General features: G+C 40.2%; 1 protein-coding gene and 1 long non-coding RNA gene across 4 annotated transcripts; one reads left to right on the top strand and one right to left on the bottom strand.

The window, feature by feature from the left end:
- Positions 1–107,412: 107,412 nt before the first annotated feature.
- Positions 107,413–168,198, bottom strand: LOC108408041 (semaphorin-5A-like). The gene is made up of 4 exons (XM_073237960.1): positions 168,092–168,198; positions 162,259–162,425; positions 144,686–144,887; positions 107,413–108,262 (listed from the first exon to the last, which is right to left on the bottom strand). Exons 3-4 carry the CDS (start codon positions 144,879–144,881, stop codon positions 108,198–108,200), a joined length of 261 nt encoding a protein of 86 aa, XP_073094061.1. The 5' UTR covers positions 144,882–144,887; positions 162,259–162,425; positions 168,092–168,198; the 3' UTR covers positions 107,413–108,197.
- A 23-nt stretch (positions 168,199–168,221) lies between these two features.
- LOC118973638 (uncharacterized) lies at positions 168,222–231,155 on the top strand. Of its 3 annotated transcripts, none has more exons than XR_012131888.1 (4): positions 168,222–168,338; positions 172,240–172,716; positions 225,838–225,955; positions 229,009–231,155. It is a non-coding gene; the product is annotated as an uncharacterized lncRNA (long non-coding RNA). The 3 variants fall into 3 exon arrangements; XR_012131885.1 differs by having other exon boundaries at positions 229,226–231,153; XR_012131889.1 differs by lacking the exon at positions 229,009–231,155 and adding an exon at positions 226,266–226,882.
- The last annotated feature ends 57,203 nt before the right edge of the window (positions 231,156–288,358 follow it).

The raw sequence follows: 288,358 nt of genomic DNA, 5'->3' as shown, positions 1-288,358 counted from the left end.
GACACTCCAGGACTTCTATATGGGAAGAGCTTAGAGGCAGCAGTCTGGACAGAAGGAGGAGGGTTATGGTTCTTATCTTGGAGTGTTTTTGGTGACCCTTGTATTGTAGGTTTCTTTGGCTTGGCATGACTGGATTGGGAGGAGGTTTCTGGATTGCCTCCATCTGAATGCCTGAAGGATATGCTTCTGATCAAAGTGAAATTGCTTTGTTGCAACGAGGAAGACTACCCACCATGGGGACTCTTGGAGCTTCTCAGTAAGAGGCTCCTCTGGAAGGTTTTGGGTTTGCATATGTGACTTGGGAGATGCAATTAAGAAACTGTAATTGCACTCTGGATGAGTGAAGGCAGAGCGCAGGCATAATTCTGTGGTCGGGTTTTGCAATGAGTCTTCCTAGGAAGTGGGAAGAAGCAGGAGTCACTCCTATCAGCTGGGAGCAGCTGATGTTTGGGCATATTTTGTGGTCTGAGCAGTGTTCTTGACTCCGGGTGTTCAGACATGACTATGGAGGAGACTTGTTTTCTTATGGCTCCATCACGGTCACGCACTGGCCTTGGCTGGTGCCAGGGTTTTGTGAAGTTGCTTATGTTCAACAGGAGAGCCTCCTGGCTTAGCTGATAAAGGCACACCAGTGTCAAGATGATTTTTAGTCCCTCAGGTTAAAGTCTCTCCTCCTCAGCCCCAGACACAGTCTGTCTTCCAACCAATTTGTATACTGTATGACACAGTATTCCTCTCCAACTACTAAGATAATTATGATGATAATAATATAGGAGGAGGAGTGGGAAGACTAGAATTGGCATTAGTTCACACACTGGGGATTTCTTGGAGAGCCTGGTCCATATGTCCTGGGCTCTCGCAGAGATAATTTTTGCTTTTGGTACCAAGCAATCAGCGAAGTCACTTACAGGCCAAAAACCAGTGGTATTGGGTTCTAAGCATCACAGACACTTAAAGTCATGTTAGTAGGAGGTAGGAGGGAATTAGTGGTGTTTAAGAAAGTTTTCCTCAGTATCTTTTCTCAGAGACAGAAGAGGGAATCCTTATCAATGTCAGGTCCTGAACCAGCTCCAGAGATGGCACTTGGAGAACCAGGGCCACCTTTCTGCAAAATCCATATTTACATTAGGAATTAGGAATTAGGCCCCACTCAGCCCAGACTCATGGACCTAGAGCTTCATTCTTCAGGAGGGAAAATATTTTCCAGCACAAGTAAATAAAATGGTGACAGTTTCAAGGAGAAACAGTACAGGCTGCAGCAGCAAGAAGTTTACAAATCATTAGGTATGTTTACCCTATAAAAAAATGTGCAGTTCATTCAGAGTAAGTAATATGAAAAGGAACATCACTTAGGATTTATTTATGATGTTCAGGTGCCTGAGCAGCTTTAAATCATCACCCAAAAGATAAAACTTATATTTGGGATGATCAGGACCATGGGTTACATATACCCATAACTGTGTGCCTTGAAAGGCCAAGCCAAGGCTTCCTTTGCCCCTTACTCTGGTTGTTTCTCTCTCTGTCTCCCCAGCCCCATCCTCTCCAGGCATTATGGATTCAGGGGAATTGTCTCTACAGGCCTTTTGTGCCAAAGGTCCGGTTATCCTGAGTGAACTGACTGAGGAATCTGACCCCAGTGTCTCTCAGCATTGCATTGCCACTGCACCCATTGGGACCAGAGAACATGTCATGTCAACTCAGCCTCTTAGCCCCCTTCCCTCCAGTCTCGGTCCAAGCTTGACTGTTGGTGACTGATCCTGACTTCAATTTTGCTGTTCTTACATTTCTCCTCACCAGGGCGACCATTTAAGATTGTCAGGGGTGTGGGCCCCATCCTTTTCCACCTCTCCAGACCCCAATAGTCCCAGCGTGCACAGTTTCCACCACTCCTCAGCAAAGCAGTGCTCTTGGTACCTCTGTACTTTGCACAGGCTGTTTCACCTGCCCAGAGGACCCTCATCAGTTTTCCTTATGATATCCTAATATCTCCAAAGGACCCAGATTGAATTCCACCTCCTCTGTGAAATCTTTCCTAAGGTGCCTGGTTTCTTCACCTTTGGTTTCTCATAGACAGCATCTGGAAAGGTCTCTATGAGACACTGAACCACACTTATTGTGATCATTTATTCACACATCTGTCTTCGCCAGATTACCTACAAACTCTACATGGCCTATGGGAAGAGACATGTGTTTGAGATTTTGCCTGAACTATGTTCTCCCCATAACCATCTATAGCATATTCATTTTTTGGATATTTTTCTTCTACCTCTTCTTGCTATAATTTATTAAGCATTTCCCTATCTGACAGTCCAAAATGTTAACAGTTCTAGCCTATTCTGTTTGCTTTCATGATAATTCATCATTCCTTCTCAGATTTCAAAGAAGCCTTCATATTTTTTTCTCTGCACAAAGTACTGTATTTTAGCAGAGAATCAGAGAACAAGAGACCTACAAATCCAAAGTTGAGTCCCAAAGGCAGCTGTGAAAAGATATTAAAGTTTGAAAAGTGAAAGGAGGGCTATATATTCTTGCATGTTAGCTCACAAAATTGATTTCTCACCAACACTAATTTTGGATGAGGCAGAAGCCCCATGAGAGCTGACCAGGCAACCCCAAGGTCCCCTGAACTTTACAGTGTCTTCAATATTCTCATTCTTTCTTTCTTTAATCTTCACTTTTATAAAAGAGGGGGAATATGCCAGATCCCCAGTTTTTGTGAAAGATCAGAGATAGGTTACAAAGAAGCAAAGCTTAGAAACAAATATCTCCTTTCTTTCACTTACATTTTCAACATTTCCAAACCTCTACAAAAAGGTTTCTTGACTAAGGCTAAATTTTATATGGTGTTGCCCATCAGTAAGGAAACTGAGGTGAAATGACACAAATAAATGCATAAAATTCAACTAATCAGCGGTGGTGGATCATGGTCCCAAAGACGGCAGAAAAATATCTCCATCTCATTGATCTTCTGTAATGTTATCTGGCCACTCCTCATGTGGAGGTGAAGCTGAGTTCACCTCTCCTCAAATCTGGTTACTCTGTGGTTATGACAGAAGGGGAAGAAAGTCATATTCTTACTTCTGAGCTCAGGCATTAAACAGATCTGGAAGCTTCTGCTTTGTACTATGGGGAAGGTGACATTATGTAAGAATTTGATCACCCTGTGAAGGCCACCACAGTCATGGGAAGACTGAGGTGAAATGACACAAATAAATGCATAAAATTCAACTAACCAGCGGTGGTGGATCATGGTCCCAAAGACGGCAGAAAAATATCTCCATCTCATTGATCTTCTGTAATGTTATCTGGCCACTCCTCATGTGGAGGTGAAGCTGAGTTCACCTCTCCTCAAATCTGGTTACTCTGTGGTTATGACAGAAGGGGAAGAAAGTCATATTCTTACTTCTGAGCTCAGGCATTAAACAGATCTGGAAGCTTCTGCTTTGTACTATGGGGAAGGTGACATTATGTAAGAATTTGATCACCCTGTGAAGGCCACCACAGTCATGGGAAGACATAATGTGGGTCCAAATTGAGTGCCTGACCCACATCTGCTGCTGGCACGTAGCCAACAGCCCACAGTGAGGCGTAGGAGTGGGGCCACTTTGGAAATGGACCTTTGAACCCTAGTTAGGCTACCCAGCTAATGCCACATAGAACAGAGTTGAGTTGTCCCTACTGAGCCCTGGCCAGATTGCAGAATTTCAAGTACACCAGGTTTTGCAATGTGTGTTATCTGAGGTTTTCTTGCCTCAACAGATTCTGTATATAGAGATATCTATTCAGAGCTCTGGGCCTGAGCCATTGGCCCAAGTCACTAGCCTCTTTCTTCCTCTATCTAATTTACTTAAGTGAGTCCCAATAGACTTTCTTTATATCTGCCAGGGTCCAGACAAGAACACGGAAACCACTCCAGGAAATTCAAGCACGGGAAATTCAATACGGGAATTTATTATACATGACATGGGAGAGTGTGAAGCCAAATGAAAGTCATGTCTGCATGTTGATAAACACTTGAGAGCTGCTACCACTCCTGGGCTGATAGAGTGCTGAGGAATTTCCAGAACCCAGGAGCTGGAGCCACTTTATGGAGACAACCTCGTGGAAGTGGGGGCCCTAGTGGTAAGGCTGACTGCAGGCAGTAGGGCCACAGGGAATAAGCTTCCTTATCTCCCTCCCCTCCTTCCATTAGTTCCCCTCATTCTCACTGCATTGATGTATGACTGCAGTGATTGCTGAGCTGAAAACAGATCTGAGCAACACATGTCACGTGATATGCAGAGCTACCCACTCTGGCATGTGAACAGTTCTGATATAGATTCAAATCATATGTTAGACTTCTCTTCCCCTGAAACTTCAGTCCACATGCAGATTCACTGCTGGTGGATTTAACTCTGGCCACACTGCCCACATGCATCCCAGTGCCTTTTACGTGTGCCGACCTCAGCAGGCTAAGATGACTGCTGCTGGGTTTGAGCACTGGACAGGTGTTCTGACCCAGGGGAGCCCACGCCAGAGGATCACAGTTGGGAAAATGTGAAGGACAGGGACTCCTAAAGCCAGCCAGGCACTTTGTTCTTTATTTTCCCAACTTTTCCTCAAGAACTCTTTCCTCTGATATCTCCCCCAGACTGCATATGTCTCTCAGACTTCTCTCTTTAAAATGCTATTCCTCACTCAACTAATGCCCCAGGGGTACTGGTTTTGTTGACTCTTTATTCCTAGACTGTGCACCCAAAGTGTTTGCCAGGGGAAGAGATGGTGTAGAACCCTGCATGGGAAACATCCCAAAGCCTTGTGAGGAATTAGCCCCTTTATTTTTCAAAACTGGGTGAGTGGCAGCAGGTAGAAAACCAGAAACAAGAGATTTAAAATCTTGGCCAAGAACTCAGAGTGAATCAGGAGTATGCTGGGAGCAAACTTGTAAACCCCTTATTCCCTAATTACAGTCATTAACATGTGCCTCGTGGTTGGGTTATTGACATTTTTATGTGCCATCCTTCATATGCAGTAATCACTTTACACAAAAATATAGGTCAGTCAATAAGAAAAGCCCTTTCAAACAATTAAATGTGCTAGTCTGATGTCTATAGGGATATCAAAATCTTTAAGAAGAGGAGAGATTTCATTATTGAATCACAGTGGTAAAAGGAAATAGAAAAGTTATGAGTCAAGAAAGTGGAAATACAAATGTCAAACAATGGAAATTGTTTCCTTATTAAGACATATTTCATTGATTTAAAGCAACTTCTATGTTATCCTAGTTTTATATTTTGGTGAGAAACTGATTTTAAGCGCAAAACTTCTTTGGATCAAGAAATATTGTGAAATTTTGGTGGAAAAATTATTCTCTCACCTTTTTTTTAAAATGAAGCCACAGCTAACACACTTATTTCTAAGTAAAATTGCCTTGGTCTGGGGAAGCACCTATCGCTGACCGTTCTACAGAGAGCAGAGCAGTCAAGATGAGGAAAGGGGGTGGGGAACCCAGTAAGGTATTTTACAGAGTGAGAAGGGGAAGAGATGCATTAGCCCAAGGACGCTGGGCCACGGCCTCGAAGAACCCTCTGATGACCTAGGTCCCATTTTTTATCAAAGCAAAGGTGTCTACCCTTTCCTCACTCCTGTTCTGCTCCTTCCCTTCCTACTTCAGAAGCCCTTAATTCTGAACCCATAGGGACTGTCAACCTTGAGATGGGTCAATCTTCATTACTAGCCATGGCAGGTAAAGTGCTGTATGGGAAGCACAGTAAATCAGGGTTCTTCGGTCTCTGCAGTTGGTTCCCCTGCTTCCTTAGGGCGTGTCACACAGCAGTGACTAAGGAAGGGATGGCGGAGGGAAGTCTGAGACACTCAACCTCTGCTGGCCTTGTGAAAAAATAGGGACTTGCTCACTGAAGAAACCCTGGGAAACACTAAAAGTATCCTCCTACCATCTCCGTTCTTCCCATCAGGACCCACTGTGGTGTTTTTCCCTGGATCAGCCACCAAGGCCACTTTCCTCCACAACCCAGTAGCTTTGTGCTCTCAAGTACAAAGGACATGGGAAGAGTCTGGTAGAAGGAAGCTTGGCAGTGGTGTCCCCAGTGAGTCTGGGCATGGGTAGGTTTTCTTTGACTAAGTCAAGTATTTCATTCCACATGACTAATAGTAATCATGATAATAATTCCAGTTCCAAAGGTGCATCAGGTGATTAGCCCTGGTCATCTTCTTGGTTCTTATACCAGAAGACTTATCTCCATTCTCAAGGCAAACATTTTTTGTTTTTGTTTTTCCTTTAAAAGTTGAAATCATGTAAACTTCAAAACAGCAAGTTAAAATATGCAAGAAAGAGAGGGAAAAAATGGTGGCATGAGAAGTGTGGTGGAAATTTCCTCCCCAAACCACATATATTTTGAAAATACAGAAAATACAAATATTCCTAAAAGACTTACCAGAAGTAAGAGTGCACCAGCTAGTCTACATCTGGGAGAAGTTAACATCTCACAGAAAAGGGTAGAGTAAAAAAACTGCGATCCAGTGGGACCCGAGCACTCACCCCACCCCAGCTCACCAGAGGAAGTAAGAGAATCAGAGCAGGGAGGGAGTGGAAGCACAGGACTGCTAAATACCCAGCCCTAGAAATCTACCCTAGGAGCACAGACCCACATTGCATGGTGCTCTGGAGATTAGAGGGACTGAAAACAAAGTCAGAGACTAAAGACTGCGAACAATTCCCACAACCAGCTGCCCTGGGACAAAAGAAAAGCAGGCACTTTGAAACACTTCTCAACAGTCAGAAGGCTGCTGAAGGAGCAAGGGTTTGGAGGGAGGAACAGGTGGACAAAATCGTCCCGGCCCACTCAGCCCAGCAGGTTGGGAACTTTCAGGAGCTTCAGGTGCTCCATTTCCCTGGTTGGCAATGCAGCCGTGCGGTCTCTCACTGTGATAAAGAGCCTGCTGTTCCTTTCTTCCCTGCTGGCATCTGTGTGCAAACCCACTATCTGCACCATTGCTTCAGACTAGCTGGAAGGAAGCTTTACCTACAGCAACTACACAGCTTTATGCACAGGCTTCTTCCTGCACGCGGCTAACCAGTCCAAACAGTGGAGACAGGCACAGTGACCAGGAAGCATAAAAGGACTTTGCTCTCCCTGCAAACAGTTGCACCATTTGCCTGTGACCCCTGCCATATCTCTAGGCCATCCCAAGGGGATCCCCACCCATGGCAGCTTATGGGATTAATCCAGTGGCCACTTCCTGTGCACAGTTAACTGATACAGACAGTTGAGACAGGCACTGCAATGAGAAAAGAGGAAGGGATTTTGTCCTCCAAGCTGACACACATGCCGCTCACTTGTGACTACTCCCTTAGATCCAGGACTATGAAATGGCAGAATAAGCTTAGTCAATCCAAAATCTCTCAAATACCAGAAAGAGGGGTTGGTGAGACTAAAATAACCAATCTTTCAGAAAAATAATTCAAAATAAAAGTCATAAACATGCTAATGGAACTACAGAAAAGTATTCAAGAGCTAAGGGAGAGAGACACCTTATAAAATACAGTAACTGAAATAAAACATACAAAGGAGGGATTTAAAAGCAGATTAGATGAGGTAGAGGAGACAGTAAATGCAATAGAAATTAGAGGAAAGGAATACAAAGAAGTTGAGGAAGAGAGAGAACAAAGGATCTCTAGGAATGAAATAATATTAAGAGAACTGTGTGACCAATCCAAATGGAACAATATTCATATTATAGGGGTACCAGAAGAAGAAGAGAGAGAAAAAGGGATTGAAAGTATCTTTGAAGAAATAATTGTTGAAAACTTCCCTAATCTGGGGAAGGAAGGAAATAGTCTCTCAGGCCATGAAGGTGCACAGATCTCCAAACACAAGGGACCCAAGGAACACAACACCAAGACATAATATAATAATTAAAATGACAAAGATCAAGGACAAGGACAAGAATTAAAAGCATCCAGACAGAGAAAAAAGATCACCTACAAAGGAAAACCCATCATGCTATCATCAGACTTCTCAGAAGAAACCTTATGGGCCAGAAGCAAGTGGCATAATATATTTAATGCAATGAAGCAGAAGGGCCTTGAATGAAGAATACTCTACTCAGCAAGGTTCTCATTTAAATTTGAAGGAGGGATTAAACAATTCCCAGATGAACAAAAGTTGAGGGAATTTACTTCCCAAAGACCATCTCTAAAGTGTATTTTAAAGGGACTGCTCTAGATGGAAGTGTGCCTAAGGCTAAATAGCCATCACCAGAGAAAATAAAACCACAGTAAAGGAAGTAAAACAATTAAATACTAACCAAATGCAAAATTAAATCAGCTACCCACAAAGTCAGTCAAGGGATACACAAAGAGTAGAGAATATGACAAATAACATAAAGAGTGGAAGAGGAAGAAAAAGAAGGGAGAAAAAAAAGAATCTTCAGAGTGTGTTTATAATAGCATAATAAGCGAGTTAAATTAGAATGTTAGATAGTAAAGAAGCACCCTTGAACCTTTGGTAGCCATGAATTCAAAGCCTGCAATGGCAGTAAGTACATATCTATAGATAATCACCCTAAATGTAAATCAACTGAATGCACCAATCAAAAGATATAGAGTTACAGAATGGATAAAAAGCAAGACCCATCTATATGCTGCCTAGAAGAGACTCACTTCAAACCCAAAGACATCCACAGACTAAAAGTGAAGGGATGGAAAAAGATATTTCATGCAAATAATAAGGAGAAAAAAGCAGGAGCTGCAATACTTGTATCAGATAAAATAGACTTCAAAAGAAAGAAAGTAACAAGAGACAAAGAAGGACATTAAATAATGATAAAGGGGTCAGTTCAATGAGAATATATAATCATTATAAATATCTATGCACCCAACATAGGAGCACCGAAATATGTACAACAAATGTTAACAGAATAAAAGGGGGAAATAGAATGCAATGGATTCAACACACCACTCATTCCAAAGGACAGATCAACCAGACAGAAAATAACTAAGGAGACAGAGGCACTGAACAACATATTAGAACAGATGGACCTAACAGACATCTATAGAACACTCCACCCAAAGCAACAGGATACACATTATTCTCAAGTGCACATGGAACATTTTCTAGAATATATCACATACTAGACCACAAAAAGAGCCTCAGCAAATTCAAAAAGATTGACATTGTACCAAACAACTTCTCAGAAGACAAAGGTATGAAACTAGAAATAAATTGTACAATGAAAACAAAAAGTCTCACAAACACATGGAGGCTTAACAATATTCTCCTAAATAATCAATGGATCAATGACCAAATAAAAACACAGATTAAGCAATATATGGAGACAAATTAAAACTACAGCTCAATGCCCAAACTTCTGTGGGACACAGCGAAGGCAGTTCTAAGGGGAAAGTATATAGCAATCTAGGCCTGTTTAAAGAAGGAAGAACAATCCCAAATGAATAGTCTAAATTCACAATTACTGAAAATGGAAAAAGAACAACAAATGAGGCCCAAAGTGAGTAGAAGGAGGGACATAATAAAGATCAGAGGATAAATAAATAAAATTGAGAAGAATAAAACAATAAAAAGAATTTATGAAACCAAGAGCTGGTTCTTTGAGAAAATAAACAGAATAGATAAACCCCTAGCCAGATTTATCAATAAAAAAGAGAATCTACACATACACAGAATCAAAAATGAGAAAGGAAAAATCACTACAGACACCACAGAAATACAAAGAAGTATTAGATAACACTATGAAAAATTATATGCTAACAAACTGGATAACCTAGAAGAAATGTACAACTTTCTAGAAAAATATAACCTTCTGAGATTGACCCAGGAAGGAACAGAAAATATGAATAGGCCAATTACCAGCAATGAAATTGAATCAGTAATAAAAAACTACACAAGTACAAAACTCCTGGACCAGATGGCTTCACTGCTGAATTTTATCAGACATTTAGAGAAGATATAATACCCATTGTCCTTAAATTTTTCCAAAAAATAGAAGAGGAGGGAATACTTCCCAACTCATTCTATGAGGCCAGCATCACTCTAATACTAAAACCAGGCAAAGACACCATTAAAAAAAAAACTACAGACCAATATCCCTAATGAACACAGATGCAAAAATACTCAACAGAATATTAGCAAACTGAATTCAAAAACACATCAAGAGGATTATACATCATGATCAAGTGGGATTCATCCCAGGGATGCAAAGATGGTACAACATTTGAAAACCCATCAACATCATCCACCACATTAATAAAAAGAAGGAAAAAAAATCACATGATTATCTCCATAGATGCTGAAAAAGCATTTGACAAAATTTAACACCCATTCATGATAAAGACTCTCAACAAAATTGGTATAGAGGGCAAATATCTTAACATAATAAAGGCCATATATGACAAACCCACAGCCAACATCATATTCAACAGTGAAAAAGGTGAAAGCTTTTCCTCTAAGATTTCCAACAAGACAAGGATGCCCACTCTACCCACTTTTATTCAACATAGGACTGGAGGTTCTAGCCATGGCACTCAGACAATATGAAGAAATAAAAGGTATCCAGATTGGTAAGGAAGAAGTTAAACTGTCACTGTTTGCAGATGACATGATATTGTACATAATAAACCCTAATGAATCCACTTCAAAATTACTAGAACTAATATCTGAATTCAGAAAAGTTGCAGGATACAAAATTAATACACAGTAATCTGTTGCACTCCTATACACTAATGATGAATGACCAGAAAGAAATCATGAAAACAATTCTATTCACAATTTCATCTAAAAAAAGTCAACACCTAGGAATAAACCTAATCAAGGAGGTGAAAGACCTATACCCTGAAAACTATAAGACACTCTTGAGAGAAATTAAAAAGAGGACACTAATAAATGGAAATTCATTCCATGCTTTTGGCAAGGAAGAATTAATATTGTCAAAATGGCCATCCTGCCTGAAGCAAACTACAGATTCAACGCAATCACTATCAAAATTCCAATTGGATTCTTTAATGAGCTGTAACAAATAGTTCTAAAATTCATATGAAACCATAAAAGACCCCAAATAGCTAAAGCAATCTTGAGAAGGAAGAATAAAACAGGGGGGATTACTTTCCCCAACTTCAAGCTCTATTACAAAGCCACAGTAATCAAGACAATTTGGTATTGGTACAAGACTAGACCCATAGATCAATGGAACAGAATAGAGCCCAGATATAAATCCACACACATATGGCCAATTAATAGATGATAAAGGAGCCATGGACATACAATAGGGAAATGACAGCATCTTCAACAGCTTGTGTTGGCAAAACTGGACAGCTACATGTAAGAGAATGAAACTGGATTACTGTCTAACTCCATACACAAAAGTAAACTTTAAATGGATCAAAGACCTGAATGAAAGTCATGAAACCATAAAACTCTTAGAAGAAATCATAGGCAAAACTCTTGAATATAAACAAGACCAACTTTTCATGAACATATATCCTCGTGCAAGGGAAATAAAAGCAAAAATGAACAAGTGGGACTACATCAAACTAAAAAGCTTCAGCACAGCAAAGAACACCATCAGTAGAACAAAAAGGCATCCTACAGTATGGGAGAATATGTAAATAAAGGACATATCTAATAATGGGTTGACATCCAAAATGTATAGAGAGCTCACGTGCCTCACCAACCAAAAAGCAAATAACCCAATTAAAAAGTGGGCAGAGCATCTGACAGGACATTCTCCAAAGAAGAAATTCAGATGGCCAACAGGTACATGAAAACATGCTCCACATCACTAATCATCAGAGAAATGCAAAGTAAAACCACAATGAAATGTCACCTCACACCAGTTAGGATGGCCAACATCCAAAAGACAAACAACCACCAATGATGGTGAGAATGTGGAGAAAGAGGAATCCTCCTACACTGCTTGTAGGAATGTAAATTAGTTCAACCATTGTGGAAAGCAGTATGGAATTTCCTCAAAAAAGTAAAAATAGAAATACCATTTGACCCAGGAATTCCAGTCCAGGAATTTACCCTGAGAAAACAGGATCACAGATTCAAAAAGACATATCTACCCCTATGTTTATTGCAGCACTATTTACAATAGCCAAGATATGGAAGCAACCTAAGTGTCCATCAGTAGATGAATGGATAAAGAAGATGTGGTACATATACACAATGGAATATTTTTTAGCCATAAGAAGAAAACAAATCCTACCATTTGCAACAACATGGATGGAGCTAGAGCGTATTATGCTCAGTGAAATAAGCCAGGTGGAAAAGACAAATGCCAAATTATTTCACTCATTTGTGGAATATAATAATGAAGCAAAAACTGACAGAACAAAACAGTAGCAAACTCACAGAACCCAAGAATGTACTAACAGTTACTAAAGGGAATGGGTTGGGGAGGGTGGGTATGAAGGGAGGGATAAGGGGATTATGGGACATTATGATTAGCACACATAATATAGGGGGGGGCCATGGGGGAAGAGGTATAGCACAAAGAGAAGTAGTGACTGTATAGCATCTCACTATGCTGATGGACAGTGACCATAATGGAGTATGTGGTGGGGACTTGATAACAGGGTGAATGTAGTAACCACAATGTTGCTCATATGAAACCTGAGCTTATGATTGTATATCTATGATACCTTAATTTTAAAAAAAAAGGCAAGAGAGAAAAATCAAACCTTTCCATTCTGAATGGGAATTTTTCAGAAACAATATGTTGACAAAGTCTTTTAAGCCAATCATGGAAATAATGTTCCAACCTCTTGCTCCATAGATTATTGAAGGCTTTGTCTCCATTTGTCTAGCTGGCGAGTCTCAATGGGATCAGATCTGAGTCAGTTGGTACCAGTGGTAGAAGTAAGAGCCAGCATTTATTAGGAATTAGTCTGCACCAGACACTGGGGTAAGGTCTTTGCACAGAGTTTCAACTTGCTACTTAAAACAACTTGCTGGGGAGTCATCATCAGACCCATTTCACAAGTGAAAATCTTAGCTCTCAACAATAAGTGCCTCAAATAAGAGCCCTATAGTGGTGGAGCTTAGATTTGCTTTCCCTACGAACACAACTCCAGGGGAAAGTATGGAAGATCAGTCGGAATGGTCCAGGAAGCCTGACTTCCTCAACACTCTCACTGCCCACAGAAAAAATGAAATAAACAAACATGGAAAATAAAAGCCAAAACAGAAGAAAGAAAAGAGAAAAGCCTGAAGAGCCACTGCTTTATCTCCCAAAGGGTCTATTGGAAACTTTTAATTTTAAAAACTTCAAAAAGTCTAATGAATACAGCTCGAAGTGGATAGTTGATTTCACTTTTCTTAGCATCAGGAAACGAATAGTGCTTTATTTTATAAGACAAATGAGCCTTTGTGCTAGTATTATTGTTATACTGTTCTATACCAAAGTGAAACAGTTTGATTGGATCTTAATTTATTTTAAATCTTTCAATAATAAACATCCTTGGGTTTAAAGGATATGTTTTCTTTTCTGTTAGTGATCCACTAATTGCCAGAATTGACAACAGTATAAATGGCGATGTTATTAATCAATGCATAGTACTTTTGCTTTAAAATCGGGAACTGAGATGCTTTTCAGGAGTGGGTCCAAAAACAGCTGTGGCAATTCCATTTTCAAATCCATTAAAAATATCCCAAAATAACACATTTATCAAATATAAAAGAAGTGCTAAAAGCGTTAATTTCACATTTGGCCAAAAAAGCCAAGAAAGCAGGTAATTCTCCCTAAAAATGACTGGGCATTTGTCTTTCAAGTATTTATAAGTATTCTAAAGTAACACCACTGAAAATATAATTCAGAGTGCTTAAGAGCAATGGCTTGACTCTTAAAGAAGTATTTCTGAGCTACTCTGCTCTCCATTTAAGCTTTAGCTTAAACAGGATTAATAGGATCACTGGAAAACGAATTGCAAGACCTGGACTGTTTTTCCAGCTATGATGATCTAATTTTAATAGGCTATTTCTCTGAAAAGAAGAAATATCTGTATTTTACTAAAATATGATAGGTTTCATTAAAAAGACATATATATGTGTGTATATATATATACATATATATATATACACATATATACATACAGGTGTGAAAATAAATTTAGGGGCTTCTTTTTCAAACAGAAAGGGTAAAGTTCTTGAAAATATCTTAGAATATACCTTTCTTTGCATGTATATGTTCACTGCCATGCGTGCAGCTCTTTGTATCTGTGGGAGCTGTTTGTGGGCACTGGGACTCAGATGGTCACCTTCGGACTGTAATGATGCCTGAGTGTCACTACCCTGGAATTTGCATTAGGATCCAGATATACCCGCATATATATGCGCTGATTTGGCACACAATTGTGTTACAAGTGAAAAGTCAGAATTTAATAGCTCTGTAAGTTTCGTGTTAAACTTAGCTAGACTATTTATGGCTGACTTTTATTTGTGATGATTTAAGAGCATTGCTTTGTTTTGCCCTGGAAGTAAATAAATATATAAAAGAAAGACAACTTCTATGTCTGCTGTGCCAAATTTTAAAGAGTAAAGGAGTAAGAATTCAGGAACAAAAGTGCTACTGAAAGATTCATGCCCTCAACATCCCAGTGATCCAGGCAACGGAGTCTAATCATATCCCTGAAAGAGTTATATAGTTCATGCATGGAACATATGTGTCATAATTTTTGATAGGCTCACCCACATATTACTGCAAGAGGCTTGAAAAAAATTTCTTCACCAACTCACAATACAGGATACAATATTGTGTCCATTTACAAAGTTTTGGTTTACTATTCACCTTGTTTTCCATGAAAATAATATATTTAAATAGACTATGATTGGGCCAGTTTTCGGAACATAGTATGCTTGAAACTTTTCAAGCTTTTTAGAAAAGTGTACTAATTATATATTTCCTTACCTTCAAATAGGTTTGTACTTTTACTTACCTTATTTAATAAAAAATGCTTAAAATAATATACTCCAACCACTAAAGTATACATGCATAATTGTTAAAGCAGTGGATGTCTGTAGCATTTTTTTCTAAGAATCTCCAATCTGTCACACACCTTTATATAATTTTCAGGTCTTCATTTTCCCTTAGTATTTACCACAAGATTTTTGAGAGCTTACATAATGCATAGATTGTAAAATTTGTAAAGTATGGAAGTCCAGACATTCAGGAAACTTGTGGTATGTCAAATATGGGAAAATTTCCTGTAGTAATTTCATTAAGTGAAAAGTACCATATATAAAAGTACAATAAAATTGACTCACACAAGTACTATGGTTATAAATAGATCACATGGTTTCCTAAGTTCTCTCCAAATAGCGAAAATCTTGTTTATACTTTGTTCTGCAGACAACCCCTTTAATCCTTTCTTTGGTTTGATATTCTATTAAAATATATAGACAATAACAAAAACAAATGTTAGTTGAGGGATAATAGGGCATTTCCTAGTATTGATTTGAGAGACATATATATGCCTACACATAAAAAAGTTGCCTAGGGCACAGTCCTGTTTAGACTACTCAACAGAAAGTGAGTATTTCTGGGCTATGATAATCTTGATTGATGCATTATTAAACACATGTCAAAAACCTGGCTAATTTAACTTATTTTTTATGAAAATAGGATAAGCAGTCTAATTGCTTCAAATGTTGGCTCTATGCCATTCAATTAGATGAGCACCAAAATCCTATGTACTTGAATTAAATTATCTCATCTTCTTAAAAATCCCTTCCCCTAAGTAACATAGCAAAGTTATGCTCTCAGTTGTTATCAAATGTTGCTATTAAGAAACAGCCTATACAATTTATCAGGGTATTGGCAGTAACATCTTACTACAGAAAGAGTCATTTTCACCAATGTCAGTGCAGACAAATTTGTCTCAGACCAATAGTGAGGGAAGGATTGCTTTGGAGCTTATCTGGAACCCCTGTGCTATCCAGGAAAGATCTGGTTAGGTTGAAGTAGCTGAAATGTCCAGATTTCAGTGCCTTCAAACAACAGTGGTTTGTACCTTTTGTTTATGTGAGTCAGATGGGGGTCAGGCGAAGTGCTCTGCTGTCCTCACTCGCTGTGGCTGATGAGGCTCCACCATCTGGAAGGAGCCCTGGTAATGAACCCTCACACGTAGGTGGTGCATGCCACCTCTGCTCACATTTCATTGACCAAAACAAGTTGCATGCAACCCGAAACCTCAAAACACAACGGAACGATTTCTGGAAGGAGGAGAACTTGGAAGAGTGGGGAACAGGGCTGATGACTCCCACCCAGCAGGGTAAAGTGTCATGGGGGAAAGGTATTAATAATTCATGTCTAGGAAGAGCTTTGATTCCCACTCCCCAACCCACCCCCAATGGAACTAATGAGGCAGAGTAGGGACGTGGGGCAGGCATCATGCCTCTATAAAATCTACTTGGCTTATGACCAAAGACCTAGTTTATTTTTAACTTAACCTTTAACATGCTGTTCTCCCTCCTTACAGTCACCTTAATCAAGTAAGTGACATGGTAACCAGGACAGAAACAGACCTCCAGAGTGGAAATGAATCTATGTGATAAAGAATGTTGAGACACGAATCAACGTCGTCCCCTAGATAACCTTATTCTTAAGACAAAACCTCCAAGGGAAGATGGATCACTTGTACACATTATGCCTTATACTGACCCCTACCCAAAATACTCCATAAAACCCCAAACTCTAAATCCTTTAAATGCATCTCTTCTTTGAAGTTGCCTGCACTTCCCCCTTTGAGTGTGTGCTTTGCTTTAAATAAAACTTTCTTTCTGATTTTGCACTTCGTCTCTGAATGTGTCTGAATTCTTTCTTACCACAAGACAAGAACCCAGTCCTTAACTGGGCTCAAGAGAGCCCTCTGACATCCATCACTGGTGGTAACTGTCTTTGTCATTTTGCTATTTCATGCAACCTTCTAGTCTTAAGCACAAGCCTTTTCTCTCTCCAGTTTATTTCAGACGAGTAGGGAAGTGGCTGCAGGGATCTCTGGTGATGGGCGCCTGCACATTCCCATCACCTGGGTGACCCAGATGGGACTGTGGTATGATCATGCTCTTCAGTGGCCTGCCTGAATGGATCCTTTCCTTTATTTTGGAATGTTTCCAGAATATAAACGCACTCCATTGGGTCCCCCAGTTCTGGGGTGGTAGGGATATAATGAAGATCCAGGTGGACACTGGACACCAGGTGACCCTGACTTCAGGAGAGATTTTCTCTATGCTCAGCAGGAGTCCAGTGAACTTTTCTTTTCTCCCTCTGTTCTTTCTTGCTTTCCACTGCCTGCATGGCTGCATAAATAAAAGGGCCCCTCTTCCTGACACTACACGACTGACGCTTGCTATTACTTTCGCTTTAGTGAATTCCCTTCTTGCTTGCACTCCTTTGAGCTGTTCATGAATTCTTTCCCACCAGAGTCAAGAGCCCTCTTCTGGGGTGAGGTCGCACCTAGCCAGAAGGGAGACTGCTCCAGAGGGCACTGACTGACAATACTAAGATAATCATTTTTCTTTTTCAGTAATGAGAATAATGTAACTCATCCCTCTTTCTTTTTTGACTTCTCTTCCAAAACCTCAAAGCCAATCTTGAAGCTCCACTATAACTTTGATTAGGGGATCCTGCAATTTGAGATTCTATTTCCATTTGTATTTATACAAATTTACATAGGAGCTTTATGTTATGTGTATTTTACCATAATAAAAAAAAACTGGAAAAAGCACTACCCCTGAGAAGAGCCCCGGTCAGGCAGCACCGGCCTGCTCTAATAACTCCACGGGATTGCTAGCGGGGGACAGCCTGGGTGAGGGGCCCTCGGGGGGAACTCAGGGGAGAACCTCAAAGTTAGCAGCTGGAGGCTGTCCGCCAGCTCCAGCTGAGCCTATTGGAGCCTGCATTCTGGATGTAAACGGTGAGCAGGGCATCCCCATGGCCACCACAGAGAGTGAATGTGGGATTTTAATAATCTATAGCGGCAGTGTAAATTATAAACAGAGGTATACGTGTCACATTTTAAGTGATATAAATTTCAAGTAAATAGTAAACTCCAAGTTAACTCAACGACTAATAACAAAGTGACAGAAATTAACTACTAAGTGCTGATCACCCCAGGTAAAATGAAGGAGCTACTAAACAAATTCACAAAAATTCTTACTTTTTTTTTTTTTTACAATTGAAAACACTGATCTTACTGCAGAATTTCATTTTTTCCTCAGGATCTTTTTCAAGCATAAAGTGGTCTGATTTTCGAATGGGCACCTTTATTTTTTTCTCAAAAATTACATTTGAACACCTTTGGGAATCATCTGTTCATTAAAGTTATTGGCCTCTCACTAAACAGTTTGAAATTTCATACAAAATCTATACATTTTTGCCTTAAGGATTTTCAATTCACATGCTCACCCTTTGATGGTGCCATATTCTCTTAGCAAATGGAATGGCTGGATGTGGCTGGGAAGGAAGTGGTTTTTAATAGAAAGGCTGACCCTTCCTCTCTGGGTGATATCTTCAAGCTGTACGACTGAATGACAGCAAGGGACAGTGAGGGATCTTTACAGATGGTTCCTCAAAGCCTAATAAGCCTGAAATGTTATGGATGTAGCTTTGTGTCTGATGCTTTAATGTCATTAAATATTTTGTTTTCCAAACCATGTTATTTCTAGTAAAGTAGTCATTTCCAGCTTCACCTTGAATTATACCATAAAGCAAAAAGAGTAGTAGTTTAAATAAAACTAGGGAGTTCTTTTATTTGAAAGTTTTGTTTAATTACAAAAAGGGTCAGAAATGCTTACCCAGAAGAGACAAAAAGCTCCAACATCTAGGAACCCCAGCACTGGCCGCCTGCAGTGCTGAACTTCCAGCAGCTTCCACGCCTCTCAGTTGAAGCCAGAAGACCCCAAAAGGGAGTGAGTTAGTTGCTTTAAAACAATGTTTTAATAATTTTAATATATTTCAACAACTAACTTTAAAGTATAGGTACTGATGTATAAAGTAATGAACTACTTGTGACAGAATCCCTTTGGATAATAAGCGTGTGTCCAAAGTCTTAAAGGAATTTAATTTTATATTCTCATCCCAAAACAAACATATATTGGGACTGTACCACTTCACTTCAAGTTACTAATATCTTAGCTAACTGATTCCAGGAAAATGGTGGTCATTTGAGACAGTTAAAATTTCTTGAGGTTCATAGGATTGGTACCCTATACCTAATTATATAATTTTGAATTTTAATGTTTTATTCATTTTTTAAGAGGTACTCTAAAATTGAAAGTGCTCCAGTCCTCAGAACTTTGGTCAGTCTGGTGAATCACCATTTCACCCCCGATGTGCTCTGGAAAGAAGCTTGTTGAACGAACAGGCTCTGAAGCTTCCTCCTGCTCTGTGGAGGAAGGTCAGGTACCCCTCGGTGTTCATTCACCAGTGCAGCAGGCCCAGGGTAACCAAATCTTAAGCCAACAGTGGGACCAACCAAAAGGTAACCTAATTTACATCATGAAACTATCAAAATCTACAGGGATTTGTGGTACCATTATTTCTATAGGTAGGAGTAAAAAATAGGGCAGAGATCAGAAAGAGGGTTGAATCTTTTCCTTTATAAGACTCTGTACCTCCTTGATAACTCCACACCTGAACAGGGGCTATCCCTTTCCTACGCATTCTGGAAATTCTATTACAAGAGTGACTTTCCATAGAAGCCGTATCATTGCAGTATGCTTGGGTTCTTTCTGTGAGAAACTGAGGGTCCTTGGGAAAATTTAGAATTCAGCCATAATGTTGTGATCTGGACTTATAGCCTACATCTTTCCAGGGTTGGCTGAGCACAGTCGTGACCTACATAGAGGTTTGTTTTCCATAGGCAGCTGCCATGCTGATGTATGAAAAAAACTTCTGAAGGATCATGCCTTTACCAAAGGATTGCTCTCAAATGGCTGACTATGGGAAAATAGCCACATGGTGCTACAAATGCCTGTGAACCATCCCCTGAATACTCCTATCACAAGCAAAATAATATATGTAGCCAAGAAGAGTCAAAAGGGTATTCATATTAAGTATATTTGTTTACATGTCATATGCATCCTGTAAAGTGTAATCGGTTCTCACTGAAGTTTTACAGAACATCACTAAGTTACCTGCTCCTGAATTCCAGGGATAAGAATAGAGTTTTCACAGATTGACACTTCTAGAATGTATTCCTGCAGGACACATTAGTATTCCTGCAAGAACTGGTATTTCTAAAAGCTAACCCCCCAGGCTGGTATCATTCTTTTGTATTTAAATCTCCTAGACTACTTCTTAGAAGATGTGTATGAGTGACTGTTGGGAGCCACACAAAGACAACAAGATGGCCACAGTTCATGAGGTTCCTGCTTCACTTCTTGGAGATTAGCTACGAGCCCGCGCGCGCCAACAAGGAAGCCCGCGCGCGCCAAGAGATACTCTTCTCCCCCTCCTTCCCCATTATCATATACCAATCAGAATGTAACTCGCTGCGCCACCCCTGCTATGCAGCCAATCCCCTGCCTACAAGTATCCTATGGCCCACTCTGCCCCTGAACACTGGTGTATATCTACCCCCGTCTTACAATAAAATTTGAAGGCTTGATCAGAATACTGTCTTGCCTTCGCTCTTCTCTCGCCCCCATTTTCTTTCAGGTCGGATCCCCCTCGTCCCCACAAATAACTAAGTCCCGCTGGACGGGACAAGTGGCGCCCAACGTGGGGCCAGAGGCGCGGATCCTTCGCAGGCGGACCCCCGAGTAAGACATCGTCTGGCCAGACCCCTTCTTGATGAAACAATAGGAGACGCCTTTCGCCGCTCACGGAGGTCGTCGTCCCTGGTGAGTACCGGCCGCCTTATAAGAAAATGGGAACTAGATTAAGTAAAGAAGCGGTCTTCATAAGAGACCTAAAAAGTTCGCTTAGGGAGAGAGGAGTTCGAGTTAAAAAGAAAGACTTGGTAAAGTTTTTTATTTTTGTTGATGAAGTCTGTCCGTGGTTTATTGTTAATGGCCCCGAAATTCATCCTAAAAAATGGCAGAAAGTAGGTAGAGATTTAAATGATTATCTTATCAAAAACGGCCCTGACTCTGTTCCTGTTTCAGTATTTTCCTATTGGAGTCTTATCAGAGATATTGTTGAAAATACTGACCCTGATAAACGTCAACTCTTGTCAGTGGCAGAATATTGCCTCCGCCCCCTATCTCGGGCGGCCTCAAAATCGTCTCTTTCGAGTGATCCCCCTGCTCCAAAATCAGCTAAATCCCCCTCCCCTAGCCTGACACCATCTTTGCTCGGTGCCCTCCATGATACCCCTCCCAAATGTTGCATTTATCCGCCTCTCCCTCGAGATTCGGACTTTGTCGATACACAAAAGGTTTTTCCGGTCGTGACTAAGAGCCAAAATAGCGAACCTTTAGATCCGGGAGACGCGGCCGAACTAGAAGACGAGGCGGCCAGGTATCACAACCCAGATTGGCCCCTTGCCGCCCCGTCGCTTAACCCCCCTTCTTACACTCCCCCTATTCGGCCTCCCAATGTTTGCGCCTCGGCCTTTTTGCCCCCGTCGGCCCCTCCGCTACCCCCTCCGGCTCCCGGTCCTGTTAGCCCCCCTACCAGCACTGAAGACCTAATAGCACAGATAGTAGAACAAAGAATAACTTGCCATCTCCAAAAATTGGTTGTCTCCCAACCAGTTCGTCCCTCATTATCTTCGCAAAGGAGCCTCTCTAAGAAACCGCTTACAGCCACAAAACCTAAAAAACTGCTCTTTCCTGTTCTTACCCGGGCCTCCGCCCGCTCTGGCCCCACCTCCACAACACGTAGCCCAGAAGAGGGCGATCTTGAAAGCGATGGTGAAGACGCCCCTGCTGCTCAGGAATTAGAAAGTGAGGGGGAAGAGCAGGCTGAGCCAGAGCCGGCCGAGCCTGCCGATGGCCCTAGAGAATTTCACAAAATTCATTTCAAAAGCTTAAAAGAGCTGAACGCGGCCGTTAAAGCTTATGGCCCCAATGCCCCTTTTACCCTTTCTGTTCTTGATTCGCTGTCTCGAGGAGGACATTTACTCCCAGGTGAATGGCTGCGTATAGTCCAGGCTGTGCTTACCCGTGGTCAGTTTCTAACTTGGAAGGCAGATTTTGCTGACCGCTGTCAGACCATCGCTGCTGCCAATGTAAAAGACCCTCATTCCCCAACAGCGTCCTGGACGTTTGATAAGCTTACGGGACAGGGCAGATATATCTCTGAAACCAGGCAGCAGCGCCTTCCCCTTGGTCTTTTATCTCAAGTGAAAGATGCCGCTTTGGGCGCTTGGATATCACTCCCTGCTTCCGGGACTGCTAACACTCCTCTAACTAAGATCACTCAAAGCTCGCAAGAAGACTATAGCGAATTTGTTAGCAGACTGTTAGAGGCCGCCGAAAGGACCCTTGGTTCCGCGGCTGCCAATGATAAGATTGTAAAACAGCTAGCCTATGAAAACGCCAATTCGGCATGTCGAGCCGTCCTCCGCGGTAAGACTCGAGACAAAACTCTTGATGAAATGCTGAGAATGTGTAGAGATGTCGATCCTTTTACATCCAAAGTCCAAGCCCTTTTAGCTGTAGGTGCCGCTGTTCAGACTCCCCCGGCTTCTTATCCTCCTTCCTTCCCCAGGGGCGCACCGCCTATGCGTAACTGCTTTAAATGTGGACAGCCAGGCCATTTCGCTCGCCAATGCCCTACCTCAGCTCCTCCTCCTAGAGTTGGGTCAGTCCCCGGTATTTGCCCTCGCTGCCATAAGGGGCGGCACTGGGCCAAAGAGTGCCGTAACAATCCAACAAATCCTTTTTATAGTACCACAAATCCTTTCACCCCCCCTTTTCAGGGAAACGGGCTGAGGGGGCAGCCCCGGGCCCCCCAGCCAATTCCATTTCAGCCGGCCTCGGGGAACAGCCTAGCTGTAGCACTCCCGCCCTCTATCGGGCCACACCCGGGAGTGCAGGACTTGACCTCTGTGCCTCCTCCTCAACAATATTAACGCCTGAAGAGGGAGTTACAATTATTTCCACAGGAATTTATGGCCCACCTCCCAAAGATACTTATTTTCTAATTTTAGGGCGAGCTTCCACCACAATAAACGGCCTTATTGTCCACCCTTCCTTAGTTGACAATGACTATGCTGGAGAAATAAAAATTCTTGCTAGTGCTCCCCAGTGCCCTGTCAGCATTATGAAAGGTCAGCGCCTTGCGCAGGCACTCCCCCTCCCTTTAAGTACATCTCACCCTGCTATTCATAAGAAGCGAGGCTCCTCTACCCCAGGTTCTTCAGACTTATATTGGATCCAAGCTATTACTAAAGAACGCCCCACTCTTAAGCTTAAGATCCAAGGAAAAGTATTTGAAGGAATTTTAGATTCGGGGGCCGACTCTACGGTCATATCTCAGGCTTCATGGCCCTCCAGCTGGCCCTTACACGCTTCCTTGACCCATCTACAAGGAATTGGGCAGTCAAGAAACACCTTACAGAGCTCACAGTTACTAAACTGGGAAGATGAAGAAGGAAATACCGGATTCATTCAACCCTTCGTAGTTCCTGGGTTGCCAGTAAATCTTTGGGGAAGAGATATCCTTTCTCAAATGAAAGTCATCATGTGTAGCCCTAATGAAGTTGTAACACAGCAGATGCTTTCACAGGGTTACCTCCCTGGTCAGGGGTTGGGCAAACTAAAACAGGGAGATCCCAACCCGATACTGGCCACGCCTAAGATAGACCGCTCAGGTTTAGGGTTTGAAAAACATTTTTCGTAAGGGCCGTTGCTCCTCCTGCACTCCAGGCAGACAAGATTACTTGGAAAAGTGATGTTCCTGTCTGGATCGATCAATGGCCCCTTACCACTACAAAATTAAATGCAGCCATAGAGTTAGTGCAGGAACAGCTGGCTGCTGGACATATTGAACCTTCTACATCCCCTTGGAACACCCCAATCTTTGTAATTCAAAAGAAATCAGGCAAGTGGAGGCTCCTACAAGACCTCAGGGCGGTTAATAAGACCATGGTCCCTATGGGCGCATTACAACCGGGAATTCCCTCTCCAATAGCTATTCCTAAAGGGTATGTCAAATTAGTAATTGATCTAAAAGATTGCTTTTTCTCCATACCTTTGCATCCTGATGATTGTAAACGTTTTGCCTTTAGTATACCCATTACCAATTGTGTAGGGCCTTCTCCCCGGTTTCAGTGGAGAGTTCTCCCACAAGGAATGGCCAACAGCCCTACTCTTTGCCAAAAGTTTGTAGCCCAGACTATAGACCCCTTTAGGTTGCTCTTCCCCACTTTGTATATTATCCATTATATGGACGATATTCTTCTTGCCGGTCCTGACCAGCAACAGCTCTATGCGGCCAGTCAACAGCTAGTCACTGCCCTCCGAGATCGAGGACTACAAATTTCCCCAGAAAAGGTCCAGGTCCACCCCCCCCAACTATTTTTAGGCTTTGAATTATTTTCTAATAAAATCCTCACTCAAAAAATTCAGTTAAAGAGAAGCTCCTTAAACACTCTTAATGATTTTCAGCGTCTGCTAGGAGACATCAACTGGCTCAGGCCTTATTTAAAGCTGACCACCGGAGAGTTAAAGCCTTTGTTTGATGTCCTACGTGGAGACCCTGATCCTTCCTCCCCCCGCTCGCTCTCATCAGAAGCACAAAGGGCATTAACCATTGTAGAGCGGGCTATTTCTGAACAGACCATTAGCTACTTCTCTCCACATCTAAGTTTGTGGCTGCTCATTTTCCCTACCCCCTTCTCCCCTACAGGAGTCCTTTGGCAAAACCATCCACTATTTTGGGTTCATTTGCCAGCCTCCCCCCCTAGAGTCTTAGCTACCTATCCTCAATTAGTTGCTGCCCTCTTACGTTTAGGCCGAGAGGCAGCTCTCAAGTTGTTTGGGAGAGACCCTGAAGTTATAACCCTCCCATACAATACATCTCAATTACAATGGCTTATTCAACATGATGATGATTGGGCAATTAGCTGCACCTCCTTCCAGGGGACAATAGACAATCATTACCCTGCAGACAGATTAGTCCAGTTCCTTCAAAAGACCCCGGTTGTCTTTCCCAAAAGGACTAAAACCACGCCAATTGCTGGGGCCGTAATGGTGTTCTCTGATGGGTCCTCCTCCGGTATAGCCGCTTTCAGTATTAATGGGCAAGTTACTCGAATACAGACAGACCTCTCTTCTGCACAGCTTGTTGAACTAACTGCAATAATCAAGGTTTTTGAGCTTTTAATAGATGCCCCCTTTAACCTTTACACTGATAGTGCCTATGTAGCAACCTCTGTTCCCCTATTAGAGACAGTGCCTTACATACGTCCCTCTACAAATGCTTCCCCCCTATTCGCAAAATTGCAAAAATTAATTTTAAGCCGCGATGCCCCTTTTTTCATCGGGCACATACGCGCTCACACTGGCCTTCCAGGGCCGCTTGCCAAAGGCAATGACAGGGTTGATCTGGCGACTCAATTAGTAGCCTCTGTCACGCCAGACTCACCCTTAGCTGCAGCCCAACGGGCTCATGAACTACATCATCTCAATGCTCACACTCTTAGACTCAAATTTTCAATCACCCGAGAACAAGCCCGCCAAATAGTTCGACAATGTCAAGGATGTCTAACTCTCCTCCCAGAGCCTCATAACGGAATCAACCCCCGGGGGTTAGTCCCAGGAGAGATATGGCAAATGGATGTCACTCATTACCCTCCCTTTGGTAAATTAAAATATATCCATGTGTCTATTGACACATGTAGTGGTTTCCTATGTGCATCCTTGCAAACGGGAGAGGCAACTAAAAATGTTATTACCCATGTTCTCTCATGCCTAGCATATCTACCACAACCTAAAATCTTAAAAACTGACAATGGGCCTGGATACGCCAGCTCTAGCTTTAAACAGTTCTGTGCGCAGTTAGATATTAAGCACGTAACAGGAATTCCCTATAATCCCCAAGGCCAAGGCATTGTTGAAAGAGCCCACTTAACCCTTAAAAACATGTTATTCAAACTTCAGTCGGGGGGAGAAGTACTCTATCCGAGAACAGGTAATGCAAAGACACTCCTAAATCATGCACTGTTTGTTCTCAATTTCCTTACTTATGACTCCGCGGGTAAAACCGCTGCTGATCGCCTTTGGCATCCCTCCACGGCAGATAATTATGCACAGGCTATGTGGAGAGATCCGATGACCAACACATGGCACGGGCCTGACCCTGTGCTCATATGGGGGAAAGGACATGCTTGTATATATGATGCTAAGGCACAAAATGCCCGATGGCTCCCAGATAGGCTCATTAAACTCCTAGACACAAATAGAGGCAAAAACAATAATAATTCCAGTCCAGGGCATATTAACCCCTGAGAAGCCTTCCCTTTCTGTTTATTTTCAGGAGGCAAAAATGAAGATATGTACACTATTGACCCTCGTCATGACCTTTCGCCCCGTTTGGACCCATCAGATTTCCAACTTCACCTGGACAGTCACCAATGAAGCAGGAGACGTCGTTTTCAGTTCTTCCACCTTAGCAAGTACCCCCCCATGGCCTGTTCTTGCCCCTGATCTCTGTGACTTGGCCGCTGGAGCTTCTGCAGCCTGGGGGACCCCAGACATTTACTTTCCTTTTTCCACCTCCCCTGAGACCTACCCTGAGGGACAATCTACCACTTCTCCTGGGTGTAACAACACCCCTAGGAGAACCTACCTCAGAGAAACAGAATTTTATGTCTGCCCGGGAGCTCATAGAGATCGAGCCCTTAACTATAAATGTGGATATAGAGACTCCTATTTCTGTGACTCCTGGGGGTGTGAGACTACGGGAGATGCTAGTTGGAAGCCTAGCTCCACCTGGGATTATATAACTGTAAGTAGGGCTTGGAATCCCAAGCCTAACTCAACTGTTACCCCAGAATGTCAAAGCACCCAATCCACAAGGGGGCGATGTACACCGCTCTCCATTACCTTTACTGACAAGGGAAAAAGGGCCCCTATTGATGGATGGCTCAGGGGACATGAATGGGGGCTAAGGCTTTATGTTTCAGGAAAGGACCCTGGGCTCACTTTTAAAATCAAATTAATTCGATCCATTCCAAACGCCAACAAGCACGTTGTCCTTGGCCCTATTGCCCCTAAGGCAAGAGACCCAAGACCTTCTAACCCTTCTCCCCTGTCTACTAGTACTGTTTTCCAGGCCTTGCTCCCCCCGGTTTTACCCTCCACAGGCGAAATCCTTAAAGGCCTGGCTAATGTGACTGCAAAATCCCTTAACTCCACTGGATATAGCGAGTGCTGGTTATGTTTCTCCCCCGTTCCCCCGTTTTACGAAGGGATAGCAGTTTTAGTAAACACCTCAGCAGACCTCATACTTACCAATGACTCCAGCAAGACTCGCTGGTCAGACCCCTCCCGTTTTTCAGAGACCTCTCCGGGTCTCACATTGACGCAGCTTTCGGGAATAGGCCTCTGTATACATAGCCCCCTCTTGCGTCTACCCCCTCAGCTAGTACCCATTTGTAACAGCTCCTTCTCACCCCCGCTGTCCTATGAATTCCTTGTCGCGCCCAACGGTACTTATTTTGCTTGCTCCTTTGGCATAACGCCCTCCGTTAACCCGCGCTTATTAATATCTAACAATGAATATTGTGTTTTAGTCATGCTCATGCCCAAGATTTCCATACATCCCACCGAAGACCTCCTTCCATATTACTCGGGCTCTACTCGCACTAAGCGTGAGCCAGTAACCGCCATTACCTTATCTGTATTATTAGGACTAGGAGCAGCTGGGGCTGGAACAGGCATTGCCTCCATAATTACTTCTAAACAACAATATTATGCTCTTAGTCAAGCTATTGATAAAGACATACAAAATCTGCAAGAGGGTTTAGACAGCCTGAAAGAATCTGTTGTCTCTCTCTCTGAGGTAGTGCTCCAAAATCGCCGAGGGTTAGACCTCCTTTTCCTGAAAGAAGGAGGCCTCTGCGCTGCTCTTAAAGAAGAATGTTGCTTCTATAAAGACAAAACAGGGTTAGTGCAAGATAGCATTGATAAAGTTAAGAAAAACCTAGAAGCCAGGCAAAAACAAAGAGAAAAGGATGAGGCCTGGTATAAAAACTGGACCTCTGTCACCCCTTGGTTAACTACTCTGATCCCCACCATCCTTGGACCCTTGGCAGGATTCTTCCTTTTAGTGTCTCTTGGCCCTTGGGCCTTAAGAAAACTGACAGTTTTTATTCGAGAGCAAGTTGACCAGCTCGTCAAGCCAGCGGTTGCTGTTCATTATCACAGACTTACAGCCTGTGATGAAGAGTCTTACACCGAGCCAACCAATGCTCCCGGTCTCCGGTTTTCAACTTTACAGGCGCCTCAACCATGGTACCATCGATTCTGGCACCGTACTTAATGTGGCCCATATGCTGGTCAGCCAGAGCCAGACATACCCCTAACTATGAGGGTATGGGCATCGAGATGAGTGCGAGACAAAGTACCGCAAGGGAGGGTTCTTCCTAGAACCTCTCTGGTCCTCCCTGAGAATACGCCTGGCTTGCATAGAGGTTGGTATCCATATGTACATAAAGCCTTGATATATTAAGGTCAATTTGGCTTTCAGCTCTGCCTCTCCTCCCTAAAAGATACCGAGAGCATTTGCAGGATGTTACCCTGCTGGAGGAGCCAGGCCTCTATTCCCTCACTCGATTAAGGCCCACCTTTCTAAAATAAATAGAAAGAGAGGAGATGTTGGGAGCCACACAAAGACAACAAGATGGCCACAGTTCATGAGGTTCCTGCTTCACTTCTTGGAGATTAGCTACGAGCCCGCGCGCGCCAACAAGGAAGCCCGCGCGCGCCAAGAGATACTCTTCTCCCCCTCCTTCCCCATTATCATATACCAATCAGAATGTAACTCGCTGCGCCACCCCTGCTATGCAGCCAATCCCCTGCCTACAAGTATCCTATGGCCCACTCTGCCCCTGAACACTGGTGTATATCTACCCCCGTCTTACAATAAAATTTGAAGGCTTGATCAGAATACTGTCTTGCCTTCGCTCTTCTCTCGCCCCCATTTTCTTTCAGGTCGGATCCCCCTCGTCCCCACAAATAACTAAGTCCCGCTGGACGGGACAAGTGACTCTGGCTAATTTGTCTTTTCTGTATTTTAGTCACATAGGTGAGGTGAGAAAATCTGCCTTTCATTTATAAAAATGACAGTTTTAGACTAGCCTATTTTAACATCTGTCTGCAACTGAGCTTCTGTGGGAAAAATCCCCCTTAAACCTTGTTCACTGAATGAGATTGGCATTAAGGAGAAAATACTTTCAGGAGAAAGAATTTCCTTGGAGGAAGAGAACACAGGAAAATACTCGTGTGCACTTGATTGACAGAGCTGTATGAATAAAAACATAGAATTCTTTCCCAGCCCCCTACTCACCTGCCCTTCCAGCAGGGTGGGTGGCTGTACAGGTGAATGTGTTCTCTGCCTCTCAGAGCCTGAGCACAGGGCCGTGCAAGGGTGAGGCACGTCTCCACCGGGTCAGGTGAGGCAGCACTAGGACAGCCAGTCACAAATGGACACGCCGACTGGGGAGAAAAGGTTCTCAGGGATCTGTAATCCATTTGAACCTGACCTTTGGGAATGAAGGGACAGACAAGCACAAGTTTCAGTTAGAGGGGGCATACTGCTGTTTTATGGAAATCTAAGCAAGGGAAATACACTTTGGGGACACTAGTTGTTTTGGTATTTTTATAAGCTTTTTGAATTTCCAGTTTAGGTTAAAAAAAATTAGAGGAGTATGTACAATAAGCAATTTACTTCAAACTTAATGTGCTTAAAGTATTAAAAATAGCAAATCTATCTATCTATCTATATATATATATATATACCTATATAAGAAAATTCATACCCTAAACCCAAAGATTTTCATCTTTACACACACATACAAAGAAACAGAACATTCTTAAAAGTACTCCTATTTAGGGGAGCCGCAAAGTTGTTTCAGGGAATATGTTAATAAATTAAAGTTTAAGAATAAATTTGGAGGTGTGTTGCTTCTTAGGTGGGTGCCTTTTCTTTAGAATTTTTCCTTCCCTTCTTTCACTTTTGACATTCTGTTACCTAGAAGCAAATCTCAGGTCCCACCCACACTCAAGGGAAGGGGTTACAGTGTCTGAACACCGGGGAGCAGGGATCATTAGGACCACTTCACCCTCTGTTTTGTCAGTCTCCCCTCTGGCCACTAAGATTCCTGTTTCTCCCACAGGTGAAATACAAGCATCAACTAAAGTCCAAAATCTCAACATCTAAATCAAGTCAAGGTGTGGAATAAGCTCCCCGGGCCTCAGCAGATTAGCATACATTAGATATATAACCTGTGAAATACAGCCCCTGGTGGGCTTCGAACCTGTGAAACCCAGGAGACAGGGGAGGGAGGGTAGAGATGAGAAAGCTGCACTGTCATAGTCAGGCCCATCCCCAGAGGGGAAATGGAAGGATAAGGAAGCACCAGCCGATCCAAACTCCAGCCAGGCAAATGTTAGGAGTTTCTTGATTAGGTTTCAAGGTCCGGGAATAATTCTCTGATGCTCAACTCCACCTTTGTGTCTTGTTTCTGTTTGCTCAATAATCCTTTGTTTTTCATAAAAGGTAACATGTAATTGCGTCTGAGCAGCTTGGCCAGCCTGTTCATGGTGTTGCCTACAGGACTGAAATTCATAGACTTGTAAGTGGATTTTCCATGTACCCCCCAGCTTTCATCTATAAGGAGGTATTTGGCATTGTAATACAAATGGTAACATTAGTTAACTCTTTTAACTACAATAAACACAATAAAAATTTGAAAAGATAGCACAAGAATAAGAAAACACTAACAATCTTATTTATCAATAAAAATACAAGAATGTTAAATATTAACAAATGAATTAATAAATACAGTAAACAATAATACACATCTAGTGTTTATTCAAGGAAGACATCATATTATTAGGTAAAGGAGCATATCTAAGAGATCATCTGTAAAGTACATTTGAATATAGTTGACACTCATTTTTGCTCTTTGTTTTTAAGTGAAATGGGAGTAAAATGAGATCTTGCTATGATTTTAAATTTATCTCTCAAACCAACAGTACCAATATGCTATTCTGGAAATGCTAGTTAATATGATTAGCTATAAAATGAATTATGAAGTATTATTTTGCAGAGAATGTACTGAAATTACCAGTATGTTTAGATTATATGTTGATAATCTAGAATAAGCAAAAGACTTTAATGTAAAACTACTGCAGATAAGGATTAAATTGAGTAAGAAGAATGGCTTCAAAACACACATGGAGAAATCAATAGGTTTCTTCAAGTTCAAACTGGTAGATGGATCTTCTATCCCCTACACAAAATCCTATTGAAATGACAAGGTGTGTGTGCGTACATGCGCATGCATGTCTGTTTATGCATAAAATTCAAAACTGTACTGGAGAAAAGAAGAAATGAGGCTGTGAGGTGTGGAGAATTTTAGGGCAATTTGTTTTTGGTAATGTTTGAAAGCAAATTGGACCAGCCTGGGGAGCCAGGGCCAAGAACATAGGCCAAGCCACTCCTTGCCTCCTGCTGCTTCAACTGGTTCCTTTTTCCCTCCAAGCTCTGGGGCAGTGCCCAGCTGGCCATCATTCAGACCACAGCATGCTGTGGGCCAGGTGCCACCTGGGTAAGTGGAATGACTGTGGAGCAGCTGAGCCAGGGAACTTGCAACTGGAGGGCTGGGATCATTTCACGTTGACTCTGTTTCCCCAACTCAAGCACCTTATCTAGGACATAGAGGCCAAGGGAGTAATGTGCTTGATTGAGTGGATCCAGGGGTTTCTAAGGAAAGAATGACTGATTGATGAATGCTATCCCTTCCTTCTGAAATATTCTCCATGCCCAAATCTGCATAGGAAAACACTAATTCTGGTTTCCCAAAAGGGCCTGGCTCTGATGCTGTCTGCGCCATGAAACGGCCTCTACTCACTCCCCCTTTCTGTGAGCATCTACCTCTGCCATTCTCATGTTTATTAAATGTTCAGTCATCAAATGGTTAATGAGATTCTGCCATGTACATAACACTATGCAGTAGAGCTATGTATTTGTGGATAAAGTAAAGGTTCCTGTGGCCAGGATTCTCACCTGGCCCTAGTTAGCTAGATCACTACACACATATGGACAATATGTCATTATTGACTCTATATAAAGAGCTCTGCCCAGTGCTCTGGGCAACACGGTGGCATGACTGCAAGGCTGAAGAAGAGCAGAGACAAGGCTGGAGTGGTGGCAGCACTGAGGGCAGAGACTGAGACAGCTGCAGGGCAGAGAGGCCCAGAGGCAGAGTGGATGGAATTCTAGTGATTGACATGCCTTTGTGGATAAAATGAGAGTTCCTGTGGCCAGGATTCTCACCTGGCTGTGATTGACTAGCTCACTGCACACCTGGGGGCAATACATGGCTGTTGACTCTACAAAAAGAGCTCTGCCCAGTGCTGTGGGTAAGGCAAGGTGGCAGGGCTGCAAGGCTGCAGGAGAACAGAGCAGAGCAGAGGCTGGAGTGGTAGCCGCGCCAAGGACAGAAGCCCTGAGGACGGCTGTGTGAGACAACTGTGCAGAGAGGGCTGGAGGATGGCTGTGCGGACAGAGGAGCCCAGAGGCAGAGACCGGCTTGCTGCATGCAGACTCCCTCTGAGTGAACAAGATTTTAGTGACTGAACTGCTACCTGGAAATAAAGTTGGGTATAACCCTTTCACCCCAAGAACGTTTTGCTGTCGATTTCTTTGGTCGCACTGAATCCATAGCGAACTTGCCTGGGGCTGAAACCCATTGGCAAGACACTCTTTCACCCCAAGAATGTTCTACTCTCATTCTTTTTGGTCACGTTGAATCCATGGTGAACTTGCCTGGCACTGAAAACCATTGGCAAGACAGTATTTTAGGTACTTGTCATAGAGATTTGCTTAAAAATTAGACTAAATAAATAAAAGCAGATTTTACTGCACTTATAGTTCTTATTGATGAAATTTAAATGATCAACTTGCCAGACATATTTTTGTCTTTTTCTCAGGTTAAACTGATTGCCTTTGACTGTAGCAGTTTGTGACTTTGTAAGGATTATAGAATGTGGCATTGTGTAAAAAGAACAACTAGAAAGCGAAAGACAGATGCCACTAGAATAAAATATATATATTTTGAGAGGGCATCTCTCATATTTATTGATCAAATGGTTGTTAACAACAATAAAATTCTGTATAGGGGAGTCAATACTCAATGCACAATCATTAATCCATCTCAAGCCTAATCTCATTAGTCTCCAATCCTCTGAAGCATAACGAACAAGTTCTTACATGGTGAACAAATTCTCACATAGTGAATAAGTTCTTACATGGTGAACAGTACAATGGCAGTCATCACAGAAACTTTCGGTTTTGATCACGCATTATGAACTATAAACAATCAGGTCAAATATGAATATTCGTTTGATTTTTATACTTGATTTATATGAGGATCCCACATTTCTCCCTTTATTATTATTATTTTTATTTTTAATAAAATGCTGAAGTGGTAGGTAGATTCAAGATAAAGGTAGAAAACATAGTTTAGTGTTGTAAGAGAGCAAATGTAGATGATCAGGTGTGTGCATGTAGACTACGTGTTAATCCAAGCTAGACAAGGGCATTAAAACATCCACAGATGCAGAAGATTTCTCTCAAAGCAGGGGGGATGAGGCTCTGAGCCTCACCTTGTTGATCCCCAATTTCTCACCTGATGGCCCCCCTGCGACTGTGCCTGTCTTAGGTTGTTCCTCCCTTGAGGAATCTTACCCGCCTCTGGCTAACCAGTCATCTTCCGGGGCCATACAGGGAAATGTAAAGTTGGTAAATGAGAGAGAAGCCATATTGTTTGAAAAGGTTAGCTTTTTACTTCTTTGCAGATTTATGCCCTGTGGCTTCTATGCCCAGCATTTGTCTTGAGGTATCTTTACCACTTGGAAGAATTATGATACTCGGTAAATTCGATATGAGGCACGAATTCTATTTAAGGGTTGTAATTAGAAAGGAAGAAGAAAAGCTATAGAGGTAACAGACAGAAGAAAACATGGAAGGACTGATTATTTCTTTGACATATCTTCTTGTAGAGTAACTTAAGCATGTATATGTCTTAAACTACTAATTAAATTGCGCACACACATTAACATAATAGGAATACAGTTACATAACCAAAGCAGATCTATAATTACCAGCCATCTCCAGTGAAGCCAAGAAAACCAGTTAGGCACCCTAAGCATTTGTGAAAATTTGTCTATGATATGATGGATATTGTCCAACTGTAATTGAACAGTCTGAGAGAAATCAGACAAATTAAAACAACCCATTCCTGGGAACTGTTCACATCCCATATGTTCTTTTAACAGTAGATAGTCTGTAGTTGTAAGATTTTGGAGCACTACATCTTGCACTTCTCCTAATTCTTGGTTGAGTTCCAACAGTATAGATCCAGTCAAATTTGTTGCTTTAATGAAAGCACAGGCCAGCTTAGATATCTCCTTCTTCATTCCAATGGCAAGTCCAGGAACCGGTGGGATGGATGCAGCTACAACTGCAGCATCGCCTGGATCTTTGTTGAGGTTTTTTGATGATCATCTTCTGGTATGACTCTTCCAGAAAGTGCTGATGTTGGAAGTTCTTCTTCATATCGTATCTTAGTTCATTTTCTGGGTAGCGAAATTAGGCTTTGATCCTCTGTATAAATACAAACAGACCCTTTGCCCACACTTTGATATGCCCTTTATACCATTGTGTAGAACTCATTGGAGGTCACCACACAGGAACTGCTTTTTTTTTTTAAGAGAAAGGAATATTATCAGAAAAGTGTACCTCCATAGCTGATCATCTGACACCCTTTAAGTGATCAAAATTAAGGATATTTAAAGCATGCATTAATCATTGATTTACAGTTAGTTTTATCCTATCAGGGGGTAGTCCCCCTTCTCTTTCTTTCTTTTCTTTTCTTTTTTTTTGTTATCCTTAATCTACACTTACATGAAGAATTTTATGTTTACTAGGCTCTCCCCTATACCAGGTCCCCCCTATAAACCACTTTACAGTCACTGTTTATCAGCCTAGCAAAATGTTGTAAAATCACTACTTGTCTTCTCTGTGTTGTACAGACCTCCCCTTCCTCCCTGCCCCCCATGCATGCTAATCTTAATACCCCCTTTCTTCTTCCCCACCTTATATCTCCCTACCCACCCATCCTCCCCAATTCCTTTCCCTTTGGTACCTGTTAGTCCATTTTTGGGTTCTGTAATTCCGCTGCTGTTTTGTTCCTTCAGTTTTTCCTTTGTTCTTATACTCCACAGATGAATGAAATCATTTGGTATATCTCTTTCTCTGCTTGGCTTATTTCACTGAGCATAATACCCTCCAGCTCCATCCATGTTGCTGCAAATGGTAGGATTTGCCCTCTTCTTATGGCTGAGTAGTATTCCATTGTGTATATGTACCACCTCTTCTTTATCCATTCATCTATCGATGGACATTTAGGTTGCTTCCAATTCTTGGCTATTGTAAATAGTGCTGTGATAAACATGGGGGTGCATCTGTCTTTCTCAAACTTGATTGCTGCGTTCTTAGGGTAAATTCCTAGGAGTGGAATTCCTGGGTCAAATGGTAGGTCTGTTTTGAGCATTTTGATGAACCTCCATACTGCTTTCCACAATGGTTGAACTAATTTACATTCCCACCAGCAGTGTAGGAGGGTTCCCCTTTCACCACAGCCTCGCCAACATTTGTTGTTGTTTGTCTTTTGGATGGCAGCCATCCTAACTGGTGTGAGGTGATATCTCATTGTAGTTTTAATTTGCATTTCTCTGATAATTAGCGATGTGGAGCATCTTTTCATGTGTCTGTTGGCCATCTGTATTTCTTTTTTGGAGAACTGTCTGTTTAGTTCCTCTGCCCATTTTTTAATTGGATTATTTTTTTTTTGTTTGTTGAGGCATGTGAGCTCTTTATATATTTTGGACGTCAAGCCTTTATCGGATCTGTCATTTACAAATATATTCTCCCATACTGTATGGTTCCTTTTTGTTCTATTGATGGTGTCTTTTGCTGTACAGAAGATTTTCAGCTTAATACAGTCCCACTTGTTCATTTTTGCTGTTGTTTTCCTTGCCCGGGGAGATATGTTCAAGAAGAGGTTACTCATGTTTATGTCTAAAAGGTTTTTGCCTATGTTTTTTTCTAAGAGTTTTGTGGTTTCATGACCTACATTCAGTTCATTGATCCATTTTGAATTTACTTTTGTGTATGGGGTTAGACAATGGTCCAGTTTCATTCTCCTACATGTAGCTGTCCAGTTTTGCCAACACAATCTGTTGAAGAGACTGTCATTTTGCCATTGTATGTCCATGGCTCCTTTATCAAATATTAATTGACCATATATGTTTGGGTTCATGTCTGGAGTCTCTAATCTGTTCCACTGGTCTGTGGCTCTGTTCTTGTGCCAGTACCAAATTGTCTTGATTACTATGGCTTTATAGCGGAGCTTGAAGTTGCGGAGTGAGATCCCTCATACTTTATTTTTCTTTCTCAGGATTGCTTTGGCTATTCAGGATCTTTGGTGTTTACGTATGAATTTTTGAATTATTTGTTCCAGTTCATTGAAGAATGTTGCTGGTAATTTCATAGGGATTGCAGCAAATCTGTATATTGCTTTGGGCAGGATGGCCATTCTGGTGATATTAATTCTTCCTAGCCATGAGCATGGGATGAGTTTCCATTTGTTAGTGTCCCCTTTAATTTCTCTTAAGAGCTTGTAGTTTTCAGGGTGTAGGTCTTTCACTTCCTTGGTTAGGTTTATTCCTAGGTATTTTATTCTTTTTGATGCAATTGTGAATGGAATTGTTTTCCTGATTTCTCTTTCTGTTAGTTTATTGTTAGTGTATAGGAAAGCTACAGATTTCTGTGTATTAATTTTGTATCCTGCAACTTTGCTGAATTCAGATATCAGTTCTAGTAGTTTTGGAGTAGAGTCTTTAGGGTTTTTTATGTACAATATCATATAATTTGCAAATAGTGACAGTTTAACTTCTTCTTTACCAATCTGGATTTCTAGTATTTCTTTGTTTTGTCTGATTGCCGTGGCTAGGACCTCCAGTACTATGTTGCATAACAGTGGGGATAGTGGGCATCCCTGTCTAGTTCCAGATCTCAGAGGAAAAGCTTTCAGCTTCTCACTGTTCAAAATAATGTTTGTTGTGGGTTTATCATATATGGCCTTTATTATGTTGAGGTACTTGCCCTCTATTCTCATTTTGCTGAGAGTTTTTATCATGAATGGATGTTGAATTTTGTCAAATGCTTTTTCAGCATCTATGGAGATGATCATGTGGTTTTTGTCTTTCTTTTTGTTGATGTGGTGGATGATGTTGATGGATTTTCGAATGTTGTACCATCCTTGCATCCCTGGGATGAATCCCACTTGGTCCTGGTGTATGATCCTTTTGATATACTGTTGAATTCTGTTTGCTAATATTTTATTGAGTATTTTTGCATCTACATTCATCAGGGATCTTGGTCTGTAATTTTCTTTTTTGGAGGGGTCTTTGCCTGGTTTTGGTATTAGGGTGATGTTGGCTTCATAGAATGAGTTTGGGAGTATTCCCTCCTCTTCTATTTTTTGGAATACTTTAAGGAGAATGAGTATTATGTCTTCTCTGTGTGTCTGATAAAATTCTGAGGTAAATCCGTCCGGCCCCGGGGTTTTGTTCTTGGGTAGTTTTTTGATTACCGTTTCAATTTCTTTGCTTGTAATTGGTTTATCTTTTGTGTTTCTTCCTTGGTCAGTCTTGGAAGGTTGTATTTTTCTAGGAAGTTGTCCATTTCTTCTAGGTTTTCCAGCTTCTTGGCATATAGGTTTTCATAGTAGTCCTTAATAATTCTTTGTATTTCTGTGGAGTCTGTCGTAATTTTTCTGTTCTCATTTTTGATTCTGTTGATTTGTGTTGATTTTCTTTTTCTCTTAATAAGTTTGGCTAGAGGCTTATCTATTTTGTTTATTTTCTCAAAGAACCAGCTCTTGGCTTCGTTGATTTTTGCTATTGTTTTATTCTTCTCAATTTTGTTTATTTCTTCTCTCATCTTTATTATGTCCATCCTTCTGATGACTTTAGGCCTCATTTGTTCTTCTTTTTCCAGTTTCGATCATTGTGATGTTAGACTATTCATTTGGGATTGTTCTTCCTTCTTCAAGTGGATCACTATGTACTTTCCTCTTAAGACTGCTTTCCCTGCATCCCACAGAAGTTGGGGCTTTGTGTTGTTGTTGTCATTTGTTTCTATATATTCCTTGATCTCTATTTTCATTTGTTCGTTGATCCATTGATTATTTAGAAGCATGTTGTTAAGCCTCAATGTGTTTGTGAGCCTTTTTATTTTCTTTGTAGAATTTATTTCTAGTTTTATACCTTTGTGGTCTGAAAAATTGGTTGGTAGATTTTCAATATTTTGAAATTTACTGAGGCTCTTTCTGTGGGCTAGTATGTGGTCTATTCTGGAGAATGTTCCATGTGCACTTGAGAAGAATGCATATCCTGTTGCTTTTGTATGTAGAGTTCTATAGATGTCTATTAGGTCCATCTGTTCTAGTGTGTTGTTTAGTGCCTCTGTGTCCTTACGTATTTTCTGCACAGTGGATCTATCCTTTGGGGTGAGTGGTGTGTTGAAGTCTCCTAAAATGAATGCATTGCAGTCTATTTCCCTCTTTAGTTCTGTTAGTATTTGTTTCACATATGCTGGTACTCCTGTGTTGGGTGCATATATATTTAGAATGGTTATATCCTCTTGCGGGACTGAGTCCTTTATCATTATATAATGTCCTTCTTTATCTCTTTTTACTTTCTTTGTTTTGAAGTCTATTTTGTCTGATATTAGTACTGCAACTCCTTTTTTCTCTCTGTTGTTTGCCTGAAATACGTTTTTCCATCCCTTGACTTTTAGTCTGTGCATGTCTTTGGGTTTGAGGTGAGTTTCTTGTAAGCAGCATATAGATGGGTGTTGCTTTTTTATCCATTCTATTACTCTGTGTCTTTTGATTGGTGCATTAAGTCCATTTACATTTAGGGTGACTATTGAGAGATATGTACTTATTGCCATTGCAGGCTTTAAATTCATGGTTACCAAAAGTTCAAGGTTAGCTTCTTTAGTATCTTACTGCCTAACTTAGCTCGCTTATTGGGCTGTTATATACACTGTCTGGAGATTCTTTTCTTCTCTCCTTTCTTATTCCTCCTCCTCCGTTCTTCATATGTTGTGTGTTTTGTTCTGCACTCTTTCTAGGAGTGCTCCCATCTAGAGCAGTCCCTGTAGGATGCCTTGTAGAGGTGGTTTGTGGGAAGTAAATTCCCTCAGCTTTTGCTTGTCTGGGAATTGTTTAATCCCGTCATCATATTTAAATGATAGTTGTGCTGGATACAGTATCCTTGGTTCAAGGCCCTTCTGTTTCATTGCATTAAATATATCATGCCATTCTCTTCTGGTCTGTAGGATTTCTGTTGAGAAGTCTGATGATAGCCTGATGGGTTTTCCTTTATAGGTGACCTTTTTCTCTCTAGCTGCCTTTAAAACTCTTTCCTTGTCCTTGATCCTTGCCATTTTAATTAGTATGTGTCTTGGTGTTGTCTTCCTTGGATCCTTTGTGTTGGGGGTTCTGTGTATTTCCGTGGTCTGTTCGATTATTTCCTCCCCCAGTTTTTGGAAGTTTTCAGCAATTATTTCTTCAAAGACACTTTCTATCCCTTTTCCTCTCTCTTCTTCTTCTGGTACCCCTATAATATGGATATTGTTCCTTTTGGATTGGTCACATAGTTCTCTTAGTATTGTTTCATTCCTGGAGATCCTTTTATCTCTCTCTATGTCAGCTTCTATACGTTCCTGTTCTCTGGTTTCTATTCCTTCAATGGCCTCTTGCATCTTATCCATTCTGCTTACAAATCCTTCCAGGGTTTGTTTTACTTCTGTGATGTTCTTCCTGACATCTGTGATCTCCCTCCAGACTTCATCCCTTTGCTCTTGCATTTTTCTCTGAATCTCCGTCAGCATCTTCATGATTTTTATTTTGAATTCTTTTTCAGGAAGACTGGTTTGGTCTGTCTCCTTCTCAGGTGTTGACTCTGTGATCTTTGTCTGCCTGTAGTTTTGCCTTTTCATGGTGATAGAGATAGTTTGCAGAGCTGGCACGAGTGATGGCTGCAAAAGCTTTCCTTCTTGTTGGTTTGTGGCCTTCCTCTCCTGGGAGAATAGCTACCTCTAGTGGCTTGTGCTGGGCAGCTGTGTGCAGACAGGGTTTCTGCTTCCTGCCTGGCTGCTATGGAGTTTATCTGCACTGTTGCTGTGGGCATGGCCTGGCTCCGGCTGCTACTCCAAAATGGTGGAGCCCCATTGGAAGGGGAGCGGCCGGGACGCTATTTATCTCTGTAAGGGACCTCCGTGTTCCCTGCTGCCCATGGGGTTAGAGTGCCCAGAGATCCCCAGATTCCCTTCCTCTGGACTAAGTGTCCTGTTCTGCCCCTTTATGACTCCCAAAAAGCAGTCTCTAAACGAAAACAACAGCAGCAACAACAAAAAATTAAATAAATAATTAAAAAAAAAGAAATATGCATGATTTTCTTTGTCCTCAGGCGCTGGTCTCAGGCACTTGCTCACCAGTCTTGCTGCCCTGTTTCCCTAGTATTGGGGTCCCTGTCCCTTTAAGACTTCCAAAAAGCACTCGCCAAAAAAAAAACCAAAAAGAGGAAATAAAAAGTTGCCCGCTCCCGTTTCTTTGTTTTCCGGCGTTGGCCTCAGGCACCTGCTCACTGGTCCTGCCGCCCTGTTTCCCTAGTATACAGGGCCCCGCGCATGCACTGTGTCTGCGCTCTGGTCCGGATGGCTGGGGCTGGGTGTTCAGCAGTCCTGGGCTCCCTCTCCCTCCCTGCTGACTCCTCTCCTCCCGCTGGGAGCTGGGGGGAGGGGCGCTCGGGACCCGCTGGGCCCGGGCTTGTATCTTACCCCCTTCACAAGGCGCTGGGTTCTCGCAGGTGTGGATGTGGTCTGGATGTTGTCCTGTGTCCTCTGGTCTCTATTTTAGGAAGAGTTGTCTTTGTTATATTTTCATAGATATATGTGTTTTTGGGAGATTTCTGCTGCTCTACTCACGCCGCCATCTTGGCCTGCATCCTAAAATCTATATTTAATAAAATAAAGTATAAAATCTATAAGCTAGAGTCAAAACAACAAACAAAAACCCTTGTCCTGGGTGAGCTTCACTAAACTGAAGGAGGCACGTCAAGACTGGGCTTGTAAAGTCACCAGTACGTGAGAAAAGCCCCATCACAGCCCCTGAAACTAGAATAAAATCTTCGAGTACCTCCCCTTACTTTCTAATAAAAAGTTTTATCTCTTAATATTTGCCATTAAAAAAAAGAAAATATGATAGATGAGAATAGTCAAGGAGACTATGATGCATTCCTTAAAATTCAGTCCAAGGGAGAGAGGCAAAAAAAGGATTAAAACACAAGTTGGGATTCAGATGAAAAGTGTGGAGCAGGGGTACAACAGACCCCTTCAGAGCTAGATTAGTATTTTTAAAAGCTAAAACTTCTCCTCCAACATGCATGTGATTGATCATAAGTTAAGTTATCCTTCATTCATTACTCAAGAATATGATTAGTTGGAATTGGAGCAACTCATTTGTTATTAGGTTTAAAAATACTTTCAGCAATTTTACTCCAATTAGAATTCCCCTGAGTCACCAAGATTACACTAATAAAAATGTACATAGAAAACAAATATAGAGTGTATAAACATAAATACACATAATATATGATACATAAAATATATAAATACATGATTTATGTATTGATACATAAATATGTACCCCTGATACATAAAATAACTATGTGCCCAATATATTATATTGTTTTTTCAAGTGATGAAACTGAAAAAAAGAAAAAGAAGAAAGCTTCCTATTATTAAGCTCATGGTTCAGGGCTTTTCTCAGGTACCAGTGACTTTGTAAGCCTGACCTTGACATGCCTCCTTCATGTTACTGAAGCTCACCTAGAACAAGGGTTTTTGTTGTTTTGATTCTAGCTTACAGAGTTGAAATCAGCAAGTTACAGTGAATTAATGGATAAGTTTTACTTACCGTAATATGACAAAGCTATTTTAATTCTGATTTAAAAGAAATAATAAGTTTAGCATATTTAATTTGCCATCAATTATTTCTGTACTAGCTACTAATGGGAGATTTTAAGATGATTCTTAACTAGTTTAGGGTCTACACAGAAGGAAAGCAGCCTTCCACCCCATGACATACAAGAAGCACTGTATTTAGTGATGCTCCATTTTTGGAAATAATAATTTGGTTAATTTTCATCAAGTGTTTATTACGTGAAAGAAAGTGTTTTTGAACTATGCACAAATTGTTTCAACTCATCAACAATCCATCGTTATGAAGTAGGTACTACTGGCATCACTGTACAAATGGGGAAACTAAGTTACAGATGATCAGACATACATCCAGGTGTGTGTGACCACAAGGTGCTTGCCCTTAATCTCTCTGTTGTATTCTCTAAACACCTGTGGCATAACCTTTTCTGAAATACTGCCACTGTCTCCCATTGTTCTTGGAATAAAGACAAAAACTTCTAAAGATGCCACAGAGCCTGGCCCTGATGTCCTTCTCCAGCTCTGCCTGTCCTGGACTCTCTGGCTCTCAGTGTTCCAGTTGTAGGGCCTTTGCACTTGTTGTTTCTTCTAACTGAAAATGCTTTCCTTTTCCACTGTGTCTTTCTCACATCCTATTATTTTATTTAAGCTCAAGTGAGGCTTCCTCAGGAATACTTCCCAGACATCTGACCAAGTCAACCTTCTTACTGTAATTTCTGGGATCACTGTATCAAGTTCTTTATCTCACTGTTCACATGTAACTCCCATGTATCTGTGTGACAGCCATGCTGATGTCTCCCTGCCTGGTGCCAGAGCCTGCACCATGAGGGTTGTGGTGGTGCTCACCCATGATAATCTTTTCTCTCAGCACAAGTCTCAAAAATAGCACATGGTAGGTCTTGCACACATATTTGTTGAATGAATGAATAAATGAGAAAATTTTGCAGGAAACAATTATTTTCTCTTCTTTTCTCACCTATACAAGGCAGTGGTTCTACCAACAAGAAAATACTAGAAATAAAAGGACAATGAAGGAAAGAAGAGGGAGAATAGAAAATTTTATGATGATTATATGTGGGAATATATCAGAAGTGCTGTATCCCCTAGATGCCAGAGGGAGAAAGCATCAACCCACACTCATGAGTAATCACAGTGACATTCATGGGAACTACTCAGAGAAAGAACCAGGCTCTCTATACCAGAGACTTACGGTTACCATGTCTGACATTGTAACAAATAAAACAAATGGACAAGAACCTGCCATTATATCCTAAAATTTCATTCACTTCACCTTTCAACCAAATCAGACAACTAGTCCATGGCACTCAAAAAGTATTTTGGGGGTATTGATATTGAAAAGAAATGTGACATAGGGAGGTATTCACATTTGTTGATGTGGCCTTAGATGGAGGACACGGTAGTGGCAGGGGATAAGAACAGGTTTTGAATCCAAATATGGGCTTCCAAAGCCCTCAAGAGCATTTACATTTGTAATATGAGTGAAGTGCAAAAAGTGCAGAGAGAAGAGCGAGCGATCTGCTGGACAAGAGGAGGGATATTCGAGGAAGGCCAGAAAGGGATGAATCTGCTAGGCAGAGAGGTTGGGAACTGATTCTAGGGGAGAGAGAGAAGCATTATCAAAAACAGAGAAGGATGAAACTACAAAGAACATTCTGAATTTATGGCATAATCTATAGTCAAAGCATACAGTTCAGGGCAGAGGATCAGGAAGGAGGTGAAGCTAAGGGAGTGTGGGCGGTAAGAGGTAAAGGGGAAGAGAGTAGCAGATGAGGTGTGACATGTAACGTGGGTGGGGGGACCAGATACTGAAGACCTGTGTTAGAGTGCGGCTGCCTCCACGAGGCCCGGGAAGAGTAGCAAATGGGCATCAGCAGGTCTGCACTTTAAGCAAACCCTTGGGCAAGAGAGGAGGCAGCTCAAGACTGGATAAAGAGCAGATGAGGAGGAGAAAGAGGAGGGAAAGATGGAGTGAAAAGAGGGGAAGGAGGGACTATCACTGAAATGAAAAATGGAATTGACTCAGGGGGTGGGGGCAGAGGGCCCTGAAAGTTCCAGCCTGGCCATGTCCAGGAAACTTCCAGCCAAGACTGGGAGCCCAGGAAGTCTGGCCAGGAAGCCACCTTGGGCATGTGGGAGCTGATATCAGACAAATCGGGAAAGGGAGTTCTCTAGCAGTTGGCTCTGAACACCAGTCTAGATAGAGGCAGAACATTGAAGAACAAGGATAAGGATTTGGGAATTCTCAATATGTTAGTTGTCCATAAGATGACTCAAGAAGTGTTCAAAGAATGAATGAAGCCTAAATTAATGGATGAGGAGATTTATGAAGCTGTAAAAGTTGATGAGACTGTCCTGGCTGCAGACAATAGCGAAAGAAAGCAAACATGATTCCTTGGTTGGGTTGAAATGCCTGAACACACTAAAGCCAGCTTTCTGGTTTGGGTTAACCTTTCTCATTGGGCAAGCACTGGACAGGCCTCACCAGAATGTGTAGGACTCTGGGTGAATCTCTGGCTCCTGAGCAAGGGGTGTCTTATAGCAGTAAATTATGTAAATTTCTTTCAATATTCAAGAAAGCTAGACTCTCAAATGCATTTTAAGGTCATTGTTTGATATGCAGAATGTCTTTCTCAGAAAGAGAAAAATTGTAAATGAAGGTTTGTTCCAAGGTCAATCTTCAAAAGCCAATTTAACCCATGTCATGGCTGAAATACACTCCAGGTTTACAGGAAAGTGCTAGAACCCAAATGGACTGGAGATAACAGGGCAGGATTTCCAGTGCAAGGCCTATTGTGCACCAGGGAGTTCCTAGGAAAAGCGTTTTATAGCTGTGGCCTTGCCATGCTAGCCTGAAAGCTCCTCCCATCAAACATAAAAGGACTGTCATCAGATATGGGTAGCAATGGAGAAAAATACAATAGTAGAGAGGATATAAGTTGGGTATGAAGAAGAGGTCAATGACGAAAATGAATTTATTTCTTCTGTATCTTGAAATACTTTTAACAAACACAATTTTGTCTACATTTCGCAGGTGAGAGCTTATAATCACTTTAGGCTTGAGGTCTAGTCCCAGGTATCAGGTAAGTAAAAAGAGAAAGTAAAGAGGAATTTCTATGGAGGCAGCAGCAGTTTAAACGCATCAGTTTGGTGCAGGTGCATATGTGTGCATGTCATTGTTTTTGATGTAACCCTTTGGTTGCTAATGTAAAAAGGAAAGATCTGAGAGTGTTTTTCACATTGCATATTTGACTTTGAATTCAAGGGAACACAAAGGAATTCATACAACCCCAAAGGGAACCAGTAAATCTCTGTAAATAAATTATGTAAAGCTAAATTAAAAACCCCTCACAATTTGATGGGATGCTATATTACTCTCTCTTGCAAATTCCCCCCTAAAACCATCCATTATGTTTTATGATGGTGGCAGTACAATTTCTACTTTTTATACCATGAAAAACAAAGGTTTGTGAAATGCTGATACAATCCTTGTAGTAAGATCCAAGCTATCCTTGTTTTCTAAAAGTTATGTAATCCTTCCTTAAAGTCACCTGTGGGATCCTATTGGATTAGCTCTATTTCTGATCTTCTTTGGTAGTGGTGGCACTATGGAGTTTTATAACTACTCCTATGCTGAAGAGGAAGTAAGGCTCAAAACTAAATAATCCAGCTGCAAGGGATTCTTTGAAAGAAAGCACATGAACATTTGCTTGTGGAAAATGTGTGTATTTTTTATTTCCCTGCATCTGCTTGAACTGGCAAGTGCAGAAAATCGGCTTCATGAACTGTGACCTTCCCTGAAGCAACCAAGTATCCTGGGATTGTGTAAATGATGATAGGACAGGGATTTATAAAAGGCACAAAGTCAAAATAATGAAGAAGTCTGGAAGGGAGATTGCAGCAGACAAAAGAACTGGACAAATGCCAAGAAGATGGAAAGATGCAGAAAGGCAGAGAGGGAGGGGTATATTGTACGTCCATGTCAAACAACTGACTCACAATCCTATCAGACCCAAGAATTTCTGATCAGAACAAATATTTTGTAATTTTCCTTTAATTATACTAAAAATAAATGTATCAAAAGGAAAATTATCTTTGGACAATTTAAAAAATCAATATAATGTCTTAATTGCTGTGAAAGGAGTAATACAAAATAATTTATAATCATGTTGTGGGAAAAATTGCATTATTTCCAGAATGTCTCACCTGGCTTTAGTGCATCTCCATATAAATAGGTGTTTCCAAGGGGTGGAGAGAAGTAGTCCATCTCCATATCAATAGGAAATTACAAGGGCCAGAAAGGGGCTGGAGAGGTGGGTGAATTTTTGGCTCTGTTGTGGCAGCCCAGTTGAGAGAGATGTGGGACGACTGCTTGTAAACAATAAACAGGTTTCTTAAACTTTACTTTTACCTTTGACTGATTTCAGTTTCAAAGAGGTATTTTGCCCTGGAATTTCCCCACCCTGCAATTACATCTGGCAGAAGTCGGCAGGACCTCTGAACCCAAAATCTGTCTACATGGGTGTGCTTGGGCAGGCTGCCCCTAGTGATGGTGGAGAGATGCCCTGAAATCCCCTGTGGATAGTGGGGAAACCCCAGTGGCTGCAGCAGTAGAGGGTGCAGTTTCACCCAGGAGCCTCCTACTGTGGGGCTTAAGGTAAAGCATCTCAAAGAGGGGTGGGGCCTTCCCCAGAATTGATGAAGGGTGCAAACACCAGAAGCTGCAGAATTAGCCCTCCGTGAGATAGAAGACGGCTTAGAGGCCCTGAGTGATCATGAAGCAGCTGGCACTGCAGGATGTTTTTTCATCAAAACAGACTTCAGCATCGCTTGGAGGAGCTGGGTGATGACCTATGGGATGCCCTTAAGGAGAGAGAGAGAGTTATTTGGAAGATGGGTCACACACCTGGAAGATTCCTTAACAGAGGCAAGGGGGGAGGCAGCAGGAGAAACCTTAGAAGGTTATAGGGGAGGGGGAGGAAATAGAGGTGCCTTCAGCCCCAGAGATAGTGGAGGAGTGTTGGGAGAGGACGAGGAGGTGGGACCAAGGGCCGATCTGTTGCCAAGGCCACAGCCTGAGACACCAGCCTCTCCTGTATTAAAGGCCTACCCAGCTGCAATTAAAAAAATAAAAACAAAACAACCACATGATCCCCAGAGGGAGGAGCCAACCCTTCCCCAGGTAGTAGAGCACTCCATGCTCCATCCCTATACGCAGGAAGAGCTGGTGGACATGAGCATCTGGTATAGGCAGAAGCCATTGGAACCTCTGCCTACATGGCATTTATGTTTTTAAGAAATGGGGGTGGAAAACGTTGTTATGTCGGGTTCTGAAATGAGTAGACTGGCTTCCTGAATGACTCACCTTTCCCTCCGGCAATGGCTGTAAAGTGCCTGTTGCACCTCAGGGAATCTTGAGGATTGGCACTTCTGGATTGCCTGACAGCCTCCATCAGGGCAGTTTTGCCTAATCAGGGTGATTTACTATACTTACCCACTAGCTGGAAAACGTATGCAGAACTGCAACAGGTGTTATGGAAGTTGGACATGAAAAATATCATCTATAATATGGACCCTCAGGGCCCTGATGAGGAGTTGTTCACTGTAGGAATGAGAAATCTGGTGCTAAAGATAGCTCCTACACTTTTCTTTGGGTCCCTAGTGACTACTCTTGCCCCCCACATAAGGCAACCCATATATGAGGCTACTTGTACTTTGGCAGATCTGGGGGAGGTTGAAACAATAAGGGCACAGAAGAAAGAACGGGCTATGACTGAAAGGAGAGGTGCAAAGGCCTCAGGAAAGTCTTGAGGACCCAGATGTGGGTTGATTTGATAAAGGCTGTGGTAGTGGAAGAAAACTTGATGGGCAGCCCAATAGGATCTTGTTAGAACTGTGGCACCAATTAAAGCCAGAGCAGCAGTTGTAGCTGCTGAGGTCCAGGACATGGAAACCAGAGGCAAAGACCCACGTTCAGCCTGTATCCCTGCAAAACTTCCTGGGGGACAGTACTCAGGATTCACTGGGCCCTCACCCCCACAGAAGAACAATTGGGCATCGTGGTTCAACTGAGGGTTGGTCAAAGTTCCCACACTGGGATTCATGGTGGGGACCAGAGGCCACATATAGAATTAGCAATTCATTGGTCCCCTGTGAATGTACAGTGTGTCCTGGCACTGGTGGTCTCAGGAGATGAATGTTCTCTTATTTATGGCAACCCTAAGCATTTTCCTGGGACTCTTGCTGTGACAGATGGCTATGGGGGTAAGGCAATTAGAGAGAAGAAAGCCCAAATCCCACTGGGAGTAGGGCATTTACCCCCAAAGGAGTAAGCTGTGTACATTTCTCCCATCCCTGAATATATTTTGGGGGTAGATATCCTGCAGGGCCTGTGGTTACAGACCGCTGCAGATGAGTTCAGACTGAGGGTACTTGTGGTAAAGGTAGTATTGAGGGGACGTGCTAGGCACCCACCTGTAGCTCTGCCTGTACCTAGGCGAGTTACAAACACTAAGCAGTATGAATTTCCTGAGGGCACAAAGAAACTGGAGAAACTCTATAGGAGTTGGAGAAGGTGGGCATCATAAAGCCCACTCATAGTCCTTTTAATTCCCTAGTGTGGCCAGTGAAAAAGTCAGACAGCTCCTGGTATATGACCATGGACAATAGGGAATTGAATAAAGTCACACGTCTTTGCATGCTGCTGTCCCCTCAATAGCAGCCCTTATGGACACACTAAGCCATGAATTGGGGACATATCATTATATTGTGTACCTTGCTAATGCCTTTTTCTCTATTGACATAGCACAGGAAAGTCAGGAACAGTTTGCCTTCACATGGGAAGGCCATCAGTGGACATTCATTGTCCTTCCACAGGGATACCTCTACAGTCCCACCATCTTTCATGGACTTGTAGCCCATAACTTGGCCACATGGACGAAACCACAAATGGCACGGCTGTATCACTATGTTGATGATATTATGCTCACATCTGATTCTCTTGTAGATTTAGAAGGGGCAGTTCCTAGATGGCTGTAACATCTACAGGAGAAAGGATAGGCTGTGAACAGCACCAAGGTTCAGGGACCTGGTTTGTCTGTAAAATTCTTGGGGGTTGTCTGGTTGAGTAAAATTAAGTTATTTCTGAAACAGTCATAGACAGGGTCCAGGCTTTCCCTACCCCTACCACTATGGCAGTAGTATTACAAGAGTTTTGGGGCCTTTTGAGGTACTGAAGAGTGTCTATCCCACAAGTGGCACAAATTCTGAAGCCCAGTTGGTATGAAAGGGCATCAGGTGGGACTGGAATGAGACATTTGCTTTTACTACTGCTAAGTGAGCATTCATACAGGCCTTGAGTATAATGGACTCATCAATGCCCTGTGAGCTGCTGTTCGTATAACCAAAGATGGTTATGGATGGGGTCTTTGGCAGTGGCTTGAACAGACATGCCACACTATTGTTTTCTGGTCACAACTATGGAAAGGAGCAGAGATCTGGTACATCCTGATAGAGAAGCAACCAGCTACTGTGTACCACACTTTGCTGGCTAGGGAGCACATCACTGGAACAGCTCTGACCAAGGTAATAACCACCATTGTGGAGTGGGTGTAAGACTGGACCAAAAGGCCATGGAATGGCATGGCACAGATGCCTACAGTGGTCAAATGGGGAGCATATTTACAGCAGCATAGTGCCCTTTAAGTGGAGAACTCCAATGCTTATTGGGGCCAGTGACCTATACTGGTGGAAATCAGGAAGAACTTGCTTTTGAGCCATTGGTAGCTGAGAGTCCTTATCAGGAGGGAAAAGCCCTTATACCTGAAGAGGCTTGGTATAAAGACAGCTCCAGTCATGGGCAGCCCCTGAAGTGGAGGGCTGTGGCTTTCCACCCTAAGACTGAGACAATATGGATGGATGATGGAGAGGAGAGGAGCAGCCAATGAGCTGAGTTGCAGACAGTACGGTTTGTGATCAGCCAGGAGCCTTCCCCTATAGTTGTGTGCACTGACAGCTGGGCTGTCCATCAGGGCCTGACCCTGTGGCTATTGACATGGTACCATGCCAACTGGATGGTTGATCACCAGCCCCTTTGGTGGCAAGAGTTGTAGCAAGACCTGTGGGCCTCTGGTCAGACTGACTGTTACTATATATCATGTGACTGGCCATTTGCCTTTGGTATCCCCAGGGAATGATGATGCAGACACATTGGCCCAGGTGCGTTGGCAGAAGGAAAGCCTGACTCTGATGTAGCCTAGTGGTTATATCAGCATTTGTTGCACACAGGGCAAAAGACCATGTGGCTGTAGCCCGTCAGTGGGGCTTGCTGTTGACCTTTGAAGAAGTCAGCAGAGCCCGGAAGGAATGCCTGTGTGCTCTAAGAGGGACTTACAACGAGTCCCACAGCAACATAGGACAAAAGTAAAGGGGCCAGTACCCCTTGTCAGGTGTCAGATAGACTATATTGACCCTCTGCCCATATCAGAAGGATATCGGTATGTCATGACTTGTGTGGACACAGCTACTGGCCTGTTGGTTGCAGAGGGGCCTAGAGCATCTCTTTTGCAGGCTGGCTGCAGGTGATTGAGAGCAATCAAGGCACTCACTTTATTGGACATGCATTACAAGAATGGGTGCAGCAAGGAATAAAGTGGAAGTTTCATGTACCCTATAACTCTACCAGAACAGGCATGATAGAGAGGCACAATGGTTTGTTGATATCTGGCCTGAAGTCAGACACCAATGGGATACCATGTGGCTGGTCAATTTGCTTATGGACAGTGCTACGCCATTTGAATGAGAAGCCCTTTAAAGGAGCCTTGAGCCCTGTGGATATGCTAACACACATTGCTGCCTCTCCTATACAACTGTTTGTGCAAACCAAAGAGGAGTTATTGAAGTCAGGATATGGTCAATAGAGCAACATCTTGTTGCCAGCCCCTATACCATTAAGCCCTGCAGACACTGTTGAGTGGACATGTCCCTGGACATTTTGACCCATGGGCTAGTGATGGCTGGCCCTTCTGGTACCTTGGGGAAAAGGCCTGGAAGCTGGCTTCATGTGTATTCTTGGAGTAACAGCAGAGTGACCCGCAAAGATCATGGTAGTGTACCCAAAATGTCTGGGAGGTAAGAGTATCTTACGGGGAAGTTTTGTTTTACTTTTATATGTACCTCCCATAGCCCTATATATTTACCATCTGTATCTCCCACAGGGAGGAGGGTGAAAGTCTGATATACTAGACCAGGATGAGATCCCATTCCTGCCACTGTCCTATCACAGGAGCACTGTCTTACATGCATTCTACCTGATAGACAAGATTATGCTGGTGTCATTAAAACATGTACCTTATCACCCTTAAGGTTATTTTCTTCTGCAGTCCCTGTGTCCTGGATGCACCCCTGGCTGCAGCTGCTGCATGATGATTGCTCTGAACTCCCTAGCTGTTCAGCTACTGCCTGCCTGTGGAATGGGTGAGCTATGGACTTAATGTACATAGATCTTTGAACCTAGCTGAATACTCCAGCTTGAGAATTATCATGATTTTATGTTATCAGTCTGCTTACAATGCTCCAGTTTTCTCACACAGGGGCCATTGTGGAAGATGGGGAATGATTAGATTGTGAGGCAAGATTTCTGGAGGAGTGGTCTGTGGGTAAAATTGCAGAATTTTCAGAATGTCTTGCCTGGCTTTAGTGTATCTCCATATCTACAGGTGTTCCCAAGGGGTGGAAAGGGGTAGTCATTTCCCTATCAATAGGTAATTACAAGGGTCAGCAAAGGACAGGAGAGGTGGGGTGGAGTTTTTGGCTCTGATGTGGCAGCCAGTTCGAGAGAGATACCCGATGACTGCTTGTAAGCAATGAATGGATTTCTTAAACTTTATTTCTCCCTTTGATTGACTCGGTTTCAAAGATATTTTGCCCTGGGATTTCCCCTTCCTGGAGTTACACATTTATAGCTCAGTTTGCAAACTGTGAGGTACAGCTAAATGGGAAGACTGTGAAACTGTCAGAGGCTTGTATCTATATATAATCGTGTGAATCCATCAGCTGGAAATGCATCATTCTGAAAGGTGGTATATTGTCTTTGTTACTTACAGACTGTAACAATTTTGCCTTTGATTTGGGCATTTTATAAAATGGTAAAATTCCAAATGGGACAAATCCATCTTCCCTGGATTCCAAAATAGATACATTCCTTAAAATTTCACATATAGTAAAATTATTTTTAAGATGTTTACTGTACTTCCTTGTAGAAACACTGACTGTCAACTGACGACAAGAGATCTGAGAGGCCAGGTTTTCCATCTGAGAACCAGGTAGGCAAACTGTGGCACAAGGGAGGAGCAGAAACATTTTCAAATAGATAGTAACTGAGTGTTTCCTTTCTTACAAAGTCACTTAAGGATGTACTCCAAGTAAATAAGGAAGTGCTCACTGAAAGAAAATGAAAAAGAAAGGAAAATCAGGAAATCACTACTGTGGTATATAAGAAAAGTACAGGAAATCTGTAATATTAAAGGAAAAAAAAGTTGGCCTAAAAAGCAGCCAACCTGATTAGGGTGTACAGTTTACTGCTCAGGACACTGTAGGGAGAAGGTGGGGGAGGGAACACTCCATAGAGACAACAGCACCACTGAAATGTTAAAGTACCATGAGTTTATGGTAAAGGTAAATACCACAGAGAAAACAGGTAATTACAGTGAAAAAATCATAAATGAAGAAACTGTGTTTCAAACATGAATAAACTAGTTCCATTAACAATACAAATTCTAAAAAGAAAATTAAAATGCTTTGAAAGAAAGGATTGAAATATAAGAATGAAAAGATATAAAGAATTTCCTGAAAATGATTTTTTTCTGCCAAAAGAAAAAAATTGATAGTAACCAGACACTTCAGTAAAAACAGAAATGTGTCAAACTCAAGGCACACAACTGTATGAAATACAGCATAATTTTTAAGCAATTGCTGAAGCATAAGAAAATCTTGAAGTAATTAATTGCAGACTGCTGTCAGATGGAGGATAGCAAGGACGGCCTCTCTGCATGCATAATATTGATGCAAACCCTACTTACCCTGTGTTTATCACAGTGGGACCCCTTTCTACTGAAGGAACACCAGGGGATGTATTCAACACTATCTTGCAGTGTGGCTTCCAAGGAAGAGGAAAGTGCCAGAAGATCTGACTGTGTGTGATGGTTCATTTTATGCATAAACACTGCTAGGCTGTGGTGCTCAGCTGTTTGGCCACACGCTAGTCTAGACATTGCTGTGAAGGTATTTTGTAGATACGATTAGCATTTCAAGTCAGTTGATTTAAATAAAGGAAATTACCCTTGATAATGTGGTGGATGTCATCTAATTAGTTGAAGGTCTTCAGAGCAAAACCTGAGGTTTCCTCTTGAAGGATTTGAACTCAAGGATGTAACGGAAATCCTGCCTGTGTTTCCCATCTGATGGCCTGTCCTGTGGATTTCAGACACAAGACTGCAAGATCAACTCTTGCCTGAGTATGCAGTTTGCCAGCCTGCCCCCAGATTATGGACTAGCCAGCCCCCAATACTATATAATCCAATTCCTTAAAATTAATCTCTCTCTCTATCAATCTATCATCACTATCAATCTACCATCTATCTATCATTTATCTATCTTGTCTCAGTTCTGTTTCTCTGGAGAACTTAGACTGATACACTGTGTTTCTAGAATTCTGCCCAGGGATTTATTTGCCTTATCTGAATTCAGAGTGGTGGCTTTTCCTGAGGTCCCAAGTTACCTGTGCAGAGTCAAAGCTGCCAGTGATTTGGTCACATGAACCTTGCAGGAAGATTACAGATCTGAATAGAAAGAAATGGAATCCTGTATTCAAAGAACTGCTTTGCAAAAGCATTTGGATGTGTGGGAGGCAGGAGGAGAAAGACAACTTGTCTCCCTTCCTCATCCTGCAGATCTGGCTCTTGCACCTCTGTGCAGCCCCCTTCCCAGGGTACCCTTGCTTCTTGGTGGCCTTCCTCCCTGGTAGCTAGTGGCTCTTACGGTAACATTTGCTCTGGTGGCTCCAGTAGCCCAGCTGCCACTTACCCTTCTTACTGCTGGTAATGATGAGTGCTGACATATACTTGGGGTTTTGTTGTTTTTTCTTTTAAATTTATTGTATAAACAGGTAAACCTGGCTCATAATACATTAATTATCCCTGGGGAATTTGGATAACTAATATCTGGAGGAAGAAGGAAAGTGTAGGTGTCTTTTTACTCCCTCTCTGTCTTAGTTTGGTCAAGTATCTGACATCTGCCTCCTTCACAGGGACACTAAAGAAGGCATGCTTCCCAGGAAAGAAGTGAGGGAAACTAGCAGGACCTCAGACTCCTAACAGACAGGAGACTAAGGGGAAAATCATTACAAATCCTAAGTAAGAAAGAGACTGAAACTGTATGTCAGTAAGGCAAACATTGCAAGAGCTATTCCTCTGTTCACATAAACCCTGGGCCTGTTACCTACAAACACCTTTGGATTCAAGTCACTGTGGTCTGTACTGGATTGAAATTATCTCCCTCCTGCACCACTTCTTAGTGGGGAGATTGACACTCACAGAAAAGCCACGGAGCCTCTTCATTCTGGACAATGGGATGATTTCGTGGTTTACCCCTTGTAGTGTCCTGCACCCATTTTCTTTATGGCCTTAGAATTTTCTTAGGGCATCACTACAGAAATGCCAGTGCTCCCATGGTGAGGAAGGTGTTAGCTGTCCATGTGCTTCATAGCTCCCTGTAATTAGGAAAGCAGAAAACCACTGGCATTGTGGATTCTAAATGCATGAAATCCAGCTGCACGATATTATTTTCATTTTACAAAATAAGCCTTCAGAAAGCTTAAATAGACATATGGGCATGATTTAAGGCAGTAGTTCTCAAATGTTAGAGGGCACTAGGCTCCTGGAGGGCTTGTTAAAACTTGGATTGCTGGCACTGTGCCCTGAATTTCAGATTCAGTAGGCCTGGGCTGGGGTCCACAAATTCCAGCAAGCCCCCAAGCGATGTTAATGCTGCCAGTCTGGGGATTGCACACCAGAAACCTGATCTGTGGAGTAACAGGCTATTATATGCTATTTCTTTGACGAAACAAAAGAATGCAATATTCTGTTCATTATATAAGGAAGTGTATTATGCTTCTCTCTTCAGAACTTTCTTCATTAGTTTCAGATTACTTAAGATTTTACAGAAGTTATGAAACTAAGTCAATGAAAGGCTGTCACTCTCTTGTTGACCATTTTTTTCCTTCTTCGGGATCACAGCTGGGAAGGTAAGAGTGCTTAGGGATCTCCTGCTCATTTCCCTTCAAGACTTGCTGGATTTTAGCCAAACCACCACTTGCAGGTTGCATTATTCTTATTGGATATATTCCCAGAAAGAGGAAAAAAAATCAGTGACTTATTTCTACTTCTATCATTCATTTTTTTCTGCAATCAACTTATATCTTGTTTTATTTTCTTCAGAGAAGAGTTTGGCTCACATGAAATATTTTCCATCATTTCCATTAAGGCAACATGCAGTTTTCCCCATAGCTGATCGATTTATTAATACATTCTGTCTGTTGTGCTCGAGGTTAATAAGAAAATATCCACCAATTCCTTCCCATGAATGCTGACTGGGACATCAAAGTAACTGAGGTGTGGGGCCAAGTTTGCCACAGTGAAGAGAAGCCCTGTGGTGTTTAGCACATCACTGCATCTCCTGGACCTTAGATTACCCCACTGAAAAATATGAGTGATAGTGGGGTGATTATATAGAACTCAAAATTTCTTTATAAGTCTAACTTTATGTAAGATTTAAAGTAGTTACTAAAAATATAATGAATTATGTAAATAAATATATTATGATTTATAATACTTCTAGGTTACATATGATTTATTGTACCCTTAAGAGCCATATAACATAAAATATGTTATATTGAAGTTATCCTTATTTCCAGAAGTTGCATGCTAAAATTATCATTTTAAGTTTTAATACATTTCCTCCTAAGACCCTGAAAATCTACCTAAGGAAAAAAAGTTCAGCCTGAATTTTAAATGAATTTGCAGGCATTTTAAGTGTTTCAAGGTCATATTATTCATGGAAGCTACTAAGAAGCTTCCTAGACTCTAACAAAGATGACAGTTTAGTAGATATTTTGGATTTGACTAGATGCATTTAAGGCTGACTGTACCAGTAATAGTCATCATGATCTCTCTGTTATGTAATTTATTAAAAGTGAAATTTTATGTTATCAAAAAGTATATCTTACGCAGTAAAAATGTAAATTTAAAGATAAAATGTAAAGTGACTTATGCATCTTATATCTTTAAAAGGAGAATTCTGTTACTAACTTTCAAAACCATGTTCTTAAAGGCATGTTAAACACAGAAATCTACTCAAGGCAGAAGAAAGCTGTGATACTTTCAAAGCCTGTAATTTTCATGCATTTTTAATTCCATGTAGGTAGTTGCATGAGCACATAAACAACATTCAGAAGAAGACATAATTCACTTTTTTTCCCCCTAAACTCTCCATCAATAGATAATCAAACTGAATTGCTTACTAAGCTTTGAGTTCATATTTCAGGAAGTTCTGAAATGACTACATTTCCTATGTGGTCATTAATTTCTCTTTCTCCGAACATATATGGTCACTCTATCCAATATGCATTATTCTTTGCATGTCTGATAAGGGACATACCACTACTTAGAGGTATTATTACATTTTGATTACAGAAGTACCTCAGTTTGGATAATAGAACAAATCTTTTCAGGGTAGAAAATACAAATAATAAAAAATTTTTCTTGGTGGTAAAAAGTTAGAAAACCTTTACAATTGTCTAACTCCATCATTTGAAGAAATGATATAAACTTGGGTTCATAGAGATGAAATGGATTATAGAATACCTCACCTTAGAGGGCTGAGACCAGAGCCCCAGATTTCCTGATGTGACAGACCTGAGTACTTAACCTGCATCTCCCACAAGAAATAAAACAAAATTACCCCTTAAATGTGTCCAGGGTCTGAAGGTCTCTCTCAAATGTCAGGAGGAGACCAAGAAGACATGAAACAAAATGCTGGGTGGCTCCTAGACAGGATTCCAACCAGGAATTGGGCATTCGTGGGACAATTGTCATAATTTGACTAAGGTCTGGAGGTGAATTCACAGCAGTGTAATGGTTGTCCTTATTTTTTTTTAAATGAAGCAACTCACTGAAGAGTTAGATTAAAATATTTAATTCTTCCATAGCTTACATTTCATATAGCTTCAGCCAGTAGCTCCAACTATTGCCAAGGTATTGCCTTGAATCTTTATAATATAAAATTGACCCAAATTTATTATAAAGGTAAAGTGGCTTCTTGGGTAGTTACTTCCTTCACAGGAGAAATGCCATCCCCCTCCCAATAAACTTTTTCTGTGATTCCACTAACCTAAAACCATGGTAGAATTCTCTGAGGAAGGTCAGTGTGCTGAGAGAAAGCACAAGCATGCCCCATCGGCTGGCCTGGCTGGTGGTCAAAATGTCTGACTTGGCTGGAGAATAGTTTAATCTACCCCGATTCTCTGCTCACTTTTTTATAGGGCTCATTCTCCATCAATTATTAATTTGGCATTACCTTAGAGATATCTTAGTAATTCTTTAGTTTTTTATGTGCTTTAACAACAGGAATCAACATTTCCCTTTTAAATATTTAAGTAACTTCTTTAGCCAGGTCCCTAACATAACCAAATTAGTTGTGCCATTGATGAAAGCAGAGATATTGTACCAAAGGAAATACTGTAGAGGTAATCAATCCTGCAAGAGCCGTATTCCTGTTGACTTCATGTGTCAACAAAGCAGTGGACCAAAGGCACAAAGGTCATGATGGATGCACAGCAAGTGGGATGTAGAAATCACTCCAGTCTACCCTCTGGTAGTAGTCGGCTAGGGACACATGCTTAAAGGGAGCTTTTACATGATTGTGTTCCTACAAGAGAGATAGTTTTAGGTCTTGATTTGTGTCAGAGTTCAAGAAATTTACACTATCTCATGCATTCCTAGGTCCATCTGAGGATTTCTACCTTGATTCAGCAGGTGGTTTAGATCCTCTGCCCAGAGGAAATGTGTGCTTCCATATCATGAACTACTGGAGACCTTTCCTCCATATTCTAATTTGTATTGATACTTATTTTTTCTCCTTGAAACTAGTTTCATAAGAATTTTGTTTTCTAACATCAGTGCTGTTATCCTAATGTAGAGTTACCCTACAGCACCTATGGATCTGTTACATATGTATCTGTTACATATATGATGTAAAAACTCTTGTAAAGCCCAAGAATTCAAGAGTTCTAAAATTCAGGGCAACCTAAAATCAGCCTGAAATTCCTCCTGACTCTGTTGTACAATTGCTCAAACGCCTGGTGCTTCATAAATGCCATGCTGCTGGGAGGCCGCATGACAGCGTGCACTCTGCAGCCAGACCCACCTCCTTTTAATTGCGTATTTGCTGCATATTCCTTGGCAAGCCACCTCCATCTCCAGCTCTCAAGCTTCTCACCTGTAAAGTGGTCACTCTGACCTCACAGACTGTTGCGAGGAATGTGTGAAGTAAAAAGGATTTGATATTTGGGTATGTGCTCAAGGCATACAAGTTTCCATGCCCAACTAGGCCATGTGGCAGAATTCAGTGTGGAGATTCCTCCATCTTTCATTCCCTCCCTAGGCAGTCCCTCAGCTTCAGTGCTGTGAAACCCCGACAGTGGCGTGATTCCTCTGGTCATTCTCAAGTTCTCAAGTCTTATGACCTTTACATCATTCCCATTTCTAAAAAAATCAGGTGTTCTTGGCAGGCCACATGGTTGCCTGCCCAACAGCCATCCCCAGAGAGCCCCCAGATTATGGGGTATGAGGAGGGGCAGGAGGCAGGCCACTAAGGTCGTGCTGCCGAGGCAGTGAGGCCCCTGTGGGCGGGGCTCCAGGGTGGCCTGGGAGTGGTGTGAAGAGCAGAGGACCCCGACGCAGGAGAGGTCAGAGGACGGAAACGGCCCCTAAGAGGCAACGGTCAACATCTATTACCTTATTCAACCCTTGGGAAACCTTCAAAGTGAGGCATTACTTTGCTGCTGATTATTAATTCCTTTAAATTGAAACATGGAAACAAAGGCCTAGCCCATCTTGTCAAATGTCTTCTTCCCCTCAACAAATGATAACTGTCTGGCCAGCTGTTTCCTTTCCTTGCCATCTAAGAGAATAATACATTTGCTTTACACAGTATAACTTGGTGGTTGGGTTTATTATTTAATCCAGATAAATAATAAACCTTCCTCAAAGAATTTAGACTCTGTAAACAGTTTTAGTTACTGAACTTAAAGAATTGAACCATTAAATAAACTAGTCATTTATATAATGTTAGACCTTATGGGTACAACAGTATATATCTGGAAGTAAAAAAAGAGAAAAAGGCAAAAAAGGCCTCTAAACTGCCCATCAGAAGTCATTAAAAATCTGCAAGAAAGCTCAAGAGTGTCGCTTACTAACTGTGGGCTTTAACTCCACACTGACCCTGATACCCCAGGCTTTGCAGGGTGGCAGACCAAGTGGCTGGCAGACGGAAGACGAGGAAGCCCACTGCTGCTCAGAGCTCAAGGGCAACAGCAGACCTGGAGACCTGGACGAGCAAAACCAAGACCTCAGAAAGTGTGGCATTTTGGACCAGCTGAGGAGGAACCAAGGGACCCATGTATGAAAATGACTTGACAGTTTTATGCATGACAATCCCAGGACTAACCTGGAAACATTTCTATAGACTGCTTTTGAAAGCCACGTTTAAATTACAAATTTGAAATTTGTAATATATTTCTTATTATTTTCATATAAAGGACTTCTGTTTAAAAATGGTGATGTGGGATTAAAAATGAGCTTCCAAAGTTAACCTGTTATTTGGACTACAAAAATAACCTACCCTCCACAGATAAAACCAAAGTTTTATTCTGCCTCCACTTAGACTTTCTAGATATCCAAGAAGGAATTTCTATACCTCATTCAAATGCCTACATTTTATTTGTCTTTCTCTGCCCCAGACTCTTGACACACCTGGAGAGAGGTGAGAAGTAAAGGTGCTGTTGTGAGTGGCCCAGCAGATTTGATGTCTGGTGCTCAGTGTGTGTGCTGTGTCTAGAACATAAACAAGTGATGCCTAAGACCTGTGACCACAGGACATCACACGGCCTGCAGCCCCAGCAATGAGGCCAGGCTGCCTTGTTCTCTCCGGCACCTCACAAAGAGAACTCCAGCCCCTACACATATCTTGCTGAACTAGGGAACAGAGGATACATTCTGATCATGATTATCAGTCTGTGGCTGTAATAGAAGGGTTATAAAGCCAGAAGAGAGAAAAACTATGAAGAATGCACAGAGTAAATGCTGTCTACCCTTGAACTGGGTCACCTTAGCTGTGGGCCCACAGGGCTGTCACCTGTGCAGGTACTTGAGGAGAGAGGCAGTGAAGAAGGCAGAAAAGTTCCACCAGCTGGGGAAGAATTTAGAAAGCCCTGAGGTGGCTTTACAAACCAGCTCTTTAATTCACCTTCTCATTGCTCTTACACAAATTCTTTCCAGGTTCAAAGTCATTCTTAATGAATGTCAGCTGTTTTTTTTCTTTTTCTTAACCTGCACTTAGTTGATTGAGGAATGGTGATGTTAAGTCTGATAAAGGATATATTTTGTAGTTACCCAAACTCTAAAACACAGGTAACACAGTTTTCTCATCTGGGAATAGCTCCAGAATGAAAGATTTATGAGAATTCACTAAGAGTATAGTAAATGGGAGTAAATGAGTTATCAGGCAAAATTGTAACTGCCCGGCCCCCTCCCACCCACCTGCCCCACTGCCCTGACACAGACAGTGCCCTTTCACTTCTCCTCCATGACCCCCAATACCTCCCCCTCCAGCCATATCTGGACACTCCCTTTACTTAAGGAAGAATGATGTAGAGGTTTTCACCAAGAAAACATGTCCCTTACAGCTGAAATGGTTAAAAACAGGCCTGTTTTTTTCCGAACATTCCCGCCCATAGATGTCAGTGCCCAGTGGGTCTCAGGAAAACAGGCTGGTGACAGGAGAGCCTCCATCAGCCCGGGTCCTGCCACGCTCTTGTCCCACCAATGATCAGTAACTATCGGTGGGACTATCACAGAGCTAAAATATATTTCCGCTGCGTTTGACTTTCTGATATTTGAGGGCCATCTGCTGCAATGCTAACATAACCTTATCTGCTGGGGACGTGCATTCTAACCTAACCATGTGCCTGGATGTCCCACGCTCTGGTGACGTAAGCAGATGGGAGAAGACTCACAGGCGAGAGGATGGGCACCCAGGCGGGAGATCACCCCAGTCCCTCGGAATTACAGCAAGTCCTGCAGGAAACCGAAGCACCATGCATGGGTTTTCAATCTCATTTTGGTCATTATCAAGAAGCAGTGGAATTTATGTAATCAAAACTTAATTTTCTTCTATCCTGTACATTCTGAAGAATAAAAGGAGATCTAAGGTGAGATTTGAAAGTAAAAAGCTAGGACTCATAAATTATCTACTAACAGGAATGTATTGTGGCCAAAATGATAAATAGGGCATTATGCTAGGCGAAATAAGCCAGGCAGAGAAAGACAAACACCATACGACTTCATATATATGTGGAATCTAAAAAATAAAACAAACAAACAGAAATAGACTCATAAATACAGAGAACAAACTGAGGGCTGTGCTTGGGGAGAAGGAGGGGGATGGGTGAAATGGGTGAAGAGGATAAAAAGGAACAAAATTCCAGTTGTAAAATAAATCAGTCATGGAGGTATACACGACAGCATAGGGAATATGGTCTGTAATATTGTAACATCTTTGCATGGTGACAGAAGGCACCTACCTACCTTTACCATGGTGAGCATTTAGTTATGTATATAATTGTCGTATCATTGTGTTGTACACCTGAAAGTAATGTTGTATATCAACTATACTTCAATGAAAAGAAATGATACAGAGGCAAAGAGTTTCCATTTCACAAGAGTACATCTAGGCCAAAGAAATGTGTTTCTGGATGCACACAAAGTAGATTGTGTGAAAGTAATGTGGCACAGTTTCCGAAGATACAGTCCTTTTTAGTATTTCCAAAACATGCCTGTTTTTCTGAAGTTCTCCCAGGAATAAAGTATCAAGCTTTTGTGATTTCAAACTGTTAATATGATTCATTTATGCAGGTAATTCTCCTTAATGAAATGACACCCGCAGGCCAGGCCACAGTCTTTAGAGAGGCATCAGTGCTTGACATCCCTGCTACCACCGTCCTCGTGGGGGCGACTCAAGGACTTGATGGACAGCTGGGGGATGTTCCCCCACTATGGACTCATACCTGCCTCATGGCCGGCCAGGGACTAAAAGCCAGTCACAGAAACCCAGCAGCTATGCTGGTAGAAATAAACAAACAACAATCAGCTCATTTAGACAGAATGCAAAGTCATTATTAAATGGTGAGCTCTCATGCCCATCATGCCAAGTTCACTTCTGCACTGATTTCATTTCAGCTTCCAGATTAGGGGCTTCAGGACCCGCCCATAAATGGGATGCCCACCATCAGCCTAAATCTCAGAAGAGATTAAAAAAGCAGTATTTTGCAAGTCTTCAGCTTTCCTGGAGACTGAGACGCCTGTATGCCTCCCCACCTAAAAATGAGAGCTGCATCTTCCAGTTGCTCAAGCCAAAAACCTTGGAGTCATCCTTTACATCATTATTTTCTCAGACTCTATACCAGTCTGCTTTCCATTCCTGTCTGTACTACCTTTCAGGTGCATTCAGAACTGACCCCATCTCATCATCTCCATGGAAACCACTCTGGTCCGAGGCACCGGCACAACTTGGTGAAGTTATTGCTGTAGGAGTCTTTTAGGGATTGCTGGTGTCTCTGCTCTAGATCTGCCATCCTACTGTCTGTTCTCAACACAACCAAAACCTATTAGATTTAAGAAAATGTTTCTCCCCCTTCAATGTTTTCTATCTAATTTAGGATAAAAACAAAGTCCTTAAAATGTCCTCTAAAGGCCTGACTGTACCCCTTGTGACCATCCCACTGGCCTCCTCTGCTTTTCTGTACCCTCTCCACTCACTCCCCACTTGGGGGCCTGCCTGGGTGCTCTCTGTGCCCATCAGCCACACACCCTCTCCCAACAACAGAAAGACGCTCTCTAGCCACTCTCTGCTTTATTTTTCCCTGAGGTCTTGCCATTATTTTACACATTACATACTGAAGTTTCTTATATTCTCCTCTTTGTGGGTGTGTAAGGATGGGGGATGTTTTCTGGCTCACTGTACTACTCCAGTGCCCAGAACAGAGCCTGGCACACAGTAGGTGCTGAGGAAGCATATGTTCAACAGACACATGTTTTAACCACAAAAGGATTGTACTGCTGCTATATATTGTCAAATTAGGAGTAGTACGTTCTGAGTAGACGTTTACATTTTGTGCAAAAAAATGTTCGCATATGTCTGTTAGGTTCAGTTCTGTGCTGGTTTCGTTTTATAGTGAAGTGAGGAGAGGAAGTGGGATGGTGGGGATTATTATCAGTTTCCTATGACAAATGACATTTTTTTGTACAGTCTTCTGGAAGCTTATGAAGTTTAAAATATTAGGTGTGATATATTTGGGCTTTTATGTTACTGCATGTCTGGGTGTTTTTATTGTTGCTATTTCTTTCTGTTTAATTAGTCACTGGAGGATAGTCATCAGCCACCCACTATGTGTCAGGCACTTTGTAAGACCCAGACAGAAATAAGACAGTTCGGGAGGCCAGGGCCACTGGGATTCTAGAAGGGTAAACTGTTGCCATGCTTCACACACAAAGGCTATGTTGTCTCTGACCAATACACACACCTAATTAGAGAAGTATGGGCAGCAAGACTCCCAGGGAAGGAGGAGGTAGACATGGAGCAAATGACTGTTTTTCCTGATAGAATTGTCTATAAGTAAACCTTCCTTCCTGTTTATTAGTAAACTGTCTATGACAAGTGGCTCATGAGGTAGAGGGTAGATATATGATTAAAATCTGTTGTTCCTAGCAACATCAAATCATTAAATTATTAGTTTATTAAAGCAGAACCTATTCCAGGAGGCTCCTTTAAAATGTATATACTCTTAGTACATTAGCATGAATTATTTATCAGGATCTTTATGAAGTACTTTGGGCCCAATGGAGTTGAAAGAGAAGATAAGTGGTAAGAGAGAGAGAGAAAAGGAGAGAGAGACAGAGGCAGAGAACCAAGGCCAGGAGCCAATGGATAAAGCCTTCCTACTTACTGCCCACCCTGAAACTATAGCGGGAAGAGCTGAGACCAAAGAAAAGGTTGCTTATCCAAGGGCAGAAGCCTAGACATTTTCAGAATGTAACTTCTAGAAAGTGCAAAGCCTCACTCCTTGATTGCTGCCAGCACTGACGTATGAGTCCTCACCATCCACTCCTACTGGCCCAAGATGGGGAATGTTGATGGTGGGACAGGAATGAGAATCAAACCAACCCTACCAACTGGCCCTGTGTTGAAACCCAAGTCAGCAAGTGTCTCCACATTGATTCCTGCTCAGCAGGAACTACACACCAGGCTCCTGCCCATGGTGGCAGCTGCGGTCACTGCCAGCTTAGTGTGTGTCTGACACAGGGATACTGAACAAGATGTAGGTGACATCCCCTAAGTACCCCAGCACATACTTGGTGGTCTGCTCAGTCATGGAGAGAAGTAAGCAGAAAATGAAATGGAGTTGGTGCTCTATGAATACAAAAAGCGAAAGTCTTCATCTCATGTTCACCATTTCTAAATATCCTGAAAGGAGAATCATTGAAAAGCAGTTTTAGTTATGTTCAAGCTCTGTGAATATTCATCTTGAAATATAAAGAAGAGTTCCTGTTCCTATTGCTCTCCAAAAATATATGAACGACTTCTGACTTTTGCAAGTAAAAGTGAAACAAGATTAAAGAAAGCAGGGTAAACCAAAGAGTCACTTCCTGATAGCAAGAATGTTTTCTTGCTGATATATTTGAAGTCAATTTTTATCTACTTCCTTGGATCCTAACATACCTTAGGCAATTGGAATTACACTCATTTTCCTGATAAGTACATGATTCAGAGTCCCAAGGTGTGAAGCCAGTTTGGTGCTGAAAAATAATAACACTAAAGCAATCTACAGATTCAATGCAGTCCCTATCAAAATATCAATGGCATTCTTCAACGAACTAGAACATAGTTCTAAAATTTATATGGAACCACAAAAGACCCTGAATAGCCAAAGCAATCCTGAGAAGGTAGAATAAAGCTGGGGGGATTATGCTCCCCAACTTCAAGCCCTACTACAAAGCCACAGTAATCAAGACAATTTGGTACTGGCACAAGAACAGACCCATAGATCAATGGAACAGAATAAAGAGGCCAGATATAACCCCAAGCATATATGGCCAATTAATATATGATAAAGGGGCCATGGATATACAAGGGGGAAGTGACATTGTTTTCAATAACTGTTGAAAAAACTGGACAGCTACATGTAAGAGAATGAAACTGGATCACTGTCTAACTCCATACACAAAAGTACACTTAAATGGATCAAAGACCTGAATGTGAGTCATGAAACCATAGAACTCTTACAAGAAAACATAGGCAAAAATCTCTTGAATATAAACATGAGCAAATTTTCCCAGAGCACATCTCCTTGAGCAAGGGAAACAAAAGCAAAATTGAACAAATGGGACTACATCAAGCTAAAAAGCTTCTGTACAGCAAAGGACACCATCAGCAGAACAAAAAGGCATCCTACAGTATGGGAGAATATATTCATAAATGACATATTCAACAGGTGGTTAACATCCAAAATCTATAAAGAACTCACATGCCTCAACAACTAAAAAACAAATAACTCTATTAAAAAATGGGTAGAGGATATGACAGACAATTCTCCAAAGAAGAAATTCAAATGGCCAACAGGCACATGAAAAGATGGTCCACATCACTAATCATCAGAGAAATGCAAATTAAAACCACAATGAGATATCATCACACACCAGTTAGGATGGCCAACATTGAAAAGACTAGAAACAACAAATGCTGGTGAGGATACAGAGAAAGGGGAGCCCTCCTACACTGCTGATTGGAATGTAAATTAGTTCAACCATTATGGAAAGCAATATGGAGGTTCTTCAAAAAACTGGAAACAGAAATACCATTTCGCTCCTAGGAATTTACCCAAAGAAAACAAATTCCCCAATTCAAAAAGACATATGCACCCCTATGTTTATTGCAGCACTATTTACAATAGCCAAGATATGGAAGCAACCTAAGTGTCCATCAGTAGATGAAAGGATAAAAAGATGTGGTACATATACACAGTAAAATACTATTCAGCCATAAGAAAGAAACAAATCCTACCATTTGCAACAACATGGATGGAGCTAGAGGGTATTATGCTCAGTGAAATAATTCAGGCAGAGAAAGACAAGTACCAAATGACTTCCCTCATTTGTGGAGTATAATGCTGAAGCAAAACTGAAGGAACAAAACAGCAACAGATAACCAGACTCCAAGAAGTACTAGCGGTTACCAAAGGGGAGGGGTAAGGGAGGGTGGGTGGGGAGGGAGGGACAAGAGGACTGAGAGGTAATATGATTAGTACACATGGTGTGTGGGGGGTCACAAGGAAGACAGTGTAGCACAAAGAAGACAAGTAGTGACTCTGTGGCATCTTACTACACTGATGAACAGTTACTTCAATGGGATATGTGGGGGGACTTGTTAATATGGGTGAGTGCAGTAACCACATTGTTTTTCATGTGAAACCCTCATAAGAGTGTATATCAATGATAACTTAATAAAAATAAAAAAAATAAAATAACAGAAACAACAATGGGGATATCTGATCATAAGCCATTCCTATGTTACCTAAAATGTCTGAAGTTTAGGATCAGTTTTCAATGGGAGATTACAATTCCTCAATCAAATTATGATTTCCATAATTTATTTCATTATCCTTCCTGCTAGACTTCTAATCTATAGAACTGTAAGCTAGTAAATGGGTGTTATTTTGAGCCACCAAGTTTATATTAACTTATTACACAACAGAAAAGTAAGACAGAACAACTAAAAGACTCTTCCCTGCAGCTGAGGTTCACTTTCTTTTATCAGAAAGAGAACATATTCAGATGACTTTTTAAAATTTGCGAACTCCAAGAAATGAACATGTAGTTTGTTTTGGAGATACAATTTTTAAACTTTATTTTAAATTGTGAGAACATAGGGGAATTACATTTAAACTGTAAGTATTTTAATATGAAACTGTGAAAACATAGATTATTTAATTCAAAAATCTCTTAAGAAGCCACCAGCTTAATGTGATTTAGAGGGTATAAAATATTTCAAGGCTTGTGCTAAATGGAGTCATTTCTTGGCCAAGATGCCAGAGCCACATGCGTATTTTATGAGGCATTTTAAAACCATGTCCCAAAGGCAGGAGATGGATGCTCCGAGGCAAGAGGGTTCTGAGATTTTGCTAATAGATGAAGATAGAGATGAGGTTTTTATCCCTTTCCCACTTAAGATGAAAAAGAGGACTTCTTGCCCAAGTGGCTCCACAGAGGGAAAACCTGGAGAAAGAAGCTCAGAGAAGCAGGGAAGGAAAGAAGGAGGCCTGGGAGAGGCCGGGGACCAGGTAGGATGCTCCTGAGTGGGAAGAAACTTGGTGTAACACATTTTCAAGTCAGAGCTGCTTCGTGCTCATTGTCCCCACTGCTGGATGAGCTGAACCCTGGGCTGGGTTATTTTATTTTTCTTCCGATGACCCAGTGGCTCATTAAATATGTATCAGGTTGGGAGTGCAGATGGGAGTGAGGGGGATGGGAAAGAGATCTCAGCATGAACGCGAGGGAGGTGGGAGAGCCTTACTGGAGTTTGAGTGGCCTTTCTTTACATGCAGTGTTGGCAGCCACATGTATAGTTGCTCACTTTTCTCTGTGGAAAAAGACTCTCCCAAATGAGCTGATCCCTGAAATCTCAGAATTTATCACTACTTACAGTCTAGGAGTTGTGCAGTCAGAAGGGCCAGCGCATTAGCCAGTGAGCCTGTTCCTAGAGATGATTTTGTCAGTTTTAAGCCTGCTTGGCTCAGTGCTGCCAAAGGAAGAAGGCGCCACTTCTCATGAGGGAGTCCTCGGGGCTTCAGGGACAACTCCAGAAACCAGAGGCCGAGGACCAGCTGGAAACACCTCTCAGCCCAAATCACAGCATTTCCTCAGCCCCTCCTGTAAGGAGAACGGGGACGCCTGATCAGAGCACAAGACAACACACCTTCCCTCTGAGGGAAGACACTGCACTACCTTCCCACTGGCAGTTGCTCTAAAGTCCTGCCAAGACCCAGCAGAGAACTTTCCAGAGCCTCCTGTCAGGAGGGCTCCATGTCCTACCATAAAGGGAAAGCTGAGGAGAAAAACCCTACCACGGTGCAGCACGGCTCCTTACAGAAGCCATCTCCAAGGCCAAAGCACCCCACTAGTCTAACTGCTCAAGGAGGGAAAGCCACAGAGGCTCAGCAAAAGGGGTGCAGAATTAGAAAATCACAATAATCATTAGTACCTGCAACCCTAAAGAAGCTGCAGGGGTACATAATCTCCTTTATACGACACATTTTATGGATGGTGAAGAATTCTAACGAAGCCCAACTTTCAAAGATGAAACTTAATTGCCTAATAAACACATTGAATGAACACAAAAAAATTAAAGAAAATAAATTATTTTCCTGTGAAAACAGAGTCAGATGACTACTAAATGTTATAATTATGTAATGTAACCATTTAGGACTCCTTTCCATGTAACTACATAACCATTCTCCAAAAAACCCTGTTTGAAAGGTCAAGTGTTCTGCAGACAGATCATTTGAAAAGGGATAGAAGTCATTTACTTCTAAATGACAATAACCCTTAGGCAAAGGAACTCACAATTAGTAATGGAGTCATTGTAACAGGTTGCCTTGGGGAATAAAATAAAACATTTGTATGATTTAATGTCCCTATTTTTAGAGAATAGTTCCCTATTTTCTACCAAGATATATTATTAGATTATTACACATTCTGTATTATATTAATAGATTATTGATAGAGACATGATCTTTAAAAATTAATAAAATTGCAGTAAGTGAGCTTCAATCTGAAGCCTGCATTAACATCTCCTCAATTTTCACTCTAAGGTTGGCACTGTCTGTTGTCAAAGACAGATGAAGGGCCTGATTTTCAGAGGATGGCAGTGGTATTTTCCAGGTAGGCCCACAGGCTAGGATCTGAAAGTGGGGAGGAAGAAGAATAGACCCTCTGCTCTTCTGATGAGCCCCCAGCCCTGCCAGCCAGGGCCCCCAGCCCACCTGGACCTGTGTCTGCCCATAGGTAAGGTACAAGTCTGACCCAATAATTAACCACAGGGCATGAAGCAGAACAGAGAGGCCTGGACAGCTCAGTGGGACCTAGGGTGTGCTCCCTGGGCTTGTCAGGATGGCCTGGATAATCCCACAGCCTGAAGCTGCTATTCCAGACAAGGCCTTGCCCTCTGATGAGGGGCTGGCAGTGGTAGCCAGGTGGGTGACAGGGAACAGGACCATGTGGTGGGTGTGGTTTCCTGGAAGTTGTAGAAGCTTCCTCCCAGAAGTTTTGAGAAATACCACTCAGGGAGGTCCATCCTGAACCCTGGAACAGAGAGGAGTCAGCTGACAGAAGCCACACAGCAGAAAGGAGGCCCCTGGGAAAAGTTGCCTCTAGCAAACAGAGGCTAATTCTTTCCTCCATCTGTGGCTCTAACTCTCCCTTCTCAGAAGAAGATGCTGGCACACTCTGTGAGGTGGGGCTGCGTCCCTGGAGGCCTCCAAGGAAGCTACTTGGGGAATTTCAGCATCATAATGAGGGAGACTGTGGTCTGGGGGCTGCATGCAGTGGTGTCATGGAAATCTCCTCTGTGGGTGCCCAGAGATGAGAGGGGGAATCTCTGGGTGTGACACTGGTATCAATGGCAGCCCGTTGGCAATTTGAGATTGAGAGTGAGGTTCTGAGAGTCTTTACATAACAGAAGTAGGTGAACCCTGAAAGTCACCTGTGTCTGCCTGCGTCTCTCTTCCTATTCCCATTTTTCTCTGGAGAGCAGGTCACAAGCACCCCAGTGGGGTGCATGTCCTCGCCAACTCGCCCATGGTGGAGAAGCCAGGGGCTCTCAGGAAAGGGGATACAAGAAACAGAACAGACACCAAAGCCCGGTGGCAGAGAGAACAGTCTGAGAGCAGCCAGAGACAGAGGCACAACGGAGGAAGGCCTTCAGGAAGAGGAGAACGCCTCACAAGGCGATGGCCTGGATTTAAACAGAGATGGGAGGGAAAGGTTTCGGGTAAAGACCACAGCAGGACCATCCGTGAGTGGTGGGCTGTGCAATGGAAGGACAAGACAGAAGGACAGAAAAGGCAGCCAACTCAGTGGTGTCTTCTATGGTAGAAGTTCCACTCAGAAGCACTCTTACTGAAAGAGGTGTCAACACATATGGAGCACCTACTATATACCAGGTAGTCTGCATGTGTTGGAGATACAATGGCAGAAAGGCACACACAATCCCTACCTTCATGGAACCAACCACTTAGGGGGATGGGCAGGCAATGAAATATTTAATTACAGATGATCCAGAACCTACAAGGACATGGTATGTCCTCATGAAACATGCACCCACTTCCTGTCCCTACCACCTCGGTACTTTGCTTCAGAGCACACAGAGTTTATAGATGATGGGCTCATACAGCAGGGACCTGAGAGGAGCAGAGAGAACCTGCTTTAAGCTTGGCTCAGTCGACAATGGCTACATCTTTTCGGCATGTTAACATTTTTAACATCCAGTTCTTATTCTTAAAAATGGGTCTAACAGTATCTACTCTGCAGAATTATTGTGAAAATAAAGGAAAATCAATGGGAATTGCCCTGCATGGTTCCTGAAGTATGCTACTCAATAAATTATAGCTGGACTCAATATGGACTCAATAAATTATAGCTACTGTTGCTCTCTTAGAACAATTTCCCTGTTGCCTTAGTGTCAGAGAGCTGTTGCCTTTACTGACTAAGAGAGAGCAGAGAGACAATGAAAATTAGATGATATCTAGGACTATCTGTTTACATGAGTTAAGGCAACGCTGAGGTCTGGTTCAGGTAAGAGAACCTGATCTTTAATCAGAGTGTTACTTTGGAAAGAACTTCTTGAGTATTGGGACAGATTGCTAATTATCTGTTGGTTAATAATGGCAAGAAGAAAATGGGTTTTTATTTTCCTGCCTGATTTCAGAACTGAGCCTAGTAAGTCTGCTTCAGAGGCTTTCCCAGGATCACAACACAAAGTGAAGACCTCAGGGCCCTTAGCTTCGGTGCCTGGATGTGCTAACTGCACCAGGAGCAGCTCACTGACCTGTTGTATTAAAAGTATCCCTGGCCTCCTTGTGGGAGGAAAGTGTGCCTAAGGAAGCATGGTTTTAGATGCTTCCTTATGAACTCATGAAGTGAACAAAGCACGATAGATGCACAAATCAGAAAATTGATGAGAAAAAGGCCAGTAGACAAGTCTTACATTAAGGAACTTGTGAAAAGGTGAGTTAGAACACAGAGATTTTATTTTTCCCTACTGATGTGGCTATTCTGCTGCTATGCAATGCTTCCTTCTTAACACTCTCATAGTTTTCTATGCTAATTTTTAAAAAACATGATCTATACTAATTTTTTCAAAACATGATCTATTAAAATCCCTTTGCAAACCTCAGACTACAATGGTCAGTGCGGAGGACTTGTCTGAAAACTCAGGTGAGGCCTCCCTGATGACCCCCTGGAGGGCACTCTGTGAAGTCCTTAAAAAAGAGCTTCGTACATCTACATGCATGTACCTTTTTTCAAAATTCATAACATATGGAACACATTGTGCTTTATTTTTGCTAAACATTGTACTTGAATATTGGCACGTGTATTAAGTCTCCTTGGAGTATCTCAAAAATGAAGCAAATTGAGTTTTCCTATGATGCATAGTCACCAGGCCCTGCCTCTTTGAAGACCCAGAAAACTGAAAGACTGACTCAGTGGGTGAGGTCTGACCAGCCCCTGGTTCAGCCTGAGCAGGGCTGGCAGGGAGCTAGAGGCCCCTGCCCATGTCAGGTGGGTTCTGAGAACCGCCCTGGTTCTCTGAGCGTGGGACCCAGCATGACCCTGGAGGGCACACTGTGTGTCCCCAGGGCAACTGAGTGGCTCCTCCCTCTTCTCCTGGAGACATTTTCCAGTTCACCCACCCAACCAGTTGAGTTTATGCTGAGATTCCTGCTGAGCACATCACCCATGCTGCAGGAGAAGCAGCCTGAATGGACAGCCCACTTGTTGCCCTGCTCAGCTCCTGGTGCGTCCTGCCCCCAGGCTCCAGATCCGGATTCCTGGTTCTCCCTCTGCCTGGCCTTCCCAGGAGCAGTCTACTGCTGCACCCCTGGGGGACATCTCCCTGTGGATCCTGAGAAGCCGGTCACTTTGATGGCCACCTTGTCTTACCCAGGCGCCTGTTGGCCCAGCACCACCCTCCTCCAGCACCTCCTGGCCAACCAGCTCACACTGCTGGGGTCCAGCTTCTTCAGAGGCAGCCCATGCCAGTCCAGGATTGGGACTCAGTCCTTGAAAGCAGAGTCCAGGCACCTCCAGTGGGGAGGATGGGAAGCCATCAGGCTTTCAGTGGGCTGGGCCTTTGCCCAGGCTGGCAGGGCTCGAGAGAGAAACACCACAGAGGCCCCCTTCGCCCTCACGCCACCCTCCATGGCCTTCTGCCTGCAGTCTCACAGCCGTAATGGCCTCACCAAAGGCCTCAACAGGGAGGTGGCCTTTGCATTTTATCCCTTTTCTCCTCAGTTCTAGCAAATTCTGTGAGGCCACCTCAGGGCTGGCTCCTGATAATGGCCTGTGCAGCGTGGCCAGGCTTCAGGGCCCCCCACTCACCTCTGCTTCCCCTTAGTCTGTGGCCACCAGTGCCTCCCCTCTAGGCCCCTGCCCTCTACGTGGCAAAGCTGCCTTCCTTCAAAATCGAACCTCTCCTCCCCTGCTGGGAAATTTCAGTTGCTGATACCCTGAGATCTCCACCTCTCTGTTGGCCCCCAAACACTTTCCTCCTCAGCTTGCTGCCAGCCTGCATCACGGCCTGGCACCCTGCTCCATCACCTCCTCAGGCAGACCCTCTGCAAGAACAAAGAGCCACCAGAACCCTGGCTCACAGGAGAAGCTGGTTTCTGTTGTGTAGGAAGATCCCCAGGCCCGCAGTCTAGGGCTGGACGTGCGACTCTGCTCTACCAAGTGCCTGGAGACCCAGCCTCCTTCTGGCTTGCTGCTCTGCCAGAACTCACGGCCCAAGATGATGGCCACAGCTCCAACCCTCACATCTGCATTCCAGGTGGAAGGATGAGGGAAGGGCCAAAGAAGAGATAAAGGCCCCAGGCCAGCTGTCTTTTAAGGAAGTTTTCAGAAACAGGCCCACATTTGCACTTATCCCCCAGGCTCAGAGCCAGTAGGGGCCACAGCAGTAAGGGGAGCTGAGAGTCCTAGACTTTATTTTGGGGCTTCTGTTACTGTGGAATAAGTGGGACAGTGAGCCACTGCAGATGTACCCACAAACTTTAACTATGGAACCACAGGGAGTTGGTCACCATCCTCCCAAACCCCCACCTTTGTGTGATCCATCTTCATCAGTACCATTTTGTTTTTCTAGAATTTTCTTTCCCTCTTAGAAGAAAAGCCAATTCATTCTTTGAGATGACTCTGTTCATATTTCCTTTCTCTAGTTAGCATTTACTACCTGCCAGACACTGTTCTAAGGATGGTGCACACAACTCACTTTTCACAGCTTCCTCAAGAGACAGGTTCCATCACCAGCTCCACTGACAGACAATGCCCTGGAGCCCCCCGAGCAGTGACAAGCACCGATGTCACTCAGCCAGGCCCACCACTCCTCACTGCGTCCCTTAATCACAGCCTCTCGTGGTCCTGCAGCACGGGGCTCATGCTTCTGGAGCTGTAATAGATGTTCACCTGCGTGCCAGCCACTGCAAGCCTGCGGACAGCAGGGCCCAGCACAGGGCTCAAACACTCGTATTTCCTGAGGGGATTCTAAACAACCTGTCCCACACGGAGACTCAGTGTAGGACAAGCAAACGCCCACAGTGTAGAGGCAGGACCAGCTCGGCACAGGAGTGTGTGTGTGTGTGTGTGTGTGTGTGTGTGTGTGTGTGTGTGGAGGGGTGATGGAACAGCCCAGGGAGACAGAGAAATCCCCACACAGCATGGGGACCTGCATCAGAGCCACAAAGCACACAGACGGAGAAACGGAGACTTGTAAAGGCAGCGGGAGGTGAGGGGCATGGCAGCCCTGTTACTGCATGGGGGCCCAGGGTGCCAGGCTGGAACCTAGAAACCACTAGGGTCCCAGCCAAGCCAGGAAGGCAAGCGAACACGATGTAGACCACCAGGCCATGCAGAGCAGTCCACGCTGTGGGGAAGCCAGACAGGGGCGAGCCTCTGTTAGGAGATGATGCCCAGTGCGGGTCTGCAGATGATTATTGGTGAGAGCTTCTGACTTCAGTCCACAAAATGCCACCCTGGCCCATAAAAAAAGTAAAATACAAAGGAATGTCCAGCAAGGATCTGAACAATAGAGAAGGTGGGAGCGGAGCGGTCATGTCCCTGAAAGGCAGGGGCACCGGGCGGCTGGGTGCTCAGCTGTGTTTCCTGCAATCCCCGGGCAGATTAGCTCCACAAGGCTGCTGGAGTCGCTGCCCAATGTCTCTGCATGAGGACACGGAGTGGCCAGCCCGGCTTGGATCCCACGTTGGCAGTGAAGGCTGTCCCACCTTGAGTGATCATCACCCAGACTGCACCCAACTGTATCTGTGTGGTTTCCCAAAGCAAAATCGGGGTACCACTTCACAAAGAACAAAGGGAGCATGCTAGCTGGGGGCACGTCACTAGAGATGGCAAGGATGCTGCCGACACGTGGGCTGTTCCTCCAGCAGCAGGAGTGGGGAGAGGGAAGTAAGGCATGGGAGATCACGGGTGACAGGCAGGGGGCTGTGAGCACACCAGCTGGGCCATGGGGCCTAAGTAACCGAGTGTCACACAAATATGTTTGGATGTTATTTTGTCTGCCTGGGAAGTCACTAAAGGTATGTATGATGAGCAGTGGCCTGAGGGAGGAAATATTGGTGCATGGAGCTCAGCCAGGAGGCCATGGCCCCCTGTCCAAAGGGGGTGAAGTAGAGACTTAGGATAGTGGCAGGGGGATGATACTGAAAGTAAATTTCCTTTCAAAATGGAATTTAAAACTGCATCTTCTCAATGACACCACTCCTCTCCAGCCTAACTTCAGGACTGCCTCCGCCAGCCACACGGACTGCGCACAGCACATGGAAATGAATGGCTCTCCTGAAGTCGTGTCACACGCCAGCCCTGCCCGGAGCTTGTGAAATATGCAGGGGAATAAATCCACTGCTTTCTCATGGAGGCCTCCAGAGGCAGGGTAAATAAGAAGGTCCCAGCAAAGCAAGGAATGGAAACAAAAAATATTAGAGACTGGAAAGGAGGGGACAGCAAACAAGGGACAAATAAAGTAATCAGAAGGATTTTACCCTGTGAGGATGAGGGATGTGCAGCTATAGGCAGGAGGAGAGGGCGGCTGTCAGAGGCCGAGCAGCCGCAGAAAGAGGAAATTGGTTAAGCATGTTTAATTTAACAGTTCAGGAAATCCTGTCACACTGCCTTCAGCCATAGTGGGGTGCCTTGCGAGTCCCAATAAATGATTTCCTTTTAAAAGCCTCCATGGCATAGCTGTGTCGCTGTGGGAGAAGCTCTGCACTGGTCAGTCCCAGTCCTTGTCCTGCACCCGCTCCCACCCACTGCAGCCTCGGAGCCTGCCACTCTCCCCCAGGTCTGCTGTGGGGAGTGGCCTGTGCCCTCTACTGCAGCGGGAGGGCAGGGCCAGGCTGCTGCGGGCTGGTGGGAGAGCAGCTCCCTCTCTGTAACATACAGGCGCTCTCTCAGGGCCCCCGTGCCCCTGCTTTCTGCCCTGGGGTGTCCTTATGTGAGGATCACACTTGGAACTGTGGGAGCCACTTGGCAGCCATAGGAGAAGCACAGAGACTGTGACTCAGGTCCTGCCATCTGGGGCTGCTGGGCCAATGCAGAGCCACTTGCCTTTCTTGTTAAACAATGTTCTGATGGTTTCATCCACTGGTGGTTGGGCTTCCTGTTACCTGCAGATAAATGTCTCCTGACTTGATATGGTTCCCAGTGACGGGTGTAAAACATGATGTGTCACAAGTCCTTGAATCTGAGCTGGTCCCATCCGCCATCTGATAGGTAGTTGTATCCAGGCAATAAAGGGATGGTGTTGACTTGATCCTTCTGCACCATTACCTCTGGGAAACAAAGAGGTACATTTGTTAGAACTGATGAATAATTATAATAAGTAGTTATTCAATATCTCAATCAAAATTATTCACTCCCTAATTTCCAAATAGTGCATTTTATCTCTATTTTAATAAAACAAACACAAAGTTTTTGATGATATATATAAGTTTCAAAGGTGGGTTACATATCAGTTGATATATTTTCTATTTCTTAATGCATGACAGACTATGTGTTTAGGAATTGAAATGTCCGTCCCATCTTTTTTTGTCTTTATTCCTGAAGTCACTTGTAGCTAGCATGACAAAGATGTTCTCATGTTAAATAATTAGACATACTAATTACAGTTAAGTTTTGAAAAGAGCAGGTTTTTAATTTCCACCATCCTCTATGTTGCTATACTCCCATGGGTTGTTTCAGACCAAATCATTAGCAGGCTGTCTAAGAGATTAAATTACTAAAAAATATAAAGCAAGATATTTGCTCAGTAAGATGTGGGTGTGCTAAAGGTGTGAACTAACTTAGAGTTCCATTGATCCCTGATCTCATAGGTCAATGCTTTAAGATTTTAGTTGCTGGGGTTTTAAAAGTTTCTTTTAGGGCTTGACATAAACAGATCATAAATCAAAATACTCCATCTGTCAGTTTTTGGGAAATGGAGCTAATTCTATCAGCCAGAAGTAATAAATTGAAGAGCTTTAAGTTACAATTGCTAAATGGTCTCTTGAATTTGCTATTACATGTCTGCTCTCAGAAAGCTGTTCTTTAAAAAACAAGCAAAAACACTTTAAAGCATGATTTTACTTCAGCTCTCTCTTTATATGTCAGATTTTAAACTCCAACATCTTGCATCTTTATCTCCAGTAGGAGGTCAGCAGAAGAATGCTGATGCTAGTAACTGAAATAAAGTTCCTTCTCTGGTTCAAATTAATTTGCATGTGAAATGACATCCATGCCGATACAATAAAAATTGATTTAAAATATTGAACACTGGGGCATTTTAGAAAAAAAGAAGGCATAGCTATTTGTAAATGATCAACTACCATAGTACACTCAGAATTCTATAAACTGCAGGTCTGTTATTTAAGATTAGTATGTTACCAAAGCTAGATATTTACTCATAAATTACAGTAAAAATTGCCTGAGTTTTGATGCTGCTTAAATTTGATAATGGCCAACCTGGACTACAAGTTAGAATCAGAGGGGATGTGTGAAAAGCATTCCCTGGTGAGTGAAAAGTCCCTCTGATGGTTCCCAAGCATCCTTGCTGGTCTAGCATTCCCATTTCAGTGTGGTGCCTGTCACCAATTAGTAAGAGAATATGCCCAGTTGTTGCCAGAAAACATGAGTCAGGCTTGTGAGAACTACTCTAATTTCACGTAAGCCTCATTTGTTTGATGCATTATTAAACCAGGAGTCATTGTGATAAACTGCTCTTTGGTGCCTGTGAGAAGACAGAAACTCTCAGAGAAATGAAAGCCCATGTAGGACTCAGATTTGAATGCTGCTTTAAAAAAGGGGGAAAGTCTTTTTTGGAGTCTCAAGCACTAATTTATCACCTCTGGCTTACCTCAGCCAACCAACTAATCCTTTTGTCTCTTTGGCACCATGATATTCCTCTCTACATCCAATATCTTCTGGGTGTTGATTTTGCACTAAATCCCTGCGTTTCCATGCCACCCTCCAGGAAAAAAGAGAGGGAGTCGTGTTCAACTGTCAAGCTTGCTAAGCATCCACAGAGAAGGAATTTCACAGACCTTCTGTGCACTTCCTGCTTTTGAAAGCATGAAATGTACATAGATTCCTGAGTTGGGAAGGTATGAGACTGGGAGGGTTATGGAGAATAACACCCCCACTTCTTTCACCAACTAAGTGCTATGGACTGAATGTTTTTGTCTCTCACATCCCAAATTCGTATGTTGAAACCCTATCCCCCAATCTGATGGTATTAGGAGGTGGGACCTTTGGAAGGTAATTCTGATTAGATGAGGTCATTAAGGTGAAACCCGATGGCATGATCAGTGCCTTCTACGAGTCACAAGGGGACTTGCTTCCTCTCTTTACTCTACACCATGTGAGCATATAGTAAGAATTTAGAAGTTTGTAACTTAGACGAGGGCTCTCACCAGAACCCAATGAGGCTGAAATCTTGATTTCCAGAACCTTCAGCTTCAAGAACTGTGAGAAATATCTGTTGTTTATAAGCCATCCAGTCTGTGGTATTGTATAGCAGCTGGGACAGAGTAAGACACTCTGTGCTGGTGGGAAGTTCCCCATTCACTAATGCTGTTTCCTTTGGGGCGAAAATGGACCTACTTGTGTCTGTGAGGTCTATTTTAGTCTGCTTGGGCTGCTGTAACAAAAATACCAAAGAATGGATATGGCTTAAACAAAAAATACTTATTCTCACAGTTCTGAAGGCTGGGATGGCCAATATGAAGGCACTAGCAGATTCCATGTCAGGTGAGAGCTCAATTTCTGGCTTGTTAAGTGGCTGTCTTCTCACTGTGTCCTCACATGGAAGAGCACAGAAAGCTCTCTGGGCTCTCTTTTATAAGGCCATTAATCCCATTCATGAGGGCTCCACCCTCATGACCTAACTACCTCCCAAAGGCCCTATCTCCTAATAGCATCACCTTGGGGTTAGGTTTCAAAATATGAATTTTGGGGAGTACATAAACGTTTAGTCATAGCATAACAAGGATTAACTACCAAAAACAGCAAACTATCCAAATATAGTACCTGGCACACAGTGAAAATAAAAATTATTATTACTATTTACTGGTACTTCATTGTCATCTGTACTTCATTGTCAATTGTAAAGGTCATCTTACCTAAGCTAATAAACCACTTACTTAAGCTAACAAACCTAGGAAGTTGTAACCTAGCAATCCATTATTTTCAGAATAAAACTCAGTAATATTCAATAGAACACAAAACATTTGGCACCAAAGGTACAATTCACAATGACAGGCATCCAAGAAAACTGTCCTTGTATGAAAAGAAGGAGGAAATATGATCAATAAATCAACCAGTAGGGGGAAAAACACAAAAGGGATGGAGAAGATGGATACTATTAAAAGAGACATTATTGATGCACTCCATGTATTTAAGACAATAGAGGAAGAAATGAGGACAAAGAGGATAGAAATGGAAAACATACAAAAGATTCAAAAGGATCTTTTAGAGTTGAAAAATACAAATCTAGAATTATCTACCAAAAAAAATTTTTCAAAATTGAAACACACACAGAAAAAAGCTTTTTAGACAAATAAAAAGTTAAGATAATTTATCACCAGAAGAATTTCACTGCAAGAAATGTTAAAGGAAGTTTTTCAGGAAGAAAGAAAACAGTACAAGATAGAAATCTGGATCAACATAGAGGAATAAAGAACATTGAAAATAGTAAATAGAGGAATAACAGTGAATAACCTTTTTTATTTCAAAATATCTTTAAAGAAAAATTGTTCAAAACAAAAATAGTAACATTTTTCAGTGGGATTCATAGCATATGCACAAATAAAATATATGGCCTCAAAAACACAAAGGAGAATTGGAAATATTCTGCTCTGAGGCTTTTAAACTATAGGTGAAATGACATAGTATTATTTGAAGGTAGATTGTAATAAAAGTACATATTGTAAAACCTTAAGAAATCATTAAAAAGTGAAACAGTGATAAGATTACCAATAATGGTTATAAAATTGAATTACAAGTAATAATGCAAGCATAACAAAAGAATCCAGAGTCAAGAAAAAGGGTAATTGGGAAAAAAAGAGCACATGAACAAAATAGTAAACAATACCCAATTATATCAAAATTAAATGTTAGTGGTCTAATACTTTAATTAAAAGACAGAGATTTTCATTTTAAATGAAAATCAAGACACAATTATATACCTTTTGTTTTGTTTTTAGTTGAGATAAAATTGACATAATATATTAATTTCAAGTACATAACAGTGATTTGACATTTATATACATTATAAAATGCTCACCATGGTAAGTGTGGTCACCATCTGTCATCACATAAAGGTAATACAATGTTATTGACTATATTCCCCATGCTGTACCTGTCATGCCTGTGACTTATCCATTTTACACCTGGAAGTCGGTACCTCCTCACCCTTTTCACCCAATTTGCCCATCCCACCATGCCCTCCCTTCTGGTAACCACCAGTTTGTTCTCTGTATTTATGAGTCTGTTTCTAGTTTTCTTGCTTGTTTGTTTGTATTATATGCTTTATATAACAGACTTATTGTAAATGTAAGGACAAAAATAGGCTATAAGTAAATGAATGAGAAATAGATAGCATGCAAACACTAATCAAAAGATAAAATGGTTATGTTAACATCAGTGGGGCTATATTAATATCAATGTACCTTTTAGAACAAGAATTCCGTTAATAAGGATGAAAACAGATTATAACCCAGGTTGGAATGGTCAGTTCATTAAGATGATATAACAATGATAAATGTGTATGCATCTTATAAGAGAGCTTTGAAATACAAGAAGCAAACAGATTGAAGTGAAAAGAGAAATAGACAAATCCACAATTACAGTTGAAGGGTTTGATGCTCCTTTCTCAGTAATTGATGGAATGAGTAGAAAATCAGTGATGATACAAAGGACATGAACAATGTGATCAACCAACTTGATCTCAATGACATTTATAGAAAATGCCAACCAACAATATTGGAATGCATACATTTTTTTCAAACACCCTGGCCATATTCTGGGCTACAAAGCAGTGCTAAAAAATTTTAAAAGAGTAAAAATAAAAAAATTGTATATTGGATCTAATTAATTAAAGTAATTAATTAAAACCTTTGATTCTTTTTCATTGTAATTAAGAAAGTAGTAACGGAAAGACATCTGGAAAAATCTCCAAATACCTGGACATTAAACAGAATGTTTATCAATAATCCATGGGACAAAAAAGAAATAAAAACATCTGAAAATTTGTGTAATGCAAATAAAACAGTGTTTAAATTGAAATTTATTGCATAAAAGAAAAGAAGAAAGGTCTCAAGTGGGTAATTTAAGGCTTCCTCCTTTAAATGTTGAAGGAGATTACATTAAAACCAAAGTAAACAGAGAAACGCAATAATAAAAACAATAATAAAAATAATAAAAACAATAATAAAATCAATTAATGCTTTTTAAAAAATATATAACCTAACAACACAGCTTCAGAAAAACTTGCCCTTCTAATTGTTGTAGCAAGTACCTGGTTCATTCACAAGTGAACAAGGTGAGCTTCAGAAACTGTCCAAAAAGAAATGCCCCATTTGGAGGAGATAGGAAAAAACAAAAAGCACATGGCATGTTCACTGGGTAATTTATAATTAGCTCAGAACTCTCAGAAGGGTCACAATAGTGTACTGAAGTTGATGGGCAGGTGTGCTAGGGAAGGAACAATCTCTGATCTGTTTAATTTCAATCAAGGCTTTAATTTTAGAAGAGTGAACTTCATTACTCATGTTATAATGGTTAAAAATATGGCATCTTCAAAGACAGTGACTGTTTGCTATGCATGTTGCTTTATCTCACATCAGCCTGTAAAACAAAATTTCAAATTCACTGTCATTTAGCTGAAACTCATGAACGCTGCTTGTGTTGTTTCTTTCCATGAATTTGGGGGATTTGGGTTATCACCAGGGAATATTTTATGATGGAATTTATTAGACATGCAAACACATACACTTGACTTTTACAACAGTAAACCTCTGTTATATTTGAAAGTCTTCACAATTTATTTTGCAATTGCTGTATTTGAATTATTCTAGGCAGATAGGAAAAATAGAATAGATACTCCCTTTTTAAAGCCAAAGAGACTTATAACACAGTCTCTCAACTCTATAAATAAACATTTAAAACAATTCTCCAGCACTCAGTCTCCAATTGCAATTTCTAGGGATTGGAGATGATAATTTATATATCCTAAAGACAGACTTTCGATGGATTAATTCCTATAATCCATCATTTTTCTTTTCTCCCCATCTGTGTCGTGCATCATTTTTACACTTGACTGACTGCAGAACTTCTGATGCAAAATTTTATAAAATGCATAGTTTTGTGGCCATCTGCTCTACCACATGATCATGAATACTGCTATTAGCTTTTTCTCCAGACACACAAACTTCTTTTAACAAAATTTGACATTTCAGTGTGACAACTTTTCATATTTACAAGTTCTTTCTGAGATGTTACAAAAAAATTGAAAGCAAATTTTGCGTTTCCATTCTTATCAAGATGGATTATCATGCTTCATCTAGGATAGTCATGGATCATTTCCCTTGCAGAGGGAATTCAGAAATATAAGAGAATGCATTTAAAAACAACTGTGCAATTAAGGAGTTTGTTTTGTGACCTTTTTGATGAAGGCCAATATCATTTGTTGCTTTAGTGATAACCTACCTCATAAAAATCCATAGATTATCTCTAGCAGATAGCATGTCAGAACATATAGCAATGGCTCTGGAAGGACATTTCTGATCGGCATGTCAGTGAGTGTCCACAAACTATAAACCTCAAACAGACAGGAAGGCAAGGAGAAAGCTGGGCAGGGTCTCCCACTCACCTCCCTCAGCCTTGAGGATTTGGTAATTGAAGGACTATTTTGAGGAGGAAGGTGGGCAGGGGAGAGAGTGGGCACAGCAGTTGGATGATTTTGGCTAAAACTGGCTTACTGCTTAGTGAGCTTTTGTTCTCACCCATGGCCCAGTTCTGAGCGAGGGTGGCACCTGACCAGAGGAGCTCAGCTCTGCCTTTCCACTTTGCTCCTGTTCTCCATCCTCCTGGAGTCAGCATTCTTGCTCTGGCAGCACAGGTGGGGAGCAGTGGCCCCCACATCACATCCTAACACAACAGCATGCAGAGGAAGAAAGCAGTCCTCCCTTCCTGCATCTCCCAGGAGCAAGGGTGCATTTCCAGGAGCACCTCATGTCTCACTGGCCAGGGTTGACTTGGTTGGATAACAGCTGCACAAATAAAAATGCCTAACACTAGACAGTACATTCCCTGGCTCACCTGCGATTTCAGCTGCAGCCTAGGACCAGCCCTGTAGGTTCACAGTCAGGCTGCAGCACAACTCCATCTCAAGTGCATGCCTCATTTCCTGCTGCCCCCCTCCTCAGGACTTCTCTGCATCTTCAGTTCACCCTCAGAACAAAGCTCAGCCAGTGGGGATCCCAAGGAAGGAGGACACTTCTAGGAAGCATCTTTGTCCCCCAGCAGTCCTGGGGGGATGGAATTTCACATCCACAGCCACTATCTTGTAGGGAACCCTGAGAGGGCTTCTCCTTCCCTTTCTCATTCGTGCACCCCTCCCCTTTGATGTTGCACAATCATCTCCCAGATAAACCATGTGATCACGATTGAAGCCCTTGCCTCAGCTTCTCTTTAAGAGCAGTGCAAGCTAAAATGCCAGGCTTGTCTTCTCAGCAAGGACAGAATGCTCAAAATGCAGAATGCAGTTCCAAATGAAGGCTGGCACCCAGTATACTTCTGAGGTTTTGAAGAACTCACTGGGTTTTCTTGCACTAAGGTAAGGGCTAGGGTGGCCTTGGGCAGCCACCCAGGGTGACCTGACCATCTACAGCAGTCTTACTCAGACCTACATGATATTTAACAACCCCTCAGTATTATTCAGTGCACAGCTGGTACACTGTATGCTATGCCTTTGGGAGGAAAGGAAATGGAGTAGGCATCCCCTCTCAGGCTCACCTGGACACCTGAGGCTTTTCCGAGAATCCTACATCCTGGACCCTAAGTTACTTGCACAGAGGAAGCCAACAGCCATCTGTCATTATCAATAAGGCTCAAAAATGTTTTCTACAGCTTTTGGTTTGGATAATTCACATTGTCAAATTTGCTATGGATCATACTCAACTGGATAAAACCAATTTCTGCAAGGAAGTTGCTGTTGATGTTAACATTCAGAAAATTGCTCTCAATTATTTTTCAAATATTAGATGTGGTCAGAGTATTATAGTAGGAACATCTGTGGGCTACTGAATCCATGAGTGAATAATTGAGTAAAATTAATTAAATCAATTATAGCATTTAGTGAGCTTCTGCTCAATATGAGACACAAAAGCAGATATGTGTGCTGTGGTGGGGGGGTAATGTGGAAACTTCTGGATCAACATCAGTTACTACCTCAGATGTGAGCTATTTGCATGACACAGAGAATAAGATAAGTCACCCAGCAATCTAGTTTCTGGTTACTTCAGAGTATTTAAAATAACTATTCCCATGCACAAATAAATAAGGAGCACATAAAATGATATGTGGCTTAATGAATAGCAATAATGAAATAGCTAATACTAAGTATTTATTGTGCTTTGTAAACCCTGGTGCAAAGTTGTTTATATGGATAAATTTAACCAATGCTAAAAATTAAGATAAGAGTGGTTTCCAGATGAGAAATTAAAATCACAAACAAGTCATGCAACATGTCTAAGATCACACAGCTGGATAGCTCTCTGAGCCTAAGTTTCATCAATACCTTCAGAGAAGAAACATTAAAATCATAGGGATTTTGAGTTAATAAGCATATACTGATAAAAGGGCATAAAATGTGTGATTCAAACAAAAGATTGATAAATTTAAAAACTGGAAGTGATAAATGATGAGATATATAGACATTAGCAAGGAATATGGTGTTTCAATACATTACATTACTTGAAATATATTCCTCAAAGTATATTCAATATAGTATTTTGTTGATTATTGCTTATATAATACTGAAATATATTAGAGATCTACCAACATATAATGTCAAGTTGCTATCTTGTACATTTCAAACAGCAATTAAAATTGATGGTAAAGCAACTTGCAAAAAGTCCATAAATTCTTTGAAGGCATTTTAATATGAGTTTGAAAGCTGCCAGTTCCTACCCACTCTCCTTTCCATGGCTTCCTCCTTTTTCCTTGGTATGTGTAGGCCATGATGAATGATCACTTCCAGGTGCCATGTGACAGCTCTGGAGAGATCCACTGCAACTCAGCCAATATTCAATACACTTTCAATTAAATACTATACATGCAAGAATGTTTTGGGAGAGAGGGGTAAAAGATGGCAGTGTGAGAGGTGAGGCAGAAACCTCCTCCCAAAACCACATATAATATGAAAATACAGCAAATACAACTAAGCCTGAAAGAGAGACTGGAAAGAAGACTGAGACAGACTGCCTACATCTGGGGAAAAGAGAAGACCTCACGGAGAAGAGTAAAGCAACAAAGCCTTGATCTGGCAGGATGCAAGCCCTCCCCCAACCCAGCTCACAGGTGGGAGAAAGAAAAATGGAGCAGGGAGGGAGTAGGACCTCAGGACTGCTGAGTGTCCAGTCCTGGAGATCGTCTCCAGGAACACAAACCCATGTTACATAGTGCTCTGGAGATTAGTGGAGTTGGAAAGCAAAGACAGGCAGAATACCTGGAGAGACAGAAATTACAGTTGATTGTGGAGAACAGGTTCCCACAACAAGTCACTCTGGGTCAAAAGAAAGGCAGGCACTTTAAAAGACTTCCCAACAGTGAGAGGGGTGCTAAAGGGGCAAAGATTACACAGAGCTTGCTGTTCCAGAGAAAGGACAGGTGGAAAAAATCATCCCATCATACCTGGCCTAGAAGGTTGGGAACTTCCAGGAGCTTCAGACCTCCATACTCATGGCCGGCAATGCAGTACTGAGGCCCCCGACTGTGACAGCAGCCCACCACTCCTTCCTTCTGGCAGGCACCAGTATACATACCTGCTGTTCCCACCATTGTACCAGGCCAGCTGGAGGGTGGGCCCACCAATGGCAGCTACAAGGGCATAATGCAGAGGCTCTCCCTGGGTGTTTGGCCTACTAGACTTGGCAGTGGAGACAGGCACTACAGCCAAGAAGCAGAAAAGAGCTATTTCCTCCCAGCAGGCACCAGTACAGCATGCCAGCCACACCACCATTACTCCAGGTACTAGGCAGCTTCAGACAGTAGAACTACTGGACACTAGAGGGCAACACCTACACAAAGTTATTATTCCATAGGAATAATCAGAAATATGAAATGACAAAAGAATCTTGTACAAACCAAACTCCTTCAAACACCAGAAAGAGGGCTAAGTGAAACTGAAATCACCAATCTTCTTGAAAAAGATTTCAAAATAAAAATGATAAACATTCTCACAGAGCTATAGAAAAATATTCAAGACTCAAGTAGGACTTCAAAAAGGAGATAGAAACTTTGACAAACACAGTATCTGAAATAAAACATACATTGGAGGTATTTAAAAGTAAATTCAATGAGGTAAAAGAGACAGTAAGTGAAATAGAAATTAGAGAACAGGGAAAACAAAGAAGTTGAGGCACAGAGAGAAAAATGAATCTTTAGGAATGAAAGAATAATAAGAGAAATCTGCAACCAATCCAAATAGGACAATATTTGCATTATAAGCATATCAGAAGAAGAAGAGAGAGAAAAAGGGATAGACAGTCTCCTTGAAATAATTGCTAAAAACATCTCCAATCTGGGGAAGGAAACAGTCTTTCAGGTCAGGGAAGTTCAGAGATCTCCTAACACATGGGACCCTAGGAAGACGAGACCAAGATATATACTAATTAAAACGGCAAAGTTCAAGGATGAGGAGAGAGTATTGAAAGCAGTCAGAGAAAGAAAAAAGATCACTTATAAAGGAAAGCCCATCAGGCTATCAGCAGACTTCTAACCAGAAACCTTACAAGCCAGAAGGGAGTGGCATGAGATATTTAATGCAATGAAACAGAAGGGCCTCCAACCAAGAATACTCTACTCAGCAGGATTATCATGTAAATTTGAAACAGGGATTAAACAATTTCCAGATATGCAAAAGTTGGGGGTATTTGCCTCCACAAACCATCTCTACAATGCATTTTAAAGGGACTACTATAGGTGAAAGTGCTCCTAAGGCTAAAAAGCTGTCACCAGAGAAAATAAAACCACAGTAATGGAAATAAATGAATGAATTAATAAGCAACTGCATAATTAAATCAACTACCCATAAAGTCATTCAAGGTATACACAAAGAGTACACAATACGACAATTAGTATAGAAAGAGCAGAGGAAAAAGAAAAACAAGGGAGAATAAAAAAGAACCTTTAGACTGTGTTTGAAGTAGCATAATAAGTGAGTTAAGCTAGACTGTTCGATAGTAAAGAAGCTGCCCTTGAACCTTTGGTAACCACAAATCAAAAGCCTGCAATGGCAATAAGTACATATCTATCGATAATCACCCTAAATGTGAATAGACTAAATGCACCAATCAATTGACATAGAGTTATGGAATAGATAAAAAACAAGACACATCTATATGGTGCCTACAAGAGACTCAATTCAAACCTAAAGGCATCCATAGACTAAAAGTGAAGGGATGGAAAAAGATATTTCACGTAAATAATAGGGAGAAAAAAGCAGGAGTTGCAGTACTTGTATCAGACAAAATAGACATTGAAACAAAGAAAGTAACAAAAGACAAAGAAGGACATTACATAATGATAAAGGGATCAGTCCAACGAGAATATAACCATTATTAATATCTATGCACCCAATATAGGAGCACATACATATGTGAAACAAACATTAACAGAATTAAAGGGGGTATTAGAATGAAATGCATTCACTTTTGGAGACTTCAACATACCACTTACTCCAAAACACAGACCAACCAGACAGAAATAAGTAAGGAGACAGAGGCACTGAACAATACATTAGAACAGATGGAGCTAACAGACATCTACAGAATACTCCACCGAAAAGCAGCAGGATACATGTTCTTCTTAAGTGCACATGGAATATTCTCAAGAATAGATCACATACTAGGCCACAAAAAGAGCCTTAGTATATTCAGAAAGAAAGAATGAAATTGTGCCAACCAGCTTCTCAGACCACAAAGGTATGAAACTAGAAATAAATTATATAAAGAAAACAAAAATGCCCATGAACACATGGAAGCTTAACAACATGCTCCTAAATAATTAATGGATCAATGACCAAATAAAAATAAAGAACAAGCAATATATGGATACAAATGAAAATAACAACTCAACACCCCAAAACTTGTGGGATACTGTGAGGGCAGTTCTAAGAGGAAAGTATATAGCAATACAGGCCTGTCTCAAGAAAGATGAACAATCCCAAATGATCAGTCTAAACTCACAATTAGTGAAACCAGAAAAAGAAGAATAAATGAGTGCCAAAAGACAGTAGAAGGAGGGACATAATAAAGATCAGAACAGAAATAAATAAAATTTAGAAGAATAAAAAGAATAGAAAGAATCAACGAAAACAGGATCTGTTTCTTTGAGAAAATAAACAAAATAAACAAACCCATAACCAGATTTATCAAGAAAAAAAGAGAATGTACACACAAACAGAATCAGAAATGAAGAAGGAAAAATCACAAGGGATATTGTAGAAATGCAAAGAATTATTAGAGAATACTCTGACAAATTACATGCTAACATATAGGATAACCTAGAAGAAATGGACAACTTTCTAGAAAAATACAGCTTTCCAAGACTGACCCAGAAAGAAACAAAAAATCTGAACAGACCAATTACTAGTAATGAAACTGAACTGTTAATCAAAAAATGACCTAAGAACAAAAGTCCTGCACCAGATGGCTTTACCTCTGAATTTTATCAGACATTTAGAGAAGAACTGATACCTATCCTCCTTAAAGTTTTCCAAAAATTAAAGAGGAGGGAATACTTTCAAACTCATTGTATGAGGCCAGCATCACCCTACTACCTAACGAGACAAAGACACCACAAAAAAATAAAATTACAGACCAATATCCCTGATGAACACAGATGCAAAAATACTCAACAAAATATAAGCAAATTGAATTCAAAACAAATAAAAAAGATCATCCATCATGATTGAGTAGGATTTATTCCAGGGATGCAAGGATGGTACAACACTCGAAAATCCATCAACATCATCCACCACATCAACAAAAAGAAGGACAAAAACCACATGATCATCTCCATGGATGCTAAAAAAGCATTGGACAAAACTCAAAATCACTCATGGTAAAAACTCTCAACAAAATGCATATAGAGCGCAAGTATCTCAACATAATAAAGGCCATATATCACAAACCCACAGCCAACATTATACTTGACAGCAAAAAGCTAAAAGCTTTTTCTCTAAGACCGGGAACAAGAAAAGGATGCCCACTCTCATGACTTTTATTCAACATGGTACTGGAGGTCCAAGCCATGGCAATCAGACAACACAAAGAGATAAAAGGTATCCAGATTGATAAGGAAGAAGTTAAACTGTCACTGTTTGCAGATGACATGATATTGTACATAAAAAACCCTAAATAATCTACCCTAACACTGTTAGAACTAATAACTGAATTTTGAAAAATTGCAGAATAAGAATTAATACACAGAAATCTGTTGCATTCCTATATACTAACAATGAGCTGGCAGAAAGAGAAATCAGGAAAACAACTCTAATTACCATTGAACCAAAAAGAGTAAAATACCTAGGAATAAACATTAACAAGGAGATAAAAGACCTATACACTGAAAACTCCAAGACACTCATGAAAGAAACTAAAGAAGACACCAATAAATGTAAAATACATCCTGAGCTTACTATAGGAGGAATTAATATTGTCAAAATGGCCATCCTACCAAAAGCAATCTATAGATTCAATGCAATCCCTTTGAAAATATCAACAGGATTCTTCCACAAACTAGAAAAAATAGTTCTAAAATTCATATGGAACCACAAAAGACCCTTAATAGCCAATGCAATCCTGAGAAGGAAGAACAAAGCTGGGGGTATTATGCTCCCTGACTTGAAGCTCTACTAAAAAGCCACAGCAATAAAAAAATCTGGTACTGGCAAAAAAAACTGACCCACAGATAAATGGAACAGAATGGAGAGCCCAGATATAAACCCACACATATATGGTCAATTAATATATGATAAAGAAGCCATGGATTTACAATGGGGAAAAGAAAGCCTCTTCAACATCGGTGTTGGCAAAACTGGACAGCTACATGTAAGGGAAGGAAACTGGATTATTGTCAAACTCCATACACAAATGTAAACTCAAAATGGATCAAAGACCTGAATGTTAAGTCATGAAACCATAAAACTCTTAGAAGAAAACACAGGCAAAACTCTCTTGAATATAAACTAATGAACTTTTTCCTGAACACATCTCCTCAGGCAAGGGAAACAAAAGCAAAAATGAACAAGTGGGACTACATCAAACTAAAAAACTTCTGTACAGCAAAGGATACCATCAGCAGAACAAAAGGCATCCTACAACATGGGAGAATATATTCCTAAATGACATATCTGATAAGAGGTTAACATCCAAAATATATAAAGAGCTCATACCCATCAACACACAAAAAACAAATAACCTGATTAAAAATGAGCGAAGGATCTGAACAGACACTTGTCCACAGAAGAAATTCAAATGGCCAACAGGCACAAGAAAAGATGCTCCACATTGCTAACCATCAGGGAAATGCAAATTACAACCACAATGAGATATCACCTCACACCAGTTAGGCTGGCGAACATTCAAAGGACAAGAAACAACAAATGCTGGAGAGGATGCAGAGAAAGGGGAACCCTCCTACACTGCTGGTGGTAATGTAAACTAGTTGAACCATTGTGGGAAGCAATATGGAGCTTCCTCAAAAAATGAAAAATAGAAATACCATTTGACCCAGGAATTCCACTCCTAGGAATTTACTCAATGATCCCTTATTCAAAAAGATAAATGCATACCTATGTTTATTGCAGCACTGTTTACAATAGTGAAGAGAGGAAAGCAACCTAACTGTTCATCAGCAGATGAATGGATAAAGAGGAGGTGGAAATATATACAATGAAATAATATTCAGCCATAACAAGAAAACAAATCCTACCATTTGCATCAACATTGATGGAGCCAGAAGGTATTATGCTCAGTGAAATAAACCAGGTGAAGAAAGATAAGTACCAAATTATTTCACTCATTTGTGGACTCTAACAACAAAACAAAACTGAAGGAACAAAATAGCAGTAGATTCGCAGACTCCAAGAAGGGACTAGTGGTTAACAAAAGGAAGGGCTTGGGAAGGGTGGGTGGGAAGGGAAGGAGAAGAAAATTAAGAGGCATTATAGTTAGCACTCACAATATAGGTAAGTCATGGGGAATGCAGTATAGCACAGAGAAGACAAGTAATTTCTCTATAGCATCTTACTATACTGATGGGCAGTGACTGCATTGGAGGTGGGGGACTTGATAATATGGGTGAATCTTGAATCCACAACGTTGCTCATGTCAAACCTTCATAAGATTGTATATCAATAATACCTTAATAAAAATAAAAGTTTTTTTAGGGCTTAAAACATTTTTCTAATACAATGAAACCTTTTTTCTATGACATTAATTAGTCCTATTAAAATACTCTCAGTGTCAGAAATTGATGTCCAATTCTTAAAATAAAAGTTCCCCATAATATTTAAAATATCTTCAATTGAAGAAAATGGCTTTGCTTTATTTTCATTTTATTTTTCCAGGTGGATAAGGTATATGAAGAAAAATAAATGGTTGCTAGAAAGGCCTGAGGTTAATTTAAAAATCCAAATTTCCAGAAATAGGAAGGTGAGGATGTTTACAGGCTATAATTAAAAAAAAAAAAGACTCATGAACTCAAACAAGTTTTTATTCTACTAGGTATGCTTTTTTTATAATTTAGCCACTTCACCTATTGCTGGCCTGAGGCAAATTCATCTGGCACTTCTCAGAAATGAAAAATTGAGGCTAAAACAAATTAAAACTTACCTCTTTGGGTTTCTGAACTGATCTATTTTGGTGTGATATTTGTTCTGACCCACTAATTTCTCTGTGTGTTCCTGTATTTTCTGAAATCGGCTATAGCATCTTAGGGAGAAGAGTCCTTGACAGGAGGCCTGGAACACAGGCCTTGCTTGTGGGGTGTCAGATAAGGGACTAAGTTTCCCTGGGCCTCAACTTTCTCATCTGGAAAACCAGGACCATATGGAGCATTTTCACAAGCATTTGGTAAACCCTACTGTGCTGAACAAGGAGTCACTTGGTAATAGTATCGTTATTATTCACATCACAAATCTGTTTAAACTTCCAACTGCCAGTCACCTTTAGGTGGAAGTTTATCCTCAGTGGCATTATTTGACATAAACAATTTATAGTGCATTGTATCAGCTTTCATTAACCTTCAAAGAATCCTTCGCCAGCATGTGTTGGTTTTAAGGTCTTTCTTTTTGATATTTAAGGGTCTCCTGTGATCCTTTCTCCCGGATCAGGAAGATTCATATTTATTCTATGTTCCATGTTGATATTTTTGATCATGGCCTTTGGCCAACCATTTTGCCTTTTGTTTGAAAGTTCAATAATGGATGTTTTTTGAAATACCAACACTGCTGCTGTGTTTGGAATACCCTTGATGCCCAGCATTAACTTTTATTCTTGAATATCTTTGGCTGTTATTCTTTGGAGGGAGACTTTGACTTACACTATGTTGAGTTGCAATTGCAGTAATTATTAATTATTAGATTATTATATAATTCCAATATTTATTATGTTCTTATGGTGATTCATTTAAAAGTACATGTTCTTTATGAGTTTAGTTTATTTCCATGTTATTGATAATTCTTTAATGTTCCTATCATTGTTAGTTTAATTGACCTGATTGTAATATTATGAAAACTTGAGGATTTAAGTGCATGAGTTTTTTTAATGACAACTGAAGTAATGAGGGTAGGAAGGGAAGGTCACACCAAAATGCTGTGAATGTGAGACATTCTGCCAGAACATCACAGATGTCACTGTGTTTGATAAAGAAGCCCTTAAAGGAGGGGCTCGCACGTCCATGTCAGAGAAAGAAAATGAAACTCAGAAATATTACCTGATTTATTCAGCTAAATAATGACAAAAAGAGGGTCAAATTCATGACTTCAAATTAATAACCTCTACTTACAATCAGTTTCTATAAAAGGCCCTTCATACCACTTTGGGGCTCAACACTTGGAAACTGCAGCTAGAATGTACAGATCAATTTTGTTACAAAATCCATTTGACTTTTATTTTTAAATAACATTCTTGGTCATTTAATTGAGATGATATATTTTCTAAGCAATTCAAAGAAACTTAGCTCATGCTTCAACCTGTCTACAATTTTCAATTTACCTGAGCCAGCACTCCTGCTACAGGCAAAACAGAAACCACAATAAATAGAAAATCTATGTAAGACAGAAAACATTTTTGGTATTTCTATCACAAGGAAATAGATTGACTAATTATGCAGTTACATCTGCTAGAGAGCAAACTGCAGCAGAAAGCAGTTAAGAGTAAGAGAAAACAAACAAAAAACTCCAACTGACGTTATTGCTGACTTAGGTAATGTTCCCTGAATTTTTGAAACTGGCGCTGCATTTATTTTGTAAACTGAGTCAATAAATAGAAACACAAATTAAACAAATTTATAACCATTTTGAAGACAAACTTAACATAAGCATTTATGTTTATAATCAAAATAAAACATGTATATATATATGTGACTCTTAATATAATTTTTTGCCATAATAAAACAGTACATAGATGTAACTATGAAGACAATAAGTAATTATAAATAAATGATGCAATGTGTGTTCAGATTTCTCAGTCCTGCAAAGCTCTTAGAAACTAAAGGGCAAGAAGATCAAGATCAACACAGTGGATACATTTCCTTTGGTTTCCCAGCAATGAAACAAAAGTCCATGTGGGACTGTAGATTTCAGTCCTCACCACTCAACCACCAGCAGAGGACATGCTGCAGCAAAAGCAGAGTCATCACTTCTGATTTACTTTTCTAGAACTTGTGTATATTCATGGTAATTACCTTGAATTACCTTTTAATTTTAATTTGTTTATTTTGGTATCATTAATCTACAATTACATGAGCAATATTATGGTTACTAGACTCCCCCCATCACCAAGTCCCCCCTACCATACCCCATTACAGTCACTGTCCATTAGCATAGTAAGATGCTATAGAATCACTACTTGTCTGCTCTGTGTTGCACAGCCTTCCCTGTGCCTCCCCCATCATTACACATGCTAATTGTAATGCCCCCTTTCTTCCCCCCCACCCTTATAGCTCCCTTCCCATCCATCCTCCCCAGTCCCTTTCCCTTTGGTAACTATTAGTCCTTTCTTGGGTTCTGTGCTTCTGCTGCTGTTTTTTGTTCCTTTAGGTTTTTTTTGTTCTTATACTCCACATATAAGTGAAATCATTTGATACTTGTCTTTCTCCACCTGGCTTATTTCACTGAGCATAATACCCTCTAGCTCCATCCATGTTGTTGCAAATGGTAGGATTTGTTTTCTTCTTATGGCTGAATAATATTTCATTGTGCATATGTACCACATCTTCTTTATCCATTCATCTACTGATGGGCACTTAGGTTGCTTCCATTTCTAGGCTATTGCAAATAGTGCTGAGATAAACATAGGGGTGCATATGTCTTTTTCAAACTGGGCTCCTGCATTCTTAGGGTAAATCCTAGGAGTGAAATTCCTAGGTCAAATGGTATTTCTATTTTGAGTTTTTTGAGGAACCTCCATACTGCTTTCCACAATGGTTGAACTAATTTACATTCCCACCAATAGTGTAAGTTGGGAATGTAACCACATCCTCGCCAACATTTGTTGTTGTTTGTCTTTTGGATGGTGGCCATCCTTACTGGTGTGAGGTTATATTTCATTGTGATTTTAATTTGCAGTTCTCTGATGATTAGCGATGTGGAGCATCTTTTCATGTGCCTGTTGGCCATCTGAATTTCTTCTTTGGAGAACTATCTGTTTATATGCTCTGCCATTTTTTAATTGAAGTTATTTGCTTTTTGTTTGTTGAGGTGCATGAGCTCTTTATATATTTTGGATGTCAACCCTTTGTTGGATCTGTCATTTATGAATATATTCTCCCATACTGTAGGATGTCTTTTTGTTCTATTGATGGTGTCCTTTGCTGTACAGAAGCTTTTCAGCTTGATATAGTCTCACTTGTTCATTTTTGCTTTTGTTTCCCTTGCCTGGGGAGATACGTTCATGAAGAAGTTGCTCATGTTTATGTCCAAGAGATTCTTGCCTATGTTTTTTTCTAAGAGTTTTATGGTTTCATGACTTACATTCAGCTCTTGGATCCATTTTGACTCTACTTTTGTGTATGGGGTTAGACAGTGATCCAGTTCCATTCTCTTACATGTAGCTGTCCAGTTTTGCCAACACCAGCTGTTGAAGAGGCCATCATTTCCCCACTGTATGTCCATGGCTCCTTTATCTTATATTAGTTGGCCATATATGTGTGGGTTTATATCTGGACTCTCTATTCCATTCTATTGATCTATGTCTCAGTTACGGTGCCAGTACAAAATTATCTTTATTATTGTGGCTTTGTAGTAGAGCTTGAAGTTGGGAAGTGAGATCCTCCGTGCTTTATTCTTCCTTCTCATGATTGCTTTGGCTATTCAGGGTCTTTTGTGGTTCCATATGAATTCTAGAACTATTTGTTCCAGTTCATTGAAGAATGCTGTTGGTACTTGGATAGGGATTGCATTGAATCCATAGATTGCTTTAAGAAGGATGGCCATTTTGACAATATTAATTCTTCCTAGCCAAGGGTATGGGATGAGTTGTCATTTGTAGGTGTCCTCCTTAATTTCTCTTAGGAGTGTCTTGTAGTTTTCAGGGTGTAGGTCTTTCACTTCCTTGGTTAGGTTTATTCCTAGGCATTTTATTCTTTTTGATGCAATTGTGAATGGAATTATTTTCCTGATTTCTCTTTCTGTTAGTTCATCGTTAGTGTATAGGAAAGCTACAGATTTCTGTGTAATAATTTTGTATCCTGCAACTTTGCTGAATTCAGATATCAGTTCTAGTAGTTTTGGAGTAGAGTCTTTAGGGTTTTTTATGTACAATATCATGTCATCCACAAATAGTGACAGTTTGACTTTTTCTTTACCAATATGGATGCCTTGTATTTCTTTACTTTGTCTGATTGCCATTGCTAGGGCCTCTAGTTCTATGTTGAATAACAGTGGGGAGTGTGGGCATCCTTGTCTTGTTCCTGAACTTAGGTGAAAAGCTTTCAGCTTCTCACTGTTAAATATGAGGTGGGCTGTGGGTTTGTCATATATAGTCTTTATTATGTTGAAGTATTTGCCCTCTATACCCATTCTGTTAAGAGTTTTTATCATGAATGGCTATTGAATTTTGTTGAATGCTTTTTCCACATCTATGAAGATGATCATGTGGTTTTTGTCCTTCTTTCTGTTGATGTGGTGGATGATGTTGATGGATTTTCAAATGTTGTACCATCCTTGCATCCCTGGGATGAATCCCACTTGGTCATGGTGTATGATTCTCTTAATGTATTTTTGAATTCGGTTTGCTAATATTTTGTTGAGCATTTTTGCATCTATGTGCATCAGAGATACTGGTCTGTTATTTTCTTTTTTGTGTGGGGTCTTTGCCTGGTTTTGGTATTAGAGTGGTGCTGGCTTCATAGAATGAGTTTGGAAGTATTCCCTCCTCTTCTATTTTTTGGAAAACTAAGGAGAATGGGTATTATGTTTTCTCTAAATGTCTGATAAAATTCAGCAGTGATTTCATATGGTCCAGGGGTTTTGTTCTTCAGTAGTTTTTTGATTACTGATTCAATTTTGTTGCTGGTAATTGGTCTGTTTAGATTTTCTGTTTCTTCCTGGGTCTGTGTTGGAAGGTTGTATTTTTCTAGGAAGTTGTCCATTTCTTCTAGGCTATCCAGCTTGTTAGCATATAGATTTTCATAGTATTCTCTAATAATTCTTTGTATTTCTGTGGGGTCCATCGTGATTTTTCCTTTCTCATTTCTGATTCTGTTTATATGTGTAGATTCTCTTTTTCTCTTAATATGTGTCGCTAGGGGTTTATCTATTTTGTTTATTTTCTCAAAGAGCAAGCTCTTGGTTTCATTTATTTGTTCTATTGTTTTATTCTTCTCAATTTTATTTATTTCTTCTCTCATCTTTATTATGTTCTTCCTTCTGCTGACTTTGGGCCTGATTTATTCTTCTTTTTCCAGTTTCAAAAATTGTGACTTTAGACTATTCAATTGGGATTGTTCTTCCTTCTTTAAATATGCCTGGATTGCTATATACTTTCCTCTTAGAATTGCCTTTGCTCTGTCCCACAGAAGTTGGGGCTTAGTGCTGTTAGTGTCATTTGTCTCCATATATTGCTTGATCTCTATTTTAATTTGGTCATTGACCCATTGATTATTTAAGAGCATGTTGTTAAGCCTCCATGTGTTTGTGATCCTTTTCGTTTTCTTTGTACAATTTATTTCTAGTTTTATACCTCTGTGATCTGAGTAGTTCGTTAGTAGGATTTGAATCTTTTTTAATATACTGAGGCTCTATTTGTGGCTAGTATGTGGTCTATTCTGGAAAATGTTCCATGTGCACTTGAGAAGAATGTGTATCCTTCTGCTTTTGGGTGTAGAGTTCTGTAAATGTCTGTTAGGTTCATCTGTTCTAGTGTGTTGTTCAGTGTCTCTTTGTCCTTACTTATTTTCTGTTCTGGTTGATGTGACCTTTGGAATGAGTGGTGTGTTGAAGTCTCCCAAAATGAATGCATTGCATTCTATTTCCTCCTTTAATTCTGTTAGTATTTCTTTCACATATGTTGGTGCTCCTGTGTTGGGTACACATATATTTATAATGGTTATATCCTCTTGTTGGACTGAGCCCTTTATTATTATGTAATATCTTTCTTTATCTCTTGTTACTTTCTTTGTTTTGAAGTCAATTTTGTTGGATACAAGTATTGCAATACCTGCTTTTTCTCGCTATTGTTTGCATGAAATATCTTTTTTCATCCCTTCACTTTTAGTCTGTGTATATCTTTGTGTTTGTGGTGAGTCTCCTGTAAGCAGCACATAGATGGGTCTTGCCTTTTTATCCATTCTATTACTCTGTGTCTTTTGATTGGTGCATTGAGTCCATTTACATTTAGGCTAATTATTTACAGATATGTACTTATTGCCACTATAGGCTTTTTATTCATGGTTACCAAAGGTTCAAGGGTAACTTCTTTACTATCAAACTTAATTCTCTTATTAAGCTATTGTAAACAGTCTGATGATTCTTTATGTCTCTCCCTTCTTATTCTTCCTCCTCCATTCTTTATATGTTAGGAGTTTTATTGCATACTCTTTTGTTTCCTTTGACTGCTTTTGTGGATAGTCAATTTTATTTTTTGACTTTAGTTAGTACTTTTTTGGTCCGCTTTCTTTGCTGTGATTTTATTTTCTCTGTTGTTATCTATTTAGCCTTAGGATTGCTTCCATCTAGAGCAGTCCCTTTAAAATACCCTGTAGAAGTAGTTTGTGGGAGGCAAATTCCCTCAACTTTTGCTTATCTGGAAATTGTTTAATTGCTCCTTCATATTTAAATGATAATCCTGCTGGATACAGTATACTATGCTCAAGGCCCTTCTGTTTCATTGCATTAAATATATCATGCCATTCTCTTCTGGCCTGCAAGGTTTCTGTTGAGAAGTCTGATGGTAGTCTGATGGGTTTTCCTTTGTAGATGATCTTTTTTCTCTGTCTGCCTTTAGTACTCTGTACTTGTATTTTATCTTTGCCATTTTAATTACTGTATGTCTTGGTGTTGTCCTCCTTGGGTCCCTTGTGTTGGGAGATCTGTAGACTTCCATGGTTTGAAAGACTATTTCCTTCCCCAGTTTGGGGAAGTTTTTAGCAATTATTTCTTAAAAGACACTTTCTATCCCTTTTTCTCTCTCTTCTTCTGAACCCCTATTATGTGAATATTGTTCTGTTTGGATTGGTCACGCAATTCTCTTAATATTCTTTCATTCCTAGGGATCCTTTTATCTCTCTCTGCCTCAGCTTCTCTGTGTTCCTGTTCTCTGATTTCTATTCCATTAACAGTCTCTTGCACCTCATCCAGTCTGCTCTTAAGACCTTCTATTGATTGCTTCATTTCTGTTATCTCCCTCCAGACTTCATCCCTTAGCTCTTGTATATTTCTCTGCAGGTCCATCAGCATGGTTATGACTTTTATTTTGAATTATTTTTAAGGAAGATTGGTTACATCTATCTCATGATGCCCTCTCTCTGGGGTTGTCTGAGTGATTTTTCACTGGACTAGATTCTTCTGCCTTTTCCTGGTGATAGAAGTGGTCACAGGCAGGTGGCATGTGTGTCAGCTGGGAGAACAAAGTCCCTTTCTGCTTCTTGATTGCCTTGCCCTTCTCAGCTGCCTGTGCCATCTACCGGCACACAGGGGAGTAGTCTCTGGGATAATCTCGTGAGCTGCCATGGGTGGGGTGGCCCTCAGGATAACTGAGTGCACTGCATGGAGTTGTAGCCGCTCTGGGTGTGTTCTTCTGCAAGAACAGTGCCCCTTCGTGCCTTCTGGACCTTGCTCCAACTTCAGCTGCCTGTGCCGTTACCTGCCCACCGGGAGCAGTTGCTGGGATAATCTCTGCAGGTGGTGGCAGATGTGCTAGGTGTGTTCTCCTGTGAGAACGGCACCCCTTTGTGCCTTCTGAATCTTGCTGTGGTTTCCTGTTTGCCCTGGTTAGCTGTGTGCTTGGAGACTCTGTGTGATTGTTGTGGGCAGGGCTGTTCTCTGGCTGCTCCACAGCTGTGGTGGGTCAGCCAGTTTGCTTGCCATGCTGGCTGGGGGGAATGAATGGCAGGCTTCTTATCACCATGAGGGCCTTTGGGGCTGTTACTCCCTAGGGGGTTAGGGAGCCTGAAGTTCCTCAATATTCCCAGCCTGCTGGGCTGAGTGTGCTGGGACAATTTTGTCCAGCTGTTGAGCCCTTGTCCCTTTAAGACTTTTGAAAAGCACCTGCTTTTCTTTTGTCCCAGGGGACCTGGCTGTGGGGACCCGCTCACAGTCTCCATCTCGGATTTTACTTTTCCATTTCTCTAATAACCAGTACACCATGCTGTGTGTGTCTGTGCTCTCAGTGCAGATTACTAGGGCTGGTTATTCAGCAGTCCTGTGCTTCCACTCCCTCCCCACTCTGATTCTTTTCCTCCCGCCAGTGAGCTTGGGTGGGGGGAGTGCTTGGGTCCTGCCGGGTCACAGTTTTGTATCTTACCCTTTTTGTGAGGTGCTGAGTTCTCGCAGATGTAGATGTAGCCTGACTGTTGTACTGTATCTTCTGGTCTCTCTTTTTTGTATTTGTTGTATTTTCCAAAATATATATGGTTTTGGGAGGAGATTGCCGCTGCCCTACTCATGCCACCATCTTGATCCCCTTCCTGAATTACCTTTTATATTTATAAAAATAATCTTAGATTTGAGCATATGAAAAGTTAGTAAATTCATCAGTATATATATATGTAAATCCCAATAACATAACTCTCCTTGGGTCTGGTAGAGTCTGAGAAAACACCTTCCTCTCTCCAAATTTCTGAAGGCTATCTGGAGTATTCCAGTTTTTGCATTTTGCAAAAACAAGCTTTACAGAAGCACAAAAAACATCTCTCAGCCTCAGGAACCGAGGGACCAAAGTGCTGCAAAGACCAACTGGAAAGACCAGGAAAAAGGAGGCCAAGCGAGACCTTCTCGAGCTGAACTTCTCCCCAGACGTCCCCACTGGCTGCATCCACTGAGGGGAAGGTGAATGAGAGGAAAATCTGGCAGCCATCTGTGCTCAGTCATCCTGAGAGATGGCACAGAATGGGCAACAGTGGGCCTTGGGAAAGGTGCTTGCACAAATAAAATTCAAAAGTTTAAAGTGTTAAAAGAAATATGACCTGCTAAGGCAGAGGAAAACAAAGCCATAAATTGTGACTTATTCCCTCTAAATTGACGCCAACTCTCTGACTTCAGAGTTTTCTTATTCTCATAATGTGTCACATTCATCCTGTGTTCTGTACCTTAGTGGGGGCTCTGTATGGACAGCTCCCTCCATTTGACCAAACCAAATACAGTGACCAGAATTAAGCAGCCTAAATTCTTTGCCATAGCACATAAATCAGAACTGAGGAAATTCTGGGATAGGTCATCCACATGCTAATACTTAGCTCAGAAAGCCTATAGGCTGCTCTTCCCTCCCAGTATTTTCTCTGGACATTCTCATTTACCGAGGAAACTTGGGTGATGCACAGTGTCTAGTGTTTCAGAGCATCTAGGGTGGCAGAGTACTCCAGGATGCAGAACTCTTAGTGTTTGAAATGTACCTTATTTGGCATTTGGGCATGAAAGCACCTGGAGTGTGCTGACTTGACTACCAGCTCTAGATCGTGGCCTGGGGATGAGGAGGCCTACACTTACCACATCACAGCTGGGGCGGTTAGGCCCATTCTCACAGGTCCAGCAGCAAGCTTGAATGCTGCCACTGCACTGGGCTATGCACTGTTCCCAAGGACCCCAGCCTGTCCAGAACACATGTGGGGAGCACAGCAAATGCGCATTGCAGTATCTGTAATGAGGACCAAGAGGAAAAGGAAGCCATTCAGTGCAATGTGAGGCCACCCACCTTTCCAGTCTTGGTCTGTGTACCAGGTGTTGCACACGCGGGCATGCTCCACATGGAGGGGCTTTTGTATTCCGGGTGGTTGCACAGTCAAGGAGGCAGATGTGGCGTTGGCCATGCCATGTGCACACAGACAATGGGATGCATAGGAGACAATGAAGAAAATGCTAAACTCACAATGGAGGATGACTTTTCCTGTGCAGCCAATTAAAGGACAAACAAAACAAAACCCTTCAAATAGACACCCAAAATGAGGAAACATAGAAAATATCTAGGTAGGGCATTTATCTTCTAAACATAAAAGCTAAAAGATAAAGTACACTTAAAATACTAAGCCAGCAAAGGAAGCACTCTCTCTTTGTATGGGTACTCATATATTTTTTGCAATATATATTCTATATTCTCCAATTGAACAAAAAACTAAACCATGATTTTTAAAAGTAAGTTCCATCCTATGTATTACTTAGGTTCTTATATTTTTAAATTTATTTATAAACATTCACTTAAATATGGATGCTTTTCAATAAATATAAGTATTTTTTGGAGATTTATAATAATTTGAAAAAAATTTCCTTTCCTCTAGCTTACTTTATCAAAAGAAGACATACATATAACATACAAAATATGTGTTAATTGACTATTATGTTCTTGATAAGGCAAGGTAAGTTCAATAGTAGGGTGTTAGTAATCATGCTTTGGGGAGTCAGAAGCTATATTCAGATTTTTGCTGTGATATTCAGTCATGGCCCCTTATGGCTATGTTATTCGAGGGGCAACTGCAGTCTTATTTTCTACATTCTTTTGTACTTTAAATGTAAAATACATTTCAAAATAGAAATTCCATGTGGAAGGATGTGAAATGCAAGGAGAAAAAAAAGGAATTGTCCAATTTACTGCCTCTACATTGGAATAGGATTGTCTGCATATAGCAAAATTCAGGGACTTACTTAGTGATCTAAAGGGTTATTTAATGTTAATAGTTTGTGTACTAAGTCTACTAAGAGTAGGTTTCTAGGGAAGAGTAGAATACACTCTTCTCTTTTCTCTCCCAGATCATCCTCCTTCAGAAATAAAAAGCAAAGGTTCCTGTCTTCCGGCTAAGTTAGTCACCTTTAATGTCATCAATGCCAATAATAGCTTAATACTGCAAGGCAGTATGCAAAGAGCATTGCAAAGGTCTCTTCCTGACCATCAATGTTCACAAGCCAGGACGACCCCAAGGAAATGGACATGGGCCCAGGATGCGTAGCACGGAAAACTCTACATTAACACAGTGGCACCACTGCACCTTATTCATAGCAAAAGAAATGCATCTCTGGAGTAGAATAAGGGGAAATGGTAGCTAGTGACTATGAAAAGTGATTTGGGGAGTGTAGTTTTCCAACAGCCAATTCACGGAAGGGACAAGTCCTTTTCTCTCAAATCAGGAAACAACCTAGTAAAAGGCAGAAGGTAATGTCAGGCTGAAGGTTATCAACAAGTTGAGGCCTCTTGAGAATCCCATGATTCTCATGATTTGGAGAAGAACAGAGGGTAGAAATAGTAAGAGTGAAGTAAAAAAAAAATGATATTTTGAGGGACAGAGAAAAAAATGATAAAGGAACTAGAATAAGCTGTTTTTATTATATAGTAAGGATGACATTAACCTTTATTTTTCAGGAATCAAGATTGTTCCACGAAGCTCCAGGGACAAAATAGCACTGTCAGAGTTAAATAGTGAAGGCTTGTCTCCAGGGATTGATATAACATCTGCTGGCCAGGACCCCTGAGATGGCAGGAGCTGGCTGTGTTTCACTATGGGGTGTGAGCCCTCAGGCAGGTGAGACCACCAGCTGGAAGAGCTCATGGAGTGAAACATAAACCAGTTTTTGATGTGGAACCTTCAGACTGAATCAAGAGAAGAGGTGCAAATGCAAAATTCCAAAAAGTAATACTGGATTTGACTGTGTGTCGACAAAAGCAAAATCTGGAATGTGTTGAAGCTGGAAGCGGGACATACCCATGAATGGAGACCAAAGAAACAATGTTCAAGAAAGTAGGTATTGCTGCTCAACATTAAGTATGAGGGGATTAGGCAATGGAGTATGTCTGCTGAGACTCACACGTACAAGTTGAGAAGACATTATCACAATCAAAGTGAGAGATGGCAGATAACTAGATAAATGTGATGGTGGGCATATGAGAGAGAATTAGGGTAGAGAGTGAATTTGATAAAAACAGAAATAATATGGTCACCTGTGTGAATATAGTAAGTAAAACCCACAAATCAACAAAAAGCCATTATGTCTAAGTCAAAGCCAAGGTCTTGTATTGAAGGAGTGAGGCATTCCAGTTTCAGAGAAGGACTATTTGAGAAGCCATCCATGGGTTGAGGATCTAGACAATCAGGCAAACAGTCATCACATATCAGAGTACAATTCTCTGAACACTTAAATACAGGAGTGACCTATGTGTACTGCCCAGCCATCCTTTCTCTTCTCTTCATCTTATATTTTTAAGATAAAAGAGAAATGTTAATCTTCCCTCTTAACACAATATAATCTCTCATGTCTCAACTCTTCAAACTTAAGACTGTTGGACATTCTTATTTTCTTGTACATCCCAGAGAAAGGGAAGTTGTCTTTTAATTAAGACAGAGTATCTTCTGAATAGAAGTTCAAAAGTCAGATTACAAAAGAGGCAAAATAAAATTGAAGGTACAAGTGACTGAAAGAATTTGAAGTATATGCAAATGTGCCTGCAGAGTTAAGTAAGTGCAACTTATCAACTACCCAGTAAATGCTAACATGTTGGTGCATGGAGGATTCCAGGAGGAAATGGGGATCTATTTTGAGAATATTTTGGAAAAGAGTCAGAAAAACTGTTTAACATCAGAACTCTCAGGTTTTCATTCCAAATATTGCTGTGTAATTTTTCTCACTCTAAGTAGAGCAGGAAGCAGATAACAGCAGACTTACCACCATTCAGAAAGTATAGGATGCCTGAACTCTGTGACACTAATTTCAGCTTCCATAAAAGAAGGGGTAAGAGGGCAAAGAAGAATCTTTCTTTAAAATGCTCATAAAAATCTTGACTTTTAATAAAAATAGGGCAACTGAGTTATCATTTTCCCCATAGAAAAATGAATCACAGGGTGGAAGTACCTTCTTGCTCCAATCTCTGAAAACACTAGACATATTTTTATAGTTAAAAAAAAGGCAAAATGAAACAAAACAAAGCTGCAGAAAAACTCTGACAGGTGCATGTAGTGTGGAGTTTCCAAGTAGTTTTATTAAGCATTTATGGGGCTGCATTTCAAAGTTACCCAGAACTTGCTTTCGTATTTTTTTCCCTTCTTTTTCCTTTAAGTTCCTTTTCCCCTCAAGCCATCATCCTACAGTTGTTCTCAGAAACAAGCCACAGAAGGATCAGTTAAAATGCCACCCTCTGAAATGGCAAGATCTCTAACAAGGAGCAGAAGGGAAATAGAAATTGCTAGATGAGCTCTGTCCCTGTGTGTGGGGGTTTACACTCAGGAATCTAATTTAGAGGAGACTGATCAGAGACAGAGCCCTCTGAGCCCCTAACTCTGGATTCCCTATGATAGTGGAAAAGCTGTTGCTCTCACACCTCCTGTCTCCCAGCCCCAAATGGCTTGTGCTCCTGAGCGTGTGACCACATGTTATTCCTGACCACAAACAACGGTGGAGATGGGAAGTTAGTTACTATGTTTTAAGTTACTTAACTATGTAACTCTACTTGTTTTAAGTTTTTTTGTTGTTTGTTTTAATGGACAAACATCTACACATTGGATAAGTTCTTGAGATTTCAGTTCTGCAGCCTTCTGCCTACTGTGGACTTTTCCCAAATAACTAGCAAAACATTTTTGAATTTTACTGGATCTATTGGGCATCTCGTGTCTTAAAGCACTGAAAGTCACAGATGCATTTCAGGATGCATTAAAATTTAAAATCTTAATTTTTCTACACAATGGCTTGTTCTCATTTTACATTTAAAAACAATTTTTCTCCACAAATTAGCCACTTTTTATAATCTTAGTCTCCGGTAAAGAAATTCCTTTTATAATCCCCCAGGAACTAGATCATGAACACCACACCACATTGGATTATATATTTCTTTATGCCATAAACTGTGTTTAGTTCTTACCATCTGTCTCATTTATGAATAAGATTTTTTTTTCTTCCATTAATGACATGAATTTTAAGTGTTACCTCTGTAAATAAGTAACATTTTAAATATATTACCTCCCCAAATTAGCTGCCCATCCCCATTTTCCCTAAAGGCTTAGCCTTACACAGGATTGCACACAGACCCTCAGCACCCACATGTAACTGGAGCAAAGGGCTTGGTTCCCACGTCATGTCCCGACACTCAGCCTGAGAGAGAGCATGGCAGGCATAAGCTGATAGCAGGGATACTGCAGGGATTCCAGCAAAGTGGAGGAGCACTGGCCTGATCATGTGACGTTTTAAAAGGTTTCAAAACTTTCAACCGGTCTTAAAATGTTCAAGGTACCGGGAGATAACTCAATCTATGAACAGCTTGCCACTTATCAACCTGGGTTTCACAGTGACAGGTCCGTCACAGGGCTGTCTCCTGGGATTGCTTCCCTAATGACAAACCCAGCTTTGTTGACATCATCCTACAGTTTCACTTTTACTAAAAAGGAAATGACATCTTCATCGGTAACTAAGGAACGAGGTGAAGAAAGAAGGGCAGATTGTCTTTGGCTTATCTACTGGGTATGAGATATGCTTAATAAAGGTATTAGCAAATTGGTTGTTCTTGTACTTTGGTTTGTTAATCAAACATCTGCTTGCACATTTTTGTAAGAGGCTTCCTCAATACAGTACCCACTGAAATGATGTTCCCTGATACAGCATTAATGTAACTTAATTAAAAGATTATTGTAACCATTTATTTGTTCATTAATGCAAACACAAAGAAGTATATGCCAGGATAGCAAAATAAGAATCTTAAAAGTGATATGAAACCTCCTCACATTGATTCTTAACAACAACCATAAATGAGAATACATTTTAAATGTGCAGGAAGAATTCAGATGAAACCACAGTTTTGTGAGGTTGAAGCCAAATGTTCTAATGCTGTACAAAGAAACCAGCAGTCAAATCCAAGACTGAGATGAAATGCTATCATGGTGAACTGACACATGGAAAACAATCTCCCCATTTTGTTTATACTGCAGCTTTACTGAGGTATTCTTAGCAAGAATGGCATATAGTTACATAATATCATCAAAACCCTGAAAATGCTCTACGATGTTGGGTAGCTGCTTATTTCTGGTTAGGCAGAAACTCTTCCTTCATCTGGAAATTCATAAACCTAGGACTTCAGTAGCGTTTACTCACAAGTATAGGTTCTGAGACCTGTCTAGATGAATTCTAACATAAGCCGCTCTTCAGCAGCCCCAGATTTGAATGTCTGGGAGCCCAGAGAGAAAGGCCTTGGAACAGAGGTGACTGATGATGAAGAGCTCGGTCCAGCCAGTGCAGCAGGTGCCCCTGAGGCTGGCAGCCTGTCTGCTGAAGATCAGAATGAAGAGGTGGCAGGCGAAGGAGAGGATGAGTCAGCCCAGCAGAAAGGGATGCTGCTGATGAGCTAAGCTAGACCAAGTTACTGCAGGTAAGCAGCCCTCGCTAGGATATGAGGAGGGCCATGCTGGGGGCAGAGCGACGATGTACCTGTCCTTGTTCTGGCCGTCATACATCTCCACGGCTGGGGCTGATCCCGCAGGTGCTGTGCAGGAAGACCACAAGCGCAGGGCTGCAGCCTCCATGCCCGGAGCAGGGGGAAGCGATAGGATCTCGCCGTCAAAACTGACTCAGAGTCCGTCCCGTTCCTGCCCTGGCCTCAAATTCAAGTGTTCCTGCATGTCTGATGGTGGGGCTGCATGAAAAACAAGGGAGAAAAGACCCCAGGACTGAATAGGCTGTGACATTTCAGTTGCTGAATGTTTATTTGGAGTAGTTGGTTTTAGAATCAAGATGGAAAATTGAGAATGGTGTTTTAAAATGCATTATAAGTAATTCAAAAGAGTTATACTAAAACCATTCAGAAAGTTTAATTATGAAAAAATGTTAAAAAATGCAAACCACATTGCTTTAATTGAATTGACTATTTAGAGATAGTCCCCCAAACACCAGAAACTGCATTACAGTATACTTCTTACATAATGGAGACAAAATCATGTTTGAACAAAAATATTATACAGTCGTTGTCTTGAAATCTTTCAGTGTCAGTTCAGTGCAAATCAGCAATTCTACTGAGAGCATTCATATATATGAACAATATTGTAATACTCAATACTAGGCAAAACTTTATTTAAAATGAAGGGACTATTTGAATTCAAATTCCTAATCATTTTCTTTCAAACTAACAATGAACAATGACAATTCAAACAACCTAATTAAAGATTCAAATTGCATATATATGTATATTGATATCATACTATAAATGATCTTATCAGATACATGTTAATACAAAATAATCCATCAGCGACAAATTAGAAATTTTGTTAATGCATTTCTTTCTTTGATATTAGATTTAGAATATTTACCTAAAAATTTCCTCTCATTTGAAAGGCTTCTTAAAATCTGTTTTATCCTTATTTTAAAAAATACATGGGTGATTTTAAGAATTTTAAATATTAAGATGTCTGTCAGATGGAGTCTAAAGCTTCATGCAGTCCATTTAATGTGCACAGAAATGATTTTTCTATCTATGAATAGGATATGCTCTTCTATTATTACCTGTCACCTTCCTTTATAGGATTTAGATCTTCACTGATATAATAAACCAACTGACATCAATTTCCATTTTTACTTTCATATGTTCCTTTAAAAATATTCAAGTCTTATCTGTAGAACTAAAATTCCCAGTATTTGAAAAAACTTAAATATACAGTTACTAAAAGAATTTCAAATGAAATATTCTTCTGAAATATTTCTAAGGATATATGTCAAATATGTCATATTTATTTTCCTTTCTGAAAGTTAGCAATGACAAAATATTGTTATTACTTTGCATATGATAACATGACAAATGCAGCTCTTTTATAATTTAGACTAAATTACCACCAAATACATCTGGATAATTCCAAATTTCCCCAAAAGTTAATTTATTAGCTTTTTCCATTCTGCTAGCTGTTATTATTTTGAAGTTATCTGAGTCCCTCATTAAAGCACTTGAAAAAAAATAAGAACCATTTCCAAAATAAATAAAACAGCACTTTCATTTTTTAAAATCTTTAAATATGATCAAAATCCTACTGTGAGAGGATCTTGAACTCCTTCCAATTAATTCCAAATGAGTCTGGAGTACTTAATCTGCCCAACATTTTAACATGTCATTTCACAAAATACTTTTTTGATTGTATATGGGACATGTATATAGAGAGGTAGGTTTATAAAATATTTGTGTACATGTGATATACATTGTGTACATACAATATACATATACATTGTATATGTCCTGTATATACAGTATGTAAAACAAGTAGGACTACAATATGCAAGGAAATGTATATGTGCAGTTTCAAATGGAAGCGTTTATTATACATCCTTAGGTTTCCACATTTTAAATGCTGCTTAGAGGCAGACATAGTTGAAGGCAACCAGTGAAGTAAACATCAGCGGATGGATAATTTCTGTAATAAATCCAGTCCAGAACACTTCACTGATATATCTTACGCATAATTACAAATTAATTTTCAACTTGACTTTTTGTTTTATAATACTAACACATAGCAAACTCCTTTTAGAAAAATGAATTTCAACTAAAACAAGAGAAAAACATTAATAAGTAAGTGCCAGTACTGTTCTCAATGGTCCTTTCTTGCATTGATGACGTATAAGGACATACTATTTACTTGTGATCTGCAAATAATTATACTTGGAAGCATATATAGCAGGTATCAGTGGAAAGCCTCTAATTTATAGAAATATAACAAGAGCTTAGATAGTGGGTATGTACCTTTTTCAGCTGTGCATTAGATGATAACACCAAATAACCTCAACTTGGTGGCCCTTATTTGCTCTGTGAAAATGCTTTCAACTCTGTGGTGTGATCCAGTCTAGCCTACAGAAAATATGCAGAGAGGGCAAAGTTCACCTTTTTTCCCTTTGATAACCTTTGATAATTGAAGACAGGAGTTAAAGCAAGGTGCATGCCTCACTCTACCCTATGACGCCTGCTGCACCCAACCTTCTCTGCCTAAGGTTCCTGCCCTGAACTATTTATTACATTTGAAAAGATTCATCATGCACGTGAGTGATAACTCCATCACTGAGACAAGTTTATTCTTTCTGGACAACCAATTGTACCTGTACCCCACCATTTGAAAATAATGCTGACACCGTATTGTGTTTAGGAAAATAAAGGCAAACTTGGCTTTTGCTTCATTTCTCCAAAAACAACAGATGATCAATTTAAACGTATACAATTTTATGACATGGCTAGTTAGTCATATATCCCTGGATCAGCTGGCCTATTTATGATTCTCTCTTTCCTCCTTTCTTACCAATAGTCAAGTACTTTATATCCACAATGACTGATGAAATTGTCAGTTCCCTAGCATGCCTGGATCTGTCTATAAGAAGCTGCGGCAAAATAGGGAATGGAACTGCATTATCTGCTGGAGCAATTCACAGGGATGTGGGGGAGTTGGGATGAATTTACAAAAGCAAATTTTTCCCTGGAAAAATCCATTTCCATAGCCTCTGAACCTTCCTGTCTGGTGGGACGAAAGTACAGCTTTCACTGTCTCCATAAAGTTCCCTGGAGACCTTAGTGTTTTCTTAAAGAACCAAGTTCAGAATGACAGAATGACGCAAACCACTCATTGCTTACCCAAACCTGTAAAAGCATTAATGGCCCTGCTATTTAGGCTTTGTATTTACCACCAGCTTCACGATGACTTGACATGGGACACTTGTAATAAATCTTCATGTTTTCCTCCCCCATTTATCATCTATTATAACAATGCTCTCCCATGTTAATAATTAATTATACAGTAGAACCTTACTGGTAGATTGTAAATATACTACAGTAAGTATATCTGATTTGTCATTCTGAAATAATTTTGGATTTACAGAAGAGTTGCAAAGAGAATATGAGAGTCCTATGTATGTTCCCTCCAGTTTTCTCTAATGTTGGCACCCAGCGTAACCACAGTATATTCATTAAAACTAAAAAGGTAACACTGGTACCATACATGGCATTCTACACACTGCTTCACTTAGCTTCTGCCTTTTTTATTCAGTATTACATCATGACAAGTTTTCACTTCAGTAAGTATAGAATCTATGTCACTCCTTTCAAAAGCTGCAGAGTGTGCTATTACAAGAATGAGCCTGTTTAATTAGACAATCTCCTATTGAAGGAACCTATTTTCAAATTTTCATTATTCAAAATAAGGTTGCAGTGACTATCTTGTTAAAAGTTAAAGTCACATACTTACGTGGTGGTTAATTTTATGCGTCAACCTGATGGGATCATGGGGTGCCCAGATACTTGGCTAAACTTCATTTTTTGGTGTGTCTCTGGGGGGATTTCCCAGATGAAAGTAGCATCTGGATCAGTAGACTCAGTTAATCAGTTTACCACTGTGCCCCTCAATGTGGGTGAGCATCATTCAATCTACTGAGACCTAAATAAGAATAGCAAGATGAAGGAAGGAAGACTCTCACCCTGCCTGCCTTTCCGCTTGAGCTGAGATGCTCATCATCTTCTGTCCTTGGTACTCCTGATCCTCAGGCCTTCAGACCCGGAATGGAACCTACATCACCACTGCCCAGGGTTCCCAGGCCCTTGGACTAATCAACTTCCCTGAGTCTCCAACTTGCACATGCAGGTCGTGGGACTTGTTGGCCTCCATAATTGCATAAGCCAATTCTTTACAATAAACCCCTTAAAATATACCTTTCTATACATCTTCAGAATCTCTTATTAGTTCTGTTTCTTTAAAAATCCCTGACTAATACAGGCTTTACTACTGATCGAGCATCAATCAGCAGCATGGCAGTGCCGACTGACACCCTCTCTAATGCTGAATGTTGGCATATATTTTAACTTGCCTCTCTCTGATACATAAAACAATTCCATGCACTTTTTGTCAGGCTTCCTCCTACAAAGCTGTTTGCAGACCTGAAAAAACAGCACAATGTTCAGTGGCAACAGTTTAAGCTGTTTCAAATGAAAAGCTGCCTGGAAAAATCTTTCTTCTGATAATGTCAGTGATTGTTCATGTTTTAAAATTCCACTCCAAGCTTAAAATCAGTGTATTTTTTCTTATCAAATACAAAAATCTATTCTAAAAGGAATACAATATATATCTTCTCTTGCGCAAAATTTGATACTGTGGGCAAAACTTTGATCACTTTGACTTTTTTTCTCAATTATACATTAAGAAAAAGTGGTTAATTACTTCCATGCTCCTGCAAAACTTACTATTTTTGGAAGATGGATTTCTTAAAGAAAACATACAAAAATTCACAGGTTTCCTGTTTTAATAGGTCTAATGAAATGAACGGCCATAGCTTTTCTTTATTCCACTTTGTTTTTCCATCTGTGATGAAAACAGTTAACGAAGTTCTTACCTTCTTATTTTAAGTTGGAGAACTCATAGAGTATTCTTATTTTATGTATTGTTCCGGTTTTGGAAAATATCAGAATTCAGAGAATGTTGTTGGTTGAAATCCAAAGAGTTAAAAGTTAGAACAATTACTGAGGTTGACCTTAGTTCTGGAAGAAAGATGTATTTCTACTTTCATGCACATTTGCTAACCTAAAAATGATACTCATTTATATCTTGGCTTTACCTTCACATTTAAAAATATCTAGTTATGCTTTATCAGCTTGAGTGCACCTTGAAGATGGTGATGTCAGTTTTTTAAAAAGCAGCAACTTTTCACTGTATCCTTAGGAATTTTATGAACCTCTTAAATACTACATTACCTAAGTATCAATTGACTTTATTTGGCTTGTTTTCCATTGCTGGTAGTTGGTGGGGAGAGCCCAGACCTGCCGTGAAACATCTTACAGTGCACAGGATATCCTCCAGATCAAAGAATCATCTGACCCAGATGTCAGCAGTGTCCTGGTTGAGAAAACACAGTCTTCATAAAATAATGCTGAAGATGCTGACTGTACTATTCATTTATAAACCCCCAGACTTTCTTGGAAATATGGCTTTTTGGCTGTGTGACAAAACTAACATGTATCAAATCCCCATTTGGGCATTCTAAGAAGAACTGTGGTGCAGAAAAGGCACATTAGCTAAGCCTGTGCAAGAAAAATACCATAAGAAAGTTTAAGAAAGGCATGATTCAACATAGATATGAATATTGCACCCATAGAAAACACCTCAGGTGACATCACAAATACAGAGAGGTCAAAACTTAATAGAACACAGCTCTCTTATAAATAGATGTGGTCAATACAGGAATTAATGTAGTAATGGTGGTCAAATATAACCCCACTTTCCAGTCAAATTGTCTGTTCTCTTCCTGTTGAGTTGCAAGAGTTCTTTTTGTATCTGGGCAACAGCTCTTGATCAGGTATGTCCTTTGCAAACATTTCTCTCAGTCTGTGCTGTCCTTTTATTCTTTTGACAGTGTCTCACACAGAGCAGAAATATTTAATTTTAATGAAGTCTAGCTTATTGATTCTTTCTTTCTTGGATCATGCCTTTCATGCTGTAGCCAAAAAATCCATCATAAAACCCAAGTTCACCTAGATTCTCGCCTTCCCCAGAGTAGCTGCCTCCCACCTGGCATGATTTCAGATCACAGTGGCTTGTTCTTCCCTCAGTGTGCACCTTATTGGCACAGTGTTTAGAGGCTAAATCAAAACCAGTGCAACCCAGAACACAACACACGGAGGCTGGGAAAACATTAAATTCATTTTAAAGGGAAAATGAGTATTGTCAAATGGATGCAGGTCAGCATACCCGTGTGAATGTTTATGTGGTTGATATTGAGTGACTAATGGCACGGTGCTGGGGCAGTGAAAGACCTTGTGGGGACACTGTGATGCTTCTCTGTACATTGTGTGTTTCTGCCTTTAAGTAGGTTCTGTCTTTAGAGAATATTTAATCAATAGATGTGCCAACCTCTTAACTCCACCTTTTAAAAGTTTGCCCTTTCAGGCAATAATTATTCTGCAGCTACCTAATTTCCATACAAATTTTTTAACAAGGTGTTAAGGTCAAAATGACACTATTAAAGGCTAACTGGATTGATGGTGTCCAGATACATGCTCACATAAATGCAAGAAAAGACATTTTTTAACAGCACCATTTTCCCTATGGTATTTACAAAGGCAGATTTTAGTTTCATAACTCCTCCGCTTTGTACCGGTTCATTTTCTTCCCATTCCCTGCCCTTCTTTTCTCCCCAGGCAGTGAACAGAACAAGAACAAAAGAAGCACAAAAGGCCCAGGGTCTTAATTCCTTTGCTGCTTTCTTAGATCAGCACACTTCTCACTTCTCGGCAGGGGAGAGCTTCCCCATCTCAGAGGATTTAAATATTCTTTCCAGGTTCTGAAGTGAAGCCGCAGTCAAGGGAAAGGGCTCATGTGTTTATTTACCCCACGAGGACTCACTGAGCCTGTCTGGGCAGGCGGCCACACCAGGGGCACCAGGAGCCTGGGAACAGACACCTCGCCCTGGGAGCTCGTGCCCGGAGAGGAACGAAGCCTAAACTCGGAGGACCTCAGAATTCAAGGCGGTGTTTTACAGCTGACTGAGAAGGCCTTAAAGTTGTCCTCAGCCTCACTAAACGTTATCCTAGCTTCTGCCTGACTCTAGGCCCCTGAGTTCCCTTTCTTAGAAAACTTTCAATTTTTGAAAACTTGAAATTCTATCTCTGCCCTTTGAGATAAAAATCTTCTCGCAAACTCTTGGCACTTTTGAAACATAGGAATGTTTTCTTGCCAATGGGTTTCAGCCCCAGGCAAGTTCACTATGGATTCAGTGAGACCAAAGGATGACAATGGAACATTCTTGGGGTGAAAGGGTTTATTCCCTTTCCAACTTTATTTCCACGGTGGCAGGTCAGTCACTAGAATCCTGTTCACTCAGAGCGAGTATGCATGCAGCAGGCTGGTCTCTGCCTCTGGGCCCCTCTGCCCCCACAGCTGTCCTCTGGGCCTCTCTGCCCAGTCTCTGTCCTCGGCGCTGCCACCACTCCAGCCTCTGCTCTGCTCTCCTGCAGCCTTGCAGCTCTGCCACCATGTCACCCAGAGCAGTGGGCGGAGCTCTTACAGAGTCAATAATGACACATTGCCTACACGTGTGCAGTGAGCCAGCCAACCAGGGCCAGGTGAGAATCCTGGCCACAGGAACCTTCACTTTACCCACACTCCCGAGTGCAGTTCCCTTTTTCTGCAACTATCCCCAGCCCAGACTAGCCTACCTCTTCCTCAGCAAACTCCTTGTCTCAGTTACTGGGGTCTCCTCTCTGATAATTCCCACCACCATAAAACTGGTTATTTCCCCCAAATATTTCTTCTGAAACACTTACAGGTCCGATTTTACATTTATTTGTGTGATTATTTGACTAACTTCTGAACTAGACCATATAGTTTCCCAAACCAGAGCTTAAATTCCCTAGGGGTAAAAGTCATTTACATTTTTACCGTTTGTTGTCTCCAGGAGCCCAGCAGAGGGCCAGGTTCTACCCAGAGCAGTGGGCGGAGCTCTTACAGAGTCAATAATGACACATTGCCTACACGTGTGCACTCTCTCCACAGGTGCTGTGCAGAACAAATGCAATTGAGGTGCCCTAAAACAATCTGTAGAGATTGAATAGGTGGTGTGCACATCACAGTAATTGCAGTTGTCATTCCTGTGTGTGTGGCAGAGAACTAAGGCAGATGTTCATTTTCTTAGCAAAGACAGACCTAGCATTTATTTAATGATAGCTGAGTCATGGACAAAGTCCAGTGATCCAGGTGATGATTTAAGAGTTATGCTTACATAAATTATTTAATCTTTACATAGCTGTGTGAGTGAAGTATTTGTCTAATCTTATAAATGACAAAATTGAGGCATCGAGAAGTTGTCAATGGCTACAGAGCTTATACAGTTCCATAACACCATTTTTCAATACTCAGAGTGTGAGGTAGGAAATAAGATAAAACAGAGGCTGGGGGAATGTGGTAGCTTAACCAAACTCATACTGCTAGCAAAGAGTAAAGTCAGAAATTGTACAGGCTCCTCTGACCACACAGTCCAGACCTATGAAAATCATAAAAAAATACTGAATCCAAAACAAGGTAGATAATGTGAAAACAGGGAGCAAAGATCAGATGTAACAAATTGAAAACAAAATGTAATATGGTAGATTAAACACAAGTGGGTTAATAATCACATTAAAATGAGTGGTTTAAACACACAATTAAAGAGGCATCAATTGTGAGACTGGATTAAAAAAGCAAGACACAAATATAAACCACTTAAAAAATCCCCTAATCCCCTCACTTTAGATATAAAGCACAAATAAGTTAAAATCATAGAAAAAGATATACCAAGCTAATACCAATTAAAAGATTGCTTGAGTGGCTTAATTAATTCCAAAGCGCTTTTTAAGGGAAAGAACATAAGCAGGGATTGAGAGGGTCATTTTATTAATAGGACATAACAATCCTAAACATGTGTGCAACAAATAAAACTTCAAAATTCATAAGCAGAAACGTATGGAACTACAAAGAGACAGACAAATTCACAACTGTAATTGGGTATTTTAACACTGCTCTCTCAATTAACAGAGCAATGTTATAGAAATATGTTACAAAATATCGACAAGGATGCTGATAGTAATATTGAAAAGTAATATTAACCACACTGGGTTTTATAATTGGGATTTATAAAATCTTTAGTCCTACAACTACAGAATATACATTATTTTCAAGTAATCTGAAATCTTTACCAGGATAATCCATATTCTGGGCCAAAAAGTATCAATAAACCTAAAAAAATTAAAAACACACAAAGCATGTTCTTTGTGTACAAGGGAATTAAGTAAGAAATCAATAATAGGAATGTGGAAAATCCCCAAATATATGGAAACTAACACACTTCTCAATACATTACTTATCAAACCAAGTGTTGGCAAGGATGAGGAGCCATCATAACTCTCATACATGGGAATAAAAAAAATATGGTACAGCCTCTGTGCAAAGCAGTCTGGTAGTTTCTGAACACTTACCAACATTTGTACTGTATGATACAGATGCTACACATCTAGGAACTTACCCAGGATAAATGAAAACATACACCCATAGAAAAGCTTCTAGATCAATGTTCACTGCAAACTTATTTGTTATAGGGCAAGAAATAGGGAAACCCAAATATCTGTCAGCAGGTGAATGAATAAATAAATTGTAGTGTATCTATACAATCAAATATTCAGCAATAAAAAGAATAAACTATTAATAATACAAAAATATAGATGGATGTTAAGGTAATTTTTGAGTGAAAAAGGCCAGAAAATGAGAGTACATACTGTGTGATTCCATTTTATAAAGTGAAAACTAATCTAAAGTGTCAGAAAGCTGACCAGTGGCTGCCCGGGCACACAGGTTTAGGGCTGAGGAATGGGGTAGAAGGGAAGTGGGGAGGAATCACAGCTGAGCATTTCAAGCAACAGAACTTATAGGACAATACATATGTTCATTGACATGACTGTATTGACGGTTTCATTCTATACATCTATGTCAAAACTTATCAAATTTGTCCACAGCAAATACATGCAGTTTATCATATGGTTGTTATACACCAATAAAACTATTTTTAAATGTAAATATAAAAAACAACCTATAGTAGTTAGGGATAACATAATGAAACTGTGACGAAAAATAAAGAAGTTAGGATATTTGATTCATACTGATTAAGTTCCATGTCTGTTTAAGGTGGGTTTCTGTGTCTCTACTATATTTTACAATAGAAAGTCTAAAATTATAAAAAAAGAAAAGGAAGACCATGTTACACCCAATCTTGCAATTCACTGTTTCCACACAAGAATATATGGTAAGAGGCAAAAACTTGATTTAAAAAATATTTACAATTTCTATGATTATGAAGCATAAAATGTAATACATCATTGAAATATGTCTCTTAATAAAATGGGTAGGGCTCCCCCATTTACATATTTAGGAGTACTATCCTCCTTTTTTTGTTTCAAATATTCTTTTTTATTCTAAGGATTTTTTTTAGGGCACTTTTAGTTTTACAGCAAAATAGAGAGGAAGGTACAGAGTCCCCATGCATACCTGGACAGCGCCCCCCAGGCATACCTCAACATCCCCCACCAGGTAGTACATTGGTTGTAATTCATGCACCTACATTAACTCATCAGAATCCCCTAAAGTCCACAGTGTACCTTAAGATTTACTCCTGGTGAATCTTGTACATAGCATGGGTTTGGACACATGTGTAATGACATGTGCCCACCATTATAGGATCATACAGAGTATTTTCACTCCCTAAAAATGTTCAGTGCTCCACCTAGTCATCTCGACTCCCCAAGCCCCTGGTCACCACTGATCTTTTCACGGTCTTCATAGTTTGGCCTTTCCAGAATGTCATTTAGTTGGAATTACACAGTATGAAGACTTTTCAGATTGGCTTCCTTCACTGAGTAAAATGCATTTAAGTTTCCTCCATGTGTTTTCATGGCTTGATAGCTCATTTCTTTTTAGTGTTGAATAATATTCCATTATCTGGATGCACCACAGTTCATTTATCCGGTCACCTACAGAAGGACATCTGGCTTGCTTTCAACTTTTGGCAACTATGAATAAAACTACTATAAACATTTGTGTGCAGGTTTTTGTGTGGACATAGATTTTCAACTTTTTTAGGGGATACCAAGGACCTCAATTGGTTGGACATATGGTGAGAGTATAGAAACCAATCCTCAAAACTTGGTTTTTGAAAAATGCCATATCCAGCACAATGATCTGTACTTTTATGTTTATTATTCAGTAAATAAACAAATCTATAATTTTTTTTATTAAGCAACTCTCATAAAATTTCATAGCCCTCACTTATTTTTTAAATCAAGCAATACTGAAAAGTATACAGAAGTAAACATCACAAGTAATATTTCTAGAAATAAGAGAAAGGTACAACTGCCCAAGAAACAAGATTCCTGTTACCAGGCTTACCCAGGTACCACAGAACAGTCCCCTGGGCACAAATCATTATCAGATTGTGGGTCTAAACAACTCATAATATTGATTTTTGCTAGTGACAAATGAAGTCATGGAAGATCAGGAGCAAATCCAATGGTGTGTGGAAAATGCAGAGGTAGAACTAGATTATTACAGTAACAAAGACAGTCATTTCAACCTCAATAATCTGAGCCATTAGGAAAATGATCAAGAGAAAAGGCAAAGGTCATAATAAAAATGGCTCGCAGAGGTTGCAGTTTGCACATCATCACACAAGTAGGAGTAAATGCAATTTTAAAAGTGACTACTCAGGAAGAAATATTTGTATAAGACTTAACAAAAACTGCAGTGTATCTTGAAAGGGACATGAAGAGATTCCATCAAAGAATTCCAGCCACAGCAGCGATACATGAAACCCTGAAGCTGGCTCCACCAATTCTCACCCCACAGGAAAATACGTGTACGTCCTACAGTGGAGGAGTTAGTAAATATACTAGGGGAAGAATAATTAGAAATAAAATGTCTTCTCAGAAGGAAATAAAAAAAGTATTTGGGTTTAAATGAAATGATACTCTTAGAGCAGAGTGTGGTAGTAAATAAAACTGCCCTGGCAAATTCCTAACATTTCATGGGCACAAGGTGCCTTGCACAGGGGACCTGGGGAAGTAGCAACAGTGATTAAAATGCCCACAAAATCCTTGAGCACTGATGTGTGCAGGTGGGAGCTGACAGTTTCTCTAGACCAGCACTGTCCTGTGGAAATTCATTACAATCTGCATGAGTAGTTTTCAATTTCCCAGTAGCCATATTTAGAAAAGTAAAAAGGAAACAGGTGAACTTAATGTCAATTATAAATTGTATTTAGTTCAACAAATACAAAACATTAGCATTTAAATATATAACAATTAGAATGATTAATGAGATTGTCTACAGTCTTACATTTCTTTTATACTGTCTTTGACATCTGATGCACTTTATACCTACAGAGCATCTCAGTTCAAACCAGCCACATTTGCAGTGCCCAACAGCCTGGTGGCCAGTGGCTATGGTTTTGGCCAACAGAGACCTAAACATTGAGAATGCACAGAGGTGTCCCAATTCTTCACTGGACAACCAGGTACTCACCTCCCAACCAAACCACTGAGGGATTCACATCTTCAAGACAAGCTTCATTTGACTGCATTTCATGTATCAAACCGTGTCAGAGGATTTTCTTAGAACAAAGGGTTCCATTTCCACAAATGTTAAAAATGCCTGGACTAGACTTTTCATGGCAGGTAATTTAGCCCAGGTCCTCAAAATTTAACTAACAGCTTGTAGTTATCCAGCCAGCGAGTGCGGTCCTGAAACAGAAACCTGCCCTTAACCCTCACCAGGCCACCTGGCGTCTGTCCATCTGCCTGCAGGCAAGTGACCGATGTCCTGTGAGACGGAATGCAGTTATGGATCATTTCAGTACTTCACGGATGGCCACAAAACAATCACAATCACTAGAGAGTGTTCTTCCTACGTTTGTTTGCTTTGTAGAGTTTTGTTTTTAACCAGACATCAAGCTAGTCCCTACTTTTCTTTTGAAGTGTAGCATCTGTCTCTTTTTCTGAAATACAAAAACTAACAAACAAAAAGATGAGTCTCACCAACCTTCCAAAAAGAAGAGTAAGACCTGCTTGCTTTTGTTTATGTTGGGAACTTTCAAAATTTTTAAATAATTACAGAGCTACAGGAAGTTGCAAAGAGAGTACAGAGAGGTCATGAGTAGAGTTCACCTGTCTCTCTCCAGTGGTTCCTGTACACGATGAGGTACACTACAAAAACCAGGATGCTGACAACGGTACAGTGCGTGTACAATTCTATATAAGTATTATTTGTGTGGTACTGTGTAACCAGGACCACAGTCAAGGTACAGAATCACTTTGATACCACAGAGATCTTTGTGTTGCCTTCCTCTCTCCTCCTTTCTCTTACTGATGGTAGGCACTAATTGACTTCACATCTTCCTAATTTTGGAACTTGGAGAATGTTCTATAAATGGTATCACACAGCATGGAACCGTTTGAGGTTGGCGTTTTCTCTCAGCATAATGCCCTGGACATCTATCCACCCTGCTGCCTGTATCAGAAGCTCATTCCTTTACATTGCTGAGTAGTGCTCCTCAGTATGGAGGTACCATGGTTTGCTTATGGAGGGACATTTATTTTTGACAAATGAAACTGTTATGAACAGTCATGTGAGTGTCTTATGTGGACATAATCTCTATTTCTTTGGGATACATGTCCAAGTGTGAAATAGCTGGGTTATATGGTAAATATATGTTTAGTTTAGTTAGAAACTGTCAAATCATTATCCATAGTGACTGTACCATTATTCCCACTACCTATACATGAGAGATAAAATTTTTACTTTTTTGTTTTTTACTTATTTTCTCACTTTCTTGTAGTTTAAGAAACATTTATGCTTTGCATGCATTGAATACTGTGCAGAAATTATACCTGCATATGAAATAAACAGCCCCACTAACAATGGTTATCTTTGGCAGGGCATAGAGATTCATTGTGCACATTAAACTGCTAACCCAGAAAGCTAAATTACCTTATTTCAAATTGTGTAGGTCTGGATGGATATTATGTGTCTCCATTTGATTCCCAGCTCCGGTATTTTAGAGGAATTTTTAGTGTTTATCTCATTGACCCAGAGTTACTGCAGACCAAGGACACCTTTTGTATTTGCTTCTGTTACTTTTCCAAGCATTATCAGTGAGATAATGATGAAATATCCTCTTCCACTCACTGGGCAGCATGTTGCCATAGCAATAGATCATTCTAAACTTCATCAGAGCTACAGGAAGTTTACCAATTCAGCCAGTAGTTACTCAAAAGTAGCAGACAGCTAATACGTTATGAAAGTTCTTTCACTTAAGTTGTAATTGAACAAAGGAATTAAATGGTTCTTGGCATTGGGAGCTCAGCATTACATTTACATAGCAAAAGGGAATTAAAAGAAGAAAACAGGTCTTCTTAGAGAGTATATGCCTGGAAAGGAGATTTTAATTAACTCAGTTTATCAGATTCAACCAAGGGTTTCTTTTTCCCTAAAAAGGATATGTTACCCAGTTTAAACATCCTAGTCATAAATTATATGTAACACTCTTCTATCCCAAAGTAATAATTTAAGCCATAGTCTCACATCCTCATGCTCAGCATATAAATTCTAGGGAGCCAGGTGCCAGAGGACATAGCGTGTCTTGTTCGCTGTGATCTCACTGGCATCTGGAACAACGCCTGGCACACAGGGCATTTTATGTAAGAATTAGCTATTATTATTCTCTTGCTACATTATGAGCTCTACTCAGCATTTGTCTAAAACAGGCAAGCTCCTGCCTCTGTCAGTCCTCTCACATAAAGGCAGGAAAAGAAGTAATAGCTCTATTACAGCCAGCTCTACTGCCTCCCTGAAAAATGAAGCAAAACAAAACAGTCCTTAAAGTACTCTAAATTATAAGCTGATAGCTTAAAGGAAATTTGCCACCACACTTCCTGTGGATGGAAACCAAATTGTAGTTAAAACAAGGGTATAATCAATCGGGTCCTGTGGGTATCCTTTCTAAGCTCTCATCTTCTGTAGCTTAAAGCCAACATCAGCCAGGCTGAAAAACCTGCTAAGGAGGCAACTGAAGGTTCTGAAGGGAAATGACATGCCTTAGATTTATTGCATCTAAATGATGAAACAGCCACCCAGTCGGCAAAGTTGGCAGCCCTTCTGTGATAGTCAGCAGGCAAGAATACAGTCAGAATCAGCCTCTCACCCTGTGGGGACATTTATCCTGTGTCTGGTCCCATTAGTGTGAGCTGCAAAAAAAATCTATGCAAAGTACTTTAACACTACATTAATTTAAAGGAAAAAACAGGAGCTGTCTATTAGATGGAATAAGAAAATTATTTTGTCATTTTTCTGAATTGCTATGTTATACTAATTAGAAACTAATGGCTGATGTTCCAAGCTATTTGGTAGCGAGAGTTCTCATGTATCTTCTTCAGGCGCGATCTTACCCATTCCTATGGCTTCAAAGCTGACCTGAGGTCTTTATTACTGATTCAAACCTTTCCCTTTAACTTCAGAGAAGAATTTCCAACTGACTATAAGACCTACCACATGAAACTAGAACTCACCATATCCAAAACTGAGCTCAATGTCTCTCCTTCGGCCCAAATCTGTCCATGAATCTGAAATCCTGAATTCATTTGTTAAGCTAAAATTTACATTGTGGCTCATCCCACCATTCAGCTTTGTCTTTTGTCTCTGTACTGACAACTCCAGCTAATTCAACCTGGTTTCTTTCAGATCACCAATGCTTTTTGTAGCTCCATGTTTTGCATAATCTGTGTCTTCTAGGAAGATCCATTCATATCTTTTCTACCACATAACCATCTCCCTGTCCTCCAAGAGCCAATTTCCAAGCCTCTCTCTGGGGGGGTCAGTGTTCCCAAATCTTTGTGCTCATTGAAGGTTATTCTTACTCAGTTAACATAGTGCATTGGGCAAACAGTAGGAAGAGGGACTGTCTTTTCTAGTATGACGTGCCCTTTTCTTGAGGTCAAGCACTGAATCTTATTCTCATTCACAATAGCTTTATTTTCTCAGCACATGGTAGGCTGTCAATGAAGGCTTCCTGAATGAATATATGAAGATTTGAAGATTTCAAAATTCTAAAAGAATGCCTCCAAAGTCAATAATTAAGATCAGGTTAAACTTTTATCTTTCATTCTTTCCAGTCATTGCTAAGGAATAGCAGAATGATCATATCAAGCATTTTATCATTTATTTTGACAACACGAGGTACCCAGAGTACACAGGTTGCCCCTAAATTTCTTTCTGCCTCTCTTGCTGCTCATTTAGTGAAAGCTACCTGAGAGGTGAAAAGGTAAAGGACAGACTTCGAAAATGTAGACATGACAGAGGAGATCTACACGTACAGCAAGCAGGCTCTCAAACTTTAATGCCCACAAAGGTAACTCAGCAAGATTGTTGAAATGGAAATTCCAGGCCCAACCCCTGGGACTGGAATTCAGGAGATTTGCCATAGGACTTGGGGACCAACATCATTAACAAGAATTCTACGTGAATCTAACACAAGTGGTCTAGGATGACTCTTTACCAACAGTGAGGGACTGTTGATTTTAGCCCACATTATCAAAGACGCTAACAGTAAGGTCAGTGATGGACAAGCATTGAGACATGGTAAGCACCTGTCAATTTCGTGAAGCCCCATGAGCTACTATGTGGAAAAGGCTTAGTGCAGTGTCCAGACCGTGGGAGGCACCTATTGTGCTGGGGCCCCTGTCATGGCATTGGTGAGCAGTAGGAAGCGTGTGCTTGGTCAGAAGCCCTCCTCCTACTCCAGAAGTTCTTCTGTCCATACCTAAAAAAAAGTAGCCCCTGATAGGTCATAACCTTAAGTAGAAATTGTGGATCTGCTACCAGGCTGCACAGCAGACTCATTAGGGGTTGTGAGACACTATAAATGCTTGGGTCCTGAATTCCTCTGCAGAGGCCTGATTTTATTAGTCAGGGTAGAGCACACATGTTGGTATTTTATAAAAGCTGCCAAGTTGATTGTAATGTGGAGCCACAGTTGGGAACTACTGATGTCTAGAATATGAGAGAAGATAAAGAGAATTCTGGGTGATGTACAATTAATGATTACATAATTAATCCACTTTTCTTCCTTATCTAATTTGGTCCCAGGTGGTAAGCTAGATACTTTAGAATATTAAAAGCACTATACAGTATGTTTGGGGGTTTTACAAGTTTTACAGTTCCAGGGCAGACATGGAGCTGTGTCAGGCAGAACCCCAAGTACCCATCCAGCTGCAAGAACTGTGGTTACCTGACAGTCTCCAGCTATTTCCTCCTTCAGGGTCTGCTTCAGCTTTCCAAGCAAGGTCAAAATATTCTCACCTGAAGCAGGTGGCAGTAGCCAAGCACATATTCTTCTTAGGGATGCCCACATCCAGTGGCCGGACAAAGTACAGGGTCAAGGTTCTAGCCATTTCTGCTCAATTCCTCCAACAGAAATACTAACTTGAAGATCCACTTTGTGCTGCTAGAGCCTTTTGTGAGGCCTGTGCCATGGTCTGATGGCTCCCTTTGCCCACGCCCACTTCCTTCCCCTTTCCTTCCACAGGTATTAACCCCCCTAAAGATCTCTTGTGCTCCTAGCTGCATCTCACTGTCTACGTCCTGAAGAACACAACCTGCAGTAGCTTACCTGGATGAGCAGAGCCAGTGCCACAGAAGAAAAGTAACACCCTTACAAATCCAGAAAAAGCCAAGGGTAAGAGACAGAAGGTGTTTGAAGTTAAACTGTGGGTGACTACAAGGACTAAAAAACTTACTACTACTGTCACAGAGCTTATAACAGGAGGAGGAAGGATATGACCTCAGCTTCATATGAAACTAAAGCTTACATTTTTCACAGCACACCACAGTGTTTCCAGTTCCTCCATGTCATAACAGCTTCATCCTTTCTGAACTCCTAGTGTATTAACCATCATCTAAAGAGTCATATTTCACACAGATTTGCACATATTCCCTAATGACTTCCTATGGCCAGATAAAATGACCCCCAAACCATAACTGCAAATGCCTTAAAGTTAGGAACTACCTTTTATGTTTCTCATATATCCTCAACCTACCCTGGTAAACAATGTGCCCTGTCTCCAGGCTTGCTTATTAGGCATGTGAGTAACACATATGTAATGAGGTTGGCCATGTTCAAGAAACTGGAGGATATCCAAGGCATGTACATATGCTGAACTTGTGGGGTGTTCTCCAAGGTCCAGTATGTGGTCACGAGATTTTCCCTGCAGAAGCAAAGCTTTGTAATGGGCTCCTGATGGGAACTTCACACTGGCCAGGTGTGCTGGTTTGTCTCATTTCCCTTCTGTCCCTGCACAAATGCAGCCCTGGAATGTCAGACGCTCTTTCAGCCTGCCCTCTGCTAGGCAACAGGACCCTGTCAACACAGCAGAGCAGCTTTGGCGTGGCCTCTGATCAGGACCGAAGTCCTTCTTGTGGTTTGCTCAGGTGCCAAGGACACAGCTGCTCTGTAACCAGGGGCCCAGGCTGCCCAGGTCTGTAGGTAGACTGCCCAGGGGATACTGCCCTTCCAGCACCTCCAGACTCAAAACATCAGCCATTTGCCCTAGGACACAAACACTAATTAGTTCATTTATTTATTTAGTGATGATTTGTTGAGTGCTTACTTTGGGTTATGGTCTAATTTAGCTACTCTTGCTACTAAAGTCAAAGTTGGAAGCTTTTCCGGTATTTGGAACTGGGCTCAGTGTCCACAATGTCCTCTGGTTGGAAGGAATGAGTTACCTGGAAGAATTTCTCTTTCACATGGATGTGTGAGCTACAGAGAATGATGTGTATTCACGTACAAGTCTGGAATTACAGTGGCCATGCTCTTCTAGCCTTAGAATGAACAGGATCTGCCCTTCTGGGGGGTCCTCACTGCTTCAGTGTCCTGCCCTCCTCAGCCCCTAGCCTGGCAGCAAGGAGGGGAGGATCACAAAAGACACTGCGCACCATTAGGAAAGTGGAGCAGCCATTGTTTCAGGATATGGAAAAGTATAACCAATCTTTGTGGGGAGGATGGAGAAGGGAAAGCCTGCATTCTTAAACTAGACCTTGAAGGATGAGGAGGCATTTGATAGGCAGGGACAGGAAATGAGGGAACTGGAGGGAAGGAAGCCTGACGAAAGAATGGCAGGTTAGGGCCTTGTTTTGTGGACATGCAGGGTTCACTGTTACTTAGAAGGACAGTGCATTGGGCTGGAGGCAGGGAATCATCATACCTGTCCCCTCCTGCCTCTTCAAAGCTCATTTATGGTTTGAATCTTCAGCATTTGATTGAAACCATATAATGCTGTGCTGGGCAACTGCAAAAATCGGTATTTTTAATAAACTGAAACATCCCACTTTACATGTGTTTTCATGATATAATCAATTGGGTCAAGTGTAATGAAAGTACTGATATTTGCAGAAAGACACTGGACTATAACTTAGAACACACAGCAGGGCTGAAGTTTCACACACCCAGTGACCAGCAGCTCCCACCTCACAGTACAACTTCTCAACTTGGTGTGAATAATAGGCTTCAAGTGCACAGGATGCTGATCTTTTCCACCATGGGAGAAGTTTTCTATTCCTGAAACCATCACAAGTGGATTGCTCATTTCCCAACAGGACATGCAAACAGTGCCATTTTCTCCAGCTGCCATGACAGGGAAGTCCTGACCTAAAGAAAGCTCCTTCCAAGGAGATGTGGGCAGAGATGGTCATAACAGCACTATTTTTAATAGCAAAGAAATGGGGTCAACTCAAATGCCAGCCGATGAGATAATGTGAAATTCAGGAACACAAAAGCATATTGTACAGTGGTGAAGATGAATAAAGCCTAGTTATGTGCATGAACATAAAAAAATCTCAGAAATAATAAGAATGAACAACAGCAAGTCACAGAATAGTTATCTTTCCATTTACTTCTAAGTCTAACCACATAGATCTGAGAGATGCTGTAGCCATAGATTTATCTGGTCAAATGATAAAAGAAAGTGAGAGAATAATAAATATTACAGAAGAATGCTTACTTGAGGCATAGAACAGTGTGTTGGAAGAGAGTTCAAAACAGACCTCAGAGGCCAAGTGGCATCCTAGTGTTTAAGGTGGCTGATGGTCCTAGTGTTTCAATTTGACTGTTATTAATTTCAGCCAGCACATATGTGTATTATAGCTTTCTTATGTATCCAATATTTAATAAAAATAACTTTATTAAAAATGGAAAGATACAAAACAGATGAAAGTCTTGACCTTCACCAAATTACATTTTAATACAGCTGGGACCTACACCATCTGGACCATGCTCTGCACACACACATACACTTACATACACACATGCATAGGTGTGAGATAGGAAGCTACTCTCAGAAGTAAATATATTAAAATAGGAGTGTGTGTTGATAACAAAAGGAAATGCTGAGGTTTATGAGGGGTGGACAAGCCGTGATCCCCAGCAGAGCTCTCTGGGAGTGTGCTGGCTCTCCTGTGGGACCCCTTAAATTACATTTGACATGGGACCCCCCCAACCAGGGTTTGAACGTCAGTTGGCACAAGGGGTCAGATGACAGAAGAGGTTCTGCATGAAACAGAGGAGGAGTTTTTGTGCCTTCCCAGTAAAAAGAACAGGAAGGATGAAGAGGCAGGAGAGAGGAAGCCAGGGAGATGGCAGAAGGCCACTTACTTCCCAGGGAACTCCTCCCCTGTGACCACTGAACTTCCAACAAACAACAGCATCCAAACTTGTGTGATACTTGCTATAATTTATTTTTTAAATATAGAAAGTGTGTAAAAGGACTGAGTTTGTGTTTGATATAAACACATCCCATATGATTTATGAGCATAAGCTGAGGAATTGATGAACAGAAATTATGGGGAAGGCTGTGCACTTCCAAAGACATGAAATTGGGAGTCTGAAATAAGGAACCATAGGCCCAAGGGGCCGGAAAGCCCCAGCTGCCATCCAGTGGGCAGGCATGACATGTATCCTTAAGTGTTCACGTGCAGGGAAATAGGCTTATACTGCGACCCGTCACTGAGATGGAAAGGTAACATATTCAGCCCTAAATATGGCTGCACTAAAATGGTGTAGATCCCAGAGACCTTCAGCTTACTGGCTTCAGTTCTGACTTCCCAGTGTGGCTTCCCACATCTTTCCTGGGTATTGCTTGTGATCCACATGCCATCCCAGCCCAGTTCTTACCCAGGCAGAAGGCAAATTATGAGTCTTAACAAAATTCACTATTTTTCCCTAACTGGGATTTGAGCTGGTCTCAAAACCAGTCATGAATCCTCCAGCCATGAAGGCTATGGTGAGGGTCCTGATCACATAGCAGGAAACAGAGGGCAGGTTGAGGGGGGAACAGGTTGGTGCCTGGAGATGGGCAGGACCAACTGCAGGGCCCATGAACAATCATCCGATCCCTGCAATGTGAACGTGTCAGAGAATGCAGGACAGAACTCAGACACTGGAGGAAAGACTGGGTCACGGGTCATGAGGGATGTGAAAGGTCTGGCCACCAAAAGTGGCTGAGGGGGTCAGAGCCCAGCCAGGGCAAAGACAAGCTGGCACTGAGCCTGGGTCCTCTTGCTCCCAGCTCTCTGCTCAGGGCCGGGAAGGCCCCAGAATCTGAGAAACCCAGAGGTGCAGGTTATGGGGTCCCAGCTTTGGAAGTCAGAGGTCCCTGAAGACAAGCTTCCAGGTGAATCACAGGTTAGCGGTTCAGTAAAGACCAAGACAACTGGCTCTATCCAATCCACATGGAGAGAAATTAATGCTGCCCACAAATACATATTTTATAAAAAACCAACACTGTATAATCAATGCAATTTTTAATTGAAAGAAAAAAATTATAGCTTAACTCAAAGAGCAGCAGCTTATTGTGAAGATTGCCTTTAAAGAGCTCATTCACCAAGGACAAGTCACGATTTTTCACTGTAAGCCAGTGTTCTTTTGCTATGGTCAAGGTCAGATTTTTAAAAATTAATTAGATGTTCATATCAGTGAGTCTCAACATTAAACTCTTAATCAAGGTTAGAGTCTTTCCCCAAAATTTCAGAAAGGTATTTAGGAATTCAAATAATTAACTAGTGGAATTTTTAACACTGGCAAAATTACATGAAAAATACTGCCCATAAAAGCCTTTAAACTAATTTGTGGCAGTTTGAATGACTTCTGCTCTGTTCAAGCCAGTACCACTTTAAGTGGTTCTCACTAATTATAAGCAATGCTCAATATTTTATCCTCACAATGTAGAAATGTTTACACATATTTTCTAGTTTAAGGAAAAAACCTTTTTTCTTATTCAAATTTTCCTTTCCTCTCTCTCAACTCAATTTGAATTCTGAAAGGATTTCATATTTAATTGATTTTATTATATTCTTCTGTTGCTCAGGATTTGAACTGAAAGCAGATAATTAGGACTATAATCTAAATATTGTTTTAATCTCAAAATTGTCCCTAATTGTTCAACATATTTAGGTTTTGCAGGCTTCAGAAATCAAGTGTGAACTGAATGCACTTAAATATTGTGTTTTTTTAATGTATATATTTTAGGTTAGCTAAAATAATGTCAGCAAGGCTATAAATGATGGATGGTAGATGAATGAACAGAAGCTGCTTTCTATCCACCCCAACTATCCAATAATTTTTAGCATTTATGAGGGTCAGCCACTATAGAAATATGGAAAATACTTTTTTCTTCATATAGACTTTTATTTGGTCTCCAAGGATCAGTTCCTTCAAAACCGTAATTTCAGGTATTCTTGTCTTCAGGAAGTTGGTTAAGTAAAGGCTGTATTGATCCCTCATAAATGTCTCATTAGCAAAGTTCATGCTCTCAGCTTCTCTGAGGAGGTATTACTTAACCTTAAGGGTAAATCTGAGAGAATCATATAAAAACATTGCTTCTCATTGAACAGCTGGTCTCAGGGACATTACAGTAATCTGTTCTTAATGTTTACGACAACCGTGGAGTTATTTAATAAAAGCCTCAGCAATGTCCTTTAGTGAGGAAAACTCTGTTTAAAAATGACAAAATAAAAACTGTGCAAAACATATTTTGGCTAATAATTGCATGTTTCAAAAAAAGAGGGATAAATACATTATAAACCAACATAAAAATGGTAAATTTATTTCCTCTGGGATTATTTTGCTGTTATTTTTGAACCAATCAAGAAGGAAGGAAGGAAGAAAGAAAGAAAGGAAGGGAGAAAGAAAGAGAGAGAGAAGGAAAAAGCAAGGAGAGAGGAAAGGAGGAAAGAATGGGGAAGAAAAAGAAAGAGAAAACAGAAAGAAAGGAAAAAGACATGAATTGTTATCATGATATATATATTCAAGTGCAACACATGGTTTTCCACATTGCAGGGAGTTTGCTTTCCGACTTGGCCACTGTTAATCACTGAACCACTGTAAAGCTGTTTTCCTAAATCATAGCCGACTGCAGGCATCTTGGTAGAAAGGAGACTGGAAATGTACTAAGTTAATCCAAGACTATTTGGAAAAAAAGCCCATTTACTCTACTGGATTCCAAATGAGAACAACAATATTAAGAACTGCATATCACTCTTTATTCCTAGGTCTGTCAAATCTCTTTCTTTTGTTATTTAAGGGAATCCTTGACTCCCATCTCCTTGGTGAAGGTTAATTTTAAAAGAAGAGAGAGCTAATACCAAACTCAGAAAGACATCCTAAGAAAAGAAAACTACAGACAAATACTTCACGAACAGAGAAACAAAGATCCTCAACAAAATGCTAGTCAACCCAGTACAGTAACATATGAAAAGGATTATACACCATGACCAATTACAGTATAACATCTAAAATTTAATTAATGTAATACTTTATATCAACAGAAATAGACAAAAGAAATAAGATCATATTAACTGATAGAGAAAAATTATTTGACATAAACCCAACAGGCTTTCATGATAAAAACACTCAACAAGAGAACGTCCTCAATATTATAGAGTATTTATGAAATAAATTAATAACAGTCTTAAAGGTGAAAGACCTATGCTTCCCCCTAAGATTGGAAACAAGATAAGGATGCCCACATTCATTACTTCTCTTCAACATTGTATAACAAAGTAATTACACAAGAAAATTAAGTTATCTAAATTTGAAACGAAGAAGAAAAACTATCTCTATTTGCAGATGATAGGATCTTGTTTATGGAAAATCCTAAAGAATTCACTGAAAAACTATTAGACCTAATAAACGAGTTCAGCATTTGCAGGATACAAGCTCAGAATTATATTTCTATACACTTGGAATTTACAATCTGAAGATGAAATTGAGAAAAACTTCCATTTACAATAGCATCAGACCGAATAAAATTCTTTGAAACAAATTCATCAAAAGAAGTATAAAACTTATACTCTGGAAACTAGAGAATATTGTTGAAAGAAAACAAAGACCTAAGTAATTGGAAAGATATCCCATTTATGGATCAAAAGACTCAATAATGTCAAGACAACAATGTTATCCAAATTGATCTACAGATTCAATGCAATTCTTACCAAAGATCCTACTGGCATATTTTGAAGAAAATGACAAGCTGATTCTAAAATTCATATGGAAATGCAAAGGACCCTGACTAGCCAAACAATCTTGATAAAAAAGAACAAAATTGGAGGACTCACACTTTACAATAGAAAATTTACTATAAAGCTAAAGTTACAAAGAAAATGTGGTGTTGGTATAAGAATAGACATATAAATCAATGGATAGAATTGAGAATCTAGAAATAAAACTTCACATTTATGGCCAATTGATTTTCAATAAAGGTGCCAAGACAATTTAAGAGGGAAAGAATAATCTCTTCAGCAAATGGTACTGGACCTACTGGATCTCCATATGCAAGAGAACAAAATTGGATCACTTAATGTCATATTAAAAAATTAACTCAAAATGGATCATCCACCTAAATACAGGAGCTAAAACAGTAAAACTCTAAGAAGAAAACAGGTATCAATTTTCACGACTTTGAATTAAGTAGTGATTCTTAGATATCACACCTAAGTACAAGCAACCAAATCAAAAAAAGGCATATTAGATGTCATCAACATTAAAACATTTGACCTTCAAAGAAAGTGAAAAGACAACCCACAAATGGGAGAAAACCTTTGCAAAGCATATGTCTGATAAGGGACTTGTTTGACTTCATTTGTGAGAAATGTCCAGGATAGGCAAATCTATAGAGACAGAGAGTAGATTATTACTTATCACGCCAAAGTCTATTTACTCTGCTCATATTGGCTTGTTCACAGAGTTCCATTCTAAATATTGCTTTTCTACTGTTATTGACTTATTTTAAAAAGTAATCCTTAAACTATAGTTAATAATATTATTGCATATTTGAAAGTTGCTCAGAGAGTAAATCTTTAAAAAAAAAGCCAGATTTTCTAGATTCCAAGTGATATTTTTAAAAAGTATTCAATGTAAGTTAATATTAGGGTAATAAGTAATATTAGGTAATAATAGGGTAAAAATGCCCTATGGCATTAAAGCTTTTATCACTTAAGGTCCCATGTCTTAATTTAAGGAAATAAAGCTTCATTTTATTCATGTATTTATTCTTTGTTATTTTAATTTGCATTTAGGTTGGTTTTAATATTCATTGTGATAACAGAGGTATGAGAAGAAAGGAGCCTAATAAGAGAGTAAGAAACCTTATGGAGTTGATATGTTAGCCCACCAGGGCTCAGTATTGCTCAGTCTGAATTCATCAGGAATGAGGGTTAGCAGGCCTGAATTCTGCTCTTGGCTCCACTGCATGTGTACCGGGTTTATATGCTACATGTATCTTAATGTCTGTGCTGGTAGAATTCAGCTCTGTGGAACTGAAAGGATATTGCTAAAATCAGATGAATTCACATTTTGAAAACTATGAAGGCCAGTGTGAGTATACTATCCTTTCATTATCTCAGCTCTCAAAAATTATTATGTTTGTATTCAATATGATACAATTCCTGTTAATCTTTCTATATATATAGCTTTTAATTTATAAGGTATATAACTTGCAAGTTATTTTCTATTCCAAGTTGGGTCAACTATTTGCATGCATTTAGAAAACAGAGGTGGTTGTCTTTAGTTGTAAATCTGTAAAAACACTTATAAATGTGGATGCATTTTTATCAACATAACCAATTTTGTTGAACATTTTCAACTTGCCAAATTTAGTAATAAACCAGCCAAAATCATGGGGGAAGTTTGGTAAATAAAGCAAATTGTGGAACTGTGGGATAAATTGCAGAATCCTCAGAATCTCCCATCTAGCCAATCTCTCTTACCACCGCAGCCTCCTGTAGCGTCCCAGACAAGGGGTGGAAAGATAACAGAGTCTCTCCTCCCCTTCATTCCTGGTAAGTAATTAGTCTGGCATCTGATGGTCATCAAGGACCTACCAATGGAGCTTCTCCTGGAAGGAGTGTGTGGGAAGTAGAGAACGTGCTGAGGTGGCAGAGTAAGGGCGGCTGGAGGAGACGGACAGGGCCGGGCCTAGCTAGCAAATTCAAGCAAGCTGTGAGCAATAAAAAGCCCTTCGCCCAATCTACTCTTCCCCTTGGCTTATTTCACTTCCACTAGTTTATTCACCCTGGGCTAGGAATATCCTTTCCCCTGCAGCTACAGAAACACACCACAATAAAAAAGAACTAAATTGGCTTTCATTTAACAGTCAGTATCTACATTTTCCCAAGTTCTTTCCCCAGTTCTACAACATCTGAGAGGTCTTAAAGCCTATTTAACCTTAGTATCAAAAAGTTCTAAATAGAAAAGAGAGCGAAGAAATGACAAGGAAAGCCTCTTCTTATTTCCAAGACACTGTGAGGGTCAAGGCTTTTGCTGCTGTGCATCAACATGTAACCCCACCAAGGCATTTTACCTAAGCCATGAATGGGTGCCACTCCTACCCTCCAGTTAATGGCCTTATTAGTTTTGTAATGAGTCCTCTTCATCATATTATTTTAAATTAACAGAACAAAGTCCATCTCCTCAGAGTCAACAAAAGATCTTAAGCTTAAAGGATAGCCAGAGCTTCCAAATGCAATGCAATTTTACTTTAAATATGTATTGACAGTATATAAGCTATGCTGCAACAACACAGTCAGGGCCACTGCACCACTGTGACCTTCTTTACTTCATTAATTCAACTCCTTGCCAAGGCAACAGCATCTTAGGCTAAACCCTACTGCAAAGTAAATACTATCACAGCCACCTGTCCTCAGCTGCTAAAGTATGAGAAGGTGGAATTCAGGAGCTATATTCTGTTATATTTTAAGATGCAGAATTCAATGTGTCAAAGTAAAATAACACTGATTATTACTTATTACACCTTTTTTTTAACGTATCATTGATATACAATCTTCTGCTGAGGCTTCACATGAGCAACACTGTGGTTACTAGATTCCCCCATTATCAGGTCCCCACCACATATCCAATTACAGTCACTGTCTGTCAGCATAGTAAGATGCTAATACAGTCACTACTTGTCTTCTCTGTGCTATACTTCCTTCTCTGGGCCCCCCCCTATATTATGTGCACTAGTCATAAAACCCCTTAATCCCCTTATCCCTCCCTTCTCACCCATCCTCCCCAGTCCCTTTCCCTTTGGTAACTGTTAGGCCTTTCGTGGGTTCTGTGAGTCAGCTGCTGTTTTGCTCCTTCAGTTTTCTCTTTGTTGTTATACCCCACAGTTGAGTGAAATCATTTGGTACTTGTCTTTCTCTGCTGGTTTATTTCACTGAGCATAATACCCTCTAGCTCCATCCATGATGTTGGAAATGGTAGGATTTGTTTTCTTCTTATGGCTGAATAATATTCCATTGTGTATATGTACCACTTCTTCTTTATCCATTCATTTACTGATGGACACTTAGGTTGCTTCCATGTCTTGGCTATTGTAAATAGTGCTGCAATAAACATAGAAGTGCATTGTCTTTTTGAATCAGGGGTCTTGCTTGCTTTGGGTAGATTCCTAGGAGTGGAATTTCAGGGTCAAATGGTATTTCTATTTTTAGGTTTTTGAGGAACCTCCATACTGCTTTCCACAATGGTTGACCTAATTTACATTCCCACCAGCAGTGTAGGAGGGTTCCCCTTTCTCCACATCTGTGCCAGCATTTGTTTTTGCTTGTCTTTTGGATGTTGGCCATCCTAACTGGTATGAGGTGATATCTCATTGTGGTTTTAATTTATATTTCTCTGAAGATTAGCAACGTGCAGCATTTTTTTCATGTGCCTGTTTGCCATCTGAATTGCTTCTTTGGAGAAGTGTCTGTTCAGATACTCTGCCCATTTTTTAATCAGGTTATTTGCTTTTTGGATGCTGAGGCATGTGAGCCCTTAATATATTTTGGATGTCAACCCCTGATCAGATGTCATTTATGAATATATTCTCTCATACTGTAAGATGCCTTTTTGTTCTGCTAATGTTGTCCTTTGCTGTACAGAAGCTTTTTAATTTGATGTAGTCCTACCTGTTCATTTTTGTTTTTGTTTCCCTTGCCCAAGGAGATATGTTCATGAAAAAGTTGGTCATGTTTATACTCAAGAGAGTTTTGCCTATGTTTTCTTTTAAGCGTTTTATGGTTTCATGACTTACATTCAGGTCTTTGATCCATTTTATGTTTACTTTCGTGTATGGGGTTAGACAATAATCCAGTTTCATTCTCTTACATGTAGCTGTCCAGTTTTGCCAACACCAGCTGTTGAAGAGGCCGTCATTTCCCCACTGTATGTCCATGGCTCTTTTATCTTATATTAATTGGCCATATATGTGTGAGTTTATATCTGGACTCTCTATTCCATTCTATTGATCTATGGCTCAGTTATGGTGCTGGTATGAAACTGTCTTAATTACTGTGGCTTTGTAGTAGACCTTGAAGTTGGAGAGTATTACCCCACCCCCACCTGCTTTATTCTTTCTTCTCAGGATTACTTTGGCTATTTGGGGTCTTTTGTGTTTCCATATGAATTTTAGAACTATTTGTTTTAGTTTGTTGAAAATGCTGATGGTATGTTGATAGGGATTGCACTGAATCTGTAGATTGCCTTTAGGCAGGATGGCCATTTTGACAATATTAATTCTATGCAAGAGCATGGACTGTATTTCTGTTTATTATTCTCATCTCTCAAGAGCTTCTTGTAGTTTTCAGGATACAGATCTTTCACTTCCTTGGTTAGGTTTATTCCTAGGTACTTTATTCTTTTTGATGCAATAGTGAATGGAATTGTTTTCCTTATTTCTCTTTCTGCTAGTTCATCATTGGTGTATAGGGATGCAACAGATTTCTGTGTACTAATTTTTTATCCTGCAACTTTGATGAACTCAGATACTAGATCTAGTAGTTTTTGAGTGGAGTCTTTAGGCCTTTTTATGTACAATATCATGTCATCTGTAAAACAGTGACAGTTTGATTTCTTCCTTACCAATCTGGATGCCTTTAATTTCTTTGTGTTATCTGATTGCCATAGCTAGGACTTCCAGGACTATGTTGAATAAAAGTGGGGAGAGTGGGCATCTTTGTCTTGTTTCTGATCTTAGAGGAAAAGCTTTCAGCTTTTCACTGTTATCTATGATGTTGGCTGTGGGTTTGTCATATATGACCATTATTATGTTGAGGTACTTGCCCTCTATACCCATTTTGTTGAGTTTTTATCATGAATGGGTATTGAATTTTGTCAAATGATTTTTCAGCATCTATGGAGATGATCATGTGAATTTTGTCCTTTTTATTGATGTAGTAGATGATGTTGATGGATTTTTTAATGTTGTACCATCCTTGCATCCCTGGGATGAATCCCACTTGGTCATGATGTATAATCCTCTTGATGTATTTCTGAGTTCAGCTTGCTAATATTTTGTTGAGTATTTTTGCATCTATGTTCATCAGGGATATTGGTCTGTAGTTTGTTTGTTTTTTGTGGTGTCTTTGCCTCATTTTGGTATTAGAGTGATGTTGGCTTCATAAAATGAGTTTGGAAGTATTCCCTCCTTTTCTATTTTTTGGAAAACTTTAAGGAGAATGGGTATTAGGTCTTCTCTAAATATCTGATAAAATTCAGCAGTGAAGCCATTGCATCCAGGTGTTTTGTTCTTGGGTACTTTTTAAATTACAGATTCAATTTTATTGCTGACAATTGATTTGTTCAGATTTTATGCTTCTTCCTGGGTCAGTCTGGAAAGGTTGCATTTTTCTAGGAAGTTGTCCATTTCTTTTAGGTTATCCAAATTGTTAGCATATAATTTTTCATAGTATTTTCTAATAATTCCTTGTATTTTGGTGTGTCCATAGTGATTTCTCGTTTCTCATTTCTGATTCACTTTATGTGTAGATTTTCTTTTTTCTTGATAAGTCTGGCTAGGGGGTTATCTATTTGTTTATTTTCTCAATGAACCAGCTCTGGTTCATTTGGTTCCATTAATTTTTTCTATTTTTTTATTCTTCTCAATTTTATTTATTTCTTCTCTGATCTTTGTTATGTCCCTCCTTCTACTGACTTTTGACCTCATTTGTTCTTCTTTTTTCAGTTTCAATAATTGTGAATTTAGACTGTTCATTTGGGATTGCTTTTCCTTTTTTAACTAGACCTGAATTCTTATATACTTTCCTCTTAGAACTGCCTTCACTGCATCCCACAGAAATTGAGGCACTGAGTTGTTTTCATTTGTCTTCATATAATGCTTAATCTCTGTTTTAATTTGGCTACTGATCCATTGATTATTTGGGAGCATGTTGTTAAGCTTCCATGTGTTTGTAAGTCTTTTTGTTTCCTTTGTGTAATTTATTTCTAGTTCAATACCTTTGTGGTCTGAGAAGTTGGTTTGGACAATTTCAATCTTTTTCAATTTTCTGAGGGTCTTTTTGTGGCCTAGTATGTGATCTATTCTTGAAAATGTTCCATATGCAGTTGAGAAGAATGTGTATCCTGTTGTTTTTGGGTAGAGTGTTCCATAGATGTCTTTTAGGTCTATCTCTTCTAATGTGTTGGTCAGTGCCTCTGTCTCCTTACTGACTTTCTTTCTGGTTGATCTGTCCTTTGGAGTGAGTGGTGTGCTGAAGTCTCCTAAAATGAATGCACTGATTTCTATTTCCCCCTTTAATTGTTAGTATTTGTTGTACATATTTGGATGCTCCTATGTTGGGTGCATAGGTATTTATAATGGTTATATCCTCTTGTTGGATTGACCTCTTTATTATTATGTAATGTCCTTCTTTGTCTCTTGTTACTTTCTTTGCTTTGAAGTCTATTTTATCTGATTCAAGAATTGCAACTCCTGCTTTTTTCTCCCTATTAGTTGCATGAAATATCTTTTTCCATCCCTTCACTTTTAGTCTGTGGATGTCTCGGTGTTTGAAGTGAGTCTCTTGTAGGCAGCATAAGATGGGTCTTGCTTTTTTATCCATTCTGTAACTCTATGCCTTTTTATTGGTGCATTCATTCCATTTACATTTAGGGTGATTAGTGATAGATATGTACTTACTGACTTTGCAGGCTTTGGATTCGTGGTTACCAAAGGTTCAAGGGAAGCTTCTTTACTATCTAACAGTCTAATTTAACTTGCTTATTGTGCTATTATGAACACAATCTGAAGATTCCTTTTTTCACCCTTATTTTTCTTCCTCCTTGTGTCATATTCTCTACTGTTTGTGTCCCTTGACTGAGTTTATCAGTAGCTTATTTAATTTTGCATTTGGTTAGTATTTAATTGGTCTACTTCATTTACTGTGGCTTTATTTTCCTTGGTGATGGCTATTTAGCCTAAGGAGCACTTCCATCTAGAGGAGTTCCTTTAAAATACAGTAGAGATGATTTGTGGGAGGTAAATTCCCTTGACTTTTGCTTACCTGGGAATTGTTTAATCCCTCCTTCAAATTTAAATGATAATCTTCCCAGGTAGAGTATTCTTGGCTCTAGGCCCTTCTGTTTCATTGCATTAAATATATCATGCCTTTGCCTTCTGGCCTGTAAGGTTTCTTCTGAGAAGTCTGATGATAGCCTGATGGGTTTTCCTTTGCAGGTGATCTTTTTTCTATCTCTGGCTGATTTTAATACTCTGTCCTTATCCTTGATCTTTGCCATTTTAATTATTATATGTCTTGGTGTTGTCTTCCTTTGATCCCTTGTGTTAGGAGAAATGTGCACTTCCATGGTCTGAGAGACTATTTCCTTCCTTCCCCAGATTGGGGACATTTTCAACAATTATTTCTTCTAAGACACTTTCTATCCCTTTTTCTCTCTTCTTCTTCTTCTTCTAGTACCCCTATAATGTGAATATTGTTATGTTTGGATTGATCACACAGTTCTCTTAATATTTTTTCATCTCTAGAGTTCCTTTCTTCTCTCTTTGCCTCACCTTCTTTGTATTCCTGTTCTCTAATTTCTATTCTGTTAACATCCCCTGTACCTCATCTAATCTGCTTTTTAATCCTTCCATTGTTTGCTTCATTTCAGCTACTGTAGTTTTTAAGGTGTCTATCTCCATCCTGAATCTGTCCCTTAGCTCTTGAATATTTTTCTCTATCACAATCAGCATGCTTATTACCTTTATTTTGAATTATTTTTCAGGAAGATTGGTGATTTCAGTCTCACTGAACCCTCTTTCTGGTGTTTGAGGGATTTTGGAATGAACAAGTTTGTTCTGCTTTTCCATAATCGTATTGGATAATGAGAAATATTAGGTTTGTGTAGGCAGCGCCCTCTGTGCCCAGAAGCACTGCTCTTTGGAGCTGACCAATACCTGTAGCAATGGCAGTGGTCGCAGATGAGCAGCGTGGGTACCTGCCAGGAGGACAAAACCCTTTCCTGCTTCCTGGCTGCAGTGCCTGCCTCTGCTGTCAGGGAAACTTAGCTGCACAAAGGGAGAAGCCTCTGTGTTAAGCCATGTAGTTTCTGTAGGTGGGATTGCCCTCCATCTGGTCTGGAGCAATGGCGGGGACAGTGGGTTTGCGTGCAGGTGTTGGTAGGGAAGAAGTAGTGGCAGACTGCTTATAGCAGTGAGGTGCCTCAGGGCTGCACTGCCAGCCAGGTGAATGGGGCACCTGAAGCTCCTGAAAATTCTCAACCTGCTGGGCTGAGTGTGCCAAGATAATTTTGTCCACCTGTTCCTTCTCCTAAACCCTTGTCCCTTTAGCAGCCCTCTTACTGGTGGGAAGTCTTTCAAAGTGCCCACCTTTCTTTTGTCCCAGGGAAGCTAGTTATGGAACCTGTTCACAGTCTTAGCTTTGACTTTTGTTTTCAGCCCCTCTAATCTCCAGAGCACCATACAATGTGGATCTGTGCTCCCAGAGTAGATTTCTAGGGCTGGGTATTTACCAGTCTTGTGCTTCTACTCCCTCCCTGCTCTGATTCTCTTCCTCCCACTGGTGAGCTGGGGTCAGGGTGGTGCTCAGATTCTGCTGGGTCTTGGCTTTTTTACTTTACCTTCTTCTGTGAGATGTTCTCTTTTAGCAGATGTAGACTTGGCTGGTGTAGTCTTATTTCTGGTCACTGTTTTAAGAATAGTTGTATTTGTTGTATTTTCATAAAATATGTGGTTTTGGGAGGAGATTTCTGCCTCAGTTCTCATGCCACCATCTTGTTTCCTCTCCTCTTCCTTATTACAACTCTTTACATGAGGCAGTCTACTATAATTCTCATTCTTTTGATAGGGTGTAATGGGGTTAAAAAAAGACTGTCCTTGCTTTTGAACCACCTCTCACAGTAGAATTACTTCATTATATATATGCCCTAATAGATGTTCATATGGACAAGATGGCAACAAATGGTGAGTGGGGACAAAAGGCAACTTGGAATCTCTATCACTCCCTGATACCTGATTGATGAAGAACTCTGAGGTGATGCTCCTGGATTCCAGACTTCATCCTCCTTCACTGACCCAACCTGCTCCCCCTTACTCATGAAAACATAGCTAACCCTAGCCATGAGGGGAGCCCAGAGAAAAAGCCACATGTGAAGACAGGCAGAAAGATGAAACAGAAAGAAAAACAGCAAAAGGAGAAACCAGAGCAGGAGAGGAGGCAGAAGAAACTGTGCTCTGCAAGTCAAGTGAGAAAGTGATTCCCAGAAGACACAAGGAGTTGAACAAGTCAATTTCATGTCTGTCGAGAGGAACTGAGCAGCTCTGTGGCTAGAAGATGCAGTCATTTGTAGAACTACAGCCATCGACATTCAAAAGGATTTGCCACTCACTATTTCACCTCCGGCTCTTAGGAGACTTTTAAAGAAGTTGCAAAAATATCTACACAGACAGGGCCTGGATAAATTGCCTAACTACAGATGGATTTCCAACAGCAGAGGGGTATGACTACAGCAAGATAAAAGGCTCAGACGTGTCTCTGAAAGGCTGGCTCAGCTTGATGGTAGGCGGCAGGACAATGCCACATGAGCCACAGGACACACCCTGAACTACACCCCTTCTGGGGTCTATTTACCTGACCCTTAGGTCATACTGCCAAATAAAATAAACCAACTTTCTAAATGGCCATTGGCAAGTTCTCTCAAATTTTTACTTATTCAAGCATATCAAATTGTGAGAAAATAAACTTACCTCCAAACCAGGATTTCTTTTCTAAAGTACAGACACAAGATTTCAAATGGATTCTTACAAAAGATGGCATCTCCTTCAAACTACATTAGAGGTGCTATAACAGCTCAAATGAAAGGTCCACAAGTTAGTTAAGTCATTGATAGAGATGATGGACTTTTAATTGTCAAGTTCATCAAAACCTACTGAAATGCTGTCCGGGAAGCCAGCTTCCAGGAGAACTTCTGATGTGCCTGCCCAGAGTCACTGCATGTGGTTTGGTGCAGGGCCCTCACTTTAGGACCCTGGGTGTCCACAGTTTTGTATTGCTGGATGGTACCTTCATTTACTATACATGCTCTTCTCTTGAGTCTAGCAAACCACCTTACTAGTGGGAAATGCAGAAGAGTTCCATGTATGGGTACCTTCACTGAAAGTCCTAACCTCCAACTTGAATTAGCATTTTATTTATGTATGCCACACAATTTGAGTTTGTAAATAGCTGTGAATTGAAGGCAAACAAACAAACAGGAAACAAGCCTGTGGCAGAGCCCATGGCTGACGCAGACATGATCACACAGCTTGTGAAGCCTGGGCTAGTCCCCTCACTACAGCGTCCAGTGGAGAGAATGGTTTAGTCATGAGATGGTTCAAAGCAGACTCAGCACTCACGTTCCTGGATGGTTGTACTGTTTGAAGAGTGACTGATGTTGATGATCATTTCATTTAAGAGTCAGAGTGGAGGTAAGTTTTTCTGTTTGACCACATTTATATTCTGTTCAAACATACTCTGGGGAATGAAAATCTTCATATATGTATTACCCTCCTTATAGGCATGATTTGAAGAGCAATTGAATAGTTGACCCTTCCAAAATCAAACTACAAACTCAGTTTCGTTAGAAGTCATGAGAAGCTTCCATGTCATTACAAAGTCAGTGGAAGCAAACACCAGCTTCAAGCGGCCACTGCAATGGAAAGCGGTGTTGGCTGATGATCTGCTGTATCCATTATGATATAGGCTCCAAGAGAGCAGGACACACAGTTAGCTCACCATCTAACTCATTAGTGCCCACATGAGCCACAAAATAGTAAAAACTTAATAAAATTTAGTGACTCAATGAATAAAAACAACAAAATGATAATATAAATTACAAAATGAGAAGTTTATGAAGGAATATAAATTATTAGTAGGCTAAAATAATGGATATTTTGTTTCCCAAGAGTGCCAATTATACTGAACCTGAAAAGCGAATAGGTCATTCTGCAGGACAAAGAATTTGTGGGGATGGGGATCAAGTGTGTATGATTCCAGGCCAAGGGAGCCCAGCAGGGGAGGACCCAAGGCAGGGAAGAGCTGAATGAGCAGACAGAACTGAAGGGAGGCCCTGGCGCTGGCCTGCAGCACCCTGAGCGGAGGGGTAATTCATGGACATGGAACATCCCTGCACTGCTGCTCGCCTACTGCATAAGCCACACCACTGCATTAAATTTCTTTGGAAACTGAACAGATATAATTGTCATACTTAATTTTTCCCTGGGTTTTTCATACAATGCTGTTATTTGTTCCTAAGGGAATAATTACAAGAATGTTTCCATGTACCAAAAAATATTTTTCTGTATTACCTTTGAACCAACCAAAAGTTACCATGCCAAAGATAGGATTATGTTTCACTTAAAAATGTCATCTAACAAAATGTTTTATTGTCTTAAATAACCCAAATTAAAATGATCTTGTCAAGAAATTGTATATTATGACAAGTTAAGAAATAATAGCAGAGGTACTAAGTATTTTTCCAATTACAGTGAACAAAGCATGAAGAAAAGAGAGAAAAATTAATGTTTCCCAGATGAGGTAGAGGAAGGAGCTCTGTGGCTTGGCTGCCTGTCAGGAAAAAATACCCAAAGCTTGACAGTGAAAGCACATATTTAGCATTAAAACATAAAACCAGAGGGTAGGAAACTCCTTAGAGAGAGCAGAGCGCCTACCTGTGGCCAAGTAGATGATGTGGATGAGCATGTCCCGGCCCTGCACCACGTCCATGGCCACATGGGAAAAGCAGCTGTTGTCCTCCATGAAGTGGGGCACTGGGGTCACTGGCTGTACCTCGTGCATCAGAATGAACTTCTGAGCATCCTGCAGGTTCCTTTCCATCAGGTTTGCGTACAGACCCTGGCCCACCATGCCGCACTGCAAGGGAACACAGTCTGTCACTGGAACCGGCCACCTTGACCCCATAGGTGACCCTGGCCTCCCCAGCCAGAGGCTGACTTGGAAAACGAACAGCTGAAGCATGAAAACATGCTTACTTCTCCAGTTGCTCCCAAGTCCCCATCCTTGTTATGCCTCCTATTTTAGATAAGGACTCAATCTTGTATGGGGTGTCTCTCAGTTCCATCATAAAAAGAAATGATCAGAAGTGAAAAATATAGATAAGTTATTGCTGACTTTAATTTGAATAGCATATGCATAAAAACTCCTCAGCATATTTTAAGTCTCTTGGGAGCTGTCTGTCTAAATGCATATTATTATATCTGTCTGATAAATCAAGTACCCAAACTGAAAATGCAGCAATCAAGAACTCATATAGATTTATTACTTTCCCTATTGGAGCAATGGGCCTATAAGGCCATGAAGAAAGACTTATGCTAGATTCATCTGGGAGCATAGAATATCGTTGTAACATCATTCACGTGGGTTATAAAAATCTATATTGCCTTATATTGTTATTTCAAGTTATAAAAAATAGTAAACTTACTAGAAATCTGGGAAATATCACACCAAACTTTGAATAGTGAGAAGGAGAAGGGAAGAAGAGAGATAAAAGAGAGAAAAGGAGAAAAGGGAGCAAAAAGAGGAAAAAGGAGAGAGATTTCCAAGCAGAAGAAAAACCTGAGTGGGGAAGGGTATCTGCACAGGAAAGAAAGGCTGGAAATTGCTGAGAACTTAATTCAGAGCCGTGCTGTAGAGAGCTGTGAGGGTACCGGCTGTGATGGATTCTGGCAGGACGGATCCAAAAAGGCAGAGGGAAGGAGGTTAAGCTTTGCTGGAGCAGAGAGAGGACTGCATCAGGAAACCACAAACCTTTCACAATTAATTTCATAAACTCTAAGTCCTGGTACGAATAGTGACTGATACCTATCAGGATTTCATGCAAGTTGGTTTGATAGAAATGAATCTCTTTGTCCATAACATGAAACTACCATTATAATACGCCATTCTAACACTTGCTTTTAGTAAGAGATTAGAGGTATGAAAGTATGATTTTTACAAGTAGAAATGTATGTGTACCATTTAATATGATGTCCTACATTTTACAAAATGAGAGAGAAAACTGAAGAATTTAGAGTGTTGCAGCTAAATGGATTTTATGTGCCAGGTACAATACCTAACTCAATATTAAAACCTTCCTATGGCAGTTCACTGCTGAGATGAAGGGCACTGCCCTGACCTAGTTCTGGGTGATCCTCAAGCTGCTGGTCATAGAGTAGGGCACAGGGATTATGTCCTAAGCAAGAGAATGAGAAATCGTACAGAAACTGTTTCCGTGTTGCTTAAATTCATAATGCTTGTGATAAACCCCTTAAAGCAATAAAGTTGTTGATATCTAGATTTTAATGAATGACTAAGATAAGGTTTCTACTTAGTTTACTTAATTAACTTATGTGCATAAAATGCATCCTGGTTCTAGCATTGCTAGATTTGGTAAAGTCACCTTCCATCGCACAGGCCCACACTCACCAGCCACATCCTTCAGGATTCACAGATGCAAATTGCACCCTTGATTCACTGGCTTCCTTACTTCCTCTTGTGTCTCCTCAAACACATACTGTGCACTTATGAAAATGGTCAGATCCCTCTGTCCACTTGTTTGGCCATTTCAGTTGTCTTATTGCACCATTTTAACTCCATCTGTTAGGTTTTGCAATAACCTGAGTTGCACACAATGTCCCACTTGGAAATGTACTAAGAAAAAAAGAAAAATTTGTTTCTGGTATTTTTTATAATTAAGCTCAGAGTTTGTATTATCGAAGCCTCATATTGGGCAAAACTTTAAGGTATTATCTACTATGATTATTCCTAACTTATAACTGATACATAGGGGGAATAGTTTATGTTGTTTGAGATGGCTGTACTTATATACTGAAAACTGGTAAAGTATCTCTCCTACATACTCATTTTTTGAGTTTGGAAATTCTAGTATATAAATGCTGCATACATTTACAGATACTGATAAATAGATGTTATCTGAAAGAAGCAAGAATAAAGAAAAGAAAGTTCTAATCACTTTATACATTTCTGATAGAGGCATCCTTAGAGTAAAACTTACCACCATTATAAACCAGTCAAGACGGTATCATGAATATAAGGGAACATGCATATGCTAGCTTAACTAGCTTACAGTGGTAAACCAAGAGAAGACTAGACACACATTTTACATGTGTTTCCCAGTAACAGGTGATATAAAATCCATCATAACCAGTCTGTCTCTTATCAGTGATTAAGGTGATAATGTGGCTTTGATGTCTTCATCAACATTTTATTTTGAGACCTTTCTAGAATATGTAGTTCTAAGAAATAATAGAGATTCCATGTGCCCTTCTCTAAGTGGTAACATGACGCAAAATTATAGTACAAAAATCACAACCAGAATATTGACACTGACACAGTCCAGACATAGAACAGTTCCATATGGATCCCACCTGCTGACCTCTTTTCCTCACACACACCTATCTCCCTTCCTCTCCCCACCCCAATCCCTGGCAACACTCATCTACTCTCCATTTCTATACTTTTATCATTTCAAAAGTGATTATATAAAAGGAATCACACAGTATTTGGGAGTGGCTTTTTTTACTCAGGATAATTCTCTGCAGATCTAAGTTGAATTTATCAGCAGTCTGTGCCTTTTAATTGCATGGCATGCAGTTGCCAAGTTGTATGACAGCATACGTTTAGTTTTATATGAGTCTGCAAAATTGCTTTCCAGAGTGGCTGTACCATTTTAGACGCCCACCAGCAATGCATGTATGATTTAGTTTCTCTGCATCCTCATAAATATTTGGTGTTGTCACTATTTTTCATCTTAACCATCTAATAAGTATGTAGTAATATCTCATTGTGGGTTTAATTTATATTTCCCTAATGGATACAGATGTTGGTCATCTTTTCATGTGCTTATTTGCCATTGGTATTATCCTCTTTGGTGAAATATCTCTTCATGTCTTTTGCTTATTTGCAAATTGAATTGTTTTTTGCTTTTGTGTGTGCTTTTTTTCTTTAACTGTTGCATACTGAAATTTCCTTATATATTCTAGACATATAAGGAAAGTCTCCTCATATATTTGGAACAGTTTCTTTGGCAGCCATAGATAACTGATACATGAAAGTATGAACATCTTAAAGGGGATGTCTAGGGATGACATGCCTTAACCCAAAGTGTTGATGGGCAAATTTCAGTCAATAGAAGGCAACTGAAGCTCAAATTGGGGCAGCAATAGAATCCTTCTTCCTATTTATCAGATCTCTTTAGGTGAGTGGCCACAGTATGATCCACACTTGAGGCTGGGTGCAATGTGCAAACAGAACAGCTATTATCCTGCCCTATTGGTCACAGGTCAGGGCGGGGAGCAGCCAGATAATGGAGACCAGACTGATGGAGACTAGAGCTTTATGGGGTGCATGGTTTATAAATATTTGCCCCCAGTATGCAGCTTGGTTTTTTTCCACTCACTTAACAGGGTCTTTGGGAGACAATGTTTTTAATTTTGATGATGTACCGCTTAATGATTTTCTCTTTTATGGATTATGTTTTTACCATCAAGCCTAAGAACTTTTTGCCTAGCCCTAGATCATAACACTCTTCTCTTATGTTCTTTTTTTGTTAAAGTTTTGTAGTTTTACATCTAAGAACATGACCTGTGCAGAGCTAATTTTTGTGTAAGGCTTGACATTTAGGTCAAGGGTGGTTGTTGTTTTTTGTGTTTGTGTTTTGTGCCCTTGTATGCTTAATTGCTCTAGCATCACTTATTGAAAAAGTTATGCTTCATCTATTGCATCACTTTTTCACCTTTGTCAAAATTCAATTGAGCAAATCAGAACTCTTCACCTAGACGAGATGGTAGAGACCCATTTCTCCCTGTTTCTCCTCATCTAACACAACTATAAATCCTGGGAATAATGCAAGAGGCATCCAAAGGAGAACTCTAAATAGCGGCATGAGAATTTAGGACACCAGGACTGGAGAAAAGCACCATGGCAGGATTTTCTACAACCCTGTATCCAACAGAAGGAAACTCAGGCCTGACATTTTCTGACCTCTGACCTAGCAGTAGAAGTCCATTTCTCCCCCAGATGGGTTAGGAGTCAGACTGACAACATCAGGTGAGCTGAACATCACTGTCAATGGAGGGATAATGACTCTTGTTGGCAGTAAGCAGCCAAAACCAGAGAGAGTAGCCTGGCCACAATCAGTAGCTTGACGCAGGAGGACTGACTCACTGAACTGAGACTCTACTCCCCCAACTGGAGAGTGGAGTTAGGGCAGCCAAAGGCTGCCAGTGATGAGAGTCCTGCCACAAGAACTACCAACCTTGGGAAACCCCTCCATCCTTCAGAGGTGGGGGAAATCTTTCCAGAGCAAGTGCCCACCCAGGGAACTTGCAGGTCCTGGCAGGCCTGAGACTACTCCTCCCCATAGAATGACACCCAATATCTCATCTAAGGAAACCCATTTTACTCCATAAGGCAGCACCAGTAGGGATTAGGGGGGCTTAAATGGTATCACATAAACCAAATCAAAGAAATGCCATGAATGCAATAAAAGGAAAACTATCATTGGAACCTCAAAACAGTCCAGGACCTGTATGCTAAATAGAAACAGAGCAACTGCCTAATAAATAGAAAGCCTAAATAACATCAGAGTCTCCTAAGATAATGGGCAAATGTCTAGAATACAATCAAAATTCACCTGTCATACCTGAACCGAGAAAATCATAACGTGAAGAGAAAAAATCAATCCATCATCTGATACCATCACCAACCTACTTGTTGGATTTATCTGACAAGGATTTCACAGAAGCCATCATTAGTAATACTTCCACAATCTATTACACATTCTTTGGAAAAAAATGGAACTATAGAAATCTCATCGGTAAAATAGAAGTCACAATAAAGAACCAAATGTAAATTATAGAGCAGAAAAACGCAGTAATGGAATTTTTTTTTAAAAGCTCACCGAATAGGGTCAATAGTAGAATAGGGATGACAGAGGATGAAGTGGAGTCCATATCAATAGAATTCATCCAATCTGAACAACATAGAGAAAGCAACCTAAAAGGAAAGGAACAGAACCACAGGAACCTGTGGGATAAGAACAAAAGACCCAACAGATTTGTTTTCAGAACTCCAGAAGGAGAGGGAGGATAAAAGAGCATTTGAAGAAATAGTGGCTGAAAACTCCCACAATATGGCAAAACATATACAGTCACAGATTCAAGAAGCTGAAAAATCTAACAAGAAAAACCCAAAGAAATCTACACCAAGACACATCACAATTAAACTTCTGAAGACTAAAAACAAAGAAAAAATCTTACAAGCAGCCAGAGGTTTCTCCCTAAAAGTGGGAAGAGAAAGCTGACAAAATCATTCAGTTTTCACATTGAGAAAACTCAAGGGAAATTTAGTAATTGAATAGGCCCCCAATTAAGGTTTATTTTTAACATTAATAAAGTCAAAGATCACCAGCAACAAACCTGTAGTTGACTAAATTGGGTTTATCACTTGTTACAGGAAGGCCGAGTGTGTGCCGTGGAAAATGGTATCTCAGGAAGAAAGTGTATTATAGTAACTGACCTTTGTTTAGGTATTTTAAGGTAGGGTTTAAGGAGCTTGCTGTAGATGGTGCTGGCAGGAAACTGGGGTGATTCTTTCATAGGTAAAGAACCAACAGCCACATGAGAAGAAAAGATGGTGGAGTGAGAAGACAGGCAGAAACCTCCTCCCCAAACCACATGTAATATAAAAATACAACAAATACAACTAAGCCTGAAAGAGCAACTGGAAAGAAGACTGCAACAGACTGCCTACATCTGGGGAAAAGAGAAGATCTCAAGGAAATGGGTAAAGTAGCAAAGCTGAGATCCAGCAGGACACAAGCCCACCTCCAATCCCAGCTCACAGGCGGGAGGAAGACAAATGGAGTGGGGAGGGAGTAGAAGCCCAGGACTGCTAAACACCCACCCCAGGAGATCTAGTCTGGGAGCACAAACCCACATCACATTGTACTCTGGATATTAGAGGGGTTCAAAGCTAAGACAGGTGTAATACTCAGAGAAACTGAGATTCCAGCCACTTGTGGAGGACAGGTATGCACATAACCGGCTGCTCTGGGACAAAACAAAGGCAGGCACATTGAAAGACTTCCCAACAGCAAGAGGGTTGCTAAAGCGGGAAGGAGTAATAAGAGCTTGCTGCTCAGGAGAAAGGACAGGTGGACAAAATTGTCCCAGCACACTCAGTCCAGCAGCTTGTGAACTTTCAGGAGCTTTAGATGATCCATCCCTCTGGCTGGCAATGTGTACTGAGGCCCCCTCACTGCAATATGCAGCCTGCCACTCCTTCCTCCTAGCCAGCACTGCTTTGCAAAACTGCTGTGGTCACTGTTGCACCAGGCCAGCTGGAGGGTGGCCCCACATCATAATTCAGAGGCTCCTCCCTGTGTGCTCAGCACCCTGGCCCCGGCAGTAGAGGCAGGCATTGTGGCTGGGAAGAAGGAAAGAGCTCTTTCCTCCTGCCAGACACTGGTGCCACCCACCTGATACCCCTGCCATTGCTCCAGGTGCTGGGAAGCTCCAGAAAGTAGAGCTTCTGGGCACTAGAGGGTGAGACCTACATAAAGTTATTATTCCATAGTAATCATTAGAAATATGAAACTGCAAAAGAATTTGGTACAAACCAAAATCCCTCAAATACCAGAAAGAGGGCCAAATCAAACTGAAATCACCAATTTTATTAATAAAGATTTCAAAAGAAAAATCATAAACATGCTCACAGAGCTACAGAAAAATATTTAAGATCTCAGGGAGGACTTCAAGAAAGAGAGAAACTTTGAAAAATACTGTATCTGAAATGAAACATACAATGGAGAGATTTAAAAGCAGATTAGAAGAGATAAAGAAGATGGTAAATGAAATAGAAATTAGACAGGAATACCAAAAATCTGAGGCAAAGAGAGAAAGAAGGATCTCTAGGAATGAAAAAATAATAAGATAACTATGTGACCAAACTAAAGGTAACAATATTCACATTATAGGGGTTACCAGAAGAAGAAGACAGAGAAAAAGGGATAGACAGTGTCTTTGAGGAAATAATTGTTGAAACTTCCCCAATCTAGGTAGGAAAATAGTTTCTCAGGCTATGGAAGTGCACAGATCTCACAACACAAGAAAGACAACCCCAAGACATATAACAATTAAAATGGCAAAGATAAAGGACAAGGACAGAGTATTAAAAGCAGCCAGAGAGAGAAAAAAGTTCATATACAAAGGAAAACCATTAGGCTATCATCAGACTTCTCAGCAGAAACCTTATAGGCTAGAAGGGAGTGACATGATATATTTAAGGCAATGAAACAGAAGGGACTTGAGCCAAGAATATTCTACCCAGCAACATTATCATTTGAATTTGAAACAGGGATTAAAAAATTTCCAGATAAGCAAAAGTTTAGGGAAATTACCTCACAGAAACTGTCTCTACAGTGTATTTTAGAGGGACTGCTATAAATGGACATGCTCTTAAGGATAAATAGCTGTCACCAGGTAAAATAAAACCACAGTAAAGGAAGTAGACTAATTAAATACTAAACAAATGCAAAATTAAATCACCTACCCAAAATGTCAGTCAAGAGATACACAAAGAGTACAGAATATGACACCTGATATATAAAGAGTAGAGGAGGAAGAAAAAGGAGTGTGAGAAAAAATCTCAGATTGTGTTTGAAATAGCATAATAAGTGAGTTAAGTTAGACAGATAATAAATAAGCTGCCCTTGAACCTTTGGTAACCATGAATCCAAAGCCTGCAATGGCAATAAGTACATATCTATCAATAATTACTGTAAATGCAAATAGACTGAATGCACCAATCAAAAGAAATAGAGTTACTGAATGGATAGAAAAACAAGATCCACCTGTATGCTATCTACAAGAGACTCACTTCAAACCCAAAGACATACACAGACTAAAAAGGGAGAAAGGGATGGAAAAAGATATTTCATACAAATAATAGGGAGAAAAAAGTAGGAGTTTCAGTACTTGTATCAGATAAAATAGATCTCAAAACAAAGAAAGTAACAAAAGACAAAGAAGGACATTACATAATGATAAATGGATCAGTTCAACAAGAGGATATAACCATTATAGGTATCTATGCACACAACCTACATATGTGAAACAAATAGTAACATATTAAAGAGGGAAATAGAATTCAATGCATTCATTTAAGGAAACTTCAACACACCACTCACTCCAAAGAACAGATCAACCAGACAGAAAATAAGTAAGGAGACAGAGACACTGAACAACACATTAGAACAGATGGACCAAACAGACATGTAGAGAACACTCCACCCCAAAGCAGCAGGATACAGATTCTTCTCAAGTGCACATGGAACATTTTCCAGAATAGATCACATACTAGGCCACAAAAAAGGGATTCAGTCAATTCAGAAGGATAGAATTTGTACAAAACAACTTCTCAGACCACAAAGGTATGAAACTAGATATAAACTGTACACAGAAAACAAAACAGCCCACAAACACACAGAGGCTTTAAAACATACTCCTAAATAATCAATGAATCAATGACCAAATAAAAAAAGAGGTCAAACAATATATAGAGTCAAATGAAAACAACAACTCAATAGCACAAATTCTTTTGGATGAAGCGAAGGCCATTTCAAAGAAAAGTATATTGCAATACAGGCTTATCTAAAGAAAGAAGAACAATCCAAAATGAACAGTCTAAAATCACAATTAATGAAACTAGAAAAAGAAGAACAAACGAGGCCCAAAGTCAGTAGAAGGAGGGACATAATAAAGATCAGAGCAGAAATAAATAAAATTGAGAAGAATAAAACAATATAAAGAATCAACAAAAGCAGGAGCTGGTTCTTTGAGAAAATAAACAAAATAGATAAACCCCTAGCCAAACTTATCAAGAAAAAAAGAGAATTTACAGACATAAACAGAATCAGAAGTGAGAAAGGAAAAATCACTATAGACACCACAGAAATAGAAAGAATTATTAGAGAATTGTATGAAAAATTACATGCTAACAAGTTGGATAACCTACAAGAAATGGGCAACTTTCTAGAAAAATACAACCTTCCAAGACTGATCCAGGAAGAAACAGAAAATCAGAATAGACCAATTACAAGCAATGAAATTGAATTGGTTATCAAAAAACTACCTCAGAACAAAACCCCTGAACCAGATGGCTTCACTGCTGAATTTTATCAAACATTTAGATAAGAAATGATACCCATCCTCCTTAAAGTTTTCCAAAACGTAGAAGAGGCCCTCCTCTTCTATTTCCAAACTCACTCCGTGATGCTGGCATCACTCTAATACCAAAACCAGAAAAAGATACCATCAAAAGAGAAACTTACAGATCAATATCCCTGACGAACATAGATGCAAAAATCCTCAACAAAATATCAGCAAATCGAATTCAAAAATACATCATAAAGATCACCCATCATGATCAAGTAGGATTTATTCCAGAGATGCAAGGGTAGTACAATATATTCAAAAATCCGTCAACATCATCCACCACATCAACAAAAAGAAGGCCAAAATCACATGATCATCTCCATAGATGCTGAAAAAAATTTGACAAAATTCAATATCCATTCATGATAAAAACTCTCAACAAAATGGGTATACAGGGCAAATACCTCAACATAATAAAGGCCATATGTAACAAACCCACAGCCAATGTCATACTTAATAGCAAAAAGCCGAAAGCTTTTCCTGTATGATTGGGAACAAGACAAGGATGCCCACTTTCCCTACTTTGTTCAATGTAGTACTGTAGTTACTAGCTATGGCAATCAGGCAACACAAAGAGATAAAAGGCATTCAGATTGGTAAGGAAGAAGTTAAACTGTCCATGTTTGCAGACAACATGCTATTGACATAAAAAACCCTAAAGAATCCCTCTCAAAACTACTAGAGGAACTCAATTCATCAATGTTGCAGTATACAAAATTAATACACAGAAATCTGTTGCATTCCTATATACTAATGATGAACTAGTAGAAAGAGAAATCAGGAAAATAGTTCCATTTACAATTGCATCAAAAGGAATAAAATACCTAGGAATAAACCTAAACAAGGAGAGAAAAAACCTATACTCTGCAAACTATAAGACACTCATGAGAGAAATTAAAGAAGATACCAATAAATGGAAATACATCCCATGCTCTTGGATAGGAAAAATTAAAATTGTCAAAATGGCCATCCTGCCTAAAGCAATCTATAGATTCAGTACAATCCCTTTCAAAATACCAAAGGCATTCTTCAACAAATTAGAACAAATAGTTCTAAAATTCATATGGAACCACAAAAGACCCCAAATAGCCAAAGCAATTCTGAGGAGGAAGAACAAAGCTGAGAGATTATGCTCCCCAACTTCAAGCTATACTACAATGCCACAGTAATCAAGACAATTTGGTACTGGCACAAGGAAAGAGCCATAGATCAATGGAACAGAACAGAAAACCAAGATATAAACTCAAGCATATATGGTCAATTAATATATGATAAAGGGGCCATGGATATACAATGGGAAACAACAGCCACTTCAACATCTGGCATTGGCAAAACTGGACAGCTACATGTAAGAGAAGAAACTGGATTACTGGCTAACTCCATACACAGAAGTAAACTTAGAGTGGATCAAAGACTTGAATCTAAACCATGAAACCATAAAACTTTTAGAAGAAAGCATAAGCAAAAATCTATTGAATATAAATATGAGCAACTTTTTCCTTAACACATCATCTCGGGTAAGGAAACAAAAGTAAAAATGAACAGATGGGACTACATCAAACTAAAAAGCTTCTGTACAGCAAAGGATACCATCAGCAGAACAAAAAGTCATCCTACAGTATGGGAGAATATATTCATAAATGACATATCTGACAAGGGGTTAACATCCAAAATATATAAAGAACTTACACACCTCAACACCCAAAAAGTAAATAATGCAATTAAAAAAATGAGCAGAGGATCTGAACAGACACTTCTCCAAAGAAGAAATTCAGATGGCCAATAGGCACATGAAAAGATGCTCCACATAATTCATTATCAGAGAAATGCAAATTACAACCACAATGAGGTATCACCTCACAGCAATTAGGATGGCCAACATTCAAAAGACAAGCAACAACAAATGCTGGCGAGGATGCAAGAAAGAGAAACCCTCCTACACTATTTGTGGGAATGTAAATTATTCAACCATCGTGGAAAGCAGTATGGAATTTCCTCCAAAAACTAATAATAGAAATACCGTTTGACCCAGGAATTCCACTCCTAGGAATCTAACTGAAGCAAACAAGACCACTGATTCAAAAGACAATGCACCCCTATGTTTATCGCAACACTATTTACAACAGCCTAGACAGGGAAGCAACCTAAGTGTCCATTAATAGATGAATGGATAAAGAAGAGGTAGTAGATGTACACAATGGAATATTATTCAGCCATAACAATAAAACAAATCCTACCATTTGCAGCAACATGGATGGAGCTAGAGAGTATTATGCTCAGTGAAATAAGCCAGGTGGAGAAAGACAAGTACCAAATGATTTCACTCATCTGTGGAGTATAACAACAAAGCAAAAACTGAAGGAACAAAACAGCAGGAGACTCACAGACTCCAAGAACGGAGTAGTGGTTACCAAAGGGAAGGGGTTGGGGAGGGCAGGTGTCGAGGGAGGGATAAGTGGATTAAGGGGCATTATGGTCAGCACACATAATGCAGGCGTGTCACAGGGAAGACAACAGAGAATAGTGAAGACAAGTAATAACTCTATAGCATCTTACTGCGCTGATGGACAGTGACTGCAATGGCAGGGGGAGGGGGACTGAGTAATACATGTGAATGTAATAACCACAATGTTGCTCACGTGAAACCTTCGTAAGATTGTACATCAATGATGCCTTAATAAAAAAATGTGAATAAAAAGAAGTAACAGCCACTCATTTAGCAAGAGCAGGACTGTTTGGTATTCTGTGGGAGGCACAATGACTGCCAGTCACTTCAGGCTGATACAACAGGCTACAACAGACTGGCTGACTTACAAACATCAGAAACGTATTTTTCATAGTTCGGGATGCTGGGATGTACAAGATCAAGGTGCCAGGATAGTCAGGATCTGGTGAGGACTCTCTTTTGGGTTGCAGGCTGCCGCCTTGTGATTGTGTCCCCACAGGTAGACAGAGACGGAGGGAGCTTCCTGGGTCTCTTTTTTAGGGTACTAATCCCATCAAGGGCCTCATGGCCCAATCTGCCCCTAAAGGCCCATTTCCTAGTACCATCACTTTTTAGTTAGAATTTCAACTTATTAACTGGGGTAGAGCACAGACATTCAGTCCATAACAGTGCCTTTGTTTTTATCTGTGCTTAGACAAAATCAAAAAGTGGCCTTGTTTTGCATCATGTTATAATAGCCTCACTGTGAGTCAGTTTTCTATGAGGCTGTCTGTCCAACAAGAGAATAACACGGCCAGCAGCACTTTCCTCTTTCTCAAATATTATTTGCATAACATTATTTTGCATAGTGTACACACTGAACCTACCTATGCCTTTACAAAGGCAGTTGTCCTATTTATTTTTTAAATTCTAACAACTAGATTATATTCTCATAATTTTCTCTATTTCTAAGAGCTCTCCAATTAATAAGCAAGTGACTGAATTTTACAGTTGCAATTAGGATAATTATAGCAATAACCTTTGTATTCAAAAATGACTGGAAAGGTGCAGATAACAGCCATATCAGCTAGGACACATTTTCAGGGATAATTAGGTATCTGTTGGGGCACCTGGATTAGCCATATGCTCTAGTAGGTTGAATTGAATTATACCAATTGATATATAATTAATGGAACAATTAAAATACTTTGGACTGTAGAAAGAGCTGGCAATACTAGACTAAGATGCTTACACTCACCTAAAGAATAAAATACAGAACTGGACTTCACCACTGTCTGAACCCATGCAATCTAACTTAGAGCCTCTGCATCAAAAATACACAAAAAAGCATAAGCAGAGAGGACACCTATTGTGCTGACAATTCTCAAGAATGGAATCTTATTTCTGTACAATGGCTTAGACACCAAACTTGCAAATTCTTAGATGTGGAGCCCCTAAATTGCACGTGGTGTGGTGAGTAGGTTGTTACAGGGATTGGTTGAGAAGAGTTGCAGAGAGAGAAGAGAAAGAAAAATGTGCAGATGGAACCAAATCTCACTGCTCTGAAGGCTCTCAGGAATGCCATACAGAAAACAAGAGGGGAGGAAGGGGCAACCACTCAGAATAATAACAATAAGAATATGGTTGGAGAGCATGCAACCCATTTCTGGACATGGCATTTCAAATAGCATCTATGTGTGTCTGCTGCATGTCTGTTGTCCACTACACTACACTATCTCTCACTCAGATTTCTCAGGAAAGTGCTGCACACCATCCTTCTTCCACAAACAAGCCTCCTGTGATGTCTCCACACCTTCCTAATATTCTCTGTCTCCAGAAATTATTTTTATGGTGTTGTAACCAAGCACATATTTTAGGTCATAATAAATTAAATGTCAACCTGTTAACTAAACAAGGAAAGAACATTTTTTTTTTAGTCATTATTTAATTTTTTATTTTATTTATTTATTTATTTAATTTTTATTTTCATATCATTAATCTACAATTACATGAAGGACATTATGTTTACTAGGCTCCCCCCTTCACCAAGTCCCCCCACATCCCCGTTCACAGTCACTGTCCATCAACATAGTAAGATGCTGTAAAATCACTATTTGTCTTCTCTGTGTTGCACAGCCCTCCCTGTGCCGCCCCTACACTATACATGCTAATCATAATGCCCCCTTTCTTTTTTTCCTGCCCTTATCCCTCCCTTCCCACCCGTCCTCCCCAGTCCCTTTCCCTTTGGTAACTATTAGTCCATTCTTGTGTTCTGTGCTTCTGCTGATGTTTTGTTCCTTCAGTTTTCTTTTGTTCTTATACTCCACATATGAGTGAAATCATTTGGTACTTGTCTTTCTCCACCTGGCTTATTTCACTGAGCATAACACCCTCTAGCTCCATCCATGTTGTTGTGAATGGTAGGATTTGTTTTTTTCTTATGGCTGAGTAATATTCCATTGTGTATATGTACCACATCTTCTTTATCCATTCATCTACTGATGGACATTTAGGTTGCTTCCATATCTTGGCTATTGTAAATAGTGCAGCGATAAACATAGGGGTGCATCTGTCTTTTTCAAACTGGAGTGCTGCATTCTTGGGGTAAATTCCTAGAAGTGGAATTCCTGGGTCAAATAGTATTTCTATTTTGAGCATTTTGAGGAACCTCCATACTGCTTTCCATAATGGTTGAACTAATTTACATTCCTACCAGAAGTGAAGGAGAGTTCCCCTTTCTCCACAACCTCACCAACATTTGTTGTTGTTTGTCTTTTGGATGGTAGCCATCCTTACTGGTGTGAGATGATATCTCATTGTGGTTTTAATTTGCATTTCTCTGATGGTAGGCGATGTGTGTCATGGGGAATGATGGGGAGCAGCTGGGCTGAGTGAGGAATGGGGGCAGGGAGGAGGGCAAGGCTCCCAGGGGTCTCAGAGTGAGCCACGCAGGGCCTCCAAGGCCCAACAAGGGAGCAGGCATTCTTCCCTCCCCAAACATTACAATGTGTTTAAGGCTGACACTGACATGCTCTGGTTTAATTTTTTGTTTGCTTGTTTGTTTTAGCAATCAGAAACCTGACTCGGTTTTTTGTGTGTTTGTTTTATAATAAAGGCCAGGCGACCTTACTATTACATTAACATGACTTGCCTTTAATATAGATAAGTTTTTAGTATCTTTTGATATTTTTTCCATAAAGATTTTTTGACTGTGATAATACATACACAGAATTTTCCATTTAACCATTTTCTGATTGTAAAATTCAAAAGTATCCATTACATTCACAATGTTGTGCAACCATCTCCACTATTTCCAAAACGGTTTAACTTTTTAAAAGCCCATTTGGCTGCTTTGTGGAGGATGGGATGGAGAGGACTGGGATCCAGTCAACAAATGAGGAAGACTTGAACAAGGAAAGAGGTAGTTAGACAAGAAAAAACACCCTTCTGAGGGGCCTGAGCAAAGCAAGCCTGCCCTGCCTTGGCTGCAGAATGGCCATGGAGGTTCATTCCTGAGAAGGGCTGATTTGATGTTCTGTGTCAGGCTCTGCTTCGGATGAATGGGACAATCAGGGAGCCTTTGTCTCATGTAAGAAAATGCAGAGGAGGGGCATGATCTGAACTTGCTAAATATGAGGTGCTTATATAATTGTAATTTAATTCATTTAATGGAAATGAACATGCAGACCTAGAGCTACATGTGTGAGATGAGGGCCGGGAGTTGAGGGCAAAGCTGGGGCCTAAAAAGGGACCCAAGAGGATATCCAGGGTGAGGAGAGTAGGACAGAAGATGAGGTGGGTGGGGAAGGAACATTTAGGGGACCAACATGCTGAAAGGCCTGGTGGAAAAGAGTCCCAAGACTGAGGGAGGGTCTGGGCCAGTTAGGATGGGTGCAGAGGTTTCTGAGAAACTTCAAGGCAAAAAAAAGCCTTCATGTCAAATGGTGCCAGAAGCCAGCTAAGGTGAGGGCTGAGAAATTCCTTGAGTTGAGTAATTAGGTGTCGTTGGTGTAGGGAGGGTTGTTCCAGTTCAGGTTGGCAGCAAGAGGACAAAGCAGAAGTGTGGGCAATTGTTGGGATGGCCTGACCTTGTTACAAGCAGTAAATGAAGATTAATCTCTGTCTTGTCTGAGGGTTTCAGCCCCTGGCAAGTTCACTGTGGATTCAAAGTGACCAAAGAAATTGACAGCAAAACGTTCTTTGGGGTGAAAGGGTTTATTACCTGGCTTGTTCTCCTGGCGGTAGGTCGAACACTAGCGTCTCTGCCTCCGCCCAGAGCACTGGGCCGAGCTCTCTATATAGCTCAATAATAGCTTATTGCTTAAAGGTGTGGAAGCGGCAGCCCAGCAACAGGCCAGTTACATCATCAGGTGGTTTAAGTTCAGTGAGGATCCTGGCCACAGGAGCCCCAACTTCCCCACAAGCATTAGCATGGGCCAATAATGACATCCCTCCTCTGCTCCAGAAGGAGAAAACACCCAGCCCACAGACAGAGGCAAGTGTTTCTGTTGGCAAATAGGAACCTGGAAGGTCTCAAATTTATCTAGGAAGTGCCAGGCAAAACAGTAGCTAAAAAATCAAAGAGGCTGGGGAATGTAATTCCCACCTCCTCTCCTTTCTAAACTGTCCTGCACTCACCCAGGAGGTAGCAAGGCCTTATATTGCAGAGCCTGGAAGCCACAATCATAGGTAGCCTCTCCAAAATGCATTATCCTGTTTTTCCTGTGGGGCAGGTCCATTCCTGGTTTTTCAGACATCTAATCCTCCATCACATGGCTCTGGGGTAAATTAAGGTTTAAGTCAACTACACAAGGATCCCATTCCTTTGACCATGACTTGTTTCGAGGCTGGGCTTATTATGCTTCCGGTCAAGGACATGTGCAAAATGGTCTGTGGAGGGTGGGGCTGGGGGCTGGGAAAAGTTCTTCATGAAGAGAGAACCACAAAGAAGGAGGTCCTCTTGATTTGAGGGATGTGATACCTGAAATCGCACAGCCACTGTGCATCCATCCAGGTCACAAGACCAAGGAACAACCTGAGGATGGCAGAGTGGAAAATAGGAAGGACTCTTGAGCTCGTCTATTAAGTGACACTGTAAACTTCCAGATGTGTGAAATAATCATGTGCTTACTGTTTAAGCAATTTTGAGCCACCTACAGCCAAAAGCATTTTAATTGCACATTTAATTTAAAATGTTTATTTTCCTTTCTTGATATGTAATAAAGAAGGAAAAAAAAGATATAGATAAACAGACAATAGATAACCTTGGCAAGGCATTGAATTTCACACACTTCAAAGCATTAAATATAGTATATAACAGTTTAAAAGATGAAACCTAAATAGAAAAACATATAATTTAAATCTATGATTAATTAAAAATTATGTCTTCAGTTCTATGATGTTAGAGTGTATTCCTTATACAATAGAGCCATGTGGTACTCTTCCATACATAACTTCTCAGTATTACATATGTAACATTTTGATTTCTTTAGATTTTATTTATTAAGAAATTTTAAAATCTGCCTCTAAACACTAAGGAACTGGCACCATAGAAAAATACAAGAGGTAACTGAAAATGCCTTACCAGTGAGTCATGGGGAGTTGTGCTGCACAGCGTTTAGGTAAGGTGCCCAGGCTTCAGGAAGTAGCAGGAGCATGTCCCAGGAAATCCAGGGTCTTGGAAGTAGCGAACTCTCTGCTCAGCACAAGGTGAGCCATGGAACTGGAGCGCAACTCAGTCAAGTTACTCAACTGCAGAAGAGGAGAGACCCATTATTCCTCAATGGAAACCCCTTTAATGATGTTAATCATTTACATCTATCAGCTTCTTCATTGAAGCATATAAAACAAGCTCTCCAGAGATCACAAAATGAATGAAAGACATTTTACCCTCTAATGGAAGTAACTGCTTACAGTCAAGGATAGACAATGAGCCTGTGTGTGCGTGTGCATGTGTGTGTGTCTATGTTTTTGCAGTTACTGAACTCCATGTCATTAAACAGCATTACATTCACAAAATTCACAATTCATTGAAATAAGATTATATTTTTATTACATATGTTTTAATGATCATTGTAGGTTTTTCAAGAAAATAACTGACTTAAATATTAACAGAAATAAAGACCAAAATAAAGGATTAGTATATGATTTTCTGTTAAAATAAATCTCAAATATAAATAGCTCCACATAAAGTGTGTTATGTAAAAGAAAATGAGGCTGGTTAGCACCATGTGACCTGAATACTTCCAGGTAGACAGCCTTGTGTCATGTAGGTATCTGTTGTGAATCTAGCTTCCCAAATGCAACCAGTCATTGAGCTTGGAAAGCTCTTCTGGGGGCAAGGGAATCTTTATTAGTTATGTCATCAATAGATAATATGGCATGTGGTTAGAATCAGAAACTTTAGAACCAAACTCCCTTAGTTTTATACCTTGGATATACCACTTACTATATATGTAAACTTAAGTAACTTACTTTCCTTGTACTTCTGTGTTTCTTTCACAAAATGGGGTTAATAGTATTATTTATGAGTTAATATACTTAAAAAGCATTTAAAACAGTGACTTCCTGGCAAATAACAAATGTTCCATAAGAGTTAGCTATTATCATTATCATTATTATTTATATATAATAACTGAATATTTGAAAATAACAACAGTAGTTCATAAATAATAGTTTTGAGATTAGTTGAATCATCAGGAATTTCACAGTGGTATTTCTTTATTGTTTATCACAAAAAATCAATTAGTATTCCAGAGTTACTTTTCTAGAACTGCTGCAATAAAGTACCACAGGTGAGGTAACTTAAATGGCAGAATTGCATTGTCTCAGTTCTGGAAACTAGGATTCCAAGATAAAAGTGCTGGTAGGGTTGTTCCTTCTGAGCACTGTGAGGAAGAATCTGTTCCATGGGTCTCTCCTAGCTTCTGGTAGTTGGTTGACAATCTTTGGTGTTCCTTGGGTTGTAGAAGCATCATCCTGATGTCTGCTTTGGTCCTACACGGAGCGCTCCCTGTATGCATGTCTATCTCCAAGTTTCTCTCTTTATAATCTGGAATCTCCAACAAAGTTACATTCTGAGGTATTCTGGGTTAGGACCGAAATGTGAATTTTTGGGACAGAACGTAACCCATAAGAACTATGAATTTGCAGAAATCTACTTTTGGCTATGATAACCATACTACCTTACTTTTTCAATATGTGTATTCCCTATTTATTTGTTATTCAAAGGCTTCTTATCCTACTTGAAGATATTTTTATTTTCTTGATTTATATTTTAATACTTACCAGTACCTCAACAATTCAGTAAAATGGGAGAAAGTCAGCCATTCTACAGAGAATTGAATTTTTGGTAAACAGTTTGAAAATTGCTAGTAAAAACTGAATTTGAAAATTATGTTTAACTCCAGTTATTCATGCTGATATTGTTCCCAAATTATTTACAATCCAATCTTGATTATAAATTATCAAATATTTATTCAAGTTGATAAGTTCTTTTATAAATTCATCAGCAATTCCTTTGTGCACATATATGCTTTTAAATCGATGTTTTAAAACAATGTTTGGTCTATCCTTTTATTAGTCAATGTCCTCCAGAGAAACAGAACCAATGAGATGAAGAGAGAGATTGACTTTTAAAGAATTGATTCACACAATTGTTGGGGTGGCAAGTGTGAAATATGCAATGCAGACGAACATTCGGGAAGTGTTGATGTTTCAGTCTTGTCTGAAGGCAGAATTCCCTCTTCCTTGGGGAACTTCAGTCTTTTTCCCTTAAAACTTTCAACTGATTGGATGAAGCCTACCACTTTGCTGTATGGTGATATGTTTTCTTTCAAGTATACTGATTTCAATGTTAGTCTCATCTAAAAAATACCTTCACAGCAACATCTAGACTGGTGTTTGACCAAAAACTAGCTCCATGGCCTACCCACACTGACACATAAAATTAACCATCACAATCCCGTATTACTAAATTCTGTTAAGACTTAAGATGAAGCCACTATATTGTGTGGTTTACACAGACATGAGTGAAAGTACTGGTTTCACAGATTAATAAGTGATTGCATTCCACCAAAAATATCCATATATATATAATTTTTGTATTCTTACCCCCTCTAAAAAAAATTAGAAAAATATGTAACAATATTAAGGAGAAAAAAGTGTGAATACATTTATCTGAATAAATAGTGCAACAGTATTTGATCATTAAATAATATTATATTATGGTTTTGGGGAGAAATAACCATTAATTGAACTGTTATAGTATCTCTAGTAAAGTGTATGCATTAAATTTGATCAATGGAAAATAGGGAGGCAATATTCAGATTCATTAAATTGTCTATGTACTATGTATATCTCCTATTTGGATGAATCTAAGTTAATTTTTTTAAGCATAATTTACTTAAAGGCCTAAATCATCTTTACAAAACATTCACAGTTGCTGGCTGAAGATTGTTTTTAATACCAAGCCAGAAAAAGTCACATCTAGCCTTGTTGGCTCAATTACCCGGCATGCACTGAACTGAGTTTTCCAGCTATGGTAAACCACTCACTTTGCCAAATGAGACATACCTGGAATGTTACCTGACATGCTTCTCTCATCCCACCACCTTTCCTCCTTCTAAAAGTCAGTTTATAAACCACTAACTAGCCTTCTTTGATTCCCCTGGAGTCCTAAATCCTGCTGTACTACCAGCATGTTTTGCACAAACCTCAGTGTGAGTGTGTACATCACATTTTACTGTAATCAGCTGTACACTTACCTAGCAATCTTGTGCTGATTCAACTTGGCTAAGGGTAGGTACTACTTGTCTCAGAATCCCTTTACTTGAATAGCTCAGGAGAGAGTTCAAAGAACTTGGGAAAGATTTGTAAAATGGAAGCCTCCTAAATTCTTAATCTTTTTATGTCTGGTGAATAGGAGTGTCACTGATTCACCACAATAGAGAATTTATGGCCACTCCACTAACTCTAGGGTTGAGTCAGTTCACAGACCCAGTCTCTTTGGTGAAACAGAGGCCTGATCCTGAGAAAGAAACATGCTACACTGTCAGAAATTAATACTGTGAGTCTTCTCCTTACTCATCTCCAAAGAGACCTGAGACTATTTACCAGGGTGACTGTGCACTGGGGAAAGGAAATTACATTTTGTTAGGATTACTAGATATTGGTTCTAAAGTGCCTTATTCCTGGGGACCCAAAAAGTCAGTATAGTCCACTAGTCAAAGTAGGAGTTTTTATAAGTGTTTGAGGTAGTTTTAACTCAGTTTCATATCACAGTGGGCCCAGTGGGTCCCCAAATTTATGCTGTGGTTATTTCCCCAATGCCAAACTGCAATATTAGAATAGAAGTACTCAGCTTCTGGTTGTCTTTCCATATTGGTTCCCTGACCTGTGGAGGGAGGACTATTATAGTAGGAAAGGTGGAACTGCTTTTCCTTCTAAAGTAATAAACTAAAGTATAACACTCGTGAAGAAATGCAGAGATGAGGGCCTCCGTCAGGGACCTGGACAACATGGTGATTGTATAGGAAAGGACAATGGAGTCTCATAAGGTTAATCATATGACGACTCCAGTTGTGGATGTTGTTGCAGTTTTCTGCTATTGTATAAAATGGATTTTTGAAGGAATCAGTTTTCTATTGCAGTACCACATGACTGCTTACAAAGCACAGTTACTCTAGAACTCCGCAAGAAAATGATTTTTGTACCTGGTATATTTGAAAGTACCTCATTAGGAAAAATGAGGGACATGCCTTATAGTATACTGACACATTTTTATAAGCAGAGGTAGGATTCGATCAAGAACCACTAGGACACTGCCCACTTGGCTTATTAATTTAGGACTCGGGATAGAAACTATTGACTAAGAGTTCTTTTTTAAAAAGGTTGACTGCATATCTACTTTTTCAACCTAGAATATCCTGTAAAATGACACACAATATCCTTTGTGGTAAATTCTGCCAGTTTTTCACCTTGTATTCCCAGTGCTGCACCAGCTGGACTTTGGGGGTTTAAGCACAATTTCTCCAACACAAATAATGTGAATATCCATTAATCTTTGTGAATCAATTTTGACATTGTGCAGTCAGACTTATTATCAAGCTACTTTAGGGTTCCACATGCAACAGAGTCAGAGCTTTCAAAGCAGTCACCAAAACAGTGTTTAGGATTCAAAATGAGATTATAAAGCACTAAAGATGTTCTGTAATATTCCCTTTTTCTTCCATTTCAAAAATTTGTTGCAAAACTCCTGCTGCAGAGTATCAGCCAATCCCTGATTAAATTTGTCTTTTGTTTGTCTGCTGTAAAACGTCTATTCATCTGCATTTTCATTCTTGTGCTAACTCTATTTCAATTGCAACTTGTAAAAAGAGTAACACATGAACTAGACAAACTCACTGCCATTTTCTGCACGGGAGCTTTTCACAACAGACATGAAAAATGAGCCTGAAAGATGTTGGCTGTAGAGAAAAGAACCATGGACACAGGTATGCCTTGTCAACATAGATAGGTTCATTCTATAGAACAGCCCAGGCCCACATGGGGCAATACCAGAGGAATGAAAGAGTCCTCTAAAATGTTATTAAAATCCTGTCATTCTAGCTTTCCCTTGAACAGAACCTAAGTTTAAAAAAAGAAAACAAAATTGGTTAAACACTGGAAAAGATTCTCATTTGAGAGCATGCTTCACTCAACCAAAATGTTTATGAAAATAAAGGTCTGTATCTAGAAAAAAGTAGCAAAGTGTCTGCACTAAATTATAAACATCAGGATAGGACACTGGGGACTTTGATCTGTATATCCTAAGGCCTGGAAAGTGCCTGGTTCCTAATGATGACATTAACTTTTGAACATTTACAATGTGCTGGCAAAGGTCTAATGCGTCCATGTGTTCACGATCCTCACACAGCTCCAAGGAATAGTTCCAGATTCATTTTCTAGATGAGAATTAGAGCAAGAATGTAAATAGTACACCCTGTCAACGCCAGGTAGTAGCAGATGCATTCAAACTCAAGTGTTACCTGGGGAACCCTATACATTTCGTATTTGTTGGTTAATTAACGGTAAAGTTCAAACTTTTATTAAAAAATGGAAAAGAAGAAGCCACAAACTTAAATTCTTTGAGTAAAATGGAAAGATTTCGGATGGGTGAAGGCCTTCTGCGCAATCCTAGACATTAGGGATTTCCAGGAGCCTCCTCTCGAAATTAGGGGGCCACTCCCCAGGAAGAAAAAGTCTGCCTTGGTCAAGAGGAAAGAGAAACAGCAGAAAACAAAGGGTAGAGAGTGGGGCAGAAGCCCTGGCGGTCAGACCGAAGCCCCCAGCGGGGCAGGTGGAGGAGCCCCGCGGCGGCGTCCCTCCCTGGAAGGAAGCGTCCCCCGCACCCCCCGCGGGCCCTCACCCCCAGGCACCTGCGCTCGCGCCCAAGCGGGAGCATCACCCGGCCGAAGAGGCGGTGGGGTCCCGGTCCCACGTCTGACGGACACCACCCGGGCCCCGCCGCGGGATAAGCGGCGCGCAGGCCCCGCCCACACGCTGGGTGCGCCGTGATTGGCCCCAGCTCCCCCGGGGTCACCGGCCGAGCTTCCTTTTGGCCGCGGGGCCGCGCATCCGCGCTGGGAGACGACGCTGTTCTGCGTGTGCGGCCTCCGCGTTCAGGTGTGCCGCTCGGCCGGCTGCGGCCCGAGGGCAAGTGGCCCGGTGTCGGCGCCCCACCCCCACCGGGGCTACGGGCCGGGGCGGGCTGCGCGGGGCTGGGCCCGGGCCACCCTGCCGCCTCCCAGACGCGCGGGGCGGAGCTGGTCCCGTGGATCGCTGCGGGCCTTCTCCGTGGGTGTCTCCGTGCCGCGCCTTTTTTTACACGTGGTGAAGGGCCTCGCGAGCCGTGGGCGTCGGGGAGCGCGGGGGGACTCTGGAACGTCGGGAAGCGACCGGGGCCCTGCGCCCCCTCTCCCGCCCACCCTGCCCTGCGGGCGTCGGGGAACCGCCTGAGGGTGCGGGGGCAGCCCTGCCTACCGGGTGGCAGCGGACCCCGGACTTTGTCCTTGAAGAGTCGAAGTGTGCGGGGCCCACAAGAAGCAATATGAATTGTCAGCTGTGATAAGGAAAACATTCCTTCTTATGTTTTCACCATTACATTTTCACAATGCTGGGTGATTTCTAACCATGTTTCCTTTCCTGAATGATTTTTTGGGAGTTCAGTGTCATGCATTCATTTAACAGAAATGTGTGCCTTCTGTTTCCAGGTGCAGTTATGATGTGTAGGTATGGAGTTCATCAGATATATTCAGTGAATGTACCTTTTAATGTGTTGGCTAACTTGATTATTTCACCAGTTACTTTCTTTAAGGTTTAATTTGCATTTAGTCAGGTGTAATTGTCCAGAGGAGCATAAACTTAATTTTAACTCTTGGTGGCAGTCCCAAAGCCTATGTTATAGTTTGAGTTTTTAAATCTTCCTTACAAATCTTTCCCCACAGTTCCCTGAGATTTAGACACTGTGTAATAAGTATGAAAATTCTATGAATGAGTTTTATTGTACTTTTGATCGTCTTTTGTGGCAAAGCATGAGTGAGTGTATTGGAAATAACTTTTTAAGGACAATGTATTCGTCTTGAGTGTACAGGCAAGTTCACTTGTGTACTGTCATAAGTTTGCTCAGCATTAGAATGGAAGACCCATCCAGAAACCTGCAATGTAATTTAGTTGCTTTTTTACTTTCTCAAAAAGAGCAAAAAGCCTATTTCTTGATCACTACTGTGTTTCAGTCACTGTCTAATTGCATTTATCAGATGGATATTATTACCCCCACTTTAAAGAGGAATGTAGACTGGGGTCAATTTAGTAGCTTGCACAAAGTTACACATCTCGTAAATGGCACAATCCGGGATTCAAACTCATGTTGTCTGACTCCAGATTCAGATTTTGAACTGCTCTGCTTCTGAATTGGGAATTAATTTCTCTATAGCCTCTAGTTTAATTGTGAATAGCCTCTCTTTCATAGGGACATTTAAAGTTAATGCAATTAACTGTAGTTAGAAGGCTAATGTAACATATCTCCTACATAGGAGTGGAGTACATACAGATTTATCCTACTCTAGAATTTTTGTTCTGTAGTTCTTACCTGTCATCTTTTGTAAATGAAGGGACATTTCCTTGTTTAACATATGGGGGCATTGTATAAACTTTAAAGGGCCATAAGCATCTCAGAGAAAAGAGATAAATATATATTTTTATGAAAACATTTTATGTGTGAGTATTGTTGCAGTCTTAAAGATTTGAGGCACTTGATATTTTGCAAGTCTTAATATGTAATAATATTTTTTAATTTTCAATGCTGGGCAGTTTATAGCAATCAGGTCTCCTTATGACTTTATAGACATGCTGTAACTGTGATGATTTAAAACATTTCTTAAAAGAATGCCCATTTGTGGCCTTGTGTATATATCCTTTGCTAGAGATGAATTGTTTCTTCAGTCTTGAATACCCTCGCCTAGCTCAGTGTAGAATCTTGATATGAACACCTTCATCTGATACCTGATTCTTATTCAGGGAAACACATCAGAATCTCCAGGGGATCCTTTACAGACTGTACATGTCTAAGTCCTACCTTCCTAGAGAGTCTGATTCTGTAACTTTGCTGAGGGACCCAAGCCCCCTGGGTTATTCTTGGTAAGGATTTTGGATCGAGTACATAAGATATTTGCTTCATGCTTTTCTTGCTAATCACATGACTTTGAATCCATCCTTAATTGTGCAAGTCAGATGAAGTAGCATTAATAAGATACTGGCCCATTGTGGTCATTGGAGTGGGATTTAAAATCGCTTTCAAGTTTAGCCAGAGGAGTTAGTGGGGAAATGCCCTGAAGGCAAGAGAGAGTAATAGTGAATTTGGACTTGAAAGAAGATGTACATAAGCCACTGTGATGTTTCCGCACATCCCCCCACCCCTACCGGTACAGACTCACACACCATAGGTCAGTCAAGCCTCTGAAAAAGTTACATAGGACCTAAAACAGTTTCATGCTCTAAACTGAACTTGACTAATTGTCTTTGAACGTCCTCATTGGACAGTTTCAGACAGTTCAGGCTGCAGTAGGGAACAGATGCTTTTATATCATAGGTTGACATGTGAGCCACTAAATTACCAACCATGGCACTTCATAATTTATTCCACCAACAGCATGGCAACCAAGAGAAGAGTCTCTCAGGAAGGAGGAGAGTGGTCAGCTGGGTTGACTGTCTTGAATGGTTGCTGCTGACACTGGCTTTGGCAACAGGAAGACACTAGTGTCCTAGGAAAGGACAATTTGAGTGGAGCAGGGATAGAACCTGAGGGGGTTGAGGAGAAGGTGAATAACACAAAAAACATTTTCAAACCACTTGGCTAAGAGATGTGTAATAATCTTACTTATCATTTTTGAATGCTGGGCAGTTTATAGCAATCAGGTCTCCTTATGACTTTACAGACATGCTGTAACTATGACAATTTAAAATGTTTCTTAACAGAGTGCTAGGCACAATGCCAGGCACTGTTAGGACATTGGGGGATACAAGGATGAAGATGTGCTCCTACCCTCAGGGAGCTTACTACCTACTGGACATGTCACAAAAACACTCAGTTTAGGGCAGTAAGTGTTTTGTAAGGGGCTCAGGGAGCACACAAGAGGCACACTTTACCCTGTCTTGTGAGTTATTTGAGTTAAGATATGTTAAACCACTTAGAAGAGGACCAACCACATAGTAAGGCCTTAGCTATACTTATTTAATAGACTAATTAGTCTCTGTTAATAAGAATAGCACTGTTTACATAGCACATATTACATATTAAGCATAATATAATCCATTTAATCTTTACACCATTAGTGACTAGTATTCCCATTTACAGAGGACAAAACTGTGGCATAGAGAGTAATGTTCCAAAGATCACAGCCCTCAAGTGGCAAAGCCAGTGTTTGTATATGTGGAGTCTGGTTTCAGTTTAGGTAATGTAACCACTAAGCTGTACCGTCTCGCTTTGTGTGTGTCTGACAGTGTGCGTGTAATGTGACAGCTAGTGGCTTTTCCTAGCAATGTGGCCGAGCTGAGAGCTAAAGCCCCGTGCCTTGCTGAGGGCAAGAGTGAAAAAGGCTGGGAGGGGTAAAGAAGCTTGGTACTCTCAGGATGAGGAGGTCCCCAGGTGTGCCTTGAGAGATGAGAAGAGAATGAAAGAGAGGTGAGTTGACTAGTGAACAGCATCCAGGTCCTCAAAGTCCTTTGATTCCTGTTGAAGAATTCAGGTTCCACTCTGGGGGCAGAGTAAGTAGGAAACTTTTGAGAGGATTACATAGTAGAAGGACGTGATTAGAGTTGCATTTAGAACCATCAGTGGGCAAATAAGAGGTAACTGGAAACACCTGTCAGGAAATGTTCGGTTTTTCAAGGAAACCACGGAAAACTGAAGCGGTGATCTTGGAGGCAGAGCAAGGAAAAGAGCTTAGAGTGAAGGAAGATTTGGTGAGAGATTTGTTGTAAAAGCCCCTCTATCCTAAAATATTAATGTTTCTTTTCTTTTCTGCAGACGACAAATAGCCAAGGATTTCAGTGCTAGATTGGCAGAGCTGAAAACTACAAGCATTGAACATGTGGACGACACAAAGTGAAGGGAAACAGTGTCTTCAGGACATGTGAGAAAACCAGAAATGAAAGGAAGAGGGGCTTTTTGGCTGAAAACTCTAAAAGACCATTTTTCTGATGCTAAGCCTTCTCTTTTAACATTTCCTGGAAGCTGTGCTTGTAGAGGGGTGGGTAAACACTTAACAAAAAAGAAACCCTCTTGATTTGCTGTTACACCTTCTCTGTCCACCATCTCCTCCCTCCCTGGGCTTCTGCCCAAACTGCCCTGTAGCTGGGAGCCCCCCTTGGGCAGGGTGGCAGCCGTCACCGCTCCACCAGCACCTCGGGGCTGCCTCTGCATGCTGGAGAGCTTGGCAGAGTTCTTGATCAACTTACGGGGAATCTGTACCTACATATGCGAAGGCCTCCTGATACGCCATAGGTATGGAATTTTGGATTATTGTATTTAAATGCATAAGCACAGCATTTCAGGTTATATATTAATATTTACTTTTTCAAATGGTTACCGACAAAGCTGTGTTTCTGATAATATTTTAAAGTGCTTATAAAATTCATGTTTTATGAGGCTGGAGATGTAAAGTATATTTTGCAATTTCATTTTGCTATTTATTTTAATATCACTTCTAACATTGATTTTGGTTAATGAGACTGATACTGTCAAATTTCAAACTTTTTATGAGTATTTCAGGACAGGTATGAAATAACCTGTGAATTAACATGTGCTTGATAGTAATGGATTTTTCTCACAGTGATTACTTAACCTTTGAAATAGAGAGGATGGATCTGATGCCTGTATTATGGGAGAAGAAACTAATGTATAACAAAATGAAGTAACTTACCTGAGCACACAATGCTGGTTATGAAAAAAGGAGGAGCACAGTTTTAGGTTTAATTCCATTCTTTTGTGCTTTGCTATCTGGGGAAAGAAGTTACCTGAGCGTTTCTGTTATTTGAATAGTAGGAGTTATGAATGATTTCTCAATCTGCTGATATTCAAAATAGCCCATATTGCATTTCTTCCTGAAGTGAAAACAATTTTACATAATATCTAACTTAACATTAAGTGTAAAAATGTAAAAAGCATTCTTTATTTCAAAGAGCTATTGTAAGCATTAATTTTTTAAATGAACTCTTTTTCCAATCTTTTCATTTTGGTCCTTGAAGTAATTTCAGAGCCATGTGCAGTATCGATAATGCTAAATTTTAGATAGGTAATAAGAGGAAAAGAGTCTAAATATGTGAAAAGTGGTGAACAAGGACACCGAGGATGTGGTTTACTGTCAATCAGGAATGTGCTTGTTAGCCCTTGAATTATGATTTTGTCCTTAAGGTGATAAATTACTGAAGGATGTAAAGGACGGTCAGAGATGTTATACGTCATGTGGTATATAGGGCTGTTAAGGTAATCAAGGTAAGTAAGATGTTACTACTGAACCAAACAGTGACCAGAGGGACAGAGGGAGAGGGAGGACAGGATGGGAAACTGGGGAGACAGAGAGAGAAACTGAAAGAGAGAGAGAGAGAAAGGGAGAGATTTATGAGGTACTTAGTTATTCTCATCAGAAGATCTAATTTAAGGATTTGGTGTGGCTGTTCATGAGAAATAAATAGGTACAGTATATTTTATGTTTTGTAAGTCATCTATGACAAAGTATTGTTGCCAGATATCTGTATTGCTTCTTCCTTTACTTTATTAAATTTCTGCTCAGTTTTCACAGTATCAGAGAATGAATGATAAGTCATTAATTGCTCATGGAACACCCATGAGCATCCCTCACTTTCTCAACCCTCTTGCAATGGCTGGGACCATGAGACTAGTCTGGCCAATCAGATATGAACCCGTAGGGCCATGCACGACCCTCCAGTTGGTGTCCACTGCTGCAGCACCTGCAGAAGGACTCTGGAGGCATCCTGTCCCAGATGGAGCATCCTCCAGCCATCTGTGTCCCTGAATGATTTTGTAGAGCAGAACTCTTTGCTGACCCATGGTGAACATGTAATGTGAATAAGAAACTTGTCATGCCAAGCCACTGAGCTTCAGGGGTTAATTATTACCACAGGGTAGCCCAGCCTAACCTAACACACCACTGTATGTAATGAGCAGCCTCACCCCACTCTCCCTTTATCGTGCTCTGGTTTTCTGTGAGCACCTATCACCACCTGGCATCCCCTCAGCACCCCTCCATAGCCCTGCAGTGCACACGACAACTTTAAGCTCCAGCCAGGCCGAAATAAATGTTCATTAAATTAATAAAGTCAGCCACTTCTGTTTGCAATTTAATAGAAACAAGGAAGAAAATAGCTATCTCAAGTTTTATCTGTGTTTTGACAATTTTATTTGGGGTGAGTTAGTACTTTTAAAAAAGGCTTTGTTATTTTTTAAGGTGATGAACATAAGGTATTACTTAGCAGAGGTGTCTTCTACTAAAGTCATTGAGTTTGTGAAAAGTATGTAATAGATATATGAAAGAATACAGGAAAGTCATCTGGCCAGATGTGCTCTTCATTACATTGAACTCTTAAGGATTAAGGGAGATTCATGCAGAGATGTGAAAAGTAGGACTTCTCTTTCTGTTTAAGAGTTGTTCAGGGTGTTACTTGCTCTGGCCCCTCTCTTTTGCCCTCCCTTAACCCCAGGAGCTATGTCTGTTCCCTTCTACAAGGACTTCTGATGTAAGATCTGTGTGCACCTGGGTACATGAGAAGGAACTCAAGGCAAAAGTAGCCATCATTTTAAGTTGAAAATGTCTCAATAAACAGTATTAAATGACAATTGAGCTCTTGATTTTGGATTAACTTCCTGTGTCCATACCAATAGCATGATATCTGAAGCAATCTTATGAATGCCCTAGTCTGAGGCTCATTGACCCTGCATGGGGTGAATGTCAGTGACTCTGGCTGGTGAGAGCGCAGTTGACTATAGGCAAAGGCAGCCAGAGAGCAAGTACTTTGATTCTGCCTTTCTCTGTGATGAAAGTTTTATAAAAGCTTTAAAACAGTATGATTTAGAAGTCACGATTTTATTTTGGAAAGTACAATTTTGATTTAAACATGAAATACTTTTCTGAATTATTAAACTTTAAACAAACTTTTTCCTATTTGTTATTTTAAGCATTAGTGAATGAATCAAGAAAATGATTATCACATGTCACTACATGATTATTACTGATTATTACCAATTATTACATGATTATACTTTTGTTGTATACTGAAGAGGGTGTAAAGTGACATGCTCTCTGTGGATCAAATATGGTAGATTTTTGGTTAAGAGTTAAAGGGTAGGAAGAAGTTATAGGGTAGGTAAGAAAAAGAGAATAACAGTATTTCAGGGAGGAAGTCCCTTACTGTTGACAGGTGAAGAGGCACAGTGGGTGGTATCTACAGGCAGAGGAGCAGCCTTGGTGGAGGCTAGGCACCAAAGCCTGAGTAGCGTGGTCATAGAAGAGAATGTGGTGGTGTTGATAGAGGCCCCTGTTATTAACATAAGGCAGACATGAATGCAGGAATACAGATTTTGGAAGTAAATAAACAGATCATTAAATTGAGAAAGCTCAATGAAGTAATTGTGGAATAAAGCAAATAGAAAGAAGGAAATTATGAGGAAACATTAGGCAATAAGAGTGGAAAAGAAGTTAATCAGTAAAACCCAAATCTGTGTTTTTTGAAATGACTAATAAATACAATGGAAAAAAAAGATGACAAATAAGCACCATGATCAAAAAGACATACACAACTACAGATACAAGGAATTTTTTTAATCTAAAAAAATACAAGACTGTATAGGATCTGTTGGCCCCATTTCTACATCCTTGTGGTACAGAGCAAAAAATCGTAAGGTCTTGAGTGTTAAAAAGAAACAACAGGCCCCAGATGGACTCACTTTTGTTAAACCCCACCAGAATCTAATACCTCACATAATTGCAGTTTTAGTCTCTCTCTGGGTGGAATTTCAAACCAATCAGTCTGGAATTTCCTGGTACTAGTGTAATCTGCATGGTAAGACCCCCAAGGGAAGGTGATGTTGCCTAAAGTAACCCTTTCTTTTCTTTTGCTGTAACCTCCTTTCCCTCTGCCCAAGAAAGCCTTCCCTCTTTTGGCTTCTTGGAACTCCCTTCTGTTTGCTACATGGGGTGCTGCATGATTCATGAATCACTGAATAAAGCTCAATCAAATTTTAAATTCACTTGAATTTTTGTTTTTTAGTAGTAGTTAGAAAACTTAGGAACTGCAACTTCTTAAAGGGGTAATAAAGTACAATGGTTAAAGCATATATAGACTTTGGAGCATGGGCATGTACACATCAAAGTGGCTTATTATCTCAAAACAATAAAAAAATGATACAAGTGCGTTTAAAATACTTTAGCTGATAGTAAACTTTTCCCACCCAAACAGGAACAGTAACACAAATGCTTATAAAAGTTCTGTTACGAATATATGCTGATGTTAAATCATTTCAAGATTGTCATCTGCATTTATTTTAATTCTAATATTATCCACATGCTGTCTTTGGTATCTGTAGATTTTCATGGATAGAGGATATGATTCTTAGAATAGGAAATATTTTGTTATTTAGAGAAGCTATCAGAGAAAGAATGTTAAAGCAAGCCAGTCTGCCTTTAGCTTTGCATTGGTGTGCTCGCCTTAGTGTGCTCAGTGGCATAGCCAGAGAGGAAAAGGCTGAGCTCAGATTCTGGAAGAGGGCACAGCTACTGATGTTTGTTTGGTCTGCCACTTTGGCAGTGACCTGTCCAAGGGAGCTAAAAGTAACACACCAAGTTTCTATGTTGGAAACAAACAACAGCCCGATGCCTGGAACTATCTAAAGTTCACAATTAGACCTCTATTATTACAAGCTAGTGTGACACTCAAGTTCAGACCACTGTGTTCCCTTGGACATGAGCAGTCTGAGAGAATATCAAGTAAGGTCACTGTGTAACACAAAGCACCAGATGTTACTCACTCACTGAAGGAGTGCCTCCTAGTTTACCGGTTACAGCTTTGTTCCAACTAGTCTGTCTACCTCATGGGAAGGATTTCCTAAGATACCCAGTTGTAGAATCACCTCAGCTTTGTGACACCATCCAATGTGGAGCAAAACCCACTTAGATGCTCTGCCAAATCACCCAGCCAAAGCCCAAATCCCACAATAGTTCTCTTACTGAGACACCCCCCCACAGTCCCTATGATGTACGTTCTGCCTCACTACAAGAAATAATACACTGAACCTGTTTAAATACAGGTGTACTCCTGGGAGGCTTTGGCTGAAGGGCATTTGAATGGTTACCATTATCATTACCCAGATGAGGAATCTTAAGCTTAGAAAGCTTCAGCATCTTGCCCAAATCCATGTGGGTAGTAAATGACACAGCCAGGCTTCAAAGTTAGATCAGCTGTGCTCCCAGTCCTATGGTCTTTAAAACTTAAGTTTTATACATCAACGTAGTAAATGTAACATCTGTGAAAGTTGTAACACATTGTAAAGTGAATCCCATGAAGTCACTACCCAACCTACAAAGAGGTGTAATTGTCATTGTGGCTTATCTTAAGGCTCTTTCTTATGCCATTTCCCTCCTTCATCCCTACAGGAAACCAGTAACCTATATACCATGTTTATTATTACCTTCTTACTTCTCTTTCTTTTGCAATTTTGGAAGCATTTCAAATTCACAGAAAAATTGCAAGTACAACAGAAAGAACTTTTTTCTGGACCATTTAAGAATGTTACCAACTTAATGCCCCATCACCCCCAAAACATTACTGTGTATTTCCTGCAAGCAAGAACATTCTCCTGCCTGACTGCAAAGCAACCATCAGAATCATGAGATTAATGTTGGTACATTACTACCCTAATCATCAACCCCCAGCTAGTCTTTACAAATTGCTTCAATCATGTGCTTGATAGTAGAAGGCATCAGCCCAAATTGTGCATCACGTTGAGTTGTCATGTCTCTTCAGTCTCCTTCAGTCTGGAATAGTTCCACAATCTGTCCTTGACTTTCAAGATGACAGTTTTGAAGATTCCAGACCAGTTATTTCATAGACACTTCCTCAATTTAAGTCCAATGTTTCAAGAGCAATTTATGTATTTTTGAGAGGAATGTTACTCACTGAAGGAATGCCTCCTACTTTTCCAGTTACAGCTTTATCTTCCAACTAGTCTGTCTACCTCATGGGTAGGATTTCCTAAGATACCCAGTTGTAGAAACACCTCAGCTTTGTGACACCATCACATGTTTGCTTTACTCTCATTGGATTCTACCAGGTAGTGAGCAATTTCAGTTTGTTCCAGGACTGGTGATGATCATGTTGATCACTTGATTATGGTGGTAATCAACTGATCAGCTTCTCCACGATAAAGCTACTTTGTTTTCCTTTGTAATGAGTAGGTATTTTGTGGTGAAGGTCTTAGAAACTGTGCATATATCACCTTCTTCATGAAATTTTACATTATTTAATTATTTACAACAGTATGGACTCATGTCAGTTTATTGCACTCTTTGGGTTTTAATCCATTGCAAGCATTACTTATTTTGAGGCTCCTTTATCCTGCAGCAGGCTTGGATGAGCTCCAAGAATGTACTCCCACAAGCTTCCCTGCAAGTTCATGTTCCTCTCCTCAAGATTCTTTTACAGTAGCTGATGCATATACTGGTGATCTAACTCATTTTTTCTGCTGTGTATATCCCAAGGCGTAAATATGCCCAAACTGAAACATCTTTTTAATATTGATGATAAGGAGACTTTGTTTTTATTTCTTCAAGAGTATTTTCTCTATTCTTGGGTGTTTGATCTTCAATATAAAATTTAGAATTTTCTCAAAAAACACTTTGGGGATTTGTACTGAATCAATGAATCCATTTTGAGAGAACTGAAATCTTTATCATTTTCAGCTTTCTGTCCTTGAACAAGTTATAGCTCTCCATTTATATGTCTTTACTGCCGTTCAATAAATTTTACGTATTTTCTCATATAGGTTTGCACATATTCTGTAAACTTTATTCTCAGATACAAAATATCTTCCATTGTTTTATAAATTGTATCCTTTGAAAAGTTCTATTTTCTAAATCATAATTATGTATGTAAAAATGATTGGCTTTTATGAATTAACCTTGTATAGCTAGCAAACTTGCTATATTTGTTTTATTTGCTTCTATTTGCTTTGATTCTAATACTTATCTTTAGGTTATTTATATTTAATCCATAGAAAAATGATTGTGTGTAAATGAGTTATATTTCTTGCTTACCAAAACCCACATACATTATATCTCTTTGTTTTTTGTTTGTTATCTTACAGCATTTTGTCTAGCTCCAGTATGACATTTACTGTAAATGGTGATAGCAGGCATATATATCTTATTTGTGATTCTAAATATATTTTATAATGTTACACCATTAAGAATGAAGCTTTCAATACATGCTTGATAGATTTTATCAGATAAGTAGATTCCATTTGACTTCTAGACCTCTAAAATTCTATTTTTTAACAAGTCATGAATAGATAATGATTACTATTTTTTGTCTGTTGAAATAATCATGTTTTTTCCTCCTTTAATTATTTTCATTCGAGAATGACAATTATAGATGTTTCTAGTTATAATTTGATTCCAAGTAAAAAACTCAGTTTTTAGTTATTAATACACTGCAGGACTCATTTTGATAATTTTATATTGGATCTTTCCTTTTTTATTCAAGAATGAGATTGACCTATATATTTTTTTCTCATCGTATTTTGCTAGTAGCAAGTGGATTGCCTAGTATATGAGCTGATTTGTGGAGTACAACCTCTTATTTAAATTTTTGGAGGTGTTTGTATGAAATGTGAATGACGAATTCTTTGAAATTTTGGTAGAAGTCATCATTAACTTACCTCTTCCAGGTATTTTTCTTTATGAAAATAGTTGGAACGACAGATCCAGTTTCCTCAATGGTTATATAACTGTTCAGACTTTCTATTTCTTTTTAATTTAGTTTTGGCATGCAACTTTGTGAAAAGTTTAATGCAATGGGCCTGAGATTGCTATCCTTAAAAAGGCCTGCTTGTAAGACTGGCCTTTGGCTGACATCGGGGAACATGGATTTGGGGAAGGTTTCAGCCATTCTCAAGCTGCTTAGAGTAGCTCAGGTGCCTAAGCTGTTTGTAGAAACAATATGGCTTAAGCTAAATGCCTGCTTTCCTTCTGGGATTCTGGAACTTTGGTACATGCTGGGCAGAGAGTGGTTATGTGGTCAGCATGCAACAAGCTCCTTGGGCCCTGGGTCTCTCCCGAGCTTGTCTGGGAGACAGTACTTCCTATGTGCTGTCACGGCCCTTTCCTGGAATGAGACGTGTCCTGTGTGCCTCCACTCGGGGGAGGAATGGGAGCTTGTGCCTGGTGCCTGCTGACTTCATCCCATGGCCCTTTTTCTCTGCTGATTTTGCTGTGTATCCTTTTGCTGTAATAAATCATAGCCAGGAGTCTGACTATATGCTGCATCCCATGAGTCTTCCTAACAAATCATCAAACCTGGGGTACTCCTAGGGACCTCCAACACAGTAATGTTTTCCTAAAAAATTCTCCATTGTCTCTAATTTACTGTCACGAATGAGTTCATAGTACTCAAATATTACCCTTTTAATTCATTTTTTATGAGTAAATATTATACCTTTTGTTTTAAATGTTTCATATTTACTATTTGGGCATTTTTTCTGTTTTCCCAATTAGTCTGTAACAGATGGTCCATTTCTTTATCTTTTTTAAAAGAAACTTCTCTCAAATTTGTGGTCTCTGTTTCCTAGTTCATTGTTATTTGCTCTTATCTTCATTATCTCTTATTTTCTTTGGTCCTATTCTTTTGTACTTTTATCTAACTCAACGGCTTAAATTTAGTTTATTAATTATCAGCCTTTTCTTCTCTAACATGAATATTTTAAACTCTACTTTGCCTCTAAGTGCTCCTTTTCATGTCTTCCTCCAATTTTGATTTGTGATATTTTCATTACTCTTGAGTTGTATCAAAATTTTCATCATTATTTCTTCCTGGGCCCATTAAATATTTAGAAGTGTGTATTTTAGTTTCTACATATGTGAGGTATTTTCATGTATATTATTAACCTGTAATTAGCTTTTCTTTCAGAGGATATATATAATAACAGTTCTCTGACATCTTTTGTAACTTTATTTAGGTCTAGTTTATGTGCAATCTTTTAAAGTTTCAACTGTGCTTTTGAAGAATATTTGTTCACTATTTGTCAGGTGGACAATTATATATATACCTGTTAGTCAAACATTAATTATGTTTTTGATATCTGTAGTTTGTCTGTCTATAGGTTGGACTGGTGAACCAGTAAATTACTAAATGTGTGTGTTATATTTTTTGCTATAATAGTGTATGTATCCTTTTTTATCTAGTTTGAGTCCAGGACTTTGTCTCCTGAGAGCATCACTGATGAATCAGATCTCAGGGAAACACTGCATTTTGAGTTTGTTTTTGCCCTAAACCCTGCTAAAGTTTAGGCTCACTTTTCCTCCTTTATTTTCTGATGAAAGGGGGACTGGTCATGACAGGGACCTTTCTTTTATTTAAGGCGAGTTTGGTGTGGCACATTTAATTACTGATCCCAGTTTTACACCCTGGACAATGCCTCACACTAGGCAAGATGCACTTCCTCACTCCTCGGAGCTGGGCTTGGCCATGTGACTTCCACTGGCCAGCAGGATAGTGGGAGCTCTGAGGCAACTGGAGGTTTGCATGGTGCTCATGTGTTCAAGGCTTACCCTCTTGAGCTCCAGGGATCTGCCATGATAAGAGCACCCCCTGGGAAGCCATTTCCCCTTCAGCCAAACCCCAGAATGAGTCACATGTCACAGACTAAATACCATGAGCAGAAGCTGGTCCAAGGAGAATGAGAGATAGGTGAAATAAAGCTTGACCTTGTCTTCAGCCTGGATCTTAGAACCCAGAACCTCAAATCTAGTCTTCCATAGCCAAGTTGATGCCAACTCATGACTTTATGAGCATGAAAATAAGTAATTATCATGTTAAGCCACTGACATTGGGGTGGTTTGTATTCAGTGCAATTGTGCCTGTACCTGCTTACTACACCCAGCAATTCATTAAATGTGTGTTTTATTTAGGGTATAGGTATTTTAGTGGAGAAGGAGACTTCACAGTATCTGCTAGAAACAGAGAATCCCCTTTCCATTACCTGATCCTGCTTCCTGCAATGATGTGTGCTCCTTCATTAATATAACAAAAGGTTTAGCTGGAAAAGCCTTAACCTACACATCAAATTGTGTAATAAACTGCTTATTAATAATTCATAAAATTACATATACAGCAAATTGCAGATTATACAGTATGGATGCAACATGTTTCTGGTACTTGACCACCAACCAACCCAGCCTGACCAGGTGTTAGATGCTGTGCTTGGTCTTAACAACAATCACCCTATGTGCTTAGGCCAGGGTTCTCAGGACAGGGGCAGCTGTAATGAGCCTGGGTTGATTTTAGTAATCTGAGTACTCCTGCCAGAGATAGACTTAGAAATGGACACATGACATCATTCTTGCTCATGACATAACTATCATTTGCTGAGCACTTAACACGTGCCAGACACCATGCCACAGACATTTGATAGATTAACCCAGTCTCCGAAGTGACTCTCTGAGGTTGGCACTAATCTTATCCCATTGCCCAGTGGTATATAGCAGTAACTGACAGGGACACAGTATAAACCTAGGCCACTCTCAGGGGCTGCACCAGGAACTGTGACTCTCCTTTGCTATAGCCACTCATTCATTCCCCCAACCAACAGACTGCCTTCATCTGTGCAGTGGGAATAGAGGGGAGAATAAGGACACAGTGTCTCCTATTCCTGAGATGTACATTTTAGTCAGGAAGAAAAACATGTCAGCAAGTAAACAAGGTGTGTGTGTGTGTGTGTGTGTGTGTAGTATAGTATAAAAATGGGGAGGAGAGAGAGAGAATGAGTCTGGGAGTGATGAGTTTTGGGATTATTGGGTTATCAGGGAAGACTTCACTGAGTAGATGCCATTTGAGCAAAGATTAGAGTTAGAGAATGAGCCTTGTTGAGATCCTGAGGGAGAAGATGTCACTCTGCATTGCACTGTTTGCAAATAATAGTCATAGTTACGGAGATTTTGAACCTCCATTACATAGACTACTACCACATGTTCTGTTTCTGTATCATTTCTGATGCATCTAGCTTTTCCACACAGTTCTTAAGTTCACTGCCAATTCCAATCATATCTGATTGCTGACATGCAAGCTTCCATGACTCTTGGCAGGGAAAATTATCTTCCAGTCTGAGGCATGATTTAAACACTCTTTGCTCCTTTTTATAAACTGATAGGGGATAAAGTGCACATTCTCTGAGATCTTGCCTACAACTCTAGGTCCTCTGCTGAACAGTTTTTCTGAATCACCTCACGTGTTCCTCACAACCACCCCGTGCTGCATCTACTATGAAAACCCCTGCAGTTTGCCTCCTTCCTCTCACTCTTAGCCAGGTCCCTGGTTGTAAGCCACTGACTGAACGGAATCTCCTTTCCCTTGGCTTTTCTCTTTCAGCGTTCATACCTGCCCTCCGTGCATATCAGGGATGGTGGCACATCTGTTATGGATGTATTTTAGAATGCAGAAATACAACAGACATGCTTGAAAGAGATTTTGGTTTGGGAGAACAGTATTTTGGCAAAATAGTACTTATTTCCATCACTCATTGTAGATGGATAGAAACTGTCTGCTCAGATGAATTTGACCATTGAGACTGACAAACCTGCAGAGAACATGGTGGTAGCAGAAAGAAGGCTTGTGTAAGGACAGCTTTTCAGATCTGCCTACAGAGCAGGAGGCTTAGAAAGGGCTTCCTTACCAGGAAATACGCCTTATGGTACTGATGTATTCCAGAGGATTAGATTCAGGGACAAAATATCAATCAGTATTCTGTTTTTTTGTGGACCACCTTCTGCATGAAAAATATAAAACTTATTTTTTATAGTTCTTTGAGATCATACCATTTTCTCCAACTTGAAAATGTCTGCTGATTAGTGTCTCAATCAGTTTTGTGACGTTACAGGGTTTTTTGTTCATCCTAAAATTTTTTCTTTTAAATATTTTTTTCTTATGCATGTTTGTATTTTGGAGGGATATTTTTTATCACCACCATTATCACCATTATCGTCATTTTTAAGTGGCTACATAATTCACATATAGCTGTTACACCTCATAAGCAATAGTATCTCCTTTACCTTATGTTAAGGGTTGTCATGGTATTCTCTTTGCTAACCTTTACATAGATTTTTGAGTAAATAATAAATTTATTTGGCATGGGTAAGTACAATTGTATAGTCACAGAATCTTCTTATCAAGTAAATTGCCACATTAAGGTAAAATAGAGACTCAATTCCACTTTTATCTAATCAACCTTGGTAATGACAAATGATAGAGGTATTGATGGTGATTAAGTTTAAGATTTTAATAATTTTTTAAAAAACTTAATTAGCTTTCATGAAGTGTTGAGAGCACCTCACTCATGGAACCACGTGACCTGTGTCTGAATCCTGGCTCATAAATGCTCACACCTTCTGCAACTTTGGAGAGGTTTTTCCTTTTTTGAATTATTTTGACTTCAGTTTATCATTTGTGAAATGAATTCCCTGCCGCTCTTTCCGCACCACTAACTCGGTGGCTAGCTTTTCCCAACTCAGTGACTCAATTATCCTGTTGACAGTCACACCCACTTTCTCCCCACCATCACTTGAGCACATCATTGAAGGACACGTGAGAAACCAGTACCATGGGATGTCTTCAGGGAGAGGAGCCGCAAGGCCGGGAGGCGAGAGTAGAAATGAGCTTTTTCACTGCATCCTGCAAACCTTATGAACTGTGCCCATAGAAATTACTGCCTAAGAGGACAACAAACAACTAAGTAAAAAGCAAAATTATAAATAGGAAAGTGACCTGAAAACACTCCATTTGGTTCTATTCTAGGGTTGCAGTGGCTCAAAATACTTTACTAAAGCTGTAAGAATAGAAAAAAATAAAAATTCTCCTTCTTCTTTACTATTCTACCAGCAGGAAGAAGAACTAATGAATAACAGACAGAAAGCAAACACAATGTTGAATAGTATGTACTGAGCCTCTCCGCACTGGAGAGTTGCATCTATTCAATATATATTTGGTCTGTATTTTGTATTTCAGGTGAGAACATGATAACTCTAGAACTAAGACTTAGATCCTGTCCTTATTGCACACCCCTAAGAAAGATACTCCCCAGAATCTTTATACCCTCAGGTGTACCATAGGCCCCACACATTAAAAAGCAACCACCGCTGAACCCTCCATTGGCTGTACACTTATTTTCTTTAATGATTTAAGGCAGAAAATGAGAGAACTCATCTCCTGTTCCTGGGAAACAGAATCTAATTCAACATGGGCTTTTATGATTGCTTTTGCTTTGAGTGAATAAGATACACTTTTAAGCATTTTGTACCTTTTTGACAAATAATCATAAATTCTTTCCTAGTATTTTGGAGGAACATGGTGTTTGAACACCTGTTCAGTGGAATTAACAGATTGTAGTAAAGAGTGAGTAGTATCCATTCTGGTCATTACTTATTCAGGTACATAAGCATGGAAATGTTTTGTTCATTAAGGCTAATTAATCTGTACTGTTGTTTCTCAAGAAGTGAATACCTAAGAGTCATATTCTAAAATGTATTTTCACTCTGGAAAAAAATATACTTTGCTCTACACTATTAAACATATGTTTATAAAAAGAGAAATTTACAAAAGTTAATATACATGAATTGTATTTCATGAAAATTTCTTAACTGCCTGCAGAGATTGAAAAAACAAAAACAAGAAACCCTTGGTATGACAGATAAATTGAAGTCCATGGTTTTCACCCTGAGCCTTTGTGGCTTCAAGGCCTCCCACAGATTTCTGTGAGGCCTCCAACTCCACCCCACCTTTGGAAGAGAAAAAAGTATTGGTTCAGACCAGACAGAAAGTGAAGTGGGCCACTTAGCTTTTGAAGAATAGATGATCATGGGTTCACACTGAAGATAAGATTTTTAAGAGAATGATTTAAAAATGGGTTTTCAGTGAGAACAATCTTAATGAATACCCACTCTTCTTGACCTTGGCTAACAACCCTGCCCAGCTGGGGACTCTCATTTTAATGAGGCAATATTGTATTTCTGAGCAGCAGGCTTTGCTTTGAAACAGTTCTGTTCTCTCTTGGAAGCTCAAAGTTGCTTTCATGCAAGTCCTGTTGATTAAGAAAGTCTTCCTTTAAATGATGGAAAAACATTTCATAAGCGGGCTTAGCATTGAAAGTTTAATTTTACAAGAAAAAGTCTTCTCCCTCTCTAATCTTCCTGGATGCCCTGATTTTTAAAATATTTCCATTAACATTGTTCTGTGCTTTATTTTCAGTCACCATCTTATTTTTCTGAATCTAATTTGCATTCCATAAAGATAATATACAAAGGGAATTTCTGGTCTCCTGAATAATTAATCATAACTTTCTAAAGGTGTGTTTCAAGAGGCCAGGAGGGAGTAAATGTTCAAAATAAAAGCTAAAGTGTAGGGATGTGACTCTGAGTTTTCTGTTCATCAGACACATTCATGGATCACCTAAACTTGGCAGTTTACCTAACCCTCCTAACTCTCGCTGAATTCTGATCATAGCTTTGAGCTTGAATTGTAAGTGTCTTTTGTGCCCTCTTAACAGAAGGAAGGTTTAAGGTTTCTTTTAAATGCTTTTTATAGTATAATATTTTATTGCTGAAGTATTAATGGTTGATTCAAAGAATAGGCCCAACAAAAATGTCATGAGACTGTTGAAGATCTACTCCTGTACTTCCTATCATAATTATTTTCAGACTCTGGAAACAAATAAATTGTACGCATTATCTATTTAAACTTCTGTAAGAGCACACAGTACATGTTAAATATGTTACATGTATAAGATTTAATTCCAGTCTAACCTTTAAACATCCTTAAAATGAACTGTTGTCCCTACCACCCCCTACTGTAAGGGCAATGAAAATTAAAATTAAGAGGCTTAATTCTCCTTGCTGAAAATTAGGAAGGAGCTTCCTTCCTTTCTTGGAATATTTACTTCAGAAAACATGTAAATTATTTCTCTGTCTCTGAAATGTATGTAAGTCGTTTTACAAGCTAAATAAGACTCTTCCAACTCTGGAGAGTATTTCTTAATCACCTGGGGGCCATCTCTTTGCAACACCATCCACCTAGGAGGGTGTGTCCCCATCTCTGGCTCAGCACCAGAGCAGGAACCTAACATAGGGCACCTGGCTCCAAGTTTAATTTTCCTTTGGATAAAGCCTATTAACTAACACAGATGGTCATCCCCATTACCTTGGTATTTAGGATGAACTGTGTGTGACAAATAGTACTGCCAGCATGAGAACTAGTTATTATTTATCTTGAGGGCCCATATGCAATGGATTATATTGGCTTGGGTGCATAAAAGGTGAGATCTCTTTATTTGCAGTCCCTTAGCACATTGCCTATGACATACCTCATATTCTGATTTAACGTTAATTCAGTAATAACACTGTAATATTTCTCCACTACTTGAGGAAGAGGTTTTCTAAGCTGTGAGAAGATTTTGTTTTTAATTATAGTTTCCTGCCATCAGCAATAATACTCCACTCCCAGTCCCCACATACAATTCACACAATCCCTACAGAAGCAACCTGTGACGAACCCAGGTGATGAGGGAGGCAGAACTCAGATATGGGTCCCTAAACACTGCAGTGGTGGACTTCTTACCTCACATTCAGGGAAGAAGGTAGTGACAACAGGTAAAACTGTGTATCCCACTGAGAAGTGCACACGGGCCAGGTTTGTCCTGGAGGTTTACTGGACAGTAGTGGCAAGATTTGTTCCCTCTCCATTTCCGGAGCCCTGAAAGGGAGCACAACTACCCAGAACCACCGAGGAGGAGATAAATATGCGTGACTTTAGGTACCTGTTTTTCGTAAATTCATTGATCACTTTTGTCCATACAACACAATGTTCCCAATGATAATAATTAAAAAAAGACAAAACAGAGAAGCCCAAATGCATTTTCCCTGACAGCTCTATTGGCAAATGTGTTCCTTTTGACATCTCTGTCTTGTGAAATCCCAACCTAGGTATTTATTCTGTGTGTACCTTAAGGATAATGGCCAGTCCTGGTCTTTATGTGGAAGTGACAATGCACTCTGCCAGTAATCTGGGTGTGTTAGGATGGATGCAGCTGGGGCTTTGTCTTGCAAAGCATGGAAGGGAGGAAAATCTTAACACGAGTCATAATTGGAGGAAGTGCTGGGAAAGCAGGCACAGCATAGGTGCAGTTAACGATGTTCCTGTCTGCTGCACTTAACACTTAATAAACCTGTTTTCTGTCTGGGTTTTTGATTTTAGATCAATAGCCTTCATAGTCCCTCTTCTGGGTTCAATTTCAAAGAAACTGTGTCCGCTTTTAAACATTTTAAGTCAGGGTTAATTATTAAAGCAGAAGATGATCACTCTATAAGACTGTCGTGGCAACTACTTAAAAATCTACCTGCCCCCAACCCAGGGGAATCTTAGTTTCTTCAGAGATAGCAATTTCTGGCACAATGTCTGGCAGTAGCCACTGAACTACACTGTTAAAATATTAAAGATCTAGTATTTTTCTTAGGTTTAAGTTTCACACATCATCAATTCACATACAAAGGTTGTTCTGAAATGTGTGGTCAGGTAGGAACATTTATGATAAAATACTTTATCCAGAGAATCCAATTAGCTGTCCTTTGGCTTTTAAAATGCCACAGTCACAGTAAGTCCCAGTGACCATGCTCCTAGAAAAATAAGGCTGTATGGACCCCTCCTACCTTCCCAAAGCCATCTGATTCTAATTTTCCCATAGAATTTCAATAGAAAAGAAGTTTGAGTGCTATATAAAATCTGAACAATCCTGATTACTCAGACTTTTGAGAGATGTTATCAGGGTCTTCTCAGTTGCTTAAAAATAATAGAAACATGATTACATATTCTTTACAGCTCAAAATAACTTCTGAACAGTGTTTCATACAAAGCTGTCCTGAACCTAAGCCCTGATTTACTGTTGTGCTTTTGGAATAAATTGACTAGAGATCATTTCTGATAAGATGATAAGGTTTAAACCTTGTAATTACAAGTTCAAAATTAGTTGTGTTGCCATGGTCTTGACTGTGTTCTGTTCTAATGGAAAGGCAAAAGGATAAAATTCTGATACATCTGTTTATCTTCCAAGGGCCAGAGCTAGTGTGGCTCCCGTTACACAGAAGGGCAACATGTCCCTTAATCAACATCTGGGAATTCATCTGTCTATCCCTGTAACTAGGGACTTGCTCCCCATCCTGTACTAGTTCAAGGGGTGGGGGTAAGGAGATGGCATATCGATTGTTGGCCTTGGTAGTCCAGGGAAGCACTGAGAAGCAGAGTTCTGTGGGAGCCCAAAGGCGGGTGCATGGATTTGCTGCACAGGGTCAGGAAGTGAAAAAAAAAGAAATAATCCAGGACATAAAGCCCTTGTCAGGCAAAGGTGAGCAGAGGTGGAAAGGCAGGGACAAGGTGTTCCACAGAGAGCGAGACTGACACAGTCAGTAGGCAGCAAGGAGGCCTCCTTGGAGGGAACAGGAAGTTGCTGGCGGGTGATGGTGGGGGGAGGTAGGCAAAGGCCAGACCAGAAGAGTATCATGTGACAGTCCATGCCTCTGTGCCCAGGTGATGTGAATTAAGTTTATTAACTTCAGTAATAGGCTTTCTTTACAGTTGATAGTGAATAGTGATAATACAGTATTTTCAAAATTTCAATCACTTTTAAAATAATATGTGTGTATAATAGATACTATATAATTTTAATCCTCACAGTTAATATTAGTGCAGAGTCCATTTCTAAAAATATATATGTATATTCTTACTATGTACACAGAAACATTACAAACACTGAATGGACAAATGCAAATTTCTTTCCTTTTTGTTTAAACCAGATTTAAGAAACTTGCTATTTTATATACTGAAGAGAGAAAGCAAAGGTTTTTACTTTTTCTTTTTTTAAAGCATATCGTAAGACGGAGTCACAGCCAGGCAGCACCATTCATCTCAACTGCGGGCTTCTGAATCTTTCCAACTTTGCTTTGTCACAACTGCTCTTCATTTACTAGTTGCATCAAGCCAGACTTGAGGACATGAAATAGGTCTTTAAGTCTGACTTGCACTTCCCTGGCAACACCCTGGCTTGTTCTAGGCAATATTCAATGGCTGACCCCATGTAAGTGTGGGACCATGTAGTGATATCCAGCCCTGGCTGCCCATTTGAATCAACTGCTGGGCTTTTAATGTAGCATCTCAAGCAAGAGAGTACAAATAAAACAACATTTTATGTTTTTTTTTTTGAGAGGGCATCTCTCATATTTATTGATCAAATGGTTGTTAACAACAATAAAATTCTGTATAGGGGGGTCATGCTCAATGCACAATCATTAATCTATCTCAAGCCTAATTCTCGTCAGTCTCCAATCTTCTGAGGCATAACGAACAAGTTCTTACATGGTGAACGAATTCTTACATAGTGAATAAATTCTTACATGGTGAACAGTACAAGGGCAGTCATTACAAAAACTTTCGGTTTTGATCACTCATTATGAACTATAAGCAATCAGGTCAAATATGAATATTCATTTGATTTTTATACTTCATTTATATGTGAATCCCACATTTCTCCCTTTATTATTATAATTATTATTATTATTATTATTATTTTGAAATCAGAAGTTTTTAATGTGACACTCTTATTTAAAAAGCTGTAATATGAATAATTACCCAGTCTTAATTTCCATGCTTTTAAAATAACTTAGGAATAGAAAAATTATCGCAAATGAAAAGTAAATTGAGAGCCCAGGTTATTAGATTATTAACATTAGTACTTCTTGTCATCTTTGCCTCCTCCCTCCAGTATCTTAATTTTTCTTTTTCAGAAAAATATAAATACAAAGTAAAGCATCAATGGTGTAAGGCAAAGTGTAATAAAAGTGTACACCAGCATCGTAATTTACTAATGCTAATTAATAGGTGCTTTTTCAAAGTAGAATAGTAGATTATTTTTGAACTTTATTGGCTAGATAATATTTTCCACATGATGTCTGAGTAAGTAAACCTCTTTATCTCATAGTTTGTACAGAGACAAACATTTTAGGTACGGCTTTCCTGAGAGGCTGAAGCTGATAGGAACGGCACCAGATAATGCTGTCTGTCTGCTACATGTCTTCTTGCAGCATTACACCAACCCCAGCCAAGCAAAAATGAAGCAGGATTCCAACCCTGGATTCTGTTAACCTGAACCCAACTTAAGTAGAATGATTCCTGAGATTAAAAATGAAATAGAATAGACTTCCTTCTTCTCAGATCAGCAGCCCCAGCAGTAAGCTAAAACCAGGTAACTCAGACTTGACTATTAATGTGCCTTAAAAAGGAAAGTTGAATAGTGTATTGTTTCCTACTGAGGTGTAAAAATTGCCTCAAACTTAGTGATTTAAAACAGCACAAATGTATTATATCACAGTTACAGAAGCAGAAGTCTGAAATGGGTTTATGAGGTTAAACTGAAGGCTGTGTTCATCTTGGGCTCTAGGGAGAAAATCCATCCTTGCCTTTTCCAGTTTCTTGAGGCTGCCCTCACAAAACGTATGTTTTTTTTTTTTTCTGAGAGGGCATCTCTCATATTTATTGATCAAATGGTTGTTCACAACAATAAAATTCTGTATACGGGGGTCAATGCTCAATGCACAATCATTAATCCATCTCAAGCCTAATTCTCGTCAGTCTCCAATCTTCTGAAGCATAACGAACAAGTTCTTACATGGTGAACGAATTCTTACATAGTGAATAAGTTCTTACATGGTGAACAGTACAAGGGCAGTCATCACAGAAACTTTTGGTTTTGATCACGCATTATGAACTATAAACAATCAGGTCAAATATGAATATTCATTTGATTTTTATACTTGATTTATATGTGGATCCCACATTTCTCCCTTTATTATTATTATTATTTTTATTTTTAATAAAATGCTGAAGTGGTAGGTAGATGCAAGATAAAGTTAGAAAACATAGTTTAGTGTTGTAAGAGAGCAATTGTAGATGATCATGTGTGTGCCTGTAGACTATGTGCTAATCCGAGCTAGACAAGGGCAATAAAACATCCGCGGATGCAGAAGCTTTCTCTTAAAACAGTGGGAGGGTGGTGAGGTTCTAAGCTTCACCACTGTTGTTCCCCGATTTCTCACCTGATGGCCTCCCTGCGACTGTGCCTGTCTTAGGTTGTTCCTCCTTTGAGGAATCTTAGCCGTCTCTGGCTAACCAGTCATCTTCCGGGGCCATACAGGGACATGTAAAGTTGGTAAGTGAGAGAGAGGCAATATTGTTTGAAAAGGTTAGCTTTTTACTTCTTTGCAGATTTATGCCCTGTGGCTTCTATGCCCAGCACTTGTCTCAAGGTATCTTTAACACCTGGAGGAATTATGATACTCGGTAAATTCGATATGAGGCACGAATTCTATTTAAGGGTTGTAATTAGGAAGGAAGAAGAACAGCTATAGAGGTAGTATGTGGAAGAAAACATGGGAGGATTGATTATTTCTTTGACATATCTTCTTGTAGAGTACCTTAAGCATGTGTAGGTTTTAAACTACTAACTAACTTGCACACACATATTAACATAATAGGAATACAGTGACATAAACAAAGCAAATCTATAATTACCAGCCATCTCCAGTGAAGCCAAGAAAACCATTTAGGCACCCTAGGCATTTGTGAAAATTTGTCTATGATATGATGGATATTGTCCAACTGTACTTGAACAGTCTGAGAGAAATCAGACAAATTAAAGCAAACCATTTCTGGGATCTGTTCACATCCCATATGTTCTTTTAACCGTAGATAGTCTATAGTCGTAAGATTTTGGAGTGTTACAACTTGCACCCCTCCCAACTCCTGGTTGAGTTCCAACAGTACAGATCCAGTCAAATTCGTTGTCTCTCTGTATGCACATGCCAGCCTAGACATCTCCCTCCACATTCCTATGGCAAGTCCAGGAAACGGTGGGGTGGATGCAGCCACAACCGCAGCATCGCCCATATCCCTGTGGAGGCTTTTTGATGATCATCCCCCGGCACGAGTCCTCCAGAGAGTGCTGATGCCGGAAGCTCCTCCTCATACCATATCTTAGTTCATTTTCTGGGTAGCCAAGCTAGGCCTTGATCTTCTACATAGAAACAAACAGACCCTTTGCCCACACTTTGACATGCCCTCTATACCACTGTGTAGAACTCATTGGAGGTCAGCACACAGAAACTGCTTTTTTTTTTTTTTTTATTAAGAGAAAGACATATTATCAGAAATGAGTACCTCCATAGCTGATCATCTGACACCCTTTAAGTGATCAACATTAAGGATATTTAAAGCATGTGTTAATCTTTGATTTACCAATAGTTTTATCCTATCAAGGAGTAATCCCCCTTTTCTTTCTTTTTTTTAATCTTTAATTGACACTTACATGAAGAATACTATGTTCACTATGCTCTCCCCTATATCAGGTCCCCCATAAAAACCACATTATGGTTACTGTCCATCAGCATAGCAAAATGTTGTAGAATCACTACTTGTCCTCTCTGTGTTGTATAGCCCTCCCTCCGCTTTCTCCCTCCCCCCCATGCATGCTAATCTTATACCCCCTTTCTTCTCCCCCCCCCTTATCACTCCTTGCCCACCCATCCTCCCCAGTTCCTTTCCCTTTGGTACCTGTTAGTCCATTTTTGGGTTCTGTAATTCCGCTGCTGTTTTGTTCCTTCAGTTTTTCCTTTGTTCTTATACTCCTCAGATGAGTGAAATCATTTGGTATTTCTCTTTCTCTGCTTGGCTTATTTCACTGAGCATAATACTCTCTAGCTCCATCCATGTTGCTGCAAATGGTAGGATTTTTCCGCTTCTTATGGCTGAGTAGTATTCCATTGTGTATATGTACCACCTCTTCTTTATCCATTCATCTACCGATGGACATTTAGGTTGCCTCCAATTCTTGGCTATTGTAAATAGTGCTGTGATAAACATAGGGGTGCATCTGTCTTTCTCAAATTTGATTGCTGCGTTCGTATGGTAAATTCCTAGGAGAGGAATTCCTGAGTCAAATGGTAGGTCTGTTTTGAGCATTTTGATGAACCTCCATACTGCTTTCCACAATGGCTGAACTAATTTACATTCCCACCAGCAGTGTAGGAGGGTTCCCATTTCTCCACAGCCTCGTCAACATTTGTTGTTGTTTGTCTTTTGGCAGCTATCCTTACTGGTGTGAGGTGATACCGCATTGTAGTTTTAATTTGCATTTCTCTGATAATTAGCGATGTGGAGCATCTTTTCATGTGTCTGTTGGCCATCTGTATTTCTTTTTTAGAGAACTGTCTGTTCAGTTCTTCTGCCCATTTTTTAATTGGGTTATTTGTTTTTTGTTTGTTGAGGCATGTGAGCTCTTTATATATTCTGGACGTCAAGCCTTTATCGGATCTGTCATTTTCAAACATATTCTCCCATACTGTAGGGTTCCTTTTTGTTCTATTGATGGTGTCCTTCGCTGTACAGAAGCTTTTCAGCTTAATGTAGTCCCACTTGTTCATTTTTGCTGTTGTTTTCCTTGCCCAGGAAGATATGTTCAAGAAGAGGTCACTCATGCTTATGTCTAAGAGGTTTTTGCCTATGTTTTTTTCCAAGAGTTTAATGGTTTCATGACTTACATCCAGGTCTTTGATCCATTTTGAGTTTACCTTTGTATATGGGGTTAGACAATGGTCCAGTTTCATTCTCCTACATGTAGCTGTCCAGTTTTGCCAGCACCATCTGTTGAAGAGACTGTCATTTTGCCATTGTATGTCCATGGCTCCTTTATCAAATATTAATTGACCATATATGTTTGGGTTCATGTCTGGAGTCTCTAATCTGTTCCACTCATCTGTGGCTCTGTTCTTGTGCCAGTACCAAATTGTCTTGATTACTATGGCTTTGTAGTAGAGCTTGAAGTTGGGGAGTGAGATCCCTCCTACTTTATTTTTCTTTCTCAGGATTGCTTTGGCTATTCGGGATCTTTGGTGTTTCCATATGAATTTTTGAATTATTTGTTCCAATTCATTGAAGAATGTTGCTGGTAATTTGAGAGGGATTGCATCAAATCTGTATATTGCTTTGGGCAGGATGGCCATTTTGGTGATATTAATTCTTCCTAGCCATGAGCATGGGATGAGTTTCCATTTGTTAGTGTCCCCTTTCATTTCTCTTAAGAGTGACTTGTAGTTTTCAGGGTATAGGTCTTTCACTTATTTGGTTAGGTTTATTCCTAGGTATTTTATTCTTTTTGATGCAATGGTGAATGGAATTGTTTTCCTGATTTCTCTTTCTATTGGTTCATTGTTAGTGTATAGGAAAGCTACAGATTTCTGTGTGTTAATTTTGTATCCTGCAACTTTGCTGTATTCCGATATCAGTTCTAGTAGTTTTGGAGTGGAGTCTTTAGGGTTTTTTATGTACAATATCATATCATCTGCAAATAGTGACAGTTTAACTTCTTCTTTACCAATCTGGATTCCTTGTATTTCTTTGTTTTGTCTGATTGCCGTGGCTAGGACCTCTAGTACTATGTTGCATAACAGTGGGGATAGTGGGCATCCCTGTCTAGTTCCAGATCTCAGAGGAAAAGCTTTCAGCTTCTTGCTGTTCAGTATAATGTTGGCTGTGTGTTTATCATATATGGCCTTTATTATGTTGAGGTACTTGCCCTCTATTCTCATTTTGCTGAGAGTTTTTATCATGAATGGATGTTGAATTTTGTCAAATGCTTTTTCAGCATCCATGGAGATGATCATGTGGTTTTTGTCTTTCTTTTTGTTGATGTGGTGGATGATGTTGATGGATTTTCGAATGTTGTACCATCCTTGCATCCCTGGGATGAATCCCACTTGATCATGGTGTATGATCCTTTTGATATACTGTTGAATTCTGGTTGCTAATATTTTATTGAGTATTTTTGTATCTACATTCATCAGGGATATTGGTCTGTAATTTTCTTTTTTGGAGGGGTCTTTGCCTGGTTTTGGTATTAGGGTGATGTTGGCTTCATAGAATGAGTTTGGGAGTATTCCCTCCTCTTCTATTTTTTGGAACACTTTAAGGAGAATGGGTATTATGTCTTCTCTGTGTGTCTGATAAAATTCCGAGTTAAATCCGTCCTGCCCTGTGGTTTTGTTCTTGGGTAGTTTTTGATTATCGTTTCAATTTCTTTGCTCGTAATTGGTTTGTTTAACTTTTGTGTTTCTTCCTTGGTTAGTGTTGGAAGATTGTATTTTTCTAGAAAGTTGTCCATTTCTTCTAGGTTTTCCTGCTTGTTGGCATATAGGTTTTCATAGTAGTCCTTAATAATTCTTTGTATTTCTGTGGAGTCAGTCGTGATTTTTCCGTTCTCATTTCTGATTCTGTTGATTTGTGTTGATTCTCTCTTTCTCTTAAGAAGTTTGGCTAGAGGCTTATCTATTTTGTTTATTTTCTCAAGGTACCAGCTCTTGGTTTCGTTGATTTTTGCTATTGTTTTATTCTTCTCAATTTTGTTTATTTCTTCTCTGATCTTTATTATGTCCCTCCTTCTACTGACTTTAGGCCTCATTTGTTCTTCTTTTTTCAGTTTCAATAATTGTGATGTTAGACTATTCATTTGAGATTGTTCTTCCTTCTTCAAGTGGATCACTATATACTTTCCTCTTAAGACTTCTTTCACTGTGTCCCAGAGAACTTGGGGCTTTGTGTTGTTGTCATTTGTTTCTATATATTCCTTGATCTCTAATTTGATTTGTTCGTTGATCCATTGATTATTTAGAAGCATGTTGTTAAGCCTCCATGTGTTTGTGAGCCTTTTTGTTTTCTTTGTAGAATGTATTTCTACTTTTATACCTTTGTGGTCTGAAAAATTGGTTGGTAGAATTTCAATATTTTGGAATTTACTGAGGCTCTTTTTGTGGGCTAGTATGTGTTCTATTCTGGAGAATGTTCCATGTGCACTTGAGAAGAATGTATATCCTGCTGCTTTTGGATGTAGTGTTCTATAGATATCTATTAGGTCCATCTGTCCTAGTGTGTTGTTCAGTGCCTATGTGTCCTTACTTATTTTCTGCCCAGTGGATCTGGATCTATCCTTTGGGGTGAGTGGTGTGTTGAAGTCTCCTAAAATGAATGCATTACAGTCTATTTCCCTCTTTAGTTCTGTTATTATTTGTTTTGCAAATGCTGGTGCTCCTGTGTTGAGTGCATATATATTTAGAATGGTTATGTCCTCTTGTTGGACTGAGCCCTTTATCATTATGTGGTGTCCTTCTTTATCTCTTATTACTTTCTTTGTTTTGAAGTCTATTTTGTCTGATATTAGTACTGCAACCCCTGCTTTCTTCTCACTGTTGTTTGCCTGAAATATGTTTTTCCATCTGTTGACTTTTAGTCTGTGCATGTCTTTGGGTTTGAGGTGAGTTTCTTGTAAGCAGCATATAGATGGGTCTTGCTTTTTTATCCATTCTATTACTCTGTGTCATTTGATTGGTGCATTAAGTCCATTTACATTTAGGGTGACTATTGAGAGATATGTACTTATTGCCATTGCAGTCTTTAGATTCGTGGTTACCAAAGGTTCCAGGTTAGCTTCTTTAGTATCTTACTGCCTAACTTAGCTCGCTTATTGGGCTGTTATATACACTGTCTGGAGATTCTTTTCTTCTCTCCCTTCTTATTCCTCCTCCTCCATTCTTCATATGTTGTGTGTTTTGTTCTGTGCTCTTTTTAGGAGTGCTCCCATGTAGAGCAGTCCCTGTAGGATGCCCTGTAGAGGTTGTTTGTGGCAAGCAAATTCCCTCAGCTTTTGCTTGTCTGGGAATTGTTTAATCCCGCCATCATATTTAAATGATAGTCTTGCTGGATACAGTATCCTTGGTTCAAGGCCCTTCTGTTTCATTGCATTAAAAATGCCATTCTCTTCTGACCTGTAGGGTTTCTGTCAAGAAGTCTGATGTTAGCCTGATGGGTTTTCCTTTATAGGTGACCTTTTACTCTCTAGCTGCCTTTAAAACTCTTTCCTTGTCCTTGATCCTTGCCATTTTAATTATTATGTGTCTTGGTGTTGTCTTCCTTGGATCCTTTCTGTTGGGGTTTCTGTGTATTTCCGTGGTCTATACAGTTATTTCTTCCTCCACTTTGAGGAAGTTTTCAGCAATTATTTCTTCAAAGAGACTTTCTATCCCTTTTCCTCTTTCTTCTTCTTCTGGTACCCCTATAATACAAATATTATTCCTTTTGGATTGGTCACATAGTTCTCTTAGTGTTGTTTTGTTCCTGGAGATCCTTTTATCTCTCTCTATGTCAGCTTCTATGTGTTCGTGTTCTCTGGTTTCTGTCCCTTCAATGGCCTCTTGCATCTTATCCATTCTGCTTATAAATCCTTCCAGGGTTTGTTTCACTTCTGTGATCTCCTTCCTGACATCTGTGATCTCCCTCTGGACTTCATCTGATTGCTCTTGCATTTTTCTCTGCATCTCTGTCAGCATGTTCATGATTTTTATTTTGAATTCTTTTTCAGCAGGACTGGTTAGGTCTGTCTCCTTCTCAGGTTTTGTCTCTGTGATCTTTGTCTGCCTGTAGTTTTGCCTTTTCATGGTGATAGAGACAGTTTGCTGAGGTGGTACGAGTGACAGCTGTGAGAGCTTTCCTTCTTGTTGGTTTGTGGCCTTCCTCTCCCCCTTCGCGAGGCGCTGGGTTCTTGCAGGTGTGGATGTGGTCTGGATGTTGTCCTGTGTCCTCTGGTCTCTATTTTAGGAAGAGTTGTCTTTGTTATATTTTCATGGATATATGTGGTTTTGGGAGGAGATTTCCGCTGCTCTACTCACGCCGCCATCCTGGCTCCGCCCCCATTTTATGTTTTTTGAGGACAATGTTCTAAGAACAGAAAAACTGCAATGTGAAGAGACCGGTTAGCAAATGTTACCTCAAACTCTTCTAATCATTCCTGTTCTGTAGAATCCATTCTATTCCAGAAAAACTGACAGTTGGAGCTAGATTGACTTATGCCAACACCTAAAGAAACTTTTAAAAGCCTAGAAGCTAATAGCTCATGTACTGACCTATAGGATATCAGGTCAATGGAATTCAAAGTAAATTGACACTTAAACTGCAAAACTACATTGTATTAAATAAGATTCATCTATGTCAAGGCTTTGTGTAAAAATGTTTCCTCTTATTATTAGACCGCCTTTTAATACATGCCCAGAAGTGACTTGGAAACATAGAGACTTGTGAATAATTTTACAAAGTTAAACCCTGTTTCCAAAGCTTTATTAAAACTACTCACTTCAAACAGTTTAAAATAACATCATAGTCATACCAACTCTGAGTAAATTTATTAATTGATTTGAAGGATAAAATGTTTTTAAAAATCCAGAGAAGAACATAGCTGCTACTGAACAGATTACTTATCATGCTTTGTAGAAAATGGAAGAATAATGAATTGATAAATAACCAACCTTTGGTAAATTCGTATTGGCTTCATTAAAGTGTGATTTTATTTGAGTCACTATTTGAAGTCAAGGAGAAGAAGCATTTTGACTGAGATGTTGGAAATGAAAGCATAATACCAGTTTATTAAGTCTGCAAGTGCTCTTCCTTTCTCTTGGAAGGAAGCTGCAGAAGGGCCCACTCAGTGATAATCCTTTACTGCCTCAGTGTAGTCTCCTCATCAGAGGTTGAGGGGCCAGTTCAGATTCAAGTGCTAAAACTATGCATTTGTAATACTCTTCCATTGATTGGGACTATGACAGGATATAGTCAACTTCAAGTAACATTGAACCCAATAAACAGTGGCTTAAACCTGAGGATACATGGTGTGGATAAAATGAGAGTTCCTGTGGCCAGGATTCTCACCTGGCCCTGGTTGACTAGCTCACTGCACACCTGTGGGCAATACATGGCTGTTGACTCTATATAAAGAGCTCTGCCCAGTGCTCTGGGTGCCCAACATGCTGGCAGGGCTGCAAGGCTGCAGCAGAGCAGAGCAGAGGCTGGAGTGGTGGCAGTGCCCAGGACAGAGGCCCAGAGGATGGCTGTGCGGGACAACTATGCAGGCAGAGAGGCCCGGAGGACAGCTGTGCGGACCGAGGGGCCCAGAGGCAGAGACAGGCTTGCTGCATGCAAACTCGCTCTGAGTGGACGGGATTTTAGTGACTGACCTGCCACCTGGAAATAAAGTTAGGTATAACCCTTTCACCCCGAGAACATTTTGCTGTCAGTTTCTTTGGTCACATTGAATCCATAGTGAACTTGCCAAGGGCTGAAACCCATTGGCAAGACACATGGTTTACTTAACCTGAAGCCCAAATCATGTGGTCCTTAAGGTGTTAACTTTCCCATGGGGGCAGGACATGCCAGCTGGTCAGCATCTCTGTGCTCTGCATCTCTTCCTCACCAGGGTGCCAGAATGGCTGCCTGACGCTGGGCATCATTTCTCACATGACTGCATGGATGGCAGGGAACAGGGTCTCCCAGTGACTAGGCTGGAGTATCGGGCTCCCTGACCTTTTGGGGCTGGGGGCTGGCCAGACAAGAGGGATCGGGAGGGCCTGATGGCAGCCACTCCTACAATGTGCGTTACCAAGACTTCTGGAAGGAAGCATGTTCTAGAGCATAATGAGACACACTGCTATGGCGTGAATGACAACATTGGCTTGATTGCTGGAACTGTAAAATCAGGCATATTAATGATTCCCTTTTTCCTCAGCTGCTGCCTTTAACAAGCCTCTCTCCTCCTGAGCCATCATCCTCAGAGTATAAAATCCTTTTTTCCCTCCATATCTGATGATTTCATTTGTCTCCATAATTTCCTGGTTTTCTTCAAAGCTAGTTGAAGAAACTGCTGTATTATAGCATGAGGTCTCAAGTAATAAGTAGGGACTGCATATCTCTCCACCTCCCTGAGTCAGAATACCCAGGGAAGGCTGCCAAAGTCACAGCTCCAGGGTTGCCCAGGCTAGTGGCTGGACTGCTCAGCCCTGAATTTGGGCAACATATTAGGTGCATCGTTGTGGAGGAGAAAGCTTTTAAACTTCTTAGTAAGGGAAGTTATTTTTAGGCTTTCACTTCCACAGCCATGTTTTAGGCCTGCATTACATCTTTCCTAGATAATTTTAACAGCCTCTCAAACAACCTTCCTGCCTTCATATGGCACTGCAAAAATCTACCAAAAGAGTACACTGGCAATGATTCTCCAATGCCTGTCATGGCCTCCGTGTCTACAAGATAGAATGGAGTTGTCTTCTCTGCACTGGTGTTCTTGTTCACCCTTTGGCTCTAATTCACAATTTCCACCCTGTCTCCCACCTGCACTCCCGCTAAACTGGTCTCCTCTGCATCCCCTTCCTACCACCTGTGATTGCCCATCCTCTCCTTTGTCCGTCCCATGCCTGGTTTCTGGAGTAATGTCTACCACGACTGTGTACTTCCCATGGCAAGTGGCAGCTGACATCTGTCTATATGTCCAATGTGTGTTTTTTCATTTTCAGAGAACAACATCTTGATTCTGATTTGGGGAATGCGCAGCTTCAGCTATTTACTGTTTTGGTGATGACTAAGCAAAGCATGACATCTCCCCTGACAAAAGGTGGATATGGGGCCCAAAGCAGACTTGCAGAATCTCCCAGGTGCCTGGTAAGCAGGTAGCACCAGGGATGAACCATGTTCACCCGCTAGGTGACCCACCCCAGCGACAGCACCCTGATGAGACTCCGTTGACTTTCCTTTCGCTGCGGACACCTGAGCCCAGCCCCCAGTGGCCCCGGTGCCCCTTCCAGCTTCTCTCTGAGCCGTCTCACCCATTTTATCACATTTGTTAGCCAGAGCAACACTATGTGTCATGCAAGAAAGGTCCTCATTCCCCTTCCGAAGGCCAAGCCACCGGCCATCTCCTCGAGGACTGTCCTTATTGTCCCCAACAAGTGTGCTCCCTCCTCTGCAGCTTTCCAGGGTGGCTGCTTTTGCCTCCTCACCTAGCAGGAGCCTAAAAACGTTGTTTCCTGACAAATACATGCTGTGTCTGTCAGATGAAAACACTCTCAGGCATTTCTGTACCCTGCTCCTGGTTACCAGAGCCAGTGTCAGGGGCTCTTTGGGGGAAGGTTGGTAAAGACAGCCTTTGCCAAGACCCTGTTGTTCTTCAATGCATTTCCTCACAAGCTTATTTATTTCCTGAACGTGGCTTGACAAAGCATGCATATTAGTATGTCTGTGGCTGCTGTAACAAATTACCAAAACCTTAATGGCTTAAAACAACAGACGTTTGTTCTCTTACATTGCTGGGAGGCCAGCCATCTGAAATCAGTGTCACTGGGCTAAAATAAAGTCAAGGTGATCATTGGTGGGTTTATTCTAGAGGCCCAGGGGCAAAATCATTTCCTTGATTTTCTGAGCTTCTGGTGTTGCCTGCATCTGTGTCTCACAACCCCTTCTTCACATCACTCCAGCCTGTTGCTTCTGTCTTCACATCTCCTTTCTTTTCTGACCTAGTTTCCCTTTCACCAGGAGCCCTATTCTTGTGTTGGGCCTGCCTGGGTCCAAACTAATCTCCCTATCTCAAGATCCTTCACTTAGTCACACCTGCAAAGTTCCTTTTAATATATAAGCTAATAGTCACAGGATCAGAGATTAGGACCTGGATATCTTTGGGGACCATTACTCAGCTATCCACAGTATGGAAGGGTGGACCAGAGGAGTGCCTTGCAGAGGAGGCAGGGGAAAAGCAGACAGAAACCCACAGGCAGGCCACTGGAAGCTTCCCAGGCACTTCCACTTATATTCCTCTGATAAGAGCTTATATGTGGCCCTAGCATCCCCATAAAGTGAGTGCTACAATCATCCACATTTTACAGATGTCAGAGCTGAGGCACAAAGAAGTTAAGTAAGTTGTCCAAGACCCCAGAGCCAGCACTCCTTATTGCTTCAACATGAGTTGACTTCTTCCCAAATGAGTCTTCAGTATTTGGTTAATAAAAACTTGTCCTGCTGTTCTGCAAATTATCTGACTTCAGGTCACCAGCTGAGATCTCTTGAGACCAGAAAACTTATTATTTGTTTTGCAGTCCTACTGCCAGCCCCATGTATAGACATTTGTATCCTTTCTGATGTTACTGTCAGGAAGACAGCACCTTCTCTCCAAAACAGTGGCTGCCCAGCCCCTCCACTGCATGGAAGATAGACATCAGGGTCATTGCTGACATTGTGAGTCATGTGGCTTGGACCCAAACCTTCGGGAACTGGAGCATCTATCTTGAAGGGACCTGATGACTTTATACAGCAGAGGACCACCTGCTTTGGGACATTTATATGTCAGAGAAATAGCTGTCTTCTTAAAGCCACTTAATTTGGGTTCTCTCTTCCTGGCAGAGGAGCCTGATCCTTGTGGTCACAGAGGCTGGGGTGGACTAGGCTGAGGTGACAAAAGGAACCGGAACAGCCCTGAAGGTGTGTTTTCATCTTCTGAGAAGTTTTGACTTCAAGGGACCACCAATGATGTTTTCATGGCTGGTTTATCAGAACTTGATTAGATTTTGTGAGGAAGATAATTTTGGAGATGCTCTGGAAGAGGGACATCCGCACTGATCACGAGACTGAGGAGGCAGCTGGTGCAGAGCGTGCATGGGAAATGTGACGGCCCCGGGAAGACGTGAGGGGAGAAATAGCACGTCTCCAGTCATTTCTGAGGCGGAAACACAGGACTGGAGAGCCACTAAATGAGAGAGGTGAGGTAGGAAGGGGGCTCCCCGTGAAGTCTGTGCTTGCCCCATGGGCCTGGGTATAGAGCTGGCTGGGGTGGGAGTGCCAGAAGGAGGGCCTGGAGCCGGGCGGACTCCTTCTCCCCCATGGGCCCATTATGGGCTGGGCTGTGTCCTCAAATCCGTATATTGAGGTCCCAGCCCTGCTCCTCAGAATGTGACTCTACTAGGAGGTAGAGCCTGTCAGCAGGCAAAGTAAAAGGTCACTGGGGTGGACCCAAACTCAATCTGACCCATGTCCTTATGAGAAGAGGCAATTAGGATACAGACAAGCACGGAAAGAAGAGCATCTGTGCTCCAAGGAGGGAGGCCACAGAGGAAACCAGCCCTGCTCACACCTTCATCTCAGACCCCCGGCCTCCAGGACTGTGAGGATATAAATTTCTGTTGTTTAAGCCACCCAGTCTCTGGTACTCAGTTACAGCAGCCCTTGTGCTATATTTAATGTCTGTGTACCCCCAAAATGTGTATGTTAAAGCCCAACCTCCAGTGTAATGGTATCTGGCAGTGAGGCCTTTGGGAGATGGTTAGGTCGTGAATAGGATCAGAACCTTTGTGAAAGAGACACCAGAAAGCCCCCTTGCCCCTCTGCCATATGAGGCCACAGAGAGAAGGCAGCCATCCATGAACCAGGAAGCAGGCCCTCACCAGATACGAAATCTGCTGGCGCCTTAACGTCTGACTTCCAGCCTCCAGAACTGTGAGAAACAAAAGTCTGTAGTTTATAAGCCCCCCGACCATGGTGTTTTGCTATAGCAGCCCAAACAGGCTGAGATCCTAGCTAATACAGGAATGTAATGGACCTGGCAGGGAGACTCAGTCGGAACCCAGGAGTCCCGCTGGCTGGACGGGAAAGCATCTCAGAGACAGAGAGGGAAGGCACAGCTCGGTGGCCGCTGGGACCCGAGGCTCTCCCCAGGGTCGTGCTGAGTCCTTGTCTCAGGGACTTAAGGGTTCCCAGAGCCTTGGTCAGGGCTGATTTGCATTAGGTTTGGGCTCAGCCTGCAAGTAAAATTCCCACAGCTTGTGGGTCTGTATGAGCTTAATAACAAGAAGATTTGAAATACACTTTTGTGCTGCTTTTGTGTATCTAGAAAAAATAGTGGAAAATGCTTGTGGTGCAACCTAAGTAAAAGGCTTTTTGCTCAAAATTGTATGATTGTATGGAATGGATTTAAAAAGTGTGTGTGCATATCTGTATGAGACTATATTTGAAGTTCTCTGCAATTTCTCTCATAATTGCTTTTGGAGAATTTAAGAGGGTTTTGTGTTTGCCATACTTCTAGAGTAAAGCCCAAAACACTATTTAAATAAGATTAGTGATTTTTTTAAAATTTAGTCCAGATAACTATGTCAGTGTTAAGAAGGAGAGTAGGAATAAAAATATACCACATGGATGGAAGAGAAAACACCATCTGCTACCTGCTGAGTCTCACCTCTTCACATACTGTCAGGACGAATCCCTGGATTTCTTCTCAACTTTTGATTTGTGTCTCATGTCAGCCTTTGTTCCTTTTATGAGTTCATAAGGAAGAGTGTGAAACCAAGCTTCCTTAGGCATAATTTCCACCCACAAGGAGGCTGGGGAAGTTTCAATAAAACATTCACGCAAATCCACAGACAGCTCCTGGCGCAGCCCCCATGCCTGGAACAGATGCTTCCTTCCTGAGTCATTGGCATTAGGACAGGAGGCGCCAAGCACAAGGTGCACATGTGTTCTGGCCCTGGAAATATCATTAAAGGTATATTAGACCTGATTCCCTCAAGGTTTCTGTTTAAAATCACACAGTACACATAAAAGCCCATTCTCTTGATACTGAGAAACAGAAAATGAGCAACCATTTAAGTTCTTCCTGAAATAACTGTCCAACTCTCTGGACTTGCTTATAGGGCATCTTAATGCTAATTGACTTCAGCAAATGTGCCCTATATCTGGTCCTTTTTTCCCATTATCCTGCCCTCTTTGGCAGAGGAAACAAGCTTGCCAGACATCAGTGGTTAAACAATGAACAAAGAGAAACGCTCAGGGTAATATCAGCTATAATTTTTTCAATGAGGACCACATGTCAGAGAGCATTCCCGGCACTTTCCATATGCTTTGTTTTCATAGTAGTTCCACAAAGTAAGCAGTAGTAGATCCATTTTATAGACAGAGACAGGGCAAAGTTATTGGCAAAAGCACTTTCTGAGCCAGTACATCACCCTCACACAGCATTGAATCTAAAAGAGGATGAGGTGCTGGGGATTAAGTAGAAAGTGGATATGGTTGATTTATAACACATTCCTCTAGACCTGAGCCCTTAAAACCAGGGATCGTGAATAACTTTTTCACCACTGTATTCCCAATATCTGGTAGGAGCTCTGGGACTTCAAAGAGGCTAAAGCCATACTTAAGAATGAAAGAGTGTATTGAGTTTTCAAGTCTCCTAACATCTCTACTGAGAAGACTGCTTTGAATAGCAACTTCTATCACAAAATGTGTTGAAAATCTTCCCCCTGCACTACCCTGCACTAGTTTACTCTTATTCTCTCAACTCTGCCCTGCAGCTCAGCTGTCTCCTTTACTCTAATGGACTTGGGCTTCCATCCTGGCTTAAAGCAGCTATCACATTTGGTGAAGAAGTGGGTTTATCTCTCATCTGCTTTCAAGCCGCTTCATTGTCTGCAGCAACTTCTGGATCTGGTCCATGATGGACCCCAACCCTCTTCAAACAGCCGTAGGCCACCAGCTTCACACCATGTGGTGCAGTCTTCAGAGCTCAGTCTCCCTCGTGTGATACTGATCTCTTGAAACCACACATCTGGCTGCCCAGACATTCCAGGTGGGAGTACATCAGGCCCCACTGAGCTCTTCCTGCTTGTGGTAGTAGCAGGTGTGGCCCATTTTGGACTCAGTGTCCATAGGGTCATTGGAGGATAAAACACACATGCTATTTGTGGACAAACTTAGATGCAACAAGAGGATTACCATGGCAAGTGGAGGAGCCTCCTCCCAAGATGCCCAGGGCCCATGCCCACATGGGGAGGATTCCTCAGGGGACAGAGCAGCCTGTTCTCTTACTCCTCCTCACTTTCAGATGTTACCCCATAGGCCCCTTGGGAAAACACCACTACCACCATCCTCTGAAACCCAGTGTCATGTGTCTGTCTGTGACAGTAAGCAGTGCTAGCCTTAGAATGCATGATTGATTGATATTAGTTCAGGATTCAGATTTAACCTTGCTTACTACCATCTTGTTGATCTTTCAGTGGAGAGACTATGCTTCTACCAACCACCTTTGCCAATGCTCCTGGAAAATAGAGGATGATTTGTAAGGCTAAAGACAATAAATAGAGACAAAAGATGATAATAACTTTCATTTTAGATACTAAAGACTGAAATTAACCCATTGTTAACTTCAGTGTCCCTTGTGGCTTATCAAGGTCCAAATGCTATTGCATGTAGTTATTTAACCTCTTAATTTCCCTGCCCCTTTTATTAAGTGCTCTTACAGTTTAGTATCCATACGCAGCTGGGAAAATGAAGCACTTTGCCCCTGCAGTGTCAAAACTGTAAGGAGAGACGCCAGCACACTGGTAGGTTTACCAGTTGGCTTCCCTGTCACAGTGGGTACTCAGAGCTGCTAACAGAAATCAGCCTGTGCTAGATCCAGATAAAGTATTAAAGTAACACATGAAGCTGTTTCCTGTTTTGTTCCTGTGTTTTTTCAAAGCTGATATGCAACCTGTATAGTCTAATAGACTCCCATGCTCCCCTTAAATTTTTGCAGGGGCATCCTGGGGTCAGGGTGCAGGTGGCCACATGGGGCCTCATGCTTAGAAACCCCCTGGGCATGTTTAATGCTCTGCTGTTGATGTTCTGTGTCTTTTAACAGTTTTTCAGGAAGGTTTCCTTCATTTCCATTTTGCACTGAGACTCACAAATTCTGTAGCTGGGTCTTCCTGGAGTTGAGTCTTAGGTAATCTCCTGAAGCAGGTTTAGAGTCATCCCAAGCATGTCTTCCACCCTGGCTTTGTAGGAACCTTCAAGTTTCTCAGTGACTTTCTCTCTGGGACTTGCATCCTGCTTTCTGGAGATTTCCACCTTCCTGGGGTGGCAGTGAACTGGGAGGTTATACTTGGACAGAAAAATCTCAGGAATGGGCTTGCTGGCTAAGTGTTGCCTACTGAGTTGTGTGACACCTTAAGCCTGGAAAAATTGGAGACTGAAGAAGACTAATTCTGGAATTTCCAATGCCTCACATGGATCATGTGATGCTTTTGTCTGGTGGCAAGCTTGAGGGTTCTGGTGGTGACTGACCAGGGAGCTTAGGAGGCGCAGCACCCCGGAAACACTGCCCCTTGCTGTGTTTCTTTTCTCCCTCTCATCCCTCTTCCTCCCACCCCCATGCTCAGTCCAACTGACCCGTTTCATGAGCTCCTGGACTAGTTCAAGTAAATAAATAAACTGCTCTATGCTCTGGCCATTCTGCAGTCAGAAGGGGAAGCTCCTGCACAGAGTGGAAGGAGGACTCAGCCGAGCAGTGCTGGCTTCCAGGTGCCCACATCTCATCTCCCCACTTAGGAATCCTCCCTGCGCTGGTTCCTGCCTCTCCCGCCCTCTCTTTTCCTATTGTCACCCCTTCCATCTCTTTCCTCTCTGCTTCTCCTTTTAGGATTCCTTTCTGTAGAATCACTGTTTGGGTAAAAAATTGTCTTTTTCCTATTTGTGGAAGGAGGTAGTGCCTGCTGTCCATCGTCATTGACTTGCTAATGTGGCCCTGCGGTCCTGCATGTCTTGCTGAGACACTTGGTTGGAACCTCTAACCTTCTGTATATGCATCCCCTAAAAATGCTTATACATCCCTGAGGCTTGTGTATCCCCTGGGACACCGTTGCCTTGGAACTCCCCTCTGAGGCTGAAAGTTACTTGAGATTTGCTTCTAATAATATGTGCACTTGACTCCTGCATCTTGGCCAAGACACACTTCCCTTCACAGGCCTTGAGAAACACCTGAGTTCTAGCCTGGGTTGTAGTTACAACCGATTTATATTAAAACCCAGGAGGAAGCATCCCCTAATCTGGAGTATGTCGGTGGTTTATTAAAGGAAATATGAACCAAATAACGTGCATTTTTGTAGATTCATACTATAATATTCACAACTGAAACCTGCCATCACCATTAAATATGGGGCAGGAAATGGGCATCTCCCAAAGAAACCCCATGATTTTTCCTTGATGTTTAAAACTCAGTATAATTATCTTAAATTCTCTACTTTCCGATAAAATTGACTAATTCAGCTCCAGTAATGAGTCCTTGGTGTACAGTGATTAATATTTAATGTTAAAGATTAATGTAAAAACCTATTGAAACATTTGCCAGGAGCTAAGAAAAATAATTTAAAATAATTGATTCAAAAGTTTGTAAAGACAATTGTTTGAGGGCCCAATTCCCTGGCAGGCATTAGGCCTCCTCTCTCAGGCTGAGGATTGGTCTCGAACCCATGGAGTTGATCATCACAGTGAGATGTGCTTTAAAGAGCAGTATAACCTGTGCCCAGACATTTGCTTCCCTGGCTGCCTTGGAGACTATCACTGTCCTGTCTTCAAATGCCTACGGTTACCTGGCTAGCTGTTGTACCAGCGTAATGCATTTCTTCAAGAGTAAGACACAGCCATATGGCCAAGATACAAGACTATTTTAAAAAGCATAATGCCAAAGTGTGTGGAGCTTCATTCATTTTGGTAACAGTTTTAGAAAAGAAAAAAATTATATAGATTTGTATTTGTAGAAAATAGCTTTCTATAAGAAGACATTAGAAACCTAGTAGCAGTTAATTTTGCAAAAAGACTGAACCTGGAGCTTTTATTACATTAATTCTAGTGTTTTGAATTCTTTGAACTTGTAATCATTAGCACAGGCAGCATTTTCATTAACATCAGCAGGGTTACCTGATACAGTCATCCCTGATGCTGACATAGCCTCAACATCTCAAGGGCTTCACATCACAAAAGATTATTCTGAGTCACAGAACATATTCCAAGCAGATTGGCAGGACGTCTGGGCTCTCACTGTGGAGGCTCCACAGTGTTCTCATCCCTGTGACAGAGGGAGAGAGACTGGGGATGGGAATCAGCATGAGCTTCTCACTACGTCAGCAAGACAGAGCAGGGAGGTGTGGCATTCCTACCCAAATTTCACTTTCCAGGACTAGTTCCAAGGCCCTACGCAATTGCAAGGAGGACTGTGAATTATAAATGTTCTTTAAATAATACCTAACCTTAGAAACATTTCTATGTTAGACAAACAGATACTGTTTCTGAGGCTACAACAGATGGCATAAAAATGTGTCTTTGGATCTCCTCTGATAATTGGTATTTATTGTTTATGGTTATGCACTGTGTCCTATTCACCTATGTCAGTGAGGATTCTTGCATTCAAGCATGGCTCCTCAGGGTTTCAAGGTGGCTGCCACATCTCTCAGCAGCATGTCCTCCAAAACTACATTAAAAGGTAAGAAGAGAAGAATATTTTACTTACCAGTCTCTCTTTATCAGCATGTTAATAGGAGTTAGATTCAGTTGTATGCATCCAAAAATTAAATTTCACAGTGGCTTAAATACACAAAACAGAACATTACCATGGTGATGGAAGCAGGAGTGTTCTTATATGGCTCTATCAGAGGCTCAGGTTTCTTCCATAGTTTTGCTCTGCTATCCCTAGGGTTTGCCCTGCATTGCATGGTCCATGGTGGCCAGGCTCAGTTGTTACATCGGCTTTGCTGCAGGGAGAAGAATGGCTAGGAAGAGAGAAATCTCTGTACATGCTGTCTTTTGCAGAAGACTCCCAGAAGCCTCCACTGACTGCTTGCACACTTATCATTTTTCGAACTCAATCGTATCATCAGCCTGGCTGGAAGTACACTTGTAAAACAATGTAATACCATGATGTTTGTGTAGGCTGCTTAAACATACTACTTCCACTTCCTGTTTTCAAACATTACCTAGAGAATTTTTGGGATAGTTGGTGAAGTGGACTCCAAAGTTTTTCCTCTGTGTTTCTATGGGACTTCTTACATTAATACATAGTAACAAATACTGGTCTTGAAATAGGAAGTCTAAAGATTTTTAATAATGAAGAATACACAAATAAACTAAAAAGTGTTCTTCACAAACAAGGGATTTTCTATATGGATGGCTATACAAAATATTGCAAACAGAAGAAAATCTCAAAAACCACGTGGTTTGTAGTTATTTCACTGAAGGTCAAATTATTTTCTTTCTGTGTCTAGTCATATATACTGCCCTCCCTCAATATCATATTGAAAATGTAGTAATGAGATTCTAGTTCATGATGTACTTAATAGTGATAATACTATTCACAGAAGATAGAGTGCTTTAAACAAATTGTTTTGGAAACTTCAAAGGAAATGCTATGTAGAGCCAAAACAGTTAACTCTAGAAATTTTGATCATCAGATCACCATAGCATCAGATGAACATTTACTGAAAATTGTAAAGACAGCATCAATATACAGACAATGAATGCCAGGAGTACAAAAGTTCCAGTACATTTACTTCATGTTTCCAGTAACCTCTATGTTTTTTAGCCTGCAATGTCAAGGGGGTTGGAATCAGCCCTCCAAGACATGTCCCAGATACTTGTTTTCATCCTGGAGTTTTCACCTAACTACAGTGAGGACTAAAGGAGGTAGAGAAATGAAAACTTGACACAGGTTTGCATTATGCACTTACTAGTTTTTAAAATTACTGATTAAACCCTGTTATTGACTGGGCCAGTGGTCGTGGATCGTAATGGTTTTCTACCATGAATTTCTAATAGGATCAGGACAAAAATTTTTTTTAGCTTTCAAAACAAAATTAAACATAACAGAAAGCAATTTATTTTTTGAGTTTAAGTGTCCATACTCTGCTTAATTTTCAAATGGAAGGGGAGAAAAAGGAAATTTAGTGAATGTCACTCTTCTGACGTGTTACTTTTCAAGTGGTTTCCAACAAATAGAATATGGACTTTTTAGAGGGCAGTTGACTGATGTCATAGTCACAAATTGAACCCTTAAAAGCTATCAGTATCTTTTAGAATAAGCTGAGCTTATCAAAAGAGTTTATTGGCTAATATCCAAAAGTTGGAGTTAAATAAGCACAGGGGGTATGTGGTAGTAGTAGGTCATCAGTTTGACTTCCCCAGTTGAACAGCAGGCAACTGGCCACCATCTGTGGCTGCTAACAGGGTATTTTGCTGAAAAGTTGATAGTTACCTGTGTAATGTACCAGGAAGACAGCCCCAAAATACGAATTAATTGTACTTTCACTAAAAGTGGGACAAAGAGATTGTCTCCTGATAATGATGCAACTGAGAGGCACTAATTGGACAGACGTTTGGATCATCACCACCAGAACTTCACAAACTGTAAATAGGATGAGGGTGTTTTCCTAAACGAGTGCTGGACACACCCCTGAATCCATGTCTCTCCAAAAGAGTACTTGGTAGGACTTGGAAGGAGTTGCCTGTTGTTGAATCAGAACAACTCATCCAAGTTTATAGTTTCTGGGTGACAAACATTTCCACTTCTTACCTGGGCAGTCACTTTCACATCAACCTGGCCATGCTGCAAGTGAAGACATTAAAGAGTGGCAGAGACAGGTATAGTCTCAACCAGTTAGTATGAATTATGAGGAATGCAAATGCTCAACTTCTTTAATTGAAATGAACATAGTAGTTTATTCATCAAAAGATTGTAATTTAAAAATATGTCTTTATACATTTAAATTAGAATAAAGGATAGAAGAAGAAAATGACAAAAGGTTCTCATGGTTGTAAGGGACTAGGTCTCTCTTGAGTCACTTAAAACAAAGGAAGGGTTTAGGAGATTCGGTGGGGGTTAGGGGTAGTGGTGGTTATTCTAAGCATTTGAGGAATCAAGAAACCTTGACCTCATGCTTTGACCTCTTGGAAACCTACACAAACTTCCCTAAACAGTTTCTCTGGAACATTGGGCCATTGTGCAGACAGGTGGCAGAGCAGTAAGGAATGTGGTCTGATCCCTTTACCCTCATTGTCCCTAAAATCTTCCAGGGACTCCCCATACCCCTCAGTGCATGTGAAGTGCACATGACCTATGGTCTCTCTGTCTCTCAGGTCTCACCTCCATGCACAGACTTCCTCTTCTCTCCACAAAGGCATGTGGGCTTTCTCTTTACTTATCAATCCCATCAGGGATCTTGCTTTGCCGTTCCTTCTGCCTCAAAGACTTTTCTCCCTGTCACTGTTCTCTGGCCCCATAGTCAGTCCCCATTTCATAGATATCCTCCTGGAGATGCCTCTTGCTAAAGTCCTGACTCCTCTTGCTCAAGTCTCCTTTTTTCCAGTTTCTACTATTATTCATTTTCCATCTGGCACTGCCCACATCTAGACTTAACAGTGAGATGTATTTTTAATGAGCCTGAACCAGTATTAAGTACAAGCATTTCACAACTTGAATGAAAAAACGATTTTAAAATATGAGAACCATTGATTGAGGAGCGTGACTGCAGGCTTATTATATGCCCTGGGTATAGCATCACTGTGAAGAAGAACACGCATTTAGCTAACGAGGGTAAAATAAGCTTGTTACATGCATTCCCACTGCTTTTTGTGAGTGGCATCTGGGTAGATCACAAAAGTGGAAAGTGAAAGATGTGACCAGAAAGAATAGTTCTGTGGTGATTAAGGCAGAAAGGCCACAACAGCTATTGCATTCCATGAAGGCTAGATGTAATAAAAACCTGCATGTGTGCAGGAATAGTTAGCTTTTATGGTTAGACATTTATAGCTACTGAAGACATTATCAAGTTGTTTCCCACAGAAAGCAACTTTGTTTCTGTGAGTCTAAAATGCTCTCCAAACTCCATTTAAAACCAATGATCTTGTAATTTATTTTTGTAACTTTTTATTTTGCTATAATTTTAAATTTACAGAAAAATTCCAAGATTCCCTGTATCTATCACTCAAATTCAGGAGTTGTTTTACCTCATTTGTGTGTGTGTGCTCTCTCACTCTCTCTCATATATATATATATATTTATGGTATATACACACACACACACACATATGTATTTATACTTATTTTTGGAACCATTCAAGAGCAATTTGGAGACATTCTATGTTGCCCCACTAAGCACTTCTGCTTGGCCTAATTCCTTGTCTGGTGGTGTGACCCACACTTCATCCCTGGAGGGTCTGAGCCATTAGCAGCCCTGCCTGAATTGGGTTGTTAATTCCAGTTTTCCATCTACTTGGACCACAGGGCAGGAGAGTCTTGAAAGACATCCTGGGTGATCTGCAGTCCAGGCACTTTCCTCCAGCCCTACCTGGTGTGGCAGCCACCCATATTTCCCTTCTGAGTCAGGGCCATGCACCCCAGCCACACAGAAGCCCCCTTCTCTTCCTGTGGATTCAGAGGCATGGGGGGCTCAAAGTACCCACCAGACAGTCTCAACTTCTACTTCACTGGAGGCATTTCTTTTTCTGTTGCCTGATGAAGCCATTTCTCCCTTTGGACTGATACCCTCTAGCCAGCAGAACCTAAAATCATAGCAAGCTAGGCAAATAAACTAATGCTGAAGTCAAGTTAAGGGGCCCTCTTTTCCTACAGAAGGTAGAGCAGTGTTACCAAGGTGTGCTGGTGCATAATGGTAATGAAATTCCCAGAGCAGCGGACCCAAAGGCAGGTGCTCTGAGTTGCCGAAAGCTCCATGTCAAGCAGGAATTAAAATTAGTGGCTGCCATTTCCAGACAGAGAAATCAATACTAATGAATATAGAATTTGCCTTTCAGGGAGGAAGTAAGTGGTTCAGACCACTGCAGTGGGTGTCCTTGCAAAGGAGGGCCTTGAACTACAACGGGCTGAATGGGGTCCACTCAATGTGTGTTGATGCTTATGCCCCAGAGATAATCTTTAGAATTCTAAATGAGCAAAGTCAATCTGAACAGTGAATAAGTTGTAGAGAATTTTAAAAGATTAGAGTTCTGTTGTGTCTAATTTTTGATCCTTCTTTTCATTTTCATTTTTAACAGAAACCTGTGTGCTCCTATTTACCAGATAGATTAGCCAAAAATGGTTCAAACTTCAATAATAGTACTTTCTGAATTACATATGAGTAAAGCTTTATTGTCCTATAAAAACAAACTATTGGAGAGTATAATATAGTGTGTACTGGTAGCCCTGAGAAACAGTGGAAAAGTTTATGTGATTTAGAAAATGCACCCAGAGGTATTGAGAACTGTTATTCTTTAAACTGAATTTTTAAAATTTAGATGATTATAGATTTGCATGTAGTCAAAATAAATAATTTATAGATACCCCACAAAATCTTTGTCCAGTTTCTCCCAGTGGTGGACAATAGCTGATCCATTTCTAATTGTAGAATTTTTCCATTTCAAAAAATGTTATACCCATGGAACTATGCAGTATGTAACAGTTTGAAACTGGCATTTTTTTCACTCAGCACAGTGTGGTCTGTCCCTACAGTGAAATATTATTCAGCCTTAAACAGGAAGGAAATTCTGATACATGCTTCACAACTTGGATGAACCTTGAGGACAGTATTTTAGATGAAATAATAAGTCACAGAAAGACAAATACTGTATGACTCCACTTACATGAATTTCCTACAGTCATCAAGTTTGTAGAAATAGAAAGTAAGCAGAGGACAGTGAAATAATCTGTCTGATATAATAGTCGATACATGTCATACATTTGTTCAAATCCACAGAATGGGCAGCATCAGGAGTAACTCCTAATGTAAAGTGTGGACTATGGAGGATTATGGGGTGTCGGGGCAGGTTCATGAATTATAACAGATATAGTTTTCTGATGGGGGAGGCTATCCATGTGTACATGGGAAATCTCTGTACCTTCCTTTCAATATTGTTTTGAATGAAAAACTGCTCCAAATTTATTAGATCTTTAAAAAAAATAGAATGAACATACAAAGAAAATCTCTGAATTCCAGAACTTGAGCTAACAGCAGTGAGGAGGAAGAAAATGAAGCTGAAAGAGGGAACAAAAACAACAGCAGGAGAAAGGAGAGGCAAGTGTGAGTTAAAAGTCCTGTTAGGAGGAAGAGCCGTGGCTTTAACCCAGCTCATCTGCACCACCACAGAGCTGATGTTCACTGCCTTCCCAGCAGGGGGCAGACTTCCCGCTCGCTTCCACCTCCCTGTCTTCATGTTCACGATGCCTTCTCATACCTTAACTGATCACAATCATCTGTGTAAGTTTCTCAAGGTTTTTTTTTGAGAATCCAAGTATTATGTCCTGATACAAATGGATATGGCTGTATATTTGTAGAGAGCAATCTGGCTTATGCAGAAGTGGAGACTGTACACATTTATTAGGTGCTATTGTCTCCTTGAGCACCAAGAACAGCCTCCTTAGAAAGTCTAGATAAGTCCACAAGCATTCATCTATGTAGCTGACTTTGAACATGCTCCAAGCTATACTCTGGACTAAATAAAGGTTCCTTTCTGCCTGTGGAGAAGGCTTGGGGAGCTGGATAGAGCAGCTCAGAGAAAATAAAACTGAAAAAAAACAATTTGTAGAGAAAATAAATCAGCCACTTAAAAATAAAACAAATTTCTATACTGATGGACTTAATGGGGCAAGATGTTCAGGTAAGCAGAACCATTCTTTTAATAGCAGTAACATATATGAGATGATATAATATAAGCCCTGATGGTTGTTTGTAATGCAAGGCTTAGGCTTCCACTTCAAAGGGGGGCCATCTCAGATAAATGCCTTGCCAGCCACACGAACAGATAAAGGGCAAGGTGTCCTCCCCATATTGGGATTCCTTTGCTTTAGAGACCTTGGATGATTTCGATAACTGACCATTTGGGCTACTTATCTTGTCTCTTCCTCAGACTTTAAATTCCAGATCTTACATTTTGAATTCGCCAATATGGAAAACGCCCAAGAAACCCTAGACTCCCACCCTCAACCCCAATAAAAACAGAACCTTCGGCCCATGAGTGCTTTCTCTGCTCCACTCATGACCTCACTGTGTAGCCCCAGGTGTGCAGTGCAATTTCCAAGTCTTGTAAGTAATAAACCTTTGTTTTTCATAGTTTTCTGATGGTTGTTGCTAAAAGCACCTTACAATCATAAGAACTGCAGGGGTTGGCTCAGCCACAACAGTTGTTATTTACAAGCTGAGACTGGCACAAAAGAGATGGTTGCAGAAAAAAATTAAAAGAAGGGAAAGATATGATTATAAGGTGACTATTTTTCCCTCTTCTGTAATAGTTGTAGAGTAAGAATAATGCAGCCTCCAAATGATGATTTAGTAATTTCATTGAAAGATTAAGATAAAACAATTTCAAACTAGAAGTGAGGAGGGGATCCCTAAATGCTATCTTCTTTCAAACTGGGATCTAGATTGGCAAGCAAATGACACTCTTATAATTAGGGCTGGTTTCTTAATCTCTGTAAGCCCTCAAAGTAATGGAAACAATCTGAAGAGAGAAGCATGATACTGTCCTTTATTTAATGAATGGCATATTATCTTCCTCCTCTTCCTGCAAAAGGAATAGCATATAATTTCAGATTCTTCATTCCTTGAATCAGTGGCTCCAATATGTGGTCCCTAGACCAACAAACATTATCTGGGAACTTGTTTGAAATGCAAACTCTATACCTGTACCCCAGGCCTACTGAAGCAGAAACTCAGGGAGAGGCTCTTAGCAATCCATGTTAACAAGCCCTTTGGATATTTCTGAAACCTACTAAAGTTTGAGAACCACTGCTGTAAATTATATCCATATTCCATTTTTAAGCCTTTCTGAAAATTGTGTAAGATGAATATATCATATGACTGAACTTGATTCATTTCTAATTTACACTGCCAAAGGCTTTCTGGTTTTCTAATTTTTCTGCAGCTATAAAGCAGAGAGCCCCAATAGCACCTTCCTCAGTATAGGAATATTGGCATTTGCACAGTGATGTGTCTAAAGAAACATCTAAAGGCCTAGAAAAAGTGGGTGTGAAAACTAAGAGGGAGTTCTATTTTTGAAAATTATCTCATTGTCCAGATTAAGAGGATTTTCCAGGACTTCTCTCTGAAAATCATCCTTTCTATTGAGATACAAGACATGAGAAAAATCATTTTAATCCAACACAGACTAAAGCGGCATGAATTCAAAGGAGATTTAGCCCTCTGGTTGACAGGGTTAGTACTGAAAAGTAACTCATGGACTAATGTTTGTCATGGTGACATTATATATATATAATAACAGTATTCAAATAGATATATATATATTCACTAGTCTCTTATGTCTCTTTCTTACTTAAGACTTTTAATAATAATTTCCCTTAATTTCCTGGCTATTTTCTGGATATTTCTAGGAGTTTTCCTTCTCCCTCCCATCATGTTATAATACATTTCAGTTTATTTAAACATTTGTAAAACTTGTGTTTTTGCACTTTGTGAGGGCAATTCAATGTAATATCCTTTTTAAACTGAAATATGTTTTATGTATCATGAAATTTCCCTCCTAAAGTATATAGTTCAGTGGATGATATTATATTCACAAAATTCTACCACCCTCACCACTAATTCTGAAACTGGGAATGGAGTGGTTTCCCTCCCTCTCATTCCTGTGAAACATGCTGCTTTTCTTCAGCGTCCTCCTGAGGAAGCTTCAGGAAGCTGAGAGGAGTCAGTCCATTGTGACAGCTCCTGGGTTACGGACTCGCTGGAAACAGTGAGTAAATCTGAAAAGCACAGAAGCGTAACTAGATAATTAATATAGATAGATAATAATGCCGTATTACTTGAGTTACATTTTGCCTCTTAATTCTTTGGAATCTGAGTAGAAATCCCAGTATGATTACATAAGCTGTGTGGCATGATTTCCATGCTGCTTTGGGGTATAGGTCCTCAAAGATTTATAGAAATGCTCATGTTCTAAACTCCACAGAAACAAGAGTAAAAATTCAGAGACCCCAGATTTCTCTCCTTCTTCCGGATGTTGGTTTTTACCTAGCTTGTATCAAATAAGAAGCCACGAGAAACAGGGGCGCCTTGGGAAGGGCACTTCCCTGAGGAAAGGAGACCCATTGCCTCTCTCTGCTTCCTGCTCCCTGCACACCTATATCCTCTGGGAAGCAGTGCAAGTCTCCTCTGAGCAAATTAGCTTTGATCAGCTTTGATCCTGAATAATGGCTTTGAGACCTCGTCTCTAAATCCTACTGAGACAAACTATGTGGAGGAATCCTGAAGCCTAGACAGACCTTCTGAGCACTTGCCCAGTTCCCATGGAGGCCATTCAGCCAGACACTGTCCAACACACCCAACTGGGAAATTGGAGCAGAGGGGCGATTCGTTTTGATAAAACAGAGCAAGTGCGGTTTGATATCAATACAGATGAACTAAGAGACATCTAAACCATGGCGGGCCTTGGCATTTGGCCTCTGAGGCTTAAGAAAGAGCAATTACCTCAAGTTATTTGATCAACACACCAAGCTGCAAGGTGACTCCAGGCGTCAGAGGGCCAGGGTTTCTGAGGGAGAGCCCAGACGCTCCACACCCAGACCCTTACCCCAAACCAGGCAGGTGCCTGACTGCTTCTGGGTTAGAGCTACATGAGAACCACGGATGGCCCCTGCTTCTCCTGTGCAGAGAGCAAGAAACTGGAGTCTGTAAATCTGCACAACCCAAAGACCCCAAGGTGCCCCCGGGACCTGAGTCCTCTGACCTCAGACCAGAAGAGAGTCTCACATGGGTCTGGACTGCAACAGTAACGACTGTCAGTATCTGGGTGATGGCAGGATTAAGGAAAATACCTGTTTACTGGTTTTCCAATGATGAAACAATGAAAAATAGCATATAGGACAGGTTTAGTGAAATTTAAAAACTTTAATACATTTACAGGGAGCCTAATAAAAGAGCCAGATGCCATGCATTACTCCCAAATTCATATTTTAAGGCATCATCAGGTAAAATTCTATTTGAAAATGGATTTTCCTCTGTGATTTTTGTTTTAGATGGGTGTTCTTTTTTTCCTAAGGACTAACTGGGTATTATTCATTTGATATCTGAGAACTATCATTAAGATTCATTTATTGATTTGTCCACTTATTTATTTATTCACACATCCATTAAATGCTGTGAAGCTTCTACCATATTCTCTGCCCATACACCATGGTTGGTGGGGAGTAATGAGGTGGGCTTTCTGTATGGGGCATCCATGGGCTGGTGGGAAACTAGCATTACTTCTAGGGAATGCAAACAGATCCTAAAGTTCCTTTAGATGTCCCCCCCTGTTTTTTTCCTGTGGCTTGACTTCTCTATTCTGAATGGTTGAGTTAGTAATTACTGCCACTCTGTGAGAAAAGACATCAGTAAGAGAGTCACATTTTTCTCTCTCACTCCAAAGAAACAGTATTCCTTCTAAATTAAGGAAAAAAGATTGACTCAAGAAAAATATTTCCCCATAGTTTTAAATTTTCAAATACTTTTTTTTGAACTGGCAAGAAAGGAAAATATAATTGAACTACAATTGGGAAAATTGGTGTCTTAAGATCACTGGCAAGTCAAATTTCAGATGAAAAAAGTTCTAATTGGAAAATTTAAGGATTTAAGCCCAGGCAATATTAGATTTAAATATAAAAGTGCAGCAGCATCATTATTATGCATTTTTTTCTTAATGGAGATGATGGATTTTGTAGTGTAAGAGAAATCCATGGCACTTAGTTCTATTATAACCTATAATCAAGCTGATGATAAAAGGAAACAGAAACTATAATCTTATAGTTACATATATAATCTATCTATATATATAAACTATCAGCTGACAGCTTTTGTAGCTGTCAGAGTCTCTCATAAAATTCTGGTATCTCATCATCACTCTGAAGTCCAAGGGTCACAGTTAGGCTCAGTCTTATGCTTCAGCATCCTCTGAGTAGGATTCTGGAAGGTGCTAGCAAACAGTGAGAGGTTTTTAATCTGTCTTTTCTAGCATTATTTTTTTAAGTCTCATTCTGCTGCTGAATATAGTGTTTTATTTAGTCTGAATACATGAGGACCTCATGGCACCCAGTCCTGTAAAGCAGATGAACATAATCGTGAAGCAGCCATTTGGATAGTCATACGTGACCAATCTGAGTATAGGCACATGCCTCAGTGCCTCATGCAGAATGACTTCTATCTGTACAATGTCTGCAGGAATCATTGGTATTAATAGAATAAAACTTGCCAAATGATGTTAGGGAAAAAAAAATTTGCAAGGATAGGCTGAAATACCAGATAAAACAATGCCACCATATATTGTGATGTTTAGTTATGTGGGAATTGCCATGCATTGTCAAAAAGCCCTGGTCTTAATCCACTGATAAAGCAGATTTCAAGTGCCCTCCACACACACACACACACACACACACACACACACACACACACACACACACACACACACACACACCATAACTGTGGGAGGAGAGGATATGCTAATTAGCTTGACCATAGTCATTATTTCACTGTACATATGTATATCAAATAATCAGATTGTATACCTTCAATAAGTGTCATTTTTTTGAAATTTTAATGAAAAGTTATAAAAATAATTTTATTAAAAATCCATATAACTTTTATTTTTTTAAAATTGTAAGTCATTAAAAAGTAACCTTAATTGATAGTCTCTTTGGCCTCCCAAGTGATTTACGATGTTTGTGTTGCTACTAAGTAGCTTGTCCAAAGGGTGGGTCTCAGGGTTATTAGGGTGTGTTCTACAAACAGGGTAAGATAATTTATTCTGTAGTATTTTGTGATGTTTTGTGATATTTTCAATGTATTATGTTAGGGACTTTCAATCTAATTTCCTTCTTAAGTTTTAAAATCCACTAAATTTTAGTAAAGAACAAAATCTTTTGGCAGGGAACAACCACTAACAAATTAATCTCAGATAGTCCATTGAATACCTACGTAAAAGATTGAGTGCCCTGGAGAAATTCAGTATAAGCATCAGAAAAACTTCAATATGTCACACTCAGGGTCCAGCCAGCCAGGGGCATACCTGTTTTGGATGCTAAATTGGGCAGGCTGAGTCTCTCTACAACCTGCTAAGGCATCATGGCATCTTAATATTAATCCTGAAAAAGTTATTGTGATTTTCTGCAAAGGTTTAATTAATTAAAGTGAACATAGCTGTTTTACGAAAGAAAGGAGTCCTTTGGAAAACTGAAAATTTAATAGGAAATTTTATTAAATCCATCATTTTGATTTGTCACCTTATTAAAAAATTTTTAAAATTCATATCCTACATTTGGATGGTCCATATGTTTCCTTAATAAGCTGCAATAAAAATAGAATTTTGAAGAAATGCAGCCTCCCATCACTTTAATCTTTTATTTAATTAAACCTTTCTGGCTTGGTAAGTCGTATAATCCCATTCATATTGATCCTGATATGGGTATTTTTTACTTAGATATTTACTGAATTCTACTGTTTTTTTAATGTACTTTTTGTTAATTGTCAAACAACTATTGTGTCGCTTTTCATCCTGTATTTTAAGTATGCTCATGCTGTTTTATGATCAGCAAAAAGTTTAATTTGTTGATATTGGAGGGGAAATTTTGCACAGGCAAAATAAGAGTGCCACTTGAATACAAAATGTAGAGCCATTATAGACATCTAGCTTGACCCCCACTGATTAGAAGCTGCAGAGGGACTGTGATTACAGCAGTCTCAGGTTGATCCTGACTTCCAGTGGGTGAGATAGAGGAGATACAGCCATTCTTACAATTCAAGAAACCTGATTCCTACTCATAAGCACCCTCAAGAACAGAGGCAGGATAAGTTTTTCTTTGGATTTATGTTTGCCCTTATAGTCTCTGGATAAACAATTATTCTAGGTAGTTCTAATTCCCAGTTTCTTCAGAATATTTCCATTTCCTTTTTTTGGTTTCTGTGTATGCATGCATGTGTGAAGAGTGAAAATTTTGAGGTTTAGGTAATAACCTTTCTTTTATAGGTATATATAGCTTTGCCTTTCTTTATATTTACAAATGCACATGTTGAGGTAAGTTGCTTGTTATAAAAGCTGTGCTAATTTTCTTTAACCTGAACTGGAAATACAAAAAACATGAAAACACTAAGGTGACTACTGTCCCCAAAGTGAGTTTCCCTTGCTTAGATTTCAGTAAAACAGCAATATGCCCACTCTTAGTGGAATCTGTGCTTTAAGAAAAAGGAAAGCAACAGTGTAAGCAATCCTACTGGGCCCAGGAGGTTAGTGAGGGCAAGTGAACTCCACCTGTGCAAGTCCAGGTTGTCTGTGTCTCTGTCTGACTTGCTGTCTGATCACTCTTCTGTGGTCAGTAAGTAAGGAAATCCAGGTGTTCTATCTTATATAATTCCCCAAGTGCTTGTGGGACCCTTTATTCCCAAACGTCAGGCTCTCATGGACTCTGGATCCCTGAGAACCCTTTCTCTCCAGGGATGGCTTCTCATGAAGGATATGCCTCGTGCCTCCTCACCTGACCAGGTGGAGACGTGCCTCAGCCCTGCACAGCCCATGCCCTGGCTCTGAGAGGTGGAGAGCACATTCACCTGTACAGCCACCTGCCCTGCTTGAGGGCAGGTGAGTGGGGGACTGGGAAAGAGTTCTCTGCTTTCATTCATAAGCTCTATCAATCCAAGTGCACACGAGTATTTTCCTGTGTTCTCTTCTTCTAGGGAAATTTTCTCCTGACAGGTCTTTCCCCTTAGTGCCAATCTCATCCAGTGAAGGAGACTTCTCTGTGGTCCCCTGTGTATCAGCCTCCACCCCCCTCCTCAGTCAAATTTGGTTACAATGCCAAGACTATGATGCTGCATGCACACTAAGATTTATTACTCAGTACAGTGATGCCTTGTAGGAAGAGCAGGACAAGGTCTCATGCAGGTCTGAAATAGCTTGAGTGGCTGAGATGCACTGTGGTTCTGGGGTGGGGTGTGAACTCCCTGGCAAGCCCAGAGTGGGTGGCTTGGTTTCTCATTGGTTTATCCAGATTCAGGGCAAGAGGGGAAGGGAGGGGTAGGCATGAAAGCTGTCAGCAAACATCCAAAATTGAGTCTGATTCCTTATTACAGAGATTTAGAGTGAATTGTTCTCACCAAACCCATTTGTTGATGGATGTTCAAAGGCATCTAGTTTAAACCTGTCCTGTTTTTTTCCCTTCTAAAGGATAGACTTTATCATCATCATTTTATAGGTGAATGATTTGGCCATATTCACCCATGCCAACTTCTTCAATAAGTAGTCTGGGGGTATGATAAAGGATTCAGACTTTGTTCATAGACATAAAAATTCTTAAAGACATACCAATATGAAAAATCCCAAACATTTCAACCTGTGAAAGCCAATATTCTTATCCCTGAAGTGCAAGTGCAGAGGGCTGGGTGATGTTCTGGAAAAGGTCCTGGGAGAGGATGGTCCTTATGAAAGACTGTAACAATCAACTGAGCATAGAAGGAGATAATACTGAGAATTTTCTTGATATTTTTGGCTGCACATACTGTATCTCTTTTTATTTCTATTTGTAAGAGTTAATGGGGCACTTGTTCCCAAGCATTTGCTGATACTTTATGGCCATTTTTCATCTGCAGTTAATATTAGCGTTTGGGTGAAGCCCCTAAGTGGTGTTTGGGAAATGGCCACAGTAGATAGAAATAAACCCCCACGTGGGGTCGTGGCTGTACCTTGGCAATCCCTCGGGACGGAGACTCAGGCCATCGTGGTTAAAGAGGGAAGCCGGCACTTTGCCCAAGGACTGCTGAGGGTCCCCTGGACAGACCTCAGGGCACACCAGAGAGATGAGGCATCTTCCGTGGAAAGTTGTGTGTGAGAATGATGCCAGGTCGGGTAGTAAAGAGGTCTCTGTTCCAGAGACAGCAGGGGAACCTCCTCCACCATTGTGTCCAAGTGGGTCTGCACAGGTTACTCACGATGTCCAGTGATGGCTCTAATCTCACTGGGATTTACCCACTCTGTTCAAGAACATGGGTGAGAAAATTGCTTTAAAAACCAGCTCAGTTGGTAGAGACATACAACACACTCTCTCTCCTATGCCCACACCTCCTCCCTGCCCAGAGCCCGCCTCTCCCACGGGGCTGCTGTGCACCGAATTTCCTCCCACGCTCCCACCTTTCCGGGTGGCACACCACTGCTCAGGGCCATGTGTGCGCCTGAGGGAGTGTACTTGCAGGACTGGCTTGTTTTTGCCATTTATGATTAATAATTAAAAAATCATTCCTAAAACCTCTACACTTACTTTAAATTTTGCTCGTATTTATTTTTTATGTTTTTTAAATATTTAAAATGTTTTAAAATTACTTTACTGTATTTATATTTATTAGAATGTGTTTTAATAAATTCGTTCATAATATTTAGAGTAGTTATACTGGACAACATTTAAAGAGGCCGATAACTGTTAAAATGTTTGTTATGAACACTGGGAGCTGCCCACCAGCATGCACATCCCCCTTCCCTTGTCCCCAGAGGCAAAGGCACTCAGATCCTTTGGCTGGTTATTTCGGTATTAATTTCTGTATCACTGAGAATCATGCCTGTGTTGTGCCTTCTTTATTCCTCAGTTTGGGCCTAAACTACTGACTTCGCATGTGAAAACTGAGCCCAGCTGCCCTCATCCATCCTCCCACAATGACCTCACCATTCCCACACATATACATTCACTTTCCTGTAAGCTCTCAGGTATGATTTTTGTCATAATTTTGTTTAGATCAATATTTAATATTTCCATCATTCTTACTACGTATGTACTTCCATAGGTGTTTGAATAATACCTTATGATTCATTTTTCTTTCTTTCATATGATCGGTTTTCCTTTGTCCCTTATGCATTTGTCACTAGTCCAACCCTAAGCTCCTCTCCCATTGTATAAATCTGTTCTCAGTATGATCAGATCAGTCAACAAATGTACAGTATGTTTAGTGTGTACCATCAACTCCATCCTCCCAGCCTTCTCACTGACCCTGACTGGTCTGGTCCACTTTCTCTCCAGGTGCTGCCCACCCCTGTTGCTGGGACCCCCTTCACTGTCACCTCTCTTTAATGATGGACACTCTGTTTCCTGGATTTCCTTGTCTATAATATCTCTCTTCTTGGGTTATTTACTGGATTTTGTTGAACATTATTTTCTAATAGTTTCCTGGAAGAAAGTGCAAGGATGTGAAGTTGTTAGGAAATTGCATGTCTGAGATGTCTTTATTCTACTCTGGCATGTGATTTATTGTTTGACTTACTGTAGAATTCTAAGATGGAAATAATTTTTCCTCAGGATCTGGAAAACTCTGTATTTTTTAGTTTTTTGCTTAATCCTTTATTTAAAAAAAGAAAAGCTGTTTTCCTTCTTGGAAGCTTGTTGAATCTTCTCTATTTTATGCTTAGTGTTCTGTAAACTCACAATGTTATCCCTGGTGTGGCTTTAATTTTATCTGTTGTGCTGGGCAATCAATGTGCATTTCAGTTGGGATATGCCGATATTTCAGGTCTGTGAAATTACTAAAAAATATTTTACTGATCATTCTCTTCTGTTTTTTTTTCTGTTTATCCAGACTTCTTTAACTGAAAATCTATAATTCTATTTCATTCCTAATAATATTTTTTGAGAACTAATCTGGGGATATCTATAGCACTGGTTAATTTATTTTAACTATAATATAAGATTGCACTGTATAAATATACCTTAATTTGATAATACATTGAAACACATTTAGATTGTTTCTCTTTTGGGTTTTTGAAAACAATGCTACAATGAATATCTTTATGAACATGTTTATGTGCACATGGGCAGTGTTTCTGTAGTGTAGAGAATGGCTGGGGCATAGAACATGTACATTTAAACTTTATTAGACATCACTTCTTGTTTTCCTCAGTAGCAGTGCCAATTTACACCCCCACCTGCATTTCCCTGCATCGTCATCAATGCTTGATATTGTCAGTCCTTTAAGACTGTTCCAGAAAGATGGATAAAAAACTTTTTCTCAGTTGAATTCATATGTCTTTGATGACTATTAACGTTGGAGGTCTTCATAAACATTAATTAGTCATGAAAGTTTCCTCTTCAATGGATTTTTCATTTTACCCATGAGTTCTAAACCAAACTGAGTTTCTGGATATGATAAAATGTGTACCTCAAAATATAAAAAAAAAATCTGAACCACATAGTAAATATGATTTGTACATAATAGTATTCTGCAATTAATAAGAAAATATCTAGATTTGAGGGATAGATTTAAGCAAAATTTATTCATATAATTTCTATATCACTTCATATAAAGAATTCTTTTATAAATTAACATGGCAAGTGAGTCATAAACATTGATTTACTTTTTGAATATTAATCTTATTTGCTATGACTTCATTGCTTATGGAATATTGCTAATGAGTCTTGTTAGTAAGCCGTTTTTTAGTAAAGTTTTAAAAATAAAATATATATTAAAATTTTTCTATATTCAAAATAGGGAAGAAAAATTAATCACAATCTTCTAAACTAGAAAAATCAGTTTTAATATTCTGTAGATCTATTCATTCCTCTCTTCATGTATATGAATATCTTGTATTTTAAATGTGAATATTATGTATAGACTCTTTTGCCACATTTTTCCACTTGATATAATGTGATGAACATTTTTTTCTGCACTATCAAACATTATTTACCAACAGTACTTTAAATGGCTGCACAGCTTCCATTGTGTGGATACAGGACAGTTTATTTAAGCAGTTCCTCACTTTTCCACAACCACTGCTCATATTTGGATCACCACTTTCCTAAGTGTGGTGTGAAATAAGGGCAAAAATCATTATCTTCATGCCTTCCTGAAAAAATAACACAATACTATAAAAGTCCTTGGTAAGTATCTAGAATATGTTTTCATTCCTACTTTTTATTATGATATTCTCTGAATATCATTTTTATATCCCATTCTCAAATTATTATAATGTTATGCTTCATTTTTCAAGGATGACCCACATGTGCACACACACACACACACACACACACACGTACACTTTCCATGTCCTTTGGTGGATGGGTTAATATTCCAGTAGATGGGATGAAGTTTGATGATACAGAAAATTCTGGATGCTTTGTTTGGCAAATTCTGAGATCAATCAAGAAAATGCTAATCTAGTTTAGATACCCTCCACACTGATTTTTTTAAACATTAATATTAATCCTGATGTCCAGTGCATAGGATATTGTCTTAATATAATTCTTTGAATTTACCACCACATGACAGGGATTTCATATTGACACCCCTGGCTTACATGATTAAAGTGCCACCATTAGTGGTATAAGGAAATTAAACTTTTGCTTCATAGAAAGTTGCCAAGATTATCACTGAAAAACCCAAGGACCTCATTTTACTCAAATTAAATGCCTACTTTCTTCATATCTTCACATTTCAGATTAAGTTGATGCTATAATCAATTATGTCTTAAAGAGTGGTTGGTGGTAATTTTGTTTTCTTCATGATACACATAATAACAGCACATCTCATATTAACTTCTTACATTCTTGGACTCCATAGGTTATGACATGATAAGCACCTTTGACATGCCTCCCAGTGGTGCCCACTGTCCAGTATCCATACACCATGGAATTCACTGTCCTTGAGTGTGGGCTGGACCTAGTGCATAGAGCGCTGCAAAAGCCACAGGATGTCACTTCCAAAATTAGGTTTTATGAGGCTGTGACCTCTGCCGTGCTGGCAATCTCTCTCTGGTTCTCCTGCATGCTCGAGGTGACAGAGAAGTCCTTGCAAGGAACTGAGGGTGACCTCTTGCCTAACGACATCAAGAAACTGAAAGGAACAATAACTTGGGAGGGTAGCTACATCTCTCCAATTAGAAATAACTAAAATGCCCATGAATGGTTGAATGGCTATATAAATGTTGATGTCTTTATATAATGACATACTCTCATCAGTGGAAATGAGTACTTGCTGTGTATCTCACCAGTATCAAGCTGAATGAATGCTACCTCATACAAAGGGGCACACACGGACTGCTTGCATAAGGAGGCAAGAAGAATCTGTGATGCTTGAAGCTGGGATAATTTGGAGAGAAGAAAGGACATAAGAATTGGGAATTCACAAAGGAATTGTTTCAGATGCTGGTAATATTCTATTTCTTGATCTGCTTGGTGGTTACACAGTTGTGTTTATTTGGTGATAATTCAGAAACCTGAACATTTTGATTTGTGTAAAATTCTCCAGTTGTTTTTTGATTCATGCCTTTCTTGTCACTGTGTCAGGAAAAGAGACTGATAGCTGATCATCATGCACCAATTTTTAAATGTTTTGGACCAAAAGAGACAAACTTCTATACACAGTCCATTGGCCAGAAGTAGTGAAGCACCTGTCTAACTATGTGAGGGTATATGCACTGTGGTCTTGGGTGTACCCCAAATAGAATTAAAAGGTCAGCCAACTGAAATAATGCCTACTATATTGAGCTACTTTCTAAGGTTACATAGCTGTTAAAAGTGGCAGAGCCAGAATTTAACCCACACAGTTAGATTCTATAATCTATGGACCTAACATGCAGTAGGCAGCCCCAGGAGAAGCAGCTTGTTAAAAACATGTAATCACAGATGTCCAGGTGTCCCTATTCCAATTTAGTACTCTTTTAATGTTAGCTACTTTGTTGATTTTCATTAATTAATTCATACATTAATATCCATTAAACATATTTTAAGAAACTGTTGCTATCAGGCACTCTATACCAGTCTTGGAAACTTGCAATATTTAGGAAAAGTCCCTCCCCAAAGGATTTCATGGCTGAGAAGGACATCTGGATCCTGAAACAAGTTAAATCAAATTTGACACACACTGACTGGGGCCAGCAACTACTGGAAACTGGACAAAACAGTAGGGATTCTAAGATGGACAAGGCATGAACCATGTCCTTAAAGACTGGACAATTTAGTGGATGAGATGAAAAAAAAAGCTGAGGTTATTGCAATATAATATTCATGTGTAGAGCAAAAATGTACCCCAAAGCTGGATGAACAAACTGGACAACTAGGGCTTCAGGGAGAATGTGAAATCTTATCTGGGCTTCTGAATATGAATAAAATGTTAAAGGAAAACATATTCAAAGAGGAAAATGCTATTTGTGGAAAATATATGTGATTAAAGGATTTCCTGACATAGCTTGAAGTGCAGGAGTGGCCAGTGTGAAGGGATCTCAATGTGCAGGTGATAAAGCTTTGCCTTCTGGAGAGCAGTCAGTAGTTAGGCGGTAAATGAAGTTGCCATGAACTTGGGTTATGGCAGGGAAGGATCATTCCAAGAGATAATTCAGAAGCCATTCCATAGCTGGGCTGACAGAGAGGGAAGACGCAGGCATAATGCAAGGTTCTGGCTTGAGCAAGAGGCTGCCACTGACAGAGACAAGGGAAGAGGAGTTGTAGCAGTTGCTGCACGTTGGAGCAGGAGGTGTTGGACAACTCAGTCCAAGTTGCCCGTGAAACATTTCAGTGGAGAGCCAATATCTTTCAGCTCAGCAGTAGTTTATAGATTTCTTAGATCTTTATTTCTCTGTACTGTCAAATTTTCTTTGCTCATTTATTTTTACCTGTACAGAGAAGAAATTCAAGTGGGAATGTTATTACAACACCCCAAAATAATGACATTATTTAACCTAAAAACTGCCCTAAGCTATTATTATGAAATTAACTTGTGAAAGTTGAAAGGGAATCTTACCACATTTGTGTCCAAATGCAGGGTGTGGCTTTTTTGGGAGTGTCAAATTTCAATAATAAAACTAGCAAAATATGACCGTCAAATTGATTTACAAACTGTTTTGTTCGTTTTTACCTTTGAATTTTAATGGCATAATTGAGGTTCCATTTATATGCTATATAATCCATTCATTTAAAACATACAATTAAATGGTTTTGATACATTCACAGTACTGTGAAGCCATCACTGAAATCTAACTTTAGAGTATTTTTATCACCCCAAAAGAAACCTGTTCCCATCAGCAGTCTACCGGTTCTCTTAATATTTTATTAAAAATGTACTCATTACTGTAAACATCTGCCCCTTTCTAAAATATGTCTGTTAAGATAGAAAAACATAAGATAAAGAAAGATATTAGTCATTCAATATTATTTCCAAACACTGTTAATTTTATTAATGTATGTTCTGGATATATCAGCAAAACCTAATTAAAAGTCAATGATCCATACAAATAATAGGCTTAAATAGTATAACATGCTAATAATTACATTAAAAGTAAATTGTCTAGACACAGAAATTGAATTGAACAAATTAATGACCCAACTATAGGCTGTCTATAAATAACTTACTTCAAATATAAAGATATATGTGAGAAAAAGAGAAAAGGGTTGTAATAAGATATGCAATAAAAAAATCAATCAAATACAAAAGCTTAGGTTCAGACCAAATAGACTTCAGAGAAAAAAGATCTTCCAGGTACAAGGAAAGACACTGAATAACAATGAAATGACTACCACCAAGAAGATATAATAGTCCTGAAAGTGTGTGTACCAAACAACAGAGATCCAAAAACACAAAGAAAAAACTAACTGAAGTAAAAAGAGAAGTCAATGAATTCACAATTCTATTTGGGCACATTAACAAACCCCTCTATGTAACTGATATAAGCACTACACTGATAACAGAAAATTTATAGTAGTATCAAGTATGACCACTGACAAATGGGTCCTAACCAACATTTACAGAACTTCCCAGTCCACAACAGCAGAATACACTGTTCTCTAAGTGCCCACTAGTTATTCACAAAGATATACTTTACCCTGGGTCATAAAATAACCCTAAACAGATTACAAATATTAGAAATCATGAAAGTATGTTCTTTAAATATAGTGTAACTTAATTAGTAGTCAGAAACAGAAAAATAAGAGGAAAACCATCAAATACTTGAAAATTAAAAAACAAACCCATGGGATAACAAGGACATCTCAAAGGAAAATTTAAAAGCATATTGAACTGAGTAAGAATGAAAATAGAACATACAGAAATATGTGGAAAGCAAATAAAGTTGTGCTGGAAGGGAAAGTTATAGCCTCTTCTATGACCCAGAATTCTACTCCTATTTATTTATTCAAAGACATATAAACATGTCCACAAAAAAGACTTGCCCAAGAATGCCCATAGCAGCTTTATTTAAAATAGGTAAAAACTGGAAAACATCCCTGGTATCCATCAGTAGATGAATAATAAACTTTGGTACATTCCCACAGTGGAACATTATATAAATAGAAATGAATGTGTGATACATGCAAGAACAATAATGAATCATAAAAACATGCTGGGCAAAAAGCCTTAACACAAAACAGAATATAAGGTTCCATTCCATTTACATGAGATTCTACATAAGCAAAACTGGTCTTGGAAAACAAATCTAAACAAGGTTGCCAATGTGGGTGAAATAGAAGTGAATATTGACTGGAAACTAGTGAGATTAATGTTCTGTATTTTGATAGGGGTTTGGGTTACAGTGTATACATTTGCAAAACTCCTCAAATGTACACTTAATATTTGCATCATTTCAATGTGTGTACATTTTACATAATAATATCAGTAAAATACTGAAACTACTTACTAGTATACATATTAAATCATTTAAAAGGTTGTGTAGGGAAGAGAGAAAAAGATGGTGGCATGAGTAGTGTGGTGGAAATCTCCTCCCAAAACCACATATATTTTGAAAATACAGCAAATACAACTATTTCTAAAAGAGTGACCAGAAGTAAGAGTATACCAGACAGTCTACATCTGGGAGAAGCAAACATCTCATGGAAAAGGGTAAAGTAAAAAGCCATGACCCAACAGGATCCAGGCGCTCTCCTCACCCCAGCTCACTGGTGGGAGAAAAAGAATCAGAGCAGTGAGGGAGTGGAAGCACAGGACTGCTTAATACCCAGCCCTGGAAATCTACCCCAGGAGCACAGACCCACATTGATGGTGTTCTGGAGATTGGAGGGCCTAAAAGGTGGGTCCTGAGACTAAGACTGTGAGCAGGTTCCCAAAACCAGCTGCCCTGGGACAAAAGAAAAGCAGGTGCTTTAAGGGACCTTTCAATGATCAGAGGGCTGCTGGGAAGCAAGGGTTTGGGAGAAGGAACAGGTGGACAAAATCGTCCTGGCACACTCAGCCAAGCAGACTGGGAACTTTTAGAAGCTTCAGGAATCCTATCCCCCTGGTCAGCAATGCAGCCCTGAGGCTCCTCACCATGATAAGTGGCCTGCCACTCCTTCCTCCCCACCAGCACCTACATGCAAACTGGCTGTCCCTGCCATTGCTGCAGACCAGCCAGAGGCCACCCCTGCCTACAGCAACTGCACAACATAATGCAGAGGCTTCTCCCTGTGTGTGGCTAACCAGCCCAGATCCAGAGGCTCCTCCCTGTGTGCAATATAATGGAACAGACAGCAGAGACGGGCGTGGAGACTGGGAGGCACAAAGGGGCTTTGTTCTCATGGCAGAACATGTATAGCTGGCCTGCGACTCCCACCATTGCCCTAACCCATCTCGAAGGCTGCCCCGCCATGGCAGCTTAGGGGATTAACCCAGAGGCTGCTCCCTGCATGCGGTTGAACAGCACAGACAGAGGAGACAGGCACAAAGACTGGGAGGCATGATGGGGCCTTGTCCTTGTGGCAGACACACACACCGCTGGCCTGCGATGCCCACAAGTGCCCTAGCTATCCCAAGGGCCTCCCTGCCCATGGCAGCCTAGGGGATTAATCCAGAGGCTGCTCCCTAAGTGCAGTTACCCGGCACAGACAGCAGAGACAGGCAAGGTGACTGGCAAGCAGGACTTTGTTTTACCAGCTGACACACACGCCACTCACCGCCGAACACTCCCATTGCCATGAAAAGGCAGAAGAAACTTGTTCAATTCAAAATCTCTCAAACACAAGAAGGAGGGCTTGGTGAGACTGAAATCACCAATATTCCTGAAAAAGAATTCAAAATAAAAGTCATAAGTGTGCTGATAGAGCTAAAGAAAAATATTCAGTAGCTAAGGGGTGAATTCAGGAGGAAGATAACAGAAATGAAACAAGCAATGAAAGGATTTAAGAGCAGACCAAATGATGTGGAAGAGACTGTTCATGGAATAGAAATCAGAGAACAGGAATACAGAGAAGCTGAGGCAGAGAGAGAAAAAAGGATCTCTAGGAAAGAAAGAATATTAAGAGAACTGTGTGACCAATCCAAACAGAACTATATTCACATTATAGGAGTGCCAGAAGAAGAAGAGAGATAAAAAGGGATAGAAAGTGTTTTTGAAGAAATAATTGCTGAAAATTCCCCAATCTGGGGAAGGAAATAGTCTATCAGGACATGGAAGTCCACAGATCTCCCAACACAAGGGACTCAAGGAGGACAAGACCAAGACATATAATAATTAAAATGGTGAAGATCAAAGACAAGGACAGAGTATTAAAAGCAGCCAGAAAGAGAAAAGATCACCTGCAAAGGAAAACCCATCAGGCTATCATCAGAATTCTCAGAAGAAACATTACAGGCCAGAAGGGAATGGCATGATATATTCAATGCAATGAAACAGAAGAGCCTCAAACCAAGAATACTGTATCCAGCAAGATTATCATTTAAATTTGAAGGAGGGATTAAACAATGCCCACATAAGCAAAAGTTGACAGATTTACCTCCCATAAACCATCTCTACAGTGTATTTAAAGGGACTGCTATAGATGGAAGTATGCCTAAGGCTAAATAGCTATCACTAGAGAAACTACAACCACAGAAAAGGAAGTAGGCCAATTAAATACTAACCAAATGCATAATTAAATCAGCTAAACACAAAGTCAGTCAAGGGATACACAAAGAGTAGAGAATATGACACCTAAAATATAAAGAGTGGAGGAGGTAGAAAATGAAGGGAGAGAAAAAGAATCATCAGACTCTGTTTATAATAGCGTAATAAGTGAGCTATGATAGACTGCTAAAAAGTAAGAGGCTGCCCTTGAACCTTTGATAACCATGAATCCAAACCCTGCAAAGGCAATAACTACATATCTATCAATATTCACCCTAAATGTAAATAGACTGAATGCACCAATTGAAAAACAGAGTCACAGAATGGATAAAAAAGCAAGACCCATAGATATGCTGCCTACAAGAGACTTCAAACCCAGAGACATACACAGACTAAAAGTGAAGGGATGAGAAAAGATACTTCATGAAAATAATAGGGAGAAAAAAGCAGGTGTTGCAGTACTTTTACCAGACAAAATAGATTTCAAAACAAAGAAAATAACAGGAGACAAAGACAGACATTACATATTGATGAAAGGGTCAGTCCAACAACAAGATATAACCATTATAAATATCTATGCACCAAACACAGGAGCACCTACATATGTGAAACAAATATTAACAGAATTTAAGGAGTAAATAGAATGCAATGCATTCATTTTAGGAGACATCAACACTCCACTCACTTCAAAGAGCAGATCAACCATACAGAAAATAAGTAAGGACACAGAGGCACTGAACCACACATTAGAAAAAATAGACCTAACAGACATCTATAGAACACTCCCCACAAAAGCAGGAGGATACACATTCTTTTCAAGTGCACATGGAACATTTTCCAGAATAGACCACATATTAGGCCACAAAAAGATCCTCAGCAAATTCAAAAAGATTGTAATTGTACCAACCAACTTCTCAGATCACAAAGTATGAAACTAGAAATAAATTACACAAGAAAACGAAAAAGCCCACAAACCCATGGAAGCTTAATAACAAGCTCCTAAATAATCAATGGATCAATGACTGAATAAAAACAGAGATCAAACAATATATGGAGACAAATGACAACAATAATTTAACCCCACACAATCTGTGGGGCACAGCAAAGGCCATGCTAAGAGGGAATTGCAATACATGCCTACCTCAGGAAAGAAGAACAATCCCAAATGAACAGTCTAAATTCACAACTAATGAAACTAGAAAAAGAAGAACAAATGAGGCCCAAAGTCAGTAGAAGGAGGGACATAATAAAGAGTAGAGCATAAATAAATAAAATTGAGAAGAATAAAACAACAGAAAGAATCAAAGAAAGCAAGAGCTGGTTCTTTGGGAAAATAAACAAAATAGATAAACCCCTAGCCAAACTTATCAAGAAAAAAAAGGAGTCTAAACACATAAACAGAATCAGAAATAGAAAGGAAAAATCACTATGGATATCACAGAAATACAAAGAATTATGAGAGAAGACTATAAAAAATTATATGCTAACAAACTGGATAACCTAGAAGAAATGGACAACTTCCTAGAAAAATACAACCTTCCAAGGCTGATCCAGGAAGAAACAGAAAATCTGAATAGACCAATTACCAGCAAGGAAATTGAACTGGTAATCAAAAACTACCTAAGAACAAAATACCTGGACTATATTTTTTCACTGCTAAATTTTATTAAACATTTAGTGAAGACCTAATGCACATCCTTCTTTAAGTTTTCCAAAAAGTAGAAGAGGAGGGAATACTCCCAAACTCATTCTTCGAGGCCAGCATCACTCTAATACCAAAACCAGACAAAGACACCACAAAAAAAGAAAATTACAGACCTGTAATTTATCCCTGATGAACACAGATGCAAAAATACTGAACAAAATATTAGCAAACTGAATTCAAAAATACATCAAGAAGATCATCCATTATGATCAAGTAGGATTTATTCCAGGGATGCAACATTAAAAAATCCATCAACGTTAACCGCTATATCAACAAAAAGGACAAAAAACACATGATCATCTCCATAGAATCTGAAAAAGCATTCAACAAAATTCAACAGCCATTCACATAAAAACTCTCAACAAAATGGGCATAGAGGGCAAGAACCTCAACATAATGAAGGCCATATATGATGAACCCACAGCCAACATCATACTTAACAGCAAGAAGCTGAAAGCTTTTCCTTTAACATTGGAAAAAGTCAAGGATACCTACTCTCCTCACTTTTATTCAACATAGTTCTGGAGGTCCTAGCCATGGCAATCAGACAACACAAAGAAATAAAAGGCATCCAGATTGGCAAGGAAGAAGTTAAACTGTCACTGTTTGCAGATGACATGATATTGTACATAAAAAAACCCTAAAGAATCCACTCCAAAACTACTAAATCTAATATCTGAATTCAGCAAAGTTGAAGGATACAAAATTAATACACAGAAATCTGTTGCATTCCTATACACTAATGATGAGCTAGCAGAAAGTAAATGAGATGTCCGACAAGCACTTAACATCCAAAATACATAAAGAACTCACACACCTGAGCACCCAAAAAAGCAAATAACCTTTTTAAAATGGCATAGGATATGAATGGACACTTCTCCAAAGAAGAAATTCAGATGACCAACAGGCACCTGAAAAGATGCTCCACATTGCTAATTATCAGGGAAATGCAAATTAAAACCACAATGAGATATCACCTCACACCATTTAGGATGGCCAACATAGAAAAGACTAGGGACCACAAATGTTGGTAAGGATGCAGAGAAAGGGGAACCCTCCTACACTGCTGGTGGGAATGTAAACTAGTTCAACCATTGTGGAAAGCAGTATGGAGGTTCCTCAAAAAACTCAAAATAGAAATACCATTTGACTCAAGAATTCCACTCCTAGGAATTTACCCTAAGAATGCAGGATCCCAGTCTGAAAAAGACATATGCGCCCCTATGTTTATTGCAGCATTATTGACAATAGCCAAGGAACAAAGCAAAAACTGAAGGAACAAAACAGCAGCAGACTCACAGAACCCAAGAATGGACTGACAGTTGCCAAAGGGAAAGGGACTTGGGAGGGTGGGTGGGAAGGGAGGGATAAGGGGATTAAGGGGCTTTATGATTAGCACACATAACTTATGGGGGCGGGCATGGGGAAGGAAGTATAACACAGAGAAGACAAGTAGTGACTCTATAATATCTTACTATGCTGATGGACAGTGACTGTAATGGGGTATGTGGTGGGGGCTTGATAATGGGGGGAATCTAGTAACCACAATGTTGCTCATGTGATTGTATATCAATGATACCTTAATAAAAAAGAAAGATTGTGTAGGGATGCCTGCAATTTACTTTTAAATACTTCAGAAATGCATTAAGTGATGAATATGTAGATGAATATGTGTGCAAATGTGTGAGGAACTAGTACAATATGTTGATCATAGTAAAATCTAGGTGATGATATTCGGGTATTCATTGAACACCTTTCAGTTATCTGTGTTTTTGAAAAATGTCACTATAAAATCTTGAAAAAATTACAATTCTTTATACTGACATAATTTTTTCAGTAAAACAAAAGAATAGGCAGATGCAGAAATTGCTTTAAATCAACTCACTCCATTTTAATAAGGTCACTAAGCCCATTCCTTGTCATTTTGTATTTTTATATTTTAGATTCATAACTTTTCCTCTTTTTTCCTTACCGTTATAAGCTGACAATGAAGGTATGAGCCCTAAAATATTCTGATATCCCAACAGACTTCTGACTAGCAAACTTAATTGTTTGGAAGGCTCTTCTTATTGACTATCCTATATCGATGTGCAATGTACATGTGGGGGTGGGGCGTAAAACAGCAATAATCCACACCCAGGAGGGCATTTTAATACCAGCTGTTAAAGGAGCACAGCTTCACAGAGTCTGCTCCCAGCCTGTTCCTTATTCACTCTAGGGTGTCAGCTAAGGTTTTCAAATCCTGAATATAGCAAAGAAGCTACTTCCTCACCAGAGTGCTATGAAATCACTTATGTTATAAAGTTGTGCTATTTTCTCCATCTATTATCTTCTCAGCCAGGACATAATATCCACGTCCTTGGAATCAAAATGAAAAGTTTGACACCTGGAAAGAAAAGGAAGTTTTTAAGGGATACTATTTGAAGTTGAGTTGAGGCAGGAAGTTTTAAAGAGGACAGTCCAGGAGTCCACTGGGGAAAAAAGGCATAGGGAAGTGAAAGATAAAAAGGTTGACTGGGGAATTGCCATCGCTCACATTTCCTCATGAGAATCTGTACATGGAGTCACTGGGCTTCAGTCTCTGGGATCCTCTTACCTGTCCCCACACAGACACTCAACATGGAGGGATCAGCAGCTGTAATACGAATTTCTGGGACTTGGTTCAGAGGTGCATTTGCATGGGCCTTGAGAAGCAGAGTTGTGGCTGTCTCAAGGCACGGTGTTTCTGAACACAAAATGACATTTGATCCTCAGGTGTGTCTGTCAACATGACAGTTGCTGTGGTCTGGTCTCAGTTCAGTGGATAGGAGTGGGGCTGGTAGGGAAAACAAATCAACTTAAAATGCAAAGAGTTTGGGGGCGGAGCCAGGATGGCAGCGTGAGTAGAGCAGTGGAAATCTCCTCCCAAAACCACATAGATCTATGAAAATATAACAAAGAAAACTTCCTAAAATAGAGACCAGAGGACACAGGACAACATCCAGACCACATCCACACCTGCAAGAACCCAGCGCCTCACGAAGGGGGTGCTTTTTGAAAGCCTTGAATGGACAGGGACCCCGGTGCTAGGAAGGCAGGGCAGCAAGACCGGTGAGCAGGTGCCTGGGACTGGCGCGTGAGGACAAAGAAAATCGCTCGATTTTTTCCTTTTCTTTTTTTTTTTTCCTCTTTCGTTGTTGCTGTTGTTGTTTCGGTTTGGAGAGTGCTTTTTGGAAGTCTTAAAGGGGCAGGACAGGACACTTAGACCAGAGGAAGGGAATCTGGGGATCTCTGGACACTCTAACCCCCTGGGCAACAGGGAGCACAGAGGCCCCTTACCTAGATAAATAGACTCCCGGCCACTCCCCCTCCAATGGGGCTCCACCATTTTGGAGGGGCAGCCCCAGCCAGGCGACGCCCACAGCAACACCGGATATAAACTCCATACCAAAAGGGCAGGTAGCAGAAGCCCTGTCTGTGCACAGCTGCCAAGCATAGGCCACTAGAGGTCGCTATTCTCCCAGGAGAGGAAAGCCACATACCAACAAGAAGGAAAGCTCTTCCAGCTGTCACTCGTACCAGCTCTGCAAACTATCTCTATCACCATGAAAAGGCAAAACTACAGGCAGACCAAGATCACAGAGACAACACCTGAGAAGAAGACAGACCTAACCAGTCTTCCTGAAAAAGAATTCAAAATAAAAATCACAAACATGCTGACGGAGATGCAGAGAAAAATGCAAGAGCAATGGAATGAGATGCAGAGAAAAAGGCAAGAGCAATCAGATGAAGTCCGGAGGGAGATCACAGTTGTCAGGAAGGAGATCACAGAAGTGAAACAAACCCTGGAAGGATTTATAAGCAGAATGGATAAGATGCAAGAGGCCATTGAAGGAATAGAAACCAGAGAATACAAACACATAGAAGCTGACATAGAGAGAGATAAAAGGATCTCCAGGAACGAGACAACACTAAGAGAACTATGTGACCAATCCAAAAGGAATAATATTCGTATTATAGGGGTACCAGAAGAAGAAGAAAGAGGAAAAGGGATAGAAAGTCTCTTTGAAGGAATAATTGCTGAAAACTATCCCAAACTGGAGGAGGAAATAATCGAACAGACATGGAAATACACAGAACCCCCAACAGAAAGGATCCAAGAAGGACAACACCAAGACACATAATAATTAAAATGGCAAGGATCAAGGACAAGCAAAGAGTTTTAAACGCAGCTACAGAGAAAAAGGTTAACTATAAAGAAAAACCCATCAGGCTAACATCAGACTTCTCGACAGAAACCCTACAGGCCAGAAGAGAATGGCATGATATATTTAATGCAATGAAACAGAAGGGCCTTGAACCAAGGATACTGTATCCAGCAAGACTATCATTTAAATATGATGGCGGGATTAAATAATTTCCAGACAAGCAAAAGCTGAGGGAATTTGCTTCCCACAAACCACCTCTACAGGGCATCCTACAGGGACTGCTCTAGATGGGAGCACTCCTAAAAAGAGCACAGAACAAAACACACAACATATGAAGAATGGAGGAGGAGGAATAAGAAGGGAGAGAAGAAAAGAATCTCCAGACAGTGTATATAACAGTTCAATAAGCGAGTTAAGTTAGGCAGTAAGATACCAAAGAAGCTAATCTTGAACCTTTGGTAACCACGAATCTAACGCCTGCAATGGCAATAAGTACATATCTCTCAATAGTCACCCTAAATGTAAATGGACTTAATGCACCAATCAAATGACACAGAGTAATAGAATGGATAAAAAAGCAATACCCATCTATATGCTGCTTACAATAAACTGACCTCAAACCCAAAGACAAGCACAGACTAAAAGTCAAGGGATGGAAAAACATATTTCAGGCAAACAACAGTGAGAAGAAAGGGGTTGCAGTACTAATATCAGACAAAATAGACTTCAAAACAAAGAAAGTAAAAAGACATAAAGAAGGACACTACATAATGATAAAGGGCTCAGTCCAACAAGAGGATATAACCATTCTAAATATATATGCACCCAACACAGGAGCACCAGCATTTGTGAAACAAATACTAACAGAACTAAAGAGGGAAATAGACTGCAATGCATTCATTTTAGGGGAGACTTCAACACACCACTCACCCCAAAGCATAGATCCACCGGGCAGAAAATAAGTAAGGACACACAGGCATTGAACAACACACTAGAACAGATGGACCTAACAGACATCTATAGAACTCTACATCCAAAAGCAACAGGATATACATTCTTCTCAAGTGCACATGGAACATTCTCCAGAATAGACCACATACTAGCTCACAAAAAGAGCCTCAGTAAATTCCAGAATATGGAAATTCTACCAACCAATTTTTCAGACTACAAAGGTATAAAAGTAGAAATAAATTCTACAAAGAAAACAAAAAAGCTCACAAACACATGGAGGCTTAACAACATGCTTCTAAATAATCAATGTATCAATGAATAAATCAAAATAGAGATCAAGGAATATATAAAAACAAATGACAACAACAACACAAAGCCCCAACTTCTGTGGGACGCAGCAAAAGCAGTCTTAAGAGGAAAGTATATAGCAATCCAGGCACACCTAAAAAAGGAAGAACAATCCCAAATGAATAGTCTAACATCACAATTATCAAAACTGGAAAAAAAAGAACAAATGAGGCCTAAAGTCAGCAGAAGGAGGGACATAATAAAGATCAGAGAAGAAATAAACAAAATTGAGAAGAATAAAACAATAGCAAAAATCAATGAAACCAAGAGCTGGTTCTTTGAGAAAATAAACAAAATAGATAAGCCTCTAGCCAAACTTATTCAGAGAAAAAGAGAATCAATACAAATCAACATAATCAGAAATGAGAATGGAAAAATCACAACAGACTCCACAGAAATACAAAGAATTATTAAAGACTACTATGAAAACCTATATGCCAACAAGCTGGAAAACCTAGAAGAAATGGACAACTTCCTAGAAAAATACAACCTCCCAAGACTGACCAAGGAAGAAACACAAAAGTTAAACAAACAAATTATGAGCAAAGAAATTGAAACAGTAATCAAAAAACTACCCAAGAACAAAACCCCAGAGCCAGATGGATTTACCTCGGAATTTTATCAGACACACAGAGAAGACATAATACCCATTCTCCTTAAAGTGTTCCAAAAAATAGAAGAAGAGGGAATACTCCCAAACTCATTCTATGAGGCCAACATCACCCTAATACCAAAACCAGGCAAAGACCCCTCCAAAAAAGAAAATTACAGACCAATATCCCTGATGAATGTAGATGCAAAAATACTCAATAAAATATTAGCAAACAGAATTCAACAGTATATCAAAAGGATCATACACCATGACCAAGTGGGGTTCATCCCAGGGATGCAAGGATGGTACAACATTCGAAAATCCATCAACATCATCCACCACATCAACAAAAAGAAAGACAAAAACCACATGATCATCTCCATGGATGCTGAAAAAGCATTTGACAAAATTCAACATCCATTCATGATAAAAAGTCTAAGCAAAATGAGAATAGAGGGCAAGTACCTCAACATAATAAAGGCCGTATATGATAAACCCACAGCCAGCATTATACTGAACAGCAAGAAGCTGAAAGCATTTCCTCTGAGATTGGGAACCAGACAGGGATGCCCACTCTCCCCACTGTTATTTAACATAGTACTAGAGGTCCTAGCCATGGCAATCAGACAAAACAAAGAAATACAGGGAATCCAGACTGGTAAAGAAGAAGTTAAACTGTCACTTTTTGCAGATGATATGATACTGTACATAAAAATCCCCAAAGACTCCACTCCAAAACTACTAGAACTGATATCGGAATACAGCAAAGTTGCAGGATACAAAATTAACACCCAGAAATCTATAGCTTTCCTATACACTAACAATGAACCAATAGAAAGAGAAATCAGGAAAACAATTCCATTCACAATTGCATCAAAAAGAATAAAATTCCGAGGAATAAACCTAACCAAAGAAGTGAAAGACTTATAGTCTGAACACTACAGGTCACTCTTAAGAGAAATTAGAGGGGACACTAATAAATGGAAACTCATCCCATGCTCATGGCTAGGAAGAATTAATATCGTCAAAATGGCCATCCTGCCCAAAGCAACATACAGATTTGATGCAATCCCTATCAAATTACCAGCAACATTCTTCAATGAATTGGAACAAATAATTCAAAAATTCATATGGAAACACCAAAGACCCCGAATAGCCAAAGCTATCCTGAAAAAGAAGAATAAAGTAGGGGGGATCTCACTCCCCAACTTCAAGCTCTACAAAGCCATAGTAATCAAGACAATTTGGTACTGGCACAAGAACAGAGCCACAGACCAGTGGAACAGATTAGAGACTCCAGATATTAACCCAAACATATATGGTCAATTAATATTTGATAAAGGAGCCATGGACATACAATGGCAAAATGACAGTCTCTTCAACAGATGGTGCTGGCAAAACTGGACAGCTACATGTAGGAGAATGAAACTGGACCATTGTCTAACCCCATATACAAAGGTAAACTCAAAATGGATCAAAGACCTGAATGTAAGTCATGAAACCATTAAACTCTTGGAAAAAAACATAGGCAAAAACCTCTTAGACATAAACATGAGTGACCTCTTCTTGAACATATCTCCCCGGGCAAGGAAAACAACAGCAAAAATGAATGTCCACAGAAGTGGGACTACATTAAGCCGAAAAGCTTCTGTACAGCGAAGGACACCATCAATAGAACAAAAAGGAACCCTACAGTATGGGAGAATATATTTGAAAAGGACAGATCCGATAAAGGCTTGACGTCCAGAATATATAAAGAGCTCACATATCTCAACAAACAAAAAACAAATAACCCAATTAAAAAATGGGCAGAAGAACTGAACAGACAGTTCTCTAAGAAAGAAATACAGATAGCCAACAGACACATGAAAAATGCTCCACGTCGCTAATTATCAGAGAAATGAAAATTAAAACTACAATGAGGTATCACCTCACACCAGTAAGGATAGCTGCCATCCAAAAGACAAACAACAACAAATGTTGGCGAGGTTGTGGAGAAAGGGGAACCCTCCTACACTGCTGGTAGGAATGAAATTAGTTCAACCATTGTGGAAAGCAGTATGGAGGTTCATCAAAATGCTCAAAACAGACCTACCATTTGACCCAGGAATTCCACTCCTAGGAATTTACCCTAAGAACGCAGCAATCAAATTTGAGAAAGACAGATGCACCCGTATGTTTATCGCAGGACTATTTACAATAGCCAAGAATTGGAGGCAACCTAAATGTCCATCGGTAGATGAATGGATAAAGAAGAGGTGGTACATATACACAATGGAATACTACTCAGCCATAAGAAGCGGAAAAATCCTACCATTTGCAGCAACATGGATGGAGCTGGAGAGTATTATGCTCAGTGAAATAAGCCAAGTGTTGAAAGAGAAATACCAAATGATTTCACTCATCTGAGGAGTATAAGAACAAAGGAAAAACTGAAGGAACAAAACAGCAGCGGAATTACAGAACCCAAAAATGGACTAACAGGTACCAAAGGGAAAGGAACTGGGGAGGATGCGTGGGCAGGGAGTGATAAGGGGGGGGAGAAGAAGGGCGGTAATAAGATTAGCATGTATAGGGGGGGAGGGAGAAAGGGGAGGGCTGTTCAACACCAAGAAGACAAGTAGTGATTCTCCAACATTTTGCTATGATGATGGACAGTTACCGTAATGTGGTTTTTAGGGGGAACCTGATATAGGGGAGAGCATAGTAAACATAGTATTCTTCATGTAAGTGTAGATTAAAGATTAAAAAAAAAATAGAAAGAAAGAAATTAAAGGGGGATTACTCCTTGATAGGATAAAACTATTGGTAAATCAAAGATTAACAGATGCTTTCAATATCCTTAATTTTGATCCCTTAAAGGGTGTTAGATGATCAGCTATGGAGGTACTCTTTTCTAATAATATGCCTTTCTCTTAATAAAAAAAAAAAAGCAGTTACTGTGTGCTGACCTTCAATGAGTTCTGCACAGTGGTATAGAGAGCATGTCAAAGGGTGGGCAAAGGGTCTGTTTGTTTCTATGCAGAAGATGAAGGCCTAGCTTGGCTACCCAGAAAATGAACTAAGATACGATATGAGGAGGAGATTCCGGCATCAGCTCTCTCTGGAGGACTCGTGCCCAGGGATGATCATCAAAAAGCCTCCACAGGGATCCAGGCTATGCTGCCGTTGTGGCTGCGTCCACCCCACCATTTCCTGGACTAGCCATAGGAATGTGGAGGGAGATGTCTAGGCTGGCATGTGCATACAGAGAGACAACGAATTTGACCGGATCTGTACTGTTGGAACTCAACCAGGAGTTGGGAGGGGTGCAAGTTGTAGCACTCCAAAATCTCATGACTATAGACTATCTACGGTTAAAAGAACATATGGGATGTGAACAGATCCCAGAAATGGTTTGCTTTAATTTGTCTGATTTCTCTCAGACTGTTCAAGTACAGTTGGACAATATCCATCATATCATAGACAAATTTTCACAAATGCCTAGGGTGCCTAAATGGTTTTCTTGGCTTCACTGGAGATGGCTGGTAATTATAGATTTGCTTTGTTTATGTCACCGTATTCCTATTATGTTAGTATGTGTGTGCAAGTTAGTTAGTAGTTTAAAACCTATACATGCTTAAGGTTCTCTACAAGAAGATATGTCAAAGAAATAATCAATCCTCCCATGTTTTCTTCCATATGCTACCTCTATAGCTTTTCTTCTTCCTTCCTAATTACAACCCTTAAATAGAATTCGTGCCTCATATCGAATTTACCGAGTATCATAATTCCTCCAGGTGTTAAAGATACCTTGAGACAAGTGCTGGGCATAGAAGCCACAGGGTATAAATCTGCAAAGAAGTACAAAGCTAACCTTTTCAAACAATATGGCTTCTCTCTCACTTACCAACTTTACATTTCCCTGTATGGCCCCGGAAGATGACTGGTTAGCCAGAGACGGCTAAGATTCCTCAAGGGAGGAACAACATAAGGCAGGCACAGTCGCAGGGGGGCAATCAGGTGAGAAATCGGGGAACAACAGTGGTGAAGCTTAGAACCTCATCCCCCCCACTCTTTTTTGAGATAAAGCTTCTGCATCCGTGGATGTTTTATTGCCCTTGTCTAGCTCGGATTAGCACATAGTCTACAGGCACACACCTGATCATCTACAATTGCTCTCTTAAAACACTAAACTATGTTTTCTAACTTTATCTTGCATCTACCTACCACTTCAGCATTTTATTAAAAATAAAAATAATAATAATAATAAAGGGAGAAATGCGGGATCCACATATAGATCAAGTATAAAAATCAAATGAATATTCATATTTGACCTGATTGTTTATAGTTCATAATGCGTGATCAAAACCGAAAGTTTCTGTGATATGACTGCCCTTGCACTGTTCACCATGTAAGAACTTATTCACTATGTAAGAATTCGTTCACCATGTAAAAACTTGTTCGTTATGCTTCAGAAGATTGGAGACTGATGAGAATTAGGCTTGAGATGGATTAATGATTGTGCATTGAGCATTGACCCCCTTATACAGAATTTTATTGTTGTGAACAACCATTTGATCAATAAATATGAGAGATGCCTTCTCAAAAAAAAAAAAAAAAAAGCAAAGAGTTTGTATTAGTTTGCCAGGGCTGCTATAACGCACTATTATGCACTAGGTAGTTTAATCAGCAGAAATTAATTTTTGTGACAGTTTCTGGAGTCTGGTAGTCCAAGTGAAATTGTCAGCTGGGCTGGATTTTTCTCAGACCTGACTCTTTGGTTCATAGACAGCCATCTTCTCCCTGTGTCCTTATTCTTCCCTTTGTGCATGCCTGTGTCCTAATGTTCTCTTCTTATCAGATCATCAGTCCTTTTGGATTCAGGCCCACTCTAATGTCTTCATTTTAACTTAATCATTCCTCTAACGACCCTATCTACAAATGTAGTCACATTCTGAAGTCCTGGGAGTTAGGACTTTAAGTGAATTTGTGGAGAGGACACAATTCAGCCCATATAAGTCCTGTCTTCAAACTATCCTGTAACTTCTGAGACAAGACTGCATCACTTTAATAAAGTGTAACATACAGGAAAAGGAGAGACGCATTTGCACTTTGTGACTGACCTCTTCATCCTTTTCTTTTTTATCGACAGGGACACAGGCTTGCTTGTGAGCACAAGTGTGCTATGCTTCCCTAGATGTGCACACAAATGCTTGCAGGGCTGAGCTGGATCACATTGGCTGATTGCTTCTCTTGCTGTAGTCTATGCCCAGGGGGCTAACTCCAGAAGTTTCTGTTTACCAGCTACCTTGTCATCTGGCTACCCTTTTGATTTGACCAGTGGGAGTCCCTGCCAGGAGATGGAAGAAGAGAAATGAAAAAGCCAGAGTATTTTTTCCTGTCTCTGCCTTAGGCAGTGTTCCCAGCAGAGCACATCCTCTTTAATCCTCTAACTCCTGCTGAAAGCCTTTAGCTCCATGGTTCCAAGATTCTACTGGGTGGTCCTCAATATGTTTTTAACCCACAAGATGACCCTTGCTTTTGATTACTCCAAACACTACCCCTTCCTTTATTGGGGTGGTAGCTCCTCTGTGCAGTGAAATTGCCACAGAAACCTGTTCATCTTCTCACCCTTTCATCACGTACATATCAAATCCTTGTATTAAATCCTCTATTTCAGCTGACTAGAGTGGTCTTTGTTCACTTGCCTGGTCCTGCCTGGTAGGGGGGTGGTCTATTGAGTGCTCATTCACATACTCAAGGGGCATGAGTGGCCTTCAGCAGGTGCTCTCACATGCCTTTCTTGATACAGGCAGTATGATGAGTGTAGGAACCTCAGGGTCAATGAAGTTGTTTTTAATTATTGCTGTTAGAAAACCTCTGTAAAACTTAGTGGTTTAAATGTCATTTATTTGCAGGTGATTGTGCAACAGAGATAGGGCTTAGAAGGGGAAGAAGTTGTCCCATGTGGTATCCCCTGGGTGGCTCCACTGTTCCATAGTATTTATTTCCAAGATGGTCTTATTCACATGGCTAGCATGCTGGTTCTGACTTTTGGTTTCTGCTATTAGTGGGTGCCTCAGTTTTCCTCTTGTGCCACTCCCCAGTGGATAAAGAATGGCAATCTTGAGGAAAATGGAATTCTTACTTGGTAGCTGGCTTACCCCAGAGCATAAGAATGAAAGTTGTCAGATATTTGTAATGCCTGAGCTTGGAAGTCCCAGAATACTTCTGTCACATTCTGTTGTTCAGAACACTTAAGGGCTGGTCTAGATTCCCAGAGAAGGGAAATAGATTATACTTTTTGATAGGGTTTGGAAGAGACAAAAACCATTGTGAAAGAACATGTGTGGTGACAGATGCTGTTGTGACCATTTTGTTGTCACAAACTGCCACATCTGGGAAGTCAAGCCTGAATACACTCATCATGCCCTGTTCCTCATGGGTGTCCTGACTCAAGTGAGAGAAAGATGCAGAAGAGCCAGGTAAGCCAGGGTACAGAAACTTACTCTCCAGTCATAATTCTCCTGCTGTATGTCAGCCTTCTTCCCACCTCCCATTTCCTAATTCTGGGCTCCTCAGGTACACTTCTTGCTGGACTCAGAAACATTGTGTGTTAACTTTTAAAAGTAGACATCTAGGCATCTTTGCTTTACCTTACCATAGTAACTTAGGTCCTCAGCTGTGGGGGTTCCCTCTTCCCTCATCTTTCCAGCAAGTTCCTTTCCAATAGCTTATGCCTAAGGCTAACAGTGTCACCCTTTGCCTGATTCTTGCCTTAGCTATTTTTCTAATCAAGAAGGATTACATCTTTATACTGTATAACCACTCATTGACTCACAAGTCAAAAAAGAAGGCAGTGGGAGAAGGGGATGTTCCTGAAAGGCTAAGGGTTCCAAAGCACCATTAATTAGTGAAGTTAAGAGATACTATTAGTTGGTTACTATAGCCTTGTAATTGGCCCCAAATATCTCCAGACTTCTAAACTTCCAAGGAGCTCAACCATACTCCTAAGATAATTACCGTCATCATCAATTTCTCCTCATTTCTCTTGTTAAGAAGAATTAGTGTCTATCAACAGCCAAACCCCCTCAAATATCCCCCACAAATCACCTTGGGCTTGTCATTCACATAAAATAATGTAAAAATAGAAAAATACAAGGTGATTTCTGGTTATTTTAGGAAAGACCACTTTCAGGAGTTTGCAGGGTTGAAAATGGTAAACATGCAAAATACAGAACAGCATTTTTTCCCCTACTCTCTAGTTTTTACTTCTTTGTAACCAGTCTTTGCCCAATCACAAAACTGGTTATCTGGTGTTTTAACCCATTCCCTCTTAAAGTTAAAAAAAAAAACAGAATAAGAGGAAGGATGAAAATCTAGAAGAAAAATTTTTAAACTATGATGGAACATTGGATAACTGATTTTTATCTCTTGGATTCCATCTCACTGAAATGACTCTTGTGAGCCAATCTGGTTAATTTATACATACACACTAATACATACACACAAATATACACAGTGCATATGCACACATCTTTTTGCCTTTGTTCTCCCCTTTCAAAGCTTAAATACCTTTTATTACCCAATTCGAGCTTCAACTGTGGATTGTTAAGTTCTAAGATTTCACCTCAAATATATGTTTTGCACAGAGAATAAGTTTGAAGGCTTCAGGAAAATCTACAGATGTTATGCTCGTATGAGAACAGAGGACAGTAAATGACAGGGGTGACTAGATTGTTGAAACAGAATAGAGTTGTCAGATTTGAGGGTATTATGGCAACATGGGGCAGGTGAGAGAAAATAATCTATGCTGAGATGGGTCATAGGTAGAGCAAATTGGGGTGAAATGTGGAATCTTTATATTCCCTGCCCAAATCACTGTAGAGTTCAGTGGTCTGAAAGTTGCAGATGTGAGAGCAAATAATCACAGTAAATCTTGGCCATAATCTAACAGAAATCTTTTAAGATACTATGAGAGGCAGAAGATGAAGAAACCAGATAGGTTGGGTCAGATTTCACAGAAGAGGTGGAATTCCATCTGGGTCTTTATGAAGAGGAACAGCAGCCTGCTGGGCACTTGAACCAGCATGTGCAAGGCGTGGACGTGCCTGTAACTTTGCAAGGTTTTAAAGTGATGGGAATTGTGTGCCAGGAACACGGGGTGTGTCCTGGAGAGAGGGGAAAGGGGATGGGGACCTATGCCCCTGACGACCTTGAGCAGGCAGAACTGCTGCTCCCCCTGGGAAAGAGAAGCTGAAAACAAGGTGAAACATTGGTGCTGGGGTCCACCCCATGGCACACGAGAGCTTCAGAGGGGAATGGAGGGAAATGGGTAAGTGGCCTGAGCATCCCAGGGGAACAAAGACAGCACTGCTGAGGTGACCTTTGTGGTCAGAGTCCCCAGACCCCTGTTGTCTTCTCTAAAGGAATGAGAACCCAACTTTCACTTTGGGGGCACTTGAACAGAAGGGGTACAGAGACAGGTCTCCCAGAGGGGAGAGAGTGACAATTAGCTGAGCAAAGAGGCAAGAGTGGAAGAGGCAGGTGCATGCGTCTGTAACATGGTAGCCCAAGCAGTAGATAGACAGCAGAGGGGACGGCCGAGAGAGAGCAGAGCCCATGAGGGGTGGGGCTGACCTGCAGTGACACCCCACCTACAGCAACTGCACAGATATCAACTCTCCAGCCTGACACAGAAACTGCTGGAGCTCAGGCAGGGAATTTTGTAGTAAATTATTACAAAATAAAAATATTCATACGGACATTGTGACAAAGCCTATCAGGGAGTTATTGCAAATCTTCAAAGAGTGAGACTCTGGTTTTGAAAATTGCTGCAAAACTGCCAGTTGAACACCCACAGGCTTAAAAATAAAAATAAAAATTTAAGGATCATTACATTGGATGGTAAAGAACACTATATGCATATGTAGCTTTGGAGGAATCTATTATTAATGAGGAAGATAATTTCAAAATTAATTGCCATGTTATTCAAGATACAGTGATTAACTGCAAAACAGTTGTTTTGAGTTATGTGCATATCATGAATCCACGTTTTAGTTCTTGTACAATATCCACAAGTTACAGAAAATGCCAGAGGAAACATCAAAAGGAAATCATGAAAATTTACACTTAAAATTAAATCTGTCCAGATAAGAACCTGCACCTGGATGTTAACAAGGGCTCTATTCATAATTGCCAAGCCTTCGAAGCAACGAAGATGTCCTTTAGGAGGTGAGCAGACAAATGAACTGTGGTGCATCCAGACAATGGGGTATTATTCAGTGCTGAAAAGAAATGACTATCAAACCATTAAAAGACATGGAGGAATCTTAAATGCTTCACTTAGTAAAAGTGAAAGAAGCCAGTGCTGTCTGACTGTAACATACTGTGTGATTCCAACTCTGTGGCATTTGGGAAATGGCAAAACTATGGAGACAGCAAAAGGGTCAGTGGTTTACCGGGTTTGGGGGAACGAGGGGATGCATGGGTGGAGCACAGAGGATTCTCAGAACAGTGAAATGGTTCTATGTGATCCTGTGATGGTGGACACATGGCATTGTACATGTGTCCAAAACCATACAATATAGAAAGCCAAGCGTGAACCCTAATGTTAAGTATGGACTTTGGGTGTTTATGATGTGTCAGTGTAAGCTCATTGATGGTAATGAATGCACTGCTCAGGGGGGAATGTTGATAATTGGGGCTGCTGTGCACATGTTGTGGGGGGAGGGAGGATATGGAAACTTTCTGTATTTTCGGCTCAGTGTTGTAATGCATAAAGTCTATTTTTTTAATAGCAAAAAGTTAAATTCAGAGATAAAGTTTATTTGTATGAGGAGTTAAATACTTTTAGAAAAGTTGTCCCACAAGACTCATTGTCTTTAGACGCAGTAAAATTTATACTTCAAAGTAGTTTATCAGAAATGTATCCCAGTGCTGTCACAGAATATATAGTATTTTTCATTAAGGGTTACATCAGCAAATAGATTCTACTCACCATTAAAAATTATCAAAAATTATTTCTGATCTTAAATTTGCCAAAAGCAAGTAATGCTGCCTCCAGTTACAGTAATATAAAGTGAGATTTCTGTGCGTACTTCACTGTGATGACTTAATTCATGAGTTTTCAGAAAAGTGAGCCATGGAAATCTTATGCTCAATCAAGATATCACATTAATGAAGTATCATTATTTACATATTATATACAGTTATTACACTAGAATAAATTTTGCGATTTATAAGTTTGTGTTGTTATTTATGTATAACATTACTCCTATTAAATTTTACTGCTAGTAAGATACTTCTAAATAAAAAGGGCCTGTATCATAGGACTTTCAACTGCATTCTTTTTCTTGCTCTTTGAACAGGGATCCCCCACCTTTTCATTTTTACACCAGCTCCGCAAATTATCCAGCTGGTTCTGCCTGTAAGTGTGAAATCCATAGAGCAGATGTATTTGTTCATCTCAAATATATTTTCTTTTCCTTTTGTAAGTGTTTTTAAGCTGCTCAGCTTCCTCTGTATTACTAATATATTCTGGCTAATAGTTGTGTTCAGATTAATTACTCTGAATAATTGCCTAGGCTTATAAGGTAAAGAAGCCTAATGATTTGCAAACTTCCCCCAGCCTCTCTGTTTTATTGTTCCTGATGGGAACTGTCACCATTTAACTCATTTGTTCATGTTTGTGAATATCCGTCCCTACCAGTGAAGAGAAGCATTAAGCCCATCAGCCTGAGCTGGGTATCACTCACTTCCCAGTTTAAATATGATCTTGCAAAGAGGTAGCCCTGATTCTTCGAGTGGCATCCCCGGGGCCGGTTCTTCTTTTCCTCGGAAGTCCAGGAAACTGAGGACTCCCTGGAACACTTTGATCTTAACATCCTCTGGCCTGCAGCAGATGCCACTACTTACGTGCCTACCAGCGTCACGCCCAGTCTCCATGGTTCTTGGAATGTGGCACCATTGTGCCATCAGATTTTGAGAAAATCTGCCCCACTGTGGCCAGAAGTATTGGTTGCCATGGAGAAGATTAACAGAGAGGGTTCTGCAACCAACCTTCCAGGGCATGAGTTAATGCAAATTCTGGTTAATTACTATTATTGTTATTTTATGAAGAGAGATACTTTGCTATGTGGTATAGAACTTCCTTACATGGGTAGGCAGTCTCTGAATCTAAACTGTATTATTGGAGAAAGGAGAGGGAGTACTTAGAGTGGCTTGGGAGACTTGAGTCTCTGTATAATCTTGTACTCACTTCCAATCCAAGTCAGGCCAAATAAACATACAGTATAAGAACAAAAGCAGAATGTTTTCAGATAAGCACCCCCAGCCCCTCCTTCCATGCAGTCTACTGCCCTAAAATCCTACCCACAAATTCTAGAACCTTCTATACACCAATTCTAAAGCCTCCTATTCACAAATTCTAGAGCCTTTGCTGGGGAAAAGGTCTGGCAGGAGGGATGGGGGCAGTAGTGCTACTCCCCAGGGGATGGTAGGCCCCTGCTGTTTGTGATGTGAGAGGTTCTGCAGGCAGGTTCAGAGGAGGACATTTGCTCATGGCCTGGTGACCTGGTGTCTCTTTGACAGTCCAGCAGAGATGCAGTTAACCATACGTGGACCATACAATGCTTGCTCAACGTGGCTGGTCTTTTCCCAGACATGATTTGGCAATCTGCTCACATTTTCTGTGTTCTCTGTGATTCTTTCTGGACAATTCAGTTACGAAGAATGTGTGCATCTCAGCAGTGGAAACTGTGGGTCTTTCCCACTTTTAAGCTTTCTGGCATTAATCAACAATGAAGGATCTGCTCTCCGTGGACTGGTAGTCCTGGTAATCGCTGGATTCCAGTGTTCATCCCTACAGGGAGGTGCTATGCTGCTTTAAGTTTATCATTATTGCATCTTGTTCATCTCCATATTTTAGATTAATCCATGCCTCATCTAAATACAAAATAGTTACAGTGCTGCAAATGAGCAGAAAGCTAAGAGAGTAAAAAACAACAATGACCCTAAGAAAGTATGAGTCATGAGATAAGCTTCAGATGAATTGCAGAGCAGTCTTGTCAGTAACGTCATGATTAGCGAATCCTTGTTGTTGCACTGTTACACTGGTTTTACTCTGATAATGTAGTTGATACATAAATTTTTCCTAAATTTAGCACATATAGAACGTTCAAAAGGTACTTCTAGATTTGGGGGACTTATGGGTGTGGAAAAACTGAAACAAGTAGATTCCTGTATTTGTTGAAGAAGATCAGTCAGTAGTAGAAACTTTCATGAGAGATGGTTTCCACTTTGCCAATGAAATTAGAGTGTCTTATAACTGAACCAGGAACATTAGATCATTTTTAAAATTTATTGCATTCTTGTATTAGTTTCTAATGATAAGTAACCAATAAACACAAAGTTATCATGGCTTACCTGGGTCCTCTGTTCAGAGTTTCTGAGGCTACAATTACAATGTCAGTTGGGCTGCATTCTCGTCTAGAGGCTTGAGTGAGGAAGAATCCCTGTTGGTGTCATTCAAGTTGGCGGAATTCATCTCCTTGGACTGTGTGATTGAGTACTCTGGCCTCCTGCTGGTTGTTAAATGGAGGCTGCCCTAATGTCCTAGAAGCTATCCATAGTTCTTTTCCACAGTTTTCTCCATAGGAAATCATGGCATGGCAGGAAGAAAGCTGCTATTTCCTCCTAGGATATCCAGTGCCCTAATAAGGGTTTTCATCTGATTGAGTCAGGCGCACTCAAGGTGATCTCCCTTTTTCTTAACTCGAAAAATTAGCTAGTTTGTGATCTTATCTGCAAAATCCCATCACTTTTGCCTTAAAATGGAACTGAGTGAGGGAAGTTAAAAGTACTCATTTTGCCAAATAATGTAGCCCTTTCAAAAGAGTGACATCCATCACATTTGTCAACTGCTATTGGTCAGAACCAAGTCACAGTTTCCACCACACTCAAGGGGAGGAAATTATCTAATGGCATGAATCCTTGAGGGTCACCTTGTCTGACACAATTCTTAATCGTTTACCACATTTGCTATAATTTGTTATATGGCAAATTGAATAATTTTAGAAAAAGAGGATTCATGATCTTTTCAGATTCACTTGTCCATCCCAGAGAAATGGTGATTTGACTCTAGGAAATTTTTTTGGTTATCTGGACAGAAAAATACCACTTAAGGGCTCCTGGATTAATGGACATATCCCATAAGAAAGTCATTTCCTCCCATTCTAACTCTTTCCACTCATCAACAACATTGTAATTTACATTTTGTTCTCCTGAATTAATGTACCCATCACAAGAGAGTGTTCTCAGAAAACTGATAAGACCACCAGCTCTAACCCTGTTATAAATAACTAAATTGTCACTCTGGTCTCTTTCCATCTTGAAATTTCGTTGAGATACCCATGCTTGGTCAACATGAGTGAGCTAATTTTTTTCCTTAGAAACCCACATAAAGTATGTTCATTGAGTGGCTCTCCCTGAAGAGGTTGCTGGAGTTTCTTCTTCAGCGTCACTATCTGCAGTACCTCTCTTGTGCATTAACAAGCTCTTCATGGTTTTCTGTCTACGTGGATCTTGAACACATATTCTTCTGTTGGGGTGATTTTCTCTGAATGGGGCCCTTTAGCAATGGAAGTGTCTCCCAACATAGAATTGTTTCTAGGCTATGATAAATGAGGGCTATTAGCATAAAGGCAGATGTCTGATGTCTGAAGGAGACAGACGTGACTGGGTCTGGTTTTAGAACTACATATTGTTCAGATGCAAGCATAGTGTTTTTCTCTGTTCTTTTTCTGCTGCAGCTCTAAGAACAGAGTGATAACACCCTCCCATGTCCCCAGAGCTGTCACCTATCAAACCATGGCAGGCCTGACTTACCAGCACTGGAAAGGCTCCAAAAGCTTTCCCACTCATTCCATGTTGCTGCTACACATAGTAGGTCCTTCTCTGGAATTCACATGCATTTCAGGTTTGGAGGAATAGGGCTCAGTCTCTACATCCTCCACAGAGCACTGGTTGACTAACAAGACCCTGACTCCAGCTCTATTTGACCCAGAAATCCTGGTTTCTGACACAGCACTCCCCACCTACCCATGGCTTGCTCTGGCCTTAGGAATGTGAGCCAGAAATGCAGATGATTTTAATGCAAATTTGCCATCTCCATTTCAGTTTAGTCTCTGAAGGTCCACCCCAAGTGGCATCATTAGAGGTAAACTACATCACATCCCTACCAGTTCCATGTCCTGTCCTCAGGGTGGAGAAAGCTCTAGAAACCAGGCCTGCCTGCTATGTCACATAGGACACTTTCTTCTGCAAACCATGTGCTTCAGTGTCCTGATAGATTCCCTTTGTCACCTTTCTTTTCTCCCATCTTCTCCTCTTAGACCATGCTAATTAAATTTCCCTTCTGTTGAGGATGAATCTCTCCTCCTCCAGTCCCTATTTAGGATTTCTTCTGTCCTCCATCAACAGAAATACTTCTGAAGGTACCATTCCAGTAAGAACAGACATTAAATAGTATTTTTGAAGATTTTTTTGTTTAAGACTTTATGAATAACAAGAATGTGTTCTCTGACTTCTGTACATCATCTGTGTTGCTAAGACATAATAGTAAAAGATCAAACATTCTCCAATATACTATATTGACAAGTAACCCCTTTTTGAGTAGATGTGATTCTCAACATTTGTGTACATTTACAATGAAAAAAAAAATACATTTTATTGTCTAAAGCTAGATGGGGTAAACAGTCAAAACCAAAACACCCGTAAAGAATTTCTGTAATGCATGGATTTTCTAAGAGTTCTGAGGTAAAACTAAAATCTCAATAAGACAAAGTACCTAACTCTAATAATGCAATATTGATTTCAATCAAGATAACTGTTTAAAGGTCAAAGGGAAAAGTAAGCACAGCATGACAGCGGGAAATATGATTCTCTTATTTTATTAAATGGCATTATAGAATGTCTTAGCCCAACCCTCATAAAGAACTTGGAAAATGCCAAATGTGCAGTAAGTTATAGGTCAATGGAAAGTACATGAAACAAATGGAGGGGCTGACTTCAATGACTGCCTCCTTTAGGACGCTCCCTTCTGGGCCCTCTGCAGAAATGGTTGACACAAGTGCGAGACATCTGGGGAAATGCCATCCTGCACTCTTACTCTGCACAAATGCTCCTGCTCCTCTCTTTTGGGGCACTAATCCTGAGTCACACATCCCCAACATAGGTTGTATTTGGGAAGAGTTTTAGTTTAATCCCACACTGGCATGACAATTGAAATGTTATATATGTGTATGTAATCAGCTGAATTCAGGTCTTGTTTTAAATTTTGAGTTTGGTAGTTAAACTTTCTCTGGTGCAGAAGACTATGATTGCCGTCATCTGGAAGAAGAGTTCATAATCAACCAAACCAGATGGCACATTCAAGGGGGCAGAAGTGTCAAACCAAGACAGATGTAAGAATTTATTAGATGAAATAGGGAGGGCAGCTTTTTCCCGAAGCTTCTGGTGGGTTTTGTTCTTTGGACTCTGTTCTTGACAATTAATCTGGTAATGAATATGTACCATGCTTCCATAATTAAATATCTATTACATTTCTACTTGTGTTAATGGCTCCAAAGAGAACAGAAGATATAGTGATAAGATATACATAAGAATGATTGAAAACTTTTTTTTCAAAATGGTGCAATAATGGCCACTGCTGCTCATTACCTTGTTTCCATGTACTAGGAAGTCTTCTAGGAGCTTCTTGCACATTATTTGAAATTTTCTTTGGGAAAACTTCAAGTTGGGTAATACTAGCTCTCTTAAAATTGAGGAAAGCATGACTCAGGGTAAACCTACCCAAATTTTCACATACATAATGTATAAACAAGAAAGCATCACTCTTATATTAATTGACATGATGATATTGCCAACAGATAATTGGTGAGGCAATTAGGTTAGGGTGTAATTATCCAACAATAAAAAGAGTACTTGGGAATTTGGAATCAGAATTAAGGGATATTGAATTGAACGATTCATTTTTTTCAGGCTAAGATGAAATAGTTTTATTCTTGGGACTTGACAACTAGAGACCCTTTATCTAACCATTTGGTCTTAGTATTGGAAATAAGTTATTTCATATCCACTAGCCAAATTAATTTTCCACTGAGCTAGATAAGAGTGACCAATTTTTATCTCTGTGATTATGCTTTCTTCCTTATGTTTTATGACACTTCCACATTTTGTAGTTCAGCCTGGTTTTATATGCTGATTCCCACAGAGATCTTTTCAGATGAAATAATTATCATCTTCAGGGGAAAAAAAATTGACCAAAATCTAAGCATTCTGCCATCTTTTTTTACTTCTACCTTGAGAATAACACCGATAGGTCCCTGACTGAAACTTCGGATCTTGGTTAATGGTTCTAGGATAGAAAGCTTTGGTGCTGACCCAGACTGAGGAAGTCCTCAATCAAATCTTCTCATTTAACTGGGTACTGGGTCCCACCTGAATAGAGTTAAATTCAGAGAGTAACTGGGCTTTCAGTTTTTGGGAAAAACTGAACATCAGTCCAGCTTGATGTTATGATGGTGAAAATTTACAAGATCACATTTTTTGCAAAATCCTTTACAAATCACTTTTCAATGACAGCTTTTGTAAGCAATTCTTAAGTCCTGCAGAGTTGCTTAACTGATGCAGTATTTTATTGCTTTGAAAAACCTTTAACAGATGATGGAATATTTTGGACAAATTCCAACGAAAATAAGAAGTTCCCCCTTTCGGTTGCCATCCACGTCCCGCCAAGGAAACAAGAGCTTCTTAATAAGGTCAGAATGGCAGTGTTATGTCATTCTCAACTGCTAGTGTGCCCATACCGCATGAATGGAGAACTCTTTTGGCTTGCTGTTTCTGTCCATAGGGAATCAAAAACCCTAAGAACTGAGTCAAGTAAATCCATAGAGAAAGAAAGGAAGTATTATAATTTGTGGGATTGAAAAATATGTAGAGTTCTATTCCCATGGACTACTTTGGATTTTTCTGATCTCCTAGGGATTTAACCACCAGCTAGCACCAGTCCAGAATCTCATCACAGATGCACATTAGTATTATGCTTTGAAGTTAAGCAGAACAGTATCATGAGTGGTGGTCAAAATAATGCCTAGAAGAATATTGTAGACTCTTGGTTTAGAACAACAGTTAAGTTATTAAAAAATTCTAGCCTCTCACTGTGTAATGCAAACCAGCAGATCTGATCCCCTTGTCTAAATACACCTGCTTTAGGTCACCTGTTGTCTTTACATGTAATTCCTATTTTAAGTAAGACCAGCCTCAAAGAAGCTTTGTAGTTTTGTAGCATCAAAGTGGGAAATATGCATGACCCCAGTGAGCTATTCAATTCAACACATACTTATTGAAACGTCTACTATATAAAGGGCTGGACAACGTAGAAATGAAGAAAGTATAATCCCTGTCTTCTGAAGCTTGAGGTTTAGTGGGCTTTGTTGCAAATTATCACTCAAAACCTTAGTTATTTTCTCGACTGCTGCTCCTAGAATAAATTACTGTTTCCAGCTCAGTGTTCCATAGTTGGAATAAATTACTGCCTCAACTTGCTTTCCATATATTTTACATTAACAAGTGTAATGTAAGAGAGTAAATTATCCACGTAACATAACCAGGTAAGACATTGAATGTAAGTGATGGAAAATTTAAGGTTTATCACATCCCTCCACAACTGGAGCACTGCTAAATAACCAAAGGGAATTTCTACCCAGGAGACTACATGCTGGAGTAGGCAAATAAGGAAGACAAGACCATCAACCAAAACATTAAAAACTCCTGAACAGTATGACTTCACAAATGTAACATAGTCTCTGATGGGAAGTGAAGAGCCTAATTATGCAAGTCAGACACACCCAAGAGGAAAGCCTGGGATCAGAAGCGAATGGAGAGCATGTCCTGGCTATTCTTGCAAGAACGTATTTGCTCCATTCCTTTCCTCTACACACTGTTACAGAAATACGACGGTTCACAGACATGGATGGGGCCACTGCCCCTGTTCAACAGATGAGTTTGTTTATCTAAACTACTGTAAATGTGTGCTGCTCTCCTGGTCACCTGGGGTTGGAGAGCAGTTGGAGAAAGGAAATAGTATGCGAAATGTTTAAATTGCAGATTACTACAATGGATGATTCTACTTCTTAAAAAAAAACTTGTAATGCAAAATTATATTCGTTCTTTTGAGAAATGTGTCTAGGCATTGAACTCATTGCCAGTGACTTATAAAATAGAAATGGGAATGTAATAAGAGCCTTTCCATTGCTGAGCTTTTGCAACTTTAAGATGAACAATGCATTCACTTTGTGAAAACAATGGGTTATAAACTGACACTTGTAAAAATGATTGTTCTATGTCATGCCTTTTGCTTGTGTATGTTTCTGTTCAGTTCTTCTGAGACACTTAGAAATCAGAATTCATCCAGTTCAAAAGGAGGACATTTTGTCTGTGTTCTCCAAAGCTGCCAAACCAGAATTAGCCCCCAACTAAGTGAATCAAATTGCTCTGGGTGGTTAAGTAGCTGGCATAATTAGTGGAAATTTTAAGTTGTATTGATTTCACCAGATATTGTCCAAGGTATGAAATATTTTTTATAATTTTAAGATTACAGAAAATGTTAAGTAGGAGCCTCTATATTTGCTTCAGTATACAACTTTTTCTATTCATGTAAAACTTATAAATCAGCTTTCATGTTGCTTTTCTTGCCTTCTTTGCAGCCTTACAGCCCGTAGCCAGCAAGGATTCAAAGAATCCCTGGTGAAATGAGCTCCATCTTAATGCTAGTGAAAAGAAAATGTACTTCAGTTTTTCTCTCATTAAACAATGTAATTTGGAAGTTGGTAAAGTAAAATAAAGATGTTAAAGTAAGAATAAATAATCCAAAGAGTGAAAGGTAAAATTTTACACAACCTGGAAACTGTCCAATATTTTTGCCCAGTGTTTATTGTATGTTTGTTTGTTTGTTCCAATTAAAGTCATCAATTTGCATTGGCTGGTAGAAAGAATCTAACCCTATCTTTTAAAATAAGCTTTTTGTTTTAAAATAGATTTGGATCTAGAGAAAATTTGTGAAGATAGTACAGAGTTCCCATATGCTCCACACCTAGTTTCTCCTATTAGCATCTTTATCAGTAATGTATAGTTGTCACGATTACTTCATCAGTATTTGTCATTTTTTTATTAACTAAAGTTCATACTTTATTTGGAGTTCCTTGTTTTTTACCTAATATCCTTTTTCTGATCCAAGATACCATATAACATTTAGTTGTCATTTCTTTTCAGGCTTGTCTTGGCTGTGATAATGCCCTAGTCATTTTCATCATGTCACATCTAGGGCCACTTACTGTCGATGTTAATCTTGCTCACCTGCCTGAGGTAGTGTTTGCAGGGTTTCTCTCCTGTAAAGTTATTCCCCTCCCATTTCCATATTGTACTGTTTGGAAGGAGGTTGCTACATGCAATCCACATTCAGGGAATGGGAGTTATGCTCTTTCTCCTGGAGGCTGACATGTCTACATACATTATTTGAAATCCTTCTAAAGGAAATGTATCTATTCTCCAATTTTGCTTTCTTTTACACCATTAATTTATTAGTATGGACTCATGGATACTTCGTTTATACTTTGGGTTATTGTGAAATACTTCTTTTTTAATTGTGTTGCTTAAATTGTTCCAGCTTTAGCATTTGGGAGCTCTGTCTGCTGGCCCCTGTGTCTCTTTGATAGGCTTTGTCTCTCATCTTTGCAGACTTTTCCAAGTACTTCCTTATGTCCTGACACTAAAAATGCTCCAGGATTATCAAGTGTATTTCCTGTTTCAGTTGTAGAATCAGCTATTTTTTCAAGTATCCCTGGTTCTTTTTATTGGAGAATGGGAAAAGAAAGCGAGATCTGGGTGACAAGTGTGCTTATTGCTACTGAGGTGTCATCACTTCTAGGACCTCTCAGTTAATAGAACAAGGAAACCTGTGTGTGTATACTAATCTGTGCATATGCAGTTATCTAGAAGCACCTTGTGCATATCCATATGTACACACACATGCACATATATATATATAGAAATGAATTCATACTGATGTCTCCAACTCTATGATATCATTCTGCCTTCTCCATTTGATTGTAGATAAACTTCCACCCCAACAATTAAAAATCTGACTCCCACTATCTGCTTTTTATTTATTTAATATTAATTATTCAATTCCAGGGCATATGGGTAATGGCTTCACAATATTTAACCTACAGGGAGCAGCATTATCAACTAGAGTACAGTGCTTCTGTATAGATCCCTTTGCCTTTAGTCTTACAGATTCCACTAATTCCCAGTATTACTAAGGTCAGCACCTTTTACTGTTCCCTTTACACCTTTTACTCTATCCATGACGTTGTCCCATATATTTGCACACAGTAGATTCTTTAGTCACAGTCTTCATCCCAGGCTGGGATCCTATGACCTCCTAAGGAAGCTTTTAAAATTTTACATACATTGAAGTTTACTCTGTGCTCTGTGGGTTTTGACAAATGCATAGTGTTGTGTGTCCACCAGTGAATATAAAATAATATAAATATAAATATAACATAAGATGTTTCACAGTATTAAAAATCTTAATCAACCCTTCCTCAGCCCCAAACTCCTGGCAACCACTAATCTGTTTACCATCTCTATAGTTTTGCCTTTTCCAGAATGCCACATACATGGAACGATATAGTACACAGTTATTTCAGATTAGCTGTTTATTCATTTGTAATGTGGATTAAGATGCATGTACATCATTGTATGGAAAGACTGCACATCATTCTTTTTATTGCTGGATCGTATTCCATTATTTGGTTGTACCACACTTCATCCGTTTATCAGATGGACATCTTAGTTCCTTCCAATTGGGGTAAAATATGAATAAAGCTTCTATAAATATTGATGTAGTTGTTTTGTGTGAATACATACTTTCAAATACTTGGGGTAAATTCCTACCAGCAATATTGTCAGATCATATGACATCACTATTCTTAGTTTTATAAGAAATTAGCAAACTGTCTTCCAAAGTGATAGCAAGTACTATGTTACATTTTAACCAGCAGTTGATCAGATTCCCCGTTTCTCTTCATTCTTGCCAATAATTGGTTGTGTTACTTTTTTTCCTTTTAGCTTTAGCCATTGTAATTATTGTGTAGTACTATCTTGTTGTTTTAACTTGCATTTCCCTAATGACAAATGATGGTGAGCATATTTTTATTGGACTCATTAATATCAGTATATCTTCTTTGGTAAAGTTTCAGTTCATATTTTTGCTATGTTGAATTGGGTTGTTTTCTTGTTGAATTTTAAGAGTGCTTTGTGTGTTTGGGTGTGGGTCTTTTTCTCAAATATGAATTTTTTACAAATATTTACTCACAATCTGTAGCTTGCTGTGTTATTCTCCTAAGGCATTTTCACTTAGCAGAAGTTTTTAACTTTAGTGACTTCCAACTTACCAAATTTACCTTTTATGATTAGTGCCATGTGTTGTCTCTAAAACTTATCACCAAAACCAGGGTGACTTAGATCTTATCTGATATTTTCTTCTAGAAGTTTTATAGCTATGTGTTTTACTTTTTTAATCTTTGATCCATTATGAGTTAATTTTGTGTAATCTGTCTTTTTTTGGCATTCATTTATTGAAAAGATTATCTTTTCTCCATTGACTACTTTTGCACCTTTGTCAAAAATCAGTTGATTATATTTGTCTGGGTCTACTTCTGGGGACTCTAATTTATCCCTTTGACCTATGCGTGTTCTGTACATACCATGTTATCTTAACTACTGTAGGTTTACAGTGAGTCTTGAAATTTGATATGTGTACTCCAACATTGTTTCTCTTCAATATCCTAGCTTCTAGGTCTCTTAGGCTTCCATTTAAAATATTACAAAATAGCTTGCTGAGAGTTTATTTGGGATTACATTGAAATTATAGTTCAAGTTGAAAGAATTGACATCTTCACAATATCAAATATTCTCAAATATGAACATAAAATAAATCTCCATTTATTTAGAACTTTGATTTCTTTCATCAGTGTTTTTCTAGTTTCCAGTGTATAGATTCTGTCCATATTTTATTAGATTTATATCTAAGATTTCTTTTTTGAAAACTTGTAAGTGGTATTGCTTTTGAAAATTTCAAATTCTAATTATTAATTGCTGGAAATCAATTGGCTTTTGTATACTGGATTTGTACCCTGTAACCTTGCTACACTCACAAGTTCCAGAGTTTTTTATAGATTCTTTGTAATTTTCTGTATAGATAATGATGTTTTCTATGACTAAAGATAGTCATATCTTCCTTTCCAGTCTCTATTCCTTTTATTTCTATTTCTTGTTTTATTGCTCTAGTGAGACTTCCAGTATGATATTGAATAGGAATAGTAATAGAGAACATTGACTTGTTCCCAGTCTTAGGTGAAAATATCCAGTTTCTTATCATTAAATATAATTTTATCTATTTTTTGTAGTTGTACTTTATCTAGTTGAGGAAACCCTCTTATTTCAAGTTTGCTGAGAGTTCTTCTTACATGTGGGTATTAGATTTTGTTATATGCTTTTACTCCATCAGTTGATAAGGTTATATGATTTTTATTTTTTTACATATGGTAGATTAAATTACATTGGCTGATTTTTCAAATGTTCAATGAGTCTTATATACCAGGAAAAAAATCTGGTGTATATCATGATGTATAATGCTTTTTGCATATTGTTGGATAAAATTTGCCAATATTTTTGAGAATCATTTTGTCTACATTCAGGAGAAATATTATTTTGTAGCTTTATATTCTCATAATGTCTTTATTCAGTTTTGTTGTTAGAGTAGTGCAGTACTTAGTGAATTAGGAAGAATTCTGTCTGCTTCCAATTTTGGGGAGAAAGTGTGCAAAATTGGTATTATTTTGCCTATTCCAAAGGCAGAAGCACTCATCTGAGGTAATTTAGTAGAATATTTTCTTCTCAGTGATAGCAGATTCTTTTCATAATGTAACCAAGGGCCACTCTTAGTTCTCATGATTTTCTGAAAGGATTTGAGATTATTAAAAGCAAAGCAACTTTGCATTGTTTTATAGACTTTAGGAATAAGGGAAAACTTACGGAGATTAGTCTAATGCATATTCCTGTAGACACAGTAAGAAGGAAGCAAGGATTTCTGCTTAGCTAATCAGTTAGACTGCTTCATACCTGAGGGGCAACAGTGAACACATATGTGGGATCTTATTCTCAAGCCCAAACACTGGTGGCTTTTCATCCTGATTTACCCAGTAGGGTCTCCTTTTGTCTATTGTCCAATCAACTTGCTCAGTTCAGCATTTGTCCTGGATCTTTCATTTTTAAGGAATTAGTAGTTATTAACAGTTGTATGAAAATAAGCTAGGACGTTTGAGCCTGACTTCCGCACGGCACATCCAGCTTGTCCTTTGGCTGTCATGCAACCGTGCCTGTATGTGCTACGGTGACAGTAAACATTTTTTATAAACAAGTCCTATAGGTTTTGCTTGCTTTTTTTAAAACCCAATTGGAATTAACTAATCAAATAGTAAGTAAACAACAGATCAAAAAATATCAGCTTTTAAAGTTTTGAATGAGTTTCAATTAGTGAAAACAAAGCTTGTAGGCAGAAAATATTTATCCCTGCAAAAATGAGGAAGAAACTAAGACACACAATTGGAAAAGTGTACATACCTTACTGTTTAAATTTATAATTGCACTTTGGAATACCTCACCTTCTGGGAAGAATCTTTGTGTGGAGTTCCCATTTTTAATTTGATATATTTACACTTAACTACCACAGCAGCACAATATTAAAATAACTGAATTTTCCTTATCAAGATTTGACAAAACTATCAAAGAAATCATTAACACAAGGAGTGGTACTCTGTAGAACTGAAGATGCTATTAGTACATAGGAAATATTTACACATTTAACTCTAAAGTATTTTAGTGTTGAGAATATCCTCCATTTACCTGATTTTGCTGTTAGGTTAACAGTTACTACTGCACTTAGGGATGTAATATTTTCTCTATTGAAAGTATTATGACCTATGGGAAAGAACTAATTAAAGTTGTCAATAATTTCAAATTTATTAACCATAAAATGTAACTGGGAAATTAAAACAAATGTGACCATATTGATAAATCCCCCTCTTCTCTCTGTCCATGACTCTCTGTCTCTCATATCATAATTAAGCATTCTTGATGTTGACGACAATAAACAAATAATCTGATCTGTCCTTGTCTTATTTCTGGAAGTACCTGCATCAGAAAATAAAACCCAAAATTGTTTACATGATCTAATCAGTCCTATTAATTGTATCTATCTACTGCTTCAGCTTCATCTCCCCCCATTCAATTACTTGTTCACTCTCTCCCAGGTATACCTGTGTCTTCTATGTCCTGAAAATCCAACATCACACTCCATCTCCCAGGACCTTCACACCTGTCCTCTACCTAGACTGTTCCTCTGCCATGCTTTACCTTGCTAACTCCTTCTCATCCTTCATTCTTTAAGTGTCACTTTCTTCATCTTCCCACATTTGAATTCCCCCAGGCCTTCATTGATTCTGATAAATTTTTCTATTTTATCTTAAATGCATTATGATTTTAGTTATATGTGTGACTATGTGTTTCATATGTTTCAGTTTTAGACCGTTAAATTCTATTGAGGCACAAGAGGGAGTAAGGGGAGAGACCACACCAGCCTTGTGGACCAAATACTTGAAAAGCCCTATTATATTCTCAAGAATATTATCTGGGAAAGAAAACTTTTACTTTTTCAAGTGATGATGGAAGCACTGGCTAGTCAAACCATGGTGAGGCCCCTCCCTCCCTAGTGGTTTCATCAATTCCTACAAGGCATTTTGTTCAGCCCCTCCAGAGCCTGACTTAAGCTGGAAGTCAGGAATGTAACTAAACTGGAAAAAATGTAACTCAATTGACTGAACACCTAACTGCATTCCCAGTTTTGCTGTTATTTGTCTCTTTGGTCCTGAGCAAAGTGCTAAGCATTTCCAGGTATAATAACTCCATCCCTTAGGCAAATGCTGATGTGGCTCCTTTGGGAAATAAAAATATTGTAATCCATTTCAGATTTTTAAAAAATGGTATTGAAATGCTGAGCACTGACTTTCTTATGATGTAATATTGATCTTAATCCAGCTATCTTATTGATCCAACAACATATTAATTATTGATGAAAATGGTGTGCATAATTCTACTTCAATTAAACTTGGCTGTCATCACCATTGTAGTAAAGTTGTCTTCATAACCAGGGCTGTTCCCTGCTAGACAGTGTGAATGTCCTGCCCAGTGTTGTTCTCTGAGTGCGTTGCTTCATAGCTAAAAGCCAGCCAGAGAATGATGGGCTGGATTCTAGCAGGAAGTAAACCACACGCTCAAATGACTCACTTGATTCCTCCTAGGATGTGATGTATACAGTAAAACATTTAAACCATTAAAGTGATTTCTTCCAAATACACAAAGGAAAAACAAATGCTTGGCTAAATACAGACCTTCTGCTTTCTCAATTTTCTATAGGCACACAATTCTCCTAGACTTAAGAGAATATCATTACTTGGAAAACTCTATGCTAAGCAGATTCAAACTGGATAAGCCAGACTACCTGATTTTACTTATATTGTCTCATTTATCCAAGTTTGTTAGCAGAAAATACAGTGCCAGGAAATTATTGCCACAATATAAGAAATTATAAAAGGCCAATGATATTATGGGTGTATAGCCAAATTTATGGTAAAAAATTATATATTCTGGAGATGAACTCTCATGCACCATGCAACCAACTTATGTTAATGTATAGAAAAATCAGATTTATTTTTGTGGATTTTGACAAAATTCAGACCCAGTCACAAAAATTATAGAGAACCACATGTTTATTCAATAAAAAGAAAGGCTTTCTAATTACTGGAATGATTCAAGAATGAAGTAGGCTGGCTATAATGGCATAGTGAATTCTTGGTCATGGGAAGGATATGCCTGATGGTCACTGTAAGATAAAAATCTCATAAGTGGCAGAAAGTTTCATAAAGAATGTCTGTAACCCCTCTGCCTTCCAGGTTCCAAATGTGAACCATAATAATAAGTTCTGCACCTAGCTAATAATCACAGCCCAATTTCATCCTTGACTGTTGCTATATTAATTATCCATGAGATAGTTCAGGTCCAGAGTGTCTAAAGAGGGTATAGTCAGGTGGCACCTGAAGGCTTAAATAAGGTGGAGGGTTCAATTTCAAGATGACTTTCTTGCACACACATCAATTTTATGATGCCTGTTGGCCAGGAGACCCGGTTCCTCTCTATGTGGGCTTCTCACAGGAATACTTGAATGTTCTCATAGCATGGTGTTCAACACCAAGGTGAGCAGTTCAAGTCCAAGGGAAAAGTGACAATGCCATCTACAACAGCCTCGAAGATCACATACTGCCACTTGAACAAGTGGGAGGGAACTACACAGTGACATAACTATTAGGAGGCAAGATTCAATGAAAGATACCTGTTTAGCTACTATTGTCCACCTCCTTCCTCAGTTTTCATGCCTGTTTCACATGCAAAGTACACATGCTTTGCTGGGAAATAATTCTCCAGAGGTCTCTGATACCTCTGCCCAACTTGTGAGTGGAGGCACTGATTGCTCTTTGTTTTAGACTCTCTTTAAGGATGTTTGTTTGATGAACAGCCATGGAAGATACAGTTTTGCCCTCTAGAGGAAAAGACAGATTTGTTCATAGCCTTGAGCTCTGAAGGTCACTTCAAAGCCTTTTAGGATCTCATTAGCCTTCTTGCCAAGGTACTTCCAGCTTCTCCCAATGCTGAGTCCCACTGCCAATCTTACAGCACTTCATTTATTTGCACCAAAATCTGTATTACTCAGTTTTTTGTGTAAGAAAGTACCCAAAATTCATATCTCAAAATAGTAATATCACTATCTCATGGTTTCTATTGGTCAATAATGCAGAAGCAGCTTGGTAGGGAAATTCTGCCTTAAAATCTTTCATTAGGCTCTGGCCAGATGATGGCTGGGGCAGAAGTGATCTGGAGGTTTGACTGGGACTGGTGAATCCTCTTCAAGTTGTTTCCCTGACATTGCTGTGAAATAGCTGCTGGCTGTTGGCCAGGGACCTTCACTGTCTCCACACAGGCACTCACGTGTCTGCTCGAGTGTCCTTACAGAATGTTGTCTAGTGTACCCCAAAGCAAGTGAGGTAAATGGCTCTAATGCCTTTTACGAACAGGCATGACATCCATAGAACTGTCACACAGGGCCAACTCTGATTCAGTGTGGACATGGGCTGCATGGAAGAAGTAGAGAAGCCTGGAGGTTATGACAGGCCCCCTCTGAGCTACCATTTGTGTTCTAGAAGTTTGGACAAGTGCTACGTGACCCACAAAGAAGCAAGTGGTGAGAACAAAACCATTCACATGGTGGGCATCGTTACGCAGGGGAATATGGTCTGACTCTGAAGTTTGTAGGTGTTTCAAACTTGGAAACAAGGAATGTTCCCAAATCATGGTACCAGACTGGGATGTGTGTGTCTGTGTGTCTGCTTTTAGGTTACTCATTTAAATGTGAAATCTGAAATTAAATAATATCTTGTTTTGGAATAATTTCAAACTTATAGATAAGTTATAAAGGTGACACAGAGGGTTCCAGAGTACATTTCACCTAATTTTCCCTAATGTTAACATCTTATATAGCCATGGTCTATTTGCCAAAAATAAAAAATTAACTTTGGTGCATTGATTAAAATCTAAACTTTATTTAGGTTTCCACTGATGTCCTTTTTCTGTTCTGGGATTCAATCCAGGAAACCACATAACATTTAATTTGTATAGTTTTAAAGTGTAATATCTCACTATTGTACACAGCCTTCCCTATTTCCAGCTCTGCTTCTCCCTCTCCCCACTACAATCATTTCAGACCTTGTAGATCTGCCCCCTGCCCATTTAGACTGGTGAGCAGTCTTGGAGATTATCACTCATACTTGGGGATTGAAGCCTCTAAAGGTTCACCCTCTCCACCAGCTCAGTTCCCACAGTGCTTCCTGGGAATCCTCCATGTCTCCCTCGTAGCCTCCCTCTACTAATCCCTATTTAAAACTGCTCTAAGTATCGATCCCTAGTTTACACTTTCTATACCATTACACCTCTCCAACCCCATGCAGAAAATTGCTTCACGAACTTCACCAAGGAGATGTAGGAATTACCAAGAATGTCCCAATCTTCTTCCATAGTTTCCCAAATTAATTCTACACTAACTGGCCCTTGCTCTCATCACTCCTTCCTCCTGCTCAGTGGAGAAAGTTCTGTTTGACCATAGATTGTCATCCATGTTATGCTTGTGATGCATGTGCCAGACTCCTTGGGGACCTCACCCTGTTAATGATCCCAACTTGGCATCAATCTGCTCTATTTCAGCGTGTCTGTGCATTTGTGTACATTTCCTGTCTTAGAAAGCTTTCCTGCAACACTACTTTCCCCTTTGTCTGTGTCCCAAAGCCTTTCTTTAGCATTCAGATGCTGGGACCTACATGGATATCTTGGCTTCCCTTCTAATGATTCACTCAATCTTGACAGTAGAGATTATGCCCCATTACTCCGTGGAGCTGACATTGCCAAGAACCACTACATTGTCAAATGCCACTGAATGTCATCACTTATTTATCCTGATGCCACTGCAAAACTGAACTCAAATGACCTAATCTTCCCTCTAGAATGCTTTTGTCCTTGAGCATCCAGATGGCAAGGACTCTGTCTGCTCCTAATCTTGTTTTGTTTTGTTTTTCTGTCTAAATTGTTCTTTAAAAATCTTCTTTGCAAGCTTCTACTCCTCTTCTAAAATTGGGATTTTATGGGGCTTTATCCTGGCTTCCTTTCTGTATTCTCTCTTCATAATTAATGAAATGATAGCACCAATCCCTCTTGCAAACTGCTACCCTTTGGCTACAGATTGAAATATACCAGGCTTAGGTTTCTTTGTACCTAATTTATTTTTAGAACATGGATATTCAAATAATTTTTTTAGACTTTAATATTCTGAAAACACATTTGTGATGATTAGTGACAGACGTTTATGTATCCTTTTTAAAATTCACTCACATTTCCTCAGACCTGGTTAATTACAGTTTGATATGATTTGAATGCTATTTCTTAAAGATACAAATAGGACAAAATGTTTAATACTTATCATTTCTTTGTTCATTTACACTATTTCCTTATAGATATATAAGATTCTTATTCCTATTTATAGTCTTTCCTATGTATGTAGCTTTCCTATATATTGCAAACTTTGGAAATATTTGAGTTATGCCTGAGACTTAAATTTTTTATGTAATACTTACACCCAGAATTTTAGTATTTGCATAACTAAATACCCTAAGCTTCTGATTGAACATGCATATTTTAAAAATTCTTCTCTGGCTTGAGGTTACTCTAAATCAATCACTGGTAAAGATATTGTATTTTTAATTGATATTAAGGTAGAGGAAAAGTATTATGGCTATTATAGCAATAGGAAGAAAATGAAGTAGTGAAGAAGTGTTGCAATTACACCTCAGTATATCTATGTATTTATCATTTATATTTGGATTAATCCAACTAGAAATGTTTCCAAAAAGTATTTTACCTTCTGGCTCCAACATTTTGAAGTAAAATATATTTTATATTTAAAATGATGCCAGTGTTAGTGGAGCTTTTGTTATATAAGTAGGCATTCTTTCTTCTTTTCTTATTCTCAGAGGATAAGATTTGACTTTACATTTTCTTTTTGTGTGGGTGATACATTCACATGATTCATAATTAACAAAATATACATTGGTATACTATAAAAGTTCTCTTTGTACAGCTACATTTTATGGATCAAATCTGCTACTTAAGCAGTCCCTGTTGAGACTATTTAGGTTGGTTCCCACTTTTTCCATTATAAACAAATGCTTAGTGAGAAACTTTGTACATACATGATTGTACATGTGTGCAAGAATATTCTTACATGTGAGGCAGCTATAGCAAAGGACATATGTACTTGTAATTCTGATATAGGTATCCCCAAGTTGGCTGCCATACAGGTTGTGCCAATTAATAATTTTATTAGCAATGAAGATCAGCTGGCTTATTCTGAAAACAAGGTTTGAATTTCCATAGCAAGTGTCTGCCATTCTCCACTTCTAAGAGATTGCAGCAAACTCTGGTCATAGAGTGGCAACTTTCAGACTTGCATAGGTGTGCTGAGAGAGCACACAGAACTACTCCTATGATGATAGTTTTGAAATTCTTTAATAATCTACCATGTGGCATTATGCTCTTACCAACATGATGCTAGGACATTTTCCCAAACCTGTTGTTCATTTTGACTGTGAGGTGGAATCTCTCTGGAGGAGACCTAGATCACCCTTCTTATCTGAGTGTGGGTGGAAGAAAATGGAGATAAGGTAAAAGAAATTGCTCTAGATGTAACTGCTCTGACAACATTGCCTCCATGGTATTCCTCCAAGAGTCTGTTTTTTTTTCACTTCCTTTGTTGGTACATTAGTAATTCATTCCTAAGGACACTTGATACAGGGTAAAGAAAATGGTTTTTTTAAAACAAAAATAAAGACAAGAGAAAAGTGAAAGCAGTACTAAGCCCTGGTATAAAGTTAACAGTGCACAAATGTAATTCATTAAGGGTAGATTGGGCTATTATTCTGAACTTCTTAGCACCTTAAACAGAAAGGGAAATAAGATCAGCTTTATAATGTAAAGAGACCATAAGGAGATATCATTCACTAAGCAGAAACATGTCTGTTTCTGGCACTTATTCCTGAGACTCTTTCTCCCCAGAGTTCTAAGTAGGGAATGACACTCTCAGTGAGACCTCTACAGTAAATCCTGGGGTGTGCTGGGCTCTGCCTATCACTAACTGCTGTTGTGGTTAGACCAGCCCTTGTGGTTCTCATTATAATCTCAGAACACCCTCAGTAACAACAGCAGAGAATTGAAATAAAAGGTTTATTGCTCACAGGTCCTTGAAATTATCTGGCAAAGGCTACCAGGGCCACCCAACAGGGTAGCAGGTAGAGAGAGAGTGCAAATGGGCCTGAATCGGCTTTTATTAGGGTGGAGATTGGGGGCTAGGGTATCCAGGCTCACTTATTGGTGAATTTAAAACAGAAGAGTAATAATTATAGTGCGAAAAGAGAAAAACCAAGCAGCAGGTAGTCAGTTATCGCAATTAACCAAGATCTCTCAAAGGGGTCTCAGTAGTACTTGGGGGGCAGGCCTGACTCCTTATCTAGTCATGTGGTTGACAATATGTCTATTCAGATGGCCCTCTTTGAAGTGGACACCTCTTTGAGATTGCACACGTCTGAAAACTTGAGGTTCAGCACGTGCATTACAAAACAGAGAAGCAGGTGTTGCAGTACTTGTAAAAGACAAAATAGACTTCTCAACAAAGAAAGCAACAAGAGATAAAGCAGGGCATTATATAATGATAAAGGGGTCAGTACAAGAGGATATAACCATTATAAATATCTATGCATCCAACATAAGAGCATCATCATATGTTAAACAAATACTAAAAGAATTAAAGGAGGAAATAGAATGCAGTGCATTCATTTTAGGAGACTTCAATGCACCACTCACTCCAAAGGACAGATCAACCAGAGATAAAATAAGTAAGGACACAGAAGCACTGAACAACACACTAGAACAGATGGACCTAACAGACATCTACAGAACTCTACACCCAAAAGCAGCAGGATACACATTCTTCTCAAGTTCACATAGAACATTTTCCAGAATAGACCACATACTAGGTCACAAAAAGAGCCTTAGTAAATTCAAAAAGATTAAATTGTACCAACCAACTTCTCAGATCACAAAAGCATAAAACTAGAAATAAATTGTACAAAGAAGACAAAAAGGCTCACAAACACATGGAGGCTTAACAACATGCTCCTAAATAATCAATGGATCAATGACCAAATTAAAACAGAGATCAAGCAATATATAGAGACAAATGAAAACAACAGCACAATGCCCCAACTTCTGTGGGACACAGCGAAGGCAGTTCTAAGAGGAACATATATAGCAATCAAGGCCTATTGAAACAAGAACAATTCCAAATGAACACAATTATTGAAACTTGAAAGTCTAAAGTCTAAAGTCACAATTATTGAAACTTGAAAAAGAAGAACAAATGAGGCCCAAAGTCAGCATAAGGAGGCACATAATAAAGATCAGAGAAGAAATAAGTAAAATTGAGAGGAATAAATCAATAGAAAAAAATCAATGAAACCAAGAACTGGTTCTTTGAGAAAATAAACAAAATAGATAAACCCCTAGCCAGACTTATTAAGAGAAAAAGAGAATCTATACACATAAACAGAATCAGAAATGACAAAGGAAAAATCATGATGGACACCACAGAAATACAAAGAATTATTAGAGAATACTATGAAAATCTATATGCAGACAAGCTGGAAAACCTAGAAGAAATGGATAACTTCCTAGAAAAATACAATCTTCTAACACTGACCAAGGAAGAAACAGAAAATCTAAACAGACCAATTACCAGCAAAGAAATTGAAGTGGTAATCAAAAAACTACCCCAGAACAAAACTCCTAGGCCAGATGGATCCACCACTGAATTTTATCAGACACTTAGAGAAGACCTAATACCCATTTTCCTTAAAGTTTTCCAAAAAGTAGAAGAGGAGGGAATACTTTGAAACTCATTCTATGAAGCCAGCATCACTCTAATACCAAAACCAGGCAAAGACACTGAAAAAAAAGAAAATTGCAGACCAATATCCCTTATGAACATAGATGCAAAAATACTCAACAAAATACTAGCAAATCGAATTTAAAAATACATGAAGAGGATCATACACAATGATCAAGTGGGATTCATCTCAGGGATGCAAGGATGGCACAACATTCGAAATCCATCAACATCATCTACCACATCAACAAAAAAAAAGGACAAAAAAACACATGATCATCTCTATAGATGCTGAAAAAACATTTGACAAATTCATCATCCATTAATGATAGAAACTCTCAACAAAATACGTATAGAGGGCAAGAATATCAACATAATAAAGGCCATATATGACAAACCCACAGCCAACATCATACAGAACAATAAGAAGCTGAAAGCTTTTCACCTAAGGTCATGAACAAGGCAGAGATGCCCACTCTCCCCACTTGTATTCAACATAGTACTGGAGGTCCTAGCCATGGCAATTAGACAAAACAAAGAAATAAAAGGCATCCAGATAGGTAAGGAAGAAGTCAAACTGTCACTGTTTGCAGATGACATGATAGTGTACATAAAAATCCCTAAAGACTCCACTCCAAAACTACTAGATCTAATAAATGAATTCAGCAAAGGTGCATGATACAAAACTAATACACAGAAATCTGTTGCTTTTCTATACACTAATGATGAACTAGCAGAAAGAGAAATTTGGAAAACAATTCCATTCACTGTTGCATCAAAAAGAATAAAATACCTAGGAATAAACCTAACCAAGCAAGTTAAAGACCTATACCCTGAAAACTACAAGACACTCTTAAGAGAAATTAAAGAGGACACTAACAAATGGAAACTCATCCCATGCTCTTGTGTAAAAAGATTTATTATTGTCAAAAAGGCCATCCTGCCTAAAGCAACCTACAGATTCAATGCAATCCCTATCAAAATACCAACATCATTCTTTAACAAACTGGAACAAATTGTTCTAAAATTCATATGGAACCACAAAAGACCCCAAATAGCCAAAGCAATCCTGTGAAGGAAGAGTAAAGCAGAGGGGATCTCACTTCCCAACTTCAAGCTCTACTACAAAGCCACAGTAATCAAGACAATTTGGTACTGGCACAAGAACAGGGCCGTAGATGGATAGGATAGGATAGGATAGGATAGGATAGGATAGGATAGGATAGGATAGGATAGGATAGGATAGGATAGGATAGGATAGTCCATATATGACTCTCTATTGACTCATATATGGCCAATTAATGTAAGATAAAGGAGAGCCATCGACATACAGTGGGGAAATGACAGTCTCTTCAACAGCTGGTGCTGGCAAAACTGGACAGCTACATGTAAGAGAATGAAACTGTATCACTGTCATCCCCAGCATCTTCCCTCCTTACCAGCCAGAAGGGAGTTTTCTACATATGTGTCATGCTCCAGTTTTTTCAAGGCAACAAAAATTGCATAGTAATATTTGACCTTTACAGTGTATTGGGTTTTGTCTTTTCAATTTCATTTTCTGTAGTTTATTTCTGATGTAGCCTGCATGTACTGTCTGCATGTATTTAGGATATAGATGTGTTTTGGGGTAAGGTGAGATGGTGGTGGGTGATTACCCAACCCTTTGTCACAGGAGACACTAAGAACTGGGTTCTCATGTTTTGGGCACTCATTCAACTTAAACCATTGGCATTGCACAGGTAGTGGAAAAATCACCAAAGATCTTGAAAGACCGTCAAGACACAGATCAATTTCCAGCCCTGTCCTCACAACCTTAAGCAAACATGTACTCCAGAACAGTTATATGAGGGAGAAGTGAGGAAGGAATAACCACTTCACCCAGTTCTAAAACACATCAGACACTAGTGATTATGGAGTTAGTCACTATAGTCTGATCTGTGATATATTCGATGTTAAAAAAAGATAGATTGTATTTTGCCTAATTCCTGGTCACAACCTATTTTCTCACATCTGTTCTCTAAAATCCTGCTTCACCAGAGCATTAATAAGCAATATCGCCCCCCTCTCAAGATGTCATTAAAATAAGTTATTTACTATGAGTAGTCAGAAGATTGACTCAACTAACACGCTTTCACTGTCTGGGAGGCAGCTCATGACATTCATGTTTCCTGTACTCACTGGACCCCAGGCCCCTTCCTTTGTGGGGCATCTTGGGCAGTATTTTCTGTAGAAATGGGAAAGAGAAAGGCTGGTCCCAAGAATGGCCCTGGGAACGCAGTCACCCACATATTTCTGTAGCAGGGGGTGTGATGGTGACCAGAAAAGCCATAGCTGCTCCAGCGCCTCAAGGGACTGAGGCCCACCTGACTCAGAAGAATATTTTACAGACAGAGCTTCACTAATGGGAAAGGGGAGTAACAGGGAGTGGGGAGGTCTGGATGGGAGTCCTCAGCCACCGCACAGGGCAGCGCAGGGCCTCAGGATCCAGAGATCCCCTCCTGGAACCATGCCACCAGTCCCTTCCCCTGGGTGGTATTTGCATCTGCTTCCAATAGACTTTGAAAACCAAGTCGATTAGTCTCCCCCTGGATTCAACCACTTCCCATTATAAACATAGTTCCTTTGCAGGCAGAATAGAAGCCTATGTTCCTCTCTTCTCTTCAACTCTTTTCTGCTGTGTGCTTGAACCCAAACAGTGGACCATAGTAGGCTGCAACTCTCTTACAAGGCAGACAGCCAGTGAATGAACACGGCTGGCTCTCTCTGTAAATGAGCTGTCATCACAGATGGAGGTGGCAGGAGATACTGAACTGAAATAGATGAAGGCAACTTGGGTAGAACATTCTGTGCAGAGAACAGGACCGTGTAGGTGGCTGAAGGGCAGGTGAGGACAGTGACCATATCTACCAAGCCCCAAGAGTCTGTTTTTAAATAGAGGACTTTTAAACCTTCAAACCTGTTTTTAAATAAAGCACTGAGAATTCTCTAACAGAAGCCTCAGGATTAGAGTCTGCTGAGTTCTGTAGGAGACGAAAGAATTCTGTTTTGGAATAAAATTTCCAGGGCAGGTACTAGGTGGTTTGGCAAAAAGTACAATTGATCTTGGTAAAACTATGATGGTAACAAAAGGCAGGAAGGGACGACTGGCACGATGATTTCCCAGGTAATCCACAAATGCAGAAAGATGGGTCGTGAAACTGGGAAGTCATGAAACTTTCATGTTAATATTAAAACCTAGGCAACCTTCTGACTTTAGTTATCATAAAATAACAGGCAATTAAATTAAGACAGAAAACATCACTCAGCACTTTGACCTGCCTCAGAGATGTTGACAGATGACAGCAGCAAAATTATGCCGAGAAATCACACCCTTCTAAAAACCAACCCCACACAGAAACATATACTTACTATATTAAAATTCAAACCATATATCAGTATCAGAATTAAAACATATTTGTGCATGTGTTTAGCCATCTGGAGAGTTCTTCTGCTCCTGGCTCCCCCAGTCACAATTGCTTTGCAGAGGACCCAGCCTCCTAATTCTCCAGATAGCTGCCAGTGTAACCCTTATCATCATAAAGTAAATCATGTTCCGTGCTGACATATCTATATATTCTTACATATTTACATTATATTCTGTACATCTAACAACTTCTCATATTGGATGCAGGGAGAGAAAAAGAGAGAGAGAGACAGTGTGGGTGCATAATATGTGTGAAATTTAGATCATTTCAAACATCCTTCCAGCATGCTTGAATACCCACACCAAATAACTTATGAATTATAGTTAAGATTGACTCTAATCTGTCTCAAATTGGGAATTTCACATGAAGCTAAACATATATCGTTATTTTTCTGAGACAGTGAGGATACATTACAAATAACCTAGTTAATGCTTGACAAAAATAAAACTAGCACAAGCCTAGGTCTAGGAGATTAAAACTGACAAGTTCAAATTTAAATTCTAATTCTAATTTAAATGCCCCCCATACTTAAGTTTCTTCTTCTTCTTCTCCTTTTCTTAAGCTGTGATGATACATTTGGCAGAAATTCATGATTGCTGTTACCCCCTGTAAAAGTGGGTGTCAAGAATTACCCCCCTACCCGTCAGCACCCATTTAGAAGTGAAGAAATGTGAGATGGAAACTTCTAATCCACTGTGGGTGAGACACAGGGAATCCATTCCTGTGCTGTCCTGTTCGTTGTTTCAGATGTGGGACTGACTCACGGATTTCATGTTCGTGCCTCTGAGGAAGGTGACAGTCCTGTGTCAGGGTTGCTCTCGTGCACAGCGCCACCTTGGTGTGAGTCCAGGAACCCTGCAGAGGCGGGGCCACCCCTTGCCAAACCTCCCGTTTCACCACTCCCTGAGTCTTCCACACACTTTCAGCTCTGAAATCCTGTAATTTACAAAAGGCCATTGTTGTGCGGACTATTTCCAAAGGTTAGAGAAGGAACAAGGTCTTTTTAGTGAACTTCACTGTGGCTGGGTATTTCTCATCCCTTCTGAGATCGCATATTAAGTAACTAAGACCACAGCCGGAGAGCAGCCAGACCCTTGATTGAGCATTTATTAGCAAAAGTGGAGGTTTGATGGGTCAAGGGAAGGAAAACAGGGTGGATGAAGTACCAGGACACAATTTTTCCTCTTGGGAAATCTGTCTAAAAGCTAACTGGACACTATCTAGAACTTTATGGAGAAAAATAGATGAAATCTGCTCATAAATTGGTCCAAAGTGTAATCTTCTAATATATTCAGAAAGGAGTTGGGCTTCCCTCTCGGTTTCATACCTGTGGGAAGAGAGGCCCCACGTCTGGTCATCAGCATGCACTCGGCAGACATTCACAGACACACAGACTCTGCTGAGACCTTCAGCCTCTAGGGACTGATGCATGACGATCTGTTTGCCCTGGCGGTCCCTGGTGCCATTGGAGGAGGTTCTAGCAGCTACAACAGGACTGAGAATCAGAATGGAAGGACCCTTCAGAATCCTTGGAAAACATTACATCACAAGGTTCATTCCCCAGCCTTGGACTCCTGATTTTTCAGTTATTTGGGAATTTTTTTAAGATTTATTTTATCTTAAGCTTTCCTAAGCAGAGATTTCATAGCTGTCCTAGTTACCCTGCCATGTCAGGGTGAAGCAGTAGTGGCTCTGTGGCCATAGGGTTTAATTTAGAGTGGGTGGTTTCATTAATCCATCAGGAGTACTGGGGAGGGGCACCCATTTAGCTGTTTCCTCCCTTGGGAGACCGGGGCGCGCTGCAGTGATAATTGGAGAGACTCAGCCTTGGGTGGGCCCTACGTGGTATGCTGAGGGGCTAGCTTTCTTCTGATAGCCGTCTTACGGCACTGTCTAGAAAGGCTACCTTTATCTGAGACCCGAGGGAGAAGGCATTAGTGCTAAGGGAGGGAATTCTAACTTGCTCAGAGGAGGGGGTTTTCAATTTGCAGGGGTGTTAGGTTCTGGTGATGAACAGCTGGAAGGCACACTCTTCACTGCAGGTTACTGTCCCTCACATTGTAGGACCTCCTCCCTGTAACAGTACACTGTGTTCCAATCAGGCATCATACCAACAAAACATCCCCACACGTTTCTGTATTTCCCACAGAGAAGCAGCATTAACCTTGTTTGGAATCGAGGCTCTTGCTGGGACTAGGACATACCGATCTTTTGACCATGTTGGTTTAGGGCTTCTGGGAAAGAGACCTGAAGCCATACACTATATGGTATTTTATTTCAAAGTGTCCCGACAACTTCTGGCTGCATGTGTTTGCCTCAAGCCAAGGCTCACAGGCTGCAGGAGTGTGTGCCAAGCTGGCCTGGACTGAGGATAGGCCACTCACTCGCAGTGGCCAAGATGGCACCTGGGTGGTGGGCAGTACATGTGTTTTGAGAGTAGCCAGAGTCGTGGTAGGGACACAAGCTGTCACTTGACTTTGAACTCCAAGGGCAAAGGCACTGGGCCACAGGGGGCCTGAACAGGCACTGACAGTCCACAGAGAGCTTCTTGAATGGGTTTTGGGTGTCTGAGGCAAGGCCCCGGTGGGCATGGAGAAATGTGATGGGCAAGCCATGGGGTTGGGTGTGGTCTCACAGCCCCAACAGTTTTCTCTGCTCAGTAAAGAGTCACATTCTGTAACTCAAACAAACTATCGCATACATTGTGACATCCAATTAATTGAAAATGAACCCCTTACACACTTGGGTTTTAAGGGATGCTGGAGCTGCTGGAAATATTCTGAGGAGCATTATAGCTTCATGCAGGAGGGAAATAAATGAATGTCAGCTTGTAGGAAGGCATGAGCATTTGGACAGAGAATGCCAATGGTTTCATATTAAATTGTGTCCTTATAACAGTGATTTCAAAGACTGCAGATAGCATCCAACATAATAAGAGAGAGCTATGATACAGGCTAGAAGAAGACCTCATGTGTTATGTTGCATTGTTTGTTTCCTTATACAACAGGTACACAAAGGATCAAATCAGCTTTTGGAGGAACTGCTATAGAATTTAGCAACACAGAGCTTTGTTTCACTGAATTGTTTGAAGCTACTTGGAGACAGCTTTTGCTGTAGTAGTCAAAATTCACCTGTGACCCACCTCAGAAGAATGAAGACCTCTGGAGCCCCATCTGATGGCAGACTATGGAACCTTCTGGAAGGCAATCACGCTGCTGGACAGCTGCTTTGGTCTGGAGTGCTGTAGGGGTATGGATTACTGTGTGATGAAACTGGCCTCAAAGCACAGAGAGCAAACCTTTTAATAAACTCTTGCCAGTTTCCCACTTGCCCAAATCCTTTTGGCTATATCCACAAAGCAGTGTAAATATGTGGAGCCTATTAGCTTTTATAATCAGTCAACGTTCAATAACCACTCTACTTGATCATGGTAGTTATTATTCCAGAAGTTGTGACACATAACTCCTCATGGATTGTTTTCTTATCTTTAGAAATATTGACATTTGAATACTTTTTTAGGAAATCCAGTGTAAAATTTCCTAGTTTCTCTCCTAAGCTGATTCTCTGAATGCCCCAGGGATGTGAACCTTACCTTCAGCAATCACTACCCAGGACAACTCTGAACCTTAAACCCCCTGTTGACTATAGCCACCCCAATCTCGGAGGCACCATTTCCCCAGGTGTGGAGAGACTCACCCCAAGTGGTGCCCCAGCCCTATGAAGACATCTGGGTTCTGGGCTTGTCCCAGTCCCTGAGGGTCACTCTCATTGCCATTTTAGATCATGAGAGTATTTCCCTGGATGAGGTCTCTGTCCCCACCAGTCTCCAGATATATTCTTTAACCGATGCCTTGGGAAAAACCTCAAGCAAGGATCTTTTCAGTCTTCACAAACCACAGGCTTGTATGACTAAAGATGGATGAACCACCTTGGGGGTTGGGCCTAGGCTTCCCCTTATGGAAAGCCTTTTTAAAGAAAGAAAATTCTGAGCAGAATTGCTTGTTTCAGATGGGCACACTTTGTGCAATGGAGAAAGAATATTAATTTCTATAAGTTAACACAATGAGAAAACCATTTTTATTTCATGTCCCATTTAATCATGTTCCCCTGTCTCAGTCCACTTGGGCTACTATCACAGACCGGGTGGCTGAAACTACAGGACTGCATTTTCTCACCTTTTCGGAGACTGGAAGTCCAGGATCAGGGTGCCGGAGGGCTGGCTTCTCCTGAGGCCTCTCTCCTTGGCTGGGAGGTGCCCCCTTCTCTTTTTGCTGCGCCCTCCTGCAGCCTTTCCCCTGCAAGAACACACTCCCTCGGTCTCTTCATCTTCTTATAAGGACAGGAGTCCTATTGGTTTAAGGCCTCACTACCCTTATTACCTTAGTAGCCTTAATTACCTCTTTAACTGGCTATTTCCAAATACATTCACAATGTGGATTAGGCTGCAACCTATGAATTTTGGAGGGGACACAATTTGGTCTGATTGTGGACTGAGGTTTTCCTGTGTGTGCAATGCCCTGTGCTCACATTGGAATTCAGGCTGTAGGATCCTCTGTCGTTTGTGCTCTGGTACGAACACTATGAGGGATAACAAATTAACATGATTGTATTTTCCTATTGGTCTCAGATCACCTGACCTGTATAGGGACTGACAGGACATGTAATAAACTGAGATAGATGAATTCCAAGCATGTTGCTGAGGAAGTTAAAGTCATGTCCTGGTTTGGTTAGCTGCGTGAGTCAGTCTGGCACCAACAGGGCTCTGAAACCAGGATCCCATATGGATGGATTAGCTGCTTCAAGACACCAGTGCTGATGCAGGGCCCAGAGGTGCCACAGGTCTGGCTGCCCAGCCCTGAAACGCCTCCATGAAACAGCCACATGGGCAAAAGCTAACCCATCACCATTTCCTTAGCAAGGGCCAAGATACAGTCCTGTAAACTCATCTGTTAGTAAGATCCTATTTCCCTTCTGTGGAAATGTACTTGTCCTTCACAATGGAAATGTGTCTGTGAGGTGCACAAGCCTGGTGCCCAGGTCTCGCTTTCCTGGGTTTGGACACAATAGAACTGCAGCGTCACATAACCTCTGGATTCAGTTTCCTGGGGTGCTCACTACTCCTTCCTTCCCTCTTCTGCTCCCGGAGCCTTCCTGAGGCCCAGCCCAGGTCTTCTGCCTATCTCAACGGCCCCTGCCAGGGTCAAGTCCTTCCCGATGGTCTCCTTCCCAGTGAGGGGGCCTCAACCACAAGCTCCCTGCCCTGCAGATGTGCCCCCAGACCTGAGGAAAAGGCTTGTGGGTGCTGGAGCAGGGGACCCAGCCATATTAGGCATTTTACTCACCCAAACACGACTGTGCAGAGGATCCTTGCATCCCCTTGCTCCTAGGGCTCAGTGCCCGCACCTGCTAAGCCCCTCTCCTGGGGTCCTTAGATTGCAAGGTCCCTTCCTCAGTGTCCCCAGCCCTTGGTGACCCCACCCTGCAGTGCCCTAGCCTGCAGCATCCCCAGCACTGTGCCCCAGCCTGTGGTGTGCCCAGCCCACAGTGACCGCAGCCCTCTAGGTGCTTAGCCGGGGGAGTCCCAGCCCTCACTGTCCCCAGCCCGCAGGCCCTGCCCAGGCAGCCCATAGAGCGAGTTGCCTCCATGGAGGGGAGCCCCCCGGGACAAGATTTGGGAGGGGGCAGAGCCTGGCCGGACCAAGCCTGATGAAGGCTGCCTGGGTTCATCTCCACTGCCACAGGTTCAGCCGCAGAGCACCCGCTTCACCCAATTTATTTCCACTATGGCAACTTTACCTGCTGCCATTTTGATAAAGGAGTTTGGCTGAATCAACCTTTACAAGTAATAACTTCACCAGGTAAGGTGGACTCATTTTTTTCTACAAAGTTCAATAGTCCATTCCACTGTAACTTGGAGTTTTAAAAAGACTTTTTTTAAGGCCTCCTGGTTGTTTTTCCTCTTATCTTTTAGAAAACTGCCCTGAATGGACTGGAAAGTCCCAAAGGGATGACCATGGTCACAGCCAGCTCTGCTGTGAGGTGGTTGCCCAGAAACGGGGTGTCCAGCTGCTCCGCGGGCCAGCCTGTCCTAGGCCCTAGGCTCTGGGGTTGAAGAACACACAGTGGAAGGCGTTACCTCACACCATGGGCAGAAACATGGTTTGGAAGTCCAGGGTCAGAAACTGCAAGTGTCATAACTGTGCCTGTGGTGTTGATGGCTTACCTGTGTAAGGGGACCCAGTAGGCGTAACTGGTGCTGGCCTACTCAGACCTGATGGATTGAAAGACTGAATTTAGAAATAATTGCATTTATGTGATCAGTTCCTGAATAGTTTGATGTGCAGTTGCACTAGTTTGTGGTCCAGACCACCACCACCTCTTGTGTCTCTGTTTCCCCCGGAACAGTTTATCCACATCCAAGCACCATGGTGTCCTGGGGGCCCCACCCCAGCATGCAGCTGCATCCTGCAGCTCATGGCCCAGACCCTCTGCCCTCCTCACATCACAAGCCTGAGGCCGAGCCCAACTTCTCCCACTAGCCCCACCTATCACCTGTCACTTGTGTCATTTCCTCTGTGTCAGTATTTTGCAGGTTCCCAGCTTTCCCTGGAGTCACTTCTGATCCACATCCCCCCACCCCCACTGCACCCCTGACTCCATTTCCAGAGAGTTCTTCCTGTTCTCTTTTCCTTGTCATTTCTGTTCATCTGGACACTCTCCTAGATGCCTGCTGCCCTGCATGTGCTCTGTGAGGAACCCGAGTCATTATTCCTCCTTCCTTCCCTCCCTGACCTCCAGCCCCTCCTCCCTTCCCTAGTTCACCTCTGTCCAGCCTGCTGCAGCCTGGCTGATCCACGTTCATCACCAGGTTTGCACAATGTCAAGGGAGGTAGGACCCTTGGCAGTTTGGTTCCAGCACCTTTCTCCATCTTTCTTTTCTAACTCTTCTTTCCACCAAATCTCTGCTTCAGGCTCATTGATTAATGTGTGGCCCTTAAAATGTGTCAGGTGCTTTTTGTTCATTCTATTCTCTAGTCTTTGCTATCTTTTCTTGCAAGTCCATCCATTCCACAGAGCCCTGATTTCCCAGCTCCACTGTCCAGCTCTGCTCCATTAGTGGGGCCTTTTCAAACACGCCCCTGTGTTTTCATGGCTTCCTTAGAATAACAGATGAGTTTTCTGCATCACGGGTGGTCTCAGATTGTCCTGTCTCCATCCAGGTCTGGGCGATAGGGTCTTCTCTCCTCCTCATTTCTAATTTATGCCGCTTCTTTAGCTTAGCATACATTTATTAGGCATCTGTTATGGGATAGGCACTCTGCTAGGTACTAGAATTATAAACAATGCAGATACTCTGGTCCCAGGACACTCACAATATAGCAGTGGCTATCCACATAAAAAAAGGCAAGTACAATTCAATCAGGAAACAGTTGAGTGAGTTGTTACGGTGATAGGCTTGGCTCTGATGCATCTAGATTTAAATCCCTCCTCCATCACTTATTACCCCTGCCGCACTCAGTATCTGTGTCTTGTTCCCTCCTCTGAGAAGTTACATTGCCAGTAGCTCTATGCCAGGCAGGTTGTGGGGATGAATGGGATATTCTGATGCAGCACTTACCCAGCCCCTGGCTCTGGGTCTGGGCCCAGCAGCCAACCCTGGCTGCTACTGTAACTCTGCCCAGGCTCCAGGGACACTGGCTGGGGCTCAGGAGCAAGGAGGTTCATGAAGGACATTTCCCATGTGCGGGTAGAGGCATTAGGGCAACAGGATAAGATTTGAATGTTTATAAAATGCTTCTCTCTCTTGCCATTCTGAGTACTTACTCTCCTGATAAAATCTATACCATGGATGGGCTTGATCCAAAATATAAGAAAGGGGAAGTAATGAATTAAAATGTAGTTTCTGAACTTACAGTGTACTTAGGTAGTCCTGGCAGCTCCTGACCACTGTTTGTTTGGCTTATTTGAGGAGGCCACTGGTCTGAGACTCTCAGGCCCTACCTGTCATTGTGTACAGTTTATCCACATCCCCGAACAGTTTATCCACATCCAAGCACGATGGGGTTCTGGGGAAATAGTAGGAAGTCTCTCTGGCCACATATCTGTACTGTGGATATGTGGACAGCATGGCTAGATGAGGTGTCCAGCTAGATTCCTGGATCCATCTCCAGTTGGTACCAGACTCAGAAGGGGAAGAAAGATGTGTGACATCAGCCTCGTAACATACTCCCAAAATTAACCGCTTTCTCACTTATTTTGTGATTCACTTTCTCTCAAATATCAACTCTTCCCAAAGCCACAGATCCACAAATTCAATTTCCTTCTGCCTCTTCTCCATGATAAATACTATTTTTTAAATTCTTCTTTCAAAGACTCTGTAGAGAAAATCGCAGTGCTATTGCCAGGTTGCTCACCTGACACATTGCCCACGTGCAATGCTATCTCATGCATGTGTAATACTTGGCCAACCGTGCAGGTGCATGCTTACACATGTGTTGGCAATGAGCCATTATTGTCTGTGTTGCTATATAAAGCTCCACTTGGATTGTGGATGACAGGCTTGCTGCCTGTGATGCAGCCAATATAATCTAAGTGCTCAACCGGCCGCCCGAGAATAAAGCTGAGTATGAACCCCTTTCCCCATGTTCTGATGTCGATTTTCAGTCTCCGTGAATCCAGAGTGAACTTGCTAGGAGCCAAAACCCTCCAGCGCTACAGCCTCCATGGCCTTTTCTCTAGTTTTCCGCAATCTTGTATTATTCATAAGTAATTTGTATTACACTTTTACATATTTGCTTGAATCTGATTCACCCAACACTACTATCTTGAAAATGACTTCCTTTCCTTTCCTTTTGTCTCCCATATATCCCAAGTCTCAAGTTGTTCTCACCTTCTGCTTTTAAACTCTACAAGTCTAGTATGGAAACATATGTGGTGGTTGATGTAACGTGTCATCTTGGCTGGGATGTGGTGCCCAGATAGTTGGTCTAACAATATTCTGGATGTTTCTGTGAAGGTGTTTATGGATGACATTAAACATTTAAATTGGTGGACTTTGAGCAAAGCAGATTACTCTCCATAATGTGGGTGGGCCTCATTCAATCAGTTGAAGGCCTTAATAGAACAAAGACTGACCTCCCTGAGCAAGAAGGAATTCTGCCAGCCGATGACCTTTGGACTTAACCACAACTCTTTCCTGAGTCTCCAACTTGCAGACCTCTGCTGTCATATTTTGGACTCTCTACAACAGAATGAGTCAGTTCCTAAAATAAATCTATGTATCTACATATCATCTATCTATTTATATC

The sequence above is a fragment of the Manis javanica genome, chromosome 1 (genome assembly GCF_040802235.1).
Source record: "Manis javanica isolate MJ-LG chromosome 1, MJ_LKY, whole genome shotgun sequence".
Taxonomy (NCBI): Eukaryota; Metazoa; Chordata; class Mammalia; order Pholidota; family Manidae; genus Manis; species Manis javanica.
Note: the sequence above shows the minus strand (reverse complement) of the source record. Positions and strands in the feature narration are given on the sequence as shown.

Coding starts and splice junctions, on each gene's coding strand:
- LOC108408041 (XM_073237960.1), bottom strand. CDS start 144,881: ATGGTGGGCCAGGGTCTGTACGCAAACCTGATGGAAAGGAACCTGCAG. Junction 108,263..144,685: donor CATCATCTACTTGGCCACAG/GTAGGCGCTCTG, acceptor TTTTTCATGCAG/CCCCACCATCAGACATGCAG.